Source organism: Oncorhynchus mykiss, chromosome 8 (genome assembly GCF_057628025.1).
Source record: "Oncorhynchus mykiss isolate SJ-2025 chromosome 8, ASM5762802v1, whole genome shotgun sequence".
NCBI classification, from domain to species: Eukaryota; Metazoa; Chordata; class Actinopteri; order Salmoniformes; family Salmonidae; genus Oncorhynchus; species Oncorhynchus mykiss.
This window is the reverse complement of record NC_143029.1, coordinates 14,894,599-15,166,325: the sequence shown is the minus strand read 5'-3', so window position 1 is coordinate 15,166,325 and position 271,727 is coordinate 14,894,599. Positions and strand designations below refer to the sequence as shown.

Sequence of the window (271,727 nt, the reverse complement as noted above, 5' to 3'; positions counted from 1 at the left end):
GTCTCAAATCTCTGGAAGACTGAAACAGGTTTCCCTCAAGAATTTCCCTGTATTTAGCACCATCCATCATTCCTTCAATTCTGACCAGTTTCCCAGTCCCTGCTGATAAAAAGCATCCCCACAGCATGATGCTGCCACCACCCTGCTTCATGATATTCTTGGGGTGATGAGAGGTGTTGGGTTTGTGCCAGACATAGCATTTTCTTTGATGGCCAAAAAGCGACATTTTTGTCTCATCTGACCAGTACCTGAGTACCTTCTTCCATATGTTTGGGGAGTCTCCCACATGACTTTTGGTGGAACACCAAACGTGTTTGCTTATTTCTGTCCTTAATAAGCAATGGCTTTTTTTCTGGCCACTCTTCCGTAAAGCCCAGCTCTGTGAAGTGTATGCTTAAAGTGGTCCTATGGACAGATATTCCAATCTCTGCTGTGGAGCTTTGCAGCTCCTTCAGAGTTGTCTTTGGTCTCTTTATTGCCTCTCTGATTAATTCCCTTCTTGCCTGGCCCGTGAGTTTTGGTGGGTGGCCCTCTCTTGGCAGGTTTGTTGTGGTGCCATATTCTTTCCGTTTTTCATAATGGATTTAATGGTGGGATGTTCAAAGTCTGATATTTTTTTATAACCCAACCCTGACCTGACCTGTACTTCTCCACAACTTTGTACCTGACCTGTTTGGAGAGCTCCTTGGTCTTTATGGTGCCCCTTGCTTGGTGGTGCCCCTTGCTTGGTGGTGCCGCTTGCTTGGTGGTGCCGCTTGCTTGGTGGTGCCCCTTGCTTGGTGGTGCCCCTTGCTTAGTGGTATTGCAGACTCTGGGGCCTTTCAGAACAGGTGTATATATACTGAGATCATGTGACAGATCATGTGACACTTAGATTGCACACAGGTGGACTTTATTTAATGAATTATGTGACATCTGAAGGTAATTGGTTGCACCAGATCTTATTTAGGGGCTTCATATCAAAGGGGGTGAATACATATGCACACACCACTTTTACATTTTACATTTTTTTGAATTTTATTAAACAAGTAATTTTTTTCATTTCACTTCACCAATTTTGACTATTTTGTGTATGTTCATTACATGAAATCCACATACAAATCAAGTTAAACTACAGGTTGTAATGTAACAAAATAGGAAAAACACCAAGGGGGTTGAATACAATTGCAAGGCACTGTATCTGCCTGTGCTGCACCCACCCCTCTGTGGTCTGTAAAACACCTGTATAATCACTGTGTGTGTGTGTGATGGATTCTCCCCTTGCTAAAAGAGGACTCCTTGAATATGAACTCGAATGGCATACATTATCGATGCTCTCCTTTCATTCTCTTTCTATAGGAGCCAATCTCTGTATCCCGAATGGCACCCTATTTGCTATTTAGTGCACTACTTTTGACCAGGACGCAGTCAATGTCACCTCCATCTATTTATTGTGAGAGTGGTTCCTCTCTGCTGCTGAAGGCTGCTAGTCTACAGTACAGAGCCTGACATGTGACATACATATGATGGGAGAACATTCTTCCATCTAAGTGGCCTCTTTCATACTCTCACAGAAGAAAACAACGACCCACACAAGCACGCAGTATGAGGCCAGATTTGAAAGCTCCTTTGGGTGGTGGACCATTCTTGATACACACGAGAAACTGTTGAGTGTGAAAAACCCAGCAGCGTTGCAGTTCTTGACACACTCGAAACGGTGCACCTGGCACTTACAGTAGAAGTGGGAAGTTTACATACACCTTAGCCAAATACATTTAAACTCAGTTTTCACAATTCCTGGCATTTAATCCTAATAAAAATGGACGCCATCTATTTTGTGAAGTGCACCAATCCCTCCTGCAGCAAAGCACTCCCACAACATGATGCTGCCACCAGCCATGCTTCACGGTTGGGATGGTGTAGTTCGGCTTGCAAGCCTCCCCCTTTTCCTCCAAACATAACAATGGTTATTATGGCCAAACAGTTCTATTTTTGTTTCATCAGACCAGAGGACATTTCTCCAAAAAGTACGATCTTTGTCCCCATGTACAGTTACAAACCGTAGTCTGGCTTTTTTTATGGTGGTTTTGGAGCAGTGGCTTCTTCCTTGCTGAGCGGCCTTTCAGGCTATGTCGTTATAGGACTCGTTTAACTGTGGATATAGATACTTTTGTACCTGTTTCCTCCAGCATCTTCACAAGGTCCTTTGTTGTTGTTCTGGGATTGATTTGCACTTTACGCACCAAAGGTCGTTCATCTCTAGGAGACAGAATGCTTCCCCTCCCTGAGCGGTAAGACGGCTGCGTGGTCCCATGGTGTTTATACTTGCGTACTATTGTTTGTACAGATGAACGTGGTACCTTCAGGCGTTTGGAAATTGTATTTCCTGAGGTCTTGGCTAATTTCTTTTGATTTTTCCATGAGAGGCACTGAGTTTGAAGGTAGGCCTTGAAATACATCCACAGGTCACCTCCAATTGACTCAAATGATGTCAATTACCCTATCAGAAGCTTCAGAACATAATTTTCTAGAATTTTCCAAGCTGTTTAAAGGCACAGTCAACTTAGTGTATGTAACCTTCTGACCCATTGGAATTGTGATACAGTCAATTATAAGTGAAATAATCTGTCTGTAAACAATTGTTGGAAAAATGACTTGCCAAAACTATAGTTTGTTTACAAGGAATTTGTGGTTGAAAAATTAGCTTTAATGACTCCAACCTAAGTGTATGTAAACTTCCGACTTCAACTGTGCTACCATACCCCATTCAAATGCATTTAAATATTTTGTCTTGCCCATTCACCCTCTGAATGGCACACATACACAAACCATGTCTCAATTGTCTCAAGCCTTAAAAATCCTCTTTAACCTGTATCTTCCCCTTCATCTACACTGATTGAAGTAGATTTAACAGGTGACATCAATAATGGATCATTACTTCCATCTGGATTCACCTGGTCAGTCTATGTCATGGAAATGTTATGCAGACTGAGTTTATTTTTGCTTACCAGATCTTACTATGAAGGACATCATTTGGGCCCCTCTATTCGTGCGTCCAGCGTTCACCATATTGTCTATGTAGTGCACTATGTTTGACCAGGTCTATTGTGCTCAGGTCAAAAGTAGTGCACTATAGGGGTGCCATTTGGGACGTAGGCTATGTTCAGTCAGAGGGGTGTTGTGCATGATCCCGTCACGGCTAAATCTTGACGCCACACTAAATACCCCATACCATATTATCCCCCATTTAATTAGACGATTCTATCAGAGAGCATCGCCTTTTCATAATGCCCTATCAATCAGCCAGAGCAAATGTGCAGGCTGCAGCAAAACCAATTACTAGACAGACTGGTGGAAATAACAACCTATTCTCTCAATCACTGCAAGACAATGTCTGCATGACAGAAACAGGTTTGGATATTTTGTGGTTGGAATACTCAATACTGAAGAATACTAACCATAATTACTGTATGATGACAAGGATGACAATGACAGAAATATACAGCGCATAGTTTGATGGATTCTCTGTCTCTATTCAACCTGGGTGCTGTTTCACTGTGTTTTCTGTTGTAAACTGTGAATACAGGGGGTGAAAACATTTCAGCATTTGACATGAGAACAAAACACTACTTGCTTTCTCTGATCTGTCATGTAGTTAGAATGGAATCAGGAAGTAAGTCTAACAGGGATGATGAGGTCAAGGGGGCTTCTGTATCTTCTCTCTGCTCAGAATAGATTATTTACTTTTAAAGATGAACCCTTTCAAGATTATTATAAACTGGGTGGGTCGAGCCCTGAATGCTGATTGGCCCGACAGCCGTGGTATATCAAATCATATACCACGGGTATGACAGAGCGTTTATTTGTATTGCCCTAATTACATTGGTAACCAGTTTATAATAGCAATAAGGCACCTCAGGGGTTTGTGGTATATGGCCAATATACCATGGTTAAGGGCTGTATCCAGGCACTCCATGTTGCGTCGTGCATAAGAACAGCCTTTAGCCGTTGTATATTGGCCATGTACCACACCCTCTTTGGCCTTATTGCTTAATTGATGTTGAACACAGGACTTCTATGCCTGACTTCTTCTGTGACTTCTCACCGTACTCTTCCATGGCTTCCTCTGTGATTTCTCACTGTTTGTTGTATTCATAACAGTGGCCTTGAACCCCTTGTATTCTATTTCGGGGTGTGCCATTGCTAAAATTACATTTGTATCTTCTCTCCAACTCTAAATGTTAAACCTCTATACCTGGTCGCATCTCTATTCTCCTAAAACAGAGGGAAAAGACAGTGGAAGCTTGAGAGAGATGTTGTTATATTCTTTTTTCCAGTCTAGCTGCAGACAAAACTTTCATTTTTACTGTCCTATTTACATTGGTAACCAGTTTATAATAGCAATAAGGCACAAATTAGCAAAATAACGAGTCAGCAGAGACATAAAGGAATTTGTGTTGCAAAAGGCTCCCTACTCCCTTTATAGTGTACTTCTACCATAGGGCTCTGGTCAAAGGGGAACTATGTAGATAATTGGGTGCCATTTAGGACAGAACTGACATAATATTAACACTGATGAACTCCAAGCCACCATTTTGGGGGTTAGGCTCACTCTTACCCTGAGAGATGGTAAAAATGGGGTAAACGGACACTTGACTTGGTCTTGAGGCGTTCTTACTGTAATTCACCCAGAACGCTGCAGCCCACCTGGTGTTCAACCTTCCCAACCTCTCCCATGCCACCCTACTCCTCGACACACTCCACTGGCTTCCAGTCGAAGCTCTTATCCACTACAAGACCATGATGCTTGTCTAATGAGCAGCAAGGAAACTGACCCTCCCTACCTTCAGGCTATGCTCAAACTCTACACCCCAACCCAAGCTCTCCGTTCTGCCACCTCTGGTTCTTGGCCCTCCTACCCCTACGGGGGTCAGCTCAAAATCAACACAGTCAAAGCTCTTCCCTGTCCTGGCATGCCAATAGTGGAAGAAGCATCCCCTTCTTCCAAAAATGTCTCAAACCCTACCTCTTGAAAATGGTTTCTTATGGTGTTTTCACACATTTCACAACTATTTTAACTATCTCAGTCCTCTTTAAAGTGAACTCTGGGGTAAAGAAATAGCTAAATAACTCAATTCTCTTTGTATTCACACTGCCTTTGCCTTAGAATGTCCTCTTTGAACTAAAACTGCACACATTTTGGAATTTCTGTTTGTCCTTGACAATTGTTTATCAATATCCAAAAACAGCACACATTTTTTCCGTGAACCTGCACATCATCATCATCTTTTCTGTTTTGTGGCACCAATGTGAGGGTTCGTGGCAAGGGAAACAGTGTTGCAGTAGTCTAGTGTGTGATGTGAGAATAATGACAAGCGAACCTGGGGAGCTTTGCGTTCACATGGTCCTAAAAAAAGAAACCGGACCACGGAACTCACGCAGATCAAACTCGGACCACCTCTAAAGATGGTCTCAGTTCGGTCAGCTCTTTTGAGAGGTCTGAGTTCCTTTGGAGTGTTCACACTGCACAAAAAAAATTAAGCAAACCACACTGAGTTCACAAAAATGGGGACCAAGGGGACCAAGTGTGAAAACACCCTTAAATAATCCCACAGTACTTACTTTGACTAAGATATGTGGTTGTTTCAACTAGCTATAGAGTCGATGTCCATGCCCCCGTTGAAATCCCCATCAAAATCTATCTGTTTAAGCTAGTGATATCAGTTTTTTTGCATGGGCTGCGTCTCAATCCACCACATCTGTAGGTTCGCCTTCCGCATCTGTGGTGGAAGGTGGCAGAGCTACAGCAGCGTTTGTCACAGGTCGGTACTGCCGACTGCCAACTACTGTCTGTAGCGTCCGAACAGTTTGGGCTACACACTAATATGACCCCACCATTCGAAAGGTGAGACTCTCACAAACGTTTAACCCTCACAAGACTCAACTGAAGATAGCCATGTACCAGTTTAAAACAATTATGGTAGGATATCTGGAAGTACTTTAGTGCCAAAAAAAGGGGTTAAATATGGGTAAATAAAAATACTTTTTTTAAACTTTCTTACATCTCTCAGATATAGGACACACTTGGCTACCTGCCAAACCTTTTCACCTTTTACTTTTAATAACCGTTTAATCAAACTCTGTATTTAACAAGTTTACCAACGTCTTAGTTTTGTCCTCACTCAACTTTTTTCCTTCAGATTTCTCACCCCGGACGCTTTATCTGGACATGGATCTGCAGGACCTCCTCCGGTCAAAAAAACTAATATTATGCCCTCTCGTTGCAGTTGCTGCACTCATAATATACAGGACGACTATTCCCATATGGTGAGGATAGCCGAGTTGCAAGCCCGGCTTCAGACCTAATCGTTAATAAAGGGCAATTTAAGTGTAAGAAAGGATGATACAGTGTCTGTGCCAGCAGTAAATACAGTGTTAATCCCCCTGCACAGTCCCTGCGGCCAGACCATTTCCTCATGACTTCTGGAAGTAAATGCCGTTGGCACCAACAATGTTAGGATGAAACGGTCAGAGGTTGGCATCGAGTAATTGTCTCCCAGTTAGTGGGAGTGATGAGCACTACAGCAGACTTGTACAACACAATCGCTGGTTGAAAACTGTTTTCTGTCCCTCCCAAAATATAGAATTTGTTGATAACTGGTCCTCTTTCTGGGACTCACCCACAAACAGGACCAAGCCTGGCCCGATGAGGAGTGACAGACTCCATCCTAGCTGGGAGGGGTGCTCTTATCTAATCTATCAACATAAACAGGGCTCTAACTCCTCTAGCTCCACAATGAGATAGGGAGCAGGCATATAGCCAGCCTGCCAGCTTAGTGGAGTCTGCCCTAGCACAGTCAGTGTTGTCAACTCAGTTTTCCCCATTGAGACCGTGTCTGTGCCTCAATCTAGGTCAGGCAAAACTTAACATGGCGATGTTCGCCTCAGCCATCTCACTGGAATAAAGACCTCCTCTATTCCTGTCATTATAGAAGGAGATTATGATAATACCTCGTATCTCAAAGTAGGACTACTTGATGTTAGATCCCTCACTTCCAAGGCAGTCATAATCAATGAACTAATCACTGATCATAAACTTGATTGGCCTGACTGAAACATGGCTCAAGCCTGATGAATTGACTGTGATAAATGAGGCCTCTCCTCCTGGTTACATTAGTGACCATATCCTCCGCGCATCCCCTAACAGCGGAGGTGTTGCTAACATTTATGACAGCAAATTTCAATTTACGAAATTTAGACTGCATTTTTGTCTTTTGAGCTGGTAGTCATGAAATCTATGCAGCCTACTCAATTAATTTGTATAGCTACTGTTTACAGGCCTCCTGGGTCGTATACAGCGATCCTCACTGAGTTCCCTGAATTCCTATCGGACCTTGTAGTCATGGCAGATAATATTCACATTTTTTGTAACTTCAATATTCACATGGAGAAGTCCACAGACCCACTCCAAAAGGCTTTCAGGGCCATCATCGACTCAGCGGGTGTTGTCCAACATGTCTTGGGACCTACGCATTTCCACAATCATACCCTGGATCTCGAATTGTCCCGTTGAATAGATATTGTGGATCTTAATGTTTTTCTTCATAATTGTGGACTCATTTGCTCAGACCCCAACCAAGGATGATCAAACGCTGCATTATAAATTCTCAGACAACCCAAAGATTCCTAAATGCCCTTCCAGACTACCTCCATCTAAAGTGCATTCAGACGTTTTACCAGCCCCGAACCAATTGTTTTGTTTGTTTATTAACGTTGTTTGTAACTTATTTTTGTACTTATTTTGAACATAATGTTGCCGCTACCATCTCTTATGACCGAAAATAACTTCTGGACATCAGGACTGCGATTACTCACCACGGACTGGCAGAATCCTTTTTTTCCTTTAACAAGTCTGATGAGGCTGACGCGAACTATATACTGCTTTCTTGGGAAAGCAGGCTCTCGGGAACAGGCTCAGATCCCCGTGATTTGTGTGAAGAGATGGAGAAAAAGGGTCCGGAGGGCGGGCTGCCTTCTGAGAATTTGTAGGCGATCGAATCCACTTCCTTCCATTCTGCTAGCAAAGTGCAATCTTTGGACAATAAAATCGATGACCTACACGGAAGATTAAACTACCAACCATTCATTCAAAACTGTAATATCTTATGCTTCATGGAGTCGTGGCTGAACGACGACACTATCAACATACAGCTGGCTGGTTATACGCTGTACTGGCAGGATAGAACAGCGGCGTCTGGTAAGATAAGGGGAGGCAGACTATGTATTCTGTAAATATAAGCTGGTGCACGATATCTAAGGGAGTCTCAAGCTATTGCTCGCCTAGTAGCCGGGGACTTTAATGCAGGGAAACTTAAATCCGTTTTACCAAATTTCTATCAGCATGTTAAATGTGCAACCAGAGGGAAAAAAACTCTGGTCCACCTTTACTCCACACACAGGGACGCATACAAAGCTCTCCCTCGCCTTGCATTTGGAAAATCTGACCATAATTCTATCCTCCTGATTCCTGCTTACGAGCAAAAATTCAAGCAGGAAGCACCAGTGACGAGTTCAATAAAAAAGTGGTCAGATGAAGCAGATGCTAAGCTACAGGACTGGAATATGTTCCGGGATTCCTCCGATGGCATTGGAGTACACCACATCAGTCATTGGCTTCATCAATAAGTGCATCGATGATGTCACCCCACAGTGACCGTACGTACATACCCTAACCAGAAGCCATGGATTACAGGCAACATCACACTGAGCTAAAGGCTAGAGCTGCCACTTTCAAGGAGTGGGACTCTAACACGGAAGCTTAAAAGAAATCCAGCTATGCTCTCCTGCGAACCATCAAACAGGCAAAGAGTCAATACAGGATTAAGATTGAATCGTACAACACGGGCTCTGACGCTCGTCGGATGTGGCAGGGCTTGCAAACCATTATAGACTACAAAGGGAAGCATGAGCCTACCAGACAAGCTAAATTAATTCTGTGCTCGCTTCGAGGCAAATAACACTGAAACATGCGTGAGAGCACCAGCTGTTCCAGAAGACTGTGTGATCACTCTCTCCGCAGCCAATGTCAGTAAGAGCTTTAAACAGGTCAACATTCACAAGGCCGCAGGGCCAGACGGATTACCAGGACGTGTACTGCGAGCATGCGCTGATCAACTGGCAAGTGTCTTCACTGACATTTTCAACCTCTCACTGTCTGAGTCTGTAATACCAACATGTTTTAAGCAGACCACCATAGTGCCTGTGCCCAAGAACACTAAGGTAACCTGCCTAAACAACTACAGACGTGTAGAACTCACGTCTGTAGCCATGAAGTGCTTTGAAAGTCTGATCATGGCTCACATCAACACCATTATCCCAGAAACTCTAGACCCACTCCAATTTGCATACCGCCCCAACAGATCCACAGATGATGCAATTTCTATTGCACTCCACACTGCCCTTTCCCTCCTGGACATAAGGAACACCTATGTGAGAATGCTATTCATTGACTACAGCTCACCGAGCACGCCCCCATTCTCATCGACGGGGCTGCAGTGGAGCAGGTTGAGAGCTTCAAGTTTCTAGGTGTCCACATCACCAACAAACTAACATTGTTCAAGCACACCAAGACAGTCGTGAAGAGGGCACGACAAAACCTATTCCCCCTCAGGAGACTGAAAATATTTGGCATGGGTCCTCAGATACTCAAAAGGTTCTACAGTTGCACCATCGAGAGTATCCTGACTGGTTGCATCACTGCCTGGTATGGCAACTGCTCGGCCTCCGACCGCAAGGCACTACAGAGGGTAGTCCTAACGGCCCAGTACATCGCTGGGGCCAAGCTTCCTGCCATCCAAGATGGCCAGTACATCGCCTCTATACCAGGACGGCCCTAAAAAGACTCCAGCCACCCTAGTCATAGACTGTTCTCTCTGCTACCACACGGCAAGCAGTACCGAAGCGCCAAATCTAGGTCCAATAGGCTGCTAAACAGCTTCTACCCCCAAGCCATAAGACTCAAGAACACCTAATCAAATGGCTACCCAGACTATTTGCATTGCTCCCCCCCCCTTTACACTGCTGCTACTCTCTGTTGTTATCATCTATCCATAGTCACTTTAATATCTCTACCTACATGTACATATTACCTCAACCAACCAGTGCCACCGTACATTAACTCTGTACTGGTACCAAACGCTTTTATATAGTCTCGCTATTGTTATTTTACTGCTGCTCTTTAATTACTTGTTACTTTTATTTCTTATTCTTATCTGTATTTTTTTTAACCTGCATTGTTGGTTAAGGGCTCATAAGAAAGCATTTGACTGTAAGGTTGTATTCGTCGCATATAACTAATAAAATTTGATTTGATTTGAAAGTATTTAGGCCCCTTGTCTTTTTCCACATTTTGTTACGTTACAGCCTTATTCTAAAATGTATTAAATCGTTGTTTTCCCTCATACATGTACACACAATACCCCATAATGACAAAGAAAAAACATGTTTTTAGAAATGTTTTCAAATGTATTAAAAATAAAAAATGGAAATATCACATATAAGTATTCAGACCTTTTACTTTGTTGAAGCACATTTGGCAGTAAATAAGGTATTTCTGTTTTAAATGTTTAATACATTTGCTAAAAAACCTGAATACTTTTCTGAATGCACTGTACCCAAGACACCGGAGTACAAAAATCCTTTAACCACCCAACCGAGGATCTATACTAAACATTGCGTAATACCCTAAATGTAGTCACACCGCAAAAAAACATTTGTATACAGAAAATACCCGAGCCCTGAAGCAAGCTTCCAGAAAATTGGAACGGAAATGGTGCTCCACCAAATTGGAAGTATTTTGACTAGCTTGGAAAGACAGTACCGTGCAATATCGAAAAGCCCTCACTGCTGCTCGATCAGCCTACTTTTCCAATCTGATTGAGGAGAATAAAAACAATCCAACATTTATTTTTGCAAAGCTAACTAAAAAGTGGCATTCCCCAAATCAGAATGGCCTTCACTTCCACAGCGATAAATTAATTAACTTCTTTGACGAAAAGATCATGATCATTAGGAAGCAAATTACGAACTCCTCTTTGGATATGTGTATTTCTCCAAGACTTACTTGTCCTGAGTCCGCACAGAACTGCCAGGACCTCGGATTAATGGAGACACTCCATTTAAAAAAAATCATGAATCTCTCGACACATTCACGAAAATAGTCATGCCTCCAAACCTTCCAGCTGCATACTGGACCTATTCCAACTAAGCTACTGAAAGAGTTACTTCCTAAATCAAATCAAATCAAATCAAATTTTATTTGTCACATACACATGGTTAGCAGATGTTAATGCGAGTGTAGCGAAATGCTTGTGCTTCTAGTTCCGACAATGTAGTAATAACCAACAAGTAATCTAACTAACAATTCCAAAGCTACTGTCTTGTACACAGTGTAAGGGGATAAAGAATATGTACATAAGGATATATGAATGAGTGATGGTACAGAGCAGCATAGGCAAGATACAGTAGATGGTATCGAGTACAGTATATACATATGAGATGAGTATGTAAACAAAGTGGCATAGTTAAAGTGGCTAGTGATACATGTATTACATAAGGATACAGTCGATGGTATAGAGTACAGTATATACGTATGCATGTGAGATGAATAATGTAGGGTAAGTAACATTATATAAGGTAGCATTGTTTAAAGTGGCTAGTGATATATTTACATCATTTCCCATCAATTCCCATTATTAAAGTGGCTGGAGTTGAGTCAGTGTCAGTGTGTTGACAGCAGCCACTCAATGTTAGTGGTGGCTGTTTAACAGTCTGATGGCCTTGAGATAGAAGCTGTTTTTCAGTCTCTCGGTCCCAGCTTTGATGCACCTGTACTGACCTCGCCTTCTGGATGATAGCGGGGTGAACAGGCAGTGGCTCGGGTGGTTGATGTCCTTGATGATCTTTATGGCCTTCCTGTGACATCGGGTGGTGTAGGTGTCCTGGAGGGCAGGTAGTTTGCCCCCGGTGATGCGTTGTGCAGACCTCACTACCCTCTGGAGAGCCTACGGTTGAGGGCGGAGCAGTTGCCGTACCAGGCGGTGATACAGCCCGCCAGGATGCTCTCGATTGTGCATCTGTAGAAGTTTGTGAGTGCTTTTGGTGACAAGCCGAATTTCTTCAGCCTCCTGAGGTTGAAGAGGCGCTGCTGCGCCTTCTTCACAATGCTGTCTGTGTGAGTGGACCAATTCAGTTTGTCTGTGATGTGTATGCCGAGGAACTTAAAACTTGCTACCCTCTCCACTACGGTTCCATCGATGTGGATAGGGGGGTGTTCCCTCTGCTGTTTCCTGAAGTCCACAATCATCTCCTTAGTTTTGTTGACGTTGAGTGTGAGGTTATTTTCCTGACACCACACTCCGAGGGCCCTCACCTCCTCCCTGTAGGCCGTCTCGTCGTTGTTGGTAATCAAGCCTACCACTGTTGTGTCGTTGATGATTGAATCATCAACTTGATGATTGAGTTGGAGGCGTGCGTGGCCACGCAGTCATGGGTGAACAGGGAGTACAGGAGAGGGCTCAGAACGCAATGGTGGCCCTTTTGAAGCATGTGGGAACAGCAGACTGGTATAGGGATTGATTGAATATGTCCGTAAACACACAGGCCAGCTGGTCTGCGCATGCTCTGAGGGCACGGCTGGGGATGCCGTCTGGGCCTGCAGCCTTGCGAGGGTTAACACGTTTAAATGTCTTACTCACCTCGGCTGCAGTGAAGGAGAGACCGCATGTTTTCGTTGCAGGCCGTGTCAGTGGCACTGTATTGTCCTCAAAGCGGGCAAAAAATATATTTAGTCTGCCTGGGAGCAGGACATCCTGGTCCGTGACTGGGCTGGATTTCTTCCTGTAGTCCGTGATTGACTGTAGATCCTGCCACATGCCTCTTGTGTCTGAGCCGTTGAATTGAGATTCTACTTTGTCTCTGTACTGACGCTTAGCTTGTTTGATAGCCTTGCGGAGGGAATAGCTGCACTGTTTGTATTCGGTCATGTTACCAGACACCTTGCCCTGATTAAAAGCAGTGGTTCGCGCTTTCAGTTTCACGCGAATGCTGCCATCAATCCACGGTTTCTGGTTAGGGAACGTTTTAATCGTTGCTATGGGAACGACATCTTCAACGCACGTTCTAATGAACTCGCACACCGAATCAGCGTATTCGTCAATGTTGTTGTCTGACGCAATACGAAACATGTCCCAGTCCACGTGATGGAAGCAGTCTTGGAGTGTGGAGTCAGCTTGGTCGGACCAGCGTTGGACAGACCTCAGCGTGGGAGCCTCTTGTTTTAGTTTCTGTCTGTAGGCAGGGATCAACAAAATGGAGTCGTGGTCAGCTTTTCCGAAAGGGGGGCGGGGCAGGGCCTTATATGCGTCGCGGAAGTTAGAGTAACAATGATCCAAGGTCTTTCTACCCCTGATTGCGCAATCGATATGCTGATAAAATTTAGGGAGTCTTGTTTGGCCCTCCTATGGTGAACATGATAAGAGTCTCCCTATCCTCTGGATGTGTACCAAACTCACTAAAAGTGTCAGTAATAAAGCCTCTCCTGAAAAAAACAAACATTGACCAGGAAAACGTAAAAACTATCAGCCTATATCAAATATCACATTCCTCTATTTTTTTTGTTGTTGAAAAAACTGTTGCTCATCATCTCAGGGCCTTCTTGAAGGCATATCTTTTGTACGAAACGTTCCAGTCTGGTTTTAGACCACATCATAGTACTGAGGACGCACTTGTGAAGGTGATAAATTACATTTTAATGGTTGCAGACCAAGGCTCTGCGTCTGTCCTCGTAATCCTCGACCTTAATGTCGCTTTTGACACCATCGATCACCACATTCTTTTGGAGAGATTGGAAACCCTAATTGGTCTACACAGACAAGTTCTTACCTGGTTTAGATTTGATCTGTCGGAAATATATCCTCTGAAAAATCAGTGGTCATTTTTGGTGTTCCTCAAGGTTCCGTTTTAGGACCACTATTGTTTTCACTATTAATTCTACCTTTTGGGGATGTCAATCGGAAACACAATGTCAACGTTCACTGCAATACAGACACACAGCTGTACATTCCGATGAAACATGGTGAAGCCCCAAAATTGCCTACCCTGGAAGCCTGTGTTTCAGACATAAGGAAGTGGATGGCGGAAAAAGTTTAACTTTTAAACTGCTAAAAAAGAGTTCTGGGTCCCAAGAAGCAAAGAGATCGGCTGTTTGATCTGACAATAAATCTTGGTGGTTGTACAGTCATCTCAAATAAAACTGAAGGACCTCAGCATTACTCTGGACCTGATCTCTCTTTTGACGAACATATCAAAAATATTTCAAGAGCAGATTTTTTCCATCCTCCACTGGGATTCTTTGATTCTGACCATATTACAGGGGCTGAGTCACTGGCTTGCTAGTGGTCTCCAATGCCATCCCTAGGAGGGGTGCATCACGTTGTGCCAGACCTTTTTCGATGTACAGTGCATTCAGAAAATATTTAGACCCCTTGACTTTTTCCACATTTTATTACATTACAGACTTATTCCTCAACAATCTACACACAATAATAATAATAATGACAAAGTGAAAACAAGTTTTTAGAAATATATGAACATAATATTCAGTATTCAGATTCTTTGCTATGAGACTCGAAATTGTGTTCAGGTGCATCCTGTTTCCATTGATCTTCCTTGAGATGCTTCTACAACTTGATTGGAGTCAACCTGTGGTAAATTCAATTGATTGGACATGATTTGGAAAGGCACACACCTGTCTATATAAGGTCCCACAGTGGACAGTGCATGTCAGAGCAAAAACCAAGCCATGAGGTTGAAGGAATTGTCCATAGAGCTCAGAGACAGAATTGTGTCAATGCACAGATCTGGGGAAGGGTACCAAAAATGTCTGCAGCATTGAAGGTCCCCAAGAACACAGTGGCCTCCATCATTCTTAAATGGAAGAAGTTCGGAACCACCGAGACTCTTCCTAGAGCTGGCCACCTGGCCAAACTGAGCAATCGGGGGGAAGGGCCTTGGTCAGGGAGGTGACCAAGAATTGATGGTCACTCTGACAGAGCTCTGGAGTTCCTCTGTGGAGATGGGAGAACCTTCCTGAAGGACATCCATCTCTGTAGCATTCCACCAATCAGGCCTTTATGATAGAGTGGCCAGAAGGAAGCCACTCCTCAGTAAAGGTACATGACAGCCCGCTTGGAGTTTGCTAGAAGGCACCTAAAGGACTCTCAGACCATGGGGAAAGATTCTCTGGTCTGATGTCACGTCTGGAGGAAGCCTAGCACCATCCCTATGGTGAAGCATGGTGCTGGCAGCATCATGCTGTGTGGATTTTTTTCAGCGGTACGGACTGGGAGACTAGTTAGGATCAAGGGAAAGATAAACGGAACAAAGTACAGAGATATTCTTGATCAATACCTTCTCCAGAGCGCTCAGGACCGCAGACTTGGGGCGAAGGTTCACCTTGCAACAGGACAACGACCCTAAGCACACAGCCAAGACAATGGAGGAGTGGCTTTGGGACAAGTCTCTGACTGGCCTTGAGTGGCCCAGCCAGAGCCCGGACTTGAACCCGATCTAACGTGGCTGTGCTGTGCACTCCCCATCCAAACTGAGAGAGCTTGAGAGGATCTTGCCAATCTTGTAGCGTCAAACCCAAGAAGACACGAGGCTGTAATCGCTGTCAAAGGCGCTTCAATAAAGTACTGAGTAAAGGGTCTGAATACTTAAGTAAATGTAATATTTCTAAAAAGCTGTTTTTGCTTTGTCATTATGGGGTATTGTGTGTGTGTGTATAGACAGGTGTCTGCCTTTACAAATGTCCTATCAATTGAATTTACCACAGGTGGACTCCAATCAAGTTGTAGAAACATCTCAAGGATGATCAACGGAAACAGGATGCACATGAGCTCAATTTCAAGTCTCATAGCAAAGAGTCTGAATACTAATGTAAATAAGGTATTTCAGTTTTTTTAATACATTTTGCAAAAATGTCAAAAAACCTATTTTCGCTTTGTCATTATGGGGATAAGGCTGTAACGTAACAAAATGTGGAAACTGTCAAGGGGTCTGAATACTTTCCGAATGCACTGTACTCGACTTGAGTGGGTTTAGTCACTGATGTGATCTTCTTGTCCGGTTTTGTGCCCCCTTGGGCTCATGCGTTGGGGGAGATCTTTGAGGGCTATTCTACGCCTTGTCTTAGGGTAGTTCATTGGTGGTAGGTTGATATCCCTCAGGTGGTGTGGGTCCTGTGCATTGGCAAAATGGGGTTATATCATGCCCCGTTGGCTACAGTGTCCCCTAAAATTCACAATCAAATAGCTGAACAATTCCATATGTTAGCTAAGTAGAAACCCAGCCCTGGGACTTAGACCTTAGGGCATTCATCTTAATTAACCCCCTAACTATAAGTTGCTCTGGATAAGAGCACCTGCTAAATGACTGAAATGTACATGTAAATGTACTGCTACCCCAGAGGCGTGTCAAGTCCTAAAAGTGACTGGTGGAGGGAGGGAGCAGTCCCATCATCTAAAACAGAACACTCAGGGAGTACGTCCCAACCAAATGGCAACCCATTCCCTACATAGTGCACTACTTTTGACCAGGGCCCAGAGGTAAGGCTGACATTTGCTGTTGACAACACAAAAGACATAAAGCCACTTTTAGAATCAAGGTGATTAACATTAGTGGTATTGTGTGTGGTTGGCTTACCAGGATGATCGATCAACTTGAAGAATTTAGGACTATTGGCCAATATACAGTATTCTGCTACATATCAAGTGGCTTTTGAAAGAAGAATCCTTTCAGGTGTCAAATAAGCTGTATGGTGTTAAGTGTTGGGTTAAAAGCACACAGCCTTGTTTAAGAGGGGCTCTTGAGTTATTAAATCTCACTCTACCACTGCCAATATTGTGGGACAAATACTGGATGTGGACAACACTATCCACATGGCCTTGTTCAGTATTAAAGGTACAATATGGGATTCAAACAACAACAAAGCAGTCACCCTGCTGGAATTGAAGATAACTATGGCAAAAAAGCAGAGGTTTAATTGGGCTTTTTTTGTGTGTAGTGGATCTGTAGATTATATTTTCTATTGTATGCAGTTGTCCCCCAATCAAACTCCTACAAACCAGTTTACACTGTAGTAGGCTACTGTTTGCTTATTCAGTCGATAACTATTTCCATCTCTAGTATATGAAAAGTTCAATTACAACTAATTGTGTGGGTTAATTGTGTGGGTTAATTGTGTGGGTTAATTGTGAGGGTTAATTATGTGGGCTAAATGTGTGGGCCAAATGTATGGGCTAATTGTGTGGGCTAATTGTGTGGAGAGTGTCTCTGTATGAGCCCCTCAGTAGGGCAGTGCTCTCTGAGAGCTGTTCCACCAGCATGAGACGAGCTGTAGTGATGACAAGAAGGACCCCAAAGAGCCATGCATTCTCAAGTGAGGAGCGGGCTGTTGGATAGCTTCTGTTGTCACTGCTCAACAGGTGTGTGTGTGTGTGTGTGTGTGTGTGTGTGTGTGTGTGTGTGTGTGTGTGTGTGTGTGTGTGTGTGTGTGTGTGTGTGTGTGTGTGTGTGTGTGTGTGTGTGTGTGTGTGTGTGTGTGTGTGTGTGTGTGTAAGCTTGGGCTAAAACAACTGGAGTCCATTATCTGACAACGCTTCAAGATGTTTAACCTCTTATTGGTCAGCTTAGTCATATGGGCTAACACTTTGTTGACTGACTGTAATGACAACAGTTTGTTGGCTGACCGTAATGACAACAGTTTGTTGGCTGACCGTAATGACAACAGTTTGTTGGCTGACCGTAATGACAACAGTTTGTGAGTGTTGCTCACTGTATATTCAGTGTACAGTGTGAGCTATTCTATTTCACTCTCTCTCTCTGCATACACACACACACATACACATACAAATATACACACACATACACTGAGGGAAGCGAAAGGTTGAATGATCTGTCTGTGTTTAAAAGCTGGTCATGAATAATAGAGTAGCTTGGTCAAGGCCGGTCGGCTTGGCCGGCTGAGCCCAGGATCTACGGTGTCAGTCAATCTACACGGCAGCAGGCAGCACTCCCTTGGCGTTTAATGCCATGTAAGCACTTGGAGGAGAAATTACTTTCATGTCTGGCGCCGTCAAGAGGCACTGGACTCGATGCACTGCTGAGGAAGAACTCGTCAAATCACCCAGTCAGACAGTTATGTCTGGAATCTTGTCTGACAGTGTTTTTAATTAATGAGCTATTTCCCCTGTTGTTGTTTTCTATGCCCTTACATAGAAAAAGGTGTTGTACTGTACACCCATTTATACAACAGCAGCAGGCTGCTTCATCCAAGAGAACAGTATGTTGGTATCTCATCCCCGTCAGTAGCCTGATCCACCATCCTGACTAAACCCCTGCGCTTAACAAAATGTAAGCTCTGAGATCAGGACAGTCCGATGAGGCTACACCATTAGCATCTGAAGAAAATAATGTTAGAGATTCCGTCCAAAATAACCCAGAGCTTTTTAAACTTAGTGCATTTCTTCCAGAGGGTTGAATATATTCATATTTAATCACAGTGAGCACTAAGAACTGTGTTTTGTCTGGTTTACCACTAAGCACTGTGTTTAGCCTGGTTTAGCCTTTGCAGGCTTCCATAAGGGTACTGTTGGTGTAAGACATGGCCCCACTCGCTCAGGACTAAAGGGCTGCTGAACCGCACACAATTCACTGTGCCTGGAGACAATCAGCTCTCCTCTCACTGGACCAAAGGACCAAATTCACACATCTGCTCATGAACAGCATTGGGTAAGTGTGTGTGTGTGTGTGTGTGTGTGTGTGCGTGCGTGCGTGCGTGCGTGCGTGCATGTGTGAGGGTCCACAGGTTGGGTTACATGCCTTGGTGGGATTCTTGGCTGACAACAGCACCGGAAGAACCACTTCCACTCTTATATTGACTCTGAAAGTGATCAAGATCAGTAAAGAGGCTACAAATTCAAAATTATCAAATTCAGATAGAATTTCTGGTGCCACTCCATATAGCAGGTTGCAACTCCTTTTGATTGCATGGATATCACAATTCCAGATGTTGTAAGGTGGAATATTCCATTACAGACCGAGTTACTTTCTCTATAGTATTGGCACATAATAGGTCCACCCAGACTGACATAATAGATCAACAGGAAATCAATATGCGGTGCAGTAAGATATGAGAAAGGTGTTGAAATACCATGACGAGGTTCAGTCAGATAAGGCTTCAGAGAGAGAGAACTAACTTATCCTCCTGAGCATTTAGATTATACTCGCTCTGCATGGTGACAAACTAGTGTATTAACCGACAGTGGTGGAAAAAGTCAGCGATTTTCATACTTGAGTAAAAGTAAAGATATCTTAATGGAAAATGACTCAAGTAAAAGTGAAAGTCACCCAGTAAAAAAGGCTACTAAAAGTATGTGGTTTTAAAGTAAAAGCATGAATCATTTAAAATTCCTTATATCAGGCAAACCAGACGGCACAATTTTTATTTTATTTTTTATTAACGGATAGCCAGGGTCACACTCCAACACTCAGACATAATTTAAAAACAAAGCATTTGTGTTTAGTGAGTCCACAAGAGGCAGTAGGGATGACCAGGGATGTTCTCTTGATAAGTGTGCGACTTGGACCATTTCCTGTGCTGCTAAGCATTCAAAATGTAACTAATACTTTTGGGTGTCAGGGAAAATTTATGGAGTAAAAGGTACATCATTTTCTCGAGGAATGTAGTGAAGTAAAAGTAGTCAAAAATATAAATAGTAAAGTACAGATAGTTAAATACTTTACACCACTGTTAACAGGCCCAAAAACGAAGGGCGATTATACATGACTCAGCCTTATACTGTACGGTATATTAAACCACCGCTACCACGGCCAATGCTTCAAACAGTGCCCATAATTTGTACTCCTCCGCCCTCAGATAATAGATAGGTTCTGCTGTCCTCTGCAGCATTCAAAATGGCACCCTATGGTCCTGGAATTATATGCCATTTGGAAGGCTGTCCTCTTCTGAGATTTGATTAATTTGATTCAACAATCTCAGTATGCATCCAGCCATACATCAACACACACGTGAGCAAAATACCTGGATGGAATGTGCCCCAGTACAGACCCTTATCACATACTGGAACCTAACAGCTCAGGGCACTCCTGGGAAATTGACACAGAACAGAAGCACCATTTTCTAAGAAACAGTGCTGTGGGCTGTTCTTCCCCTGCGTCGTGACTAAATTTTGCGTCACAAATGGCACCCCATTCCCCATATAGTGCCCCTATGGTCCCTGGTCAAAAGTAGTGCACAATATAGGGAATACGGTGTCATTTGGGACATAGACTGAGTTCTCTTCCCTTTTAGCTCACTATCTTCTATCATTCATGTAATCATGTGGTCCCACAGAGGCATTAAAGTGTGACACTGAGAAATATCTCAGCATGTCAACTGCCCCATTCTCTCCCTTATTCAGAGGAATATACAGTATCTGATTCATAAGTTCAGGCACATTTCAACTCACTGTGTGTGTGTGTGTGTGTGTGTGTGTGTGTGTGTGTGTGTGTGTGTGTGTGTGTGTGTGTGTGTGTGTGTGTGTGTGTGTGTGTGTGCGCCCGTATGTCCATGTGTTTCACTTTCAAATGTGCTTGTTCCGGACAGTATTAGTCTAGAACAGAATACAAAACACTTCCTCTAATATCTATTGTCACAACACTCACGACTGCAATTAGTTTGCATAACGGGTCTTACTATTCATCCTACAATGCCAATCTGATCAAAACTGATATATTCCTGCCTGACCTGCCATGAATTAACACGGACCCACACGTCTGAATTTCCTCCCTGCCATCCTATCTCCCTCTGTCTACATCCCAAATGGCACCCTATTCCCCATATAGTGCAATGTTTTTGACCAGAGCCCTATGAGCCCATGGTCAAAAGTAGTGCACTATATATTGAACAGGGTGCCATTTGGGACAGACCCTCTGTCTCATTATCCCGCTCCCAGACAGTCTCCTTCTGATTACAGAGATATCAGATCATCAACACATGCTCTCATCTGTACACTGTCAGACAAATTGAATTGTGATTTTTTTTTAAAATTCTCGGCCTCTTCCTATTCATTCTATTCTCTCCATCGCCATATACTATGGCAGATTTCTTTCTGTCTGATTTCATTCTTGAGACAGTTTGTTTTCAGTTCCACGCTGATACAAGAACGGGAAGGACATCGTCTGAATAATATTAATACAGCCGACTGAAACAGTTGTCATACACATTTATCATGTTTGATTGTTAGCGCTGTACCCCACAGCTCATGTTGCAAACAAAAAATCGATAACCCATTTGCATTATGTAGATGACACTAAACGATCACTAAACGGTGAAAGTCATTAGACTGTAGACACATCCCTGAGGAACACCAAGGCACCCTTTAGTTGTACAGAGAAAGTCTTATGGATTGTTTTTATGATGAACAACATGACACATCTCTCTCTGTACACTAAGGCACAGATAATCAATGAGGTGATTTATTTTATTTATTTATTTATTTATTTGCACCAAAAAAATGAACAGATAAAAACACCTTTTTTTTTTTACAGTGTGCAGGTGTGGTTGGAAAACCAAGGGCTTATTATATGAAAACCTCACAACAAAACAATATACAATAAAATAAATAATAATACAATTAAAAAGTTTTGCTGAAACAGATAACAAAACCTACTAATTATAAATGTATAAATGAATTGATCAGTAATCACGAAGAAAGAAAATATGAATGCGTGTGTGCATGTGAGTGTGTGAGAGTTATCATATGGTGGAGATTACTGAGTAGTTTGGAAGCTATAGTGTAAAGCAAGCTTGATGAACGAAACCAATAATCTTTCTGATGAGACCAACAGATTTCATTACTTTGCTGCAGCTCAAATTTAATATAACTTTTCATAATTGAAATATAACTTTTCATCAATTAAAATCAAGTGGATGTGACTTGTTCAATTTCATTCCCACCAATCGAGATCCTGTCTCTCTTTTTTTTAAACAATATTTCTTATTCTTATTAGTTAATACAATAATGTTAGAATTTTTTTTAACATTTAAAGATCCTTTGTTTATCTGGAACAATTCAGAACATTTGGCCATGCCTAAGTTAGCTTCATTTGTTTTTACTTGCTGTTTATCATCTATGCATAGTCTCTTTACCCCTACCTACATGTACAAATGACCTCGACTAATCGGTACCTATACCGAGTACGTTGACTCGGTATAGGTACCCCCTGTATATAGCCTCGTTTTTGTTATTTTATTGTGTTACTTTTTTTATTTTTTACTTTAGTTTATTTGGTAAATATTTTGTTTGCTCTTTCTTGGACTGCATTGTTGGTTAAAGCCTTGTAAGTAAGCATTTCACTGTAAGGACTACCTGTTGTTTTCAGGGGATGTGGCAAATAAAGTTTGATTTGATTTTAAGACACAGCAGCAAGGTCATTGATATAGATTAGGAATAACAATTCTCCAACCCTGTGGGACGCCACAGGATATCTTGGCCCTGGTAGATGCTCAGCTGTTTGCATAAACAAATTGTTCTCTATCATAAACATAACTATAGAGAATTCTCTTCGATTATAATCACAGCCGCATATATTCCCCCCCAAGCAGACACATCGATGGCCCTGAACAAACTTTATTTGACTCTATGTAAACTGGAAACCACATATCCTGAGGCTGCATTCATTGTAGCTGGGGATTTTAACAGGGCTAATCTGAAAACAAGACTCCCTAAATTCTATCAGCATATCGATTGTGCTACCAGGGCTGGTAAAACCCTGGATCATTGTTATTTTAACTTCCGCGACGCATATAAGGCCCTCCCCCGCCCTACTTTCGGAAAAGCTGACCACAACTCCATTTTGTTGCTTCCAGCCTATAGACAGAGACTAAAACAGGAAGCTCCCTCGCTCAGGTCTGTTCAACACTGGTCCGACCAATCTGATTCCACGCTTCAAGATTGCTTCGATCACGTGGACTGGAATATGTTCCGCATTGCGTCAAACAACAACATTGACGAATACGCCGATTCAGTGAGTGAGTTTATTAGCAAGTGCATCGGTGATGTCGTACCCACAGCAACTATTAAAACCTACCCAAACCAGAAACCGTGGATTGATGGCAGCATTCGTGCGAGTCTGAAAGTGCGAACCACTGCTTTTAATCAGGACAAGGTGACCAGAAACATGACCGAATACAAACAGTGTTGCTATTCCCTCCGCAAGGCAATCAAACAAGCTAAGTGTCAGTATAGAGACAAAGTAGAGTCGCAATTCAACGGCTCAGACACAAGAGGTATGTGGCAGAGTCTACAGTCAATCACGGATTACAAAAAGAAAACCAGCCCCATCACGGACCAGGATGTCTTGCTCCCAGACAGACTAAACAACTTCTTTGCTCACTTTGAGGACAATACAGTGCCACTGACACAGCCCGCTACCAAAACCTGCGGACTCTCTTTCACTGCAGCAGACGTTAGTAAAACATTTTAAACGAGTTAACCCTCGCAAGGCTGCAGGCCCAGACGGCATCCCGAGCCGCATCCTCAGAGCATGCGCAGACCAGCTGGCTGGTGTGTTTACGGACATATTCAATCAATCCTTATCCCAGTCTGCTGTTCCCACATGCTTCAAGAGGGCCACCATTTTTCCTGTTCCCAAGAAAGTTAAGGTAACTGAGCTAAACGACTACCGCCCCGTAGCACTCACTTCCGTCATCATGAAGTGCTTTGAGAGACTAGTCAAGGACCATATCACCTCCAACCTACCTGACACCCTAGACCCACTCCAATTTGCTTACCGCCCCAACAGGTCCACAGATGACACAATCGCAACCACATTGCACACTGCCCTAACCCATCTGGACAAGAGGAATACCTATGTGAGAATACTGTTCATCGACTACAGCTCAGCATTTAACACCATAGTTCCCTCCAAACTCGTCATCAGCTCGAGACCCTTGGTCTCGACCCCGCCCTGTGCAACTGGGTACTGGACTTCATGACGGGCCGCCCCCAGGTGGTGAGGGTAGGTAACAACATCTACACCCCGCTGATCCTCATGAATGGGGCCCCACAAGGGTGCGTTCTGAGCCCTCTCCTGTACTCCCTGTTCATCCACGACTGCATAGCCATGCACGCCTCCAACTCAATCATCAAGTTTGCAGACGACACTACAGTGGTAGGCTTGATTACCAACAATGACGAGACGGCCTACAGGGAGGAGGTGAGGGCCCTCGGAGTGTGGTGTCAGGAAAATAACCTCACACGCAACGTCAACAAAACAAAGGAGATGATCGTGGACTTCAGGAAACAGCAGAGGGAGCACCCCCGTATCCACATCGACGGGACAGTAGTGGAGAGGGTAGTAAGTTTTAAGTTCCTCGGCGTACACATCACGGACAAACTGAATTGGTCCACACACACAGATAGCGTGGTGAAGAAGGCGCAGTAGCGCCTCTTCAACCTCAGGAGGCTGAACAAATTTGGCTTGTCACCAAAAGCACTCACAAACTTTTACAGATGCACAATCGAGAGCATCCTGTCAGGCTGTATCACCGCCTGGTACGGCTGCTCCGCCCACAACCGTAAGGCTCTCCAGAGGGTAGTGAGGTCTTCACAACGCATCACTGGGGGCAAACTACATGCACTCCAGGACACCTACACCACCCGATGTCACAGGAAGGCCATAAAGATCATCAAGGACATCAACCACCCGAGCCACTGCCTGTTCACCCCGCTATCATCCAGAAGGCAAGGTCAGTACAGGTGCATCAAAGCAGGGACCGAGAGACTGAAAAACAGCTTCTATCTCAAGGCCATCAGACTGTTAAACAGCCACCACTAACATTGAGTGGCTGCTCCCAACATACTGACTCAACTCCAGCCACTTTAATAATGGAAAAATGTATGGAAAAATGTATCACTAGCCACTTTAAACAATGCCACTTTTATATTATTTTTTTTATTTTATTTTACCTTTATTTAACCAGGCAAGTCAGTTAAGAACAAATTCTTATTTTCAATGACGGCCTGGGAACAGTGGGTTAACTGCCTGTTCAGGGGCAGAACGACAGATTTGTACCTTGTCAGCTCGGGGGTTTGAACTCACAACCTTCCGGTTACGCTCTAACCACTAGGCTACCCTGCCGCCCCATGAGGAGAAATGTTTACATACCCTACATTACTTATCTCATATGTATATACTGTACTCGATACCATCTACTGCATCTCGCCTATGCCGTTCTGTATCATCACTCATTCATATATCTTTATGTACATATTCTTCATCCCTTTACACTTGTGTGTGCATAAGGTAGTTGTTGTGAAATTGTTAGGTTAGATTACTCGTCGGTTATTACTGCATTGTCGGAACTAGAAGCACAAGCATTTCGCTACACTCGCATTAACATCTGCTAACCATGTGTATGTGACAAATAAAATTTGATTTGATTTGATATAACCAATTATATGTACAACCATGAAACCGTAATAATGCAGGTTAGAAAGTAACATTTCATGATCAACCGTATCAAGTGCAGTGGATAAATGTGAAAATATGGCAAGAGCGTATTCATTGTTGTTCAGGGCACAAGTTGCAAAAGAGTCATATCTGTGGATTAGTTTTTACAAAAACTATATTGGTATTCATATAGAACACAGTGTGGATTGAAATGTTAAATGTTCAGCTCAAATCAAATCATATCACATTTATTTGTCACATGCGCCCGAATACAACATTTCCCCTTACAGTGAAATGCTTACTCACAAGCCCTTAACCAACAATGAAGTTTTAAGAAAATTAAAAAAAAGTAAGAGATAAGAATAACACATAATTAAAGAGCAGCAGTAAATAACAATAGCGGGGCTATATACCAGTACAGTGTCAATGAATACACAGCTGCTGATACCTTGAAGTTACCAATTACCTCCATCACTTCCATTACATCATCACCTCCATTACATCATCACCTCCATTGGGTGGTCCACCACCCAACGGGAAACAAGGGAAACTTATGAGCGTGAAAAGGCCAGCAGTGTTGCAGTTCTTGACACAAATTGGTGCGCCTGGCACCCTACTACCATACACTGTTCAAAGGCACTTAAATCTTCGGTCTTGCCCATTCACCTTCTGAATGGCACACATACACAATCCATGTCTCAAGGCTTAAAAATCCTTCTTTAACCTTTCTCCTCCTCTTCATCGACACTGATTGATGTGGATTTAAGTGACATCAATAAGGGATCATTGCGTTCACCTGGTCAGTCAATTTCATGGATAGAGCAAGTGTTCTTAATGTTTTGTTCACTCAGTGTATATAGTGCACCCCATAATCTCACTCTATTCCCTATATATTCCACTACTTTTGACCAAAGCCCCATGGGCCCTGTTCATAATGTTCATAATGTTTTGTACGCTCCGTGTATGTTCATTGTGTTCGTATTCTGTACATTTGACTGTGATTTGTCAGCCAGGTCACCCATGATACAAGTCAGTATTCGATGTCCATCCATGCGTGGGGAAGTCGGAAGATGAAGTGGAAACCGGCCGCTAGGGGCAAAATTGAGCACTGTTACTTTTAACTAGGTTTCAGATTTGCTAGGGCGTTGTGGCGGATGGGTGTAAGCATCTGCCTCTGATTCCAAATGTTGCATATTCAAATCCAGCGATAGAAAGTTGTTTGTGAGATTTTTATTTTAAGCCTATCCCAAACCTTAACCATTCTGAGTTAATGCCTAACATTAATATTTCTAAATTAATTCCTAAACTTAACCTTCAATACTTCGAAATGTGAAGTTTGCAACAACTTCAAAATTTGACGTTTGAAAAAGATGGATGAACGTCTAATTCTGACGTGAGACTGTGAGAGCTGGTTGGATATGTGGTTGTCTCAACTAGCTATCTTAAGATGAATACATTAACTGTAAGTCGCTCTGGATAAGAACATCTGATAAATGACTAAAATGTCAACTATATTACTGTATTGATCATTAAATATTGATGGCACAAATGTATCATTTGCACAGTACTTTATATTAAAAAATGTAGTTATGTATTACATTTTACTCTGTTAAACCTAGCAATACTACTTATTTTTCTGAGAGTGAGGCAGATATGTAGCGTTTTGCTACAAAACCTGATTATTGTCTCTCTGAAATGAAACCATCAAGTGATACATTTCAAACAAAAACATGTCTGTCACCGAACTACCCCATGTCATGATTAGACGGTGAAGAAACACACTCATCAATTTGACAAGATATTTAAACAATACAAACTAATTTATCAAAATTTTTGAAAATGGATGTATAGCGTTTTGGAATGAAACTCTTCATATGTAAATCTCAGCTATTTATAGTATCTGACTGAAGGAACATTGTGTAAAAAGCCCACCCCACTCAACTTGATCTCTACCAATGCTGATGTACAAGACTCCATCTTGTGGTGCTAACCATAACTATTATGGTCAAAACTCACCATAACGAATGTCATCTGTGGGCAGCGGTTGGCCGTCCTATCACCTCTGACCACAGAACATCGGCTGTCATTTTCTGTTAATTTCCGAACGATTCTACCTGTTGAATCGCCTCAGTACACGCCCAGCAGGTGAGATATTGCGCACAGCCAACGTTTGTTATGGTGTGTCTTGTCCTTTAGAAGGTTAAAGTCTCTCAGATCTCAAATCAAGTGCTTAGGGGCAGCTTCATCCTCCATGTCACTCAGGCCCCAACCTGCCTGGTGGGAAGGTGATCTGGTCTGGAAGGTATGACTAAGCCTTAGACATGGCTGAGTGATGTCCGCCTACCTGTGGGGACAGAAAGCACCATGTAAAGCTAGCTACCCCTGGAACATCATGATGACTCAGCATTTCAAGGTTAACTCGTCAAGAGTGGGAAATTCACTGAGCTGAAAATGACATTAAAGTCCCTTAAGCTTTGTTAAAAACGTTTTCTTTCTCAATTTCATGGTAGAGAAAAAAAGGAGAAAAACTCACTAATTGTGTTGGGGAATTAGTTCCAGTACCGACAAGCAGAGCAATACCACAGATCTTTCGAGGGACGTTGTGCATGCAAATGTGAGTGATGAAACTGCAATAAAATTATACTGGTTTTAGGAATTTCTCTCGAGCTTGGTGCAAAGTTTGACATACCTATTTTTTAGAGGCATTGTTGAGGACAAAGGAGGAGGGAGTACATGGATAAAACCATGCCTGTGTAATCACAGCTCACCACAATCAATGTACCCTCTAAATATGGTGATTTTGGGACAGTCAGGAGGACATATGTAAGGCTGTGTGTTCCAATGCCATGCTGACTGCACTACAGGGCACAGCAGTAGCAGACAGGGAGTGTGGGGTTGAGGAGGGTAGGTGGAGTGGGCATTGGTACTCACTGCTCAGGCTGAGATAGTGAGCCCTGTTTCCAGGCAGGTTTCAGGAGACCAGACAACGCCCAAAGGCTTTTTTTCTCTCTCTTTCTCTTTTCTGAAAGAGTGGCTGTTACGTAATGCCGCTCGACGGCTCAGGCCTTACACGGCGGCCTGGGTGATCCACTTTGCTGGCGGGAAGAGAAGCAGGATGGGTGTGTGTTAGAAGGGGTGTGGGGGTGGAGGTTACTGGCATCTGTCAGCCCCCCCCCCCCCCCCCCCCCCCCCACACACACACACACACACTCTCACACACAGAGGGAGAGTCCTGACAAAGCCGTGTCTGTGTCGATGTTCCAGCTGGAATCCAGAGAGTGGGTAATGGCTACTCTTACCTCTAGCCATAGTACTTCACATCTCCTCCCTCCTCGCCCTTCTGTTGAAACCCCCTCTACACACGCTCAGATGGCTGTAGCTGTTACCGTTAACCACACCTGGTCTCTTTTTTTCTTTCTCTGTCCCTGTGACTCTATTTCCCTCTCTTTTTCACTCGTCCTCGCTATATCCCTCTCTCTTTCCTCTCCCTCCAGAGCTGGTGCAGTATATCAGAAATCCTCAGAGATAAAGCCTGGGCTGCGGTCGTTGAACCAATGACACGTCTCTGACACATTAACGTGTCACTGAACTGTGTTTGTCTAATGAGGTGGGTGAGGCTGCTGACTGACAATGGTCATACGTAAATGAGAGGAGAGGATAGTGACCAATTGACAGTACAGTACTTCTTTTGTTCTCAGTGACTCATTAACAGCACAACATAAAAATGTATTAGCTTCAGATACAAAGCCCTATAGCTTTCTCTGGATTATGTTGACGTCTGTGAGTGTCACACATTTCTCTGGGGAGTATGAAACAAGATTTAGCAAGGACAGAAAAATGTCTATGTGTTGTATCATTCTGCCTCTGGCATATAGGGATGGGATTACAGCTCAGAAGAACATTCCAGACTTCCAGAATCTGGCCCATAGGTAACTAACTCTGCTAGGGATAGAATCACATCATTGTTCTAACTATCAGCAATAGAACATTTTGCAGACCAATAAACCCTCTCCAAAGTTTTCATCAAAGCTTTCCTAATACTGGAGGGCATAGCCAACACAAAGTGGTAAAAAGCTCAGATAATGCTTCCTTCCAGTTCCACTGACACACAGCTCCGTCTCCCCTCTCTATTCACTGTTCAGCCTTACCCCACCATGCATATGCCCAGACTTGCCCTTCTTAAAGCCTGTGTAATTCCATAATTAAACAGCACAACAAGAGACGCAAGACACCTCTTTCCTTGTTTAATGTGATTTGTTTTGTGCTAATACATGTCTTGCTTTTAAAAAAAACACACCTTTGACATAGACTGGCTGATTGGGTGCATGTAATGAGTAAAGTCAAAGTGCCAATGAATCTAATGTCCTGAGGCGATTCAAAGTGCCACATTCGGAAGAGTTCACACTTAAACTCAATCATCCTGTGATATTCGCAGAATGGGGTGTTTTCCTGGCTGACACACCTACAGGGGTTTCATTGCATCAATGTCTTTTGTCATAGATACAAATGGGAGATGAAAGGTTGTCTGTGTCTTCTGTGGTCTTCTGAGGGATAGGGAATTCTAACTCCAAGCAGTGGCGGTGCGTGGGTAAAATCACTGGGGAAGCCAAGTCCCCTCGATATTACAACCTATGTGTTGTGATAATTGCATTGTCAAATAGCCCTTAGACAGCCTGGAGGTGTGTTGGGTCATTGTCCTAAAAAACAAATGATAGTCCCACGAGGCGCAAACCATGGCGGATGGAGTATCGCTGCAGAATGCTGTGGTAGCCATACTGGTTAAGTGTGCCTTGAATTCTAAATAAATCACAGACAGTGTCACCAGAAAAGCACCCCCACACCATCACACCTCCTCCATGCTTCACCGTGGGAACCACACATGCGGAGATCATCCGCTCACCTACTCTGCGTCTCAGAAAGACACAGGGGTTGAAACCAAATCCCTCAAATTTGGACTCATCAGACCAAAGGACAGATTTCCACCGGTCTAATGTCCATTGCTCGTGTTTCTTGGCCCAAGCAAGTCTCTTATTCTTCTTGTTGTCCTTCAGTAGTGGTTTCATTGCAATAATTCGACCATGAAGGCCTGATTCACGCAGTCTCATCTGAAAAGTTGATGTTGAGATGTGTCTGCTATTGGAACACTGTGAAGCATTTATTTGGGCTGCAATCTGAGGTGCTGTTGACTCTAATGAACTTATTCTCTTCAGCAGAGGTAACTCTGGGTCTTCCTTTCCTGTGGCGGTCCTCATGAGAGACAGTTTCCTCATAGCGCTTGATGGGATTTACGGCTGCACTTGAAATTTTCTGGATTGACTGACCTTCATGTCCTGAAGTAATGATGGACTGTCATTTCTCTTTGCTTATTGAGCTGTTCTTGCCATAATATGGACTTTGTCTTTTACCAAATAGGGCAATCTTCTGTATACCACCCCTACCTTGTCACAACAAAACTGATTGACTCAAACACATTAAGATGGAAAGACATTTCACAAATTAACTTTTAACAAGACACACCTGTTAATTGAAATGCATTCCATACCTCATAAAGGTGTTTGAGAGAATGCCAAGCATGTGCAAAGCTGTCATCAAGGCAAAGGGTGACTACTTTGAAGAATCTCAAATATAAAATATATTTTGATTTGTTTAAAAAAATTTGGGTGGCTACATGATTCCATATGTGTTATTTCATAGTTTTGATGTGTTGTTATTCTACAATGTAGAAAATAGTAAAAATGAAGAAAACCCCTGGAATGAGTAGGTGTGCCCAAACTTTTGACTGGTACTGTACACTACCATTCAAAAGTTTGGGATCACTTAGAAATGTCCTTGTTTTTGAAAGAAAATCATATATTTTGTCCATTTAAATAACATAAAATTGATCAGAAATACAGTGTAGACATTGGTAGTGTTGTAAATGACTATTGTAGCTGGAAACGGCAGATTTTTAATGGAATATCTACATAGGCGTACAGAGGCCCATTATCAGCAACCATCACTCCTGTGTTCCAATGGCACGTTGTGTTAGCTAATCCAGGTTTAGCATTTTAAAAGACTAATTGATCATTAGAAAACCCTTTTGAAATTATATTAGCACAGCTGAAAACTGTTGTTCTGGTTAAAGAAGCAATAAAACTGGCAACATTTGTGGGTTCGATTACAGGCTCAAAATGGCCAAAAACAAATAACTTTCTTCTGAAACCCGTCAGTCTATTCTTGTTCTGAGAAATTAAGGCTATTCCATGTGAGAAATTGCCAAGAAACTGAAGACATCATACAACACTGTGTATTACTCCCTTCACAGAACAGAGCAAACTGGCTCTAACCAGAATAGAAAGAGGAGTGGGAGGCCCCGGTGCACAACTGAGCAAGAGGACAAGTACATTAGAGTGTCTAGTTTGAGAAACAGACACCTCACAAGTCCTCAACTGGAAGCTTCATTAAATAGCACCCGCAAAACACCAGTCTCAACATCAACAGTGAAAAGGCGACTCCGGGATTCTGGCCTTCTTAGCAGTGTTCCTCTGTCCAGTGTCTGTGTTCTTTTGCCCATCTTAATCTTTTATTTTCATTGGCCAGTCTGAGATATAGCTTTTTCTTTGCAACTCTGCAAAAAAGCAATATCTGTAGAGTAGTTTCTACGAAAACCATATTGGTGCTCATATAGAACACAGTGTTGATTTACATGTTCCAACATTCTCTTATACACCAAATGTCCCTTAATGTAATCCAAGGGATTTCCATCAGTTTTCTTAAATGTATTTGACAGAGAGTAACCAACATTCACAAAAAAGTTATTAAATTCACATGAAATAACATCGGTGTCACTGTAGGTCTTATTTGGAACAGTAAATTTAGATGGAATAGTTCTACTGTAGATGCTTTTTTTAAAACAGTTGATTGAAGATTTTCCAAGATGACTTCATATTATTTGAAGGATTCTTGAAATGTGTTAGTAAAATATAATTTTGGGGATATCCAAAGTAGGTGAGTAAATTTGTTCTTATACTTTTTGTAATTTGCAGAATTCAGGGGACAGTTATTTTAAAGTGAGAATTTTTTGAGAACGGTTGTAAACCAAGGTTTCCAGAACCCTACTGCTCTCTGTGGTTTAACTACGGGAAAGCAGTGGTGAAATACAGGATTGAAAGATGTGAGAAAAGTCTGGTAAGCAGACTCTGCATCGACTTGATTATAAACATTTTCCCATGAAATATCATCAAAGCGCTCACAATTACTTTGGTTAAATATTCTACATTTAATGCTACTGATCATCCTAATGTGTTCATTTCCAGCTGCCAAAGAGAAGTCATACCCTATTCCCTACATGGTCCACTACTTTTGACCAGTTCCCTGTGAATAACTATTTCCTTAACCCATGATGACTATAGGCAATCTATCCTATGCAAATCTATCCAATGCAAATAAAACAAGTGTACTGATTCATAAACCTTGTAATAGCTTATTATTTAATCCTAGGTGGTCACACTTTTGGGAAAAACAGAATAGGCTGATACATCCATCAATTACATGTTAAATGCAAAGTTTATTGCAAAACTGTGTGTATCATTTCCCCCTGCCACACCCACTAGCGGCCTACTGATACTGTTTGTGTGTTGTTGTGTGTGCGTTTTGCTGCGTTCAAAACAACTGGGAACTCGGAACTGGGAACTCGGAAATCTCCGATTTCGGACTTCAGTGCGTTCAAAACAACTGGGAATTCGGAAAAAACGAGCTCCAACTGGAAAAATCGATTTGACTGGTCATCCACCTCGGAATTCCAACTCGGGAACTCGGACCTCTTTCTAGAGCTTCAACTTTCCGACCTGAAAATCACTGACGTCATGATTTGACTTCGCATTTTTCCGAGTTCCCAGTTGTTTTGAACGCGGCATATGTGATGTGGAAAAGTGTTAGATATCCATGGTAATGATGACGTCTTCTCCCTTGCTTTAATTTGAGGAGACCCCGTGGCCTCAAAGCCCGCCTCTTCCCCCGCGCTATCATCCTATTGATTCTTGTTTTTAACAGTGTTGGTTGATCCGTCTCAAAAACGGGTTCTCATTGGGCTACCGTTTTGTTAGACACGCCCGTTGGTCTGATTTGGTTGAAGGCATAGATTATTTCCCTGCCCCAATATCTTCGTAAGGTATTTACTCGGAGTGGCGGATTGGAACCAGGTAAAGGTTGGGGAAATATATTAACATTTTTTTCTTTCAATCTTGGAAATTAATGTGTAGGTTATTACATTTAACATGAAGTTCGATTGTTCCAATTTTGTAAGGAAATGTAAACTGTCTATGGATAGTTATTATACGATGTCGTTTGGTCGCCAGTGCAGTGGTGCTTCATAAAAACGATTCATTCTGTGTCGCGCGGGGTTAGTCAAGCAAGCTAGTTAGTATTCGCTTGTCAGGGCAAAACAACACACTTGCTTTTAACGAGAAAGCAGCAGTTGTAGCGGCTAGGATGTTAACTCCTGAACAAGTCTTTTGAGTTACAACATATCAGTCCTCCAACCATTAACTGTCTGTTAGCTAGTCAAGTGGTGAATGCGTTTTTATTTTTGTACCTTTTGTATTTAACTAGGTAAGTCAGTTAGGAACGCATTCTTATTTTACAATGACGGCCTACCCCGGCCAAACCCTCCCCCTAACCCGGACGACGCTGGGCCAATTGTGCGCCGCCCAAAGGGACTCCCGATTACGGCCGGTTGTGATACAGCCCGGGATTGAACCAGGGTCTGTAGTGAAGCCCCTACTACTGAGATGCAGTGCCTTAGACTGCTGCGCCCCTCGTGAACTTCCCTTAGCAACTAATTGGAAGAGTATGTTACTTTAGCTAACTAGCAGAAAAGTTAAGGTATATCCAAAGATATTTATAACTAACCCAAGATGGTTCACCTGTGTCGTTTTCAATGGGAGCAAATTAAGCATAGTGGCGTGAACAGGCAAGGAGTTGGGCAGAGCCAAGCAGGAGTTAGTGAAATCCTTTTGGCACGTTCTAGTATGCCTATTTCCTTTAGGGAATGCCTGCTCTGTTTAGTGTATTTGTGCACTTGCACGCCTTGTAAACAATAGTTTGAAACCAGAAAAAAACATAACTTAGTGCTGTCTATTCGTAACACTGCCGGCCACTGATCTTCCTCTCCTCACCATATTTGTTGTGGAGTGGAAATTCCAACCAGATGCTTCAGATTTATACATCCGGTGAGACATCTGGCTCCGTGTTCATTATGGTATAATCAGAGATATTAGAGAATGGAGGAGATAAGAATCCCATTGGGAAATGTATGAAGAAACGTATAATGCCCCACCCAGCAGACTGTCGACCAATTGTGTCATGGTGTGTAACGCGGGTGCTAAACTTACCATTGCGCAATCCCTTCTCAGTCAGGATATGAGTCGCGAAACCTTCCCATTTTCCTCGAAAGTACATAATGTGGTTATTCCAAATCTACAATATTATAGAGAGCAAGGTAATTCTCACATATCTGAAAAGATTTGCATTGTTGTACTTGTTCATGAAATTGACTCCTTGAATGAGCGCTCAGAATCGTCCAGATTGCACCGTGCGGCCCATTGACGACTCATTGGCAATTTACACAATGGGCATTAGTACAATTTAAATGGCGTTTCCCATCTCCTAGGCAAGTCAGTTCGGTATCCCAGCTAGCTAATGTTATCTTAACAAGTTATTGAATTGATTTATTTTTGTTACAGGTGAACTGAGTTGAGTTGACTAGCTAGCCAACCAAACGGCCTTACAAGGTGTGCATGCATTGACCATCCTAAACAATTTTCTTCCCCAGGTGTCTGGATAACATACCTGTACCTCCACCCACCTGCCCAAAGATTATAACTATCGTTATACACGATCTGTCCCCACACCGTTGTCCCCTTCTCACATCTTCGGACTTTCTTTGAAACTGCAAGCGACAGTTTGAACATACGATAACTCACAAACATGGATAAAACGGAGCTGATTCAGAAAGCCAAGCTGGCCGAACAGGCGGAGCGTTACGACGACATGGCTTCGTCCATGAAGGAGGTAACGGAGAAGGGTGCAGAGCTGTCATGCGAGGAGAGGAACCTTCTCTCGGTCGCCTACAAGAACGTTGTCGGGGCCCGGAGGTCTGCATGGCGGGTGATCTCCGCCATCGAGCAGAAGACAGAGGGCAGCGACAAGAAGCTTCAGATGGTCAAGGAGTACCGGGAGAAGGTGGAGACAGAGTTACGAGACATCTGCAACGATGTATTGGTGAGTTAATGTATTTCTTCTAGCCAGTATGGGCATGCATGGCTTTGAGAGCCACATTTGATTTACCTCGTTTATCTTCTCTGCTGTAAATTGAGGACAGATATTCAGTGACGACAGCAATAAACCATCTCAGCCTGTAGGCTCAGCACAAGCAGCAAACGGGGTCACTTGTGTTATAAAAAGCTTGATTGATAGAATCACCAACACACTATGTTTCTGTGAGGCTGAGGGCGGCACCAACTTGGATAGATGGTAGCTTAACACAACAGGATTCATACAATTACCAATGGGCTCTTGATTTGAGAAACTGAAAAGCAAAATAAGCTGTCATCCATTCCTTTTCTTGGGGAATGAAATGGTGATTCGGTTGACTGAGTAGTGGTATCCCCCTCTCTGTATGAAAATCGATTTACTAGTAGTGCACAATGGCGCTGTCATAAGTCCCTCATTCATGGACTTTGACATTGCAATGCTTCTATTTGTGACGTTTATCTGAAACTATGCAGAAAGTCTGCCCCAATTGATTCTGAGCCACAGTGGTGAAGTGGCATGACTTCCACTGCTGCTCCCATTCAATAATGTGTCGTAAGGCAGGCAGCACCTCTTTCTTTCCTTCTTTAAATTTCACTGAATAGTTTATTAGGGTTGTCAACAGAACAGTCAGACATTGAGTCAAAGGCCATGGCAAATGTTCACGTAAGGGGCTCTACTTTTACTTGGCAGACTTGTGTGGTTTAGTTCGATTGTCTGCTTGAGTTTGATATGCCAGATCAATAAGGCAGAGCAGCAGCCAGTGAACTGGGCCTCCAGTGGAGATGTTACAGTATCTAGATATGATGACGCGTAAAACATTATTTTTTTTTGAGTTGGACCTGTGCTACTGATAATATTGGCAAATGACTTGACAGCGCTGTAATAATTCTGTTACTACTACATTTTGAGAATGTGTCCCCCCCATCTTTTTTTCAATCCAAGGCCATTTTATTTTTGCTTTTGTACAGGATGGTTGTTTCATGCATTTCCTGTGGAACTGAACTAATTTTAAGCACACACCTTCCTTCCCATGTAGTAGGGAACACTATTTTGGGGATCAACTAAGTTTGGCTGTCATGGGCTGGTCATATCCCCCCACCCTATCTGGTGGATCCTGTGGCCTTTGCTGTCCCTCAGTTCTTTGTTCAACAGAAGGCCATGGTTGCATCTGAAATGGCAGCCTGTAGGGCCCTGGTTTAAAGTAGTGCACTAAATATGGAATAGGGTGCCATTTGAGACCCCATAACGTGTGTTAGCTGGAAGTTACCTGACCTGTTTGCTCCATGTCCCATCTACTGCCACTATGGGAAAGTTTATTGTTGCACCTGGCTGTAGGGTTTGAGTAGGTGTGGCCATGGTGAAAGACAGCACATGTAATCTGTGAGAGATTACAGGTCACAGTCCCTAGTGTTCATCCACTTTAACAAATACTGCTGCTTGACATCCAAATTATACAGAGGCTATGGGCTAAATGTCAAACGAGGCTAATTTACTCTTAATTCCACTCTGCTCTTGCCAGTATCACTTGTTTATTTATTTTAAGTATTGGCCCTCGCCACCTTTTGTCAGAGTTTATTTGGCGTTCTTGACATACTTGCCCAATGTGTAAAACCAAGATTTAGTTTCTCATTGGTAGTAGTTCATGACCTTCCCGTGGGCTCACTGTATTCAGCTTTAATGTAGTACTCTCTTCTCTAGTGTTAACTACTCAACCAGCACAATAACCGTGTGTGTCTAAAGAATGTATGTAGCCGCCTTACTCTAAATAGGGCAGCGACATTAGTGCTGTTGGCAGATTAAGAGATGTTTGCGCGACGTCTAACTGTATTGTTCAGTTTATCCCTCCGAACAGGAGGTGTCCTCCACATCAGGGTCTGCGTCCCTAATGGCACCCTATCCCCTATATAGTTCACTACTTTTGACCAGGGCCCTATGGGGAATATGTCGTTTGGAATGCAGACCTGGGCCTCAAAGGAAAGGGGATGGATCGGTTCCAAAAGCCAGGCTAGTTTGATACAGAACCTAATGCACATCCTTGACACCGAGGAAGAGTGGTTTCCTGTCCAAAAGGGGGACTTGTGTGGCAGTGACTTCATTCAACAGGTTGTCTGAAACATTTAACATATAGCATGGTAGACAGGCACACAAGTCCTGAGCACATGTGGCTTTTACAGTTGTCCAGACACATTTATTGTACATTAGCTAGATGTTTGGTGATGGAGGAAAATCTCACTTATATTGTGTCTCTTGTAGATCGGGCTTAGATCAATCACTGTGGTGGATTAAAGCCGGTCATTAGTATTCCAGATGGGTCCATCCTCTACTCAACACCCTTTGATCTACGCAAGCCAAGCTCTCGTCCACACAGACCCTGAACTTAACCTACACACATGGCGTGCAGAGCCTTGATCAAGTGGGTGACCCTCAGGGCACAAGCCATGCGTACACTCCTCCCCACGAGGACCAGGGTTCAATCCCAGTCTCCCCCTTCATCTAATGTCACCCTTCTAGATCTATGCCTGTCCAATAGCCTCGTATGGTTAAGTGGAACTCTTCTTTAAAAATAAACTACACATATGGCATTATCCTGCTGTCACTTCCTGTATAGGAAGCTGTGACCCTGATAGACGGATGTCCATTGAGGGTGTGCTGGTGTGGCAGGCTCAGCACTGAGCTAGCGCGCGCACTGAGCCACATCTGGGTGCTCTAATTCTGCACTGGCCATCTGTTAAAGCGCCCTGCTTTACGGGGCCCCTCTGGGCCAGTGCCCTCTACATGGGGCGCCTCTGGGCTAGTGCCCTACACTCTCCAGTGGCCCTCTGTCTTGATTATTGTAGGTCATTTGTATAACCTACGGTAAGCTTATGAACTCTTACAAACTCAACCAAAGTTTATTTTATTTTACCTTTATCTTACTAGGCAAGTCAGTTAAGAACATTCCTATTTACCATGACAGCCTAACCCGGACGACGCTGGGCAAATTGTGTGCCACCCGATGGGACTCCCAATCACGGCAGTTGTGATAGTCTGAAATCAAATCAAATCAAATTTCAAATTTTATTTGTCACATACACATGGTTAGCAGATGTTAATGCGAGTGTAGCGAAATGCTTGTGCTTCTAGTTCCGACAATGCAGTAATAACCAACAAGTAATCTAACTAACAATTCCAAAACTACTGTCTTGTACACAGTGTAAGGGGATAAAGAATATGTACATAAGGATATTTGAATGAGTGATGGTACAGAGCAACATAGGCAAGATACAGTAGATGGTATCGAGTACAGTATATACATATGAGATGAGTATGTAAACAAAGTGGCATAGTTAAAGTGTCTAGTGATACATGTATTACATAAGGATACAGTCGATGATATAGAGTACAGTGTATACGTATGCATATGAGATGAATAATGTAGGGTAAGTAACATTATATAAGGTAGCATTGTTTAAAGTGGCTAGTGATATATTTACATCATTTCCCATCAATTCCCATTATTAAAGTGGCTGGAGTTGTGTCAGTGTGTTGGCAGCAGCCACTCAATGTTAGTGGTGGCTGTTTAACAGTCTGATGGCCTTGAGATAGAAGCTGTTTTTCCAGTCTCTCGGTCCCAGCTTTGATGCACCTGTACTGACCTCGCCTTCTGGATGATAGCGGGGTGAACAGGCAGTGGCTCGGGTGGTTGATGTCCTTGATGATCTTTATGGCCTTCCTGTGACATCGGGTGGTGTAGGTGTCCTGGAGGGCAGGTAGTTTGCCCCCGGTGATGCGTTGTGCAGACCTCACCACCCTCTGGAGAGCCTTACGGTTGAGGGCGGAGCAGTTGCCGTACCAGGCGGTGATACAGCCCACCAGGATGCTCTCGATTGTGCATCTGTAGAAGTTTGTGAGTGCTTTTGGTGACAAGCCGAATTTCTTCAGCCTCCTGAGGTTGAAGAGGCGCTGCTGCGCCTTCTTCACAATGCTGTCTGTGTGAGTGGACCAATTCAGTTTGTCTGTGATGTGTATGCCGAGGAACTTAAAACTTGCTACCCTCTCCACTACTGTTCCATCGATGTGGATAGGGGGGTGTTCCCTCTGCTGTTTCCTGAAGTCCACAATCATCTCCTTAGTTTTGTTGACGTTGAGTGTGAGGTTATTTTCCTGACACCACACTCCGAGGGCCCTCACCTCCTCCCTGTAGGCCGTCTCGTCGTTGTTGGTAATCAAGCCTACCACTGTTGTGTCGTCCGCAAACTTGATGATTGAGTTGGAGGCGTGCGTGGCCACGCAGTCGTGGGTGAACAGGGAGTACAGGAGAGGGCTCAGAACGCACCCTTGTGGGGCCCCAGTGTTGAGGATCAGCGGGGAGGAGATGTTGTTGCCTACCCTCACCACCTGGGGGCGGCCCGTCAGGAAGTCCAGTACCCAGTTGCACAGGGCGGGGTCGAGCCCCAGGGTCTCGAGCTTGATGACGAGCTTGGAGGGTACTATGGTATTGAATGCCGAGCTGTAGTCAATGAACAGCATTCTCACATAGGTATTCCTCTTGTCCAGATGGGTTAGGGCGGTGTGCAGTGTGGTTGAGATTGCATCGTCTGTGGACCTATTTGGGCGGTAAGCAAATTGGAGTGGGTCTAGGGTGTCAGGTAGGGTGGAGGTGATATGGTCCTTGACTAGTCTCTCAAAGCACTTCATGATGACGGAAGTGAGTGCTACGGGGCGGTAGTCGTTTAGCTCAGTTACCTTAGCTTTCTTGGGAACAGGAACAATGGTGGCCCTCTTGAAGCATGTGGGAACAGCAGACTGGTATAGGGATTGATTGAATATGTCCGTAAACACACCGGCCAGCTGGTCTGCGCATGCTCTGAGGGCGCGGCTGGGGATGCCGTCTGGGCCTGCAGCCTTGCGAGGGTTAACACGTTTAAATGTCTTACTCACCTCGGCTGCAGTGAAGGAGAGACCGCATGTTTTCGTTGCAGGCCGTGTCAGTGGCACTGTATTGTCCTCAAAGCGGGCAAAAAAGATATTTAGTCTGCCTGGGAGCAGGACATCCTGGTCCGTGACTGGGCTGGATTTCTTCCTGTAGTCCGTGATTGACTGTAGACCCTGCCACATGCCCCTTGTGTCTGAGCCGTTGAATTGAGATTCTACTTTGTCTCTGTACTGACGCTTAGCTTGTTTGATAGCCTTGCGGAGGGAATAGCTGCACTGTTTGTATTCGGTCATGTTACCAGACACCTTGCCCTGATTAAAAGCAGTGGTTCGCGCTTTCAGTTTCACGCGAATGCTGCCATCAATCCACGGTTTCTGGTTAGGGAATGTTTTAATCGTTGCTATGGGATCGACATCTTCAACGCACGTTCTAATGAACTCGCACACCGAATCAGCGTATTCGTCAATGTTGTTGTCTGACGCAATACGAAACATGTCCCAGTCCACGTGATGGAAGCAGTCTTGGAGTGTGGAGTCAGCTTGGTCGGACCAGCGTTGGACAGACCTCAGCGTGGGAGCCTCTTGTTTTAGTTTCTGTCTGTAGGCAGGGATCAACAAAATGGAGTCGTGGTCAGCTTTTCCGAAAGGGGGGCGGGGCAGGGCCTTATATGCGTCGCGGAAGTTAGAGTAACAATGATCCAAGGTCTTTCCACCCCTGGTTGCGCAATCGATATGCTGATAACATTTAGGGAGTCTTGTTTTCAGATTAGCTTTGTTAAAATCCCCAGCTACAATGAATGCAGCCTCCGGATGAATGGTTTCCAGTTTGCAAAGAGTTAAATAAAGTTCGTTCAGAGCCATCGATGTGTCTGCTTGGGGGGGGGGATATATACGGCTGTGATTATAATCGAAGAGAATTCTCTTGGTAGATAATGCGGTCTACATTTGATTGTGAGGAATTCTAAATCAGGTGAACAGAAGGATTTGAGTTCCTGTATGTTTCTTTCATCACACCATGTCGCGTTAGTCATAAGGCATACGCCCCCGCCCCTCTTCTTACCAGAAAGATGTTTGTTTCTGTCTGCGCGATGCGTGGAGAAACCCGTTGGCTGCACCGCTTCGGATAGAGTCTCTCCAGTGAGCCACGTTTCCGTGAAGCAAATAACGTTAGTCTCTGATGTCCCTCTGGAATGCTACCCTTGCTCGGATTTCATCAACCTTGTTGTCAAGAGACTGGACATTGGCAAGAAGAATGCTAGGGAGTGGTGCACGGTGTGCCCGTCTCCGGAGTCTGACCAGAAGACCGCCTCGTTTCCCTCTTTTTTGGAGTTGTTTTTTTTTGGGGTCGCTGCATGGAATCCACTCCGTTGTCCTGTTTGTAAGGCAGAACACAGGATCCGCGTCGCGAAAAACATATTCTTGGTAGTACTGATGGTGAGTTGATGCTGATCTTATATTCAGTAGTTCTTCTCGACTGTATGTAATGAAACCTAAGATGACCTGGGGTACTAATGTAAGAAATAACACGTAAAAAAACAAAAAACTGCATAGTTTCCTAGGAACGCGAAGAGAGGCGGCCATCTCTGTCGGCGCCGGAACGAATCGAACCAGGGTCTGTAGTGAAAGCCTCTAGCACTGAGAAGCAGTGCCTTAGACTGCTGTGCCACTCGGGTGATGGATAACTATGCAGAATGATTACAGCTGCTGATATACTGGAGTCTCAGTATTATTGTGTATGGTACCGATAACCTTCTTTACCATAGGCCTACTCCTCTTGTGATCATCGTGCATGCTGTTCGTTTGATCTGACCACCATGGATAGTAGGGCTGGGATTTGCCGGGGACCTCACAATTTGATCTCACTGCGATTCAATAATGCGATTGATTTTACAAACATATTGCTTACTATATATCTGCTGCAGAGATACAAGAGCTATATAAAAATGTGCGGAACCTGTTGACTCATCCGCCTCCCTGCTCCGTTATCAGCTACGTTATCTTGGTTGTTGACCAACATTGTTAACTTCACTATCTTAGTACAGACATTTCACACTTTATTCTATCTACAAATACCTAGGTGTCTGGTTAGACTGTAGTCTCACATTAAGCATCTCCAATCCAAAATTAAATCTAGAATCGGCATCCTATTCCGCAACCTTAACTCATGCTGTCAAACACACCCTCATAAAGCTCGTTCATGTGAATGAGCATATTGGAAGATTCCATGTCAGCAGGGATGGGATTTTGTTAATGTGTTATTGGTTTATTGTATTTTGAGAAATGTGTTGCAATGTATATAATTCATTATGTTTAGCTGAGTGGAAAATGTAGGATTTGATGAAGGTAATTGCTTAATTAATTAGTGCTGGGTAAGTTCTGATGGGAGGGGCTTCCCCTACAAAAGGAGTCTCTCTTTCAGTTCAAGGGGGGAACCATTTTGGTTTGAGCTGTTGATGGGGCAGCATTGTTTTTTTAAGCTGTCACCCTTAATGTGTAGTTTGGATGGCAGTACTGTTGTTTTTCTTCCGGATTCACTATGTAAATAAACACCCTTGCACAGAAGTACTTTTGCGGCACCACCATCTTTTTATTTGATAGAGGTTAGGTTTTTCAGTTTAGCCTTCTGGCCTAATCTACGTGACAAGCCAGTGAGGAATTATTGATAAGGTTGGAGCCAAAGTGCTGTTCACTGTTTCCAGGTGACCCTAATTAATGTTTCTTACTTCGAGTAGCAAGCTAACTTATAAGAAATCCCACTATGTCCTCCGAACCCTCAAACAGGTAAAGTGTCAATACAGAACTAAGATTGAATCGTACTACTCCGGCTCCGACGCTCGTCGGATGTGGCAGGGCTTGCAAACTATAAGACTACAAAAGGAATCACAGCCGCGTGCTGTCCAGTGACACAAACCTACAAGGCAAGCAACACTGAAGCATTCATAAGAGCCCCAGCTGTTCCGTACTACTGTGATCACGCTCGCCGCAGCCAATTTAAGACCTTTTAAATAGGTCAACATTCAAGGTCGCAGGGCCAGACGGATTACCAGGACGTGTACTCCGAGCATGCGTTGATCAACTGGCAAGTGTCTTCACTGACGGTTTCAACCCCTGTCCGAGTCCGTAATACCAACATGTTTCAAGCAGACCACCATAGTCCCTGTACCCAAGAACACTAAGGTAACCTGCCTAAATGACTACTGACCCGTAGCACTCCCATCATGAAGTGCTTTGAAAGGCTGGTCATGCCTAACATTAACACCATTATCCCAGAAACCCTAGACCCACTCCAATTTGCATACCGCCCCAACAGATTCACAAATGATGCAGGTTCTATTGCACTCCACACTGCCCTTTCCCACCTGGACAAAAGGAACATCTATGTGAGAATGCTATTCATTGATTACAGCTCAGCGTTCATCACCATAGTGCCCTCAAAGCTCATCACTAAGCTAAGGATCCTGGGACTAAACACCTCCCTCTGCAACTGTATCCTGGACTTCCAGGATAAGGGTAGGTAACAACACACATCCGCCATGCTGATTCTCAACACAGGGGCCCCTCAGGGGTGCATGCTCAGTCCCCTCCTGTACTCCCTGTTCACTCATGACTGCATGGCCAGGCACGACTCCAACACCAAGTTTTCAGATGACACAACAGTTGTGGGCCTGCTCACCGACGAGGCAGCCTATAGGGAGGTGGTCAGAGACCTGGCCGTGTGGTGCCAGGACAACAACTTCTCCCTCAGCGTGATCAAAACAAAGGAGTAATTTTGCACGCCCAATTTTTCAGTTTGATTTGTTAACAGTTTGAAATATCCAATAAATGTCGTTCCACTTCATGAGTGTCCCACTTGTTGTTGATTCTTCACAAACAAATACAGTTTTATATCTTTATGTTTGAAGCCTGAAATGTGGCAAAAGGTCGCAAAGTTCAAGGGGGCCGAATACTTTCGCAAGGCACTGTAGACTGTTCTCTCTGCTACAGCACGGCAAGTGGTACCGGAGCGCCAAGTCTAGGTCCAAGAGGCTTCTAAACAGCTTCTACCCCCAAGCTATAAGACCGCTGAACATCTAATCAAATGGCTACCCAGATTATTTGCAATGCACCCCCTCGTTCCCGCTGCTGCTACTCAATTTATCTATGCATAGTCACTTTAACTCAACGTTAAAAAGTTTGGGGTCACTTAGAAATGTTCTTGTTTTTGAAAGAATACATTGTTTTAAATGACTATTGTAGCTGTAAACGGCAGATTTTTAATGGATTATCTACATAGGCATACAGAGGCCCATTTATCAGCAACCATCACTCCTGTGTTCAAATGGCATGTTAGCTAATCCAAGTTCATAATTTTAAAAGATGAATTGATCATTAGAAAACCCTTTTGCTATTATATTAGCACAGCTGAAAACTGTTCTGATTAAAGAAGCAATAAAACTGGCGGCCTTTAGACTAGTTGAGTATCAGGAGCATCAGCATTTGTGGGTTTGATTACAGGCTCAAAATGGCCAGAAACAGACCTTTTTCTTCTGAAACTCATCAGTCTATTCTTCTGAGAAATGTAGGCTATTCCATGTGAGAAACTGAGTATCTCATATCGCGCTGTGTACTACTCCCTTCACAGAACAGCGCAAATTGGCTCTAACCAGAATAGAAAGAGGAGTGGGAGACCCCGGTGCACAACTGAGCAAGAGGACAAGCACATTGGTGTCAAGTTTGAGAAACGGATGCCTCACAAGTCCCCAACTGGTAGCTTCATTAAATAGTACCCGCAAAACACCAGTCTCAACATCAACAGTAAAGAGGCAACTCTAGGATGCTAGCCTTCCAGGCAGAGTTCCTCTGTCCAGTGTCTGTTCTTTTGCCCTTCTTAATCTTTTATTTTTATTTGCCAGTTTGAGATGGCTTTTTCTTTGCAACTCTGTCTAGAAGGCCAGACTCCTGAACATCTAATGAAATAGCTACCCAAACTATTTGCATTGCCCCCCCCCCACCTCCCCCTTTTTTACCCTGCTGCTACTCTGTTTATCTATGCATCGTAACTTTTTTTAATGACTCTACCTACATGTACATATTACCTTAATTACCTTGACTAACCCCGCACATTGACTCTGTACCGGTACCCCCTGTATATAGCCTCGCTACTGTTATTTTATTGTTGCTTCTTAATTTTTTATTTAGAAACTCCCTGCTAAGAAAATAAACTAGCAAACAGTAGTTTGTATATAGTAAGACACCACACACTAATAGTGTAGTTATGCTGCTTTCCATAAGCATTCTGTCACCAACATTGTGCCCATCTGACCATGCAAAGTGAACGTCAACAAAATGCTTGTGACTGTCGTTGAGAAACTGCTCTCTCCTTGAGTGACGGGGCAGGGCTTTGTGTGGTTAGCGGCAAAAAGGATGAGGGCGAGCGATGACTCATGTAGGAAACGGAGTAAACTATAACCGACATACACGCCAGAGTTGCGTATCACATTTATAGAAGGTAAAGTAAACTCAAACCAGTCCCTGCATCAGTGTGTGTGTGTGTGGTAAAATAGCCCCAGTGGCTAACTTTTTGTGGTGCAGAGGAAAAGACAAAGCTAGCCTAGAGTTAGGCCCCAGCTCTTTTGCTGTCATGTCCCTATCTGTCTTTTTAAATGGATGTCTAAAATGGCATCCTATAGTGCACTACCCATAGGGCCCTTGTTTAAAAGTAGTGCACTATATAGGGTACCATTTGATACACATGCTGAATGTCTGAGCACATGTTGAGGCGACAAGGTTGCTGCTGACGACAGGTGGAGAAAAGGGATCTTCTGTCCTGATTCCCATCCTCCCACTAGAGATGACCCAAATGGCAACTTATTCCCTACATAGTGCACTACTTTTGACCGGAGTCCTATAGGTCCTGACCAAATGTGGTGCACTAAATGGGAAATTGGGTGTCTATGGGTGAGTTCCAAATGTGGATGAAGGCAGAGAAGTGGTCTATATAATTCTTGACCATTCATGTTCGTTTGAGGGATCTACAAGTACGCTCTTCACTATAACTGTCATGCTGGATTGAGGTTTTTATTTTTCCTGGTAAAATGGTCAGCGGTACTAAATCATGCCTTGAGCCTGTGAGGAGAGGGACCTCTGCTTCACTGGCCTGCTAGCCTGCTACTAACACCCACAAACTGCTGTGGCTGCTGAGGATACAGGAGTGCCCCTTTCTCCATGTTGGTGCTGATGCCACGCAGAGGAAATGGTGGCTGGTCCAACCCTGTTCCTGGGTTGGCTGCTTGGCTGAAACGTGTGTTTAAGCAAGTGACTTCTCAGAACAAGCAGCAGTTAAGCTGTACTCTCCCCTCTGGCTGTCCATATCTATAGCAGTATTATGTCATCTCACTGAACAGTTGGTAGGGCAGAGTATAGTTGCCTGTAAGTGCCTCTCACTCAGGTTGTCGTCAGCCCATGCCGAGCTGATAATCGGGTATTAGAGAGCCAGCATGAACGGCAGCTTGTGGATGGTATCACCTTCACTCAAGCCTTCCACTGGGTTATATCTATGCCTCAGCATCTTTCACTGAGTTATCTGGGTTCAGGCCAGTGTTCCCTCTGGACCCAGATTAAACCTCCTTTGTATTTCCTCCCTCCTTCCTTTAGGCTGAACAGTGGCCTCTCCATGTGGAACTCCTGACCTCCGCAGGGAGCAGGCAACTGGTTAGCTGTTACCATGCCACACGTGTAGTCTTAGCCAGCGTTTGTGCTGCCATGCCAACTCTGTCACTCATTACCACGTGAAACAAGTTTGACGTGCCAATGACGGCAATGGAGGAGACAAGGACACAAACTTGTGGGACCAGGCTACCTGTCACACGTGGTCTCTAGGCAGGACTATTGTCTTCGGCTGTTAGCAGCTTGCCCTTAAAAGGAAGTGGAGAGGCGTTTGGCTCACACAGGAAGCTGGCTGTAGAGTGCTCATTGTTTCGTACCGGTGTTATGTGAATGCCACCACAACCTGTTTTTGTGTTACACCCACAACAAATTGAGGCAACGGTGAAGCCATCGAGTACAGCTTGGATGACTGATGGGGATCGAAAGTGAGATGCCCCTTTTTGCAACTGAAGTTAAGGCATGCCACTGTAGATGCTCTGATTTTCATGTTAACTAATCGAATGATGCATCAAAGTAAAGTTACTACATCCTGTTTTGTTGTTGCACAAAACCCCCATTTTCCATCGTGTTTTTGTGCGAGACAGCCAGGCAGGCAGATTAGGGTGTTTTTAATAAGATGGAATGAAGCCAAATGAAGGAGTCATCACAATTTTATGGGTGTTACAAAAAAGATATAGCTATTTGTGATAGGATGCATCCCATATGGAACCCCTATAAAGTAGTGCATAGGGTGCCATTTGGGACGTGCCCATGGAATTCGTAAAATTTAAATGAACTCTCCTCCTGTCTGTTTTCTCCCTCAGGGGCTGCTGAGCAAATATTTGATTGAAAATGCCCCTAATGCAGAGAGCAAAGTGTTCTATTTGAAGATGAAGGGAGACTACTACAGATACCTGGCTGAGGTGGCCTCTGGAGACGACAAGAAGGGTAAGTGGGTCTCCAGTCTACGTCCCATATGGCACCCTGTTCCCTACATAGTGCACTACTTTGGACCATGACCCAAATGGCCCCATATTCCCTATAAGGTGCACTACAGTCATGGGTTTTGGTCAAAAGTAGTGCACTATATTGGGAATAGAGGGTCATTTGGGACTCAAATCTACTCTCTCAGGAGTTATTGGGCTGCTGGCTCCAACTGGCCTCGCTGTCTCTCCCTATACTATATATATATATATATATATATATATATATATATATATATATATATATATATATATATATATATATATATATATATATATATATATATAGTACCAGTCAAATGTTTGGACACAGACTCATTCAAGTGTTTTATTTTTTTAAAACTATTTTCTACAATGTAGAATATTAGTGAAGACATCAACTATGAGATACACATACGGAATTATGTAGTAACCAAAAAGTGTTAAACTAATCAATATATATTTGAGATTCTTCAAAGTAGCCACCCTTTGCCTTGATGACAGCTTTGCACATTCTTGGCATTCTCTCAACTAGCTTCATGAGGTAGTCACCTGGAATGCATTTCAATTAACAGGTGTGTCTTGTTAATAGTTAATTTGTGGAATTTCTTTCCTTAATACGTTTGATCCATTTCAGTTGTGACAAGGTAGGGGTGGTATACAGAAGATGGCCCTATTTGGTAAAAGACCAAGTCCATATTATGGCAAGAACAGCTCAAATAAGCAAAGACAAACAACAGTCCATGACTTGAAGGACAGGCAATCTGGAAAATTTCAAGAACTTTGAAAGTTTCTTCAAGTGCAGTTGCAAAAACCATCGAGCGCCATGAGGAAACTGGCTCTCATGAGGACCGCCAAAGGAAAGGAAGACCCAGAGTTACCTCTGCAGCAGAGGATAAGTTCATTAGAGTTACCAGCCTCAGAAATTGCAGCTCAAATAAATGCTTCAGAGTTAAAGTAACACACATTTCAACATCAACTGTTCAGAGGTGTGAATCAGGCCTTCATGGCAAATAAACCTCTACCTAAAGGACACCAATAAGAAGAGACTTGCTTGTGCCAAGAGACATGAACAATGGACATTAGACCGATAGAAGTGTCCTTAATGCGTGATGAGTCCAAATGTGAGGTTTTTGGTTCCAACCGCTGTCTTTGTGAGACACAAAGTACGTGAACAGATCTCTGCATGTGTGGTTCCCACTGTGAAGCATGGAGGTGGGGGGTGCTTTTCTGGGGATGCTGTTTCTACAGTGATACGCCATCCCATCTGGTTTGCGCTTAGTCCCACTATCATTTGTTTTTCTACAGGACAATGCCCCCAAAAAATCACTAGCAATTACTCTGACCAGAGGGGCCAACATTGGAATAATATTCTAATCTATTTTTAATATACATCAATAAAAAAGCCGACATGTCAATGTGTAGGTGATATGCATATTTGCTACAGCCTCATGTCCAAACCGATGCTGACATGAGGGAGGTGGCAGAAAATGTAGCTTAACTTTAATGAGACTTCCAGTTGCATAAAGTTAGACTAAACGGCAGTCATGTTTTGACAAATAATAATGAACGTTTAGAGGCTTGATTTTGTCGACATAGTTGAGGCACGGTTCATCAGATCAAATAGTCACAAGACAGAGTGAAGGACTGTGCCTGTTGCGCACCGCACACCACTCAGATTCAAGGTGGGTGGAGGTGCTCAGCATTTTTGAAACCGTTTACCATGAACGTAATTGTTTAAAGCCTGAATGTTTTTTATATTTTATGAAGCATGTCTTACCTTGTTTCAAAGTAGCCATATAAATGTTGAGGGAATTATATTAGAAACACTTAATATGCCAATTGACTTTTTCTTGTGCGGCCAAAGGCATAATCCTAGTCATGTTAGTAACCCATGCTAATTGATACGTCTTTAGAGCTCCGGTCTTGATTTCTAACGGTTTCATCTGTCACATGAAACCGCTCACGCACGTGGTGTGCTTTTGAGAACAGTGTTCCCGCTAATTGCAGTTTGGAACATTCCTGTGTAGCCTACAGCCATGTGCATATTGTTGATCTTATAATATGAAATACAACTTGATCAACATTTTTAAGCTGAATGGTCTGATCGGTTGCATCAGCCTCATTGCTTTTTAATATATTTCTTATTTAATGTGCAATGGTTGTATTAATTTTAGATCTGTCATCACTGACAGGATGCCATTAATTTTGAGTCCTGGAAGGAATTATTTTATAAAGACAAAGTATTTGGTGGTTATATAGCAATATTTTGTAGGCTACCAAGCAATGTTTTATCATTCTTCGGCACTAAAGCAAATTTCGGGGCCGGCTGCGCGCACTTTAGAACTGTGAAAATTCTCCCGTCTTCTGCCACGAGTTTACTGTGACCACTAAGGCAATACCTGCTTTTAAGTTAGTTAGAACAGTGGCCAAGTAGACTACTGTGGCTTTTTTGATCGTAATGCAGGCCTATCAGTGGCCTACCATTTAAAAAAAAAAAAAACAATGGAGAAAGTGTATCCCAAAACATTTTAAAAAGCTGTGTTTATCATTCAGCCAATGTGTGGTTTTCAATGTAGGCCTACATTCATGAGACTTAAAAAAAAAAAAACGTGTAGGGATTTACATCAACCTGTTTGTTTTTTGCCCACTGGTCCTTCAGACAAGCTGACTGAAAATGTTTGATTCAAGAGACCACTTTACAAAATAAAATTAATTATTCCCATGCCATTATTTCAGCGACTCAGACAAATGATGCTACCCTCTGCCTATTGTTGAGGGATTGGGTTAAATGTGGAAGGTACATTTCTGTTGAATGCATTGTTGTACAGCTGACGAGTTGACGATCTCCCTTTCTCTTATTGGCTACTTATTTTATTCAAGCCGGTCTCAAAATACAGCACTGTCCCTTTAAGACCTAAAAAAAAAAGCTCTTTACCTGACTTGCTTTCCAAAGATGTCTAGAAATGTACATTTTGTGCTCTTGTAGGAAGCAACCCCTCCCCCAATGCTGACGAGAAATGAGCTGTAACTGGGCTAATAACTCACTAACAACGAATATGAACAAATGTGCAGAAGTGGTTACATGCAGCTCTCGCATTGATCTCAAAACAAGCTCATCTAGCAAATGTTGTGTGTGTCTGGAGCTCCATCCAGACCTCTCGCTCCAGGGGATGCAAGCTTGTTGGTTTAATGCAAGCTGAGTGAGTTTGGTCTGTGAACGTGGTGATGGGTATATGAATGTTCCCTCCCTGCCGCTGCGGGGTTCTTTCCCTCCCTCGTCCCTCTCCCATGTCTCCCTATCTCATCCATCCATGATTACCTTCCCTCGCTCCATACTTCTTTCCCTTCCCTCCATACTTCTCTCCCTTCCTTGCCTCCCTCTCTCTCTTTTCCTCCTGCCATGCCCTCCCCCCCCCAGTGAGAGCCCTATCTGCCAGCCGCCTCCTCCCTGGCAAGCCTCAGCCACTGAACACGAGACTGCACAGAATTGCTGTCATGGTTTTCCCCTTACAGCACCGCCCCAACTGAGGAGGTTTGAACAGGGAGGGAGGATGTTGAAATGTAGGCCTCGTTAGTTAGTAGCCTAACGCTTGCTGGCTTATTTTGGCAACCAGGCCAGGGACTTTGCAACTTGATCCACATGTAACATATCCAGGGATTATTTGTTACATTGTTGTTCTTAGAAAATGCCATAGCACTATTCAAATCAAAATCAGATTTTATTCGTCACATGCTTGGTAAGCAACCAAATTTCACTTAGTCTACACCTAATTTACAGGCCCTTCCATTTGTTATAGAGAAATAATAGAGTAAAACGCATTAATAATAAACAATGAGTAACAATAACTTGGTACTGCTACCCTGTGTGTATATAGCTGAGTCGATGTGCTGGGGTACAACAGAATTTGAGGTAGATATGTACATATAACTTGGAATAAAGTGACTGATAATACTCAGTAGCAGCAGCATATGTGGTTAGTGCAAAAAGGGTCAATGCAGATAACCAAATACCTACCTGGACTATTTATCTATCTATTTATCAGTCTTATGGCTTTCGGGTAGAAGCTGTTCAGGGTCCTGTTGGTTCCAGACTTGGTGCTGTGCGGTAATAGACAGAACAGTCTGACGTGTGGCTGGGGTCTGACACATTTTTCTTTTGACAGCGCCCGTTATAAAAGTCCTGGATGGCAGGGAGCTCGGCCCCAGTAATGTACTGGTCCGTACGCACTATTCTCTGAGGCGCCTTGTGGTTGAATGCCAAGCAGTTGACATGCCAAGCGTTAATGCATCCAGTCAAGGTGCTCTCGATAGTGCAGCTGTATAACTTTTTGAGGATCTGAGGGCCCATGCCAAATCTTTTCAGCCTAATGAGGGGTAAGGGGCGTTGTCGTGCCCTCTTCACAACTGTGTTGGTGTGTGTGGACCATGGTAGATCATTAGTGATGTGGACACTGAGGAAGCTCTCAACCTTCTCCGTCTATGTGAATGGAGGCGTGCTCAGCCCTCTGTTTCCTGTAATCCACGATCCGCGACTTTGTCTTGCTGATGTTGAAGGAGAGGTTGTTGTCCTGGCACCACACTGCCAGGTCTCTGACCTCCCTATATAGGCTGTCTCGTCGTTGGTGATCAGGCCTACCACCGTCCTGTCGTCGGTAATGTAGCTCCGGTGCTCAACAAAGGATATTTATAAGCCCATTACCTCATGTAGCCTAGCTTTCAGGAATGCTTACAGTGGCCAGACCAGTGAAAGGAAAGTGACCCCATTTGCAGCAATGATGGATAGGCCTACCTAGAGGAGTAATATTTCAAATTTACAAAGTTTGTAATGAAAGACTGGTTCTGTCCCAAATGGCACCCTATTCCCTTTAATAGAGCACTTCTTTTGACTATGGGCCTTGAAGAGTAGTGTGCCATTTGGGACGTAGACAATGTTTTAGAGTTGGAGCTCTATCTCAATGGTTCCTCCCCTTTCCACAGAGACGATATCCAACTCTCAAGACTCCTACCAGGAGGCGTTTGATATCAGCAAGAAGGAGATGCAGCCCACACATCCCATCCGCCTGGGCCTGGCCCTCAACTTCTCTGTCTTCTTCTATGAGATCCTCAACTCTCCAGAGAAGGCCTGCTCACTGGCCAAACAGGTAGGGATGATGAGACAACACAGCAGCCCACACAAACAGCACCAGATCCCCTATATAGTGCTTTCTTTTGACACCAGGCCTATGGGTCTTTGGTCAAAAGTAGTGCTCTATATAGGGTGAGATTATGGGGTGTACTATATACACTGAGTGTACAAAACATTACCTTCCATTATATATACTGACCAGGTAAAAGCTATGACTCTTATTGATGTCACTAGTTAAATCCACTTCAATCAGTGTAGATGAAGCTGAGGAGGCTGGGTAAAAAAAATGTAAGCCTTGAGACAATTACAACATGGCTTGTATGTGTGCCATTCAGAGGGTGAATTGTCAAGACAAACGCGTAAAAAAAAGTGCCTTTTGAACTGGTTATGGTTTGACTGTGTCTAGAACTGCAACACTGCTGGGTTTTTCACGCTCAACAGTTTCCTGTGTGTATCAAGCATGGTCTAGCACCTAAAATACATCCAACCAACTTGACACAACTGTGGAGTCAACATGGGCCGGCATCCCTGTGGAACGCTTTCGACACCTTTGTAGAGTCCATCCGCCGACGAATTGTAGCTGTTCCGAGGGCAAATGGGGAGGGGGGCTGCAACTCAATATAAGAAAGGTGTTCTTAATGTTTTGTTTACTCAGTGTACACACACACACACAGCTGCATTATGTGCCATCTCTCTCCTGTCCATCTCCATCTTTGCCTCATCTCCCTGTTCATATGCATATCAACCATTGTTATTTGTGTGTTTGCAGGCCTTCGACGATGCCATTGCCGAGCTCGACACGCTGAGCGAAGACTCGTACAAAGACAGTACCCTCATCATGCAGTTGCTTAGAGACAACCTCACAGTAAGTATCCTCTGACCTCCCCCCACCGAGCCACGGGATTGGTCGCTTCATCAACACATCCCACACACCATACACCCACAGACACTGTGACTGCAACCCAGTCTAGTGTATGTGCATCTCATTTCAGTATTTTAATGGCAAGCAGGAGCCAGTTGAGTGACAAGCTATGGTCTAAGGATTTGAACCAAGTGGAGCATAGGTTTTTTATATACATATTACACATTACACAGTGCATTCGGAAAGTTTTCAGACCCCTTCACATTTTCCACATTTTGTTACGTTACAGCCTTATTCTAAAATGGATGACATTTTTCCCCTCAATTTACACACAAAGCGAAACCGTATTTTTCAGGCCCTTTGCTATGAGATTTGAAATTTAGCTCAGGGTGCAGTCTGTTTCCATTGATCATTCTTGATCTTTCTACAACTTGGAGTCCACCTGTGGTAATTTCAATTGGTTGGACATGATTTGGAAAAGCGCACACATGTCTATGTAAGGTCCCACAGTTGACAGTGCAGGTCAGGGCAAAAACCAAGCTGCGAAGGAATTGTCTGTTGAACTCTGAGACAGGATTGTGTTGAGGCACAGATCTGGGGAAGGGTACCAAAACATTTCTGCAGCATTGAAGGTCCCCAAGAACAGAGGCCTCCATTCTTAAATAGAAGTTTCGAGCCACCAAGACTCTTCCTAAACTTGACAATCGGAGGAAGAAGGGCCTTAGTCAGGGAGGTGACCAAGATCTCGATGGTCACTCTAGAGCTCTGTCAGTTCCTCTGTGGAGATGGGAGAACCTTCCAGAAGGACAACTATCTCTGCAGTACTCCACCAAATCAGGCCTGATTATGATAGTGGCCAGACGGAAGCCACTCCTCCAGTGAAAGGCACATGACAGCCCGCTTGGAGTTTGCCAAAAGCCACCTAAAGGACTCTCGGACCATGAGAAACAAAATTCTCTGGTCTGATGAAACCGAGATTGCACTCTTTGGCCTGAATGCCAAGTGTCACGTCTGGAGGAAACCTGGCACCGTCCCTACTGTGAATCATGGTGGTGGCAGCATCATGCTGTGGGGATGTTTTTTTTTTTTTTTTGCTGTCGAGACAGATACTCGTCAGGATCGAGCAAAAGATGAATGAAGTAAAGTACAGCGGGATCCTGGATGAAGACCTGCTCCAGAGCACTCAGGACCTCAGACTGGGGTGAAGGTTCACCTTGCAACAGGACAACGACCCTAAGCACACAGCCAAGACCACGCAGGAGTGGCTTCGGGACAAGTCTCTGAATGTCCTTGAATGGTCTAGACCTGATCATACAGCCTCTGGAGAGGCCTGAAAATAGCTGTGCAGTGATGCTCACCATCCAACCTGAAGAAGCTTGAGAGGATCTGCAGAGAAGAATGGGAGAAACTCCCCAAATACAGGTGTCAAGCTTGTAGAGTCAAACCCAAGAAGACTTGCGGCTGTAATCAATGCCAAAGGTGCTTCAACAATGTAAAGGGTCTGAATACTTATGTACATGTCATATTTATTTTTAAGAAATTGGAGAGATTCTAAACCTATTTTTGCTTTATCATTATGGGGTATTGTGGTGGAGAAAAACCTTTTTATCAATTTTAGATATGGCTGTAACAACAATTGGGGAAAAAGTGAAGGGGTCTGAATACTTTTTGAATGCACTGTTTACCATTTAGACACTTGATTCCAAAGTGATTTACGGTAGTCAGTACATTTTGTCTGACTTCACTCCAGCAGGGTCTTTTGGATATCTGAGCTGCTTATTGTCAGTTTAATGGTATTTTGTCTTGTGTGTTTCAGCTATGGACGTCTGACAATGCAGCAGATGAGCCAGAGGCTGGAGATGGAGAGAACTGAGATACTCCCTGTCAACCCTCGCCAAGAAATACAACAAAAAAAATGAGGAAAACAATCATTTTTACACCTTCATTCCTTATTGTTCCACTTGAAATGATTCTAGTAATGAATGCCAGTCGTACAATGGAGCTGCAGTGTGTGTGTGACATGAATCATTTTAGTTTTCACCACGACTCTGCTTTTTGGTATGAAGAAAAGCTCAATTAAGTAAATAATATTATCGCCATGCCTCAGTTTGCTTGTCCCCGCCTTCCTAATGTGCAGTTTCTGCTTTAAAAAAATATTAGCTTCACTTTAACTGTCTGTTCAACATGACAATATAGGATGTGTGTGTGTGTCCAGAAAGATCGGTTTTCTGAATTTTGAAAGGCCATTTGCAAACGGCAAGTATCATGCCGCCTGGGCATATGGTGGGGAGGGAAAGGTATGTCAAGCTGACCCAAATTTGACAGGAATTCTGGCTGCCTCCACTGTCCCCCTGTGTGTTGGTCTTCCAAAAAGGTTGCTAGGTAGTTGCATCTGTCAACACCTGCTGGCCCATGAAAGCCAACCTGACATATTGGGTTTATCCCAAATGGCACCCTATTCCTTTTTATAATGCACTAGTATTGACCAGAGCCCTCGTCAAACCTAATGCACTATGAAAGGTAATGGGGTGCTATTTGGGATACAAATTGTCTGGTAACTTGAACACTCCTGAAACCTGTATTTTATGAATCTGTGGGGGCTATCCAACCAGTGGTTACATCCCTATCACCTTTATAGTGCACTACTTTTGACCAGGGCCCCTAGGGCTGTGGACTAAAGTAAAGTAGTGCACTATTGAAGGAATAGGGTGCTATTTGGGATGTTAACTGTCAACAGAGCAAGTCCTATCCATGGGCTCTTGTAACAAGGTCTCTCTCCCTCCACGGTTACAAAACACTCCTTCCTAGTTATATTATTCACCTCAATGTGTTACTTTGTAGCATGTCTGACAATAAAAAGTTGGTACTTTAAGACAAAAAAAAGAATGTGGAATGGCAATAGAATAAGTGCATGCATGCCCCTTTAATTTTTTTTTCACTGTACACTGGAATGGGGAATCAATATTGCATACAGAGTCCCGTTTTTGTTCAGTACTTTTCTTTGCAGGTTTGTGCACATGTCAGAGGGTGTTTGGTTTGTCCAGTGATTGTCATTAGAGATTGAGACCACTAGTGTTTTTGCTAATCATTGATTGTAGCCCCCAAACCTTTGTGAGAATGTTTAATGCCCTGATGTTATGTAACACCTATGTAACATGAATAAAAATGACATTTTGTAAACCATAATTTGTGAGCAGACATTGTTTATGAACCAGTCATGTTGTGGTTTTATTTGGTGCCCAATTTGTTTCGTTGGACATGACTAAAAACACCAGACAATCAGTTCCAAGTCGTTTTATATTTTGGAAATCTGTTCCAAAGTTCTCACACATAAGAGGTGTGATCATATACAAATATATTCGAAATAGTTTTTGTCAAATCTGTTGGTTTCTTGCGGCCAATTTATAATTATGCTCTGGCACCACAACCATACGCCCAAGAAAAAAAATCAGCTCGATGAATCTAGTGGATCCCTGCTATACAGCATGTTTTACTTAGTTGTGTGTGTAACAGTATAGCTTCCATCCCTCGCCTCGAACCAAGGACCCTCTGCACACATCACCCATCGCTCCACAAAATCCGCAGCTCTTACAGAGCAAGTGGAACAACTACTTCAAGGTCTCAGAGCGAGTGATGTCGCCGACTGAAACGCTATTAGCGCGCACCCCGCTAACTAGCTAGCCATTTCACGTCGGTTACACTGGACTAAACATATTCACATAGTCAGCTGTGTCATGCTAGGTCAAAAACCAAGACTCACCCATGGTGGGCCCCAGAACCAAGTTTGTGAAACCCTCCCCTATACAGCATTACTTCAGGGCCCTAGTCAATAGTTATGCGCTGAATAGGATGCCATTTGGGACAAAGATAATACAGTACGTGTCTGGTAAAACTGACTACATGAGATTCATACAGTATCCTCATACAGAGTGGGAATACTATGTCCCAGTAGCCTCATTAAATCCCAGACATATTAATAGACTAGGGACTTCAGAATGAAAATAGCTGGCTTTTGAGCCCATCTCACATCACTTCAAGAATAGTGTTAGCCAATTTAATGTACGTCATACTGTACTTAATTTGACACTGATTATTACGTAATGTCCGTTTGTGCAGGAATAGATGTCAAACAAATGGAATTGTATAATCATTTAGGTTATTTCATTGTCTTGTCAGTAAATGGCAAAAATAAAGTTATATTTGACTGTAAAAATAACAGCAATTTCACATTATGGGTCTATACAAACACGACAACCCAGTCAAATATTGGTTCAGATTTTAAACGCAAATGTTAGAAGTTAAAATGGGATGACCAAGCATTAAAAAAAATGATCGGCCCAGATGTCGCTCGGGTTTGAAATCACTCACCTGCTGCTGAAGCTTTATTATCCTGATGTAAGAGTGCTGAAGTAACCTAAACTACAATTTTCTGCAATATCTTCCGAACTCAGATCAACAGATGAACAAAAAAAAAATCTTATTTTCATAAGTAAAAGCAGTCTATGATAGCAGGTAGATTTACTGCGAAAGAAATATTCGAGTACCGCGTCCTGTTACTGTCATTGAGCTATAATATTAACTCGAGTGAACTATAGGCGACTGTATATCCCCCCCATCATTAATGGGAATAATTGTCTCTCACAACACTTCCAAGTATGCGGCCCTGGTTTCAAAAATAAGATTTTTTTTGCCCAAACTAGAAGTCCGATTTTACAATCTGAACTCCAATCTGTTACAGTTGCTGAACGACAGAACGTTTGGTTATATTGTCACTGTACTAATTAAATCACATTGTTACCTCGTATGCGAAAAAAAGTGCGCTTTTGGGAAGATCATATCCCGATAGGACAAATTCTGCCGAAGCTGTTTTTTAACCAGTGTATGGATTTGTTTTCCTTTTTACATATTGTTTAAGCGATACATGCTGATATGCAGATATTCTATTTATTTAAAATGTCCCTATTTTTAACGGATGGTGCAACAAAACCGGCGCGGAGGTTGTAGATCCGTAATATGGTGAATGGAGAGTGGCCTAACTTGATTTTCCGTTAAACAAATGTCATGAGTTATTTATGATGATTCCTGAGATGGGAATGGTCACAAACATCCCACACACTGGCGCAGTATGGGCCAATGTAGCAATCATGGGCATGGCAGCATGGCATGGGAGCATAATGATGATAGTAGAACCAATAACAGTGGGTTAACCATCCTTATAATTTGGCAGAGAGCTGTTTCTCTAAACACTGGGTTAGCTGGCACTGAGAGTTATGAGAAAACTGCTCTGACATAGAATAGAATGAAACTGAATAGTTTGAGGTTGAATATGATAGAATAGGTTGGTATATTAACGTTCTTTGTGTCGGTGCAATTTAGTGAGGAAAAATGTGTTCTGTACTTTTCTGTTCTGTTATTCCTCTGCCTTTCTCCCAGACTTCGAGGTGCTACCCCATGCCAATCTCCAGACTCACTCAGTTCGGCGGCGGGATGTCCAGACACAGACCCATGTTGAACGACATCTCAGCTTCACTGCCTTATAGAGGTAGGAACTTCAAGGCTGTGCCTATCCTATGGGCCTGGTCTAAAATAGTGCAATATATAGGGAATAGGGTGCCATTTGGGATGTACATCAAATGTCAATGCCTCAGTTGCACTTGTCGCTTGTCTTAATCATCATGAGCATTGTGATTCCCCGTTTCTCACTTGTGCCAATCATTTCAGGCTGTACCTGAGGACCAACACAGAGCTGTTCACAGAAGACTTCAGGGCCGTGTTCATGGATGAGGATGGACAGGAGGACAGCTACGAGGTCAACAGACAGAACTTTTTCAACGGCCATGTCATTGGTAAGACAGACACCACTGGTTGGACACAGAAACCATCAGACTTAGGTCACATACATTGTCAAGGGGCCTTTAAGTGTATTCATTTGAGATTGCGGCATATAGCTGAATCTACAGGTAGCCTGAGAAATGGACTCATCAACTTTACACTACTTTTGAGGTCTGAAAACATCTGGCGAACATCTAATTTTGGAGTGAACTATCACTTTAACATCTTTTAGAGCCTCATGAATTTGCTTTGGCTTTGTCCCATGTTTATATTTTGTGCTCTTTCTCAGCAACATTGTTTACTCAGTGTTGTCCATTTGAAGGAGAGGAGAACTCCAGAGTACAGGCGCACATCGATGACAACAACTTCTCGGCACACATCCTCACTGACAAAGCAGAGTACAACATAGAGGTATCATATTGTACTATTTCAACGACAGATTATGATACGAAACCAATATGACAATCATCTGAAATGCCTGTTGTGGACATACCTCACATAAACAACTGGAGTTTATAGGTTACCTTCCAAATTGCCCACGAGGCACTGGTCAAAAGTAGTACACTTTTCCCTATATAATGCACTACTTTTAGTCCTATGGGCCCTGGTTAAAAGTAGTGCATAGTGAATAGTGTATCATTTGAGACACAAACACTCGTTATCTTTATCAAACCTAACAAATCAAATTAAATCAAATCTCTTTCCCTCCTCAGCCCCTATGGAGGTTCACGGCGGCGCACCCCGATGGCCATCTGTTGGTATACCGCTCTGAGGACATCAGCCGACTGGTCTCGCCCAAAGTCTGTGGCTACGTGAAAACTGACTATAATGACCTACTGCCTGAGAGTGTGAGGTCAGCTAGACTGCAGGAAGAGGGTGAGTAAGGGAGGAGGAAACTGACCTCAAACCAACCTCCCCTGTTCTTTCCCAAATTAATCCTGTCCCTCATAACTCTTCATTCCAAACCACATGTAGACTACATTTGACTCCCGAGTGGCGCAGCAGTCTAAGGCACTGCATCTCAGTGCTAGAGGCATCATTACAGACCCTGGTTTGATTCCAGGCTGTATCATTTTATTTTTATTTAACTAGGCAAGTTATTTACAATGACGGCCTAGGAACAGTGGGTTAACTGCCTTGTTCAGGGGCAGAACTACAGATTTTTACTTTGTCAACTCAGGGATTCGATCTAGCAACCTTTCGGTTACTGACCAAACACTCTAACCACTAGGCTACCTGCCGCTCCAATCACAACCAGACGTGATTGTGAGTCTCATAGGGCCGCGCACAATTGTCCTAGCGTTGTTAGGGTTTGGCCAGGGTAGGCTGTCATTGTAAATGGCACCCTATTCCCTATGTAGTGCACTACTTTTGACCAGGGCCCATGTGGCTGCACTACTTTGACCAGGGCCCACATGGCTCTGATCAAAATAACTGCACTATAGGGAATAGGGTGCCATTTGTGATGCAGACGATGCCGTGTGGAGTAGTCTTTGGCTTGATGGTTGCTTGTGAAAAACACAGTTTACATTCTCCCTGATGTGATTGGTCAGGCAGATTGAGCTGATTGACATCTATAGGATGACGTGGTGGGACTATAAAGGATACAGTGTTTAGATCCAACGGGAGCTAGCTGCAACAGGCCGATGAACCAGGATATGTTCAGATCCAACAGGGAAGCTAGCTGCAACAGGCTGATGAACCAGGAGATGTTCAGATCCAACAGGAAGCTAGCTGCAACAGGCTGATGAACCAGGAGATGTTCCACTATAACCTCTCCGATGATCATTGTCTTTTCCCCCTTTTTTCTTAAGGAAAATGGAATCTTGTTCTCCTTCCGTATTTTCACTTAATTTGACCGTTTGTAATGTAGATGAATCAAATCAAAGTTTATTGGTCGTGTACACAGATTTGCAGATGTTATCGCAGGTGCAGCAAAATGTTTATGTTTCTAGCTGCAACAATGCAGTAATATCTAGCAATACAAAACAATACACACATAATCTCCCCCCTATTATACACTACATGACCAAAAGTATGTGGACACCTACTCGTCGAACATCTCATTCCAAAATATGGAGTTGGTCCCCCCTTTGCTGCTATAACAACCTTCACTCTTCTGGGAAGGCTACATCCACTAACATCCACTAGATGTTGGAACATTGCTGCAGGGACTTCCATTCAGTCACAAGAGCATTAGTGAGGTCAGGCACTGATGTTGGGCAATTGGCCAGGCTCACAGTCACGGCTAAAATTCATTCCAAAGGTGTTCGATGGGTCAGGGCTCTGTGCAGGCCAGTCAAGTTCTTCCACACCGATCTCGACAAAACTTTTCTGTATGGAAGGGGGAATTGTCATGCTGAAACAGGAAATGGCCTTCCCAAAACTGTTGCCACAAAGTTGGAAGCACAGAATCGTCTGTATTTGGTGGAGAATGCTGTAGCGTTAAGATTTCTTTTCACTGGAACTAAGGGGCTTAGCCCGAACCATGAAAAACAGCCCCAGACCATTAGTCCTCCTCCACCAAACTTAACAGTTGGCACTATGCATTCAGGCAGGTAGCGTTTCCTGGCATCCTCCAAACCCAGATTAGTCCGTCAGACTGTCAGATGGTGAATCCGTGATTCTGTCAGGTTGGCTCTTAAGCACTCGGCGGTCCCGTTCTGTGAGCTTGTGTGCCCTACTGATTCGCGGCTGTGCCGTTGTTGCTCCTAGATGTTTCCACTTCACAATAACAGCACTTACAGTTGACAGGGGAAGCTCTAGCAGGAAGAAATTTGACTAAGTGACTTTTTGTAAAGGTGGCATCCCAAGGCGGTGCCACGTTGAAAGTCACTGAGCTCTTAAGTAATCACATTCTACTGCCAATGTTTGTCTATGGAGATTGTATTGCTGTGTGATTTATATACCTGTCAGCAATGGGTTTGGCTGAAATAGCCAAAACCACTAATTTGAAGGGGAGTCCATATATTTTTGTATATACAGTGCATTCGGGCTCCTGAGTGGCGCAGCGGTCTAGGCACTGCATCTCAGTGTTAGAGGCTTCACTGATACAGCCTGGTTTGAATCCAGGCTGTATCACAACCTGCCGTGATTGGGAGTCCCAAAGGGCGGCGTGCAATTAGCCCAGCGTCGTCCGGGTTTGGTCGGTGTAGGCCGTAATTGTAAATAAGAATTTGTTCTTAACTGACTTGCCTAGTTAAATAAAAGTTAAATAAAAAAAATATTCAGAAAGTATTCAGACCCCTTGACTTTTTCCACATTTTGTTACCTTACAGCCTTATTCTGCATCAATCTTTCTCCCGCATCAATCTGTTGTTTTTGTCCCACTGCTATGCTTTATCCTGGCCAGGGCGCAGTTCTCAACTGGCCTACCTGGTTAAATAAATGTGAAAGAAAAAAAAATACACACAATACCCCATAATGACAAAGCAAAAACAGTTGTTTAATTTATTTTTACTAATTTATCAAAAATAAAAACGTAAATAATCAAATCAAATTGTATTTGTCACAGAATGCAACAGGTAAAATGACCTTACAGTAAAATGCTTAAATATCACATTTACATAAGTATTCAGACCCTTTACTCAGTACTTTGTTGAAGCACCTTTGGCAGAGATTACAGCCTCGAGTCTTCTTGGGTATGACGCTATAAGCTTGGCACACCTGTATTTGGGGAGTTTCTCCCATTCTTCTGTGCAGATCCTCTCAAGCTCTGTCAGGTTGGATAGGGAGCGTCGCTGCACAGCTATTTTCAGGTCTCTCCAGAGATGTTCAATTGGGTTCAAGTCCAGGCTCATTCAGAGACTTGTTCCGAAGCCACTCCTGCGTTGTCTTGGTTGTGTGCTTAGGGTCATTGTCCAGTTGGAAGGTGAACCTTCACCCCAGTCAGAGAACCTGCTCCAATGCGCTCAGGACTTCATCAAGGATCTCTCTGTGCTTTGCTCCATTCATCTTTGCCTCGATTCTGACTAGTCTCCCAGTCCCTGCTGCTGAAAAACATCCTGACAGCATGATGCTGCCATCACAATGCTTCACCGTAGGGATGGTGCCAGGTTTGCTCCAGACGTGACACTTGGCATTCAGGCCAAATAGTTACATTTTGGTTTCATCAGACCAGAGAATCTTGTTTCTCATGGTCTGAGAGTCTTTAGGTGCCTTCTGGCAATGTGCCTTTTACCCAGGACTGTCCTCTGTCTGGCCACTCTACCATAAAGGCCTGATTGGTGGAGTGCTGCAGAGATGGTTGTCCTTCTGGAAGGTTCTCCCATCTCCACAGAGGAACTCTGGAGCTCTGTCAGAGGGACCATCGGGTTCTTGGTCACCTTCCTGACCAAGGCCCTTGTCCCCCGTTTGCTCAGTTTGGCCGGGTGGCCAGCTCTAGGAAGAGTCTTGGTGCTTCCAAACTTCTTCCATTTAAGAATGATGGAGGCCACTGTGTGCTTGAGGACCTTTAATGCTGCAGACATTTTTTGGCACCTTCCCTAGATCTGTGCTTCGACACAATCCTGTCTCAGAACGCTACGGACAATTCCTTCGGTCTCATGGCTTGGTTTTTGCTCTGACATGCACTGTCAACTGTGGGACCTTATATAGACAGGTGTGTGCCTTTTCAAATAATGTCCAATCAATTTAATTTACCACAAGTGGACTCCAATCAAGTTGTAGCAACATCTCAAGGATGATCAATGGAAACAGGATGCACCTGAGCTCAATTTCTAGTGTCATAGCAAAGGGTCTGAATGCTTATGTAAATAAGGTATTTCAGTTTTTTATTTTGAATACTTTTGCAAACAATTCTGAAAACCTGTTTTCGCTTTGTCATTATGGGGTATTGTGTGTAGATTGCTGAGGATTTTTATATATTGAATACATTTTATAATAAGGCTGTAACTTAACAAAATGTTAAGGGGTCTGAATACTTTCCGAAGGCACTGTAGTTATTTTGGTTAGCTCACCCTTGACTTTGACCCTGTGTGTTTATCCAGAATGCAGAGTTTATGAGCAGTCTCAGTCTTGCACTTCCAGGCCTCCAGGCCTCTGGCCTCAGTCCCAACCTCCACCCCCATCCCCAGCCAGAGCCCCCTGCCCCCCTTGGAGAGCCCACGCATGGCCACTATCCGGAGGACTCCAGCTTTGATGAGGAGGCCCTGGATGGGGACTTTCCCATGGGAGTTCAGCTCCACAATCCTTTGAGGACCTGACGGGGCACGGGACCTTGGTCCGACACAGCGACAAGGCCATACCCTTCAGACTACAGAGACAGGCCTGCATCAACAGCAAGGAGACAGAGTGCTGAGAGAGATGGAGACAGAGAGAGAGGGGGGAAGAAGGGAAGGGAGAGAGTGAGTGAGAGGAAAGGAGGGAGAGAGAGAGGATGGGAGAGTGGAAGGGGGAGAGGGCGGAGGAGAGGAAGGGAGAGAGGGCGGAGGAGAGGAAAGGAGAGAGGGTGGAGGAGAGGAAAGGAGAGAGGGTTAGAGGAAAGGGGAGTGAGGGAGGGATGGAAGAGAGTGAGAGGAAAGGAGGAAGTGGAAAGGAGAGAGGGAGGGGAGAGAGTGAGGGAGAGAGAGGAAAGGGGAGTTGAGGAGGGAGGGATAGATAGAGGGCTCCTAACACAAATGAGAAAAAGGGAGTGAGAGAGACTGGAGGAGGAGGAGAGGACAGAGTGGGAGATGATGCTCACTCAGTCAGCACTGAAGGGCAGACCGCAAAGTAGAACAAGCAGGACTTGTAGGACAGAATATGTGGGCTGACAGTTATATAATGTATTATATGGAGTTGGAGAGCAGCTTCAGTTGAAAATGGGAATTCAGTTGAAAGTACCCACAGGACTAAAATTAAACCTATTGAGCATTGAAAAGCCATTTTCTTCTGAACAAAAATTATAAATCAACATGGTTTAATCTATGAAAGATTGACAAACAGTTCTAGAATGTTCTGTATAAATTGTACCATATTATGTTGTGATGTGAATATTTGCTAAGAACACTACAGAGCACTCCCTATACTTCAACTACTGTAGCAGTGGTAACACTGCTCTGGTTCCATACCCTCATGGCTTCGACCCGTGCGGTATATTGAAGACGACAATAGGATCTAATGAGAACCTGAGTTGACCTGCCCTGGGTCGTGTTCATTAGGGCAGGGTTTCCCAAATTTGGGCCTGGGGCCCCCCTGGGTGCACGTTTTGGTTTATGTCCTAGCACTACACAGCCGATTCAAATAATCACAGCTTGAGTCAGCTGTGAAGTGCTAGGACAAAAACCAAAACGTGCAGTCAGCAGGGGCCCCAGGACCGAGTTTGGGGAAACCTATATTAGGGCACACAGTAGCAAAATTTTTTTGCTACGGAACCCCCCTCCTGAACATTCCTTATTGGACAAGAACCTCCATTGTTTTTGTTATGTTCTTGTTTTGTGTCTTTTGATCACAACCCTATTCTATCTTTCCCCACACAGTGCATAAGCTAATTGTCACAATCTTGGAAATGAGCAGACCAAGGCGCAGCGTGAGTATAGTTCCACATATTTATTTAAGTGAAAATTGCTAACAAAATAACAAAACTTACAAAGACCGTGAGGACATAGTGCCCAAACACACTAACAAACACTCAATATCCCACAAAACACAGGTGGGGAAATAGCTACCTAAATATGATCCCCAATCAGAGGCAAAGATAAACAGCTGCCTCTAATTGGGAACCATATTAGCACCAACATAGAAATAGATATATCAGATCACCCCCTAGTTACGCCCTGATCTATTACACCATAGAGAACCAAGGGCTCTATGGTCAGGGCGTGACAGTACCCCCCCCCCCCCAAAGGTGCGGACTCCGGCCGCAAAACCTGAAACCAAATGGGGAGGGTAGGGGGGGTGATTAGTGTTGGTGGCGGCTCCGGTGCAGGTCGTAGTCCCCGCCCACCCCCGGATCCGGCCATCGCACCGGGCTGAACGCCGTGCTTGGACTGGGCATCGGTGCAAAGGAGGGCTCCGGCCATGGAGCTGGGTTGGGCTGGACTGGGCACCGGCGCAGAAGAAGGCTCCGGCCATGGAGTAGGACTGGATGCCTTACCTGGAAGCTTCAGACCGTGGACCGTCGCCGGAAGCCTAGTACGTGGAGCCGGTACAGGTGGCACCGGACTGGTGACACGCACTTCAGGGAGAGTGCGGGGAGCGGGCACAGGATGTACCGGACTGGGGAGACGCACTTCAGGGAGAGTGCGGGGAGCGGGCACAGGACGTACCGGACTGGGAAGGCGCACTGGAGGCCAGATGCGTGAAACCGGTGCAGATGGCACCGGACTGGTGTCACGCTCTTCAGCACGAAATCATTCTCATCGCTACCACCCCTATCCGGAATCTTTCATCAAATTCCTCCTCCAACTCCCAAACAGGCTCTGGCACTCTCCGCTGTTCCACCTCCAGCTCCACCTCCAGCTCCAATCTTGGGGTTTTTGTGGCCGTGGTCCCCGGCGTCGTCGCTGGCCTTCCATGCTACTTGGCGACTCCCGCCAAGGAAGGGTCTCGTGTCCTCATGTCCTCCCAAGTCCAAAACTTCCTTACCTAATTTTTAGCACCAACATAGAAATAGATATACTAGATCACTCCCTAGTCACGCCCTGACCTACTACACCATAGAGAACCAAGGGCTCTCTATGGTCAGGCCGTGACACTAATGAACATTGTCTGTGGCATTTTCTTTGTTGTTTCATTGTGATCTGCTAGCGACGTTATCTCACTGACGTGTTATGCTTTAATCGTGTTTACATTGTACTTCTCCATTGTACTTCCCTCTGATATTTCTGAATTTGTTTGTGATTATTTTATGGTCTCACACATCTTCGATCTGGATGAAAGAATGCCCCATAAGCCTCCATATTGGATGTGTGATTCACTTGTACCATGCCACAGGCAGGTAGTCCTCAGGTGTTATAGTGAATATACAGTACCAGTGGACACACCTACTCATTCAAGGGTTTTTCTTTATTTGTACTATTATCTACATTGTCGAGTAATAGTGAAGACATCAAAACTATGAAATAACACATATGGAATCATGTAGTAACCAAAAAAGTGTTAAACAAATCTAAATATATGTTATATTTTGATTATTGAAAGTAGCCACCCTTTGCCTTGATGACAGCTTTGCACACTCTTGGTATTCTCTCAACCAGCTTCATGAGGTAGTCTCCTGGAATGCATTTCAATTAACAGGTGTGGAATATCTTTCCTTCCTTCTTGAGCCAATCAGTTGTGTTGTGAAGGTAGGGCTAAAATATGAAGTCCATATTATGGCAAGAACAGCTCAAATAAGCACTGCAATCCATCATTATTTTAAGACATGAAGGTCAGTCAATCCGGAAAATTTTAAGAACTTTGAAAGTTTCTTCAAGTGCAGTCGCAAAAACCAGAGGATGAGTTCATTATCGCCATCCCATTTGGTTTGTGTCCACAATTTGACTGGTACTGTATATTTTACTCTGTTTAAGAGGATACCCACATCCCTAAAATGTCCGTAACATAAGTGGTTGCTGCTCCTCCAAAGTGATCTTGTGGGAAAATCTCAGAAAGTGTACGCCACTTTATCTCTTGACCAGAGTTCAGATTTTGAAACTATTAAAGCTGCTCTCCTTCGGGCTTACGAGTTGGTCCCAGAGGCATACAGACAGTTTCATTAAATTACAAAAGACAGAATCACAACGCCATGTTGAGTTCACAAACATGTCTTTCTGATTGGTGGTATGGTTCTCAAGATGTCAATGATTTAAATACATTCATACATCCTGAGCAGTTTAAGAACTGTCTCCAGGAAAGTTATCCCTACGCAAAAATCTATCCAGAGAAGTCACCTCCTACTGCCAAGGTTTCAGTCCATTTCTACAGCGCCCAAAGATATAGAGCCGCAGAGAACTGGTTTTTCGTATCCTACAGTTTGTCATTACTGCCGTGGGAAAGGACACATTATCTCTGAGTGTCCTAAGTTGAAACAGAAAATGAGAGAAATGTCTGTTTCTTCTTGTGGGAGCCCATTAAGACTGGTGCAGGTAGCCTAGCCATTTCTTAAAGATATCCATAAAAAGTGTCGTTTAAAGTTTGCAAAATTATTCAGCCCCTTTACTTTCAGTGCAGCAAACTCTCTCCAGAAGTTCAGTGAGGATCTCTGAATGATCCAATGTTGACCTAAATGACTAATGATGATAAATACAATCCACCTGTGTGTAATCAAGTCTCCGTATAAATGCACCTGCACTGTGATAGTCTCAGAGGTCCGTCAAAAGCGCAGAGAGCATCATGAAGAACAAGGAACACACCAGGCAGGTCCGAGATACTGTTGTGAAGAAGTTTAAAGCCGGATTTGGATACAAAAGGATTTCCCAAGCTTTAAACATCCCAAGGAGCACTGTGCAAGCGATAATATTGAAATGGAAGGAGTATCAGACCACTGCAAATCTACCAAGACCTGGCCGTCCCTCTAAACTTTCAGCTCATACAAGGAGAAGACTGATCAGAGATGCAGCCAAGAGGCCCATGATCACTCTGGATGAACTGCAGAGATCTACAGCTGAGGTGGGAGACTCTGTCCATAGGACAACAATCAGTCATATATTGCACAAATCTGGCCTTTATGGAAGAGTGGCAAGAAGAAAGCCATTTCTTAAAGATATCCATGAAAAGTGTCGTTTAAAGTTTGCCACAAGCTACCTGGGAGACACACCAAACATGTGGAAGAAGGTGCTCTGGTCAGATGAAACCAAAATTGAACTTTTTGGCAACAATGCAAAACGTTATGTTTGGCGTAAAAGCAACACAGCTGAACACACCATCCCCACTGTCAAACATGGTGGTGGCAGCATCATGGTTTGGGCCTGCTTTTCTTCAGCAGGGACAGGGAAGATGGTTAAAATTGATGGGAAGATGGATGGAGCCAAATACAGGACCATTCTGGAAGAAAACCTGATGGAGTCTGCAAAAGACCTGAGACTGGGACGGAGATTTGTCTTCCAACAAGACAATGATCCAAAACATAAAGCAAAATCAACAATGGAATGGTTCAAAAATAAACATATCCAGGTGTTAGAATGGCCAAGTCAAAGTCCAGACCTGAATCCAATCGAGAATCTGTGGAAAGAACTGAAAACTGCTGTTCACAAATGCTCTCCATCCAACCTCACTGAGCTCGAGCTGTTTTGCAAGGAGGAATGGGAAAAAAATTCAGTCTCTCGATGTGCAAAACTGATAGAGACATACCCCAAGCGACTTACAGCTGTAATCGCAGCAAAAGGTGGCGCTACAAAGTATTAACTTAAGGGGGCTGATTCATTTTGCACGCCCAATTTTTCAGTTTTTGATTTGTTAAAAAAGTTTGAAATATCCAATAAATGTCGTTCCACTTCATGATTGTGTCCCACTTGTTGTTGATTCTTCACAAAAAAATAGAGTTTTATATCTTTATGTTTGAAGCCTGAAATGTGGCAAAAGGTCGCAAAGTTCAAGGGGGCCGAATACTTTCGCAAGGCACTGTAGTTACAGTGTGTCAGTACAAGGCGTGGAGATGGGTTGCATGGAAGTTCCTTTGTATAATGTGGAACTAGAGTCTGATCTTATTTTTGGTTCTGTTGTCGTTGGAGTAAAGTCTACCGGTGAAGGCGGTCTCATTTATTTTGGGAAACGATTTGGCTGGAGGGAAGGTCTTGCCAAATCCTGTACTTTGTAAGGAACCCACAGTGGAGGAACCTGATGGGTTATCAGAAAAGTACCCTTGTGTGTTCTCAGCATGTGCCGTTACACGTGCTATGTCTAAGAAAGTCCCCAGGAGCAAGCATTGAGGATGTCAGCGATCCCACCATGGTCAATCCTTCTGAGACGTTTATAGGTGATCCTAAACCTCCTGAGTTCACCAAAGGTGAGCAAGTTTGTAGGACCGCTGAAGGAAGAGAGCGTCCTTACAGCTGACGCTTCAATGTCTAAGAAGCAGCTGATTGCAGAACAGACTAAAGCCGTTTCCCTTCCCCTTCTTTTTGCTGAGATACATTTGTGTGGGTTACTTTGACAGAGATGGTGTTCTAATGAGGAAATGGTGTTCTCGCCCCACTTCTTAGGAAGACGATTGGCCCAGTGTATCTCAAATTCTAGGTGTCACTGAACTGGTTCATTTTCCACCAACCCCGGACTGGCTTGTCTAATTACGCACACCTGGTTCCTATTTTCCCCTGATTAGTAATTGTATATGTGCCCTCTGTTCACCATTGTTTTGTTGGTTATTGTTCCCATATCTGTTGGTCTTGTGAGTACCTGTGCGTTGTTGTTTTGGCTTGCGTGTATTGTTTACACGTTATTACGGGTCTCGTCCCGTGTATTGTTGTGCAATTGTTATTACGGGTCTCGTCCCGTGTATTGTTGTGCAATTGTTATTACGGGTCTCGTCCTGTGTATTGTTGTGCAATTGTTATTACGGGTCTCGTCCTGTGTATTGTTATTACGGGTTCCTTGTATTTATTAGCGGTTTAACCTCACTCTTTTGTTTGGGTTACATCCCTGTGTTTTCGTATACATGTTTGTTTTGGGCTTCGTCCCCGTGCCTTTTCATGTCATGTTATATATTGGGTGGAGTATTAAAACCCCCTATTACGTATTCCTGCGGCTGTCTCCAAACATTTTAAACAATGTGATAGGCAGTCCTTCTTGGGTTCGAGACGTATGACCGTTTCTTGCATAACTTATTCTGGTCTGAAACAGGATGTCTTACTGTAAATCCTGCTGCGTTTGCCAGCGGAAGGTTAAACCAAACCACGCTGTACCGGTTGCACCGTTGCAGCCTAATCCTGCTCTTGACAAACCTTTCAGCAGTGTTCTGGTGGATTGTATTGTTCCTTTGCCCAAAACAGAGTGATAATTAGTATCTCTTGACCATTATGTGCACTGCCACTTGTTTCCCTGAGGAAAATCACAGCTTCCAACATTAAGGCTATGGTGAAATTATTTTGAACGTTTTGACTTCCGCAGGTAGTGCAGTCGGACCAAGGTTTAAATTTAAATGCAAATCTTCCAGCAAGTGCTACAATAGTTGGGTGTTACCCACTGCCCCTCTAGTGCCTACCACCCAGAGTTTCAAGGTGCTCTTGAGATTTTATCAGACTTTGAAGTCTATGTTGAGAGCTTACTGCTTTGCGTTTGAGAGACTGGGATGAAGGGGTCTTGTGCTGTTTACAGCGCGGGTGGTTGTTCAGGAATATCTCAATTTTAGTCCGAATGATCTTGTGTTTGGACATCATGTCAAAGGTACTTTGAGAATACTGAGAGGTTGTTGCAGGGCAACAAATCTGTTGGAGCATGTTAGCACTTTTCAATGCTGTGGTTGCGCTCTTTCCAGGGGGATGAGTTTTAGAAACATACATTATTAACTTATGAGTTTTCAGCAGCTATAAGAAAATAAAGTGATTATATTTACCAAAAAGTGGGTGCCTTTTTTATTTCATTGAGTGCCAGTAGATGCCATGTTTACATTGGCGAAGGTGATGCATTTAAGTTGTGAGATGGAAGTTTTCTGTTGGTGCGCAAACTTGTCCAACAATATACTCAAATATAGAATGCAGAGTGTTGGACCCATGTTTCATGAGCTGAAATAAAGGATTCCAGAAATGTTCCATATGCACAAAAAGCTTATTTCTCTCAAATTATTTTCATCCTTTAGTGAGCATTTCTCCATTGCCAAAATAATCCATCCACCTGACAGGTGTGGCATAAAAAGAAACTGATTAAACAGCATGATCCAGCACAGGTGCGACTTGTGCTGGGGACAAAAGGCCACTCTAAAATGTGCAGTTTTGTCACACAAAACAATGCCACAGATGTCAAGTTTTGAGTGTGCAATTGGCATACTGACTGCAGGAATGTCCACTAGCGTGGTCGCTGGAATATTGAATGTTCATTTCTGTACCATAAGCGTCCAACATTGTTTTAAAGACTTTGGCAGTACATCCAACTGGCCTCACAACTGCAGACCACGTATAGCATTGTGTGGGCGAGTGGTTTGCTGTTGTGAAAAGAGTGCCCCATGGTGGGGTTATGGTATGGGCAGGCATAAGCTACGGACTACAAACACAATTGCATTTTGGCTATTTGAATGCACAGAAATACCGTGACGATATCCTGAGGTCCATTGTGAGGCCCATCTGTGACCAACAGATGCACATCTGTATTCCTAGTCATGTGAAATCTACAGATTATGGCTCAATGTATTTTAATTGACAGATTTTCTCAACTGTGACTTAGTAAAATCTTTGAAATTGTTGCAATAATATTTTTCAGTATAGGATATTTGTCTTAAGTGGGAAGGTGTTACAGGCTTTGGTTTTCCCATTTATGTTTTGAGGTTGGATTTTACCATGTTTTGCGCACCAACTGGTGTCACCTCGTTAGTCAGTATATGTTACACCTCAAATCAAATGTATTTATATAGCCCTTCATACATCAGCTGATATCTCAAAGTGCTGTACAGAAACCCAGCCTAAAACCCCAAACAGCAAGCAATGCAGGTGTAGAAGCACGGTGGCTAGGGGAAAAACTCCCTAGAAAGGCAGAAGCCTGGTTCCTCTCTAGGTTATGTGGGGTGGCCAGTCCTCTTCTGGCTGTGCCGGGTGGAGATTATAACAGAACATTGCCAAGATGTTCAAATGTTCATAAATGACCAGCATGGTCCAATAGTAATAAGGCAGAACAGTTGAAACTGGAGCAGCAGCACGGCCAGGTGGACTGGGGACAGCAAGGAGCCATGTCAGGTAGTCCTGCCCTGGTTGCCATCTCGTTAGTGGGAAGGTGTTTCACCTGTGCTGGCCCAGGTGCTATTTAAAAGTGGAGACGTCTTGAGAGATGTGGAGGGTCATAGGCTTGCCCTATTTGCATTCTAGAAAAAAAATCCTTTCCCTGATTTTGGGAGAGGAGAAATGTTCTAACCAATACAGCCCTCTCCTCTCTAGTCCACTGACATCTGCAGCTCCTGTCCTGATGTGGTGGTGATCTCCTCTGGCTCTGACATGATGTACTGAGGATAGTCGTAGAGAAACAGTCAACTCATGAACAGATCATACACACTCATAGCTTAGTCTTTAAATGACTTCATTCTGTTATTGTGTTCTTTCTGTCATTTGATTATAAATATTTCATCACAAAGTTTGGCTTGAAATGAATCCACACTGTAGGATTATTGTTGGTGTAACGTGTCACCGTGACTGAGCAATGTCTGCTTTAAAAGGGCAACTTAAGACGTGTTGAAGACTGAGCCCCAACTTGGTGAGGGTATCCTCTACGCAGTATACGGCGATGATGACAGTTCCTTTTGTCGTTGCACCAGCTCTCAGGACAGACTGCTCTGCATCATATCTGGAGACGCCATCACCACACTGGGCCCGCCGTCATCAAAGAGGGGTACAGCAGAGTTGGCATGGACCGAGGGGTACAGCAGAGTTAGCATGGACCGAGGGGTACAGCAGAGTTAGCATAGACCGAGGGCTACAGCAGAGTTAGCATGGACCGAGGGCTACCTTCGAGTTAGCATGGACCGAGGGCTACAGCAGAGTTAGCATGGACCGAGGGGTACAGCAGAGTTAGCATGGACCGAGGGCTACAGCAGAGTTAGCATAGACCGAGGGGTACAGCAGAGTTAGCATGGACCGAGGGCTACAGCAGAGTTAGCATGGACCGAGGGCTACAGCAGAGTTAGCATAGACCGAGGGGTACAGCAGAGTTAGCATGGACCGAGGGGTACAGCAGAGTTAGCATGGACCGAGGGGTACAGCAGAGTTAGCATGGACCGAGGGCTACAGCAGAGTTAGCATAGACCGAGGGGTACAGCAGAGTTAGCATGGACCGAGGGCTACAGCAGAGTTAGCATGGACCGAGGGCTACAGCAGAGTTAGCATAGACCGAGGGGTACAGCAGAGTTAGCATGGACCGAGGGGTACAGCAGAGTTAGCATGGACCGAGGGGTACAGCAGAGTTAGCATGGACCGAGGGGTACAGCAGAGTTAGCATGGACCGAGGGCTACAGCAGAGTTAGCATGGACCGAGGGGTACAGCAGAGTTAGCATGGACCGAGGGCTACAGCAGAGTTAGCATAGTCCGAGGGGTACAGCAGAGTTAGCATAGACCAAGGGCTACAGCAGAGTTAGCATGGACCGAGGGCTACAGCAGAGTTAGCATAGACCGAGGGGTACAGCAGAGTTAGCATGGACCGAGGGGTACAGCAGAGTTAGCATGGACCGAGGGGTACAGCAGAGTTAGCATGGACCGAGGGCTACAGCAGAGTTAGCATAGACCGAGGGGTACAGCAGAGTTAGCATGGACCGAGGGCTACAGCAGAGTTAGCATGGACCGAGGGCTACAGCAGAGTTAGCATAGACCGAGGGGTACAGCAGAGTTAGCATGGACCGAGGGGTACAGCAGAGTTAGCATGGACCGAGGGCTACAGCAGAGTTAGCATGGACCGAGGGGTACAGCAGAGTTAGCATGGACCGAGGGCTACAGCAGAGTTAGCATGGACCGAGGGGTACAGCAGAGTTAGCATGGACCGAGGGCTACAGCAGAGTTAGCATAGTCCGAGGGGTACAGCAGAGTTAGCATAGACCAAGGGCTACAGCAGAGTTAGCATGGACCGAGGGCTACAGCAGAGTTAGCATAGACCGAGGGGTACAGCAGAGTTAGCATGGACCGAGGGGTACAGCAGAGTTAGCATGGACCGAGGGGTACAGCAGAGTTAGCATGGACCGAGGGCTACAGCAGAGTTAGCATGGACCGAGGGCTACAGCAGAGTTAGCATAGACCGAGGGGTACAGCAGAGTTAGCATGGACCGAGGGGTACAGCAGAGTTAGCATGGACCGAGGGCCACTCAAATCAAATTTTATTTGTCACATGCCGAATACAACCTTACAGTGAAACACTTACTTACAAGCCCTTAACCAGTTAAGGAAAAAAAAAGTAAGAGACAAGAATAACAAAATTAAAGAGCAGCAGTAAATAACAATAGCGGGGCAACAGGGGGTACCGGTACAGAGTCAATGCACGGGGGCACCGGTGTCGAGATAATAGGTACATGTAGGTAGAGTTATTAAAGTGACTATGCATAGACAATGACAGAGAGTAGCAGCAGTGTGTGGTGGGATGGGGGCAATGCAAATAGTCTGGGTAGCCATTTGATTAGCTGTTCAGGAGTCTTATGGCTTGGGGGTAGAAGCTGTTTAGAAGCCTCTTGGACCTAGACTTGGCGCTCCGGTACCGCTTGCCGTGAGGTAGCAGAGAACAGTCTATGACTAGGGTGGCTGGAGCCTTTCTCTGACACCACCTGGTATAGAGGTCCTGGATGGAAGGAAGCTTGGCCCCGGTGATGTACTGGGCCGTACGCACTACCCTCTGTAGTGCCCTGTGGTCGGAGGCTGAACATTCATCTGATTAATGTTACCCACCATGAGGTTGCTGATGTGCTTGAAGACAAAGGGGTTGTTGACATTGATGGCCTTGCAGATCTTGTCGTTCACAGCATTGATGTAGGTCTGGTAAGCAGCACTTCTTTCAGCCAGAGACTATGCGTACTAGACGGGAATGTCATGACGCTCTGGGTGGTTATGCTAGTACGCCTCTGTGTAAACACACACACACACACACACACACACACACTAGAGAAGGGTTTGTGTTCATTAGAGCACGCAACGGAAAGTGAAAAGTGTGTTTCTGATTGGAGGCCGTGTGTCGTTTGGTTCCTAGTGAACTCTTCCATGATTGAGAGTGACTGGAGCTGTAGAACAGAGGAAGATCCCTGCTCTATAAGCAGGATGAAGTGGGGACTGGTTGGAGAATCTCACCCAGGATGAGCAGAAATTCCTGGCCTTTTTCCAAGGCAAACACGGGGATGAGACATGGAAAACAACATTGCATGAATGGCCTTGTACAGGAACATTTGTCCAGCATATGGGTGCCATCTACTGGCCAGATTAAACAACACATTCTGTATCTATGTGATGCATTGGGGAGATGATTACACTTTATAATGGCACATCTACAAAAACAAGGTGGAGATGAGGAGATATTCAAGAATAATAAAACTGGACAAAATCAGGGGAAATCATGAACCAATGGAACCTTTCAAGAAGAAGTTGAAAAAGCTCTCCTCATTTTCTAAACTCAGTACTCACTTTTACCCCTGCTATCTCCATCATAAACATGGCTGTGCCCAGGACATGACCCGCGTGGTAACAGCATAACATAATGCCGGGCACCTCTTTCACCTCGTAGAGGTTGATGGCCTCGATCTTCTCCATGCTCTCATCCACGTTGGTCTCTGTGTGCAGCATGTCGTCTGCAGAGATGTTATCTGGAGGAAAAACGGAGACAGTCACCGACACCATGTGAACCCTAATTGTCCATAATGGATGATGGCATCTCTACAACGAATCTACTCAGCAGCATCCTGTAGTTTTTGGCCTGAAGACATGGCTGTGTAGATCGATTTTCCCAAATCGACAAGATAAAAATCTGCCGTTCTGCCCTACAAGGCAGTTAACCCCCAACAACAACTGCTCCCCAGGCGCCGATGACGTGGAGGTTGATTAAGGCAGCCGCTGCACCTCTCTGATTCAGAAGGGTGGAGTTAAGACACATTTCAGTTGAATGCATTCAGTTGTACAACTGACTAGGTATCCCCATACTGAAACGGGGGACTACCTGGATTTGTCCAATAAAAATCACTTGTTAAAAAATACATGTTTTCTTTTGTGTATTGTGTTTTCTACAGAACAGATGAGAGGGAAGGAAGACATACTCGCTGATGAGAAGCAGGTCTGTCTCAGCCGGGTTGATCAAATCGATACAGGGAGAGGGCCTGCGTTCCATCCCGTCCTTGGTGAATTCCAGTCCAGCTGCAAACGATTGAGCATATCAGGTTACTTCTATTGAAGTTTGACTCACACATTTTGTGTGACAAATAAACTCAGCAAAAAAAGAAACTTCCCCTTTTCAGGACCCTGTCTTTCAAAGATAATTCATAAAAATCCAAGTAACTTCACAGATCTTCATTGTAAAGGGTTTAAACACAGTTTCCCATGCTTGTTCAATGAACCATAAACAATTAATAAACATGCACCTGTGGAGCAGTCGTTAAGACACTAACAGCTTACAGACGGTAGGCAATAAAGGTCACAGTTATGAAAACTTAGGACATAAAAGAGGCCTTTCTACTGACTGAAAAACACCTAAGGCACGGTCATCTACGTGAACGTGCCTTAGGCATGCTGCAAGGAGGCATGAGGACTGCAGATGTGGCCAGGGCAATAAATGGTCATGTCCGTACTGTGAGACGCCTAAGGCAGGGCTACAGGGAGACAGGACGAACAGCTGATTGGCCTCGCAGTGGCAGACCATGTGTAACAACACCTGCACAGGATCGGTACATCTGAACATCACACCTGCGGGACAGGTACAGGATGGCAACAACAACTGCCCGAGTTACACCAGGAAGGCACAATCCCTCCATGATTTTGACCCCCCCTTTGTTCAGGGACACATTTTTCCATTTCTGTTAGTCACATGTCTGTGGAACTTGTTCAGTTTATGTCTCAGTTGTTAAATCTTATGTTGATACAAATATTTACACGTGTTAAGTTTCCTGAAAATAAACGCAGTTGACAGTGAGGGTTGTTTCTTTTTTTGCTGAGTTTATGACTGAAGGTGTGTTACATTGCCATGATTTTTGGTCCCCATTAACTCCAGAATGATGCATGACCTGTCCAGCTCCACTGTTGGAGGGAGTCGACTGTCTGATGATGACCTTTGACACAAAGTGACGTTGTGACAGATTCAGAACAAGCACGCATTATGGCAATATTTTGACAGCAAAATAAAAAATGCATCTTGATGAGAACTCATAGAATGCATAGTAAATTAGTTGGCTAACTACTTGGAAATACCAACTAGCTAGCTACATATTTAGCCCGGTAAAAAGACTTGGGCATCTTTGGACAATAACGGAGGTAAGGCAATTAATCGGCCATGGAGGTGAAATAATTACTATTTAGCATTAACACTGGAGTGATAGATGTGCAGATGATGATGTGCAAGTAGAGATAGTGGGGTGCAAAAGAGCAAGAGGATAAATAACAATATGGGGATGAGGTAGTTGGGTGTGCTATTTACAGATTGGCTGAGTACAGGTACAGTGATCGGTAAGCTGCTCTGACAGCTGATGCTTAAAGATAGAGAGGGAGATATAAGACTCCAGCTTCAGTGATTTTTGCAATTTGTTCCAGTCATTGGCAGCAGAGAACTGGAAGGAAAGGCGGCCAAAGGAAGTGTTGGCTTTGGGGGTGACCAGTGAAATATGCCTGCTGGAGTGCGTGCTACGGGTGGGTGTTGCTATGGTGATCAGTGAGCTGAGATAAGGTGGGACTTTACCTAGCGTAGACTTATAGATGACCTGGAGCCAGTGGGTTTGGAGACGAATATGTAGTGAGGGCCAGCCAACAAGAGCATACAGGTCGCAGTGGTGGGTAGTATATGGGGCTTTGGTGACGAAATGGATGGCACTGTGATAGACTACATCCAGTAGAGTGTTGGAGGCTATTTTGTAAATGACATTGCCAAAATCAAGGATCGGTAGGATAGTCAGTTTTATGAGGGTATGTTTGGCAGCATGAGGGAAGGAGGCTTTGTTTGCGAAATAGGAAGCCGATTCTAGATTTCATTTTGGATTGGAGATGCTTAATGTGAGTCTGGAAGGAGAGTTTACAGTCTAATCAGACACCTAGGTATTTGTAGTTGTTCACATATTCTAAGTCAGAACCGTCCAGAGTAGTGATGCTAGTCGGGCGGGAGAGTGCGGGCAGCAATTGGTTGAAGAGCATGCACTTAGTTTTACTTGCGTTTAAGAGCAGTTGGAGGCCTCGGACAGAGTGTATGGCATTGAAGCTCGTTTGGAGGATTGTTAGCACAGTGTCCAAAGAAGGGCCAGATGTATACAGAATGGTGTTGTCTGCGTAGAAGTGGATCAGAGAATCACCAGCAGCAAGAGCGACATCATTGATGTATACAGAGAAAAGAGTCGCCCCGAGAATTTAACCCTGTGGCACCTCCATAGAGACTGCCAGAGGTCCGGACAAAAGGCCCTCCGATTTGACACACTGAACTCTGTCTGAGAAGTAGTTGGTGAACCAGGCGAAGGCAGTCATTTAAAAAGCCAAGGTTATTGAGTCTGCCGATAAGAATGTGGTGATTGACAGAGTCATTGCTGCGACTTGCTTGCTAGTTGACATTTCTGCTCTTCACTCCATCAGTTTAACATTTCACTGATCTTAGTAGCAAAAAGCGTTTTTGCCTGCAGTTTTCGGTTCAGCTATTTGTTTCCAAGTGTATGTGGAGGTTCTAGCTTGTATGGCGCCCTGGGCGAGCACCCCTTTCAGCAGCCTCGCCCGCTGGTGGCGGCTGCCCATGTCGCCTGTACTTAAATCTGCTACTGATTTTGTATTAGTCTATAAATAAATCTCTTCGACAAAATTCCTCATCTCTCCCATGTCTTATTCGATTAGTATTTTTGAAAGTGGAAGGATAATAATTCAGCCATAATTGTTCTGAAATGTTTATTGCTTGCCAACATTTTACTCCCTCCTCTATGTTTAATATAACACACATACATTAATTATTCATTTCGGTTGCCTATCCTGACGTGAAGTTTGTTCTGGCAGGGGGGAGATTTTCGGCACGACACCAGTGTTGTAACAACATTTTAGGGCATAGCAGCAAGAGCAGTTATTAGATTGCTATGATCTGTCATGTCCTCATCATCATCATCTGGACTGTCATTACAGTACGTGTAAGTAGAGTGACCACTATACTGATCCGTCATAACATGATGCATTGAAGACAAAACACACAATGAGCCATTTCAAGTTTGAATGACCTTGTAAAGAACAAGAGGGAAGATGATTGTACAGCTACAACAATGTACATACAGAGTTACCCTGTAACCCTTTCAATAGCATGATATATATTCACAAATGCTTTCTTGATAAATTAGATTTTTTTCTATGTTAGGATCAAACATATCAATTTCCCATCAGCAGAGGTGGTCAGGGATGACCATGCACAGTGGCAAGTGTTTGTGATTCACAGCAGTTTAATGACTATGTAATATGTAGAAAACTTTGAATGTCTGTACAATATGTTTTTTATTACATTATGAGTTTACTCTTTCAATACCCATTGAGTTAATAACACAATACACATTACTGGATCTGAGGGACAACACACCATTTAAAGGTCATCTTTGATTAAGCCGACATGTGCAGCGTATACCATGAATGTGGTCTCCGCGAACGAGGGAACATTGCCTTTAAAATGCACAGTGTGGACGAAGTGCGATTGGATTGAATTCTAGCCATAGTCTAACCAGAATCTTTCTCCAGTTATTTCCAGTTGTCCCAACAAACTGAAGTTTCTCAACACTTTGGGTGCGGGCTGAACAGTTTTCTCCTTGCCTCTTATTTGGTTAATGTTGTTACATAGTTTGTCACACATTTTCCATAATTGTAGAACATTCTGTTGGCAGGTCACATAGTATACATTCCCTATACAGTGCCCTACCATTGATCAGGACCCATAGGACTCTGGTCAATAGTTGTGCACTATTTAGGGAATAGGGTACCATTTGGGAAGCAGACATTTTCTTTTGACGTTTGGATGCATGAGAATAACATCATACACACAGTGCACATTCCACATCTTTTTCACTCACAGTCTCACATAAAGACCAGTGGAGGCTGGTAGGAGGAGCTGTAGGAGGACGGGTTTATTATAATGTCTGGAATGGAATAAATGGAACAGTATCAAACATATGGAAATCACATGCTTGACTCTGTTCCATCAATTCCATTCTAGCCATTACAATGAGTCTGCCCTCCTATAGCTCCTCCCACCAGCCTCTTCTGATACAGCCATAGATAAAGACAGCCTAGAGGCGAGAGACAGCTTCGGTCACACCATCAGATGCATCAGTCAGTGATGAAGTGTACAAATTTCACAGGGAAGACCCCTCTCCTGGTCGGCTCCCCCTCCATATGTCCAAACTGTAATATACACAGGACAGGATACAGTCAGTAGTACAGATATGACAACACTTGAGTGTGAGTGTGTGTGAGTGTATATATATATATATACACAGTACTTACCCACCACTCCGGGTCCTCCTCTCCATCCACTATGATCACCTCTCCCTCTGTGAACGTTAACTCATCTGAGTTATCAGCAGAACAGTTGTAGATGGCTTTCACTCTCTTGGGTTTCTGTTTCTGAGTGCGAAAAAGGCCAATTAATACAAAGTGAGACAAGACAATGTTAGATTTTTGTGTTCAATCAGTCCTGATGGTAAATCCTAAGACTGTAAATATGACTTGATCATAATCAGTGTAAATGTGATATTACTGTATTGCTATAATAGTCTGTGTGTGAGGTAGTGATTGCACAGCTCTAATTGGCTAATGTCAGGAGCTAATAATTGGCTGAGGTCAGGTCCTGTTGGTAGAGCTTGGCGTTAGCAACATCAAGATTGTGGTTTCCTTTCCCGCTAGGGCCACCCATACGAAAACGTATGCACACATAAGTTGCTTTGGATAAAAGTGTCTGCTAAATGGCATATTTTATTATTATATTAGGCGCTTACAGGGTGGTTGGCGCGGGGCTTCAGTGTTGGGGGGGTGGGACCAGAGCTGTGAGGGGAGCCAGGTACAGGTGCAGTCTTTACTGCTCATACAAACAAAAAGACACAGAGACAGCAATCATCAATTCATTGACCAAACACATAGAATAAAGGGGAGCCAGGTACAGGTGCAGTCTTTACTGCTCATACAAACAAAAAGACACACAGAGACAGCAATCATCAATTCATTGACCAAACACATAGAATAAAGCCGCAATTGTAAAAGAAGTTTTAGAACGGCAGCTTACTTCCCTTCCATGATGTTTATTACTGAGGCGTTTCGGTTCCTTTGTCAAAGCACATACGTTATAAGTCGGAAGTTTACATACACTTAGGTTGGAATCATTAAAACTCGTTTTTCAACCACTCCACAAATTTCTTGTTAACAAACTACAGTTTTGGCAAGTCGATTAGGACATCTACTTTGTGCACGACACAAGTAATTTTTCCAACAATTGTTTACAGACAGATTATTTCCCTTATAATTCACAATTCCAGTGGGTCAGAAGTTTACATACACTAAGTTGACTGTGCCTTTAAACAGCTTGGAAAATTCCAGAAATTATGTAATGGATTTAGAAGCTTCTGATAGGCTAATTGACATCATTTGAGTACCTGTGGATGTATTTCAAGGCCTACCTTCAAACTCAGTCCCTCTTTGGTTGACATCATGGGAAAATCAAAATAAATTAGCCAAGACCTCAGAATTTTTTTGTAGACCTCCACAAGTCTGGTTCAACCTTGGGAGCAATTTCCAAATGCCTGAAGGTACCACATTCATCTGTACAAACAATAGTACGCACGTAAAAACACCATGGGACCACGCAGCTGTCATACCGCTCAGGAAGGAGACGCGCTCTGTCTCCTAGCGATGAACGTACTTTGGTGCGAAAAGTGCAAATCAATCCCAGAACAATAGCAAAGGACCTTGTGAAGATGCTGGAGGAAACAGATACAAAGTGTCTATAACCATAGTATAACGAATCCTATATCGACATAACCTGAAAGGCCGCTCAGCAAGGAAGAAGCCACTGCTCCAAAACAGCCATAAAAAAAGCCAGACTACGGTTTGCAACTGCACATGGGGACAAAGATTGTACTTTTTGGAGAAATGTCCTCTGGTCTGACGAAACAAAAATAACTGTTTGGCCATAATGACCATCGTTATGTTTGGAGGAAAAAGGGGGAAGCTTGCAAGCCGAAAGAACGCCATCCCAACTGTGAAGCACGGGGGTGGCAGCATCATGTTGTGGGGGTGCTTTGCTGCAGGATGGACTGGTGCACTTCACAAAATAGATGGCATAATGAGGAAGGAACATTATGTGGATATATTGAAGCAACATCTCAAGACATCAGTCAGGAAGTTAAAGCTTGGTCGCAAATGGGTCTTCCAAATGGACAATGACCCCAAGCATACTTCCAAAGTTGTGGCAAAATGGCTAAAGGACAACAAAGTCAAGGTATTGGAGTGGCCATCACAAAGCCCTGACCTCAATCCCATAGAACATTTGTGGGCAGAACTGAAAAAGCGTGTGCGAGCAAGGAGGCCTACAAACTTGACTCAGTTACACCAGCTCTGTCAGGAAGAATGGGCCAAAATTCACCCAACTTATTGTGGGAAGCTTGTGGAAGGCTACCCGAAACGTTTTACCCAAGTTAAACAATTTAAAGGCAATGCTACCAAATACTAATTGAGTGTATGTAAACTTCTGACCTACTGGGAATGTGATGAAAGAAATCAAAGCTGAAATAAATAATTCTCTCTGCTATTATTCTGACATTTCACATTCTTAAAATAAAGTGGTGATCGTAACTGACCTAAGACAGGGATTAAATGTCAGGAATTGTGAAAAACTGAGTTTAAATGTATTTGGCTAAGGTGTATGTAAACTTCCAACTTCAACTGTACATTAAAGCTCTTTGAATCAGAACAGACCAGTTATTTCATATTTTATAATAATTGTATTTGTCTGTTTACCTGGTCCATCAGTTGGTCCAGCAGTCCTGGTGAGAGGTCCTTTAGGAGCGGGTTTATCTGAACTGAACCCACACATACATGAATGGTCTTAGTTAACTGATAATCACTAGATGGAGAACGGGGAGTGAAACCAATCCCTCCATCCATCCATCCATCTACTGTATCCATCTATCCACAGGTTATCTACACATAATATGCAATACTCTTGAATGAGATCATATGAGGATGCAGTTTAAGAATTCAAAACATGATCCTTCCATGGTCAGTGGCCATATGATGAAGCGTCTCAGAGTAGAAGTGCTGAATTAGGATCAGGTCCCCCCTATCCACGTAATCATATTCATTGTGATTTAAAATACTAAACTGATCCTAATTCAGCACTCTTACTCTGAGATGCTTGATAAATTCTGCCCCAGTTCTTACCTAGTCGGTGATTTAGGTGACTTGGGCCCTGTGGCTCTCCTGCTGGGATGGTGTGCGGGGACAGGAGAGGGGTGTGCGGGGACAGGAGGGGGGTGTGCGGGGACAGGAGGGGGCTGTGTGGGTTTGAAGGGGGGTGCTGTTGGTTGGACTGGTATTCCTGGGATGACCGTTGGCACTTGAGGCCCAGGTAATACTGGAGGTAAAGGTGGTAGAGGACCAGTCTTATGGCCTCTAGGCTCCATCACATTAGTCCTCTTGTTCACAGGGGGAGGGGGAGCAGTTGGAGGAAGCACTACATGGAGAGAGGAGAGTGATATCAATCTATCTATCCATCTTTCACGCCCCGCCCTTTATTCTCTATTTTGGTTAGGTCGGGGTGTGACTAGGGTGGGTATTCTAGGTTGTTTAGTTCTATGTTGGCCTGGTATGGTTCCCAATCAGAGGCAGCTGTTTTTCGTTGTCTCTGATTGGGGATCATATTTAGGCAGCCATTTCCCCACTGTGTTTTGTGGGATCTTCTTTTTGTGTAGTTGCCTGTGAGCACTCCAGAACGTCACGTTTCGGTTATTCTTTATTGTTTTTGTGCGTTTCATTAAATATGGGGAACCCAGATCAGATTTGGTCCGAGTATGCTTACGACGATCGTGACACCATCACATAGTTATAATTGTGTTATTTATTGTGTAGTATGATATAGTGCACTTACCATACATGGAGCTGTTGGGGTCTGGGGTGTGAGGGTCTGGGGGGTCTGAGGAGGACCTCTGTCTACCCACCCCCTCCATAGGAGCCTGCTTCCACCGTGGACCTGCAAGGTTACAGTCATAGGGTCAACCATTTAGGGTCAACCATTTGTCACATAGGGTCAACCATTTGTCACTATTCCAGCAACACTTTCAAGGACCAATGGTCCAGCGCAGGGGAGACAAACTCAATTCCTGGAGGGCCAAGTAGCTGTGGGTTAGAAAAAAAGAAAGATAACATGATTTGAGTATATGAGCAGTAGCAATAAGGAGAGAGGTTGGTTTATGCCCTATTGGGGCGGTTGTATTTTCCAGTAATACATTTGCAGACGCTGTAGTATTGGTTCTAATACAAGGTATTAAGTGCCGTGACCAATTAATAGGCACAAATACCATAACTATTCTCCGGGGAAGTGGGTAGCTCTACCTTGGAAAACAGTTAATAGAAGGTGTAGAGACGGGAGTGAAGAAAACACCCTGGACACTGTCGGATGAGGTTTGGGAATTATAACTACTGAAATGGTGACAGACGGCCCCGATTCTCCCTGTAAAGTGGAACTAGAGGATTTAAGCCATGGAGGCGCTGAAAGAAGCGCACAAGCATTCTACCAATTCGGCTCAAATATGGGAAAAATTCAGCAAACGGGATAAAATTGGTCAGCTTTTCCTGGCTAACGGAACATTCTAATCTGATAGAGAATTCAGGGAGGCAATTGTGACTTGACATAGAACCAGAATCAAAAGCTCAATATGCCAACATTTTGATGTCAGCATTCTATCAACAAAAAATACAAACCGATAAACCCGGAAGTAGTAGAAGTACGCAGCCACAGAAAGACAGAATTTGCACTTCGGCTTTGATGGCAGGTTTGAAACTGGTAATCAATTGCGGGGGTTGTGGATGAAATAGAGCAGGATGCTTTGAGTGGAATATAACTCTGCTCACTTTGCAGACGTGCAATGGTTTAATACAGCCACAGTGGAAGTCACCAACAGTGGTTTCAATGGCCAAGGTAAGGCAAAGAAAAGTAGCGAAAAAACACCAAAGCATAGGGAGATAGATCCCTGTTTTAGATGTGGGGCCGTTGGGTTTTGGGATAATAAGTGTAGAGTGGAAGTGGAGCCTGTTGCATTCGGAGGAGATGCTGCCATGCAAGCGTTTGCCTCTTTTTCAAAAGAGCAGCAACAAAACCTTCTGAAAGTAGCGGGACAGGAAACTTTCACATATGGTATCAGTATCGGTTCGATCGATAGTGGTTTATAGAGATTACAGTTTCTATGTGAAGGAAGACGGATGAGAACACGTTTTGCACAACTTATTAATAGATGCCAGGGTTCAAATATCGCGGATTCGTTATGATGAGAAATTGTCTAAATTTGCCACAGAAAAAAGTATTTTGGGTTAAAGAATGTAGGCGAAACACCTGGGGAATGGATTCTAAAGAGGAAACAAATAAAAAAGTATCTGGCCAAACACTCCGGGTAACTCAGAAAACCTTGTGGGGCTTTTCATCTCATGAGACATTTTATGTTGTTTTGTTATGAAAGATTTACATTTTATGATCAGTGTTCTAAAGGGAAATAAGATTGTGTATGGTGGGATCATAGAACAGAGGCCATAAATCTCTGCGTTTGTAAACCTCACTGTGAATGTTAATCATGTTTATTTATTTTTTTGTTCATGTTTTATTATCATCGTTTGTCCATTTATAAGTAATTTCCAAGTTTATGTGATGTTGAACAGTATGATGTCAAATATTTAAAAAAAAAGGGGGGACTGATGGGTTTGGATTTCTGACCTTTAAATGTTATGCATCATTAGTTATACTAGAGACCTGAGGACCTGAGGTTATCTGTAGGAGGAAGGTGGATGCAATTAAGCTTGGAATGTTTTGAGTGTAGGGAAAACGATCACGTGGCAGGCATTGATAAGGGGAGAGAGAGTCATGGATTAGAGATGAAGGGGGTCGAGGTCAGGTCAAGTCACGTTAAGGGAGAGGAAAAGTTTATTGCCGTATCACTTAGTTTCCTGCCTAGCAATAAAGATACAATGTTTAACGAGATGGAGGAGACTCCACCCAAAGTGGGGTACAAATACCACCACTATGGTAAACGTGTTGTGTTCGATTCAGCTGTTTGATCCTTTGGGAAGAATAAACTTGGTTTGAGCTTTCATAGTGTCCATTGAGTTCTTACTCTGATAATTAGAACCTAACGAAAGGATATAACAAAAACCAGAAGACACCCTCCAGGACTTGAGTTTGACACCCCTGACCTAATGCATGACCTATGACCTATGCTCATTGTCGTCCGACTGACCTTTGGTGGCTGTCCTGGGGGGAAGGTGAGGGGTGGGTACCACCGGTAACGCTGGCACGCCGGAGGGAGGGGGGCTGAGTTCCAGGATGGTGCCATAGGTCTCGTTGTTCATCATCATGCTGGGGAGATGGGCTCTCTGCTTGTCTCTGGCCAGGCTGGCTGCGTCACGGGCCAGGGAGGCCATGTTGGGACCACCAGGCATTGGACCCATGAGACCACTGTTTGGGACGAAACAGCTGACAGGACGTTCCTGCTCTGACCGTCTGTGGGGGATGGGCTGGTTATGGGGGATAGGACGTACAGGTAGAGAGCATTACTAGCCTGCTAATGATATCGATGCCATCTTTTTTAACAATTGGAAACAGATGGTGATATGCTACATGCAAAGCATAGCATAGCCTACATACACAGCATAGAACAGCTTATATGCATACCAAGTGTGTCTGGTATACAGTAGGCAGCACCGATTCCCCTGGGATGTCATAAACATATACACTACATGACCAAAAATATGTGGACACCTGCTCGTCGAACATCTCATTCCAAAATCATGGGCATTAATATGGAGTTGGTCCCCCCCTTGCTGCTATAACAGCCTCCATCCACTCTGTTAGATTTCAGTGCAGCCTTTGATATTATTGACCACAACCTGTTGTTGAGACAATGTCTACATTGTATTTCTGATCAATTTGATGTTATTTTAATGGACAAAAAATGTGCTTTTCTTTCAAAAACAAGGACATTTCTAAGTGACTCCAAACTTTCGAACGGTAGTGTATGTGTTATGGCTTTTCAACCTCTGCTATATCGTGGATTCAGGGTCATCTACTGTATCTAATAGAACTCAGAGGGTTTACTTTAATGGAAGCTTCTCTAATGTCAAACATGTAAAGTGTGGTGTAACGCAGGGCAGCTCTAGGCCCTCTACTCTTTTCTATTTTTACCAATGACTTGCCACTGGTATTAAACAAAGCATGTGTCCCCATGTATGCCGATGATTCAACCATACAGCAATTTTCCACACACTCCACAAAGCAAGTCCTGCAGGCTCTAGCTTGATCTTATCTTGATTATTGTCCAGTCATATGGTCAAGTGCTGCAAAGAAAGACCTAGTTAAAATGCAGCTGGCCAAGAACAGGATGAGTTGGACCGCAGAGGATGAGTTGGACCGCAGAGTGAAGGAAAAGCAGCCAACAGGTGCTCAGCATTTGTGGGAACTCCTTCAAGACTATTGGAAAAGCATTCCAGGTGAGCTGGTTGAGAGAATGCCAAGAGTGTGCAAAGCTGTCATCAAGGCAAAGGGTGGCTACTTTGAAGAATCTCAAATATATAATATATTTTGATTTGTTTAACACTTTTTTGGTTACTACATGATTCCATAGTTTTAATATCTTCACTATTATTCTACAATGTAGAAAATAGTAAAAATGAAGAAAACCCTGGAATGAGTAGGTGTGGCCAAACTTTTGATTGGTACTGTATATACATTTTAACGTTTTTGTAATGTTAATGTTTTTTTCGTTACATGTCAGACCCCAGTAAGTCTGTCATCATGGGGATCCTAATAAATCAAACCAAAATAAAGGTCAACTAACTCACCTTGTCCTCCATCTCATCTTCGCTCTCGTCCAGGTCGTCGTCGTTGCTGAGCCGCCACTCATACTCCACATGCACGTGGACGTTGAACTTCCCCGTCTCGGCCTGGGTCAGCTGAACACCACAAAGACAAACAAACGTACAGTCAACCTCTATCTGCTGTTACCCATCTTGATCATATGGCACCATGGACCCTCTAATAAAGAGGATCTTCAGATTTTTATAGGCTGTTTCCTAATCCTCCACCCTTTTCCAAAAGTGTGCCTTTGCCCTCTCCCTGTCATGGATTTAAAAGCATATGAACGGTGTAAGCATTGTCTGGGGGGAGTTTTCTCTATTGTTAAATCCACGAAGAAAAGTGTGCAAGTTAACACATTGGGAAAAGGGTGGAGAATTGGGATGCAGTCATTGTGGTAAAATGTCTATGACCTTCAGATTACATTGCAAGCCTACACTCACCAGCTCCTCACACTGCGTATGTTTGAGGCGCTTGGCGATGTCCATTGGTGTTTCTCCTGCCTCGTTGGCTGCACACAGAGACAGACAAACCAACCAGAGCTTCAATAACGTGTTTCTATGGGACTTGACCAGCCCTTTATCATTTGTTGATGGGTTTGTATCCCAAATTGCACCCTATTCCATATATAGTGCACTACTTTTGACTAGAGCCTATGAGCCCTGATTAAAAGTAGTGCACTATATAGGGAATAGGGTGCCATTTGGGATGCAGATGATCCTATGAGGGTGCTTACCAATACTGACTGAGGCCCTGCCCCGCAGTAGCAGTTTGAGACACTCACTGTTGTCGGTCAGGCAGCAGTAGTGCAGTGCCGTGCTCCCTTTGGCTGTCTGCTTCTCCAGGTTCCCACTTACACACACAGACAGATTACAGACAGAGAGAGACACACACACGTTGGTTTTACTATCCAAGTGGGGGACAAAAAAATGTATACCCATTCAAAATCGTATTTTCCCTAACTCTAAACCTTACTCTTAACCAAACCTTAACCCCAAACCCTTATTCCTAACCCCTTACCCTTACCCTAATTCTAACTCTAACCCTAAACCTAACCTCTAAGCCTAAAAGCCTTATTTTACTATCCTTGTGAGGACTTCTGGAACCTAAAAATAAAAGTTAAGTTAGACACGCAGCTGAGAACTATCACCACAAGGGGGCAACGCTGGCGTTCATTGATATTGACAATTATTGGGAGAACAACTTCTGCTCCTATCTAAATATTTCATTATATGCTGTTAAATAACTTCCCCTCTTCACATTTGATATCTGAGAGCTTGTTTGCTTCTGCTACTATAAGCTATAAAACCAGCATCTTTTCACCCAGTACTTTAGTACCTATTTTGGGCCAGGAAGTCCACAATATGGAGGGAGTTGCGGTCCACCATTCGTACTGCTAGGTGTAGTGCTGTCTCACCCGGTTCCTGAGGGCATGAAACAATGACAACTCAAGACAACAGTTCGACAACATCAGAGTTAGAAACATATAGCCAATATACCTACCAATCAGAGGCATTCAAATATGACAAATCACACAAAAACAAATCACACAAAAACTAGAAAAACCAGTCAAGCTTTTTAAGTCCATGAGGGACTTCAAGACTAATGTTTCTCTCATGTCACTGTTAGAAGGCAATGTCTACTTCCCAAATGGCACCCTATTCCCTATATGGTGCACTATTTTTGACCAGGGCCCATAGTGCTCTGGTGAAAAGTAGTGGACTATGTACGAAATAGGGTGCCATTTGGGACGCAACCAGTGTCAATCATCTCACATGCTCATTGGCCAGCGGGATGGTCTCCATCAGGTCCACTCCTTCAGCATAGACCTGGATGAGAGAGAGGATGTCTCGGGTCTTCACTGCCTCACACAGGACGTGCAGCCTGGACGCCACGTCCGCACACTTCCTCTGAGCAAAACGCTTCTCCGTGTACTTGGCTGTGATGTAGTCCTTCCTCGTCTGCCTGAGGGAGACAAGAGCCCAGACAGATAGATGATCAAATACCAGGAAAGAGACAGGAAACAAGTGCAAACCTGCATACAAATTGGCACCCCTCTCCCTTATATATTAGTGCACAGGAAGTTGGTGGCACCTTAATTGGGGAGGACGGGCTTGTGGTAATGTCTGGAGTGGAAGGGGTAAAATGGTATCAAACACATGATTTGTTGCCATTCCATTCGCTCGGTTCCATCCATTATTATGAGCCGTCCTCCCCTCAGCAGCACAGTGCACTACTTTTATTTGTAAAAAATGTATATAAAATGTATATAAAATAACCTTTATTTTACTAGGCAAGTCAGTTAAGAACTAATTCTTATTTACAATGATGGCCTACACCGGCCAAACCTGGACGACGCTGGTCCAATTCTGTGCCACCCTATGGGACTCCCAATTACGGCTGGTTGTGATATAACCTGGATTCGAACTAGGGTGTCTGTAGACCAGGGCCCATTGAAGTGTGTGTCATTTTGGACATAACCTAAGACACTCAGGACTATAAAAAGTATAAAAAAAAGAAGTGAAACGTATTTTGACTTAATGTGAAATGAAATCTATTCAGTGTTGTTCCTGTTTTGTGTGTCCTGCCCTGCAGTCTGTTACTTACATGTCACTGGAGGGGTTGGGTTTAGTCACGCTCTGTGCAGACAGGTCCGCCTCCATGATCTCATTGAAACCTGCGTTCCCTACATTCTTAGCCAGCTGGGGAAGACCAGGTAGAGCACACGTCAATTTCGTATCTGCTCAGCCTTTATTAATCTAGCCTGGTCCCAGATTTGTTTGTGACGAACAGGGACAATGACCATAGGAGTTGTCAAGACACCATGAACAGATCTGGGGACCACACTACTAATAATCTTACTAACTATACTATAATACAAAAGTCTGTCAAAATACAATCCTAAAAGCCTGTAGTATCTACCAGGAGCTCTGAGGTTCCCAGGACGTCCAGTGTGAGAGACTGTATTCTAGAGTAGTGGACACCCATCTCCCTGTGGATTCCAGAACACTCGATGCAGATGAGCACTCCCAGGTTAGTGGAGAGCCAGGTGGGATCTGAAGACAGATATAGAGGATATTATCAGTGTTAAGACTAGTGTGCTGTATCCCGGGGTGGTCTGGCGTTAGCAAACATTGCCTCGGGGCACACATGTAGAGATGTAGGATCTTAATTTGACCCAGTTTTCTACAGCAGGAAAATAATCCTGCAGCAACAGGAAATGTGAATTATTATGGGGATTATAATCAATGGCTATTTTTTGTAGGAGTTGATACATTTTTCATTAGGGCAAATCATGTCTGACATTTTAAAGTGGAAAGTACACACTTTAGAAGCCTTTTTAAACCTCGAAAACGCACAAGTTTGCGTTTCCTCCTGCACAGGAAAATTCTCGGCAACAAAAGATTGATCAAATTAAGATCCTACATCTGTATGCCAGCGCTGGCGGAGAGGCACACCATTTCTCCTCTTCATTTTCCTGTCTTTCTCAACTGTCGCTGTCCAATAAACTTGAAAATTACTTTTAAAAAACAATAAAAATAAAAAAGACTAGGGTGATCCCATTATAAGTTCTCACCTGAAATAGTTGCACCGTTAAATAAAGTTCCACTCCTAAAAAGGAGCTGTAGTTTATTGATGCACTATTTTCAGTGTCCTACAGTGCCTTGCGAAAGTATTCGGCCCCCTTGAACTTTGCGACCTTTTGCCACATTTCAGGCTTCAAACATAAAGATATAAAACTGTATTTTTTTGTGAAGAATCAACAACAAGTGGGACACAATCATGAAGTGGAACGACATTTATTGGATATTTCAAACTTTTTTAACAAATCAAAAACTGAAAAATTGGCCGTGCAAAATTATTCAGCCCCCTTAAGTTAATATTTTGTAGCGCCACCTTTTGCTGCGATTACAGCTGTAAGTCGCTTGGGGTATGTCTCTATCAGTTTTGCACATCGAGAGACTGACATTTTTTCCCATTCCTCCTTGCAAAACAGCTCGAGCTCAGTGAGGTTGGATGGAGAGCATTTGTGAACAGCAGTTTTCAGTTCTTTCCACAGATTCTCGATTGGATTCAGGTCTGGACTTTGACTTGGCCATTCTAACACCTGGATATGTTTATTTTTGAACCATTCCATTGTAGATTTTGCTTTATGTTTTGGATCATTGTCTTGTTGGAAGACAAATCTCCGTCCCAGTCTCAGGTCTTTTGCAGACTCCATCAGGTTTTCTTCCAGAATGGTCCTGTATTTGGCTCCATCCATCTTCCCATCAATTTTAACCATCTTCCCTGTCCCTGCTGAAGAAAAGCAGGCCCAAACCATGATGCTGCCACCACCATGTTTGACAGTGGGGATGGTGTATTCAGGGTAATGAGCTGTGTTGCTTTTACACCAAACATAACGTTTTGCATTGTTGCAAAAAGTTCAATTTTGGTTTCATCTGACCAGAGCACCTTCTTCCACATGTTTGGTGTGTCTCCCAGGTGGCTTGTGGCAAACTTTAAACAACACTTTTTATGGATATCTTTAGGAAATGGCTTTCTTCTTGCCACTCTTCCATAAAGGCCAGATTTGTGCAATATACGACTGATTGTTGTCCTATGGATAGAGTCTCCCACCTCAGCTGTAGATCTCTGCAGTTCATCCAGAGTGATCATGGGCCTCTTGGCTGCATCTCTGATCAGTCTTCTTCTTGTATGAGCTGAAAGTTTAGAGGGACGGCCAGGTCTTGGTAGATTTGCAGTGGTCTGATACTCCTTCCATTTCAATATTATCGCTTGCACAGTGCTCCTTGGGATGTTTAAAGCTTGGGAAATATTTTTGTATCCAAATCCGGCTTTAAACTTCTTCACAACAGTATCTCGGACCTGCCTGGTGTGTTCCTTGTTCTTCATGATGCTCTCTGCGCTTTTAACGGACCTCTGAGACTATCACAGTGCATGTGCATTTGTACGGAGACTTGATTACACACAGGTGGATTGTATTTATCATCATTAGTCATTTAGGTCAACATTAGATCATTCAGAGATCCTCACTGAACTTCTGGAGAGAGTTTGCTGCACTGAAAGTAAAGGGGCTGAATAATTTTGCACGCCCAATTTTTCAGTTTTTGATTTGTTAAAAAAGTTTGAAATATCCAATAAATGTCGTTCCACTTCATGATTGTGTCCCACTTGTTGTTGATTCTTCACAAAAAAATACAGTTTTATGTTATGTTTATGTTTGAAGCCTGAAATGTGGCAAAAGGTCGCAAAGTTCAAGGGGGCCGAATACTTTCGCAAGGCACTGTATGAGTGTAAATTCTACACTATTCCCTATAAACACAGTGTACAAAACATTAAGAACACATTCCTAATATTGAGTTGCACCCTCCCCTTTTGCCCCCAGAACAACCTCAATCCGTCTGGGCATGGACTATACAAGGTGTCGAAAGTGTTCCACAGGGATGCTGGCCCATGTTGACTCCAATGCTTCCCACAGTTGTGTCAAGTTGGCTGGATGTCTTTTGGGTGGTGGACCATTCTTGATACACACGGGAAACTGTTAAGCGTGAAAAACCCAGCAGCGTTGCAGTTCTTGACACAGTCAAACCGGTGCTCCTGGCACCTACTACCATACCCCGTTCAACGGCACTTAAATACTTCAATATTTTGTCTTGCCCATTTACCCTCTGAATGGCACACATACACAATCCATGTCTCAATTGTATCAAGGCTTAAAATCCTTCTTTAATCTGTCTCCTCCCCTTCATCTACACTGATTGAATTGGATTTAGTAAGTGACATCAATAAGGGATCATAGCTTTCACATGGATTCACCAGGTCAGTCTATGTCAGGGAAAGAGTAGGTGTTCATAATGTTTTGCACACTCAGTGTATAGGCCCAGTGGGATTTCAGTAACATCCGACAGCCTGAACAGCCAACACTCTTTCTTCTGTCTTTGCAGAACTAATCTGACTGACCTAACAAAGAATCCTAAGAATGTGTGTGCAGCACATGGAGAAAAGCCCATGTCAATTGTCAAACCATGCCGGGTTGTACATTCAGCCTTGTAAATGACTAAACCCATGTCAGACCCTCACACATTCACATATGTAGACTGTGCATTCTTCACTTTGATATAATAACCCTCTGGGAGGAAGACCACAAAACATTCATGCTGCCTTTTCCCAGCATGCTCTGTGTGTCACTCACTGGGCGCTCCGCAGTCGCAGCACACATCGTTGCCGCTCATCCTCTTGACCTCGCTGACAATGGCCTTGGTCAGCTCCTGGACTATGTTGTTCTCCCCTCCCTCGTCCTGGTCTCCTTTGAAGGCATCGTTCAGGGCTTCCTCCTTACTGTTCTGCAGGACTGAGATCCATCTGAAAACACAGGCAGCAGAGAGAACCAGTAAGCTCTGAGGGCAAAGGTTGAGTCCCATATGGCACCCTATTCCCTATGTAGTGCACTACCTTTGACCGGAGCCCTATGAGGAATAGGGTTCCATTAGTGACGCGAAAAACTTAAAGAGAATCTGAAAGACCAATTACATGTACCACCTGTATCATGTACACACATAATGATGTACACACCACGTTCACACACAAACTTGCATAGTGCAAAAGGCACAGACAGGCACAGTACTTACATCTGACACTCTGCCTCATCCTCAGCTTGAAAGTGATAGGTTCTGTCATCTGTTTAGACAAATAATAGGCTGATTGAGCAACATACAACTGGCACTTGCAGTAAGAGATGCTAAGAGACTCGATGGAAGATACATGTCTGTCTTTCAATAAATATCATATCATAGAGTCTAGGGAATAGTTTCTATCATGCTTTTGCTATTTTAGCTACATATTCAGACTAGTGTTGCAGAGGTTTGAGATGGAGCATCAAAGTGCTGCTTAAGTTACGTGAGAAGAGATCAAAGCTTTTCTTCTCGTCCGGGTTACGCTTCACTTGACAGGTTAGCAGGTTGAGTTTTGCTGGTGGTGTGTTAGCCTATGAGAGAGGAGCAAAGAAGAGTAAGAGAACCGAGGGGGCTGAAGTTGATCATATTGTATTTATGCCACTTTCCCAGTTGGGTAATGCCAAACAGTAAAATTACTTTTAATAAAAAACATCATTTAAAAAATAAAAAGAGAACGTCAAATGCAGCAGCCTCCTAGAAATGTATCGTTGGCTTACAGCCACATCTCTGTAAAGGCCCAAAGAACAGCAGTGTTGTCGCACAATTACTGTCCAGGTATTTCATGTAAAATGTGGAATGCAGGGAAACAGAACAAATGTGATCCTTTTCTTCCATTATCATTGGACAAATTCACTGTGGAAACTCTATTTCAAATGGCTACCCAGACTATTTGCATTGCCAACCCCCCCCCCCCCCCCCTTTTACGTCGCTGCAACTCTCTGTTATTATCTATGCAGTCACTTTAATAACTCTACCTACATGTACATATTACCTCAATTACCTCGACTAACTGGTGCCCCCACACATTGACTCTGTACCGGTACCCCCTGTATATAGTCTCGCCATTGTTATTTTACTGCTGCTCTTTAATTACTTGTTCTTTTTATTTCTTATTTATATTTTTTAAACTGCATTGTTGGTTAGGTGCTTGTAAGTAAGCATTTCACTGTCTACACACCTGTTGTATTCGGCACATGTGACTAATACAATTTGATTTGATTTGATGCTCAGGGACAATTCACTGTGGATGACAGGCTCAGGGACAATTCACTGTGGAAGCCAGGCTCAGGGACAATTCACTGTGGAAGCCAGGCTCAGGGGGAATTCACAGTGGATACCAGGCTCAGGGACAATTCACTGTGGATGACAGGCTCAGGGACAATTCACTGTGGATGACAGGCTCAGGGACAATTCACTGTGGATACCTGGCTCAGGGACAATTCACTGTGGATGACAGGTTCAGGGACAATTCACTGTGGATGACAGGCTCAGGGACAATTCACTGTGGAAGCCAGGCTCAGGGGGAATTCACTGTGGAAGCCAGGCTCAGGGGGAATTCACAGTGGATACCAGGCTCAGGGGGAATTCACTGTGGATACCAGGCTCAGGGGGAATTCACAGTGGATACCAGGCTCAGGGGGAATTCACTGTGGATACCAGGCTCAGGGGAAATTCATTGTGGAAGCCAGGCTCAGGGGGAATTCACTGTGGATACCAGGCTCAGGGGGAATTCACTGTGGATACCAGGCTCAGGGGGAATTCACTGTGGATACCAGGCTCAGGGGGAATTCACTGTGGATACCAGGCTCAGGGGGAATTCACTGCGGAAGCCATGCTCAGGGGAAATTCACTGTGGAAGCCAGGCTCAGGGGAAATTCACTGTGGAAGCCAGGCTCAGGGACAATTCACTGTGGAAGCCAGGCTCAGGGGGAATTCACAGTGGAAGCCAGGCTCAGGGGGAATTCACAGTGGATACCAGGCTCAGGGGGAATTCACTGTGGATACCAGACTCAGGGGGAATTCACTGTGGATACCAGGCTCAGGGGGAATTCACTGTGGATACCAGGCTCAGGGGGAATTCACTGTGGATACCAGGCTCAGGGGAAATTCACTGTGGAAGCCAGGCTCAGGGGGAATTCACTGTGGATACCAGGCTCAGGGGGAATTCACTGTGGATACCAGGCTCAGGGGGAATTCACTGTGGATACCAGGCTCAGGGGGAATTCACTGTGGATACCAGGCTCAGGGGGAATTCACTGTGGATACCAGGCTCAGGGAGAATTCACTGTGGATACCAGGCTCAGGGGGAATTCACTGTGGAAGCCAGGCTCACGGGGAATTCACTGCGGAAGCCAGGCTCACGGGGAATTCACTGCGGAAGCCAGGCTCACGGGGAATTCACTGCGGAAGCCAGGCTCACGGGGAATTCACTGCGGAAGCCAGGCTCACGGGGAATTCACTGCGGAAGCCAGGCTCACAGGGAATTCACTGCGGAAGCCAGACTCAGGGGTATTTTTTTTCCAATTTACGGAAGAAATGTGTCCAAAATAAAGACCTTACAGAATCCCACTGACTGACATGTAGTATGTACTGTATATTCAGACCGTAAGGAGAGGGCCATGCATGACAGCATGCATGAAGGAAAGTGAGTGACCAATAGGAGAAGACAAAAACAGGAAGTCTCTTACCGTTCCATGGGAGATAGTCAGGAACCCGTTCTTCACCGAACACTTCCTCTTTTGCCACACCTTCCTGAGACTGAAGAAGAGTAAACATTCATTATTTCACTAGAACACTCTATTCCTCTACGGCACAGCTTCTATCACAAACCACAACTAAATACAGAACAAATTCCAGAAAGAGTACAGTATTATATAGAGCCATTATATAGAGCCATTATATAGAGCCATTATATAGGGCCATTATATAGAGCCATTATATAGAGCCATTATATAGAGCCATTATATAGAGCCATTATATAGAGCCATTATATAGAGCCATTATATAGAGCCATTATTGCATGGAACTCCCATCTCATATTGTTCTAATAAACAGCAAACCTGGTTTAAAATAACATAAAGCAACACCTCACAGCACAACTCCTCTTCCCTATTTGACCTAGATAGTTTGTGTGTACATATTGATATGTAGGCTACATGTCCATTTTTAAATGTATGTAGTTCTGTCCTTAATGTTCTTGTCTATTAATGTTCTGTATTATGTAATGTGTCATGTTATGTGTGGACCCCAGGAAGTAGCTACTGCTTTCACAACAGCTAATAAAATACCAAACCATACCATTTCATGAACAGCAAATGGAATGATGTATGTGATAAGGCATATTACATCATATTACATCATATCATCATATTACCCCAACGCCTCGGCGAAAACCACATTTCCCTGCCTTTGTCGGGGAAACAAACAGCTCCTCTTGGCTCTGTGTAAGAGACCAGAGGCCAAATTGGTGATTATAAAGCTCTGTCCACTCACCCCTCACTCTTCTTGTACAGCATTCCGCAGCGTTCTGTACCGTGGGCCTTATTCCCCTGGAGCTGGTGAAGGCTGTATCCTGTCTGCTTGGCCTGGGTATCCTAATGCATCAGAGACACACTCAGTCATGAGGACTTAACACTTCTCCCATCTCTCATAGCTCAGGTGTTCATCTGAATCAGGTTTCTTCAATGTCCTCTCCTGAAGGCCTATTCTACTCTACGCTGCATAAAAATGATGGTGCTTTGCAACTCTATACAGTCCTTTTTGAGAGCCATATGTGAAGCGAGCCATTGAACACTTTTTTGGTTCTACAGAGCACCATTTCTTCTAGCAGTGTAGGTGTACACCTTGCAGCCTTATTTTGATATATTCAAATAGAGTGAGTGACTCTAGAAGCAATTGAGATTTGAATGGAGGGCTTGAGCAGAGCCTTGCATTCAGAAAAGATTACAGATATCAATGTGTGCAGTGGTCAGGAAGTTCGGAAGCTGTTTTTATTTCCTTCAAATCCTATCTGTGGTTAAGAACATTGATTATGGCTTTATCCCAAATAGCACCCTATAGGCCATGGTAAAGGTAGTTAACTATATAGGGAATAGGGTGCAATTTGGAACTCTGCCTTGATTGGGGAAAGAGCTAAAGTTTACCAAGAAAGCAGACATTCACTCTCCTAGCCTCTGGTGGAAACCATGATCAGTCTATTGCATTGTAACATGACACGACACACGAGACTAGTCATCTATACTCCTGTAAGTAGACTAGGGTCTTGTGAGGGAGAACTACAGGCTTTTCCTATTTTCCTATGACAAGGTCCTATGACAGGTAAGACCAAATACATTACAGTATATGTGCTATAACTGGTCTGTCATTGGATTAGGTCCCTTCCTCTCTGCTACCAAGCTAATGTAACTGGTGGGATCTGAACACTGGTCTCCTACTCAGTAAACCAATGGCCTAACCACAAGAACAAGAGGAGATTCCCTCTTGGGCAAAAGGTGACACTAGTTTTAAGTGGCAGGCAGGCAGGGCTACCTCATCCCAAGGGTGTGACTCTAAATCACCTCCGCTACTTACTCCAGTGATTGAGAGCTCACCTCTTTCTGTTCAGACTGTAGGGAGGACTTGAGAACGTCTCTGAGCTCACTAAGCTGTTTCCTCTCTCCATCTTGGGTCTGTTTGATCTGAGAAACAGGAAGTGAGAGAACTGGGTGGTGAGTGCCACATTATTGACAGACAGGCAGTAAAACCATGGTAAGATCCAAAGAGAATATTATAAGATATGGATGCTTGGACAGAGTGGCTCACTATAGTAAAGTCTGTAGCCAGTTTCTCTATGGAAGGTTTGAGGCTATTCACTGTGTTCAGACCATCCTGGAAAAAGCTGTGAGGAGAGAGAAAACAGAGGTCACCAGGAGTCAAGCTGGGTCAAGCATTAGTCTCCTACAAAAGACAAATGCATTGACTAAACAGTGCTAATCTGACTAAACAGTGCTAATCTGACTAAACAGTGCTTATCTGACTAAACAGTGCTAATCTGACTGAACAGTGCTTATCTGACTAAACAGTGCTAATCTGACTGAACAGTGCTTATCTGAAATCACTTGTAAATGAAAACAACATACTTGCATTGGGCGTGGAAATATTTGATGAGGTTCTGGAGAAAGTCGACCCCCTTCTTCGTTTTAATTTCATTCACTTTGAGAAGATACTGTAGAGAATATTAACGGACATGTGTAAATACTCCTCAGTGGACCCTGTCGTGTCTTCTATCCTGCATAGCCTCTGATAGGTGAAATAATTAGATAGCCAGATTCATCCAACCTCACACATCTGGAGCTGAAAGAGGCGTCTCTCCTTCTCCATCTCCTCAGCGATCTCTCCTCCACTGAACTCTGTCCGTATCATCCCATGCTGCTTAGCATGCTCCTTCTTCTCCTTCTCTATCTTAGTGCTGCAGGAACACAGAGGTCTCAGTGATGATGAAGCACAGGATGAATGGATGAAGAAGGAAAATGATTCACTAATTAACATGATATCAATATCTGCACAATCAAAACTTACACCAAACCGATTGTAGCATTACCACAAAAATGGAGGAGGCAAGCGGAAAAGGAAGAAGGTAGGCAACTTGTTTGCCTGCCATATATTAAAGATTGGCTGGAAGGAATTGGCATAAAATAGAAAAATATACCAGTTTTATTTGAGGACGAAAATGTTCACAGCTGCGCCATGCAGGTTTCAAAATAAAATGGGAAGAGATTTGTGATGTACCGATTCCATGACACATGGTTTATGAACGGGTACAAAAAACAACACTTGATTCAACACTTCAATATAAATTATTATATACAATTCTTGCCACCAACAGAATACTATACATATGGGGCATACAACAATCTCAGCTCTGTAGATTTTGCTGCGAAGAGACAAAATCAATTGATGATTTATTCTGGTACTACCCCTATGTAACTTGTTTCTGGTCACAGGTTCAGGAATGGTTAAAAAAAATCATAACATGCACTTAAAATGAACCTTACAACTAGCAGTGTTGGGTGATCTGGAAAGACATAGTCAGTCAATAAATAATATAATAATACTGGTAGGAAAGGTTTTCATCTTTCATCTTCAGCTCACAATCTGAGGATACTGTGCAATTGAAAAATGTATGACACATGGAAACCAAACGAGGGTGGTCTATGGTGATAGGTGGGATGGGCTGAGAGGGGTGGGATTAAAGAGCTGAGGTCTATGGTGATAGGTGGGACGGGCTGAGAGGGGTGGGATTAAAGAGCTGAGGTCTATGGTGATAGGTGGGATGGGCTGAGAGGGGTGGGATTAAAGAGCTGAGGTCTATGGTGATAGGTGGGATTAAAGAGCTGAGGTCTATGGTGATAGGTGGGATGGGCTGAGAGAGGTGGGATGAAAGAGCTGAGGTCTACGGTGATAGGTGGGATGGGCTGAGAGAGGTGGGATTAAAGAGCTGAGGTCTATGGTGATAGGTGGGATGGGCTGAGAGAGGTGGGATTAAAGAGCTGAGGTCTATGGTGATAGGTGGGATGGGGTGAGAGTGGCTGAGGGGCGGGATTAAAGAGCTGAGGTCTACGGTGATAGGTGGGATGGGCTGAGAGAGGTGGGATTAAAGAGCTGAGGTCTATGGTGATAGGTGGGATGGGCTGAGAGAGGTGGGATTAAAGAGCTGAGGTCTATGGTGATAGGTGGGATGGGGTGAGAGTGGCTGAGGGGCGGGATTAAAGAGCTGAGGTCTATGGTGATAGGTGGGATTAAAGAGCTGAGGTCTATGGTGATAGGTGGGATGGGCTGAGAGAGGTGGGATGAAAGAGCTGAGGTCTACGGTGATAGGTGGGATGGGCTGAGAGAGGTGGGATTAAAGAGCTGAGGTCTATGGTGATAGGTGGGATGGGCTGAGAGGGGTGGGATTAAAGAGCTGAGGTCTATGGTGATAGGTGGGATGGGCTGAGAGGGGTGGGATTAAAGAGCTGAGGTCTATGGTGATAGGTGGGATTAAAGAGCTGAGGTCTATGGTGATAGGTGGGATGGGCTGAGAGAGGTGGGATGAAAGAGCTGAGGTCTATGGTGATAGGTGGGATGGGCTGAGAGTGGCAGAGGGGTGGGATTAAAGAGCTGAGGTCTATGGTGATAGGTGGGATGGGCTGAGAGTGGCTGAGGGGTGGGATTAAAGAGCTGAGGTCTATGGTGATAGGTGGGATGGGCTGAGAGAGGTGGGATTAAAGAGCTGAGGTCTATGGTGATAGGTGGGATGGGCTGAGAGAGGTGGGATTAAAGAGCTGAGGTCTATGGTGATAGGTGGGATGGGCTGAGAGAGGTGGGATTAAAGAGCTGAGGTCTACGGTGATAGGTGGGATGGGCTGAGAGTGGCAGAGGGGTGGGATTAAAGAGCTGAGGGCTATGGTGATAGGTGGGATGGGCTGAGAGAGGTGGGATTAAAGAGCTGAGGTCTAAAAAAAATATATACATGTTTGTCCTCCGAAGATGGGATGGGTTAATAAAAAATACAATTACATCAATATTTACTCTCCTCAGTTTATGTTAAGAGTTATTAAACTGTTCTCATTCCCTTAGAGTGAGTCATCAAACCACCAGTCAATCACATCAACCAAAAGGCTCTATGACGACACCGCAGGTGTTTGGTCCAAGGCATTGGTCTTTAGTAAACTAGTAACTCTTAAATGACCTGCCCAGTCCTCATACAGTGAACTAGAATGATCTCTATGTCAAGTCATTTATCAAATAAATGTACAAGAGCTTATTCACACCTTTTATGCCTGTCATGCTGAAAATGAAAAGATACTGTTGGGACGTCCAACATGTACTGCACAATTTCAGAAATGCAAACCCCTTGACTGTCTATACCGTAGTTCATTCAACACTAAATACATCTCAGAGACAAAATCAGTGTTCACAAAAATGTGAGGAGTTTTGTAATCACATACAAGCAGGCAACAGGTGCCGCTATAGTAGGTCTAGTCTTATTTTCTCTCTCTTAAGTTCTGTCTGCCTTATCAGCTGTTTCATGAATAGTAGCAGTTTACCTTTTACTAGCTTCCATTGTTTCCCATTTCTAGTTGTTGTTAAGCTGAACCCACACATGCAACTTCATGGTGCGCTTACGCTTACTCTAACAGGTACGCAGGCTATTCAACAAAACTATTCCCCCCCACATTTTTAACCCACATACAGTAACAGGTTGTGTAGTTTTGAAACTCTCAAACTGTGGTAGTGGTAGTAGTGGTGGGGGTAGAGGTGGTGGTAGTGGTGGTGGTAGTGTTGGTGGTGGTGGTGTTGGTAGTGGTGGTAGTAGTGGTGGTGGTAGTGGCAGTGGTGGTAGTAGTAGTGGCGGAGGTGGTGGTAGTAGTAGTGGTAGTAGTAGTAGTGGTGGTAGTAGTAGTGGTAGTGGCAGTGGTGGTAGTAGTAGTGGTGGTAGTGGCAGTGGTGGTAGTAGTAGTGGTGGTAGTAGTAGTGGTGGTAGTAGTAGTGGTGGTGGTGGTAGTAGTGGCAGTGGTGGTAATGGTGGTGGTGGTAGTAGTGGTAGTAGTAGTGGTGATGGTGGTAGTGGTAGTAGTAGTGGTGGTAGTAGTAGTGGTGGTACTACTACTAGTAGTGGTACTAGTAGTGGTGGTAGTAGTATACAAAATGCTTCAGTCTGGTTTTAGACCCCATCATAGCACTGAGACTGCACTTGTGAAGGTGGTAAATGACCTTTTAATGGCATCAGACCGAGGCTCTGCATCTGTCCTCGTGCTCCTAGACCTTAGTGCTGCTTTTGATACCATCGATCACCACATTCTTTTGGAGAGATTGGAAACCCAAATTGGTCTACACGGACAAGTTCTGGCCTGGTTTAGATCTTATCTGTCGGAAAGATATCAGTTTGTCTCTGTGAATGGTTTGTCCTCTGACAAATCAACTGTAAATGTCGGTGTTCCTCAAGGTTCCGTTTTAGGACCACTATTGTTTTCACTATATATTTTACCTCTTGGGGATGTCATTCGAAAACATAATGTTAACTTTCACTGCTATGCGGATGACACACAGCTGTACATTTCAATGAAACATGGTGAAGTCCCAAAATTGCCCTCTCTAGAAGCATGTGTTTCAGACATAAGGAAGTGTATGGCTGCAAACTTTCTACTTTTAAACTCGGACAAAACAGAGATGCTTGTTCTAGGTCCCAAGAAACAAAGAGATCTTCTGTTGAATCTGACAATTAATCTTAATGGTTGTACAGTCGTCTCAAATAAAACTGTGAAGGGCCTCGGCGTTACTCTGGACCCTGATCTCTTTTTTGAAGAACATATCAAGACCATTTCAAGGACAGCTTTTTTCCATCTACTTAACATTGCAAAAATCTGAAACTTTCTGTCCAAAAATGATACAGAAAAATTAATCCATGCTTTTGTCACTTCTAGGTTAGACTACTGCAATGCTCTACTTTCCGGCTACCCGGATAAAGCACTAAATAAACTTCAGTTAGTGCTAAATACGGCTGCTAGAATCCTGACTAGAACCAAAACATTTGATCATATTACTCCAGTGCTAGCCTCCCTACACTGGCTTCCTGTCAAGGCAAGGGCTGATGTCAAGGTTTTACTGCTAACCTACAAAGCATTACATGGGCTTGCTCCTACCTATCTCTCTGATTTGGTCCTGCCTTACATACCTACACGTACGCTACGGTCACAAGACGCAGGCCTCCTAATTGTCCCTAGAATTTCTAAGCAAACAGCTGGAGGCAGGGCTTTCTCCTATAGAGCTCAATTTTTATGGAATGGTCTGCCTACCCATGTAAGAGACGCAAACTCGGTCTCAAGCTTTAAGTCTTTACTGAAGACTCATCTCTTCAGTGGGTCAGACAGCCCTTGCTGTCTCTGCCTGGCCGGTTCCCCTCTTTCCACTGGGATTCTCTGCCTCTAACCCTATTACAGGGGCTGAGTCACTGGCTTACTGGGGCTCTTTCATACCGTCCCTAGGAGGGGTGCGCTTCAGTGGGTTGAGTCACTGATGTGATCTTCCTGTCTGGGTTGTGCCGTGGCGGAGATCTTTGTGGGCTCTACTCGGCCTTGTCTCAGGATGGTAAGTTGGTGGTTGAAGATATCCCTCTAGTGGTGTGGGGGCTGTGCTTTGGCAAAGTGGGTGGGGTTATATCCTTCCTGTTTGGCCCTGTCCGGGGGTGTCCTCGGATAGGGCCACAGTGTCTCCTGACCCCTCCTGTCTCAGCCTCAAGTATTTATGCTGCAGTAGTTTATGTGTCGGGGGGCTAGGGTCAGTCTGTTATATCTGGAGTACTTCTCCTGTCGTATTCGGTGTCCTGTGTGAATTTAAGTGTCCTCTCTCTAATTCTCTCTTTCTTTCTCTCTCTCGGAGGACCTGAGCCCTAGGACCATGCCTAAGGACTACCTGACATGATGACTCCTTGCTGTCCCCAGTCCACCTGGCCATGCTGCTGCTCCAGTTTCAACTGTTCTGCCTTATTATTATTTGACCATGCTGGTCGTTTATGAACATTTGAACATCTTGGCCATGTTCTGTTATAATCTCCACCCGGCACAGCCAGAAAAGGACTGGCCACCCCACATAGCCTGGTTCCTCTCTAGGTTTCTTCCTAGGTTTTGGCCTTTCTAGGGAGTTTTTCCTAGCCACCGTGCTTCTACACCTGGATTGCTTGCTGTTTGGGGTTTTAGGCTGGGTTTCTGTACAGCACTTTGAGATATCAGCTGATGTACGAAGGGCTATATAAATAAATTTGATTTTATTTAGTAGTGGTGGTAGTAGTGGTGGCAGTAGTAGTGGGGGCAGTGGTGGTAGTAGTAGTGGTAGTAGTGGTGGTAGTAGTAGTGGTGGTAGTAGTAGTAGTAGTGGTAGTAGTAGTAGTGGTAGTAGTGGTGGTGGTAGTGGTGGTGGTAGTAGTGGTGGTAGTAGTGGTGGTAGTAGTAGTAGTGGTAGTAGTAGTGGTAGTAGTAGTGGTGGTAGTAGTCGTGGTGGTAGTCGTGGTAGTAGTAGTGGTGGTAGTAGTAGTGGTGGTAGTAGTCGTGGTGGTAGTAGTCGTGGTGGTAGTAGTCGTGGTGGTAGTAGTCGTGGTGGTAGTAGTCGTGGTGGTAGTAGTCGTGGTGGTAGTAGTCGTGGTAGTAGTCGTAGTGGTAGTAGTAGTGGTGGTAGTAGTAGTGGTGGTAGTAGTGGTAGTAGTAGTAGTGGTGGTAGTAGTAGTGGTAGTAGTCGTGGTGGTAGTAGTGGTGGTAGTAGTAGTAGTGGTGGTAGTAGTAGTGGTGGTAGTAGTGGTGGTGAAACAGAGGCAGTTGTGATAATAATAATGTGGTTCTAACTCACACTTTAGTTTCATAATCCTTCCAGGCCTTATCAAAAGGCTTTTTAAGATCCTGTGGAAATAAAACAGGAACATAACAGTATTAACACAAGGGATACAAATGACAAGAGCTGAAGTCATGACTATCAATTGGCTTGGATTGGACTCAGGGGGACTAGCAGGTGACGATACAGGTGTTCAAGAAGACTAGTATGGGATAAGCCTACTCCCTCTTGTGCCACCTTTGTTCTGACTGGTATATTAAACACATGTTCTGACTGGTATATTAAACACATGTTCTGACTGGTATATTAAACACATGTTCTGACTGGTATATTAAACACATGTTCTGACTGGTATATCAAACACATGTTCTGACTGGTATATTAAACACATGTTCTGACTGGTATATTAAACACATTTTCTGACTGGTATATTAAACACATGTTCTGACTGGTATATTAAACACATGTTCTGACTGGTATATTAAACACATGTTCTGACTGGTATATTAAACACATGTTCTGACTGGTATATTAAACACATTTTCTGACTGGTATATCAAACACATGTTCTGACTGGTATATCAAACACATGTTCTGACTGGTATATTAAACACATGTTCTGACTGGTATATTAAACACATGTTCTGACTGGTATATTAAACACATGTTCTGACTGGTATATTAAACACATGTTCTGACTGGTATATCAAACACATGTTCTGACTGGTATATTAAACACATGTTCTGACTGGTATATTAAACACATTTTCTGACTGGTATATTAAACACATGTTCTGACTGGTATATTAAACACATGTTCTGACTGGTATATCAAACACATGTTCTGACTGGTATATTAAACACATGTTCTGACTGGTATATTAAACACATGTTCTGACTGGTATATTAAACACATGTTCTGACTGGTATATTAAACACATTTTCTGACTGGTATATCAAACACATGTTCTGACTGGTATATCAAACACATGTTCTGACTGGTATATTAAACACATGTTCTGACTGGTATATTAAACACTGTGGTTAATAATATACACCTACCCCTTTGACCCCTTTCAGGTCTCCTTTCAGTAGACTGTCTAAGGGGAAGGTGATGATGTTGTTCATGTTCTGCAACTGAAAACAACAATTAGAGAGAGAGACAGACAGGTAGAGAGACAGACAGGTAGAGAGACAGAGGGATGTAGAGACAGAGGGATGTAGAGACAGAGGGATGTAGAGACAGAGGGATGTAGAGACAGAGGGATGTAGAGACAGACAGGTAGAGAGACAGACAGGTAGAGGCAGACAGGTAGAGGCAGACAGAGGGATGTAGAGACAGACAGGTACAGAGACAGAGGGATGTAGACACAGACAGGTAAAGAGACAGACAGGTAGAGAGACAGACAGGTAGAGAGATGTGTGATATGAGATGGGGTCTCACCAGGTTCTTGAAGAGGGCTGTGAGCTCTTTGGTAAAGATGGCGAACTTGAGGAAGGCTGAGCCCACTTCCGGATCCTCTCTAGAGACACAGTTGTCTCCGAACTTCTCCATAGACTGAATATACTGCTCCTCATTGTCAACGTGGGCTGAGAAACACAGTAGTCAAATCAGAATTTGTGTAAAGGGGATTTTTCATGGGTCACAAACACACTCTACATCATTAAAAACAAATCAAAGAGACTTTACACAGACTCTTATTTTAATAGGAGCCTCTATGCCAAGAGTTATTAGTGAGACTTGTATCCTAAAGAGTTATTAGTGAGACTTGTATCCTAAAGAGTTATTAGTGAGACTTGTATCCTAAAGAGTTATTAGTGAGACTTGTATCCTAAAGAGTTATTAGTGAGACTTGTATCCTAAAGAGTTATTAGTGAGACTTGTATCCTAAAGAGTTAGTGAGACTTAGTGGACATTTCATATCTCTGTGATACTGTCTTTTCTAAATTGACCTGAAAATTGTTAGGTCTGATCACTGATAAACTTGTGAAGGCGTATACATTCAATTCAATACAACTTTATCCCCTCAGGGACATACACAAAGCGTCTCATAGAGTGCTGAGCGTCAGGAATTCTCTCTGCAAGACAGGAAACTGGCTTGGATGTGGTGTTCAATCAATCAATCAAATGTATTTATAAAGTCCTTCTTTTTTTACATCAACAGATGTCACAAAGTGCCATACAGAAACCCAGCCTAAAACCCCAAACAGCAAGCAATGCAGATGTAGAAGCACACGCAGGACCATGCAGGACCACGCAGAAGCATGCAGGACCACGCAGAAGCATGAGGGACCACGCAGAAGCATGCAGGACCACGCAGAAGCATGCAGGACCACACAGAAGCATGCAGGACCCCGCAGAACATGAGTGACCACGCAGGACCACGCAGAAGCATGAGGGACCACGCAGGACCACGCAGAAGCATGAGGGACCACGCAGAAGCATGAGGGACCACGCAGGACCACGCAGAAGCATGCAGGACCACGCAGAAGCATGCGGGACCACGCAGAAGCATGCGGGACCACGCAGAAGCATGCGGGACCACTCAGAAGCATGCGGGACCACGCAGAAGCATGCGGGACCACGCAGAAGCATGCGGGACCACGCAGAAGCATGCAGGACCACGCAGAAGCATGCAGGACCACGCAGAAGCATGCGGGACCACGCAGAAGCATGCGGGACCACGCAGAAGCATGCAGGACCACGCAGAAGCATGCGGGACCACGCAGAAGCATGCGGGACCACGCAGAAGCATGAGGGACCACGCAGAAGCATGCAGGACCACGCAGAAGCATGCAGGACCACGCAGAAGCATGCAGGACCACGCAGAAGCATGCAGGACCACGCAGAAGCATGAGGGACCACGCAGAAGCATGAGGGACCACGCAGAAGCATGCAGGACCACACAGAAGCATGAGGGACCACGCAGAAGCATGAGGGACCACGCAGAAGCATGCAGGACCACGCAGAAGCATGCGGGACCACGCAGAAGCATGCGGGACCACGCAGAAGCATGAGGGACCACGCAGAAGCATGAGGGACCACGCAGAAGCATGCAGGACCACGCAGAAGCATGAGGGACCACACAGAAGCATGAGGGACCACGCAGAAGCATGCGGGACCACGCAGAAGCATGCAGGACCACGCAGAAGCATGAGGGACCACGCAGAAGCATGAGGGACCACACAGAAGCATGAGGGACCACGCAGAAGCATGCGGGACCACGCAGAAGCATGCAGGACCACGCAGAAGCATGCAGGACCACGCAGAAGCATGAGGGACCACGCAGAAGCATGCAGGACCACGCAGAAGCATGCAGGACCACGCAGAAGCATGCAGGACCACGCAGAAGCATGAGGGACCACGCAGAAGCATGCAGGACCACGCAGAAGCATGCAGGACCACGCAGAAGCATGCAGGACCACGCAGAAGCATGCAGGACCACGCAGAAGCATGAGGGACCACGCAGAAGCATGCAGGACCACACAGAAGCATGCAGGACCACGCAGAAGCATGAGGGACCACGCAGAAGCATGCGGGACCACGCAGAAGCATGAGGGACCACGCAGAAGCATGAGGGACCACGCAGAAGCATGCAGGACCACGCAGAAGCATGCAGGACCACGCAGAAGCATGAGGGACCACGCAGAAGCATGAGGGACCACGCAGAAGCATGCAGGACCACGCAGAAGCATGCAGGACCACGCAGAAGCATGAGGGACCACGCAGAAGCATGCGGGACCACGCAGAAGCATGCAGGACCACGCAGAAGCATGCAGGACCACGCAGAAGCATGCAGGACCACGCAGAAGCATGAGGGACCACGCAGAAGCATGCAGGACCACACAGAAGCATGCAGGACCACGCAGAAGCATGAGGGACCACGCAGAAGCATGCGGGACCACGCAGAAGCATGAGGGACCACGCAGAAGCATGAGGGACCACGCAGAAGCATGCAGGACCACGCAGAAGCATGCAGGACCACGCAGAAGCATGAGGGACCACGCAGAAGCATGAGGGACCACGCAGAAGCATGCAGGACCACGCAGAAGCATGCAGGACCACGCAGAAGCATGAGGGACCACGCAGAAGCATGCGGGACCACGCAGAAGCATGCAGGACCACGCAGAAGCATGCAGGACCACGCAGAAGCATGCAGGACCACGCAGAAGCATGCAGGACCACGCAGAAGCATGAGGGACCACGCAGAAGCATGCAGGACCACACAGAAGCATGAGGGACCACGCAGAAGCATGAGGGACCACGCAGAAGCATGCAGGACCACACAGAAGCATGCAGGACCACGCAGAAGCATGCAGGACCACGCAGAAGCATGAGGGACCACGCAGAAGCATGCAGGACCACGCAGAAACATGCAGGACCACGCAGAAGCTTCATTAGAACAGAGTGTATGACCCAGAAACAGGATGAAAATCATTCTACTACTTTCCTGACTGACTTCCCACCACTCTCAACACTTTAGTTGACATAAATACATGACATAAATCCTAAGTAAAAACACCTAACTGCTGCCTTGCCAACTCAATAGCTATTGGAGTTGTCAACTCAAGACCAGCACAAACAGATCTGGGTACAGACTAACGATGTCATTCTTACACAGCCTTTCATAACAGTGACGAGCATGTTGGGCTTGTAAAGTGTGTGTAAAGACTCAGAGCTTAGTTTACACAGCAGCTCCAAACAGAAGCAATGTGGCGTTAAAGCTAGAATCCTTAGTTGCTAAATCCCTTTTTGGACGTATAAAGGATATATACATCCATTGATTGTTGAAGAATATAACTTATAAATGCCTGATGATTTTAGTTCAACTGTCACACTCCATGAGAACCCAAAATATAAGCTTGTTTTACCCCAACGTTTGTAAACAAAATAAACGTAAACAAACACTGTATAGCCTCATAACATAGTTAAAACAATCATTTTGATATCATGGATGGTCAGTCTTTGCATCCAGCTCTGTCTCAATTTGAGACAGCTTTTTAGCAAAACAGGGGTGGGGAAACACCTTGTTATTGTTTCAATGAAGGATTCTAGCTTTAAGGTATTTCAGCATGTGTAGGTCCAACTGGGTTAGAGCCGTGGTTATCAGCCCCTGATCCAGGATTATGACCCTGGGATTACACTGGAAGGTCTGTGGGCTGGGTGGAGAGGGACAGTCATGGAAGAAAAGGGCCTGGGTTTAACTGAGTAGGGACATTTAATATACCGTATTGTAGGAGGGACCTCTGCTCCTTAGGCCTGCTGGGACAGGTGTGTGGAATGAGAGGAATGTGTTAAGGTGCTATAAACATATCTCTCTCTCTCTATAATATTATTGTGAAGTATATTGAGGGATACCAACACGCTGCACAACTGGAGTACACAGGTTAGTGGATGTAGTGAATGTGAGATAGGTGCTATATACATTATGGATATGGAAACTGTACACCAGGACCGACTCACTCACTGGTGTACTGTGTTGCACTGTAATGTTCTGTATTGTACTATGTAGTAGTGTACTGTTCTATACTGTTTTGTACTCACCCAGGCCAGAGATGTTTATGGCCTTGACAGACTTCTTGATCTTGTGAAGTACTCCTCTGTCTACATCTAGAACCTGTAGGGAGAGAGAACACACAGAGACACATCTATGAGGTACATCTAGAGCCTGTAGGGAGAGAGAACACACAGAGACACATCTAGAGCCTGTAGGGAGAGAGAACACACAGAGACACATCTAGAGCCTGTAGGGAGAGAGAACACACAGAGACACATCTATGAGGTACATCTAGAGCCTGTAGGGAGAGAGAACACACAGAGACACATCTAGAGCCTGTAGGGAGAGAGAACACACAGAGACACATCTATGAGGTACATCTAGAGCCTGTAGGGAGAGAGAACACACAGAGACACATCTATGAGGTACATCTAGAGCCTGTAGGGAGAGAGAACACACAGAGACACATCTAGATTCTGTAGGGAGAGAGAACACACAGATACACATCTAGAGCCTGTAGGGAGAGAGAACACAGAGACACATCTAGAGCCTGTAGGGAGAGAGAACACAGAGACACATAGGGAGAGAGAACACAGAGACACATCTAGAGCCTGTAGGGAGAGAGAACACAGAGACACATAGGGAGAGAGAACACACAGAGACACATCTAGATTCTGTAGGGAGAGAGAACACACAGAGACACATCTAGATTATGTAGGGAGAGAGAACACACAGAGACACATCTAGAGCCTGTAGGGAGAGAGAACACAGAGACACATCTAGAGCCTGTAGGGAGAGAGAACACACAGAGACACATCTAGAGCCTGTAGGGAGAGAGAACACAGAGACACATCTAGAGCCTGTAGGGAGAGAGAACACACAGAGACACATCTAGAGCCTGTAGGGAGAGAGAACACAGAGACACATCTAGAGCCTGTAGGGAGAGAGAACACACAGAGACACATCTAGAGCCTGTAGGGAGAGAGAACACACAGAGACACATCTAGAGCCTGTAGGGAGAGAGAACACAGAGACACATCTAGAGCCTGTAGGGAGAGAGAACACAGAGACACATAGGGAGAGAGAACACACAGAGACACATAGGGAGAGAGAACACACAGAGACACATAGGGAGAGAGAACACACAGAGACACATCTATGAGGTACATCATGTTTAATTATTTGTTACTTGTTTAATTATTTGTTACTTTAATTTTCTATTTTTTACTTAACACATTTTTCTTCTTAACGCATTGTTGGTTAGGGGTTTTCACTGTCTACACCTGTTGTATGTGGCGCATGTGACAATAACATGTTGTAGGGAGAGGGATCACAAAGAAACACATCTATGAGGCAGGAAGTAAACAGAAAGGACTACTGGAACTATTTATCACTCACTCACTCCTTAGTCACTGTGTGTACGAATTCCCCTGAGATTAGTGCAGTGAATGAGAAAATGGCCATGCAGTCCTGAGCCCAGCCCTACTGTTTACACAGTAACACGACAGACATGGCAACATGCCAGCCAAGCCCACGGTCTGCCTGCACAACCATAATGCTATAGTGATCAGCAGCCACTCTCTGTGAGTCCAAAATGGCAACACATTCTCATAGGGCTCTGGTTAAACGTAGTGCACTGCCAAGCATGAGGCTCTGATATGAAGCTCAGAAACCAGAGAGGCTGTAAAAACAAGGAAATGGTTTGTGGGAAAACCACACTTGGGAACGATGGGGATCAGATGTTGTGGTCCTGTAATGGTCTACTAAAATAACAGTGAAGATCAGATGTTGTGGTCCTGTAATGGTCTACTAAAATAACAGTAGAGATCAGATGTTGTGATCCTGTAATGGTCTACTAAAATAACAGTGGAGAAATACATTAGATGAGTAGATGAACTCATTCAACTGACATATTTTGCCATTCCCGTGTGAATTTATATCTACAGTAATTACTAACTTCCTTGGGTGAGCAGATGACAATGCTGTGTCCTTGGTTGATGTGTCAGCCATTCTCTTACACCCTTTTCACATTATCATGCATACCCAAACCAAATGGTTTTGTTGTACTCCACCAGACACTCAGCCAGCCCAGGGAGCCCAGTGGAAACACCCAGCCCAGGGAGCCCAGTGGACACTCACCCAGTCCAGGGAGCCCAGTGGACACTCACCCAGTCCAGGGAGCCCAGTGGACACTCACCCAGTCCAGGGAGCCCAGTGGACACTCACCCAGTCCAGGGAGCCCAGTGGACACTCACCCAGTCCAGGGAGCCCAGTGGACACTCATGTCAATTCAACGTCTATTCCACGTTGGTTCAACGTAATTTCATTAAAATGATGTGGAAACAACGTTGATTCAACCAGTATGTGCCCAGTGGGAGGAAGGCATGGGAGTAGACAAGCTGGGACAGGCTGGGCAGTCTGTGAGAGAGAAGAGGAGTAAAAGAAAGAGAGAAAGCATGCTAGGACAGGAGTGCATCAGCCCAAGCCCCAGGGACTCTCCCAGGATACAGCAGTGATCTACCAAGCTAGAGCTTTGTTGTGAGCTAGACTAGAGAGTGATCGTCCGACGAGACTATATGGTAGTGTTCCCCACCACATAGCTCTGGTCCGGGGCATTACGTGCAGCTTGCTGACACTGAGGCTTCCTGGACAAGAGCTACCCACCATGCAACACAGGCAAGGAAACAGCAAGACACTCCAGTCCACAGTAGGCTGCTCAGGCACTGTCAGCCAGATAAGAGGAACTGGGAAGGAGAGTGCTGCCTGTCAGTCGACCTGATGTAAAACCGCCATTACAGCTGCCTGCCTGCTGTCTGTTCTTGACATTAGTGTTGTTCTATCTGGCATTACACATCTCATACGTACAATTGAAGTTGGAAGTTTACATACACTTCGGTTGGAGTCATTAAAACTAATTTTTCAACCACTCCACAAATTTCTTGTTAACAAACAATAGTCTTAACAAGTCAGTTAGGACATCTACTTTGTGCATGACAAGTCATTTCCAACAATTGTTTACAGACAGATTATTTCACTTATAATTGACTGTATCACAATTCCAGTGGGTCAGAAGTTTACATACACTAAGTTGACTGTGCCTTTAAACAGCTTGGAAAATTACAGAAAAGGATGTCATGGCTTTAGAAGTTTCTGATAGGCTAATTGACATTATTTTAGTCAATTGGAGGTGTACCTGTGGATGTATTTCAAGGCCTACCTTCAAACTCAGTGCCTCTTTGCTTGACATTATGGGAAAATCTAAAGAAATCAGCCAAGACCTCAGAAAAAAATGTGTCTGGTTCATCCTTGGGAGCAATTTCCAAATGCCTGAAGGTACCACGGTCATCTGTACAAACAATCGTACGCAAGTATAAACATCATGGGACCACGCAGCTGTCATACCACTCAGGAAGGAGAAGCGTTCTGTCTCCTAGAGATTAACGTACTTTGGTGCGAAAAGTGCAAATCAATCCCAGAACAACAGCAAAGGACCTTGTGAAGATGCTGGAGGAAACAGATACAAAGTATCTATATCCACAGTAAAACGAGTCCTATATCGACATAACCTGAAAGGCTGCTCAGCAAGGAAGAAGCCACTGCTCCAAAACCGCCATAAAAAAGCCAGACTACGGTTTGCAACCGTATTCTATTCTACTGTATCTTAGTCACTTAATGTTTACATATCTGCCATTACTCATCTCATATGTATATACTGTTTTCTATACTATTCTTTAATATATATATTTTTTTAACCTTTATTTAAGTAGGCAAGTCAGTTAAGAGCAAATTCTTATTTTCAATGACGGCCTAGGAACAGTGTGTTAACTGCCTTGTTCAGGGGCAGAACGACAGATTTTTACCTTGTCAGCTCGGGGATTTGATCTTGAAACCTTTCGGTTACCAGTCCAATGCTCTAACCACTCATTCACTTAATAATGTTTACATATCTTGCATTACTCATCCCATATGTATATATTGTATTCTATACTATTCTACAGTATCTCATTCACTTAATGTTTACATATCTTGCACTACTCATCCCATATGTATATACTGTATTCTATACTATTCTACTGTATCTTAGTCCATTCCGCTCTGACATCGCTCGTCCATATGTACATAGTCTTAATTCATTCCTACTTAGATTTGTGTGTATTGGGTATATGTTGTGAAATTGTTAGATATTACTGCACTGTCGGAACTAGAAACACAAGCGTTTCGCTACATCCACAATAACATCTGCTAAACACGTGTATGTGACCAATAAAATTTGACTTGAGTGAAGCATATGTGCCTGTATGTGTTTCTGTCCAACTTGATATACACTGTGTTCAGTGGGGGAAAATATGTTGGACTTTCAGTTGTGAAACAGAGAAAGCCAATGAAATACAACACTTCCTTGTTTTGAGAGATTCCACTAAATGTAACTCTAACACAAGTTCACTCTAGTCACCTCTCCTCATGTGGTATATTCTGCAACACTGTACACACAGCAGCAGATCCTCTCATATAGCAGTGTGTGTGTGTCTTCCTCCATTGTGCAAACACAGTATGCCGTAATTTGAATAGGCCCTAAACTGTGACAACAATCCAGTGATTCATACAGCCTGCCGTAAGGCCAGTAGTGTATCGGTGGCATAGAGAGACCACTTCCTTATTACCAGCCTATCACCTGCCTGACCTGGGGCATAGAGATCACTTCCTTATTACCAGCCTATTACAAGCCTGGCCCAGGGCAACAGCACATCTCCAGAGAACAATCAGGAGCAGATCTGAATGCCAACAGATGCCAGGAATACCGTAGAAAACACCCATTGTGGTCTACTGTGTATGACAGTAGGCCTTATGCCAACAACACAAGGGTTATGTCCCAAATAGTCCAGCCATATGGATGCCATTTGGGACCTAGTAAAGAAAGCCAATTCAATGGATATGGATGTGTGAGGGATCCACTGGGCATTAAAGGTGTGGTACTACTCAAAGTTTGTATAGGGCTCAAGACTCTTTAATGTGTGGATGTGTCCACACACAAGCGAAACTGCCTCTCTGGCAAACAGATAAGATCTCTTCCTCACATTGGGGTAAGGCATTTTTGCATAAGTCACAGAGATGTTTGTAGCCTACAATAATGACATCTTTAAAATATGCTCAAGCCTCTTTAACACATGGAAGTGTCCACACAGTTTTCAAAGTGAAACAGCCTTGTAGTCAAACAGATAAGATAGCTTCCTCACACTGGTGAAAGGCATTTTATTTCACGAGTCAGAGACCTTTGTAGCCTACAATAATTGCATATTTCAAAGGGAATTTTCAACTCAATTTTTTGTCTATGGATTGCTAAATGGTTTAGAATGGAATACCTATAAACTATGGTGTGGGCACTTGTTGGTGGACACTTGTGGAGAACGGCATGGGCGAGGTTCAACACAACTAGGATAAGAAAACCTGCTTTGATTTCGAAAAGAAAAGGTATTTTTTTCGTTACTATTTTGAGTTTAGAAGGTCTAGCCTGATCACTTTCGGGGAAACTGAACTCGACAAATAACTGTAAAAATGCGGTTAGGCCTACCTTGTGCGTAAAGACGCACACGTTAATCTAAGAACACCGTTTCACATTTCGAGTCAATTATATTAAGTTTTCACACTGCCATGGCCTGCACCCACCTCTTCTAATGCTGCCACGGCGTTCCGACAATGGGACATTCTAGTGGTGAAATTCGAGGTTGTGGGCGCTTTGTAGTCCTCGTTAGTTTCAGCCACAAATTCCGTAACCGTGATCAACTCCGGCAGCGGCATGTTTGCTCACTTTAAATGCGTTAATATCTATAAAATACGTTGTTCCTCAATTTGTTGTTGATTAAACAGTAAGTTTACCCAACGGAAATGTAAGATTTATAAATCAAAGTGTGCCATACGATTTGTTAGGCTACTCCAAAATCTGCCATTCCGGTATCTGCGTCGATCCACATACAGTAAAAACTACAGTAGTAAAACGTCCCTTTATTTGTGGGTTATCCTTGTATCCACCGCGAAGAAATAAAATACTACAGTTTGCCCACGCAAAAAAAATTATTAAAAACAATGTGAAATCCCTTTCTCCCTGTGATCTATCCGGATCTATCCCACCAGCTCCAGTTTACACAACAACCTGTGTGTGACTGAGCGCATAAAGTGGAGCGTCAACCTGAACATAGAAAGGGGCGGGACGAACGCGTGAATGGGCATGTTTGGGCGAAAAGGAGCAGAGATGGATTTACCTTTGCTCAGTTGGCGTTCAACACTCACTAGCAATGACAGCTACGACAAAAGTTGAAGATAAGGTGGCTCCGGCAACAGGTGTGCACCATAGGAACTATTATCTAATGAATAGTTAGTTATAAATAACTTTCCAAAATGGTGTACCTCGTAAATAGGTATATGGCCAAGATGTTGCAGATGGATATATATATATAAAAAAAGGGGTTAAGACATACAGTATCAGTCAAAAGTTAGGACACACCAACTCATTCCAGGGTTTTTGTACATTGTAGAATACATCAAAACTATGAAGTAGCACATATGGAATCATGTAGTCACCAAAAAAGTGTTAAACAAATCAAAATATATTTTATATTTGAGATTGTTCAAAGTAGCCACCCTTTGCCTCGATGACAGCATTGCACACGCTTTGCATTCTCTCAACCAGTTTCAAGAGGTAGTCACCTGGAATGCATTTCAATTAACAGGTGTGCCTTGTTAAAAGTTCATTTGTGTAATTTCTTTCCTTCTTAATATGTTTGAGCCCATCTGTTGTGTTGTGACATGGTAGGGGTGGTATACAGAAGATATCCTTATTTGGTAAAAGACCAAGTCCATATTATGGCAAGAACAGCACAAATAAGCAGAGAAACGACAGTTGATCATTACTCTAAGACATGAAGGTCAGTCAATCCGGAAAATGACATATTGAAAGTTTCTTCAAGTGCAGTTGCAAAAACCATCAAGCGCTATGATGAAACTGGCTCTCATGAGGACCACTACAGGAAAGTAAGACCCAGAGTTACCTCTGCTGCAGAGGATAAGCTCATTAGAGTTTATTGCACCTCAGATTGCAACCCAAATAAATGCTTCACAGAGTTCAAGTAACAGACACATCTCAACATCAACTGTTCAGAGAGGACTGCGTGAATCAGGCCTTTACGGTTGAATTGCTGCAAAGATTGTGTAAGAGCTATTTGACCAAGAAGGAGAGTGGTGGCGCTGCATCAGACAACCTGGCCTCTACAATCACCTGACCACAACCCAATTGAGATGGTTTTGGATGAGTTGGACTAAAAAGCAGCCAACAAGTGCTCAGCATATGTGGGAACTCCTTCAAGACTGTAGGAAAAATATTCATCATGAATGTGGTTGAGAGAATGCCAAGAGTGTGCAAAGCTGTCATCAAGGCAAAGGGTGACTCCTTTGAAGAATCTAAAATATATTTGATTTGACACTTTTTTTGTGTGTTACAGTTTTGACGTCTTCACTATTATTCTACAATGTAGAAAATAGTAAAAATAAATAAAAAACATTGAATGAGTAGGTGTCCAAACTTTTGACTGGTACTATATATAAAAAAGTATACATACACACACATTTATTCATATGAGGATACATTTTAAGTGTTCTCTTCTTTAGTAATAACAGACTGTTTTAACATTGGAAAGACAAACAAAAGTAAAACTTTCAAAAGAAAATGTAAAACATGGTCAGATTTTTTATTTTTTAAACAAAAACAAAGAACATATAATGTGTTTATCTTGCCACCTTGGCAATCTGGCGAAGTACACTTCCAAGCAAGGGCTTTGGGATGGAGATGCAATACGGTAGTCGTGCCAATATATCTCATCAGCCACCTGGTGGAACGGAATTTGTGGATCTGAGGCCCTTTCCCCTGTTAACTAAATATGTATAAAAATAAAGCGTGCAATTTAATAACCTACGTGTTCTTTTTACAATCCATTCCTTAACTTTGCTATAATCCTTGGGATTTTACACAGAGAAATTATTACAAAAATTGACAAAAACGGTCTCTTCCTAAAATTACAATGGCAGAATGTGGAATCTGTCAGTCCGAACAGTGAGACAAAAACGTCCAATGAGGACAGTGTGATGCCAGACTATCCACTCTGTACAGCATTCTGTGATGCAGAGGTCCCTACAGGAGAGAAATTAACAGTTGATTTGGACTACACCAAAACATCAATGTTTATACCTTTCTTTTGTGAAGTAACTGACCTCATTTGATACAGCATCTCACAAACCTATTTTATAGTTAACAGCTCCCTCTGGTGAACATATTGGGGAGCACATTCAATGTTCCAATCCAATCATGGCATAATATCCCTTTCTTACAGAGTAGGATATCTCAAGGAAGGAAGTAATGTACTTTACATATAGGTAAATTAATAAAGCTTAACAATTGATGAATTTGACTGATTGAAAAGCACAGCTGTTACCTGTGTGCAGAAGCATGATCTCTCCTCCAAAACTAGAAAGTCTGGTCTTTCTACTTCCCTGTGTGTCACACTGAGGCCCGCCCAGCTCACAGGTCAACACTTTGATTGGTCCCCTGCCTCCCTTCAGGTGGATCTAGATGCTGTTCTAAAATGGAAACAATTCAATAAAGTGATCAATTCAGCCAATCAACATCAGACTCAGTGGTTTAGAATTGTACAGATTCTGCAACTGTTACGTTTGTGTCAGTGCGTCATGAATGAATAAGCATGCATATACAGCCACAGAGTGGTGTTGTGTTCATTAGGCACGAAACGGAAGAAAACCGTGGAAACCGAAACGTACTATATTAGCTTGTACAATAAGAAACGGCAGTTTTCATTGCACCACATTTTGCTACTGTGTTCCCTAATGAACACGACCCAGGTCTGTAAAGGAGGTTTATGTTTGGCCCTCCTTACTGTACCTCCTTGGGTGTGGGCAGCTCCAGCTTGGTCTTCTTCGGGGCCTTAATGGCAACGACCGTCTGCTCCTGGAACACCTTGATACACCACTGATGTCTCGGTGGGTCACGAATGCAAATGTGCAGAGGCAATTAAAGAGGATACAACAGCAGGACACAAATTGTTTGTACTTTAGGACCGGTGACTGTTTCCGCAGTGCAATCGTAACAGGCATAATCCTAACATTGTGTCCCAAAATGTTGGTTAATTCACAGCGTAAATCTAAGAGTGACTTTCTTATTTTTTTGACAGTATTTTATTATCAGTCTGCATTTTGCTAATTTTGGGTTGTGTCTCCTTATCTACTATTCTCAGTGTTGTTAGCTTCTTAAAATACCAGTGTACCATGTAAAAGGTGGTGCTAGTGTTTGAAAAAAGGCTGTCCTGCTCCTCTCCTCTCTACCCAACTTCCACTCACATTTACATAAGTATTCAGTTGAAGCATCTTTGGCAGCGATTACAGCCTCAAGTCTTCTTTTGTATGACGCTACAAGCTTGGCACATCTGTATTTAGGGAGTTTCTCCCATTCTTCTCTGTAGATCCCCTCAAGCTCTGTCAGGTTGGATGGGGAGCATAGCTGCACAGCTATTTTCAGGTCTCTGCAGAGATGTTCAATCAGGTTCAAGTCCGGGCTCTGGCTGGGCCACTCAATGATATTCAAAGACTTGTCCCGAAGCCACTCCTGCATCGTCTTAGCTGTGTGCTCAGGGTCATTGTCCTGTTAGAAGGTGAACCTTCACCCCAATCTGAGGTCCTGAGCGCTCCGGAGCAGGTTTCATCAAGGATCTCTCTGTAGTTTTCTCTGTTCATCTTTCCCTCAATCCTGACTAGTCTCCCAGTCCCTGCCGTTGAAAAAAATTGCCACAGCACGATGCTGCCACCACCATGCGTCACTGTAGGGATGGACCCAGCTTTTCTCCAGACGTGACGCTTGGCATTCAGGCCAAATAGTTCAATCTTGGTTTCATCAGACCAGAGAATTTTGTTTCTCATGTTATGAGAGTCCTTTAGGTGTCTTTTGGCAAACTTCAAGCGGGCTGTTGTGTGCCTTTTACTGAGGAGTGGCTTCCACTTCCACTTTTCCTGAGGAAAAAAAAACTTGCAGATCTCTATGTTTGCCTGTTTTGTGAGACCCAGGTATAACAATGTATTCGATTAACAGGCCACTCTACCACAAATGCCTGATTGGTGGAGTGCTGCAGAGATAGCTGTCCTTCTGGAAGGTTCTCCCATCTCCACAGAGTGACCATTGGGTTCTTGGTCACCTCCTTGATCAAGACCCTTCTCCCCAGATTGCTTAGTTTGGATGGGCGGCCAGCTCTAGGAAGAGTCTCGGTGGTTCCAAACTTCTTCCATTTAAGAATGATGGAGGCCACTGTGTTCTTGGGGACCTTTAATGCTGTAGACATGTTTTGGTACCCTTCCCAAGATCTGTGCCTCGACACAATCCTGTCTCGGAGCTCATTGGACAATTCCTTCAACCTCATGTCTTGGTTTTTGCTCTGACATGCACTGTCAACTATATAGACAGGTGTGTGCCTTTCCAAATCATGACCAATCAGTTTAATTAATCACAGGTGGACGCCAATCAAGTTGTAGAAACATCTCAAGGAGGATCAATGGAAACAGGATGCACCTGAGCTCAATTTAGAGTCACATAACAAAGGGTCTTAATATCGCTTTGTCATTATTGGGTATTGTGTGCAGATTGATGAGGAACCATTAAAAAAATCAATTTTAGAATAAGGCTGTAACGTAACAAAATGTGGAAAAAGGGAAGGGTTCTGAATACTTTCCGAATGCACTGCTCAGACGGGCGAGGGCATTCACAGCCGACTGCTCAGACGGGCGAGGGCATTCACAGCCGACTGCTCAGACGGGCGAGGGCATTCACAGCCGACTGCTCAGACGGGCGAGGGCATTCACAGCCGACTGCTCAGACGGGCGAGGGCATTCACAGCCGACTGCTCAGACGGGCGAGGGCATTCACAGCCGACTGCTCAGACGGGCGAGGGCATTCACAGCCGACTGCTCAGACGGGCGAGGGCATTCACAGCCGACTGCTCAGACGGGCGAGGGCATTCACAGCCGACTGCTCAGACGGGCGAGGGCATTCACAGCCGACTGCTCAGACGGGCGAGGGCATTCACAGCCGACTGCTCAGACGGGCGAGGGCATTCACAGCCGACTGCTCAGACGGGCGAGGGCATTCACAGCCGACTGCTCAGACGGGCGAGGGCATTCACAGCCGACTGCTCAGACGGGCGAGGGCATTCACAGCCGACTGCTCAGACGGGCGAGGGCATTCACAGCCGACTGCTCAGACGGGGGAGGGCATTCACAGCCGACTGCTCAGACGGGGGAGGGCATTCATAGCCGACTGCTCAGACGGGGGAGGGCATTCATAGCCGACTGCTCAGACGGGGGAGGGCATTCATAGCCGACTGCTCAGATGGGGGAGGGCATACCAGTCAACCGTTTTTACATGGTCCTTCTAACCGGACTTAGCAACTTATAGTTTTCACAATGTCCTTCGTATCACCAGATTCTGACCTGCTATAGTTGAGATGTTGAAGTACCCAGAAGAGGAGTCGTTTTCACGCTCCAGGATGCAGACGAGTTATCCTGCATCCCTACGACGTATGGGGCTGCTGTCACCACCCACCTCAGCCCACTCTGACACACAAAGCCATCATGCACCGGAGGAAGATGAGTTGCAAGGCCCTACACACCACTCTCATCTAAGAGACTACCAGCCCTGCTCCAGGCCTCCTCAGTGGTCAGAGTGTGACCACACACTCACCAGTTGGGAGCTGATGAGGGAATACGAGTACCTATGTCACAAGCAGCAAGAGATCAGGAGGGAGTACTCTAGGCCCACCCGGCCTCAGTCACTGCCGAGGGAGCACCGGTACAGCCGCTACATTCCTGACCTCCACAACTCTAGGCACCTCCGGCTAAAGCCATCATCACCTTCACGGGAGCACAATCACTACTGGTACTCCCCGAGTCGGCCCAGCTACTCCCCTGAGAAACACTACTCCAGCGGGCGAGGGCATTCACAGCCGACCGCTCTGACGGGCGAGGGCATTCACAGCCGACCGCTCTGACGGGCGAGGGCATTCACAGCCAACCGCTCCGACGGGCGAGGGCATTCACAGCCGACCGCTCCGACGGGCGAGGGCATTCACAGCCGACCGCTCCGACGGGCGAGGGCATTCACAACCGACACTCCGACATGCGAGGGCATTCACAGCCGACCGCTCCGACGTGCGAGGGCATTCACAGCCGACCGCTCCGACGTGCGAGGGCATTCACAGCCGACCGCTCCGACGTGCGAGGGCATTCACAGCCGACCGCTCCGACGTGCGAGGGCATTCACAGCCGACCGCTCCGACGTGCGAGGGCATTCACAGCCGACCGCTCCGACGTGCGAGGGCATTCACAGCCGACCGCTCAGACGGGCGAGGGCATTTACAGCCGACCGCTCAGACGGGCGAGGTCATTCACAGCCGACCGCTCAGATGGGCGAGGTCATTCACAGCCGACAGCTCCGACGTGCGAGTGCATTCACAGCCAACCGCTCCGACGTGCGAGGGCATTCACAGCCGACCTCTCCGAAGTGCGAGGGCATTCATAGCCGACCGCTCAGACGGGCGAGGGCATTTACAGCCGACCGCTCAGACGGGCGAGGGCCTACCAGCCGACCGCTTTTACATGGTCCTTCTAGACAGATTTAGTGACCAACAGTTTTTTACAGTGTTTATGTTCTAAAAGGATATTCTCTGTTGTCTAGGCTGTCCGTCATGTCAAAGAGCTGCTGTGCACAGGTCTTGATGAGCTCATCCAGACTTTCCTCCACCGTCTTCAGGTTCTGCAGCTCCCGCTAAAACCTCTGCTTCGGCCCCACAAGACTGGTGACTGGACATGGACCTCTAGGGAGGGAGAGGATGATACCACACTCAGTTATAGAATACAGACAAACCCATTGCTACCATGCAGGGTGATCTGGACTTGGTATTTTATTAGGTTCCCATTAGCTGTTGTGAAAGCAGTAGCTACTCTTCCTGGGGTCCACACAAAACATGACTTAACACATAACATTAATAGACAACAACAGCTCAAGGACAGGAGTCACATATTAATTAGGGCACGCAGTGGAAGACGTTTCTAAACGTTTTGCAACTGAAGAAAAAAATGTGTCTTACTGGACAAGTTCAGGTCCTAGTCCCTCCCTATTTCAGTCTGTTTTCTTCCATTTGGTGCCTAATGAATACCACCCTGCATGAACACATCCTATCAAAACAGACAAATAAGCACAGAAGGTAGGAGCACAGACTGGCAAAGAGCTTGTGTGTTGAAACCGCAGTACTCACAACCACTTGATCTTGTTGGCAGATTGTTTCTGAATAAGGTTGGTCCCCTCCAGGCAGTTGGTGAGGTCATAGACCCTCGGTTTGCTTGTGATGAGGTTCTTTGCCGCGAGGTTAAGGTCTATGAAACCATGATGGATGCCACACAATAGCCTTAGGAACTTCTTGGTCAACAGAGCCAGGGACAGATCCTGGAGGACAAATGGTGTGTTCAGTGGCACTGGCTACAGTAGGGAAAAGGGAAATATTTTATCAAAGCCAAAACAACACTGATTCAACATTATCTGCATCCCAAATGGGACCCTATTCCCTACATACACTGAGTTTACAAAACATCAGGAACACCTTCCTGATATTGAGTTGCACTCCTTTTGCCCTCAGAACAAATCAGCCACATATACGTGTTTAGCAGATGTTATTGCAGGTGTAGTGAAATGCTGGTGCTTATAGATCCGACAGTGCAGTAATATCTAACAAGTAATATCTAACAATCACACAACATATACCAATAACACACAAGTAAAGGAATGGAATTAAGAATATAAAAATATATGGATGAGCAATGTCAGAGCGGCATAAAACAAGATACAGTAGAATATTATAGGATACGTAGAATAATATAGGATATTTAGACATTATTATTATTATATATTTTCATGTATTTAACTAGGCAGGTCAGTAAAGAACAAATTCTTATTCACAATGACGGCCTTTGTGTAGAAAGCACTCCAAGGGATGTTGGCCCATGATGACTCCAATGCTTCCCACAGTTGTGTCAAGCTGGCTGGATGTCCTTTGAGTGGTGGACCATTTTGATACACACAGGAAACTGTACCCCGTTCAAAGGCACTTCAATCTTTTGTTTTGCCATTGACCCCCAATGACACACATACACAATCCATGTCTCAATTGTCTGAAGGCTTAAAAATCCTTCTCTAACCTGTCTCCTCCCCTTCATCTACACTGATTGAAGTGGATTTAACAAGAGACATCAATAAGTGATCATAGCTTTCACCTGGATTCACCTGGTCAGTCTATGTCATGGAAAGAGCATGTTTTGAACACTGTGTATATTATAGTACTTTAGTTAGCTAATAGACATTCACTGTATCTTGAATATAAAAAGAAACCACTGTGTGTTTTATGGATTTAGTGGCAGTTATAATATCTGGATATGAAAATAAACTACTCTTGTACTACCAAGTGTTTTGTACACTCAGTGTAGTTCACTACTTTTGACCAGAGCCCTATGGGCCCTGGTCAAAAGTAGTGCAATAAATAGGGCATAGGATGCCATTAGCAATGCAGGCAGCCTTTTGGGGGCCCTAAGCGAGATTTTGTTGTCCCCACCCCCACTACAAAACATTTTAGTGGCCCTGTCTCTTGATGGCGGAGAGAAAAACAATACATTTAAGTGAATTTCCTGCAATTCTGAACATTTTACCATGGGGAGAAGAGACATCTTTGCAATTTTATGACAAATGTCATGCAATTCTACTCATTTTGCCATAGGGCACAGCAATTTTCTTTTTTTTTTTACAGTTTTACAGCTAATCTCCTACAATTCTACCCATTCTCCATGTGGTGGCAAGATTTAAAAAAAAAACAGTTTTACAACTGTGTTTGAAATTCACTACTCGATTGAGGGACCTTACAATTGTCTGTATGTGTGGGGTACAGAGTTGGGGTAGTCATTCCAAAATCATGTTAACCACTACTACTGAACACAATGAGTCCATGCAACTTATGCGATTTATTAAAAAGGCTTCGTTATTTTCAAACACCAAGAGAGATGCTCAGAAGTGTAGAATGCAAGTACCTGTAGTTCAAAACACAAAAGGAAGAATGCTTATTATATTTCATAAAGGCTAGAGAGCAGTTACCTTACATTGATGCAGATGGTTCAGTCTCGGGCTGGCACATCATAAAAATATATGTAGACAGGGATTCCTAAAAACAACGACTACAATCATTGCGATAAGAAAGCTATCAATCAAAGAAATCATGAGCGTATCCTCCCGTGCTTAGCCGTTGCAACATCTTCATCCACGAATTATGTATGTGGTCTGTCAGAAAGTGTTTTTCACATATGATGTGCTCCTCCGTTGAATTCTACTTTTCCGTCTTTCGCAGGGCAGCAAGGCACACTTCTATTCGAGTCTGGTCCTTAGGAAAATGTAAAAACCTTATAGGTCGATTCGGAAACGCTCCTTTATTATTGTCGCTTCGATTAGGATACCCCAGAACCACGCATTTCACCATAGCCAGCTACATTCGAACGTTTTGTAGCTAAATTAAATATCACGTTTGTTTGTTTATCTCAAATTCACGTTTCTTGGACAGGAAAATATGATTTTCAAAGCCGGAAGTTGACATTATGTGATGAACGTCAGCCAATGAAAATGTTAAAAAAGCAAAGGAAGGCGGGATTACGTCTTCCTTGTATGATTTTATGAAATAGTGTCGTTTCCGATATTTCTGTTCCGCCACCTGCAGGATTGGGGTGAATAATAAGTGTTTCCCTTAGGGGACGAGAAGAGAAGACGGCAGCGCAGCATATTATTTTGCGTTCAGTAAACTGTGCGCGAGGTATGTAGCCGAGCATCTGCGCAAGGAGCACGGCGCACCTGAGTTTAATATAATATTTATAGTCCGCTATTTATAAAGAAAAATATATATATTTTAGACTACAGGAAAAATGAAAATAACACGTGTAAAAAGCCTATTTCAACTGGAAACAGAGAATAAAAGAACAACTTAGGCCTTTTCTTATTTTAATTCAGTGGCACTTGGGCCTATTTTGTCTAGCCTTTACATTGGATTATGGTGCTGATATTTTCGCAAACCATTGCGTAGAGCGGGAATGAGTCGAATCCTTCCCCGCCCAAATTATGGTTGATTTGGGAAGTATTTGCGCCTAGACCGTGCTGTAGCGCAACCGACAGCCAGTAGTGGCCAGCAGCAAACAGCAGCAGCTACAGCGGTGGATGTAGGATCAGAGTCGGGGCGAATCTAGGATTCACTGTCAGAGGGGAAGAAGAGCAGAGGACTCTCTCAACGTTCTGAATCATGGCTACTGAAACCGTGTCCCCGGCGTGCACTGGATCCAGTTTGCTGCAACCCATAAGCGAAATCATCAATCTTCCTCTCGACCAGGTAAATAGGTTCATTCTTGTTACTTCTACTTACGCTTTTTTTTAGTATTTCTATCATTCGTCGCATGTCCAAAATCGCAGCAAAAACAACATTGTGTAGCCAATTGTCTTTGATTCCTCACTATCAAACAACGGTATTGGTATTGCCATTTTTCCCACATAGGAAATCATGAATTTGGATTGGTTTGATACAATCGTTCAACACGTTGATGCCACATTGGCATAAGCGCACATCTCGCAATGATTGAATTAAATTAAAGGCCCCCTTTACATGTCACAAAAATGTCACGTTTAGTCGACAATTAATCATCAGCCATACTTTTAAATAGTCTCTTATTTGAACAAATGTGCCGCAGATGTCTGTGTTCAGGATATTTGGCTTGTCTAGACTACAATAACCCTAGATTTGGATTTACAGTTGACATTGGCCTCTTACTGATCGGGCTATAATGTAACCAGTTTTATTTTACGCACAAAATAAATGACACATTTTCAAGTAGCCTAATCACAGCTGTAGAATAGGCCTATGTGTTTTGTTGCCAGTGCCAAATCAATCTGAATTTATCATTAAGCATGCTTTCAGTTATTACCATCGTCTATTCCTTGCAATGGTTTTCACATAGGCCCATTCAGGTGACCTGTATATGTAAATGCTATAGTCTCACTTGTCATTAGAAGACGTCGAAGAACACTCAGATTACATAGCCTACCCCGACCACAGCAGCTTTACTTTACATGTGAAGCCCATCCCATGCAAATATGAAATCTGCTGTACCCACTCTTACAATCTACTGTATACAAGATTTGCATCTGAAAAATATCAATGGAAAAGTCTCTGATAATTTCCCACTAATCTATTCACATTCATAACCAACCAAGTTTGAATCCATGCTCATGTATGTAATGTGGCACATTCATATATTTATCTAATGCCACAACCTTAAGTTAAATGCTGTAATGCTGCTTTGCCCAAACTTGGTCAAAAGTAGTGCACTATAAATTGCCTGGCTACCCATCCACATCGCTTCGGCCAACTGTTGTTTCTTCTCCACGATGAGTCTGGATTTGCCTCCTTCCCTGACGATTTCTAGAATGCGAACACATTCTGACCGTTCTGATTGGTCCCAGAAACCAACAACATTATCCATTTTGATACTCTGATTGGTTAGAGGCGATCCAATTGCTGATTTAAAAAAATAAAATACATTTGCAACGCAAATCATTTTGAAGTTACACAAACTACTTCTATGATGGCAGTTTCAGAATTAATGTATCAATTGATAGAGCAGCAGAATGAAATTCAGGATGAGTCGTCAGTCAACACTATAAAGAGAGTAGGGTGCCATTTCGGCACAACTCGAGGTTGTACTGTAGAACTCCTGTTTTTTTCCTATTTAGCCAAAACAAGAGACCAAATGTACTGTAGCGTGCTGTAAATTATCCCAGAACATCTCCGACAGTATTCATGAAGGGAACGTGACCACAACAGTGAGTCGTCTGAACAAACTTCAATTCCTCTTAATACTCCTCTAGAGGTAACAGGTGTGTTTGTTTGGCGACTTCACTGAGCGAGCTCTATAAATATTTCCATTGGTGTTTTCTCTTGCCAGTTTCACGCTAAAGGTTAGACTCGGATAATACTGTAGTGGCTTGGGTATTTTCTATCCACATGGTCCTTTCTAGCACAGTTTCAGAAACTATGTTGGAAGCGTAACCAGGCCAGTCTAGTACAGCTCGGCTTGGTTACTTAACATTATAAACTGGGTGGTTCGAGCCCTGAATGCTGATTGGCTGACATACTGTGCTGGCTTGGGTATTTTCTATCCACATGGTCCTTTCTAGCACAGTTTCAGAAACTATGTTGGAAGCGTAACCAGGCCAGTCTATTACAGCTCGGCTTGGTTACTTAACATTATAAACTGGGTGGTTTGAGTCCTGAATGCTGATTGGCTGACAACTGTGGTATATCAGGCCGTAAACCACGGGTATGACAAAACATTGATTTTTACTGATCTAATTACGTTGGTAACCAGTTTAAAATAACACTAAGGCACCTCTAGGGTTTGTGGTAAATGGCCAATATCCACGGCTAAGGGCTTTATCTAGGCATAAGAACAGCCCTTAGCCGTGGTATATTGGCCATATACCACACCCCCTTGCCTAACTATACTTTCATAGTATTTAAATGGAGCTGCTACTCTACAGAAAGCTCTGATGACACAAGTTGTTAATAAACAAATAAGTAATCAGGTTCTCTAGGCATTAATATGAGCCCTGGTCTACAGCTGATCATGAAACATTACTCCCTCTTCCATAGATACTGAGCCCAAGCTACAGGCTACAGATCTGTGGTTAAATGGAGCTGCTACTCTACAGAAAGCTCTGATGACACAAGTTGTTAATAAACAAATAAGTAATCAGGTTCTCTAGGCATTAATATGAGCCCTGGACTACAGCTGATCATGTAACATTACTCCCTCTTCCATAGATACTGAGCCTAAGCTACAGGCTACAGATCTGTGGTTCACCACTTCACAACTGAATGCAAAGATGCATCAGGCCCTATCAGTTGTTGTAGCCTAGCACCATTGCTACATTCCAGGATGACATAGCCCCGTAATACTGTTGTGACTAAAATTCTCTTTGACTTTGAGATGTAGGAAATGATATTTGCCTTAGAAATTCCACAGCACTGTGAGAGTCAGGAAGTCAGCTGCGGTACAATCCATCAGAGAGTATCTATAGTAGTAGTTATGTTCCCCCTAGTAACAGTATGGTGTTTTGACGACACCCTCAAGTGATGTTACTGTGGAAACGACTTTCTAGAAATGAGAAGGAACCAAAAAAGGAGCGGCTCCAGGGATCTTCCTGTGGTCTAGGTGGTCTGAGCAGGATTCATTTCAGACTTCTACGTTGAAAAGAAACACAGAGTGTGTCCCAAATGGCTGCCTATTCCCTTTATAGTGCACTACTTTGACCAGAGCCCACAGTGTGGTTTCTGCGTAGCCATACAGCCACACAGTCGTTGTAAGCTGATTTAGTGTAAGGGATTTGTCCAGGGGGAAAAGGGTATCTGCAGCTCTAAGTTATAGGCCTCCTAGCTCTTACTATGCAAACCCCGACCAGGGGCAGAAGACTTAATAATATCAAAGGGATAATAACACTTGGGCCTGCCATACCAAAAGACACAGGCTGCGTCCCAAATGGCACTCTCTTCCCTGTACACAGTGAAATACTTTTTTACCAGAGCCCTATGGAAGAAGTGCGTTATATAGGTAATAGGGTGCCATTTGGGACGAACACACACATTCCTGCCTAACCCCAGTGATAGTAACCTATTACTATCACTGAAAGAGAATACGTTACATTGTTGCTTTAACTTTAATGGCACCAGCTAGGCAGCCTTTGGTGTTCAGGGGCTTTATGTGTCTAGCGTCTCAAGAGTAGGAGTGCTCATCTAGGATCAGGTCCCTCCGTGTCTATTTAATCTTATTAATTGTGATCTAAAAGACTAAACTGATCAGCATTCTATGACACTTCATACATATGGCTCCAAAGCTGTGGTTTAATGGCTCTGCTTTCTCTATGGAAGTTGACTGTGGTACTTTAGGCCAACTTGGTTGCCGATACTTTCACACATGCAGTGACACATCCTGAATGTGAAATGTGTCACAAGCGTTGCTGTCAAACTTTTGCTGGGAATATTTTAGCAAGCAGAGGACCTCAGGCTTATTGCATTAGCTGTGTGTGGCTGAGTGTGCGTGTGCAAATGCGTGTGCGTGAGAGAGAATCCTTTGTGCCAAGACATAAATGGTGGTCTTCCCAATCAAGAGTTTTGGCCTGAGTTTGCTGCCCAACACCCTGGGGGCTCAATGAGGAGGAATGCCCAGGGAGTAGAGTACGGTTATCTGGCAGTGCCTGCATCCCAAATGGGACCCTATTCCCGATATAGTGCACTACTTTTCACCAAAACCCTATTCCCTGGCTGTATAGTTCAGTACTTTTCACCAGAGCCCTATTCCATATATATGGGTCCTGGTCCAAAGTGGTGCACTAAATAGGGAATAGGGTGCCATTTGAGACACAACCAGATCCATCTGCTCCCAACCCTGCAGAGAGAGGAACACCCAGTCCCATGTAAACTAACCTCAGCCAAACCCTCAATGGAAGGAACAAATTAGCTGACTCTGGTATTCACTCACCAAACTCATAGGCCTACAACACATTTTTAATGTTTTAATAGGAGGGGAATCTGGATTGAATGGAGTTAGTAGAATGTCAGCATTATTAACTCCATGTTTTTCATTCAGTTGGTTACATCTCCATAGTTAACAGCACACACTGATTGTGTTCCAAATGACACCCTATTCCCTATTTAGTGCAACAAATTAGGCCTGTAGGTCCCTACGTAGGGAATAGGGTGCCGTTGGGGATGGAGCTTATATAGGAGTGTTGATAGGACACTAGGGCCTCACAGGGTATCTCTTTAGGGGAGCTGTCTCAATGACTACAGGGACCATGATCCTCTGGGTTTATTATGGCTGATGGCTGGCTGACGGTATAGAAGCGGGATGACTGAGAGGCTTCACGAACACACCTGGTGTCCAACGAAATAAACATCACTTTGTTTTACAAGTTTTAACTAGCGCCATGCTCCTGTTTTTGCCAGCTAGCCAGCATAAACTATCTATGTGAGAAGGGCTCATCGGGATGACTAACTGAACTGAATCCATTTGTCTCCACTCGACTCAGTTGCGCGACACACACTACCAGTCAAAAGTTTGGACACGTACTCATTTCAGGGGTTTTCTTTATTTTTACTATTTTCTACATTGTAGAATAATATTGAATACATCAAAACTATGAAATAACACACCCTGAGTCATGTAGTAACCAAAAAAGTGTTAAACAAATCAAAATATTTTATATTTGAGATTCTTCAAAGTAGCCACCCTTTGCCACTCTTGGCATTCTCTCAACCAGCTTCACCTGGAATGCATTTTAATTAACAGGTGTGCCTTGTTAAAAGTTAATTTGTGGAATTTCTTTCCTTAATGCTTTTGAGTCATTCAGTTGTGTTGTGACAAGGTAGGGGTGGTGTACAGAAGATAGCCCTATTTGGTAAAATACTAAGTCCATATTATAGCAAGAACAGCTCAAATAAGTAAAGAGAAATGACAGTCCATCATTACTTTAAGTCATGAAGGTCAGTCAATCTGGAAAATTTCATAAACTTTGAAAGTTACTTCAAGTGCAGTCGCAAAAACCATCAAGCGCTATGATGAAACTGGTTCTCATGAGGACCGCCGCAGGAAAGGAAGACCCAGAGTTACCTCTGCTGCAGAGGATAAGTTCATTAGTTACCAGCCTCAGCAATCGCAACCCAAATAAATGCTTCACAGAGTTCAAGTAACAGACACATCTCAACCTACCTGACACCCTAGACCCACTCCAATTTGCTTACCGCCCAAATAGGTCCACAGACGACTCAATCTCAACCACACTGCACACTGCCCTAACCCATCTGGACAAGAGGAATACCTATGTGAGAATGCTGTTCATCGACGACAGCTCAGCATTTAACACCATAGTACCCTCCAAACTCGTCATCAAGCTCGAGACCCTGGGTCTCGACCCCGCCCTGTGCAACTGGGTACTGGACTTCCTGACGGGCCGCCCGGTAACAACAACATCTCCAACTCAATCATCAAGTTTGCGGACGACACTACAGTGGTAGGCTTGATTACCAACAACGACGAGACGGCCTACAGGGAGGAGGTGAGGGCCCTCGGAGTGTGGTGTCAGGAAAATAACCTCACACTCAACGTCAACAAAACTAAGGAGATGATTGTGGACTTCAGGAAACAGCAGAGGGAGCACCCCCCTATCCACATCGATGGGACAGTAGTGGAGAGGGTAGTAAGTTTTAAGTTCCTCGGCGTACACATCACGGACAAACTGAATTGGTCCACCCACACAGACAGCATTGTGAAGAAGGCGCAGCAGCGCCTCTTCAACCTCAGGAGGCGGAAGAAATGTGGCTTGTCGCCAAAAGCACTCGCAAACTTCTACAGATGCACAATCGAGAGCATCCTGTCAGGCTGTATCACCGCCTAGAACGGCAACTGCTCCGCCCACAACCGCCCACGACCCTCCAGAACACCTACACCACACGATGTCACAGGAAGGCCATAAAGATCATCAAGGACAACAACCACCCGAGCCACTGCCTGTTCACCCCACTAACATCCAGAAGGCGAAGTCAGTACAGGTGCATCAAAGCAGGGACCGAGAGACTGAAAAACAGCTTCTATCTCAAGGCCATCAGACTGTTAAACAGCCACCACTAACATTGAGTGGCTGCTGCCAACACACTGACTCAACTCCAGCCACTTTAATAATGGGAATTGATGGAAATTGATGTAAAATATATCACTAGCCACTTTAAACAATGCTACTTAATATAATGTTTACATACCCTACATTACTCATCTCATATGTATATACTGTACTCGATACCATCTACTGCATCTTGCCTATGCCGTTCTGTACCATCACTCATTCATATTTCTTTACGTACATATTCTTTATCCCTTTACACTTGTGTGTATTTAGTAGTAGTTTTGGAATTGTTAGGTTAGATTACTCGTTGGTTATTACTGCATTGTCGGAACTATAAGCACAAGCATTTCGCTACACTTGCATTAACATCTGCTAACCATGTGTATGTGACAAATACATTTGATTTGATTTTTTATTTGACATCAACTGTTCAGAGGAGACTGCGTGAATCAGGGTTTCATGGTTGAATTGCTGCAAAGAAACCACTACTAAAGGACACCAATAAGAAGAATAGACTTGATTTGGGCCAAGAAACATGAGCAATAAACATTAGACCGGTGGAAATCTGCCCTTTGATCTGATGAGACCAAATGTTGAGATTTTTGGTTCCAACCGTTGTCTTTGTGAGAGACAGAGTAGGTGAATGGATGATCTCCGCATGTGTGGTTCCCACCGTGAAGCATGGAGGAGGAGGGGTGATGGTGTGGGGGTGCTTTGCTGGTGACACTGTCTGTGATTTATTTTGAATTCAAGGCACACTTACCCAGCATGGCTACAACAGCATTCTGCAGAAATACGCCATACCATCTGGTTTGTGCTTAGTGGGACTATCATTTGTTTTTCGACAGGGCAATGAACCAACACACCTCCAGGCTGTATAATGGCTGATGGAGTGTTTCATCAGATGACCTGGTTGAGAGAATACCAAGAGTGTGCAAAGCTGTCATCAAGGCAAAGTGTGGCTACTTTGAAGAATCTAAAATCTATTTTCATTTTTTTTGGTTACTACATGACTCTGTGTGTGTTATTTCATAGTGTTGATGTATTCACTATTATTCTACAATGTAGAAAATAGTAAAACTAATGAAAAACTCCAAACTTTTGATTGGTACTGTATGTCATATTTGTGCACCAGGCGTGTCCATAATGCCTCTCCTGCAGGTTCAGCACGGGTCCATAAAAGGTGGAAGTGTGTATTCCTGGCTCCACAGGTCTTTGTTTTTAGGGCACCTTTTATGAGATTGATGAGCTAATTTATTGTAAAACATCATTCTGTTGGTGATTCAGCTTTAGCCTATGCCATTTAATGCACAGACAGTATGTTTTCTTTGGACATATAGGCACTAGCCACATTAAGCTGAAATGGGAATCTCCCGTTTACTCTGGAATGTTCTTCTTCCATTTTTTGAAAAATGAAACTAAAAATGAAACCGTGAGGTTGTATAGAACAGCTTCTGCTTTGAGAAGAAGTACTTTATGTGGAGGAGCTAATTAACAAATCTCTTGTGGTTGAGAATCTCTTTGATGTAGAAAGAGGTTTAGAGACAGCCATTAACCCTATATTATTATTACTCAGCATTTTCACTCACAAAGAGAGGGAGGAAAGTAGATATTATAGATATTACAGGAAGTCTATCCAATTCCAGACAGTCTACCCCTGTGGTTAAGAGGTTGTTTTTTGTGCCTTCCAGAACCGATATAGAGAGTGACTATAAATACTTAGGATTTATTGCATGGCACTGGATCATTTTTCTAAAGGTAGTTCAAAACCTGCCACATTGCTTATGGATTGATGGGGCACTATGGTAACCCTCAATTTGAATAATAAACATCATCTGAGTACTAGTTTTTATAAATCCGTTCTTCAGTTTGATAACGTTCATGATTTTTCTTTGCCTACTGTGTTCTGTGTGTTATACACAGTATGTTCTGTGTGTTATATACAGTATGTTCTGTGTGTTATATACAGTATGTTCTGTGTGTTATATACAGTGTGTTATATACAGTGTGTTCTGTCCAGTGGTGGAAAAAGTACCCAGTTGTCATACTTGAGTAAAAGTAAAGATAACTTAATAGAAAATGACTCAAGTTAAAGTGAAAGTCACCCAGTAAAATACTACTGGAGTCTAAAAGTATTTGTGTTTTAAGTATACTTAAGTATCACAAGGTAATGTAATTGCTCAAATATACTTATATTTGAAAAGTAAAACTATGGTGATGATATTCAAATTCCTTATATTAGGCAAACCAGATGGCACAATTTTCATGTATTTTTTAAATGTATGGATAGCCAGGGGCAGGCCCCAACACTCAGACATAATTTACAAACGAAGCATTTGTGTTTAGTGAGTCTGCCAGATCATAGGCAGTAGGGATGACCAGGGATGTTCTCTTGATAAGTGTGTGAATTCAACCAGTTTCCTGTCCTGCTAAGCATTCAAAATGTACTTTTGGATGTCAAGGAAAATGTATGGAGTAAAAAGTACATTGTTTTCATCATGAATGTAGTGAAGTAAAAGTTTTTAAAACAAACTATTTAAGTAGTGCTTTAAAGTATTTTTACTTAAATACTGTACATTTCACCACTGGTTCTGTCTGTGTGGCAGGCCTACATGGGCATTTAGTCTGCTCACTGATTCTACTTGGCTGGTAGCTTGCTCAGCTGCTGTGCTGTTCTACCTACAAAACCCCTTCCTTCCCCCTGTGTTAGATGTTGAATCATAAATGGCACCCTATTCCCTATATAATGCACTACTTTTGACCATAGCCATGTGTGCCATGTTCAAAAGTAGTGCACTAAATAGAAAATAGGGTGCCATTTGGGACACAAACTCGAGATGTCTTCCTGGAAGAGGGCCAGAGAGGATACTGCAACAAGACTGGAATTTCCCCAGTTTCTGTAGTTCCTGAACTCCATCCATTCAGTATCACTAACCAGGTTTCCATCCAACCTTTTTATGCGAGTAAAGTGCGTGTCGGATAAATGTCATGACAGGCCTGATGGAAACAGAACATTTATTTCCAAATGTCGACAAAACAATACGCTAGACAAGGTGGGATCTTTTTGTGTCTGTAAGATTAAGGCGCAACAGCGCCTCTTCAACATCAGGTGACTGAAGTAATTTGGCATGGGCCCTCAGATCCTCAAGAAGTTATATAGCTGGCAACTGCCCCAACTTCAACTGCAGGGGGCAAGCTCCCTGTCCTCCAGGACATTTATGTCAGATGGGGTCTGAAGAATCCCTGGAAAATCGTCAAGAACTTCAGTCAACCGAGTCACGGACTATTCACTTTGTTACCATCTGGCAAAAGGTTTCAGAGCATCGGGTCTGCGACCATCAGGCGCCGAGACAGCTTCTACCACCAGGCCATCAGACAGCTGAACAGCTTACCCTAGCTTTTTAGCTGCTCAGACCTGCACCTCCGAGACGATCTGCACCTTAGATTTTTTGCACACATCCAAACCTTACACACAAATATACAACCACACACACACACACACACACACACACATACAGTGGGGCAAAAAAGTATTTAGTCAGCCACCAATTGTGCAAGTTCTCTCACTTAAAAAGAGGAGAGGAGGAGATTGATATGGATATTGTACTGCAATGTTGAGGGAGCTAGCACCTTTTATACCTACTGTCAACTGTGTATGTGACAAATATTTTTTTTTTATTTGGCTCTTACCAAAAGTAGTGCACTACATGGGGAATAGTGTGTCAATTGGGCCACAGCCGGGGGTGAGAGACTACCCTAGTATAACCATCAGGATTGTTAAAGAGAGTAACAAGGACTGACTGTAGCTCATGCTAGTAGTGGTATTACTACCCTCCTCTGCCTGGGTGGGTAGCTTTATGAGGAGGACACCATCGTTCAGGAGTGACTCGTTCTCTGTGGCTATGTCTCAAATGGCACTATACGGAGTAGAGGGCCATTTGGGTCATACACATAGAATGATAGGTATAGTAGAGCTCTATGTGAAGTAGTTATATAGATGTATTGGTATTATTATTCACGTCCCCTCCCCCCGTGTAGTAGGCCACTGTATTATTGCATCAGTTCCCCTTTTCTCTGGATGTAGGCTATAACTTATCTACTGGAGCTCATTAAAACCATTAGAAACAAGGCTCTGTGTTTGCCATCTGCTGCCATTTTGCCCTTGAGCAAGGCACTTGACTCCTAAACAGCTCCAGTGGCTGACCCTGTCTTCCAGACCCTTGGTGTGTGTGTGTGTGTGTGTGCGCGTGTGTGTGTGCGCGTGCCTATGTTTCTCAGGTGGTTGTGTAGGTGTAATATGAAAATAAAATGGACAATAAATTATTCTTCTTCTATAGATGACAGGCCTCATCTCTGGAAACGGCAGTAGTCATTGTGATTTCTCAACAGATCCCTATTACTTTCCGTAAGTGTATGCCTGTCTTTAGCTATGGAAGAAGCGTTTATGATGAGTGTATATGTACATTGAGCAGTGAATAGTGGTCTCCTACGCTTGAGATAAATAATTGAGTGTCTAAGACTAATGTATGGCACTAAGAGTGCACTTAGTGTTCATGGGAGATTGAATCATCTGAGTGCAACTGTTGGCTGCTGGGTAATAGAGATGTTGATGGCACACTGAGGGAAGATGTTGTGCTGCACTGGGCCAATGGGGATTAATGGGTTAAGAACACTGGCTTGGGCAATGTTCCAAATGGCACCCATATTACCTAATAGAGTGCACTACTTTTAACCAGGTAGTGCACTATGTAGGGAATAGGGTTTAGTTTATTAGGATCCCCTTTTAGCTACAGCACATGCAGCAGCTACTCTTCCTGGGGTCCACACAAAACATACAAATACATGACAAATTACAGAGCAGTAATCGACAAGAACAACAAAAATACTTTTTTACTCACTTCATATATACATATTTATGTTCTTATATACAGTACAGTTAAATTAGATCTTTATAATAGGGTGCCGTTTGGGACACAGACTTGGACTAGACTGACTAAGCACATTTTTTTTATTTATTCCTAGCAGATGCCTAGCAGATCTCCAATGCTTTTAGATTTGTGGTAGTAGCAAACAAGTGCACAGGAGACATTATTGGGAGTGAGACGCACCCTCTCATGTGGATTGGGGTTTCTGTGACTGCAGCCTGTAGGGTGTAGGGGCAGGCTGGATCTGATAAGTCTTTGGCCAGGGGCAAGGTCTCTGGAACGAAACCTGGGAAATAGAGTACGTGAAAAGAGGGAAAGTGAAGTGCAATCTGCCACCGAACTAAAAGGTGACACTTTCTGAGTGGCAGAGACTACAGAGGTGTGCGTGAGTGTGTTTGGCGTGTGTGTGTGTGTGAGCATGTGTGTCTTAGGGCTGACCCCATTTAGTTGACTGTTCGTTTGATTGGTCGATAGGCTCTTGGTCAACCAAGATATTTTTTAGTCGAGCAGCATCTGTCTGGTTTGTGCCTGTCTTAGTGGACTCATCCATTGAGGAGGCAACGAGGTGCCACGGTCCAAGAATAAGGGGAGTGTGGCTCAGATGCACAAGGCACGTCTCTCTCCAGAATGCGCACTTTCCCGCCATTTTGTGCTTATTCATTGTTTCATAACTTCATTGTGTGCATGATTTGCTGTGTCTATCAATTCCCCATTACATATATCACCAGTAGTAGCCTACATTTACTGTTAATTCCCATCATTTCTCATCTGAAATGTTTGTTTGGTTAGGCTAAATTCTGTTAATGCATTCAATATAAAATTATTTATTATTTTTACAGTGGTTTACCGCTCTCATGGTCGGAGTGGACACGTTGTTTACAGAACTCACAACCCATGCTACACTTTTGAGAAACAAGTTTCTGTTTATTTCATCCCATTTTACGAGTTTTGTCAATTTATTCATTGTCTTTTGTCTAAAATGCTCCTTTTGATGTTGAGTAAGGACGTGCACCTGATTATGCATGTAGGATTAGTCTACCTGGCCTGATCGCAAATGTATACCTATAAATGTGCCCATTTTGGGATGTCTGATTGTATTTCTGATTGTCTTAACTCACCACCACTAATGAGCTGTGGAGCTTCTCAAATCTGTCTTGCTTCACCTCAAATAGCAAGTAAACAAAATCTGGTCTTAGAATCAATTGAGAATGACAGAAGTTCCTCAAAGTATTTGAACAATATTTTCAGCTCTCTCCCTTTCAATAACCACTCGGCATGAAAGGAGAAATTGTAATGCTCTGATCCGGTAGAAACGTCATAAAATAGCTGATTACTTCTTATCCATTGCCTAAATAGCCTACAGCTATGTCTGTCCAGGGCTCACTGGCTCAGGAAACTCTGAGGGCCCAGAATATTTTATACAATGTTGCAAGTTTGCTAGCAAGAGTTTCTGCCGACCCAGTTGATAGTTGATACAATGTTTCAAGTTTGTTGCAGATAGGCTACGCGTAGGCGACGCATAGTTACTTTTAGATTTGTATAGTTTTCATTTAGATTAGTCACAGACAAGTATTTTGAGATACACATATTTGTGGGACAGTTATTTGTAATATGAAAATCATAACTGGCATGCAGATTGGTAGAAATGGTAAGATAAATTGGCACTCCAAATGGAAAAGGTTGACGACCGTAGCTTATTACCGGCAACTTCAGAAGGGTAATGGCAGAATCTGTGAAGGCGAACAGCACCAGGAGGATGGTCGGGAACAGGTTATCTTGAGCTCAGGTTCCCTCGAGTCATTTGTGTCTTAAATGATTTCCTCAAACAGTGTGCTTAAAGCATCAGACAAGTTCAGTATAGTTAGTTGATTTTTTTTTAAAACACATAGGGTGTGTCAATACAGTGCATTCGGAATGTATTCAGACTTTTTACACATTTTGTTACTTTACAGCCTTATTCTAAAATGGATTTGAAAACAACATCCTCTTCAATCTACACACAATACCCCATAATCATAAAGCAAAAACAGAAATACATAATTTGCTCAAGTATTCAGACCCACTCAACAACAAGTGGGACACAATCATGAAGTGGAACGACACTTATTGGATATTTCAAACTTTTTTAACAAATCAAAAACTGAAAAATTGGGCGTGCAAAATTATTCAGCCCCTTTACTTTCAGTGCAGCAAACTCTCTCCAGAAGTTCAGTGAGGATCTCTGAATGATCCAATGTTGACCTAAATGACTAATGATGATAAATACAATCCACCTGTGTGTAATCAAGTCTCTGTATAAATGCACCTGCACTGTGACGGACTTCTGAGACTGTTAAAAGCGCAGAGAGCATCATGAAGAACAAGGAACACACCAGGCAGGTCCGAGATACTGTTGTGAAGAAGTTTAAAGCCGGATTTGGATACAAAAAGATTTCCCAAGCTTTAAACATCCCAAGGAGCACTGTACAAGCGATAATATTGAAATGGAAGGAGTATCAGACCACTGCAAATCTACCAAGACCTGGCCGTCCCTCTAAACTTTCAGCTCATACAAGGACAAGACTGATCAGAGATGCAGCCAAGAGGCCCATGATCACTCTGGATGAACTGCAGAGATCTACAGCTGAGGTGGGAGACTCTGTCCATAGGACAACAATCAGTCGTATATTGCACAAATCTGGCCTTTATGGAAGAGTGGCAAGAAGAAAGCCATTTCTTAAAGATATCCATAAAAAGTGTTGTTTAAAGTTTGCCACAAGCCACCTGGGAGACACACCAAACATGTGGAAGAAGGTGCTCTGGTCAGATGAAACCAAAATTGAACTTTTTGGCAACAATGCAAAACGTTATGTTTGGCGTAAAAGCAACACAGCTCATCACACTGAACACACCATCCCCACTGTCAAACATGGTGGTGGCAGCATCATGGTTTGGGCCTGCGTTTCTTCAGCAGGGACAGGGAAGATGGTTAAAATTGATGGGAAGATGGATGGAGCCAAATACAGGACCATTCTGGAAGAAAACCTGATGGAGTCTGCAAAAGACCTGAGACTGGGACGGAGATTTGTCTTCCAACAAGACAATGATCCAAAACATAAAGCAAAATCTACAATGGAATGGTTCAAAAATAAACATATCCAGGTGTTAGAATGGCCAAGTCAAAGTCCAGACCTGAATCCAATCGAGAATCTGTGGAAAGAACTGAAAACTGCTGTTCACAAATGCTCTCCATCCAACCTCGCTGAGCTTGAGCTGTTTTGCAAGGAGGAATGGGAAAACATTTCAGTCTCTCGATGTGCAAAACTGATAGAGACATACCCCAAGCGACTTACAGCTGTAATCGCAGCAAAAGGTGGCGCTACAAAGTATTAACTTAAGGGGGCTGAATAATTTTGCACGCCCAATTTTTCAGTTTTTGATTTGTTAAAAAAGTTTGAAATATCCAATAAATGTCGTTCCACTTCATGATTGTGTCCCACTTGTTGTTGATTCTTCACAAAAAAATACAGTTTTATATCTTTATGTTTGAAGCCTGAAATGTGGCAAAAGGTCGCAAAGTTCAAGGGGGCCGAATACTTTTGCAAGGCACTGTATATGTTTTCATGTCATTTATTGAACACACCGTGTACACATTCACAGTGCAGGGTGGAAAAAGTATTTGAACCCTTTAATAACTGGTTGACCCTCCTTTGGCGGCAATAACCTCAACCAAACGTTTTCTATAGTTGCGTATCAGACCTTCACAACGGTCAGGAGGAATTTTGGACCATTCCTCTTTACAAAGCTGTTTCAGTTCAACAATGCTCTCGTGATGTCTGGGGTGAACCGCTCTCGAGGTCATGCCACAGCATCTCAATCGGGTTAAGGTCAGGACTCTGACTTGGCCACTCCAGAATGCGTATTTTCTTCTTGAAATCCATTCCTAAGCCGTTGATTTACTTCTGTGTTTTGGGTCGTTGTCCTGTTGCGTCACCCAACTTCTGTTGAGCATCAATTGGTGGAGAGAGCCTTACATTCTCCTGCAAAATGTCTGATAAACATGGGAATTCATTTTTTCCATCGAAGATAGCAATCTGTCCAGGCCCTGAGGCAGCAAAGCAGCCCCAAACCATGATGCTCCCTCCACCATATTTTACAGTTGAGATGAGGTTTTGATGTTGGTGTGCTGTGCCTTTTTTTTCTCCACACATAGTTTTGTGTGTTCCTTCCAAACAACTCAACCCGAATGTCATCTGTCCACAGAATATTTTGCCAGCAGTGATGTGAAACATCCAGGTGCTCTTTTGCGAACTTCAGACCTGCATCAATTTTTTTTTTGGACAGTAGTAGCTTTTTCCTCGATGTCCATTCTTGTTTAGTGTTTTACGTATCGTAGACTCGTCAACAGAGATGTTAGCATGTTCCAGAGATTTCTGTAAGTCTTTAGCTGATATTCTGGGATTCTTCTTAACCTCACTGAGCATTCTGTGCTGTGCTCTTGCAGTCATCTTTGCAGGACGGCCACTCCTAGAGAGAGTAGCAACAGTGCTGAACTTTCTCTATTTCTAGACAATTTGTCTTACTGTGGACTGATGAACATCAAGGCTTTTAGAGATACTTTTGTAACCCTTTCCAGCTTAATGCATGTCAATTCTTAAGTTTTCTGAGATATCTTTGTTCAAGGTATGGTTCATATCAGGCAATTCTTCATGTGAATAGCAAACTCACATTTTGTGAGTGTTTTTTTGTTATATTGCAGGGCAGCTCTAACCAACATCTCCAATCTCCTCTCATTGATTAGACTCCAGGTTAGCTAAATCCTGACTTCAATTAGCTTTTGAAAAAGTCATTAGCCTAGGGGTTCACATACTTTTCCAACCTACACTGTGAATGTTTCAATTAAGTATTCAATATAGACAATAAAAATACAATAACTTGTGTGTTATTAGTTTAAGCACACTGTGTTTGTCTATTGTTGTGACTTGGAGTAAGTTCAGATCACATTGTTTTACAAATGTATGTAGAAATCCAGGTAATTCCAAACGGTTCACACTTTTTCTTGCAACTGTATGTGAATGTGTTATTTCAGTTTTGTAATTTTTATACATTTGCAAAGAATTCTACAAAAACGTTTTTGCTTTGTAATTATGGGTTATTGTGTGTAGATTGAGGAGGGTAAAAAAAAAAACTATTTAATTCAGAAAGTTTAGAATAAAGGGAAAAAAATAATTTAAAAAAAGTAAAGGGGTCTAAATCATTTGCGAATGCACTGTATATGGAAAAATACACGATTCATCTGTTTTTACCTAACAATTGGTCAAAAGGAAAGGCGACTCTCGGTCGACCAATACTTTTTGTTGTTGTAAGGGACAGCCCTAGTTTGTCTGTCAGTGGGGGGGTTGCATTCCTCCGTTGATTTTTCTTGTCTGAACAAAGTCAGTCTAAAGCCTGTCTTTAAACAGGGCTCTATGGATAAGGTCCTTTTGCTAATGAGAAAGTAGAGACCGAAGTGAGATGTTGTCAATAAAAGTGTTAACATTTTTTTTTAATCAACAACTATCAATAATCCTATTTTGGATTTAATGTGGGCCTTTGAGCCTGATGTTGTTGCCTTCAGAGTTGTGATGGTTTTGCCCTCTGGCAACGAGAAATTTAGAGTAGAGACAGAGGTTCTCTTGCTTCAGAGAGGCAGTCCTTGAAGGCCGTAATTGTTAAGATGAAAAGCCACTGTGGATGTGGCTGACTGCATGGTGGCCGAGCAGACACTTTTTATAGGCTATGTAATCCGTTAGTGATAGCATGTTGCAGCCAATTCAATGAGGCCGATGATTGTAAAAACATGGCCTCCGCTCAGCAGCACATCAACCTCCTCTTTGCTATGGCAAGGCATGCAGGCTGTATCCTAGCAACAGGCTTCTTCAGGAAGGATCCCTTCCATCACGGGCTTCAATGAGCCTTAACCAGTTCCTCATTCAGCAGAATGTCTCCTCCTTTGTCTTGCCATTGGATGGACGTTGCGATTCAGGATAGAGACCCATTCAATCCTCAATACTGTTTGCAAATGAAAGACAAGTAATAGTGAAAGTGATGTCCTTTGTTTTGTGGAAGGTAGTCATTTTCTATCTGAATGTCAAAGATGGACAGCAAGGCAGTATCATCTAGTGAAACTTGACTTTCTCCCCTCACTTTTTCTGTTCTAGTATACGTCCCAAATGGCACCTTATTCCCTATATAGTGCACTACTTTTGACCAGAGCTCTATGGCCCTGGTCAAAAGCAGTGCTCTATATATAGGGAATAGGGTGCCTTTTGGGATGTAGACGTAAGGGAAGGGAGAGTTCCAGAGAAGAGGAGGAGGAGGAGGAGGGTGGTGGTGTAGTGATGTATGGGTCTCCCCATTCTGTCATCCTCTCTGGACGCTGCCTCATCCTGACCTTAGGCAGTAGCTTTCCACACAATGTCTGAAATGTTATGTACTCAACCTTCTTTTTGGCCATCTATTGTTCACAAAAGCTTTTTTTAAACTCCTTACTTGGTGGAAATTGTATTTTACATCCTCCTGACTGAGGTGATGTTCTGTTACCATTGTGAAAACATGATCGAGATGTTACCTCACCATTAGAGGCTGTTAAAAAAATTATTTAGCACAGGTTGGGTTACATCAGCCAATTGTAGTAGGAAACTGAAACTTTCTGAAACTTCTTGAAAATGTCTATCTACACAGTAACATTCCCTTGTAATTTGTCCTGTCCAGTGCACCCCAAAATGTTCTGGAAGGTTCTTTAACATCTATCAGAGATTACTGCAGTTCAATACCTTATTGTTTTCCAAATGGTACCCAATTCCCTATCCAGTGCACTACTTCTGACAAGATCCCTATGGGCCCTGGTCAAAAGTAGTGCACTATATAGGGAATATGGTGCAATTTTGAATGCAGCCCCGCTCTCTCCCCAGAAAAGGCAGTTAGTTCCTGGTCTATCAAGCAGAGCATCCAATTTATTTTTTCTCATCACCGTCTATCAGTCCTGCTGGCTAGCTGGCACATTCTCCTTCACATCCAGTACATATCCTCCCCAGCTTTACCTCAACCCACTGCTGTATATGAACCCAGCCTGGAGTTCATGTGCTGATTTAGGATCAGTTTAGCCTTTTAGATCTTAATGAATCTGATTTTATTATGGACAGGGAGGAGCTGATCCTAGATCAGGCTGCAGAGAGCAATAGGAAGTAATACCTTAGCCTAGACACCGAGACAGTAATGGGAAACATCAGGGAGCATGAATTAAAGAAGAAGATGGCTTGGGTATCTGGATGGAGCACAGAGGAGAGGAGAGTGCTGCCTGCACGGTAGTAGGGCCACCATTAGATATTAATGAGAGGTAGATAAATTCAGGGCAGGATTTTTAAAGTAGGTCTAACTCATCCCTCATAACATTCTTTCTGACTCTCTCCCTTAATTTCTAATTTCTCATCTTAAAAGTCATCAATTTGAAAGGGTTTTGCATCTTAAAAAGTCCTCAAATTTAGATGCACTGTCTGGTGCTGTGACATTCTGTACCGTTCCTGTCTTTTATATAGTTTAAAACTGCAGCAGTTTTTTAGAGTTAGTCCACTTTTAGATCAACAGAAAGTATCCTGTGTTAGAAAGAGTTTGATATCCTTCTACTTTAGCCAGGCTGTCGTCCCTGTTCTGTTCCATTGGACATGTGACTTGGACACAAACATAGCTACTCAAACACTACTATTTCCTCAACATGTTTTGAAACCTCCCTCCATCTACAAAGATGCAAACCGCCTCCTCCCAGCACCGTTGATGAATGTTCTGTTGTGAATTTTCTCCTAGGTACAGATCTAAGATCAGCTTCACCTCCACAATCCTAACCTTAATTGGAAATGCAAAACTGATCCATAATGAGCGCCTAGGGGCAATTTCACCCTAGACGCCATGAACAAAGTCTGGAAGACAATTAGCTCTGGTCAAACAATACTGCTGTCAGCTGCCCTAAGAACATCCCTGGCTGGGTCCCGGGCTCAATATTTTTAGAGATGCTTCCCAAATGGGACCCTATTCCCTTTATAGGTGCTGGTAAAGATTTGTGCACTTTTAAAGGAATAGGGTTTCATTTGGGATGCAGGCCTCAGACCTGAGAGACTTCCAACGGCTTCCAGGGATCGACCCAAGCTGTCAGCCAGCCAGGACAGTTTAGACTGCAGCTCTGTGGAGAGAGACTGGTCCAAGGCTGTACCACCCCCGGACTGTCTCAAAGGACCTAGGAGCTTACAGCAGAGAGGCCCCACTGGGTATGCAGGTTCAACGATAGGCGAGGGAGTCGAGCGAGAGTTGATGACTTTAGTAAAAAAAACATCTGAAAACTAAGATGATTCACCAGAAAATAGTCACAAAACCAACTGTGGATTCCCATGCAGATAGTTTATTCAGCTGAATGGCTCCCCATGACCCTTTGCACAGCTTTTGAAGAGGTTGTCTTTTGGCTTTTTATTTGCTTGTGTAGTGGACTTCCCTAATTTATCATCAAGGAGGTCATCTTTTCTCCAGTCTCTGCATTAATTTCTCCACTTCAGCAGGGTGACCAGAGTTGAACCTCCAGTAGGAATGGATTGGAGGAATGGGCTCCACCACACAGCCAGAATAGCTTTGGATTTTCATCTGACATGGTGTTAATGTCAGAGTCCCAAATGGCAACCTATTATTTCCTATATAGTGCCCTACCTTTGACCAGAGCCCTATGGTCCCTAGTCAAAAGTAGTGCACTATGTAGGGAGTAGTTTGCCATTTGGCTCAGTTGGTTTTTAATACCCGGCACTTTTAATGAAGCTCTTTCCCTGTTTTATCCTTTTTGTCTTTCATGTTGAGAGGGAGAGGGAGAGGGAGGTGTGTGTGTGTGTCCAAACCAGTATAGTAAAGCATTGAAGTGCTCATATAACACTTGTACATGGATACAATCACAAGCTCTTTAATGTGGAAACCTACTGTACACACTACACTCTCTCCACACTATTGTCCCTCGCCATCTAGCTCTTGCATTGTCATTGTGTATGCCTGAGCCATGCTGAACACAAGCTGTCTAAACAGAACGAAGGAGATAAGGGCTTTGATGGCTCCCCCCTTCCTGCTGTCAAGAGACCAAAGCAGACCAGGCCATCTGTGTCCAAAATGACACCCTATTCTTTATATAGTGCACTACTTTATACCGGTGCGATATGGTTCCTGGTCGAAAGTAGTCACTATATAGGGAATAAGGCACCATTTGGGGCGTAACCCAGGGCTCCACAACAGAACACAGTAGCTATTTGATGGGTCCCAGACAGCAACAGGCAAGCTGGATGAAGTATGATCGGGAATATTCATTATTATTTCTTATTCACTCCCCTCCCTCCCTGTCTTGCCAAACGATCGCTGAATTCACTTATTGTGGATCGGACCCTTTTTTTTTCTCCAATTTTCACCTAAAATGACAAATCTAACTGCTTGTAGCTCAGGTCCTGAAGCAATATATGTATTTTCTAAGTACCATTTGAAAGGAAACACTTTGAAGTTGTGGAAATGTGAAAGGAATGTAGTAGAATATAACACATTAGATCTGGTAAATAATAATACAAATATTTTTTTGTGTGTTTTTTTTGTACCATCTTTGAAGTGTAAGAGAAAGGCCATAATGTATTATTCCAGCCCATGTGGAATTTAGATTTTGGCCACTAGATGGCAGCAGTGTATGTGCAAAGTTTTAGACTGATCCAATGAACCATTGTATTTCTGTTCACAATGTTGTATCAAGACTGCCCAAATGTGTCTAATTTGTTTATTAACCTCTCTAGGGTATGTGGAATGCTAGCGTACCACCTGTGCCAAATTCAAATACAGAAATACTCATTATAAAAATTCAGAAAATATACAACTATTTTATATTGGTTTAAAGATTAACTTCTTGTGAATCCAACCACGGTGTCAGATTTCAAAAAGGCTTTACGGCAAAAGCATACCTTACAATTATTTGAGAACATAGCCCAGCAGACAAATCATTACAAACAGTAAACAGCCAAGTAGAAGAGTTACACAAGTCAGGAATAGATCAAATTAATCACTTACCTTTGATGATCTTCATATGTTTGCACTCAGAAGACATTCATTTATTCAATAAATGTTCCTTTTGTTCGATAAAGTCTCTCTTTATATCCGAAAACCTCCGTTTTGTTCGCGCGTCTTCAGTAATCCACAGGTTCAATCGCAGTCACAACAGGCAGACAAAAAAATCCAAATTGTATCCATAAAGTTCATAGAAACATGTCAAATGAAGTTTATATTCAATCCTCAGGTTGTTTTTAGCCTCAATAATCTATAATATTTCAACCGGACAATAACGTCGTCAATATAAAAGGCACTCTCTCTGGTCGCACACATGAAAAAGCTCTGTGACACGGCAGGGTCCACTCATTCAGACTGGTCTTACTCCCTCATTTTTCAGAATACGAGCCTGAAACAATTTCTGAAGACTGTTGACATCTAGTGGATATTCTAATATTCTGCCCATATGGACACATTTATTTTAGGCCAGAACTGAACCATTTCTGTAGCATATGCATGTGTGTGAAAGAGAAATTATGAATTCGGATTATATATATTGAACACAAATATAAACACAACATGTAAAGTGTTGGTTTCATGAGCTGAAATTGAAGATCCCAGAAATGTTCCATATGCACAAAAAGCTTATTTCTCTCAAATGATGTGCACAAATTCGTTTAAATCCCTGTTAGTGAGCATTTCTTCTTTGCCAAGACAATCCCCCCCACCTGACAGGTGTGACATATCAAGAATCTGATTAAACAGTGTGATCATTACACAGGTGCAGTTTTGTCACACAATGCCACAGATGTCTCAAGTTTTTAGGGAGTGTGCAATTGGCATGCTGACTGCAGAAATGTCTACCAGAGCTGTTGCCAGAGAAATAAATGTTCAATTTCGTTTTAGAGGATTTGTCAGTTCGTCCCACCAGCCTCACAACCGCAGACCATGTGTAAATATCCACACCAGCCCAGGACCTCCACATCTGGCTTCTTCACGTGCGGGATCGTCTGGGTAGGGTGAGGGTGTGCTAAGGAGTATTTCTAAAGCCCTTTTGTGGGGAAAAACTCATTATGATTGGCTGGGCTTGGCTCCCTAGTGGGGAAGCCTGGCTGCCAAGTGGGTGGGCATATGCCCTCCCAAGCCCACCCATAGTTGTGACCCTGCCCAGTCATGTGAAATCCATAGATTAGGGCCTAATTTATTAATTTAAATTGACTAATTTCTTTATATGAACAGTAACTCAGTAAAATCTTTGAAATTGTTCCATGATGCGCTTATTTTGTTCAGTATATTAAAAGAATGGACGACCTGACCAGAGAGGTCCAGGACCTGAATAACTGTTTGCAGTTCTCCTAGGGTCAGCTCAATTTGGCCTCCAGAGTGGCACAGCGGTCCAAGGCACTGCATTTCAATGGTAGAGGCATCACTACAGACCCTGGTTCAATCCCGAGCTGTATCACAACCGGCCGTGATCGGGAGTCCCATAGGGCGGTGCACAATTGACCCAGCATCGTCTGGGTTAGGGGAGGGTTTGGCCGTCATTGTAAATAAGAATTTGTTCTTAACTGACTTGCCGAGTTAAATAAATAAATTAATGAGGAAAATGGCAAGATGATAGAAATCTCTAAGTCATCAGTTCTGTATCTGAGTCCATGATGACAATGACTGAGAATTCAGATTATCTCGAGGGACAAATAAGGCAGAACAACATGGTTGTGGACAGAATTGCAGAATCTCCACATTAGACCAGGATAGAGTCTGAGGACAACAGATTAATGTACTGCTGAATAGATTTTTTTTCTCACTTTGTTTGTTCTTTTCCATATTATGTCCATCTCTTTCCTATGTCCACCCAGGAAAGGGCTGAAAATAGCCCATATTAATATACACTATATATACAAAAGTATGTGGACACCCCGTCAAATTAGTGGATTCGGCTATTTCAGCCACACCCGTTGCTGACAGGTGTATAAAATCGAGCACAGAGCAAGCTCAGTGACTTTCAATGTGCCACCGTCAAGTGCTGTTATTGTATAGTGAAAATGTCTAGGAGCAACAATGGCTCAGCCAAGAAGTGGTAGGCCACACAACCTCACAGAACGGGACTGCCGAGTGTTGAAGCGTGTAGCATGTAAAAATCGTCTGTTCTTGGTTGCAACTTCCTCTGCAAGCAACGTCAGCACAATAACTCTTCGTTGGGAGCTTCATGAAATGGGTTTCCATGGCCGAGCAGCTGCACACAAGCCTAAGATCACCATGTACAATGCCAAGTGCCCGCTGGAGTGGTGTAAAGCTTGCCGCCATTGGACTCTGGAGCAGTAGAAACGCTTTCTCTGGAGTGCTGTATCACGCTTCACCATCTGGCAGTCCAACTGACGAATTTGGGTTTGCGGATACCAGGAAAACGCTGCCTAAAGGCCAGCATCCCGGAGTCGCCTCTTCACTGCTGACGTTGAGACTGGTGTTTTGCGGCTACTATTTAATGAAGCTGCCAGTTGAGGACTTGTGAGGCGTCTGTTTCCCAAACTAGACACACTAATGTACTTGTCCTCTTGCTCAGTTGTGCACTGAGGCCTCCCAATCTTTCTATTCTGGTTAGAGACAGTTTGTGCTGTTCTGTAAAGGGAGTAGGACACAGCGGTGTACGAGATATTCAGTGTCTTGGCAATTTATCACATGGAATAGCCTTCATTTCTCAGAACAAGAATAGTCTAACGAGTTTCAGAAGAAAGTTATTTGTTTCTGGCTATTTTGAGCCTGTAATCGAACCTACAAATGCTGATGCTCCAGTTACTCAACTAGTCTAAAGAAGGACAGTTTTATTGCTTCTTTAATCAGAACAACAGTTTTCAGCTGTGCTAACAAAATTGAAAAAAGGTTTCCTGATGATCAATTAGCCTTTTAAAATGATAAACTTGGATTAGCTAACGCAACGTGCCATTGGAACATAGGAGTGATGGTTGCTGATAATGGGCCTCTGTACACCTATGTAGATATTTCATAAAAAATCTGACATTTCCAGCTACAATAGTCTTTTACAACATTAACAATGTCTACACTGCATTTCTGATAAATGTTATGTTATTTTAACGGACAAAAAATTAGCTTTTCCTTCAAAAACAAGGACATTTCTAAGTGACCCCAAACTTTTGAACAGTAGTGTACATGTAGGTAGAGTTATTAAAGTGACTATGCATAGATGATAACAACAGAGCGTAGAAGCGGTGTAAAAGAGGGGGGGGGGGTGCAAATAGTCTGGGTAGCCATTTGATTAAATGTTCAGGAGTCTTATGGCTTGGGGGAAGAAGCTTTGTTCTAAAGCTGTATCTGCACCCATTGGATGCAGTGATCACAATATAGTGGCTATATCCAGGACAGCCAAAGTTGCAAAAGCTAAAATGGTATATAACAGATCATACTAAATATTTTGCTGTGACTCTTATGTGGATGATGTTAAAAATATTTGTTGGTCTGATGTGATTAATAAGAAGCATCCAGACGCTGCACTTGATGAATTTATGAAATCGCTCCATTCCAATGATTGATAATTGAAACCGACTGTCTCAATGGATTTATGAGAAATTGAAAAACTGAATGGTTGAAAGAGATGGGGCAAAGGAGTGGCTAATAAGTCTGTCTACACATCTGTCTGGCTAACTTACTGCAAATTGAGAAATGTATGTGACTGAACCTAAAAAAAAGAAGAAACTATTATGAAGCCAAGATTAATGATATAAAGAATGATGGAAAAAGACTTTGGAGGACTTTAAATTATGGGCAGATGGACAAATTCAACTCAATTTTTCATCAAATCAGATGGCTTATTCATCCCAACCATTTGATGTTGCCAATTATTTTAATGATTACTTCATTGGCAAAGTAGGCAAACTTAGGCATGAAATGCCCACAGCGAACAGTGAGCAATTGTATTCATGCATAAAAAATAATAATAATAATAAAAGAAAGGCATTGCAAGTTTGAATTTTGTAAAGTTAGTGTGGGAGAGGTGGAAAATGTATTGTTATTGATCAATAATAACAAACTTCTTGGCATTGACAACATAGGATTGGCTATAGAGTCAGCTACCATCCTCAATAGCTTTCCATCTATCTGCCATGTCTTTAATCTGAGCCTAGAAGAAAGTATTTGTCCTCAGGCCTGGAGGGAAGCCAAAGTCATTCCGCTACCCAAGAGTGGTAAAGCAATCTTTACTGGTTCAAACAGCAGACCTATCAGCTTGCTGCCAGTTCTTAGCAAACTGTTGGAAATGTTTATAGAGAAGGGAACTCGACATGTACTGCACTGAAATTGATAATAAGATTCCAGTGGAGCCTTTAATATTATTGACCATAACATTTTGTTGAGAAAACATATGTGATATGGCTTTCAAACCTCTGCCAAATTGTGGATTCTAATAGAACTCAGAAGGTTTTCTTTAATGGAAGCTTCTCGAACGTCAAACATGGCAAATGTGGTGTACCGCAGGGCAGATCTCTAGGCCCCCTACTCTTTTCTATTTTTACCAATGACCTGCCACGGGCATTAAACAAAGCATGTGTGTCCATGTATGCTGATGATTCAACCATATACACATCAGCAACCAAAGAACTAAAGAAGTCACTGAAGATCTTAACAAAGAGTTGCAGTCTGTTTTGTAATGGGTGGCCAGTAATAAACTGGTCCTGAACATCTCTAAAACTAAGAGCATTGTATTTGGCCACGGGCATTAAACAAAGCATGTGTGTCCATGTATGCTGATGATTCAACCATATACACATCAGCAACCAAAGAACTAAAGAAGTCACTGAAGATCTTAACAAAGAGTTGCAGTCTGTTTTGTAATGGGTGGCCAGTAATAAACTGGTCCTGAACATCTCTAAAACTAAGAGCATTGTATTTGGTACAATCATTCCCTAAGTTCTAGACTCAGCTGAATCTAGTAATGAATGGTGTGGCTGTTGATCAAGCTGAGGAGACTAACTGACTTGATGTTACCTTTGATTGTAAACTGTCATTGTCAAACATATAGATTCAATGGTTGTAAAGATGGGGAGAGGTCGGTCTGTAATAAAGAGATGCTCTGCTTTTTTGACGCCACACTCCACAAAGCAAGTCCTGCAGGCTCTAGTTTGAACTTATCTTGATTATTGTTCAGTCATATGGTCAAACGCTTCAAAGAAAGACCTAGTTAAGCTGCAGCTGGCCCAGAACAGAGCAGCAAGTCATTGTAATCAGAGGGCTAATATTAATACCAGTCTCTCTTGGCTAAGAGTTGAGGAAAGACTGACTGCGTCACTTCTTGTTTTTATAAAATGGTTTGTATAGTCAACTTACACACAGCAGTGACACATACACTTACCCCACCAGACATGCCACCAGGGGTCTTTTCACAGTTCCCAGGTCCAGAACAAATTCAAGGAAACGTGCAGTATTATACAGAGCCATGAGTGCATGGAACTCCTTTCCATCTTATATAGAGCAAGTGAACAGCAAACCCGGTTTTAAACAACTAAGGGATTCTCCCCCTGACTAGCTTCTCACCCCGCTTAGTTTGTCTCTGTGTGCATCAACTAGAGGTCGACCGACTGATTTTTCAACGCCGATACCGATTATTGGAGGACCAAAAAAGCAGATACCGATTTAATCGGCAGATTTTTATTTATTTATTTATTTGTAATAATGATAATTACAACAATACTGAATGAACACTTATTTTAACTTAATATAATATATATCAATAAAATCAATTTAGCCTCAAATAAATAATGAAACAGTTAGTTAAATAAAGGTATAATTATTTTTTTTTAAATCGGAAATCGACACCCAAAAATACAATTCCGATTGTTATGAAAACTTGAAATCGGCCCTAATTAATCGGCCATTCGGTCGACCTCTAGCATCAACAGCTCAGCATAATGGGCCCTTTTAATGAGAGAGACTGAGAGACCGAGACCCAGCCAGCCTGGGTGCATATAAACTGTTTACTGTATTCATTTTAATGCTTGCTGTTGGAAATGTGTCTCCTTTTCAGGGTAGAGTACACTTGGCTGTAGTCTTGAAGGGATACTTTGGGATTTTTACGTTTGATAAAAATTTAACTAGGCAAGTCAGTTAAGAACAAATTCTTATTTACAATGATGTCCAAACCCTCCGCTAACCAGTATGACGTTGGGCCAATTGGGCGCTGCCCTATGGGACTCCCGATCACGGGTTCATCTGAGTTCAGCTGACTCAGAGGAAGTAGATAAAGGTCTTCATTGCTAAAATCCTGAAGTATTCCTTTTTAAAGGACCTGCCCATACTGAATGAATGGAAGGCTGTGTTTATGTGTTGCTGAGGGGGAGTCATGCATGTGTTAGTGTTGATGTAATGCTCCCCTCTTCCTGGTGCTTAACACCTCCTGAATCTCAAATGGCACCCTGTTCCCTATATAGGGCACTACTTTTAGACCAGGGTTCATAGGACTCTGGTCAAAGGTAGTACACTTTTTATAGTAGATGGGGTGCCACTTGGGACGCTGGCTGACTATGGCTGTGGCTGGCTGAGTGTCAAAGGAGGGTTGGGTTACGTGCTGTAATGTAGTGCTCGTGTTTCTTCTGGCTGTGGTAGAGTGTGGTGGTGACACATTGTGTGCGAGGACGGAAATCGCATCATCGCAGTCACTTAAACAGAATATCGAGACAGACCTGGGGCTTGGACTAAAGTATCAAATTGTATTAATCACATACACAGTTTACAGCAGGTATAAAAGGTGCAGAGAAATGCTTGTGCGCTTGTTCCCTCAACAGTGTTCCCTCAACAGTGTTCCCTCAACAGTGTTCCCTCAACAGTGTTCCCTCAACAGTGTTCCCTCAACAGTGCTCCCTCAACAGTGCTCCCTCAACAGTGCTCCCTCAACAGTGCTCCCTCAACAGTGCTCCCTCAACAGTGCTCCCTCAACAATACTCCCTCAACAATACTCCCTCAACAGCCCCCCCCCCTCAACAGTGCTCCCTCAACAGTGCTCCCTCAACAGTGCTCCCTCAACAGTGCTCCCTCAACAGCTCCCCCTCAACAGCTCCCCCTCAACAACACTCCCTCAACAATGCTGCACAATAGCAATAACAATAATATCAATAAAAAGAGTCAAGTCAAAAATAACAAGTAATAGAATAGGTAGTATGCATAGTAATAATATACTATATTTACTAATATAAATGGTGTAGAGACTTGGTCACGCAGTAGAATAAATAGTATATAATAGAACCACCTGTGTGTTGGAGCCATGTACAGTGCTTTACTGTACAGTATGTGCAATGATACGTAAAAAACATATTTTTGACTTGACTTCATATCCCACATTACCTATTTACAGTTGAAGTCGGAAGTTTACATACACCTCAGCCAAATACATTTAAACTCAGTTTTTCACAATTCCCTACATTTAATCCTAGTAACAATTCCCTGTCTTAGGTCAGTTAGGATCACCACTTTATTTTAAGAATGTGAAATGTCAGAATAATAGTAGAGAATTATTTATTTCATATTTTATTTCTTTCATCACATTCCCAGTGGGTCAGAAGTTTACATACACTCAATTAGTGGTTGATAGCATTGCTTTTTAAATTGTTTAACTTGGGTAAAACGTTTCGGGTAGCCTTCCACAAGCTTCCCACAATAAGTTGGGTGAATTTTGGCCCATTTCCTCCTGACAGAGCTGGTGTAACTGAGTCAGGTTTGAAGGCCTCCTTGCTCGCACACGCTTTTTCAGTTCTGCCCACAAATTTTCTATAGGATGAGGTCAGGGCATTGTGATGGCCACTCCAATACCCTGACTTTGTTGTCCTTAAGCCATTTTTCCACAACTTTGGAAGTATGCTTGGGGTCATTGTCCATTTGGAAGACCCATTTGCGACCAAGCTTTAACTTCCTGACGGATGTTGCTTCAATATATCCACATAATTGTCCCTCCTCATTACGCCATCTATTTTGTGAAGTGCACCAGTCCCTCCTGCAGCAAAGCACCTCCACAACATGATGCTGCCACCCCGTGCTTCACGATTGGGGTGGTGTTCTTCGGCTTGCAAGCCTCCCCCTTTTTCCTCCAAACATAACGATGGTCATTATGGCCAAACAGTTATATTTTTGTTTCATCAGACCAGAGGACATTTCTCCAAAAAGTACAATCTTTGTCCCCATGTACAGTTGCAAACCGTAGTCTGGCTTTTTTATGTCGGTTTTGGAGCAGTGGCTTTTACCTTGCTGAGCGGCCTTTCAGGTTATGTCGATATAGGACTCGTTTTACTTTGGATACTTTTGTACCTGTTTCCTCCAGCATCTTCACAAGGTCCTTTGCTGTTGTTCTGGGATTGATTTTCACTTTTCGCACCAAAGTACGTTCATCTCTAGGAGACAGAATGCGTCTCCTTCCTGAGTGGTAAGACGGCTGCGTGGTCCCATGGTGTTTTTATACTTGCGTACTATTGTTTGTACAGATGAACGTGGTACCTTCAGGCGTTTGGAAATTGCTCCCAAGGATGACACAGACTTCAACAATTTATTTTTCTGAGGTCTTGGCTGATTTCTTCTGATTTTCCCATGATGTCAAGCAAAGAGGCACTGAGTTTGAAGGTAGGCCTTGGAATACATCCACAGGTACACCTCCAATTGACTCAAATGATGTCAATTAGTTTATCAGAAGCTTCTAAAGCCATGACATTTTCTGGAATTTTCCGAGCTGTTTAAAGGCACAGTCAACTTAGTGTATGGAGACTTTTGACCCACTGGAATTTTGATACAGTGAATTTTAAGTGAAATAATCTGTCTGAAAACAATTGTTGGAAAAATGACTTGTCATGCAACCTAAGTGTATGTAAACTTCCGACTTCAACTGTATCTCTCATCCAATTTAAAATAAGTATTAGAGTGTGACCTGTAGTGTGTGTTATGTACATAGATAATATGACCGTCTTCCTAACTACAGCCATTTTGATGCTGGAGTATGTGGAAGTTGAAATCAGAAATCCCATGAAGAAGACATTGAGGTCCTCCATTTCCCATGAAGAAGACATTGAGGTCATCTATATAATTTGACAGGCAGGTCCAGGCTCTAGTGGAAGAGAATACTGCGACTTGTGAATTGTATTCTGTCTGTGGTCTGCATGGATTATGCATGGGGCTTTGTGACACTCATTTTCTCTCTCTCTCAGTGGAATCGGAAAGACAAAGGAGGAGTTTGAGCTTGGGCACTGATGGCGTGTGCTTGTGCGCGTGCGTGTGTGTGTGTGTGTGTGTGTGCATGCGTGTGCGTGTGCATGCGTGCATGCGTGTGTGTGTGTGTGTGCATGCGTGTGCGTGTGTATGAAACGCACTCAGTGGAATCAGAAAGAGGAAGGAGGTTGGGTTTATTATAACGTCACTTAAACATCACTCACTGACGTTTCCTCTGGAATTAATCAGCCTAATGGACGACGTCAGCCAGTAAAAGTGCTGCTACTTTCTATGGCTGCTTCTCAAATAGCACCCTATTCCCTTTGTAGTGTACTGCTTTTGATCAGAGCCCTGGCCAAAAGTAGTGTACTACATAGGGAATTAGGGTGCCGTTTGCGACGTAAGCCTATGCTAGTTATAAATAGCTGTCTTGCTCTCATTTTTAGTTGTCGGGACAGATGCCTCAGGCAAACTCCACACCCAGTAGTTGCTTGGAGCCAGGCAGCCCACTGTTTACATTGAAACAAAACACAGTCATTAAATCAAGCCTGTAGGGATGCACATATACAGTAGGCCTGAATAAGCTAAAAGGTGGTTTGCTTACGCATGAGGTACCACAGGATCCTTTTGAGGGTAATAGTGTACTGTAAATGTTTTGCTTCAATGATGGACTTTTTTGGTGTCTATTTTAGTCCATGGTTTGCTGTTTTTTTGTTTGTAGCATTTGTATGTGATAAAATGGATTTAGTAAATAAATGCAGGCTAGAATGTGACCAAGCGGTTTCACATTCTAGCAGCATTTTACTGGAGCTGTTGCATGATGATAACGGCAGGATGATTTTTGGATGGAACTGAAGGAGGTTTACTGGAGCTGTTGCATGATGATAACGGCAGGATGATTTCTGGATGGAACTGAAGGAGGTTTACTGGAGCTGTTGCATGATGATAACGGCAGGATGATTTCTGGATGGAACTGAAGCAGGTTAGAGCTTTAGCTTCTCAACCTGCGGCCCTTATGGCACCCTACCCCCTATATCCTGTTAATACTCGGTCAAAGCTGTAAAGGCAATAGGGTGTCATTTGTGTAATGCAGTGTGTGTCAGCTTCCTGTTAAGTAAATGCTGCGTGACCTCTTTTTCAAATCTCCGTATAGAAATATAACACAGTAGGTACGTCCTAAATGGCACCATATTTCATCTAGTGCACTACTTTTGACCAAAGCCCTATGTAGAGATTAGGGTGCCACTTGGGACACAGTAAATCACTGTGATTAGGTTTGAGTGATGGTCTTTATGGCAGCCGGTGACATGGTCCAGAGACCAGAAGTCTGTATGCAGACTGTTGATGCTTATCTCCCCAGCCTGGTTACAGAGGCACGACCGGCCTCGTGTCTTTTTGTCTCGCAAAACTTTTTGTGGAAGGTGCTACGCAGCGCACAGACCCCCTTGTGCACTCAACATTGTCGAGATACATTGAGTTTCCTTGTAGGCCTATTTGGCGGGGAACCTGTGAAGCTGTTTTGCCTGTTTCTGTTTGAGTATTTTATTAAAGAATGTGAAATAATGCTTCTGTTAGCTCCTTTTCATTAAATCATTCATAGCTTTTCTTTATCATTCATAGCTTTTCTAAATGTCTTCTCACTATCATTATCATTATTCACATCAATTCAATCAAATCACAATTATCTGCTTTGGTATTGAACTCAGTGAGCAGGCTTTCCGAGTGAGGAGAGACGCATGGGTGGGCCTACCAACGGAAAACCAAAATTATTAGGTAATCCGGACCACAGAAATCCAATGTTTATATAAAATGTCTGCCTTTCCCCCTCCATTTTAAGTCTAATATGGTATGTCCATTGAATATAGGAAACACCACATCCATTTGGCCTATGTCGTTTCATTTAGTCTCATTGTTTTGAAATCAGTATTTGTCCTTCTTTCCCATTTGTTCCCATTTTCAATCAAAAAATATGTGTGAGATTCACAAGAGATTTCCTATATTAAATGGACATACCATATTAGATTTAAAATGTAGGGGGAAAGGCAGACATTGTAATGTTGTGAAAGGCTGCCCTGACCTGGCTGGACACTCTCACATTCAAATAATTTTCACCTCCCATCGCTCCCATTGTTTGCACCCCCCCCCCCCAAAAAAATATGCATGAGATATTCACAAGACTATAATATTGGTGATGCACAACCCTGGCTGGCGATGACACTGAGGCACTCACATTTTTCCCACCGGCTGATGTTCTTTCAGCGCCCAGAACATAAACTGGAGAATCTCCTGACATTCTTTCAGTCAACATGGGTTGGGGAGAATGTCAGACACATTGGAAGAAAGCCAAAGTTTCCCATAGGTATGTCTTGTTTAACATAATAATGCCTTTATTATTCTTATTCATATTATTGATGACAGCATGCCCAACGCCAAAACCATGCTTACTAATCTAATTTTCAGAATAATAGAACTGTCATGATGCTGTCCTGCAAGACTTGGCGAAGACCAACAACGGAGTGGAGGGCTGGCATCAAACCTTTTCGCTAATCTTGGCGCTGCACCATTTTGGAAGTTCATTGAGGCAAAGAGGTGACAAGAGAATGGAGCAGCAACTGACTGGCGTTCCACCACCATGGCAAAGACCTGTGGATCTGAAGTCACTGGTTTAGAGGTACACCATGACTGTGGATCTGAAGTCACTGGTTTAGAAGTACACCATGACTGTGGATCTGAAGTCACTGGTCTAGAAGTACACCGTGACTGTGGATCTGAAGTCACTGGTCTAGAAGTACACCATGACTGTGGATCTGAAGTCACTGGTCTAGAAGTACACCGTGACTGTGGATCTGAAGTCACTGGTTTAGAAGTACACCATGACTGTGGATCTGAAGTCACTGGTCTAGAAGTACACCATGACTGTGGATCTGAAGTCACTGGTCTAGAAGTACACCATGACTGTGGATCTGAAGTCACTGGTCTAGAGGTACACCATGACTGTGGATCTGAAGTCACTGGTCTAGAAGTACACCATGACTGTGGATCTGAAGTCACTGGTTTAGAAGTACACCATGACTGTGGATCTGAAGTCACTGGTCTAGAGGTACACCATGACTGTGGATCTGAAGTCACTGGTCTAGAGGTACACCATGACTGTGGATCTGAAGTCACTGGTCTAGAAGTACACCATGACTGTGGATCTGAAGTCACTGGTTTAGAAGTACACCATGACTGTGGATCTGAAGTCACTGGTCTAGAGGTACACCATGACTGTGGATCTGAAGTCACTGGTTTAGAAGTACACCATGACTGTGGATCTGAAGTCACTGGTCTAGAGGTACACCATGACTGTGGATCTGAAGTCACTGGTTTAGAAGTACACCATTTCTGTGGATCTGAAGTCACTGGTTTAGAAGTACACCATGACTGTGGATCTGAAGTCACTGGTTTAGAAGTACACCATGACTAAACGGCTGCAGCCTTACCTGAAGAGCGTTGCCTACACTTTTAAGTTGCAGTGGTGAATCACAGGAGGTTGGTGGGAACTTAATTGGGGAGAACGGGCTTGTGGTAATGACTGGAGCAGAATCAGTGGAATGGTTTCAAATACATCAAACACATGGTTTCCAGGTGTTTGATGCCATTCCATTTGCTTCGTTCCGGATGTTATTATGAGCCGTTCTCCCCTCAGCAGCCTCCACTGTTGTGAATGCTACAAAATCCATCTATCCTACTTGGAGACTTCTTTGTGACGCTTAATAATTTCCATCCTTTCATTAACTCAAATCCTTATGAGACCAGAACGCTAAGCACCTTCTTGGACATTTGTTCATTAGCTTATTTTTTTAGTGCTGCATTGTCATGTGCCATGTCATGTAGCATTGTCATGTAGCATTGTCATGTAGCCATGGCATGTAGCATTGTCATATAGCCATGTCATGTAGCCATGTCATGTAGCATTGTCATGTAGTCATGTAGCATTGTCATGTAGTCATGTAGCATTGTCATGTAGCATTGTCATGTAGCATTGTCATGTAGCCATGTCATGTAGCATTGTCATGTAGTCATGTAGCATTGTCATGTAGCATTGTCATGTAGCATTGTCATGTAGCCTACTCTCATCATTTTTCTATTCGTTGGTTATTTTAAATAAATGTTATAGGCCTAGTTATTTTTGCCCCATAATTGTTTGTATTTTGCAAAGCCTTTACCTTAATAACTAAATGTTTTATAGTGAATGGTTGGTGTTAATAGATGGTGTAGAACCTTGATAAAACAAAAATACATTATTTAAAACAAATTAGATAATTTAGTCTGTTTTTAGCCTTCAGCCTTTATATAAACATAGCAATGTATTAATATACAATATTCTGCCCATATGAACACATTTATTTTAGGCCATAACATTCAGCCTATATATATTGAACACTAATATAAATGTGACATGTAAAGTGTTGGTTTCATGAGCTGAAATAAAATATCCCAGAAATGTTCCATATAAATAAAAAGCTTATTTCTCTCAAATGTTGTGTGCAAATTTGTTTACATCCCTGTTAGTGAGCATTTCTCATTTGTCAAGATAATCAATCCACTGGCAAGTGTGGCATATCAAGAAACGGATTAAACAGCATGATCATTACAGAGGTGCACCTTGTGCTGGGGGTCAATAAAAGGCCACTCTAAAATGTGAATTTTTGTCACATAAGTCATTGCCACAGATGCTTCAAGTTTTGAGGGAGCGTGCAATTGACATGCTAACTCATTCTGATTGGCTGGGCCTGGCTCCCTAGTGCATGGGCCTGGCTCCCAAGTCGGTATGCCTATGCCCTCCCATACCACCCATAGCTGCGCCCCTGCCCAGTCAAATAAATATCCATAGATTATGGCCTAATGAATTTATTTCAATTAACAGATTTTTTTATATGAACAGTAACTCAATAAAATGTTGCGTTTTATATAAGTATTCAGACCCCTTTCCTTTTTCTACATTTTGTTACATTGGACATGATTAGGAAAGGCACACACCTGTCTATATAAGGTCCCACGGTTGACAGTGCATGTCAGAGAAAAAAACAAGCCATGAGGTTAAAGGAATTGTCCGTAGAGCTCCGAGACAGGATTGTATCGAGGCACAGATCTGGGGACAAAAATATTTCTGCAGCATTTAAGGTCCCCAACAACGCAGTGGCCTCCATCATTCTTAAATGGAAGAAGTTTGGAGCCACCAAGACTCTTCCTAGAGCTGGCCGCCCGGCCAAACTGAGCAATCAGTGGAGAAGGGTCTTGGTCAGGGAGGTGACCAAGAATCCGATCGTCACTGTGACAGAGCTCCAGAGTTCCTCCGTGGAGATGGGAGAACCTTCCAGAAGGACAACCATCTCTGCAGCACTCAACTAATCAGGCCTTTATGGTAGAGTGGCCAGACGGAAGCAGCTCCTTAGGAAAAGGCAAGACCGCCCGCTTGGAATTTGCCAAAAGGCACCTAAAGGACTCTCAGACCATGAGAAACAAGATTCTCTACTCTGATGAAACCAAGATTAAACACTCTGGCCTGAATGCCAAGTGTCACGTCTGGAGGAAACCTGGCACCATCCCTACGTTGAAGCATGGTGGTGGCAGCATCATGCTGTGGGGATGTTTTTCAGCAGCAGGGCCTGGGAGACTAGTCAGGATCGAGGGAAAGATGAACGGAGCAAAGTACAGAGCGATCGTTGATGAAAACCTGCTGGAGCGAAGGTTCACCTTCCAACTGGACAACGACCCTAGGCACACAGCCAAGACAACGCAGGAGTGGCTTCGGGACAAGTCTCTGAATGTCCTCGAGTAGCCCAGCCAGAGCCTGGACTTGATCCCGATCTAACATCTCCGGAGAGACCTGAAAATAGCTGTGCAGCGATGCTCCCCATCCAGCCTGACAGAGCTTGAGAGGGTCTGCAGAGAAGAATGGGAGAAACTCCCCAAATACAGGTGTGCCAAGCTTGTAGCCTCCTACCCAAGAAGACTTGATGCTGTAATCGCTGCCAAAGGTACTGAGTAAAGGGTATGAATAGTTATGTAAATTTCATTTTTGTTTTTTCTTTGTCATTATGGGGTGTTGTGTGTAGATTGATGAGGGGGAAACTATAAAGTCAATGTTAGAATAAGGCTGTAATGTAACAAAATGTGGAAAAAGTCAAGGGCTCTGAATATCTTCTGAATGCACTGTATATACAATATTCTGGCCACATGAACGAATGTCTATTCAATATTTGTAGCTATTCATGATTCAGTAAAAAGCAGTAAACATACACATTTAATAACACTTGTGAACACAATTATGCAATATTGAACATACACAACATTTCTTTACATTCTTTAATAACCAACTGATAAACACAATTTTGCTACAGCTGGCTTCACAGCTTCCCCTGTGCTTCACATCTTCCCCGGGAAACTCAATGTATTGTAGCTTCACTCAGACAAAAGAGTAGCGGAGGAAGGAGTTCGCTTCTGCTGCAGTGTTCGTGGTAAAATATTACGCGCTGTGGAGGTGCTTCAACCGGCCGCACCCACACATCACAGAAAACCCTGAGACAGAGAATCGACAGAGATAAAGATGGTCAGAGTATGGGGCACATAGAGTCCAGAGCAGAGACCGAAGCAGACAATTGGAAGTCAAAAATGGACTGAAAGACTAAAGGGACAATGTGCCGTTTGTGATGACATACATCTTGCTCAAAACCCATAACTCCCCCACTAACTGTTATCTTTTGTTATAATAATAATAATAATAATAATAATATGAATAGGAAATTGAACCTCTGATTAGGCCCCATAGAGGTTCGTACTAAAATGAGACGTGATGGTGGGAAATGATCCTCTTCTAGGCTAGCGTTTGAATGATGAAGTAGTTGCAGAGCACTGAGAAGGTGATAACCATGACTCCAGCATGAGTCTAATATAGAATACTCTTAGTATATTTGACAGCTTGTTTTTGTGCTTCTGTCCCCACTCCTGGTAGAATGGTGAGAATGTGAACTAAGGAAAGCATGACTCAAGCTATGAGCCTGTGATATTCATGTATACAGTTTGTGTATATTTGACAACCTGTACTGTGCGTTAAGTCCTAGTATTAGAGTACTAGTATCCTTGGTTTGGCACAGACCTTATTTGGTAAATGCTAGAGTTCAGATGGATGCCACGGCCTCTCTTAGTCTTCGAGGCAGCAGGCTGAATCACCCGGGGCATAGGGGCGTTGCAATCACTACATGCTGCCAAGAATCCCCCATAATGCCTAGCTTCTACCATTTCCTAAAAGAGCAGTTTGACAGATGGATGTTCTGTCCTTAAACCAGGGCCAGTGCTAGCCTCTCCCACTGCATCCCAAATTGCACCATAATCCCTATGGGCTCTGGTCAAAAGGAGTGCGCTATATAGGGATATAGTGTCATTTGGGACACCCCTGTGTCTACACCCCGTTCATTACAGGGTAGCAGAGCTGCAGATCAGATGAGGGGGATTGGCTTTCAGTGCGGCGATGATGAGCTGGATCAGAGGGGACGGACTGTCTGACTCCGAGCTGGACCACCTCCCAGTCTGGTGACCTTTGATCCTGAGAGAGAGGGAGAGAGTGAGGGAGAGCACGGGTGTCCCCTCTTTTATCCCTGCCAGCTCATCGGTATTCAGCTCACACCGGCCTCAGGACTCTGCTTTGGTTATTGTGTGTGTGTGCCCTTCGCTCTGTCCAGTCCAGACTCTCGTGGTGTGTTACTGTGGCTCCACTGGGCTCTTGATTAGCCATGACGTTTTGGCACAATAGCTAACGGAACGCCGGTTTTATCTGGGTTACAGGGCATCCTGGGTAGCCAGGTGTTGCCGCCCAGGCCCCTGCTTTGGATGCGTCTCTAATGGCACCATATTTAATTTAATAGTGCACTACTTTTGACCAGAGCCATATAGGTTGTGGTCAAAGCCCCATGGGCTCTGGTTAAAAGTAGTGCACTACATAAGGATTAGTGTTCCATTTGGGATGCAGATTGGGAGTCACATCTGAACCTGGTTGCTGTCTTTTAGGCCTACATCTATACCCAGTATCCTTAGCGTGTGTGTGGGAGCCTGGTTAAACCAGACAGAAAGCTGTGCTAACTAGAGGTTGACCGAGTATGATTTTTCAACGCCAATACCGATACCGATTATTGGAGGACTAAAAAAAGCTGATACCGATTTATGGATGGACGATTTATTAAAAAAAAAAAAAAATCAGAATTTTAAATATTTTTATTTATTCATTTTTATTTTAGATATATTTACAATAATGACAATTACAACAAAACTGAATGAACACTTATTTTAACTTAATATAATACATCAAAATCAGTTTAGTCTCAAACAAATAATGAAACATGTTCAATTTGGTTTAAATAATGCAAAAACAAAGTGTTGGAGTCTTCAATATTCCCAGGTAAGAAGTTTTAGGTTGTAGTTATAATAGGACTTTCTCTCTATACCATTTGTATTTCATATACCTTTGACTATTGGATGTTCTAATAGGTACTTTAGTATTGCCAGCCTAATCTCGGGAGTTGATAGGCTTGAAGTCATAAACAGCGCAATGCTTGAAGCACAGGGAAGAGCTGCTGGCAAACGCAGTAAAGTGCTGTTTGAATGAATGCTTATGAGCCTGCTGGTGCCCACCATCGCTCAGTCAGACTGCTCTATCAAATCATAGACTTATTTATAATATAATAACACAAAGAAATATGAGCCTTAGGTCATTAATATGGTCATATCTGGAAACTATCATTTAGAAAACAAAACTTTTATTCTTTCAGTGAAATACGGAACCATTCTGTATTTTATCTAACGGGTGGCAACCCAAAGTCTAAATATTGCTGTTACATTGCACAACCTTCAATTTTATGTCATAATTATGTACAATTCTGGCAAATTAATTACGGTCTTTGTTAGGAAGAAATGGTCTTCACACAGTTCACAACGAGCCAGGCTGCCCAAACTGCTGCATATACCCTGACTCTGCTTGCACAGAATGCAAGAGAAGTGACACAATTTCCCTAGTTAAAAGAAATTAATGTTAGCAGGCGATATTAACTAATTATGCAGGTTTAAAAATATATACTTGTGTATTGATTTTAAGAAAGGCATTGATGTTTATGGTTAGGTACACATTGGTGCAAAGACGGATTTTTCGCAAATGCGCTTGTTAAAACACCTGTTTGGCGAAGTAGGCTGTGATGCAATGATAAAATAACAGGCACCGCATCGATTATTTGCAACACGGCACAAACTAGATAAACTAGTTATCTCATCAACCATGTGTAGTTAACTAGTGATTATGTTAAGATTGATTGTTTTTTATAAGATAAGTTTAATGCTAGCTAGCACCTTACCTTGGCTCCTTGCTGCACTCGCATAACAGGTAGTCAGCCTGCCATGCAGTCTCCTCGTGGAGTGCAATGTAATCGGCCATCGGTGTCCAAAAACGCTGATTACCGATTGTTATGAAAAATTTAAATCTGCCCTAATTAATCGGCCGTTCACGATTAATCGGTCGACCTCTAGCGCTAACCAAGTGTAACGTCATTCAGTCTGGATAACCAAACTATGGCTGTGTCCTAATTGACAAGGAAAAAAGCAGCATTTCAAGGCAGGATGTCAAAATTTGCTTGTCTCAATCCCAAGGTACCTTAAAAGGCTGCCTTCAAATCCCGTAGGTGCCTCTGGAGGCAGGTATGCAGCAGGCAACTGCCTTTGGATTGGCACATAGTCTACAGTGCCTTCCGAAAGTATTAATACAAAACAAAATCCTCCATTTTCTCCTACAACAGCCATTTAACTCTGGAATTGTTTTAAAGTCACCATTGGCCTCATGGTGAAATCCCTGATTTCCTTCCTCTCTGGCAACTGAGTTAGGAAGGACACCTGTATCTTTGTAGTGACTGGGTGTATTGATACACCATACAAAGTGTCATTAATAACTTCACCATGCTCAATGGCATATTCAATGTCTGCTTCTTTTTAACCCATCTACCAATAGGTGCCCGTTGCGAGGAAATGGAAAACCTCCCTGGTCTTTGGTTGAATCTGTGTTTGAAATTCACTGCTTGACTGAGGGAACTTAGATCATTGAATGTGTGGGGTACAGAGATGACATTGTCATTTAAAAAATCATGTTGAACACTATTATTGCACACAGATTGAGTATATGTAACGTATTATGTGACTTGTTAATTACATTTTTACTCCTGAACTTTATTTTGTCTTGCCACAACAAAGAGGTTGAAAAGTTATTGGCTTATAAGTTATAAGACATTTCAGCTTTTCATTTTTTATGAATGAGTAAAAAATTCAAAACTTAAATCTACTTCGACATTATGGTGTATTGTGTGTAGGCCAGTAACCAAAAAATCAGAATGTAACACAAGAATATGTGGAAAAAGTCAAGTGGTGTGAATACTTTCTGAAGGCACTGTATAGTCTAGTGAGTGTGCGTAGGGTCAGTGCAGATAGTTTGGGTAACCATTAATTGACCATTTAGCAGTCTTATGGCTTTATGAAGGCGCTGTATGTGTGTGGTTGCATGGCAAGATTATTTTAGCTGTCATGTAACGTAAACAGCAGAAGGTTCTTCTATTTTAGATGATGAAGCTGTCATTTTGACCTAGGTAGTGCTGCTTATCAGTGTTCAGACATCTCTGTGAATGTGTTATCTTCACAGTCAGTTACTGCACGTCTAATCGAACCCACACTCGCATTGGATATCTGATCTCATCATCTTTAAAGGGACTTTAAATGAATCCCAAATTCACAGCTAAAGATCAGCGGGCCTCATCTCTCGCCCACAACTACATTATGGTCCGGAAAGTTGGCACGCCATCCACCACAAAATAACAATATGTACATCTCTTTCGCTCCTTAAATTCTCAATTTCCTTCCATTCTCTTGCACTCTCCACCCTCCTCTCTCTCTCCCTCTCCCGTCCCTTCTCTTTCCCTCCCCGTCCACCGTCCCCTCTCTCTACTCTGCTCCAGGTCAACTTTGTGGTGTGCCAGTTGTTTGCCCTGTTGACTGCCTTCTGGTTCCGTTTGTATCTCCACCCCAGTAAGACCAGTCCCTTCGTCAGACATGTGGTGGCCACACTACTGGGATTCTACTTTGCTCTCTTCTGCTTCGGCTGGTGAGTCTCGCTATATACACACACAGACTAGGGATGGGCACGGTTAATCAAATATCCGCATATCCAAACTGACGTTAGTATTTGATTACTTGAGTGAGTGTTGTAGGGCTATTTTAAAGGTGCTACACATAGGATGTATTTATTTAGTCTAAAACATCCTATGTGTAGCACCTTTAACAATTTTAAAAGCTCTGTCTAAATAAAATGAAATGTATGGAATTTTTACCTATTGATTGGACATGATTTGGAAAGGCACACACCTGTCTATACAAAGTCCCACGGTTGACAGTGGATGTCAGAGCAAAAACCAAGCAATGAGGTCAAAGGAATTGTCCATAGCGCTCCAAGACAGAATTGTGTTGAGGCACAGTTTTGGGGAGGGTACAAAACAAATGTCTGCAGCATTGAAGGTCCCCAAGAACACAGTGGCCTCCATCATTCTAAAATGGAAGAAGTTTGGAACTACCAAGACTCTTCCTAGAGCTGGCCGCCCGGCCAAACTGAACAAATCAAGGGAGAAGGGCCTTGGTCAGGGATGTGACCAAGAACCCGCTGGTCACTCTGACAGAGCTCCAGAGTTCCTTTGTCGAGATAGTTGTCCTTCTGGAAGGTTCTCCCATCTCTGCAGCATCCCTATGGTGAAGCGTGGTGGCAGCATCCTGCTGTGGGGATGTTTTTCAGCGGCTGGGCCTGGGAGACTAGTCCTTATCGAGGGAAAGATGAACGGAGCAAAGTACAGAGAGATTCTTTTTTGTTGTTGTTGACAACTCTGTTTATTAAATTTTACACACACACACAAGACAACAAAGCAATATAAATAATATACTCAACTAGAAAAAATATAAATAATACACAAAAAAAAGCTTTAAAGATATCATACTTTAGACAAGTTAAACACACCAGGCAGATGGCTACAAAGGTTAAAGGGCAATCTATAGTACAGGGACAGAGCAAACACCTCACCATTGTTCCTGTAAACAGTCAAGGGATAGGGGTGGAGAAATGCAACCACTCACAGACAGTCATGGCCACAGACCGACCATCCACTGGACCAAAAATAAAAAAGTTTGCAATGCTGTAAAATAAAAAATAAAATAATCATAATTTTATGTAGGCGTGAACAACATTTTAAAATTAAATTTAAAAAACTGGGAAAAACAAGCTCACATTTTAGTCTCTGACCAGGCAAGATGAACAAGGCATCCGTAGGTCACAATCAATAAGCACATCAACCTTAATGCCCCCCCCCTCAGAAAAAACACAAAGAAATGCTCATCCAATCCTTAAGTCACAGGGTGGTCAAATACAGACTTATTTTTGTTTTAATAGGAATGCCATCAGAGGATGGACTGTTTAAAGTAAGACTGGAATGGAGCCTCATTAAACAGTTTGGGGTTCCCACGTGAATTAAAACATTTTCTAGTTTCAGAGAGCATGTATAGCGCAGAGTAAAATTGTTTGAATTGATCATTATTCTCTTTATGTATAACTGTGGTGGCACCAGACGGGGTCCTTATTTGTGGGATTAAACGTGAGGCCTCAGATTTATGGATCTGATGTGCAAGGAGTTTACTGGCCTTGTCGCCTTGTTCATATACTCTGTACCGAGCTCGCAAGAGTAACTGTTCAGCTTGCCTGGTAGAAAGCTCATCAAATTCAGATTGGAGTAGTTGGTGCTCTTTATGCAGATCAGAGGAAGGATCCGTAGCATACTTCTCATCCAATGTGGCTATGGATTCACTCAGGTCCCGAAGTCGCTGGGGGCGAACTCTGTTTTGGTTGACTGTATAAGAAATAATTTGGCCATGTAGGTATGCTTTGAGAGACTCCCATATGGTAGAGCAGGACATACCTGGTGTTGAATTCGTTTCTAGGAATAAGGTGATTTCAGAAGAAATGAAATTGAAATCTGAGAGTAAAATGGGGTTAAGACGCCATTGATAACACATAGGAGGTCGCTGGGGAAACTCTTAACTCAAGCACTAATGGTGAATGGTCAGAAATAACAATACTCTCGTAAGTACACTGTCGAAGGTTAGGCAGAAGTTTTTTGTCCAAAAAGAAGTAATCAATCCGGGAGTATGTTTGATGAACATGAGAATAAAAGGAATACTGTCTATCTGTAGGGTGTAGGAAATGCCAAACCTCAAACATACCATATTTCTGAAGAAAAGATTGAATAAGTACGGCACATTTAGATGGGCCTGTAGTTGTTCGTGAGGACTTGTCAAGAACTGGGGACATTTTACAGTTGAAATCCCCCCTAAAATCAACAAATGAGAATCTAAATTGTGTATAGCAGATAAAAAGGAAGAAATGAAACTTGTGTCATCCCAATTGGGAGCATAAACACTAGACAAAACAAGAGGGGTAAAAAACAGTTTACCGGTTACTATGATGTATTGTCCCTTAGGATCAGCAATAACCTCAGAAGCTACAAAGGGAGTAGCTTTATCAACCAAAATGGCAGCACCTCTTGATTTACTATGAAAGTTAGAGTGGAACACTTGACCAACCCAGTCCCTACGCATCCTAAAATGCTCACCAGTCCTCAAGTGAGTCTCTTGTAGAAATGCAATATTTGCATTCAAACCCTTTAAGTGTGTCAACACCCTGTTACGCTTCACAGGGTTGTTAACCCCTTTGATGTTCCAAAAAATGTACTTGATCGCATTATTTCGGCCCCCCTGGGCATTCCCGTTATACAACCCTGTCATTAGAGCATAGGGTGGAAAAGCAATGAGTGCCCAAAAACCCCAGAATAACTTGTCTCAGAGTAATAATGTACGGTGCAAGATGTTTGGAAAAAAACTACAAAAAAGACAATGACAACATTAGAACTGAACAATTCAACCTTGCACCCCCCCCCCCACTCCCTCCCCCTGTCCCAGACAGTACCTCCCCAAACAAGGTACAAGCCTAAATAGAACATGTTCTCTTCGCACAGTATGTCTGTGAGAGTACAGTCTTAAACCTAAACCCACAGTCCCGCTCTTTATAGTCGCGTTTTGTTTGTGGATCACACAGCAAAAAGAGAGAAATAAAAGTGAATCCCTTGTGCAAACGAAATTACAAAAGCACCACTTGTAGATGTATATAATTATATTCCCAGTCTTATAACAGGCATTGAGAGAGAAAATAAATAAAATGTATAAAGGCTCTCAGCCAAAAACCTAATTTGAAGTAAGGAAATCGTAGTAAGACAATTAAAAAAAAAAAAGAATTATAATAATTGTCTAGTTGACGCTGAGACAACTTACAACCAAGACCAAAAAACTATGTGTGCGCAACGTTGAACGTTTGCTGGGCATAACTGACGCTCAAACCTTTAAAATTGAAGTGAAGATCCCCAAAAACGTGTAGCCTCGGGAAACATTTACTGTTTACTGGGTCAATGCAAACAGATGCAGTAAACAAATAACCACTGAGACACAAATAACCACTGAGACACAATGTAAACAAACTGAATAGGTGAACGAGACAACTCCTGTGTTTCTAGGCTAAGTAAAACCTTAATACAATTAAATTAAAATGACTGAATGCTTGTAAGGCCAGCGGACTAGATGATCAAAACATTAGATCACATCAAATAAGCCTGAATGGGTTTGCCAACTCCCCAACTATACAAGACTAGCCTGTTATATCTAAACATAATTGTACCACAGGTGGGTTACTTACTAGCCACAGTTTGCAAGCAACAGTTGCTGAACTATGAGCAAGTTCAAGACTTCTTGATGTGACATTGAATGTGAGCCATAGCCTCATCCGGACTCAAATGTGTAGTCTTTACCATCATGAGATAGCCATAAACGGGCCGGGAATCGCAGTCCACACTTCACACCTGCATGGTCCCGAAGTAGTCGTTTGGCCTGTCTGAAAGCTGCGCGCTACATGGAAACAGTGGGGGTGTAGTCCTGGTAGATGGAGAAGCTCTATCCTTTAAAGCTCAGAGTGGTATTGCGGGCTCGTCGGAGGATCTCCATCTTCTCATGAAAAAAATGCACTCAAAGAATTATGTCACGGGGCCTCTCACCATCCCGGGGCTTTGGGCGCAGCGACCGGTGGGCTCGATCAATCAGGGGCTTTTCTTCTAAGGCAAAAACATCCTTCAGCAGCCAAGAAACAAAATCTGTGGCGCGAGGCATTTCCGCTGACTCTGGGACCGATACAAGTCTAAGGTTATTGCGGCGAGAGAATCCCTCTAAACTCACACAGCTCTCCTTCAGCTTTTTCAAATCCACAGCTAGGCGTTTAACTTCAGCCTCCAGGGATGTAGTTAAGTCAGAGACATTGGTAGCGGAGGTCTCCAGTGCTGCAATCGTTGTAGTGTGTGACGCTGTTGTTGTTTTGAGTAATGTGATTGCTGGCACAGTCTCGTTCCGCAGGATGGTTAAATCTGCTTTTAAAGTATCAGAAACCTCCTGTATTCGGGCCTCAATCGTAGCAAACACCTCCGTTTTAATTTAAACTATCTCAGAGGGTAGTATTTTAATGGCCTCGAGAATGTTCATTTCTGCGCCGCCAGGCCAACCTGCACTCCCAGGTAAAGTGTGAGTCCCCGGGCCCTCAGACTCGAGGGCGGTGAAAAGAGTGGGTCTTGTAGGTCGGGTTTTCTCGAAGTCATGTTTTTGGCCTTGTTTTTGGCTGCAGCTGTACATAGTCCATCGGTATCTAGCCCACCCAATTTACCTACCTCATCCCCATACTGTTTTTATTTTATTTACTTTTCTGCTCTTTTACACATCAGTATCTCTACCTGCACATGTTCATCTGATCATGTATCACTCCAGTGTTAATCTGCTAAATTGTAATTATTCACTCCTATGGCCTATTTATTGCCTACCTCATGGCTTTTGCACACAATGTATATAGATTATTTTTTTCCTACTATGTTATTGACTTGTTTATTGTTTACTCCATGTGTAACTCTGTGTTGTTGTCTGTTCACACTGCTATGCTTTATCTTGGCCAGGTTGCAGTTGCAAATGAGAACCTACCTGGTTAAATAAAGGTGAAATAAAAATAAATAAAATATGTTTCGTTGACATACTGACATTTGAAAGCAAAGTGTCTTGGTTTTTACGGAAAGGGATCACCAAACTAATATTTGAAAATAAATAAGGTTCTGCTGCATTATTCACATGAACTTTAAGAATACCACAGGAGCAAACGGAAAACACGTCAGTCGCACGTCAGTCGCACCCTCCAATCTCCCCACACATAGAGATTTGTGATGAAAACCTGCTCCAGAGCACTCAGGACCTCGGACTGGGGCGAAGGTTCACCTTCCAGCAGGACAACGACCCTAAGCACACAGCCAAGGCAACGCAGGAGTGGCTTCAGTCACACAGCCAAGTCTCTGAATGTCCTTGAGTGGCCCAGCCAGAGCCCAGAGTTGAACCCGAGCAAACATCTCCGGAGAGACCTGAAAATAGCTGTCCAGCGACGCTCCCCATCCAACCTGACAGAGTTTGAGAGGTTCTGCAGAGAAGAATGGGAGAAACTCCCCAAATACAAGTGTGCCAAGAAGACTCAATGCTGTAATCGCTGCCAACAAAGTACTGAGTAAAGGATCTGATGCTTATGTAATTATGATTTCTTTTTTTCCCCAGTTTTTTTATTTTTATGAATTGGCAAACATTTCGAAAAAAGTTTTTTTGCTTTGTCATTATGGGGTGTTTGTGTAGATTGATGAGGGGAAAAAAAGATGTTATCCGTTTTAGAATAAGGCTGTTAATGTAACAAAATATGGAAAAAGTTAAGGGGTCTGAAAACTTTCTGAAGGCACTGTAAGCTGTGATCGCCAAACGGGTTGATTAGAGGGGAAAACAATACCCCCATTTGACGCACTGTCATTTCTGTAAGCAGGGGTTGTTTGGGAGATTTGTTGAGTGAAACCTTAGACAGGAGTTTGTTGTGGAGCTACAACCAGATGGTTATGTTGTGTTCGTTCACATCTGATGCTATCAGGTTAAGAAGCCTACAGGGGGATATTGTTGTTGCTTTGCGCGCTGACATTGGACTGAATAGGACTGTGGATGGATATGACTGAATAGGACTGTGGATGGATATGACTGAATAGGACTGTGGATGGACATGACTGAATAGGACTGTGGATGGACATGACTGAATAGGACTGTGGATGGATATGACTGAATAGGACTGTGGATGGATATGACTTAGTAGGACTGTGGATGGATATGACTGAATAGGACTGTGGATGGACATGACTGAGAGACTTAACTGTCCTATCCGGCTCCTACCAACACGTGTCCTGCGCTACTAGGAGCACTACAACTCTAGGTCCTCCCTCGTCCTCCCTTCTGCAGGTCTGGCAACCACTCCTGCTTCCGGTTTCAAACAAAAGCTCAAACATCAAGTGCCAGTAATGCGCTCAATATGGAAGTGGTCGGATGAAGCAGACGAGAGGCTACAGGACTATTTTGCTAGTACAGGCTGGGATATGTTCCGGGATTCATCCGTTATCATTGAGGAGTTTACCACAACAGTCACGGGCTTCATCGATAATTGCATAGACGATGTCATCCCCATAGTGACTATACGAATGCATCCAAACCAAAAACCATGAATTACAGGCAATATCTGCGCTGGGCTAGTGCTACCTCTTACAATGAACAAGACACGGACATGGACGCATATAAGAAAGCCCTCTACGCCCTCTGACGAGACATCAAACATGCAGAAGGACAATATAGGAGGAAGATGGAATGCTATTATGTGGCAAGGTGCGCAGATGATAACGGATTACAAAGGGAAATCAATCTGAGTTTCCCAGTGATAAAGAAATCCCAAACGAGCAGAATGCCTTTTATAATGAGGAACACAACACTGTGTCTTGCGCGAAAGCCCGTTTTTCCGGATGACTGTGTGATCTCGCTCTCCATGGCCGATGTGCGCAACATTTTTAAATAGGTAACAAGGACGCAGGGCCAAACGGAATACCAGGGTGCATTCTCAAAGCATGTGCAGACCAGCTGGCAAGTATCTTCAGACATTTTCAATCTCTCCTTGTCCCAGTCTGTAATCCCAACGTGTTTCAAGCTGACCACCATTGTCCGAGTTCCGAAGAGCTCCAAGGAAACCTGCCTAAATGACTATCGCCCTGTAGCACTCACAACTGTAATTATGAAGTGCCTTGAAAGGCTGGTTATGACACACATCAACACCATCATCCCAGACACCCAAGAGCCACTTCAATTCACATGTCACCCCAACAGATCCACAGATGACGCAATCTCAATTGCACTTCACACTGTCCTCTTCCACCTGGACAAGAGGTGAAATAACTATGTGAGAATGCTGTTCATAGACTACAGCTCAGCGTTAGACATCATAGTCCCCTCCAAGCTCGGCAGTAAGCTCAGGGCCCTGGGACTGAACACCTCCCTCTGCAACTGGATCCTGGACTTCCTGATGAGCCGGCCCAAGGTGGTGAGGGTAGGCAACAACACTTCCGCTGCACTGACCCTCAACATGGGGGCCCCTCAGGGGTGTGTGCTTATTCCCCTCCTGTACTCACTTTTTACCCATGACTGTGTGGCCACGCATGAGTCCAACACCATCATCAAGTTTTCTGACGATACGACGGTGATAGGCCTGACCACTGACGACGATGAGATAGCCTACAGGGAGGAGGTCAGAGACACAGCATTGTGGTGCCAGGACAACAACCTCTCCCTCAACATCAGTAAGACCAAGGCACGGATTGTTAACTATAGGAAAAAGTAGGAAAAAGCTTTTTTTTTAAAGCAGACATTGAATATCCCTTTCAGCATGGTGAAGTTATTAATTATTAATCTCTACAAAGACACAGGCGTCCTTCATAACTCAGTTGCCGGAGAGGAAGGAAGACAGGGATTTCACCACAAGGCCAATGGTTTTATTTTTTATTTCTTTATTTCTCCTTTATTTAACCAGGTAGGCTAGTTGAGAACAAATTCGAATTTACAACTGCGACCTGGCCAAGATAAAGCAAAGCAGTTCGACACATAAAACAACAACAACAGGTTACACATGGAATAAACAAACATATAGTCAATAATACAGTAGAAAAAGTCTATATACAGTGTGCGCAAATGAGGTAAGATAAGGGAGGTAAGGCAATAAATAGGTCATGGTGGCAAAGTCATTACAATATTCCAATTAAACACTGGAGTGTTAGATGTGCAGAAGATGAACGTGCATGTAGAGATACTGGGGTGCAAAGGAGCAAGATAAATAAATACAGTATGACAGTATGGGGATGAGGTAGTTGGATGGGCTATTTACAGATGCAGTGATCTGTGAGCTGCTCTGACAGCTGATGCTTAAAGTTAGTGAGGGAGATATGAGTCTCCAGCTTCAGTGATTTTTGCAATTCGTTCCAGTCATTGGCAGCAGAGAACTGGAAGGAGAGGCAGCCAAATGAGGAATTGGCTTTGGGGATGACCAGTGAAATATACCTGCTGGAGCGCATGCTACGGGTGGGTGCTGCTATGGTGACCAGTGAGCTGAGATAAAGCGGGGCTTTACCTAGCAAATATTTGTAGATGACCTGGAGTCAGTGGGTTTGGTAATGAGTATGAAGCATGTGCCAACCAACGAGATCGTACAGGTCGCAGTGGTGGATAGTATATGGGGCTTTGGTGACAAAACGGATGGCACTGTGATAGACTACATCCAGTTTGCTGAGTAGAGTGTTGGAGGCTATTTTGTAGATGACATCGCCGAAGTCGAGGATCGGTAGGATAGTCAGTTTTATGAGGGTATGTTTGGCCGCATGAGCGAAGGATGCTTTGTTGCGAAATAGGAAGCCTATTCTAGATTTAATTTTGGATTGGATATGCTTAATGTGAGTCCGGAATGAGAGTTTACAGTCTAGCCAGACACATAGGTATTTATAGTTGTCCACATATTCTAGATCAGAATCGTCCAGAGTAGTGATGCTGGACGGGTGGGCAGGTGCGGGCAGTGATCGGTTGAAGAGCATGCATTTAGTTTTACTTGCATTTAAGAGCAGTTGGAGGCCACGGAAGGAGAGTTGTATGGCATTGAAGCTCGTCTGGAGGTTAGTTAACACAGTGTCCAAAGAAGGGCCAGAAGTATACAGAATGGTGTTGTCTGCATAGAGGTGGATCAGAGAATCACCAGCAGCAAGAGCGACATCAGTGATGTATACAGAGAAGAGAGTCGGCCCGAGGAATTGAACCCTGTGGCACACCCATAGAGACTGCCAGAGGTCCGGACAACAGGCCCTCCGATTTGACACACTGAACTCTATCAGAGAAGTAGTTGGTGAACCAGGCAAGGCAGTTGTTTGAGAAACCAAGGCTGTTGAGTCTGGCAATAAGAATGTGGTGATTGACAGTCGAAAGCCTCGGCCAGGTCGACGAATACGGCTGCGCAGTAATGTCTCTTATCGATGGCGGTTATGATATCGTTTAGGGTTTTGAGCGTGGCTGACCAGCTCTGAAACCAGAATACCTGACATGATGACTCCTTGCTGTCCCCAGTCCACCTGACCGTGCTGCTGCTCCAGTTTAAACTGTTCTGCCTTATTATTATTCGACCATGCTGGTCATTTATGAACATTTGAACATCTTGGCCATGTTCTGTTATAATCTCCACCCGGCACAGACAGAAGAGGACTGGCCATCCCACATATGCTCTCTCTAATTCTCTTTCTCTCTCTCGGAGGCCCTGAGCCCTAGGACCATGCCCCAGGAATACCTGACATGATGACTCCTTGCTGTCCCCAGTCCACCTGACTGTGCTGCTGCTCCAGTTTCAACTGTTCTGCCTTATTATTATTCGACCATGCTGGTCATTTATGAACATTTGAACATCTTGGCCATGTTCTGTTATAATCTCCACCCGCACAGCCAGAAGAGGACTGGCCACCACTAGCCTGGTTCCTCTCTAGGTTTCTTCCTAGGTTTTGGCCTTTCTAGGGAGTTTTTCCTAGCCACCGTGCTTCTACACCTGCATTGCTTGCTGTTTGGGGTTTTAGGCTGGGTTTCTGTACAGCACTTTGAGATATCAGCTGATGTACGAAGGGCTATATAAATAAATTTGATTTGATTGCTTAGCGGAGAAGTTACGGTTGGATTTGAAAAGGTCTGTAATCTGTTTGTTAACTTGGCTTTCGAAGACCTTAGAGAGGCAGGGTAGGATAGATACATGTCTGTAGCAGTTTGGGTCAAGAGTGTCTCCCCCTTTGAAGAGGGGGATGATCGCGTCAGCTTTCCAATCTTTGGGAATCTCGGACGATACGAAAGAGAGGCTAGTAATAGGGGTTGCAATAATTTCGGCAGATAATTTTAGAAAGAGAGGTTCCAGATTGTCTACCCCGGCTGATTGGTAGGGGTCCAGATTTTGCAGCTCTTTCAGAACATCAGCTATCTGGATTTGGGTGGAGAAATGGGGGAAGCTTGGGCAAGTTGCTGTGGGGGGTGCAGGGCAATTGACCGGGGTAGGGGTAGCCAGGTGGAAAGCATGGCCAGCCGTAGAAAAATGCTTATTGAAGTTCTCAATTATAGTGGATTTATCGGTGGTGACAATGTTTCCTAGCCTCAGTGCAGTGGGCAGCTGGGAGGATGAGGTGCTCTTATTCTCCATGGACTTTAGTGTCCCAGAAATGTTTTGAGTTTGTGCTACAGGATGCACATTTCTGTTTGAAAAAGCTAGCCTTTGCTTTCCTAACTGCCTGTGTATATTGGTTCTTAACTTCCCTTAACTTCCCTGAAAAGTTGCATATCACAGGGGCTATATGATGCTAATGCAGTACGCAACAGGGTGTTTTTGTGCTGGTCAAGGGCAGTCTGACATCTGACTGCTACGCCATCTTGGACAGACCGGTGACTTTAAAACAATTGCAGAGTTTAATGGCTGTGATAGGAGAAAACTGCTAAATATTTGGCAAAGAAATGTTCTTTATGTCCTGAATACAAAGTGTTATGCTTGGGGCAAATCCAGCACAACACATCACTGAGTACCACTCTTCATATTTTCAAGCATATTGCTGGCTGCATCATGTTATGGGTATCCTTGTCATCGGCAAGGACAGTGGAGTTTTTCAGTTTAAAAATAAATGGAATAGATCGAAGCACAGGCAACATCCTAGAGGAAAATCTGGTTCTGTCTGCTTTCCAACAGACACTGGGAGACAAATTTACATTTCAGCAAGACTAACCTAAAACACAAGGACAAATATACACAGGAGTTGCTTACCGAGACCACATTGAATGTTCCTGAGTGGCCTAGTTATAGTTTTGACTTAAATCGGCTTGAAAATCAATGGCAAGGCTTGAAAATGGCTGTCTAGCAATGATCAACAACCAATTTGACAGAGCTTGAAGAATTGTAAAAATAATAATGTACACATCCAGGTGTGCAAAGCTCTTTGAGACTTACCCAGAAAGACACAGCTGTAATCGCTGCCAAAGGTGACTGAAAAGGACTGTGGATGGATATGACTGAAAAGGACTGTGGATGCATATGACTGAAAAGGACTGTGAATGGATTTGACTGAAAAGGACTGTGGATGGATATGACTGAAAAGGACTGTGGATGGATATGACTGAATAGGACTGTGGATGGATATGACTGAATAGGACTGTGGATGGATATGACTGAATAGGACTGTGGATGGATATGACTGAATAGGACTGTGGATGGATATGACTGAAAAGGACTGTGGATGGAAATGACTGAAAACGACTGTGGATGGATATGACTGAAAAGGACTGTGGATGGATATGACTGAAAAGGACTGTGGATGGATATGACTGAAAAGGACTGTGGATGGATATGAGTGAAAAGGACTGTGGATGGATATGACTGTGGATGGATATGACTGAAAAGGACTGTGGATGGATATGACTGAAAAGGACTGTGGATGGATATGACTGAAAAGGACTGTGGATGGATATGACTGAAAAGGACTGTGGATGGATATGACTGAAAAGGACTGTGGATGGATATGACTGAATAGGACTGTGGATGGATATGACTGAAAAGGACTGTGAATGGATTTGACGGAATAGGACTATGGATGGATATGACTTAGTAGGACTGTGGATGGATATTATAGGTAGTGGGACAATTAGAGTATTCACATGCTGCCTCTTGGTAACTGTTACTGAAACATTTCATACAATTTTAAGCAAGCATTTATTTTACAAGCTAGCATATGAAAAAACTGCCTCCAAGTACAGTTAAATGACTGAAAAAAAAAGTAGGCCTGTGTGTGTGTGTGTGTGTGTGTGTAAAATGACCAAAATAGGACTCTCCCCCCTCTAACCTGATTAATGGGGAGGGGGCGTACCAAGGGATACCATGCCAGTATGGGTACGCCAATAGATTTATTATCAGGCCAATACGCTGCTGGACTCTTCACCAACCATTGCTCCCCACTCAGGGCTGAATCAATGTTTATTAGCGCTGCTAAAAGAGTTCTCTCATTAACAGATCTGCTTTAATAAGATGAACAGGTCGATGCACCGATGAGGCCTGATGCAAATGAGAGTTGCGTCCCCAAAGTGGCACACTATTCCCTACTTAGTCCACTTCTTTTGACCAGAGCTCAATGGACCATGGTCAAAAGTAGTGCACTAAATAAGACATAGCGTGGGATGCAGACAGGGACTGAGTGCCAGAACGTTTAGTTGTAACACAGTAAACTCTCTGATTTTTACACCCACGCACATATTTACAGGGGGTGCATCCCAAAAGGCACCCTATTCCCATAGGTCTCTGGTCAACATGTAAGGAGTCGGCCACATTTAAATGGGGCGCCGTTTGTAACATGCTGTACATTGTGAAAATATTTATTCCCTGCCACAAAATGGCTTGCAAACATTACAATCCTTTTGCCCAAAAAATGACACACGTGGCCAAATGAGGTCAAAACTAGACAAAAGGTTTTTAACGTAAACAACGACTGGGTAAAGGACTTGTAGCACTAAATTATGTGCTTATGATGTGTTGTGTATCCACTATGGCTTTGCTACTGTGGCCCAGTCATGCTGTTGAGTGTGTGTGTTATCGGTGACTGTGTGTGTAATCTTTGTGTGTGTAGTCTGTGAATGTGTGTTAAATGAAGCTAATGTGCATTTGATGCCAGGGACAAATGGTTCTCTCTAGGCAGACTGGGCCCATGAATCTTGGCCCATTACTCTGACAGGCACATACAGAGCCTTCAGAATGTATTCACACCACTTTACTTTTCCACATTTAGTTGTTTCACAGCCTCAATTTAAAATGGATTAAATGTCGTTTTTTTTTGTTACTGGTCTGCACACACAACCCCATAATGTCAACGTGGAATTATGTTTTTCCAAAATTTTGCAAATAAATTAAAAATGAAAAGCTGAAATGTCTTGAGTCAATAAGTATTCAACTATTTTGTTATGGCAAGCCTAAATAAGTTCAGGAGTACCAATGTGCTTAACAAGTCACAAAATAAGTTGCATAGACTCACACTAATAGTGTTCAACATGATTTTTGAATGACTACTTTAACTCTGTACCCCACACACAAGTATCCGTAAGGTCCCTCAGTCAAGTAGTGAATGTCAAACACAGATTCACACACAAAGACCAGAGCGGTTATCCAATGCCTCAGAAAGAAGGGTACCTGTTGGTAGATGGGTAAAAAAATGAGCATGGTAAAGTTATCAATTCCACATTTGGTGGTGTATCAATACGACCTAACTCAGTTGCCGGAAAGGAAGGAAACCGCTCAGGGATATCACCATGAGGCCAATGGTGACTTTAAAACAGTTAGTTTAATGACTGTGATAAGAGAACTGAGGATGGGTCAACAACATTTTAGTTACTCCATAATACTAACCTAAATGACAGAGTGAAAAGAAGGAAGACTGTACAGAATACAAATATTCCAAACATGCATCCTGTTTGCAATAAGGCACTAAAGTAAAACTGAAAAAATGAAGAAATTAACTTTATGTGCTGAATACAAAGCGTGGGGGCAAATCCAACAAAACTCATCACTGAGTACCATTCTTTGTATTTTCAAGCATGGTGGTGGCTGCATCATGTTATGGTTATGCTTGTCATCGGCAAGAACTAGGGAGTTTTATTTATATATATATATATATAAAACTGAATAGTGTTAAGCACCAGCAAAATCCTATAGGAACACCTGGTTCAGTCTGCTTTCCAACAGACACTGGGAGACAATTTCACCTTTCAGCAGGACAATAACCTAAAACACAAGAACAAATATACACTGGAGTTGCTTACCTAGACGACATTGAATGTTCCTGAGTGGCCTAGTTACAGTTTTGTCTTAAATCATCTTGAAAATCTATGGCAACTTGAGAATGGCTTTCTAGCAATGATCAATAACCAACTTGACTGCTTGAAGAATTGTGAAAAATAATAATGTGCAAATATTGTACAATCCAGATGTACAAAGCTCTTAGAGACTTACCCAGAAAGACTCACAGCTGTAATTGCTTCCAAAAGTAATTCTATTGGTTTGGAATAGTTATGTAAATGAGATATTTATGCATTTAATTTTCAATAAATTTGCTAACATTTCCAAAAACATGTTTTCACTTTGAAATTATGGGATATTTTGTGTATATGGGTGAGGAAAAAATGTCATCCATTTTGAATTCAGGCAGTGACATAACAAGATGTGGAGTAAGTCAAGGGGGATGAATACTTTCTGAAGGCACTGTTTATGGCACAGAGGACAGGGAGGATGGGGGGGGGGAGGAGAGAGATGGGGGGAAGGAGAGAGACTGGGAGGATGGGGGGAAGGAGAGAGACTGGGAGGATGGGGGGAAGGAGAGAGACTGGGAGGATGGGGGGAAGGAGAGAGACTGGGAGGATAGAGGGAAGGAGAGAGACGGGAGGATGGAGGGAAGGAGAGAGACGGGAGGATGGAGGGAAGGAGAGACATCGAGGGTGGAGAAATAGTGAATATTACTGTATGTCTGTGATTGATTATGAACAGTTAATCACCTCTCTCTCTGTATGTAGGTATGCTCTCCACTTCCTGGTTCAGAGTGGGCTCACCTATGGCATCATGATCCTCACTGGAGTAGAACACATGCACAAGTAAGTCCAGTGTGTCTGTCTTTCTGTGTGTTTTCGTGCCTGTGCTGGTGTGTTGTCTAGGGTATGAGTAGTCTATGAAGGTCTGTCTGAATTATGATGTGCAGAGATGTCATGCAATGACATGGCCACAGATGTCATGCAGACTGGCTACAGATGGCATGCAGACTGGCTACGCGTCATGCAGACTGGCTACACATGTCATGCAGACTGGCTACACATGTCATGCAGATTGGCTACACATGTCGTGCAGACTGGCTACACATGTCGTGCAGACTGGCTACACATGTCGTGCAGACTGGCTACAGATGTCGTGCAGACTGGCTACAGATGTCGTGCAGACTGGCTACAGATGTCGTGCAGACTGGCTACAGATGTCGTGCAGACTGGCTACAGATGTCGTGCAGACTGGCTACAGATGTCGCGCAGACTGGCTACAGATGTCGCGCAGACTGGCTACACATGTCGCGCAGACTGGCTACACATGTCGCGCAGACTGGCTACACATGTCGCGCAGACTGGCTACACATGTCGTGCAGACTGGCTACACATGTCGCGCAGACTGGCTACACATGTCATGCAGACTGGCTACAGATGTCGTGCAGACTGGCTACAGATGTCGTGCAGACTGGCTACACATGTCATGCAGACTGGCTACACATGTCGCGCAGACTGGCTACACATGTCATGCAGACTGGCTACAGATGTCATGCAGACTGGCTACAGATGTCATGCAGACTGGCTACAGATGTCATGCAGACTGGCTACAGATGTCGTGCAGACTGGCTACAGATGTCGTGCAGACTGGCTACAGATGTCATGCAGACTGGCTACAGATGTCATGCAGACTGGCTACAGATGTCATGCAGACTGGCTACAGATGTCATGCAGACTGGCTACAGATGTCATGCAGACTGGCTACAGATGTCATGCAGACTGGCTACAGATGTCATGCAGACTGGCTACAGATGTCATGCAGACTGGCTACAGATGTCGTGCAGACTGGCTACAGATGTCGTGCAGACTGGCTACAGATGTCGTGCAGACTGGCTACAGATGTCATGCAGACTGGCTACAGATGTCATGCAGACTGGCTACAGAGTGGCCGTGGCTGCTGCCGGATGAATAATGTTCAAAACACCAAGCAGAGGCAGGCACACATTGACTCGCAACGTCATCCCAACATCGCACACTGTGTTTCCCATCAGCCACTTCTTTACTTCTCACAAATCACTCTCCGGGAGTCGACCTGCATGTACCAGCAGACCACCTCAGCCGCCCGCTCTTATTTTTCAAATGTATATCTGTTACACGCTGAGATCATTGGAACACATTTTTATTCTGAATTTAATTTTAATTTGGGGGTGCAACCCAGACAGGATGATCACATAAGTGATAAGATCCGTTTTTGTCTGTCTGTCTGTCTGTCTGTCTGTCTGTCTGTCGAAGTGACTTGTAAGGCGCCGGCGTAATCGTCCTGGTTTGCATCCCAAATGGCACCCTATTCCCTTTATAGTGCACTACTTTTTAACATAGGGCTCTGGTCAAACATGGTGTACTATATAGGGAATTGGATGCCATTTGGGATCCATCCCTGATGAGGGATTGAAAGCTGACCTGGTGATAATGATGATTGGCCATCATGGCTATCATTCCGTCCTGTTGCTTACCACCTGTTGGTGGCCATTTTTAGTTTTTCTCTGGCTTCATGATCACTTTAATAATGTCTTCTAATTATTATGTCCCCTTTGATCTCCTTGAGGCCCACGCCCCATCTGCAGGCCCAGAGGAAACAAATTGTATATATATTACTTTGATGTTCAATTGATACTACAGTGGGAAAAATAGGATTGAACAGGGTGGCAAAGGGTAGCAGACTACTGTTATTTTCTTTCTTTCTTTGTCTCCAGTTGTGTGGGTAAGAGATTGTCTGAATCCCACATTGGCATCCTATTCCCTACATAGTGCACTACTTTGGGTTCTGGTCAAAAGCAGTGCACTATATAAGGTATAGGGTGCCATTTGGGACACAGACAATCCTATTTCCCTTCCCTTAGTTCCCCTCTGAGAAAGGAGATTGATCTGTAAACTAAAGCACATATGACTCCAACATGTTTCGCTTGACTTTGATCATCTTGGAGCAGAACTCAGTCGGTAAATCTATAGGAGGAGGAGGGGGCTGGTGGTGGTGGTAGCTGTCTGGCTGATCTGGACCAGAGATGTTCTGTCACTGAAGAGGGGTGGTGGTGGTAGCTGTCTGGCTGATCTGGACCAGAGATGTTCTGTCACTGAAGAGGGGTGGTGGTGGTGGTGGTAGCTGTCTGGCTGATCTGGACCAGAGATGTTTGCCACTGAATAGGGGTGGTGGTGGTGGTAGCTGTCTGGCTGATCTGGACCAGAGATGTTTGCCACTGAATAGGGGTGGTGGTGGTGGTAGCTGTCTGGCTGATCTGGACCAGAGATGTTCTGTCACTGAAGAGGGGTGGTGGTGGTAGCTGTCTGGCTGATCTGGACCAGAGATGTTCTGTCACTGAAGAGCGGTGGTGGTGGTGGTAGCTGTCTGGCTGATCTGGACCAGAGATGTTCTGTCACTGAAGAGGGGTGGTGGTGGTGGTAGCTGTCTGGCTGATCTGGACCAGAGATGTTTGCCACTGAATAGGGGTGGTGGTGGTGGTAGCTGTCTGGCTGATGTGATTCACTGAGTAGTGTCCGAGTCACACACTGACTCACATGTCCTCAGGTGTGACTCTCACAAGCACAGTCACAGGTTCTCACAGTGGTGCTGAACGAGCAGAGGGCTCTGAATGCCCTCCCCTCTCTCAATTGTCTCCCCCCTCCACCCGAGTCTCCATCCTGACCTTAGTGGTCTGCAGGGAGTTCGACTGCATGCGTCATCCCCACGGAGTGTGTGAACAGACTGAGAGTGTGTTGTACTCCCAGAGACTTGAAACATGTCTCCCCTAACACACGCACACACTTATTTCCTCCCTATGGGGATGTGTGTGTGTTGTGCACATGTACTGGCTGTGCAGGCTGTGTTCCAAACACCTCCCTATTTCCATCCCCTATGGGTCCAGGTCAAAGTAGTACCCTAAATAGGGAATAGGGTGCCATTTTGGGAAGCTGTCTGGGAGTAGCAGGGCCATTATATCCACTGTGCCTCATTACTGAGTTCAGAGCAGAGGAAGGGAGGGAGAATGGAAGAGGGTAGGCTAGGTGTAGATGAGGATGAGAGAGTGAGATAGATAGAGGGTGGAAGAAAGATGGAGAAAGATGTGCCAAGGACATACCAAGCTTTAAGCTAGTGCATACAGATCAACACAGAGCCCCCGCCAAATCACCTGCTCTGCTCAATAATGAGACAGCAGGAGCAGGTGTGTGGCTGGCTGACAGACTGGCTGACAGACTGGCTGACAGACTGGCTGACAGACTGGCTGACAGACTGGCTGGCTGACAGACTGGCTGACAGACTGGCTGGCTGACAGACTGGCTGGCTGACAGACTGGCTGGCTGGCTGGCTGACTGGCTGGCTGACAGACTGGCTGGCTGACAGACTGGCTGGCTGACAGACTGGCTGGCTGACAGACTGGCTGGCTGACAGACTGGCTGGCTGACAGACTGGCTGGCTGACAGACTGGCTGGCTGGCTGACAGACTGGCTGACTGGCTGGCTGGCTGACAGACTGGCTGGCTGACAGACTGGCTGGCTGGCTGGCTGGCTGACAGACTGGCTGGCTGGCTGGCTGGCTGGCTGGCTGGCTGGCTGGCTGGCTGGCTGGCTGGCTGGCTGGCTGGCTGGCTGGCTGGCTGGCTGGGATGATTATGGGATTTTGTCACAAAGAGAAACATGAAGGTCATTATTTGACTGATATACACGGATCCCTGTTGTCATCATGTGTTCTGTTTTTATTTCCTCCCGTCTCTTTCACTGGCAGTAATGCAGTAACATATCCCACATCACCAAAACCCCACACCACCAAATCACCACATCACCAAAACCCCACATCACCACACCACCAAATCACCACATCACCAAAACCCCACATCACCACACCACCAAATCACCACATCACCACATCACCAAAACCCCACATCACCACACCACCAAATCACCACATCACCAAAACCCCACATCACCACACCACCAAATCACCACATCACCAAAACCCCACATCACCACACCACCAAATCACCACATCACCAAAACCCCACATCACCAAAACCCCACATCACCAAAACCCCACATCACCAAAACCCCACATCACCACACCACCAAATCACCACATCACCAAAACCCCACATCACCAAAACCCCACACCACCAAATCACCACATCACCAAAACCCCACATCACCACACCACCAAATCACCACATCACCAAAACCCCACACCCCCAAAACCCCACACCCCCAAATCACCACTCCACCACATCACCACACCACCAAATCACCACATCACCAAATCACCACATCACCACACCACCAAATCACCACATCACCAAAACCCCACACCCCCAAAACCCCACACCCCCAAATCACCACTCCACCACATCACCACTCCACCACATCACCACACCACCAAATCACCACATCACCACTCCACCACATCACCACATCACCACACCACCAAATCACCACATCACCAAAACCCCACATCACCACACCACCAAATCACCACATCACCACATCACCAAAACACCACATCACCACACCACCACACCACCAAATCACCACATCACCACATCACCAAAACCCCACATCACCACATCACCACATCACCACACCACCAAATCACCACATCACCACATCACCAAAACCCCACATCACCACACCACCAAATCACCACATCACCAAAACCCCACATCACCAAATCACCACATCACCAAAACCCCACACCCCCAAAACCCCACACCCCCAAATCACCACATCACCACACCACCAAATCACCACATCACCAAAACACCACATCACCACACCACCACACCACCACATCACCACATCACCAAAACCCCACATCACCACATCACCACACCACCAAATCACCACATCACCACATCACCAAAACCCCACATCACCACACCACCAAATCACCACATCACCAAAACCCCACATCACCAAAACCCCACACCACCAAATCACCACATCACCAAAACCCCACATCACCAAAACCCCACACCCCCAAAACCCCACACCCCCAAATCACCACTCCACCACATCACCACACCACCAAATCACCACATCACCAAATCACCACATCACCACACCACCAAATCACCACATCACCACATCACCAAAACCACACCACCAAATCACCACACCACCACATCACCAAAACCCCACATCACCAAATCACCACATCACCACACCAATTGAGGCTATCCATTTGCTGCTAAATCCAGAGCAAATTCCAGAAATCGTATAGTATTATATAGAGCCATTATATAGAGCCATTATATAGAGCCATTATATAGAGCCCTTACTGCATGGAACTCCCATCTCATATTGTTCAAATAAACAGCAAACGTGGTTTAAAATAACAGATAAAGCAACACCTCTCCGCTATTTGACCTAGATAGTTTGTGTGTACCTATTGAATGTTCTGTATTATGTCATGTTATGTGTGGACCCCAGGAAGAGTAGCTACTACTTTCACAACAGCTAATGGGTACCGAATAAAATACTAACTAATAACAGAAGTGTACATAGATGTTCATCTAGCTTACTGTATGTAGTGAACTATAGTCATTTTGTCTCTGTGTATTTTACCTCAGGTACTGTCTGGTGGTGGCCCTGGGCTATCTCAGCTTCTGTCAGATCACACGCGTGTACGTCTTCGACTATGGCATGTACTCTGCTGACTTCACAGGGTAAGACTTCTCTTTTTCTCTCCATCTGTGGGTTTGGGTCATGGCCTGGGTGGGGTAATACAGTGCCCTGATGTCCTCATTTAACATTGTGTTGGAAGACTGTGTGAAACCATGCCTGAATTAATATGGCACAGCTTTATAAACAAATATAGCTTTTTTTACATGATAACTCTTTAATTCCCTTTCCCCCTTCTCTCTCTTTCATACTGCTCTCTCTCTCCCCCTCCCTCGCTCTCTCTCGCTCTTTCATACTTCTCTCTCTCTCTCTCTCTCTCTCTCTCTCTCTCTCTCTCTCTCTCTCTCTCTCTTTCATACTTCTCTCCCTCTCCCCCCTCTCTCTCCCCCCTCTCTCTCTCTCTCTCTCCCTCGTTCTCTCTCTCTCCCCCTCCCTCGCTCTCTCTCTCTTTCATACTTCTCTCTCTCTCTCTCTTTCATACTGCTCTCTCTTTCATACTTCTCTCTCTCTCCCCTCCCCTCTCTCTCTCCTCTCTTTTTCTCTCCATATTTTTCTATTTCCATCTCTCTCTCTTTCTCTCTCTCTCTCAGGCCTATGATGGTGATAACACAGAAGATCACCAGTTTGGCGTTTGAAATACATGATGGTAAGAAGCTTATTTTCTTCAAACCAGACACAGAGTGTATATAGACCCAACAAAAATATAACTGCAACATGCAAAAATGTATTAGGCCCTAATCAATGGATTTCACATGACTGGGAATACAGCGATGCATCTGTTGGTCACAGAAATCTTTAAAAAAATATTAAGTAGGGGCGTGGATCAGAAAACCAGTCAGTATCTGGTGTGACTACCCTCTACCCCATGCAGTGCGACACATCTCCTTCGCATAGAGATGATCAGCCTGTTGATTGTGGCTTGTGGAATGTTGTCCCACTCCTCTTCAATGGCTGTGCGAAGTTGCTGTACATTGGCGGGAACTGGAATTTGCTGTTGTACATATCAATCCAGAGCATTCCAAACATGCTTAATGGGTGACGTCTGGTGAACTGGGACATTTTCAGCTTCCAGGAATTGTGTACAGATCCTTTCAACATTATCATGCTGAAACGAGGTGATTGTGGCTGATGAATGGCATGACAATGGGCCTCAGGATCTCATATTGTTATCTCTGTGCATTCAAATTGCCATTGATAATATGGTGCTGCTGAGGGGAGGACAGCTAATAATAATGTCTGTAATGGATCAAATAGAATGGCATCAGACACATGGACAGCATGGGTTTGATGTATTTGATACTATTCCGCTCCAGCTATTACCACGAGTCTGTCCTCCCCAAATATGGTGCCATGAACCTCCTGTGGATAAAGTTAATGGTGTTAGTTGTCCATAGCTTATACCATAACCCCACCACCACCATGGAGCACTCTGTTCACAACGTTGACATAAGCAAACCGCTCGCTCACACGTCGCCATACACTTGGTCTGTGGTTATGAGGCCGTTTGAACATACTGCCAAATGATTAAAAACAACGTTGGAGGTAGCTTATGGTAGAGAAATTGAACGTGTGACAAAACTGCACATTTTAGTGGTCTTTTGTCCCCGGCATAAGGTGCACCTGTGTAATGATCATGCTGTTTAATCAGCTTCTTGATTTGCCACACCTTTCAGGTGGATGGATTATCCTGGCAAAGGAGAAATGCTCACTAACAGGGATGTAAACATATTTGTGCACAAAATGTGAGAGAAATAAGCTTTTTGTTTGTATGGGACATTTCTGGGATCTTTTATTTCAGCTCTTGAAACATGGGACCAACACATTTTGCATTTATATTTTTGGATTAGTCACATGTCTTCCTCTGAAGTCAGATGGATGAAAAGGAAGGAAACTTTAGTAACATGGGATATTCCTCATATCACAATGCCCACATGGCTGGAGTATCTCACATACCATCTCTATTTCTCCATAGAGATGTGGAGGAGTTGGATCACAAGGTTGTATTGTCACACGGTGACTTGCTCTGGAACAGTGTTTCCCACCTCGAGTCCTCCAGTAGACCCCAACAACCTTTTCCTTGTAGCCTCGGACAAACACAGCTGATTCAACTCATTGAGGGCTTGATGATTTGTTGACAAGTTGCATCCGGTGTGGGGAAAACTGGAGGACTGGAGTTGGGAACCACTGGTCTGACGTGATGCTCCAAGCTGCATTCCTTGATCCTGTTGGATCTCCTGTGGTGCCTCTCTCTCCCTCCTGCCTTTTTCCCCATCCTCCTCCTACGTTACATTGCATTACACCTATTATTCTTGAACCCCGCGCTACATTCTCCTATCTACAAGTAACTGCCAAAATGAAAGAAACACCAACATAAATTGTCTTAATAGGGCGTTGGGCCACCACGAGCCAGAACAGCATCAATGGCATAGATTCTACAAGTGTCTGGAACTCTATTGGAGGGATGCGACACCATTCTTCCATGACAAATTCCATCATTGAGTGTTTTGTTGATGGTGGTGGAAAACGCCGTCTCAGGCACTGCTCCAGTCTTCCAGAAGTGTTCAACTGGGTTGAGGGTGATATGGTGACTGAGACGACCATGGCACATGGTTTACATTGTTTTCATGCTCATTAAACCATTCAGTGATCACTCGTTCCCTGTGGATGGAGATATTGTCATCCTATTGGAGCAGAGCCATGGTAGAAAAAAGAATAGCCAAAAGAATGGCCTGCTCAGCATTTTTATACATGACACTAAGCTGGGAAGTGAATTGCTTAATTATCTCAGGAACAACATCTATGTGGAAGCACCTGCTTTTAATGTACTTTGAATCCCTAATTTACTCAAGTGTTTGCATTATTTTGGCAGTTACCTGTATCCATGTACAGTATGTATGTAAACTCAGCAAAAAAATAAACGTCCTCTCACTGTCAACTGCATTTATTTTCAGCAAACTTAACATGTGTAAATATTTGTATCAACATAAGATTCAACAACTGAGACATAAACTGAACAAGTTCCACAGACATGTGACTAACAGAAATGGAATAATGTGTCCCTGAACAAAGGGGGGCTCTAAATCAAAAGTAACAGTCAGTATCTGGTGTGGCCACCAGCTGCATTAAGTACTGCAGTGCATTTCCTTCTCATGGACTGCACCAGATTTGCCAGTTATTGCTGTGAGATGTTACCCCACTCTTCCACCAAGGCACCTGCAAGTTCCCAGACATTTCTGGGGGGAATGGCCCTAGGCCTCACCCGCCGATCCAACAGGTCCCAGACGTGCTCAATGGGATTGAGATCCGGGCTCTTCGCTGGCCATGGCAGAACACTGACATTCCTGTCTTGCAAGAAATCACGCACAGAACGAGCAGTATGGCTGGTGGCATTATCATGCTAGAGGGTCATGTCAGGATGGGCCTGCAGGAAGGGTACCACATGAGGGAGGAGGATGTCTTCCCTGTAACGCACAGCATTGAGATTGCCTGCAATGACAACAAGCTCAGTCCATTGATGCTGTGACACACCGCCCCAGACCATGATGGACCCTCCACCTCCAAATCGATCCCGCTCCAGAGTACAAGCATTGGTGTAACGCTAATTTTTTCAACGATAAACGCAAATCCGACCATCACCCCTGGTGAGACAAAAAAGCGACTTGTCAGTGAAGAGCACTTTTTGCCAGTCCTGTCTGGTCCAGCGACGGTGGGTTTGTGCCCATAGGCGACGTTGTTGCCGGTGATGTCTGGTGAGCACCTGCCTTACAAAAGGCCTACAAGCCCTCAGTCCAGCCTCTCTCAGCCTACTGCGGACAGTCTGAGCACTGATGGAGGGATTGTGTGTTCCTGGTGTAACTCGGGCAGTTGTTGCCATCCTGTACCTGTCCCGCAGGTGTGATGTTCGAATGTACCGATCCTGTGCAGGTGTTGTTACACGTGGTCTGCCACTGCGAGGACGATCAGCTGTCCATCCTGTCTCCCTGTAGCACTGTCTTAGGCGTCTCACAGTACGGACATTGCCATTTATTGCCCTGGCCACATCTGCAGTCCTCATGCCTCCTTGCAGCATGCCTAAGGCACGTTCACACAGATGAGCAGGGACCCTGGGCATCTTTCTTAAGGGGGTTTTCCGTAGTCAGCAGAAAGGACTCTTTAGTGTCCTAAGTTTTCATAACTGTGACCTTAATTGCCTACCGTCTGTAAGCTGTTAGTGTCTTAACGACCGTTCCACAGGTGCATGTTCATTAATTGTTTATGGTTCAGTGAACAAGTATGGGAAACGGTGTTTAAACGCTTTACAATGAAGATCTGTGGAGTTATTTGGATTTTTACAAATTATCTTTGAAAGACAGGGTGTGTGTGTGTGTGTGTGTGTGTGTGTGTGTGTGTGTGTGTGTGTGTGTGTGTGTGTGTGTGTGTGTGTGTGTGTGTGTGTGTGTGTGTGTGTGTGTGTGTGTGTGTGTGTGTGTGTGTGTGTGTGTGTGTGTGTGTGTGTGTGTGTGTGTGTGTGTGTGTGTGTGTGTGTGTGTGTGTGTGTGTGTGTGTGTGTGTGTGTGTGTGTGTGTGAACGTAGACTGCTCCCAGGCTTCATTCACCTAGGTGAAGGCCTGTGACAGTTGCTAGGGACATCTAGCCTGATCCCAGATCTGTTTGTGCTGTCTTGCCAACTAGCAAGTGTTATGGGACATCCTGATTGGCCAGTGTTTTACTGTGTTCCCTGTATGGGACATTGTGGTTGGCCTGTGTTTTACTGTGTTCCCTGTATGGGACATTGTGGTTGGCCTGTGTTTTACTGTGTTCCCTGTATGGGACATCCTGATTGGCCAGTGTTTTACTGTGTTCCCTTGGCCTGTGTTTGAGTCTTCCCTTGGTACATGTTCGATCTAACAACACAGAAAGGTCTGTTTGAGATCCAAACTAAAGGTGGATGAAATGACCTCGTGTTTGGGAATGGAATTGTCCTCGTTTGTTTAGGATCAGAAGAGGAGAGTGAATGTGTAAAAGCATTCTGGAATGTGTTCTTTCTGACCTTCTTTAGCAGTCACTCATGTGGTCTTGTAGTCTGTCCTTGTGTCAAACAAAACCAAACAGTCATTAACACCCTGACCCCGTTCTCATTGTTTAGGGAGGCTGAGTTATGCCCTACTGTGTTGTTCGTTATTGAGCCTGTTAATGGAGCCAGATTTGGGGCGTCGGTGCCGCCCAGTATTGGTGTTGGCACCTCTCCTCTCCTCCAGTCCCTAGCAGGCATTAGGCTGTAATGTGAGCTGATTAGCTGTGCTAATCTTGTTATCAGCATAATGGCCGCCATAAACAACACAGAATTATTCAGCCTGTTTCACTCCGTTCGCCTCGTCCCCGGTGTGCGGGACAAGACAAAGCGCTGCGGCGTGGAGGCGGGGTTGGGGAGACAACAGGGACGCGCACTTCCTGGAAGTCAATTTATCGTCCTTTAATTAGCCCATAGATCAGCCGGGACCTGCAGAGAGTGAGAAAGAGAGACCACAGGGATGTAATGGATATCATTACCCACACAGGACAGTCACAGGAGAGGACAAGACACGACTGAGTTCTCAGACCACTGCCTCTCTCTGGGACTGAGGCAGGAAATGGTGGCCTCACCCTTGTAAACCATGTACTGTAGACTGTTATGACACGTTGTTTTCATTCCATTCCATTGCAAAGTCAGTATCTTTGAATGAACTTTGAAACCAAACCCCCCTGATCAAAAGCAAGCATTTACATATGTGTTCTTCTTTACCTCCCTCCCCCAACAGGAATGTGCCGGAAAGAGGAACAGCTGACCCCAAATCAGAAGGTCCTGGCTATAAGGTATGTTTTACAGGTATGTTTTAGTTATTTTGAGTAGAAAATTGCCGCTTCCTGTATGAGCCTGTGAGGACTGTATAATTGGCTCTCTAGTCTGGGGGATGACAATACCCCCTTCCACAGGGCACGAGTGGTCACTGAATGGTTTGTTAGGGTTGGGACAGCATTCCACAGGCCACAATCAACAACCTGATCAACGCTATACGAAGGAGATATGTCGCGCCGCAATAGGCAAATAGTGGTCACACCAGATGCCGACTAGCCCCATAGCCATGGTGTGCACAACATTTGGGAGAAATATGCTTTTTGTTTGTATGGGAAAAAAAATTGAATCTTTTATATCAGCTCATGAAACATGGGACCAAAACTTTACATGTTACATTTATACTTTTGTTCAGTGTATTGTTATTTCTCTGGAGAGAGGGGAGATATGCTTTGGGGATTCTAACTATGCATGTATCACAGTCTGTACTGTCACTGTAATTACTGTCGTGACTGTTGTGATTGTCTGTGAGAGACCGTTTCTTTGTGTCACAGCCCTTACTGTCACTGTGTTGTGATGGTCTGTGTGTTACAGCCCTTACTGTCACTGTGTTGTGATAGTCTGTGTGTTACATCCCTCACTGTCACTGTGTTGTGATGGTCTGTATGTCACAGCCCTTACTGTCACTGGGTTGTGATGGTCTGTGTGTTACAGCCCTTACTGTCACTGTGTTGTGATGGTCTGTGTGTCACAGCCCTTACTGTAACTGTTGTGATGGTCTGTGTGTCACAGCCCTTACTGTCACTGTGTTGTGATGGTCTGTGTGTCACAGCCCTTACTGTCACTGTGTTGTGATGGTCTGTGTGTCACAGCCCTTACTGTCACTGTGTTGTGATGGTCTGTGTGTCACAGCCCTTACTGTCACTGTGTTGTGATGGTCTGTGTGTCACAGCCCTTACTGTCACTGTGTTGTGATGGTCTGTGTGTCACAGCCCTTACTGTCACTGTGTTGTGATGGTCTGTGTGTCACAGCCCTTACTGTCACTGTGTTGTGATGGTCTGTGTGTCACAGCCCTTACTGTCACTGTGTTGTGATGGTCTGTGTGTCACAGCCCTTACTGTAACTGTGTTGTGATGGTCTGTGTGTCACAGCCCTTACTGTCACTGTGTTGTGATGGTCTGTGTGTCACAGCCCTTACTGTCACTGTGTTGTGATGGTCTGTGTGTCACAGCCCTTACTGTCACTGTGTTGTGATGGTCTGTGTGTTACAGCCCTTACTGTAACTGTGTTGTGATGGTCTGTGTGTTACAGCCCTTACTGTCACTGTGTTGTGATGGTCTGTGTGTCACAGCCCTTACTGTAACTGTGTTGTGATGGTCTGTGTGTCACAGCCCTTACTGTCACTGTGTTGTGATGGTCTGTGTGTCACAGCCCTTATTGTCACTGTTGTGATGGTCTGTGTGTTACAGCCCTTACTGTCACTGTGTTGTGATGGTCTGTGTGTCACAGCCCTTACTGTAACTGTGTTGTGATGGTCTGTGTGTCACAGCCCTTACTGTCACTGTGTTGTGATGGTCTGTGTGTTACAGCCCTTACTGTCACTGTGTTGTGATGGTCTGTGTGTTACAGCCCTTACTGTAACTGTTGTGATGGTCTGTGTGTCACAGCCCTTACTGTCACTGTGTTGTGATGGTCTGTGTGTCACAGCCCTTACTGTAACTGTTGTGATGGTCTGTGTGCCACAGCCCTTACTGTCACTGTGTTGTGATGGTCTGTGTGTCTCCTCCACCTCCCCTGCAGGAGGATGCCCAGTCTGCTGGAGTACTTCAGCTATAACTGTAACTTTATGGGAATACTGGCTGGCCCCACCTCCTCCTACAACGATTACATCGCCTTCATCGAGGGCACGCCCTGCCGTCGCAGTAAAGACCACCAGACCAATGGGAAGACCAACGGCAGACACAAACAGACTGACCCCTCCCCAAACGTATGCACTGGTATCAAATGCCACTATGATTTTTGGAAAGTTACCAACTCGGCAGCATTTTCATGCCACGTTACTCTCAATGATTGTCTGGAACTTTCTAAGACAGTAAAGCATTTCTGTGTAGTAAATGCACAGTATTCCCTAGACACTATTCATTGTTCACTGAATGAACAGCAACATGGCTGTCTTTTGACTTCCTCGTGAAGCTCTCAATTATGCAAAGCAGATGTGAGTCTTTGCTGAGGCTGCTTCCTAAGTGGCACCCTGTTCCCTTTATAGTGCACTATTTTTGACCATGGGCCCTGGTCAAAGGTAGTGAACTATATAGGGAATAGGGTTCTATGTGGGACAGAGTGTTTTTATTGGCTGATGTCCCCCCCTTCCTCTTCTTCAGATTGAAGTGGTCCGTAAACTGGCCACCTGTTTCTTCTCCCTCATGGTTTTCCTCTCGGTCTGTAAAGTGTTCCCTGTGGAACGGAACATCGACAACGACTTCATCGCCACCACGCCCTTCTACGCCCAGGTGGTCTACCTCTACCTGTCCATGCTGACCACCAGGCCCAAGTACTACTTCGTCTGGACGCTGGGTGGGTCTCCTCTCTGTTCCCGTTGGCTGATTCTCAACCCCTGTTTTTTTGAAGGGTGCACTTACACAGTCATCGTCATTAACAATGGTTGAAACTCCCTTCCGCCAAAGCTTAAACCATCCAACGCTTTCAAATCCATGACCGAGTATAAAGGGAGAAGGGAGGAGAATATGGATGTAGCCGTTGTCAGTTTTCAATAGTAAATCTCTTTAGGCCTGTATTCATTGATTGACCCTGAAACCAATTCTTAGCTGCAATAATGTCCGTTATTCCATGTTGACAAGTAACCCCTTACAGACTGAGAACAGATGAGCTTTGTAAGGGGGTGAGATCAGTCCGACTGTGTTTGTGTGTGATTGTTTGCAGCAAAGTGTGTGTGATTGTGTGTGATTGTGTGTGTGTGTGATTGTTTGCAGCAAGGTGTGCGTCGTAGAGAGTATGGTGATAACAAGCAGGTAGAGGTGGGACTCAATTAAACCTTCTCTACACACACACACACACACACACAGAGAGAGAGCACGGCTGCACGGCCTGTATAGCTCCTGTATTGTCCTTCACTGTGATAATATGCTGTTATTAGAATGATAATGTAATTAATGATATTATCATCACTAAGGAATGGTGGACCTTGTGGAGGTACAGTGTTGGGACATGAAACAGACCGGGACTCAGAGGCGTCAGAGCTGTGCACGATAATACTGAGAATACGCCATATAAAGGCAATTTCCCTGCAGTTTGCGGAAAGCACGTTCATGATAAACCGTGCAGATGTCCGCTCAAATGTAAATTACCTGTAAAAGTCACGTGCGATGCGCTTGTTGACAATTCGCCTTTGACTGAATGCCTGCCTGGAGATGGTGTTTCTGAAAGCATGTGTTTGAATTCTGAACAGCTGATGCCATCAACAATGCAGCAGGATTTGGATTCAATGGATACAACAGTGACGGCTCACCACGTTGGGATCTCATCTCCAATCTGAGGATAATGGATATTGAGGTGAAATGTTGAAACATTAGTAGTCTTCACTCATGTCTCAGTATGTTTTCCACAACTCTATCTATAACAATCTACAGTTAATGTATGTATACTGATGTTGTCCTCCTCTCCTTGGTTCCAGTTTGCCACCAGCTTCAAGATGTTCCTTGACAATTGGAATATACAGACGGCACATTGGCTCAAAAGGTACAGAAACCAGGCTTAGTCTGTAATTGGTAAAGACAAAGAGACTTGGTCATAATTCTTTCTGTAATTATTAACATTAGCTTTCTGACACATTGTACATACTATTTAAATGCATTGTAATTACAGTATAGGTTTCAGGCTCTAAATCATTTGTGGATACGCCTATCCTATCGAGGTCTTATCTGTCTGTAAAAGTCTGCCACCTAGTGGAGTCAGGTAGCACTAACAGTCTGCTTTCTCTTACTGAGTATACCAAACATTAGGAACACCTTCCTAATATTAAGCTGCACCCCCTATTGCCCTCAGAACAGCCTCAATTCATCAGGCCAAGGACTCTACAAAGTGTTGACAGCATTCCAAGGGATGTTGGCCCATGTTGACTCCAATGCTTCCCACAGTTGTGTCAAGCTGGCTGGATGTCCTTTGAGTGGTGGACCATTTTGATACACACAGGAAACTGTACCCCATTCAAAGGCACTTCAATCTTTTGTTTTGCCATTGACCCTCAATGACACACATACACAATCCATGTCTCAATTGTCTAAAGGCTTAAAAATCCTTCTCTAACCTGTCTCCTCCCCTTCATCTACACTGATTGAAGTGGATTTAACAAGAGACATCAATAAGGGATTGTAGCTTCCACCTGGATTCACCTGATCAGTCTATGTCATGGAATGAGCAGGTGTTCTTAATGTTTTGTGCTCTCTGTAGTCTGCACACAAGGAAATTGGAGTGGATTTATCAGTGAGAGGTTATTAGGAGGTCTTTCTGTGCTGTTGTGTTTGACTGGCTGGTTGTGTGTGTGCGCAGGGTGTGTTACGAGCGCTGTCCCTACAACCCCACAGCGGCTACCTTCATTCTGTCAGCCATGTGGCACGGAGCCTACCCTGGATACTACCTCACCTTCCTCACTGGCATCGTGGTCACACTGGCTGCACGTGCCGTGAGTACTGTATCTCTCTGAGAGAGAGTGAGATCTCCTAAAACACACTGACACAGACCTCTCCCCACAATTTTCCATCTCTGTCTAGATGCACTAAGCCCTAAACTTTTCATAGGCGTAGATAAAATGTCATGCACCGTACCCACTAAAAATCAATAACATATTTTCTGAATATCAACGATTTCTGCTATTGCCATAACAACAGATATCCTGATGTTCCCATCACAGATGAAACAAAGTGTTCGGGTCATGTTCATCCTGATGTACTTTATTTCTGCATCATTAGTGTTAAGAGAATCAGTCATAGTTAGGCTGCCATAGAGACTCACTGTCCTCTGAAGGTCTGGCCTGAATAAAGCATATTTATTAGAGGCTGAGTCCCAAATGGCACCCTATTCCCTATATAGTGCACAACTTTTGACTAGAGCCCTATGGGTACCCTATGGGTTCTGGTCAACAGTAGTGCACTATATACTGAATAGGGTTCAATTTGGGATGCAACCTGAGTCCAGCTGGACTGCACAGATAACAGGCCAGCCAGACAGACGGATGGAGAGGAGACCGGGCAGGACTCCGGCTAATGGAGCGTCACCTGAGACACTTTGGGACTCACTGAGGCAGACGACTGCTGGTGGATGAGCTGCTGGGAGAGAAAGTTCCATTGGAAATGCATTACTTGACTCTTAATATGCGTCCCAAATGGCACGCTATTCCCTAGTGCATTACTTTTGACCAGGGCCCATGCACTATATAGGGAATAGGGTGCCATTTGGGACACCATTTGGGAGAGAGTTAAGGGCAGTGCAACATATTTTAGATTTACAAGGCTGTTTGTTGTAAACTTAGATGTTCATTTTTTCACTTCTTTTTTTACTCTGAATTCATTGCTTTGGTTCTTTTTTTTTCTCCAGATGAGACACAACGTGAGGCCGTACTTCCTGGGCTCGCCTTCACACAAGCTACTGTATGATGGGATCACGTGGGCTGGCACCCAGATTGCCATTTGTTACACTGTGGTGCCTTTTGTGCTGCTGTCTGTCGGGCCCTCTATGAAGTTCTACAGGTGAGTGGCCAGAAACTATGTCTGCATCCCAAATGGCATCCCATTTCCTTTATGGTGCACTACTTTTGACCATGGCCCATATGTCTCTGGTCAAAAGTAGTGCACTATATAGGGAATATCATGCCATTTGGGACATATACAGAGAACAATACTTTACCTCACTCAAGTAAAAAAAAAAAAGCATTCATAGTTTGTTACCTTGGATGGAAGTGCAAGAAGAATTGTGTTTTTGTCTGAACCTATGATTCTACTTATACAGTGACTTTTTGTTATTTTTCTGAGAAGTTGAATGAACTTGTGTGCCTGGTTGTTGCTGAAAAATGTGTACAACACCAAGAGAAATTCCTAGCAACACTTGTTGCTTGGCAATAAGGTTTTCAGATTCTGATATTGATCCCTAAATCATCGTCTCTCGCCTCTGTCCCCAGGTCCTGGTACTTCAGTGTCCACATCGGCTGTGTTCTCCTGGCGGTAGCACTGCCAGTCAAGCCCCGACACCTGCGCCTGAAGGAGGCTCCCGTCTTCTCCCACCAGGACTCCACCTCCACAGATGGCCACTGCAACCAGAAGACCAAAGCCACATGAAGCAGATTCAGAGACCAGCAAAGGTGCACACACACAGAGACTAGCACCAAGGACTGCAGGGACTGTCCAACACATTATTAGAGAGAGACTGTCCAACACATTATTAGAGAGAGAGACTGTCCAACACATTATTAGAGAGAGAGACTGTCCAAGCTGTGTTTTGGAGTCGGACGACGATTCTCATTTGTTCACGTGAGAAGGGATGGATGGACTGAAAGCTTTGGGATTTACCTATTTAGTGCACTACTTTTGACCAGAGCCCTATGGGTCCTGGTCAAAAGTAGTGCACTAGAAAGTGAATAGGGTGCCAATAAAATTTGATTTGGAACGCAGCCCCTACTTTATTATGAGGACTATTGGCTGTGGCTCAGCGGGATGGATGGGTCCCGAATCGATGATGAAATGCCAGTGTTGTACTGTTACTGTATTATGGGAGTATGCAAACTTGCCTTATAACCTTTGTCTCTTTTTCCACCCAGTTTTTTTTTTAGCTTTTGTGTATACTCCTCAAATTGGGTATTCTTGTGTGTGCGGGGTTTCTTACTCAAGGTGAACAGGTTTTAGGATCAGGTGAGAGAGAGTGGAGTGGTTTAAGTTAATGGTGTTATTGTCCAGGTAAAAAGCAAAGATACAGGAAATTAGGACACAAGAACTAAAAGAGAAGGAAAACAAGATAGTGTCCTTGGTCTTTTCACAAAATATGTAGGGTGTCCAACCACTCTGCCCAGAAGTGGGTGAAAATATGTAGGGTGTCCAACCACTCTGCCCAGAAGTGGGTGAAAATATGTAGGGTGTCCAACCACTCTGCCCAGAAGTGGGTGAAAATATGTAGGGTGTCCAACCACTCTGCCCAGAAGTGGGTGGAAATATGTAGGGTGTCCAACCACTCTGCCCAGAGGTGGGTGAAAATATGTAGGGTGTCCAACCACTCTGCCCAGAAGTGGGTGAAAATATGTAGGGTGTCCAACCACTCTGCCCAGAAGTGGGTGAAAATATGTAGGGTGTCCAACCACTCTGCCCAGAAGTGGGTGAAAATATGTAGGGTGTCCAACCACTCTGCCCAGAAGTGGGTGAAAATATGTAGGGTGTCCAACCACTCTGCCCAGAAGTGGGTGAAAATATGTAGGGTGTCCAACCACTCTGCCCAGAAGTGGGTGAAAAAAAACACTCTTTGGTGATGAAATTTCACTTCCTTATGTTATTAAATACATTTTACCAATACAAATATGATTATTCATGTTCTGAATCGTGGGGACTTTTGCTTTCATATCATTAACATTATAGGCCAAAAGTCAGATTTTGTTACCTAATACGATAATAAGCACCTAACTCTGTTGACATAGTGGTGCTGATTTCTCATCGCTTTTGAGGATTTTACTTTTTGTGGTCCTCGTCTTCAAAGTTGTTTCCGCGTGTCACAAAAAGCAAAATTAGCATGACACAAGCTGAATTAAATGTAAAATGCTTTGAAAAGAAAAAGCTTGGTATACGCTCAGTGCTCCGTTGACATTTCAGAGATATGCTTGCTTTTGTAAGAAATCTTCGATAAAGGACAGGATTTTTGCATTAATATGAAAAGCATAAACTAAAATAAGAAAATACTACATGTCATGTCTCAACATCTATATCTATCTTACCTCTATATTGTTTCATGTCCTCCGGATTCAAGAAGAAAGCCTGTCAGTTTGCCTTAATTCTCGCACAACATCCAGCCTAGCTGACGGAATGCATTTTTTCTGATTTTTGGCCTCCATTGATTTAGTCACCCTAATTTTGGCCATCCCCCCGGCCTCCATTGACTTAGTCACCCTAATTTTGGCCATCCCCCCGGCCTCCATTGACTTAGTCACCCTAATTTTGGCCATCCCCCCGGCCTCCATTGACTTAGTCACCCTAATTTTGGCCATCCCCCCCGGCCTCCATTGATTTAGTCACCCTAATTTTGGCCATCCCCCCGGCCTCCATTGACTTAGTCACCCTAATTTTGGCCATCCCCCCGGCCTCCATTGACTTAGTCACCCTAATTTTGGCCATCCCCCCGGCCTCCATTGACTTAGTCACCCTAATTTTGGCCATCCTCCCGGCCTCCATTGACTTAGTCACCCTAATTTTGGCCATCCTACAATAACTTTTGAATGGATTATGATCGAGGCATGAGGTTTGGACCATTGGTTTTCTTAGAGGAGTATTTACACAATTAATATTATACTGAAGAAAAATATGAATGCAATATGCATCAATTTCAAAGATTTTACTGAGTTACTGTTTATATAAGGAAATCAGTCTATTGAAATCAATGAAATCATTGCCCAAATCTATGGATTTCAGATGACTTGGCAAGGGCGCAGCCATGCAAGGGCATAGGCCTACCCAATTGGGAGCCAGGCCCACCCAATGGGGAGACAAATCCAGCCAATCGGAATGAGTTTTTCCCCACATAAGCGCTTTATTACAGACAAAAATACTCCTGACCCGTGGTTGCATGTGGTCTGCGGTGGTAAGGCCGGTTGGACATACTGCCAAATTCTTTGAAACAGTTTTGGAGGCGGCTTACGGGAGACAAATGAACATTTAATGTAATTCTCCGGGAACAGCTCTGGTGGACATTCCTGCAGTCAGCATGCCAATTGCACACTCCCTCAAAACTTGAGACGTCTGTAGCATTGTGTTGTGTGACAAAACTGCACATTTTACAGTGGCCTTTTATTGTCCCCAGCACAAAGTGCTCCTGTGTAAAGATCATGCTTTTTAATCAGCTTCTGATATGACACACCTGTCAGGTAAATGGATTATCTTGGCAAAGGAGAAATGCTGACTAACAGGGATGCAAAGAAATGTGTGCCCAAAATTTTAGAGAAATAAGCTTTTTGTGTGTATGGAACTTTTATTTCAGCTCATGAAACATGGGACCAACACTTTACATGATGCATTTATATTTTTGTTCAGTGTATTTTACCCATTGGTCAAAATATGCATTTTTGATTGGACACCCTACAGTATGATGATTCATGGTCTCAACAGGGAAAATTTCCCAAATTACACCCCTTTCCCTACATACAGTAAGTAGTACACTTCTTTTGACCAAAGCCCTATGGTCCTTGGTCAAAGTAGTGCACTGTACAGGGAATAGGGTGCCATTTGGGCAACACCCAAGGACTTACTCCAGACTGTTTGCTTTCACTGGGTGATGTTATTGGCTCACTTCAATGTCACTTCTGTTTTCTTCTGTTGAATGTCATTGTGTGTTGTTATTATATAACGGTTTGACACAATCCAAATCTGAAATGAATGGTTGGATAGAGAAAGTAACCACTGAGGGATTATTAGGGAACGTATCAATGATGATTTAAATCATTTCACAGGTAATTCCATGCTGTGAGAGTAGCTACTAACCCCTTATTCATGAATTGTGTGTGAGCAGTGTGAGAGGGGAGATGGTCTAGTATTTCCATGTGTAGAGAGAGGTACATTGTGCCATTTCATGTACTTGTTATTTATGTGATTCTAATGGACTCGTGGTATGTTCAACAAAGGTGAAAAGGTGGTGGAAAGGTAGGACAATTAACATAGGATCATGTTGAGCTGGAGGTGAAAGGAACAAAATTCCAGTATTTGTAGACACTGCTTCTTCAGACAGTTCTGGTTCTATTCTATTACGAGGGGAAGTGAAAACTAAACCTACTTTCTTGAGTTGATTGTAAGTTTAGGTAAATATGATCATTGTAAGAAACCTTTGCTTGAGGCTCTGGAGCAAAGAATGGAATGCTCATCATAGTCCCGAGCAGCCAACCCTGCTAATTGTTCATGTGGATGATGTGGATGGTTTGTTTTTGTATATTATGTGATTAAAAGATGGATCTTTTTGGAACTTGACATGGTAAGTGTGATATGTAAAAGGTGAATAACTGTGGTTTAATTGTTCCTATTACATTGTTTGTCCCCAGGCTCAATTGCTACCATATGCTGTCGGTTTGACAGTGAGGGAGAGAGACGGCCAGTGGACTAGATTACACAGGAGAAACCAGCATGCTGAGAAGCACATGACAAACATAACTGACTCATACAACCTACATGGCTTAATTTACAAGTCAATGTCATTGTTTGTTCGGAAACCCTATTTGTTTAAGCACTGTTTGAAGGGCGTGGAGTCGGCTTGTCCTTCCTCACATAGGCCACTGTAGAATACTCACATAAACTGTGAGTCAGAGCTTGGGAATGTGTTACCTTGGCTTCATACCCCAAGGGACTAGGCCTATAGCTTTGCACAGGCACCTGTGTCATAAGCAGTGCATATTATTAGATGGCATTGAATATTTCTGGTGGTGGAATGGGCCTATACACTACCCAGGCTATAACAGCTCAGCACCTGCCCTTTACTCTCCTCATAAAATGTTGGACTTTGACCTACCATACAATAATTATTAGTCAGCCTGGCAAAAGGGTTTTGAAACATTATTTTCCTCAACATAACAGCAGCTCCTTCTGCAAATTAAAATATTGAGAATGAATGTGAAACAAACAAGGGAAATTATAAATAAGAGCAATAACCTGAAATGTGGTAGGCTATATAGAGCAATAAATCCACAACACACTAAGAAGGCTTTGACATAACATTCACAATATTTTCTAGTACGTTAATAAAATATAATTACTAACGTTGCAGTTTTCGGCAATGGCAAATTCAACTTGTACAGTAATTTAGTAGACTAGTAAACCCAGCATCTCAAAGCGCCACACGTCACAGTTTGTAGGCGGGTAGAAGATGATTTGACGGACAGCGGGGAGGAAGTCCCCCTAGTAAGTGCTGTGTTTTTCTGGTCCACTAAAATGGCTGTTGTCGAGGATGGGGACTAGCCTGTGAGCACTACACGCATATAAGGCGAGGATTGAGAAGACAACACCGAAGTGTGGAACATTTATATTCGTTTTATTAAAAGGTATGTCACTGTGAATTGCCGTTTCTCACGTATAAGCATCGAAATGTGCCCTCCTTTGATAGATGGCGTTTGATTGACAGCTCGAGCACATCTGAATGTTATTGTCTGACTGCTTGCTAACGTTAAAAACTGCAGTCGTCTAGCAAATGTCATATTCGCTTTTAAACAGATGTTTAATTATGATCATTGCCATTTTATTCAAAATACTGCAATCAATAATGGTCGCAGTCAGGCACGGAAATATTCTTATTTTTATTTCAGAAGATGTGATATGTCGTGCGATCTAACGTTAAGCTAGCTGACAGTCGATGGTTTAGTTAACATTCGATATGGCAAGCCAAATAAATAGCTGATAGCTAGATCTAAATGTTGTTGATAATTGAAATGAGCTAGCTATCGTATTATTCACTTGCTAGCTACTGTAACGGTACCAAGGTTGTCCGCTTGTTACGTTGTAGTTCGATAGTGTGGAAGTGCAGCCCACAATTCTGGGCGTTCCTGTATGTGGGCATTCCTTCATCTGCAGGAACGCCTACCCTCAAGCATCCCATTGGTTGCTGCATGAACTCCGTCGTTAACAGAACTGCAGGAAAACCGTGCCTGACAGGCGGGGGCGAAGGACACTGTCTACAGCTAGCTACCGTTGTCACCCCTGCCCTTTCTTCTGTGGGGTTTATTGGCGGCTGGCATCCAACGATATTAGGCATTAATGCCACTTACTGTACTGGAGTGCCCATGCCTCCCTCCAGTCCTAGCTTAAAAATTTACTGACAATTTTTAACCGAAAGAAGTACACTATATATACAAAGTAAATATTTGGCTATTTCAGCCACACACATTGCTGGCAGGTGTATAAAATCGAGCACACAGCCATGCAATCTCCATAGACAAACATTGGCAGTAGAATGGCCTTACTGAAGAGCTCAGTGACTTTCAACATGACACTGGCGTAGGATACCAACTTTCCAAAAGTCAGTTCGTCAAATTTCTGCCCAGCTAGAGCTGCCCCAGTCAACTGTAAGTGCTGTTATTGTGAAGTGGAAAGGTCTAGGAACAACAACGGCTCAGCCTCGAAGTGGTAGGCTACACAAGCTCACAGATCGGGACCGTCTAGTGCTGCCCTCGGTTGCAAAACTTACTACCGAATTCCAAACTGCCTCTGGAAGCAACGTCACCACAATAACTTTTAATCTGGAGCTTCCGGAAATGGGTTTCCATGGCCGTGCAGCCGTACACCTGCACAAGCGTTGGCTGGTGTGGTGTGAAGCTCCCCGCCATTGGACTCGGGAGCAGTGGAAACTTGATGAATCACGCTTCACCATCTCGCAGTCCGACGGACAAATCTGGGTTTTTGGTGGATCCAGGAGAACGCTACCTTCCCCAATGCATAGTGTCAACTGAGAAGTTTTGTGGAGGAGAAATAATGGTCTGGGGCTGTTTTTCACTGTTCGGGCTAGACCCCTTAGTTCCAGTGAAGGGAAATCTTAACTTGGCATACAATGACATTCTAGACAATTCTGTGCTTCCAACTTTGTGGCAACAGCTTGGGGAAGGCCCTTTCCTGTTTCAGCATGACAATGCACCCGTGCACAAAGCAAGGTCCATACAGAAATGGTTTGTCGAGATCAGTGTGGAAGAACTTGACTGGCCTACTCCCGAGTGGCGCAGCGGTCTACGGCACTGCATCTCAATCCTAGAGGCGTCACTAGATACCCTGGTTCGATCCCGGGCTGTATCACAACTGGCCGTAATCAGGAGTCCCGTTGAGCAGTGCACAAATGGCCCAGTGTTGTCCAGGTTAGGTGAGGGTTTGGCCGGGATAGGCCGTCATTGTAAAATAAGAATTTGTTCTTAACTGAATTTCCTAGTTAAATAAATAAAATAATTGAGCCCTGACCTCAACCCTATTAAACACCTTTTGGGATGAATAGGAGCGCCAACTGCAAGCCAGGGCTAATAGCCCAACATCAGTACCCAACCTCACTAATGCTCTTTTGGCTGAATGGAAGCAAGTCCCCGCAGCACTGTTCCAACATCTAGTTAGAAGCCTTCCCAGGCGAGTGGATGCTGTTATAGCAGCAAAGGAGGGACCATCTCCATATTAATGTCTGTGATTTTGGGATGAGATGTTCGACGAGCAGGTGTCCTCATACTTTTGATCATGTAGTATATAATGAGGGGTTCCGGCAGATTCAGGAATGCCCACATACAGGAACGCCCTGAATTGCGTGCCGCAATTACAACCTTCTCTTGTAGGTAGCTAGTAGCAGGCAATGATTGGTAGCAGCCCCTATTTGTTGAACAAGTCATTTATTTCTACATCCTAATGGTGATGATGATGGTGTAGCCTAATCTAATGCATCTTATCAAAGCAAAAAGCGGTGTCACTGCACACACGGAGTATGCATAAACTATGCATCATTTTGATGTAAATCCCACATTTAAAAACCCTGCCCACTCTAGTTGCCGCTCAACAACTTTGTAAATCGTGGAGTTGAGTTTAGTCAGCAACAACCAAGCTTGCACAGATGTCATTTCTGTATGTTTATTTTTCAGTACTTTTGCTTTGGTACAGAGAAGCACAACACATAAATAGATAGCCCTGTCTGAACAGACAACAGAGACAGTGCAGTAGTTCCATATTTTGACCTATAGCCTAGTCTACTTATCCCTTTCATATTCACTGCATACCACAGATACTGTACTATAGCTGTTCCATCTAGGCCTATATTTGTTGCATACCACAGATAGAAGGGAAGGTCAGGTTCCAACCCTCCTCATACTAGGCCTACATCATATTAATGAAGTTACCAATACTAACTGCTGATGTAATAAGGGCTTTATCAAATATTTTTGATATTAGTCTCTAGGTCAGTGGTGCTGCTGGCCTATATTGAGCCTGTTTTTCTCCACTGTTCCCTGTCCTCTGAGCATGTGCCAGAGAGGCTGGGTGGTACCTCATCCTCATGCATAATTCAATATCAGCAGCCACAGCCAGGGGGAATAGCCTAGTCAATAAGGCTGGCCAGGACCAGTGTATGTGGAGGCATAAATTGCAGAGCGAAGAGACAGCAGGCAAAAACAACCCACAGAGAGAACACTATTATTCCCATAGGTAAGATTGCTCGGTTGTGTCAATGTAATTATTGCGCTATGTCCTGTCTGTATGCGACAGCCGACAGGTTAATGGCATTGGCAGCAGTGCAGCACACGGCGATGTGTTTTGATGTTTAGCTGCCTTGCCTCCACTTTCTTTTCTTTGTGGCTGCTTTCAGCTGTTGTGTTGCTGCAATAGGTAGTGACGTGAGGTGGAATGCTGGAGGGCTTGTGCTGCACTCTGCTCTGTGGGGATGGAAGGAATGCTTTTAACTGGCTGTCAGCCTGCCGACAGGACCAGGCTACTTAATCTAGTCATTCTTTTCATGTCACACAGAAGGGGTTTGTTTTTGTGGCTTGACTGACCGACGCCCACACCCATGTTAAGGTCATAGGCTTGGCTGGCTGACTGAATTGTAAGCTTATATTGTCTGTGCTTGTATTGTGTTGGATAGGAATGTAGTTACTGTCCTAAAACGGGCCAGTTTTCTAGAGGAACACATTATGGATGATGATTAATAAACTTGAGTTAATGGTTACAGGTAGACATCACTTAGCCAGCTAGTCTATAAATCTGTCTCAAAGAGCCTGTGTGAATAGGTGTAAATATGTGATTATAAACTGGGTGGTTAGAGCCCTAAATGCTGATTGGCTGACAGCCATATACAACGGGTATGACAAAACATTTATTTTTACTGCTCTAATTACTTTGGTAACCAGTTTATAATAGCAATAAGGCACCTTGGGGGTTTGTGGTATATGGCCAATATACCATGGCTAAGGGCTGTATCCAGGCTCTCCGTGTTGCGTCGTATTTAAGAACAGCCCTTAGCCGCGGTATATTGGCCATATACCACACCCCCCCGTGCCTTATGGCTTAATTCTTTGCAATACATTTTTGGTTATATTTTTATGCCATTGGTGTTTACGTATGAATTTATAGTATGACCTAGGCTAAAATATATATTTTAACTATGCCATAAGCAAATGGGTAATTACAATGCAATAGCACTTTATATACCCTAGCGCCAATAACAGCAAAGCACAAAAAAAAACAAATTAGACTAGCTGCCATTTTGTGTGCCTGTAAAATAGGAAGAAGACTGTGTGTACACAAAGCATTGCCAAGAAGAGGCTATTCTCTGAGTGAGAAGATAAATACTGTATATGTCAGACGATGATAGCAGCCAGGAGGCCACTAATAAACCAAATATCTCTTTCAACTCGCTGCTGTGGCTGCCTGCCTAGGTGACAATCCTGTCCCCAAAGCAGTGAGTGAGTGGCACATTGAAATCTGGCGCTGGCTTAATTCTCTGAGTCTGATGCTCTTTAAATGTCAGGAGATAGCTAGGCCCACACCCCTGTGCTGCAGGAGCCAGATAGCACTGGAGTGAGTCGACCGACACCCACACAGTAGTCGACCCACTTGCTGGTTGCCAGGGTCAGATAACTAGGCTATGTCCTCTGTTCTAGCTCTTTCTCACACATTCACTGTTTCATACTGATTTTTAATCAAACTCCAAATATAGCATAACCTAGCCTTTTATAAATGAAAGTTAGTCTATAACTAGTGAGGGAAAAGCATGTTTTTTGCTGTTATTGGTGCAAAGCTATATAAAGTGTCTATTACAATGTTGTTAGCATCCCATGCCTTCCCACCAGTGTTATCCCACCCTAACATCCCTTCTGTCCTGTGTCTCTCCCATAGAACTAGGGTGAGTAGAACGGAATCCCCAATCAAGTCAGTGATGCCATAATGTGTGGTTTGGCAGCCATTTTGTGTGTGCCCATGCCATAGGTAAAGTGTTAGTAAAGCGTTCTATTTCCATGATCTCTCCCCATGCAGGTGCTGTGGTGTTGAGGGGAAGTAGCTGCAGCCATGGACACCACCACCTCCATTAAGATGACCACTCTGGCCATCCAGAACCTCTTCGGCTACGTGGAGGAGGAGAACCTGGCAGCGCTCAAGGCCCACCTGGACAAGTTCAAGGAGGTGGACGGCAGGAGTGACGTGAGTATCCTCATACTATCTAATAGGCCTACAGGTATACTAATCTATCTATAGTTATTATATATAGGTTGCGTCCCAAATGGCACCCTATCCCTTATATAGTGTGCTACTATTGATCAGAGCCCAATGGGCCCTGTTCAAAAGTAGTGCCCTATATACGGAATAGGGTGCCATTTGGGGGACACAGTCTAATAAAGGTGAAATATAGCTTAGAGAAGCGTCTGTTGAAGATAAATGGGAAGATTGGGTATATTATTGTACGAAGAAATATTGTTCATTGTGTTTCTAGTATGTCTTTCAAAATGCATGCCTTTTTCCTCCCTCCCTAACAGAATGGTCAGACACCCCTGATGCTGGCTTCGGAGCAGGGCAGTATTGAGATTGTACAGGAGCTCATCAGGAGAGGAGCCAATGTTAACCTGGATGATGTGGTATGATAGATGGATCATAAACCCTCTCCGTCTTTGTTCCCGTTCATTTCAAGGCCGTTGACTTCATTATAACAATCATCATGAACGTGCCAATCATTGTGAACTCTGCCTGATGTCTCCATGGTAACGGTAGACACCGTTGTCTCCATGGTGACCGGTGTGATGTGCTATTCTCTCTCCCTCAGGACTGCTGGTCTGCTCTGATCTGTGCTGCTAAGGAAGGCCATGTAGAGGTGGTGAAGGAGCTGTTAGAAAGCAGTGCTTACATAGAGCACCGAGACATGGTGAGATACCTGTTTGATTGGCCACAACCCCTAAGTAATAGCAGTGTTTTGGTTGTTTAATTGGCTACGGTACCAGTCATTCCAGGGTTTATCTTCATTTTTACTATTTTCTACATTTAGAATAATAGTGAAGACATCTAAACTATGAAATAACACATGGAATCATGTAGTAAACAAAAGTGTTAAACATATCAAAATATATTTTATATTTGAGATTCTTCAAAGGTATAGAATGCATTTAAATTAACAGGTGTGCCTTGTTAATTTGTGGAATTTCTTTCCTTAGTGCATTTGAGCCAATCAGTTGTGTTGTGACATGGTAGGGTATACAGAAGATAGCCCTATTTGGTAAAAGACCAAGTCCATATTATGGCAAGAACAGCTCAAATAACAAAGAGAGACGACAGTCCATCATTACTTTAACATGAAGGTCAGTCAATCCGGAAATTTCAAGAACTTTGGAAGTTTCTTCAAGTGCAGTCGCAAAAACCATCACGCGCCATGTTGAAACTGGCTCTCACGAGGACAGCTGCACGAAAGGATGTCCCAGAGTTACCTCTGCTGCAGAGGATAAGTTCATTAGTTTTAACTGCACCTCAGATTGCAGCCCAAATAAATGCTTCATAGAGTTCAAGTAGCAGACACATCTCAACATCAACTGTTCAGAGCAGACAGCGTGAATCAGGCCTTCATGGTCGAATTGCTGCAAAGAAACCATTACTAAAGGACACCAACAAGAAGAAGAAGAAGAGCATTGTTTGGGCCAAGAAACACGAGCAATGGACATTAGACCGGTGGAAATCTGTCCTTTGGTCTTATGAGTGTGATGAGATTTTTAAGACGCAGAGTAGGTGAACGGATGATCTCTGCATGTGTGGTTCCCACCGTGAAGCATGGAGGAAGAGGTGTGGGGGTACTTTCCTGGTGACACTGTCTGTGATTTATTTAGAATTCCAGCATGGCTACCACAGCATTCCGTAGCGATAAGCCATCCCATCTGGTTTGCGCTTAGTGGGACTATCATTTGTTTTTCAACAGGACAATGATCCAACACACCTCCAGGCTGTGTAAGGGCTATTTGACCAAGAAGGAGAGTGATGGAGTGCTGCATCAGATGACCTGGCCTCCACAATCACCCGATCTCAACCCAATTGAGATGGTTTGGGACGAGTTGGACTGCAGAGTGAAGGAAAAGCAGCCAACAAGTGCTCAGCATATGTGGGAACTCCTTCAAGACTGTTGGAAAAGCATTCCAGGTGATTACCTCATGAAGCTGGTAGAGAGAATGCCAAGAGTGCAAGCTGTCATCAAGGCAAAGGGTGGCTACTTTGAAGAAAATCAAGTATAAAATATATTTGGATTTGTTTAACACTTTTTTGGTTACTACATGATTCCATGTGTTATTTCATAGTTTTGATGTATTCACTATTGTACTACAATGTAGAAAATAGTAAAAATCAAGAAAAACCCTTGAATGAGTAGGTGTTCCAACTTTTGACTGGTACTGCATATTATACTGTACAGTCCTATCTCAGCAGCGCTTACATAGGGCACAGGGACATGCTGAGACACTCAATAAGTTAAACTGGCCACAATCAGTAATAAGCTATAATGTTTTGGTGATTGTATGAACTTGATTTCTATGCTTGTTCCAGTCCACTTCAGTTAGTGTTTTCAATAAAAACACAGAGCTATTCAATGTACTTGAAGGTAGTGTAATATGTGCAGGAATGTGTTTGTGTACAGTAATTGATGTTGTTCTGTAGGGAGGCTGGACGGCCCTCATGTGGGCTGCCTATAAAGGCCGCGTGGAGGTAACCGAGGTTCTCCTTGAGAACGGAGCCAACCCCAACACTACTGGGCAGGTAATGGCAGTCAATCAAATAATTATTCATGTCGTATTACTCACACGGTTAATGGCGTTCCTATACTTGTCATTCATAAACCCTCATGGCTAAGGAGATGCAGTACGTCACATCCCCATCTATCCAGCCATTGACTAAGTGCCTCTGACTCTCTGTCTTCCTCATCAGCAATACAGTGTGTACCCCATCATCTGGGCAGCAGGCAGAGGTCATGCTGAGATCGTCCAGGTCTTGCTGGAGAACGGAGCCAAGGTCAACTGCTCTGACAAGGTGAGACAACTGATTGGGACGCATGGCTGGGCAATGCCAACATTTGGGTTTATGGTGGCCCACTGGGTTAGTGGTGCCCCAGTTTGGCCAGAAATAGGGACCTGTGCCAGTATGGATAACCCTGTGTGTCTTTCTCTCTCAGTATGGTACCACCCCTCTGATCTGGGCAGCCAGGAAGGGCAATTTTGACTGTGTGATGCACCTGCTGGAGAATGGAGCCGATGTCGACCAGGAGGGGGCGGTATGTCTCTACGCCACAGAAATACAATATCATGTTAATGAACAAACATTCTAATGAACAGATATTCTAATGAACAGGCATTCTAATGAACAGACATTCTAATGAACAGGCATTCTAATGAACAGACATTCTAATGAACAGGCATTCTAATGAACAAACATTCTAATGAACAAACATTCTAATGAACAAACATTCTAATGAACAGACATTCTAATGAACAGACATTCTAATGAACAGACATTCTAATGAACAGACATTCTAATGAACAGACATTCTAATGAACAGACATTCTAATGAACAGACATTCTAATGAACAGACATTCTAATGAACAAACATTCTAATGAACAAACATTCTAATGAACAGACATTCTAATGAACAGACATTCTAATGAACAGACGTTCTAATGAACAGACGTTCTAATGAACAGACGTTCTAATGAACAGACGTTCTAATGAACAGACGTTCTAATGAACAACCGTTCTAATGAACAGACGTTCTAATGAACAGACATGTTAATGAACATTGTTGTTCTGCAGTCTACACCTCTCACTATATTACCTGTCTAAAGTCATAGAGAAAGGCTCTGTACTTCTGTTTCTCTACATCTTCCTCCAATCTTCTCCCTCCCCCTTGTAGAACTCGATGACAGCTCTGATCGTGGCAGTGAAGGGAGGTTTCCCTGAGGTGGTGAAGGAGCTTCTGAAGAGGAACCCTAACGTCAACATGACAGACAAGGACGGCAACACAGCCCTGATGATCGCTGCCAAGGAGGGCTATACTGAGATAGTACAGGACCTGCTGGATGCTGGCACCTACGTCAACATACCAGACAGGGTGGGCTAGGGAGTGCACACACAGATTGTGGATTATAAGTGCTGTATTGAGATGTGGATGTCGTGTAAGCTGTGTGCTGACCTGTGTGTGTGTGTGTGTTGTACAGAGTGGAGACACGGTGCTTATCGGAGCAGTGAGAGGAGGACATGTGGAGATAGTGAGGGCTCTGCTGCACAAATATGCTGACATAGACATCAGAGGACAGGTAGGGAGTCTGACGCCTGACTACTCATATAATATATGTGTGTATGTATTCCATTTAGCAGATGCTTTTATTCAAAGTGATTTACAGTTATGCGTGCACACATTTAATTGAACCCACTATCATGCTCTACCAACTGAGCTACAGAGACCCATAACTTGTGTCCCAAATGTCACTCTACTGCGTGTATGTATAGTGCACTACTTTTGACCAGGGCCCATAGGGCTCTGATGAAAATGAGTGCACTATATAGGGGATGGGGACACAGACATTCAATACTACATTATTGATGACAGTAAATGCAATCCACCTCACCTTCTGCAGGACAACAAGACAGCCCTGTACTGGGCTGTGGAGAAAGGCAACGCCACCATGGTGAGAGATATCCTCCAGTGCAACCCCGACACAGAGACCTGCACCAAGGTGAGAGAAAACACCGTACAGTAAATCTAACCATATCTCAACTATCACCAGACGCACACACACACAGTCACCTATTCTATTTCAACAGCTTTCTCACCTGTTTTTATGTGGTCTGATGTCAGGATTTAGAAAGCCCTCTGATCAAAGCTACTAAGATGAGGAACATTGACATAGTGGAGCTTCTGCTGGACAAAGGAGCCAAGGTGTCTGCTGTGGACAAGGTACACCTCTTTTACGTCTATACCCATATAAAGCATTTTATAAACTGGGTGATTCGAGCCCTGAATGCTGATTGGCTGACATACTGTGCGGCTTGGGTTTTTTCTATCCACATGGTCCTTTCTAGCACAGTTTCAGAAACTATGTTGGAAGCGTAACCAGGCCAGTCTATTACAGCTCGGCTTGGTTACTTAACATTATAAACTGGGTGGTTTGAGTCCTGAATGCTGATTGGCTGACAGCTGTGGTATATCACGGGTATGACAAAACATTTATTTTTACTGTTCTAATTACGTTGGTAGCCAGTTTATAATAGCAATAAGGCACCTTGGGGGTTTGTGAAATATGGACAATATACACTCCATGTTGCGTCATGCATAAGAACAGCCCTTAGCCTTGGTATATTGGCCATAAACCACACCTCCTCGGGCGTTAGTGCTTAAATATTTTCACGGAGTGTACAAAACATGCTCTTTCCATGACATAGTTTTCACCTGGTCAGTCTATGATCCCTAATTGATGTCAATCAGTGTAGATGAAGGGAAGGAGCCAGGTTAAAGAAGGATTTTTAAGCCTCGATAATTGAGACAAGGATTGTATATGTTTTTCATTTAGAGGGTGACAGATTTAAGACCCCTGGGAACGGGGTATGGTAGTAGGTGCCAGGCGCACCGTTTTGAGTTTGTCAAGAACTGCAACACTGCTGAGTTTTTCATACTCAACAGTTTCCAGTGTGTATCAAGAATGGTTCATCACGGGCCTCCCGAGTGATAGAGGCGTTAGGTCCCAGGTTCATATGCCAGGCTATGCCACAACCGGCTGTGGTCGGGAGTCCCATAGGACAATGCACAATTGGCCCAACATTGTCCGGTTTAGGGGAGGGTTTGACCGGTTGGGCTTTACTTGGCTTATCGCACTCTAGTGACTCCTTGTGGCGGGCCGGGTGCCTGCGGGTTGACCCCGGATGCCAGTTGAACTGTGTTTCTTCCGACACATTGGTGCAGCTGGCTTCCGGGTTAAGCTGGTGGGTGGTAAGGAGCACGGGAGGCGGACAATATTTCAGAGGACGCATGACTCCACCTTCGCCTCTCTCTCTCTCGGGGAGTTGCAGCGATGAGCCAACATTGAAAAAACGGGTAAAATACATTGTTTCACCACTAGTGATGAAAATGTTTGTCAATTTTGTTGCCGACTAACCAACGGCCATAAACTTGTGAACAAATGGTTAAATTAATTCCAAACAGTAAAATGAAGTGACCAACAGAAAATACTATGCATGGAAGGAACTGACATTTTAAGAGTTTAAAAAACATGTGACAATAGCAAGCCTATCCTCTCAAATGATTGAAAATGCAACTACTGTAATGAAGCTGAGAATGCAGGACACCACTACTCTAAAAGACACACCTGATGCCCTCACCTGACAGAGATGAGAGAAACATGAGAGAAGAGTGTCCGTGGTACACTACATTTACGAACGGACAATCTGACAATGCTATGAATTTACAAACACTCAGAGCACACTCTGAGCGCTCTCTGGCACTCCAGATCAAATTTACAAACACACCCGAAGTCGTAAAATATCTAGCTAGTAATTTGTTTTGCTGACAAGCTAGCGAGAGGTTGCATAGCAACGTTATCAACTTCCGGTCGACAGGTGAAGCGCTAGTACGCTCAACTGGAAGCATAATGTTTTTTTACAGTATACTTAAATAGTATGTAAATACTAATTAAGTATGTATTATACAGTATGTTAGTATGTGTATTCGAACACAGCTTTTAGAAATATTACATCTACATAAATATTCAAACCCTTTACTCAGTACTTTGTTGAAGCACCTTTGGCAGCCTCAATAGTTCTTGGGTATGACGCTACAAGCTTGGCACACCTGTATTTGGGGAGTTTCTCCCAATTTTCTATGCAGATCCTCTCAAGCCCTGTCAGGTTGGATTGGGACCGTCGCTGCACAGCTATTTTCAGGTCTTTCCAAGTCCGGGCTCAGCCGTTCCTGCGTTGTCTTGGCTGTGTGCTTAGGGTCATTGTCCTGTTGGAAGGTGAACCTTCGTCTGAAGTCCTGAGCGCTCTGGAGCAGGTTTTTATCAAGGATCGCTCTGTACTTTGCTCCGTTCATCTTTCCATCGATCATGACTCCCAGTCCCTGCCGCTGAAAAACATCCCCACAGCATGATGCTGCCACCACCACCACCATGCTTCACCGTAGGGATGGTGCCAGGTTTCCTCCAGATGTGACGCTTGGCATTCAGGCCAAAGTTTTCAATCTTGGTTTCATCAGGCCAGAGAATCTTGTTTCTCATGTTCGGAGAATCCTTTAGGTGCCTTTTGGCATACTCCAAGCGAGCTATCATGTGCCTTTTACTGAGGAGTGGCTTCTGTCTGACCACTCTACCACAAAGGCCTAATTGGTGGAGTGCTGCAGAGATGGTTGTCCTTCTGGAAGTTTCTCCCATCTCCACAGAGGAACTCTAGAGCTCGGTCAAAGTGACCATCATGTTCTTTGTCACCTCCCTGACCAAGGCCCTTGTCCCCCGATTGCTCAGTTTGGCCGGGTGGCCAGCTCTAGGAAGAGTCTTGGTGCTTCCAAACTTCTTCCATTTAAGAATGATGGAGGCCACTGTGTTCTTGAGGACCTTTAATGCTGCAGACATGTTTTGGCACCTTCCCCAAACCTGTGCCTCGACACAATCCTGTCTCAGAACGCTACGGACAATTCCTTCGGTCTCATGGCTTGGTTTTTGCTCTGACATACACTGTCAACTGTGGGACCTTATATAGACAGGTGTGTACCTTTCCAAATCATGTCCTATCAATTTAATTTACCACAGGTGGACTCCAATCAAGTTGTAGAAACATCTCAAGAATGATCAATGGAAACAGAATGTACCTGGGCTCAATTTCGAGTCTCATAGCAAAGGGTCTAAATACTTTTGTAATTATTTCTAAAAAGCTTTGTCATTGTGGGGTATTGTGTGAAGTGATTAATGAGGAAAACATGTTTTATTTAATCAATTTTAGAATAACGCTGTAACGTAACAAAATGTGGAAAAGGGGAATGGGTCTGAGTGCTTTCCGAATGCACTGTACATACAAGGGTGAAAGTAGATTTAATTTCTTACTGGTACGGGACACTCAAGTGCGCGCATGCATTTTTTTAAATAGGCCAACTCTAAAAATTACAGGGTGGCCATCTCTGCTGACGCTGACAAACAGATCAATAAAAACAATGTTGTCTGATCCATATAATCGCCCTATGAAAAGGGGAGACGCAAATACAATATGACGTCCATCTAACCCGGAGGAGGAAATGATTGTCCAAAAACAAACGAAGTAGCATTGACCCAATGATAAAGACAGTGAATATGCACACTCACCAGGGTTATGGCCGATGTTCTCCGCTAGTGCCAATTAAGTTAAGAATATTGATAACTAAAAGACAGATTGGATTGTTTTCATTGTTATCAATAGCGATTTTGCTTTCCAAAACGTTTTTCCGCAATTTATATTTTTAAATATTGAGATATGCCTGGCTGGGTCTCTCTGCTTTTGACAGTCGCAACTCAACAAACATCTATTTGGTATTTGCAAATTGTGGGCTATGCTGTTTAAAACAATCCACTTGTCTTTTTTATTTTATTTTATTTTTTAGCTAATGATCCTCTGTGGCCAAATCATGCTTTCTCATGTAGTAGCCTATTTTAAATGATTGTATTTATTTCAGTATAGACAGGATTAGGCTAATTAGGCTAAATAATTTTGGCAATTTAATTCAATTTACTTTAGGGAAAGCTTTGCTTCCTCTAGCTTCACGGCACCTGTGCCTTTTAATGTGGTATAAACACAACTAGTCATGATGTATTCATCTGATTTGTCAAACACTCACTTAAAACCTCTACGGGATTGGTGTCCCCCCCGCAGGATGGTTGAGTTAACGTAGGCTAATGTGATTAGCATGAGGTTGTAAGTTACAAACGTTTTTTCCCAGGACATAGACATGTCTGATATGGGCAGAAAGCTTCAATACTTGCACTGTCCAATTTACTGTAGCCATTACAGTGAAAGAATACCATGCTATTGTTTGAGGAGAGTGCACAGTTATGTGTGTTATATTAATAAACCAATTAGGCACATTTGGGCAGTCTTGATACAACATTTTGAACAGATATGCAATGGTTTATTGGATCAGTCTAAAAATATGCAGATACACTGCTGCCATCTAGTGGCCAAAATCTAAATTGTGCCGGTTTCTTTTTTTCCTTTGTATTATCTTTTACCAGATCTAATGTTTTATATTCTCCTACTCTATTCTCCTCCATTCATTTCACATTTCCACAAGCTTTGTGAAATTGTTACATTTCAAATGGTATCAAGAATATGCATATCCTTGCTTCAGGTCCTGAGCTGCAGGCAGTTAGATTTGGGTATGTCATTTTAGGTGAACATTTAAAAAAAAGGGTCTGATCCTTAAGAGATTCAAAGGTGCTCCTGTTGGCTTCCTGCGCACATTCTTTCACTCACAAAATAATTTAAGCATCCAAACCCCAACAGTGCGCTGTGCATCTGAAATTTGTTGAATGGAAAGAGACATCAGTTACAAAACACCTGCAGGTATTGTAATGACATTCTGTGATTGTCATTAGGCCTACACTTGTAACCTGAATTGATGCACGGTTGTCCACGCGCGCCTCGGTCTCGGCCACTCATGTCCACGTGCGTCTCGCCTCTCATCTCCACTTTAACTCAAACCACAGTGGAACGTACACCACCTGGTTTCCAGTCCATTTTCAAATGTTTCATGTGGCTGACATGCAGTAATGTTAAATAATGGTGTTATAGCCTAATGGTGTTATAGCCTAATGGTGTTATAGCCTGTTTTTTTGGGCATGTTGTATTAATTGTGATATGTTTTACCGGCACGGCGTACCCCCACTATTTATTTTGCCAGGTACTGGACCGTACCACCTTACTTTCACCCCTGTATATATTTAAATTCAGCAAAAAAAAGAAATGTCCCTTTTTCAGAACCAAATAACTTCACAGATCTTCAATGTAAAGGGTTTAAACACTGTTTCCCATGCTTGTTCAATGAACCATAAACAATTCATGAACATGCACCTGTGGAACAGTCGTTAAGACACTAACAGCATACAGACGGTAGGCAATTACGGTCACAGTTATGAAAACTTAGGACACTAAAGAGGCCTTTCTACAGACTCTGAAAAACACCCAAAGAAAGATGCCCAGGGTTCCTCCTCATCTGCGTGAACATGCCTTAGGCATGCTGCAAGGAGGCATGACTGCAGATGTGGCCAGGGCAATAAATGGTAATGTCCGTACTGTGAGACGCCTAAGACAGTGCTACAGGGAGACAGGACGGACAGCTGATTGGCCTCGCAGTGGCAGACCACATGTAACAACACCTGCACAGGATCGGTACATCCGAACATCACACCTGCAGGACAGGTACAGGATGGCAACAACAACCAGGAACACACAATCCCTCCATCAGTGCTCAGACTGTCCGCAATAGGCTGAGAGAGGCTGGACTGAGGGCTTGTAGGCCTTTTGTAAGGCAGGTCCTCACCAGACATCACCAGCAACAACGTCGCCTATGGGCACAAACCCACCGTCGCTGGACCAGACAGGACTGGCAAAAAGTGCTCTTCACTGACAAGTTGCGGTTTTGTCTCACCAGGGGTGATGGTCGGATTCATGTTTATTGTCGAAGGAATGAGTGTTACACCGAGGCCTGTACTCTGGAGCGGGATCGATTTGGAGGTGGAGGGTCTGGGGCGGTGTGTCACAGCATCATCGGACTGTGCCTGCAATGACAACCAGCAATCTCAATGCTGTGTGTTACAGGGAAGACCTACTCCTCCCTCATGTGGTACCCTTCCTGCAGGCTCATCCTGATATGACCCTCCAGCATGACAATGCCACCAGCCATACTGCTCGTTTTGTGCATGATTTCCTGCAAGACAGGAATGTCAGTGTTCTGCCATGGCCAGTGAAGAGCCCGGATCTCAATCCCATTGAGCTCGTCTGGGACCTGTTGGGTTGGACCGTGAGGGCTAGGGCCATTCCCCCCCAGAAATGTCTGGGAACTTGCAGGTGCCTTGGTGGTAGAGTGGGGTAACATCTCACAGCAAGAACTCGCAAATCTGGTGCAGTCCATGAGGAGGAGATGCACTGCAGTACTTAATGCAGCTGGTGGCCACACCAGGTACTGACTGTTACTTTTGATTTTGACCCCCCCTTTGTTCAGGAACACATTATTTCATTTATGTTAGTCACATGTCTGTGGAACTTGTTCAGTTTATGTCTCAGTTGTTGAATCTTGTTACGTTCATACAAATATTCACACATGTTAAGTTTGCTGAAAATAAACGCAGTTGACAGTGAGAGGCATTTCTTCTTTTTTTGCTGAGTTGCTGAGTATATGTACAGTCCATAATTATTGGCACCATTTGATAAGCAAAGAACTGTATAAAATAAATAATACAAATACTGATCTATGTTGTGTGCTATTTTTTGTTGTTGAAATTGTTATTTTATACTAATAGAATTGCTTAACTAATAATCTCAAAAAGAGAGGGGTAAAAATTATTGGCACCCCTGGTTTCAATACTGATACTGAAAATTTTTCTAAAATGTTTAATGAGATTGTACACATTGGGAGGGATCTTAGACCTTTGCTCTATACAGCTTCTTTCCAGAGCTCTATTTTCATGTCATTAAACATAGCACCGGTTCCAATCCAAGTGCCAATGCCGTTTATCAACCTCCCGGCGGTGCTATGGTCAGATGACATGAAAATACATATTTTTGGCCACTTGGACACAAGCATATGCAGAAAAGTATCTACATTTGTCAATGGCCATCTCAGCTACTGGACTTGAACCCAATTGAAAGCCTCTTGTTTGAATTAAAGAGGGTAGTCCATAAGAGCAGACAAACTTTATCAAGGATTTGGAAAGATTCTGTTTGGAGGAATGGTCCCAACGTTTCAGCCAATCTCATGGAACATTTGCGAAAAAGGCTCAGTGTCGTTATTCTCGCAAGGGGAGGGTGCTAGAGTATTGAAAACGGGTCCACTATCTTCTTTAGATTTTTTTGTATTAATTGTTAAACAGAATCTCTCTGAGCAATTGTAATAGTAATTTTTTGGAGAACATAATAAACTATATTATTTATTTTATGTTTTATTTTGCTCATCTTTATCAAAGGATCCAGTGATACGTAATCTGTTAAAGGCAGAAGAGACAGTAGGTCTACCATCTGATACATGGAAAAAGAAAAGGAGAGCCACACACTCTAGGAACTCCGATGAAATAATTTAATAACCTAATAACCAACGTTTGGACAGACAAGCTGTCTTCATCAGGGTATAATGACAAACACTGAGGGTCACTAGTTGTACAGTGTCAAAGGACACACAGGTGTCTGTAATTATGGCCGGGTGTGGCCTGATATCATTGGTTAATTCTCAGATATAAAAAATAACATACCAAAAACATGAATGGATATCATACGATCATCGATACAATTTGGCTACATAGGCCTACAAACATTTACAATGAATAGCAAAATCACAAGAAAGACTTTGATCTGAAGCCAATGTTGATACCGAAGGGAGCAACGCTCTTTAAATTAAGGATACCAACCGTCTTTCTCTAGAGAGGTGACACCCCCCTCCACATTGCCATCCGTGGGCGGAGCCGCAGACTGGCAGAGCTCCTCCTTCGTAACCCTAAAGATGGCCGCCTGCTCTACAGGCCCAACAAGGCCGGCGAGACCCCCTACAACATCGACTGCAGCCACCAGAAGAGCATCCTCACCCAGATCTTTGGAGCCCGTAAGTTTCCTTACTCTCCGGCAGCTCAGTCACTTTCGCCAGTTAAAGGAAAATTCCACCCCAAAACAATCTTTTTGGTATTTGTTTCTTTAGTCTATTGTTGACTAATGAAAGTTTTCAAGGTATGTAACTTTCAAAATACAGAAATCATCCCTGTAATAATGCCTTTTTCAAGATATATAAAACCTTGATTGCTGACAAGCAAAACATTTTGGGACTATGCCAACAATGGACTAATTAAACAAATACCAAAATATTGTTTTGGGGTGGTTTTCCTTTTATAGTCTAACTGCTATAACCTTTGCTGGACGATAGGGTGTATAGAAATTGACAAAGAAAATTGGTACACACAAATTATACACTGTATGTACTCTCATCTAGAACTGTGTTGACTAACCTCATCCTATCTTTCTATGTGTCCCTCCCAGGACACCTGTCCCCTACTGAGTCTGATGGGGACATGCTGGGTTATGACCTGTACAGCAGTGCCCTGGCTGACATTCTCAGTGAGCCCACCATGCAGCCACCCATCTGTGTGGGCCTGTACGCCCAGTGGGGCAGCGGCAAGTCTTTCTTGCTCAAGAAACTGGAGGGTAAGGAACTAGGCAGTCCTCTTGTCAAGGCTCCACTCACTTCTATACAAGAGTCTAAGCGTTTATTATACTGCTCAAATAGAACAGAGCTCAACTGTCAATCATAAAAATAATGATATGTTAAAAATATGTTATACGTGTTAATAATAAGATAGCTGTTAAGGCCAGGCATCACACCCTAATAGAGTAAATGTTTTTGTGTTGGCGAACAGAACGTTCTCCAACACAATTACCAGACTAGGTACAGTTGTATGTGTATGTAAACTTCTGACCCACTGGAATTGTGATTTAGTGAATTGTATGTACAGTTCAAGTCGGAAGTTTACATACACTTAGGTTGGAGTCATTAAAACTCATTTTTCAACCACTCCACAAATTTCTTGTTAACAAACTATAGTTTTGGCAAGTCGGTTAGGACATTACTTTGTACATGACATAAGTCATTTTTCCAACAATTGTTTACAGACAGATTATTTCACTTCACTTATTTCACTTTCACTGTATCACAATTCTAGTGGGTCATACCCTAAGTTGACTGTGCCTTTAAACAGCTTGGAAAATGTCAGAAAAAGATGTCATGGCTTTAGAAGCTTCTGATAGGCTAATTGACATCATTTGAGTCAATTGGAGGCCTACCTTCAAACTCAGGGCCTCTTTGCTTGACATCATGGGAAAATCAAAAGAAATTAGAAAATAAATTGTAGACCTCCACAAGTCTGGTTCATCATTGGGAGCAATTTCCAAACGCCTGAAGGTACCACCTTCATCTGTACAAACAATAGTACGCAAGTATAAACACCATGGGACCAAGCAGCCGTCATACCACTCAGGAAGGAGGCGCATTCTGTCTCCTAGAGATGAACGTACTTTGGTGCGAAAAGTGCAAATCAATCCCAGAACAACAGCAAAGGACCTTGTGAAGATGCTGGAGGAAACCGGTACAAAAGTATCTATATCCACAGTAAAACGAATCCTATATTGACATAACCTGATTGGCCGCTCAGCAAGGAAGAAGCCACTGCTCCAAAACCGCCATAAAACAGCCAGACTACGGTTTGCAACTGCACATGGGGACAAAGATCGTACTTTTTGGAGAAATGTCCTCTGGTGTGATGAAACAAAAATAGAACTGTTTGGCCATGATGACCATCGTTATGTTTGGAAGAAAAAGGAGAAGGCTTGCAAACCGAAGGTCACCATCCCAACTGTGAAGCATGGGGGTGGCAGCATCATGTTGTGGGGGTGCTTTGCTGCAGGAGAGACTGGTGCACTTCACAAAATAGATGGCATAATGAGGAAGGAACATTATGTGGATATAATGAAGCAACATCTCAAGGCATCAGTCAGGAAGTTAAAGCTTGGTTGCAAATGGGTCTTCCAAATGGACGATGACCCCAAGCATTCTTCCAAAGTTGTATCAAAATTGGTTAAGGACAAGAAAGGTATTGGAGTGGCTATCACAAAGCCCTGACCTCAATCCCATAGAACATTTGTGGGCAGAACTGAAAGCTTGTGTGAGCAAGGAGGCCTACAAACCTGACTCAGTTTCACCAGCTCTGTCAGGAGGAATGGGCCAAATTTCACCCAACTTATTGTGGGAAGCTCGTGGAAGGCTAGCCAAAACATTTGACCCAAGTTAAACAATTTAAGGCTATGCTACCAAATACTAATTGAGTGTATGTAAACTTCTGACCCACTGGGAATATGATGAAATAAATAAATGCTGAAATAATTCATTCTCTCAACTCTTATTCTGACATTCCACATTCTTAAAATAAAGTGGTGAACCTAACTGACAGGGGACTTTTACTAGGATTAAATGGCAGGAATTGTGAAAAACTGAGTTTAAATGTATTTGGCTAAGGTGTATGTAAACTTCCAACTTCAACTATACATACTGTACGTTACATACTGTACTTTAACAATGCAATAATGCAACCAAACTTCAACAAGCAATGCAAACAAAAAAATCTGAAAAATTGTTTACAAATGTGCAAATTAAATGTGCATATTTGCATATCACACAAATCCATTTTTCTGGACTCTGGAGGAAGTCGGCCTATATTAAAATGGTTAACATTGCTTAAGATACTCCAGGACCTGACTTATACGTTACATATTGAGTAGAAATACTTATTTATACCTGTAAAATACTATAGAAAGGTATGTAAAATTCATTTTTGGCAGATTTTTCTGAAGAAAATGTCATGTAGAGTAGAAATTTGACAATGTATCAACAATTCCCTATGTATATGTCTGAATAATAAGTTTAAGGATAACCACGCAACATTTGGTGAATGCAGATGCTTCCGAGGCTGAGAAACACGAGTTGGCGTGTAGGAAACGTCTGACTTCCAGGAAATGGCAGTTAAAGACAAGTACACTGAATTTAGACTTAGAAACACCAAACAGCTATTTAGACCCAATCACCATCTCTTCAAAGTAAGTTACTATATATATAGTCCAGTTTGTTACATTCTCTATGAGATGGGCTTTTTAAATTGTGTGTGATTTAATGTAGTGGTTTGAAATAATGGATCATCAACATTTTGACATTGTTGTTTTTACTATTTGACATTGTTGTTTTTACTTTTACTTTTTATTAATGGTTCAAAATACCAAACAATCTCAAAATTCATAAGTAGAGGCAAAACATGTCATTTTAGCCTGTGGTGCCTGGATTTAATATTAACAGATTATTTTATCAGATACTTATAAGATTGAGTTTTACAAATGAACCTACAATCTCATAAGTATCTTTATCCTCCTTTCATCTCCTTCCTCTCTTCAGATGAGATGAAGACGTTTGCTGGCCAGCAGGTGGAGCCGTTGTTCCAGTTCTCCTGGCTGGTGGGGTTCATGTCACTGCTGCTGTGTGGTTCTGTAGCTCTGGTCCTGGGCTTCACCGTCGACCCCAAGCTAGCCATCGCTGTCTCCCTCAGCCTGCTGGCCTTGCTCTATGTCTGCTTCGGTGAGACCGTCACTCTGTCATCCATTTTCTATGGTCTAGTAGTCGTTGCTATCCGTGATCATTGGTACATCCCTACCCCCATTGACGATGAAATGTAAAATGGTTAAGCAAAGTTAAAGTTGGGTAAGGGCTATGGTTAAGGTTAGGTTTAGGCTAGCGACGTCCCGAGGATCCCGTAGCCTATGCTTCCGAGTGGCGCAGCGGTCTAAGGCACTGCATCTCGGTGCTAGAGGCGTCACTACATACCCTGGTTTGATTCCAGGCTATCACAACCATCCGTGATTGGGAATCCCATAGGGCGGTGCACAATTGGCCACACAATGACACAGCAAGAGCTCATTCTAACTGTCTGTCTCTCTGGCTTTTCCAAACACTTTCAATGACACAGTAAGAGTTTGGCGCAGTAACTCTGTTTGTCTTCCTTTGTTTTGTAGTGGAGGCGGCTTTTAATGATCCAGTTAGGAGATAACAGTTTCCCTCTCTGTGTAGTGGTGGTGTATTTCGGCAGTCGTCGAGAGGGTGAGAACTGGAGCTGGGCGTGGGTGATAAGTACCCGCTTGGCCCGACACATCGGTTACCTGGAGCTGCTACTCAAACTGATGTTTGTCAACCCCCCTGACCTGCCAGAGCAGACCACCCGCGCTCTGCCCGTTAGGTACACACACACACACACACAAACCACCCATGTCCTGCCCGTCATGTACCTTTATAAGTTGTAGTTTGTGTTTGACCGATTATTTAATGTCCACCCCTTCACTGTTGCAGGTTCCTGTTCACTGACTACAACCGTCTGTCCAGTGTGGGAGGGGAGACCAGCCTGGCAGAGATGATAGCCACCCTGTCTGATGCCTGTGAGAGGGAGTTTGGCTTCATGGCCACCCGCCTCTTCAGGGTCTTCAAGACAGAGGAATCACAAGGTAACCAATGAGCAGAGGAATCACTAGGCAATGAGCAGAGGAATCACTAGGCAATGAGCAGAGGAATCACTAGGCAATGAGCAGAGGAATCACTAGGCAATGAGCAGAGGAATCACTAGGCAATGAGCAGAGGAATCACTAGGCAATGAGCAGAGGAATCACTAGGTAATCACTTGCTCCTGAGTGGCGCAGCGGTCTAAGGCACTGCATCGCAGTGCTAGAGGCGTCACTACAGACCCTGGTTTAATCCCAGGCTGTGTCACAACCGGCCCTGATCGGGAGTCCCATTGGGCGGTGCACAATTGGCCCAGCATCGTCCGGGTTAGGGGAGGGTTTGGCCGGGGCAGGCCGTCATTGTAAATAAGAATTAGTTCTTAACTGACTTACCTAGTTAAATAAATAAAAAAATCTAGTCATGAGCAGAGAATCACTAGGTAGTGGGCAGAGAATCACTAGGTAGTGGGCAGAGAATCACTAGGTAGTGGGCAGAGAATCACTAGGTAGTGGGCAGAGAATCACTAGGTAGTGGGCAGAGAATCACTAGGTAGTGGGCAGAGAATCACTAGGTAGTGGGCAGAGAATCACTAGGTAGTGGGCAGAGAATCACTAGGTAGTGAGCAGAGAATCACTAGGTAGTGGGCAGAGAATCACTAGGTAGTGGGCAGAGAATCACTAGGTAGTGGGCAGAGAATCACTAGGTAGTGGGCAGAGAATCACTAGGTAGTGAGCAGAGAATCACTAGGTAGTGGGCAGAGAATCACTAGGTAGTGGGCAGAGAATCACTAGGTAGTGGGCAGAGAATCACTAGGTAGTGGGCAGAGAATCACTAGGTAGTGAGCAGAGAATCACTAGGTAGTGGGCAGAGAATCACTAGGTAGTGAGGAGAGAATCACTAGGTAGTGGGCAGAGAATCACTAGGTAGTGGGCAGAGAATCACTAGGTAGTGGGCAGAGAATCACTAGGTAGTGGGCAGAGAATCACTAGGTAGTGGGCAGAGAATCACTAGGTAGTGGGCAGAGAATCACTAGGTAGTGGGCAGAGAATCACTAGGTAGTGGGCAGAGAATCACTAGGTAGTGGGCAGAGAATCACTAGGTAGTGAGCAGAGAACAGAGAATCACTAGGTAGTGGGAAGAGAATCACTAGGTAGTGACCAGAGAATCACTTGGTAGTGGGCAGAGAATCACTAGGTAGTGGGCAGAGAATCACTAGGTAGTGGGCAGAGAATCACTAGGTAGTGGGCAGAGAATCACTAGGTAGTGATCAGAGAACAGAGAATCACTAGGTAGTGAGCAGAGAATCACTAGGTAGTGGGCAGAGAATCACTAGGTAGTGGGCAGAGAATCACTAGGTAGTGAGCAGAGAATCACTTGGTAGTGGGCAGAGAATCACTAGGTAGTGGGCAGAGAATCACTAGGTAGTGGGCAGAGAATCACTAGGTAGTGGGCAGAGAATCACTAGGTAGTGGGCAGAGAATCACTAGGTAGTGGGCAGAGAATCACTAGGTAGTGGGCAGAGAATCACTAGGTAGTGGGCAGAGAATCACTAGGTAGTGGGCAGAGAATCACTAGGTAGTGGGCAGAGAATCACTAGGTAGTGGGCAGAGAATCACTAGGTAGTGACAAATTAGTCAGGTCAGTTTACTTGATTGAATCCCCTTTGGGCAAATGTGTTTGACCTTATTGGCACTACTTGAAATCACTGTCGGTCACTACATTTATAAATACACCAACCACATACTCTGGTGGTTTTCAGTAAGAACTAGGAACAAAGGGTTGTCCAACAGACAAGTTTAGTCAGTAGCCTGCCTCCTGCTTCCAAATGTTTTTATGAATACTGAGTACTTTTAAAATGGATTGTATTTTAGGGAAGAAGAAGTGGAAGAAAACTTGCTGCGTTCCCTCCTTCGTCATCTTCATCTTCATCCTGGGCTGCCTGATCACTGGCATGGCACTCCTCGCCGTCTTCAAGGTGGATGGGGCCAACCAGACGGTGAATGCCGTGTTGATCGCCATGGCCTGCGCAGTGGGCCTGGCACTGGTGCTTAACTGCCGGACCTGGTGGCAGGTGGCCGACTCGGTGCTCAACTCTCAGAGGAAGAGGCTGCACAGCGCTGCCAACAAGATGCACAAGCTCAAGAGCGAGGGCTTCATGAAGGTAGCGATGGAAGGCCAGTCGTATATATGCGCGCAAGCACTTGGAAACACATGGACAAAGCATACACACACACACACACACACACACACCTGTTTGATTCTCCCTCTCACCATATCACTGGCTTGTAAGGCTAGTATGACCTTTCTCACCCATCCTCCTCCTCTCTCTGTCTCCATCTCTCCTTCTCTCTCTCTCCTCGCTCTCTCTCCTCCCCTCCCCTCTCCTTCTCTATCTCTCTCTCCCTCTTCCTCCCCTCCTCACCCATCCTCCTCCTCTCTCTCTCTCTCTCTCTCTTCCTTTCTCTTCCGCCTCTCCTTCTCTCTCTCTATCGCTCTCTCTTTCTCTCTCCTCCCTCAGGTGTTGAAGAATGAGGTGGAGCTGATGGCGAGGATGGCTAAGACCATTGATGGCTTCACTCAGAACCAGACGCGTCTGGCTGTCATCATAGACGGCCTGGACTCCTGTGAACAGGACAAAGTACTGCAGATGCTGGATACGGTAAGACCGTTTCACCCTTTGTGTTGCCTTGGTCTACAAATTGAGTTATTTCCGAAGACAATCTTTCCCAAGAGAGCAAAGATTACCTAGTTATACTGTACAGAGTTATACATCAGTCACAAAGTTTCCAGAAGCTGTCATGGTTTTTCTTATTATTTACAGTAATAGAATTGTCTTTAATGTAATATTCAAGGGGCATGGTCATCTGAACCAGCTGTTTCTTGTTTACTAATGAAATCTTTGGTCTGAGGAAATAATGGATCTTTTATGCATGATGTCTTTGTAATAATAAGCAACATCCCTCATATGTTTAGAGCGATTTATCTAGACATTTGATAGTAGTCCTAAAATCTAATATTTCAATGTCTTTTGCACATTGGGATAATGGAGTTATTAGGTAACTGTGAGCTATGGCAGAAAGAGTTTTAGAGTAGATTAGAACAAACTAATAAACTGTATCCACCGTGCGCACACACACACACACAAACACACACACCTTTTTTCCTCACACACCTCACCAGAACATACTAAGTGGGGTTCACTCTGGCTTTAGATCGGAGACCAGCACCACAACTGCACTTATGGCAGTGGCAAATGACATCATAAATGCGCTTGATAAAAAGCCACATTGTGCTGCTCTGTTTGTTGATTTATCAACGGCATTTGATTCAGTTGACCATGAAGTGTTGCTAGCTAGACTCAGTAACATTGGTCTCGGTGAAGGGGCAGTAAATTGGTTTAGGAACTATCTTTTTGACAGAACACAATGTGTATATGCTGACAATAGCTTTCTTCAGATTAATAGAGGTGTGCCCCAGGGTTCCATTTTAGCTCCTGTGTTCTCAATTTGTATTAATAATTTGGGAAAGGGGATGCAACCAGCAAAGTTCCATCTATATGCAGATGATACAGTCATATATTCATGTGCTCCTTCTGTGGTTCAGGCTGTTGAAGAGCTCCAGACTGCTTTTCAGTCACCGCAGGCCTCCCTTTATGGTCTCAAACTAGTCTTGAAAGTACAAAAAAAACAGAATTCATGACCTTTACCAGAGCTAGAACTCTGCCAGAGAAGGTTAGCGTTGTCACATCTGGTGGCTTATCCATTGACAAAGTGTCATCCTACAAATACCAAGATATATGGTTGGATGGCAAGTTGCCCTTTAAAGTTCATATGGATAACCTTGTGAGGAAGCTTAAATTGAAATTGGGTTTTCATTTTCGTAATAAGTCTTGATTCCCGCTTACGGCTAGAAATAAGCTTTTCATGCCACTTTTCTCTCTAATTGATTATGGTGACTTGTTGTATATGCATGCAACCTCCTCCCTCTTACAGAGACTGGACTCTGTTTATCATGAATCCTTGCGCTTTATTACAAATGCCAAGTCACTCACCCAACATTGCACCTTGTACCAAATGGTGGGTTGGAACTCACTTTATATGCGCAGAAAAACACACACAAATGTAGCTATCTACAAAGCCCTTTTGGGTAAACTCCCCCTTCTCGACTGCCTTCTCGTCTTGTGTACCAATGGCATGTAATAGTCTACAATCCATACTTCATCTAGATATGTTAGTGCCAATCGAATGAATTTAACATTTTGATGGGAAATTCTGTTACAGAGGAGTGGAAATGCTTTTTTTTAGGTTTGATCATGTTGTTGATGAGGATTGTTGAATCTTTTAATACTGTAATATAGTAATAATGGCGCCGGGGGAGATGGCTGCTGTTTTATGGGCTCCTAACCAATCGTGCTACTGTGTGTGTTTTTTCGTGTTATTTGTAACTTATTGTGTACGTGATGTTTCTGCCACCGTCTCGAGTGACCGAAAATAGCGTCTGGATATCAGAACAGCGATTACTCCCCTCGTACTGGACGAAGATTTTTTCTTTAATGAGTTGGACGCGAAGGATTTACTTCAGACACTGGACAAGGCCCAAATCCCTGTCATTCGAATGAAGAAGAGACAGAGATATAGGGGTCGTAGGTTGGGGTGCTATGTAAGAATCCAACGGCGAGTGGGTAACCCACTTCTACCATCAGTCCTATTAGCCAATGTGCAATCATTGGATAATAAACTAGATGAGCTCCTATCAAGACCTTCCTACCAACATGACATTAAAAACTGTAATATCTTATGTTTCACCGTGTCGTGGCTGGACGACGACATGGATAACATACAGCTGGCTGGGTTTTCCGTGAATCGGCAAGAGAGAACAGCTGCCTCCGGTAAGACAAGGGGTATTGGTATTTTATTAGGATCCCCATTAGCTGTTGCAAAAGCAGCAGCTACACTTCATACCCCAACCAGAAGCATAACCTAACCAAAAGCCATGGATTACAGGCAACATCCGCACTAAGCTAAAGGGTAGAGCTGCCGCTTTCAAGGAGCGGACTCTAACCCGGACGCTTATAAGAAATCCTGCTATGCCCTCCGACAAACCATCAAACAGGCAAAGTGTCAATACAGGACTAAGATTGAATCCCCTACTACACTGGCTCCGACTATTTCTGACTACAAAGGGAAGCACAGCCATGAGCTGCCAAGTGACACGAGCATACCAGACGAGCTAAATTACTTCTATGCGCGCTTTGAGTCAAGGAACACTGAAGCTTGCATGAGAGCCCCAGCCGTTCTGGATGACTGTGATCACGCTGTCCATAGCCAATGTGAGTAAGAGCTTTAAACAGGTCAACATTCACAAGGCCGCAGGGCCAGAAAGATTACCAGGACGTGTACTCTGAGCATGCGCTGACCAACTAGCAAGTGTCTTCACTGACATTTTCAATCTGTCCCTGACCGAGTCTGTAATACCAACATGTTTCAAGCAGACCACCATAGTCCCTGTGCCCAAGAACACCAAGGTAACCTGCCTAAATGACTACTGACCTTAGCACTCACGTCTGTAGTCATGAAGTGCTTTGAAAGGCTGGTCATGGTTCACATCCACACCATTATCCCAGAAACCCTAGACCCACTCCAGTCTGCATACCGCCCCAACAGATCCACAGATGATGCAATCTCAATTGCACTCCACACTGCCCTTTCCCATCTGGACAAAAGGAACACCTACGTGAGAATGCTATTCATTGATTACAGCTCAGCGTTCAACACCATAGTGCCCTCAAAGCTCATCACTAAGCTAAGGACCCTGAGACTAAACACCTCCCTCTGGATCCTGGACTTCCTGACGGGCCGCCCCATCAAGAGCATGGTATGGCAACTGCTCAGCCTCCGGCCTTAAGGCACTACATGTTTAGTCACTTTACCTACATGTACATATTACCTCAATTTCCTCCACTAACCTGTGCCCCCTCACATTGACTCTGTACCAGTACCCCCTGTATATAGCCTCGTTACTGTTATTGTATTGTTGCTCTTTAATTATTTCTTATTTTTCTATTTTAATTTGTTGTTTACGTTCGTTAATAATAGTTTCTTAATACTTATTTTTTCTTAACCGTGTTGTTGGTTAAGGGCTTGTGAGTAAAGATTTCACCTGTTGTATTCGGCGCATGTGACAAATAACATTTGATTTGTCTTGATAGTTGCTGCTGCCTTGGCGTGGTCTTCCTTGAAAAAGAGACTCTGGGTCTCAATGGGCTTCTCCTGGTTAAATAAAGGCTAAATTAAAACAGAAAACATGTGTCTCCTGATCCTCTCGACCAGGTGAGAGTGCTCTTCTCCAAAGGCCCCTTCATCTCCATCTTCGCCAGCGACCCCCACATCATCATCAAGGCCATCAACCAGAACCTGAACAGCGTGCTCAGGGACTCCAACATCAACGGTCATGACTACATGAGAAACATCGTCCACCTGCCGGTCTTCCTCAACAGCCGGGGGTTGAGCAGCGCCAGAAAGATGTGTGTGGCAGCGCCCGCTAACGGAGACACCGGAAACTCAGACGGTAATCCAAACCATTCAGACGGTAAAAACAGACACACACACACGCCCTGTATGAAAGGAGCTGTAAAAATCTCAGACCACACACACACGGGCATGTACACACATGAACACACACATTCAGGCATACACACAAATGAACACACTCACATCCACCTTCGCATTCAGATATGTACACCGGCACACACTTAACTGTATGTGTCAAATCATTGGCTAATATTAGGTCTGGTTTCTCATCTCCTGTCTTTGTTGATATCTGTGTTCAGGCTGGCATGAGGAGCTGGATAGGAAGCTATCCCAGCACAGCATCGGGGAGATGACCAAGTTTGGCAGCAAGACAACCCTGAACCGCAGGGTAAGAGAGAGAAGAGAGAGTGTGTGGGTGGATGGCCTGGTGCTTGAACCCAACCTGTTGGGTTCCCAAAGAGTACAGGCATATGGATCAACACTGCCCATCACCGATAGTATGGTCAAAGGACTTCAGTGGTGTCATCATTAAATCAATGAAATAACCACACGTCTACACATTAACAGGTTGTCACTTGAAGGTGTTTTCATCTTATTCCTGCTTTTGTTTTCTGTTCAAAAGTACTGCACTATAAAGGAAATAGGGCCCCATTTGGCACGCAGACAGTAAAAAGCCAATAGCTGTAAGTACGCAATAGGAAATAACTACAACTTCTGTGTATTAGGATCTCTTGACTCAATTGTGTTTTTAGAACCCAGTGTGACTGTCCAGCTACTGCACTTATTGTGACTTTAATCCAATGAGGCTTAATCCAATCTGCTGCGTTTCTCCCCCACCAAGCCACATGATGTGCAGTTTAGTGCGACTTTAATGTGAGTGGAAGCAGCCTGATTGCTGCGTTCACCATTCTATTCCATATCACTCATCAGTCTGCCATTCCTCCACATTGAGACTGTTTGACCCTATGCTATGTCTGCACATCTATTGGAGAAAGGTCATAGTGATACGTGCGGGAAAACAGAATGGTGAACACCGATCAGGCTGCTTCCACCAGACTAATGCAACCACTCCAGCTGTAACCTACCCTAACCTTAAAGATCTGCAGTTGCTACATCCATGGACTTACAGTGCCTTGCGAAAGTATTCGGCCCCCTTGAACTTTGCGACCTTTTGCCACATTTCAGGCTTCAAACATAAAGATATAAAACTGTATTTTTTTGTGAAGAATCAACAACAAGTGGGACACAATCATGAAGTGGAACGACATTTATTGGATATTTCAAACTTTTTTAACAAATCAAAAACTGAAAAATTGGGCGTGCAAAATGATTCAGCCCCCTTAAGTTAATACTTTGTAGCGCCACCTTTTGCTGCGATTACAGCTGTAAGTCGCTTGGGGTATGTCTCTATTAGTTTTGCACATCGAGAGACTGAAATTTTTTCCCATTCCTCCTTGCAAAACAGCTCGAGCTCAGTGAGGTTGGATGGAGAGCATTTGTGAACAGCAGTTTTCAGTTCTTTCCACAGATTCTCGATTGGATTCAGGTCTGGACTTTGACTTGGCCATTCTAACACCTGGATATGTTTATTTTTGAACCATTCCATTGTAGATTTTGCTTTATGTTTTGGATCATTGTCTTGTTGGAAGACAAATCTCCGTCCCAGTCTCAGGTCTTTTGCAGACTCCATCAGGTTTTCTTCCAGAATGGTCCTGTATTTGGCTCCATCCATCTTCCCATCAATTTTAACTATCTTCCCTGTCCCTGCTGAAGAAAAGCAGGCCCAAACCATGATGCTGCCACCACCATGTTTGACAGTGGGGATGGTGTGTTCAGGGTGATGAGCTGTGTTGCTTTTACGCCAAACATAACGTTTTGCATTGTTGCCAAAAAGTTCAATTTTGGTTTCATCTGACCAGAGCACCTTCTTCCACATGTTTGGTGTGTCTCCCAGGTGGCTTGTGGCAAACTTTAAACTACACTTTTTATGGATATCTTTAAGAAATGGCTTTCTTCTTGCCACTCTTCCATAAAGGCCAGATTTGTGCAATATACGACTGATTGTTGTCCTATGGACAGAGTCTCCCACCTCAGCTGTAGATCTCTGCAGTTCATCCAGAGTGATCATGGGCCTCTTGGCTGCATCTCTGATCAGTCTTCTCCTTGTATGAGCTGAAAGTTTAGAGGGACGGCCAGGTCTTGGTAGATTTGCAGTGGTCTGATACTCCTTCCATTTCAATATTATCGCTTGCACAGTGCTCCTTGGGATGTTTAAAGCTTGGGAAATCTTTTTGTATCCAAATCCGGCTTTAAACTTCTTCACAACAGTATATCGGACCTGCCTGGTGTGTTCCTTATTCTTCATGATGCTCTCTGCGCTTTTAACGGACCTCTGAGACTATCACAGTGCAGGTGCATTTATACGGAGACTTGATTACACACAGGTGGATTGTATTTATCATCATTAGTCATTTAGGTCAACATTGGATCATTCAGAGATCCTCACTGAACTACTGGAGAGAGTTTGCTGCACTGAAAGTAAAGGGCCTGAATAATTTTGCACGCCCAATTTTTCAGTTTTTGATTTGTTAAAAATGTTTGAAATATCCAATAAATGTCGTTCCACTTCATGATTGTGTCCCACTTGTTGTTGATTCTTCACAAAAAAATACAGTTTTATATCTTTATGTTTGAAGCCTGAAATGTGGCAAAAGGTCGCAAAGTTCAAGGGGGCCGAATACTTTCGCAAGGCACTGTATATATGTACCCATTGATTGTTGAAGAATATAACTAATAAATGCCTCATGAGTTTAGTTCAACTGTCACACTCCATGAGAACCCAATGTTTGCAAACAACGTAAATGTAAACAAACACTGTATAGCCTCAAATCAGGGCTAAAACTATACTTTTGATATCATGGATGGTCTGTCCTTGTATCCATAGCGCTGTCTATGAATTTGAGAGTGGTTACATTTTTCCAGCCCCATCCCTCAGCTTTTTTACCAAAACAGTAGCCGGGTCACGCTTTGTTAAAAACTGCAGATTACTCCTTTAACCTTAAACCCCCTCTTATTGAGACCCCAAGTGTTGTGTACTCAAGGAGCCATGCCAAATCTCAGGCTCAATTTGTCAACTTTTTCCATTATATTCCCATTTTCTCTACTTTTGAAACATAAGTACACTACGTGACCAAAAGTATGTGGACACCTGATCGTCGAACATCTTATTCCAAAATCATGGGCATTAATATGGAGTTTGGTCTTTGCTGCTATAACAGCCTCCACTCTTCTGGGAAGGCTTTCCACATTTCTGCAGGGACTTGCTTCCATTCAGCCACAAGAGCATTAGTGAGGTTACTGAGTTACAGTTCATATAAGTAAATAAATTAGGCCCTAATCTATGGATTTCACATGACTGGGGATATAGATATGCATCTGTTGGTCACAGGTACCTTAAAATAAAAAGGTAGGAGTGTGGATAAGAAAACCAGTCAGTATCTGGTGCGACCACCATTTGCATCATGCAACGCGACACATCTTCGCATAGAGTTGATCAGGCTGTTGATTGTGGCCTTTGGAATGTTGTCCCACTCCTCTTCAATGGCTGTTGCTGGATATCAAATCAAATGTTATTTGTCACATGCTCTGAATACAACAGATGTAGTAGACCTTACTGTGAAATGCTTACCGACAAGCCCTTAACCACAATGCAGTTTTTACTAAATAAAATAAATTATAAAATTAAAATTAACACACCATAACAATAACAAGGCTATATACGGGGGGTACCGGTACAGAGTCAATGTGCGGGGGTACAGGTTAGTCGAGGTAATTTGTACATGTAGGTTGGGGTAAAGTAACAACTATGCATAGATAACAAACAGCGAGTAGCAGCAGTGTAAAAACGGGGGGGTGGGGGTGTCATGGCAAAACGTCTGGGTGGCCATTTGATTTTGGACCTAGACTTGCCGTGCGGTAGCAGAGAGAAGAGTCTATGACTTGGGTGGCTGGAGTCTTCGACTTCCTCTGACACCTTCCTCTGACACCGATATTGGCGGGAACTGGAACATGCTGTCGATCCAGAGCATCCCAAACATGCTCAATGGGTGACATGTCTGGTGAATATGCAGGCCTTGGAAGAACTGAGACATTTTCAGCTTCTGGGAATTGTGTACAAATTCTTGCGGCATTGGGTCGTGCATCATTGTGCTGAAATAGGAGGTGATGGCGGCGGATGACATTGGGCCTCCAGGATCTCGTCAAGGAATCTCTGTGCATTCAAATTGCCATCGATAAAATGCAATTGTATTCATTGTCAGCAGCTTATGCCTACCCATAACATAACCCCACCACCACCATGGGGCACTCTGGTCACAACGTTGACATCAGCAAACCGCTTGCCCACACAACGCAATACACGCTGTCTGCCATCTGCTCGGTACAGTTGAAACCGGAATTCTTCTGTCAAGAGCACACTTCTGCGGCGTGACAGTGGCCATCACAGGTGAGCATTCACCCACTGAAGTCTGTTACGACGCCGAACTGCAGTTAGGCTGGTCTCAGACGATCCCGCAGAAGAAGAAGCCGACTGTGGAGGTCCTGGGCTGGAGTGGGTCATTGGGTTTACTTGATAGCTACCTACACAAATAGCTAGCTAGAACAAAGTGTTAATAAATTATTCATTTAAAAAGGATTAAAAGCAATACAAATAAGTTATCCACATGGTCTGCGGTTGTGAGGCCAGTTGGACATGTTGCCAAATTCTCTAAAATGCTGTTGGAGGTGGCTTATGGTAGAGAAATGAACATAAAATTCTCTGGCAACAGCTCTGGTGAACATTTTGTGTGTTTTATTTTTGTGTGTGTGTGTAACGGCTAAGGGCTATGTCCAGGCACTCCGTCTTGCGTCATGCGAATAACAATCCTTACCACAACCCCTCGTGCCTTATTGCTTATATATATATATATTTATATATATATATTCTTTAGGTGACTTTTTGCAAACTTTAAACGGGCTGTCATGTGCCTTTTACTGGGGAATGGCTTCCGTCTGGCCACTCTACTACCATAAAGCCCTGATTGGTGGAGTGCTGCAGAGATGGTTGTCCTTCTGGAGGGTTCTCCCATCTCCACAGATGAACTCTAGAGCTCTGTCAGAGTGACCATCTGGTTCTTTGTCACATCCCTGACCAAGTCCCTTTTCCCCCGATTTCTCAGTTTGGCCGGGCGGCCAGCTCTAGGAAGAGTCTTGGTAGTTCCAAACTTCTTCCATTTAAGAATGATGGAGGCCACTGTGTTCTTGGACATTCAATGCTGCAGAATATTTCTGGTACCCTTCCCTAGATCTGTGCCTCGACACAATCCTGTGTCAGGGGCTCTACGGACAATTCCTTCAACCTCATGGCTTAGTTTTTACTCTGACATGCACTGTCAACTGTAGGACCTTTAATATAGACAGGTGTGTGCCTTTCCAAATCAGTTGAATTTACCACAGGTGGACTTAAATCAAGTTGTAGAAACATCTCAAGGATGATCAATGGAAACAGGATGCATCTGAGCTCCATTTCGAGTCTCATAGCAGAGGGTCTGAATACCTAGTACCTGAATACATAAGGTATTTTTAAAATATATTTTATTCATAAATTTGCAAAACATTTCTAAAAACCTGTTTTTGCTTTGTCATTATGGGCTATTGTGTATAGATTGATTGTGAAAAAAGTTGTAATCTATTTTAGAATAAGGCTGTGATGTAACAAAATGTGGAAAAAATGAAGGGATCTGAATACACTGGGATCTGAATGCACTGTGTATATAATGCCCAACCATAATGCCCAACCATATATCTATTATTAGAATATATGTTACTGTTACATATATTTTTGTAAATAGCACACTTTTTTGTGCACTTCCGGTTATACCCTACACCCCGGTATGGTATTCTGGATACCACCCAACCATTTGTCTCTGCATAGGACACGTACCGGCGACGTCAGATGCAGAGGACGGTGACACGGCAGATGTCCTTTGACCTGAGCAAGCTGCTGGTGACAGAAGACTGGTTCAGTGACATCAGCCCCCAGACCATGAGGAGGCTGCTCAACATCGTCTCTGTCACAGGTGGGTCACGCACACACACCCACGTTGACTCACGCGTCCACACACGCATATGGACACACCTACACACACATGCACACCCACATGTACGCATGCACAGACAATACACACTAGAGGTCTTCACAGATATACCCGAACCTGAGATCTGAACCTGTCAGATCCACATTTCTGGTGTGGACCCTTGGATCCCGGGTCGGATCACGCTCGGTGGCCATGGACCTTGGATCTGCTGAAAATATGTGAAATATCAACAAGATTCAAAATGATATTTGAAGAAGAAAATATCCTGATGAAAATATATCCTCTATAAATCACATTTGCTATGCGTGGCATTTGGTTCAGTCAATGGCATTAATCTCTCTCCTCTGCCTCTCTGTCTGGCTTGAGCTCTGCTATAGTGAACTTGCAACGTTGTTTCAACTGGGCCCTCGCTGTTTCCCAGACACAGCTGTATTTGTGTTCAGAGAAGTGTTCAGATAGCCCATTTTATGACGTTTCCACTGGAGATATGGGATCAGCAATATGTTGCTATTTCCCACCAAGGTGCAGAGGTTACTGAAGCCCATCGAGAAGGCTGATGTTGGAAAGATGTTTCAAATACAGTGAGGAACTATGGTCATTCACAATGGATGTACAACACTGTTGGCTTTCTGTGTGTGGTGACAAAATACATACTGTGAGAGGCTCGGCTGGTCATAAGTGGTGTTCAAGAAATGGCCTACTATCAGACATGCCCAAATGGGAACTTTTATAGGCCTACATTTGTACACATTTGTACTTCTATGCATGCTGAAGAAAAATACATTTCAAAAATAACCATGAAGAAAAAGGGCAAACAATTCACACAATGAAACAATGAATGAGCACAAAGAGCATTCTGGTGAGAGACGCCCATCGTGCCTTTTAGCCACACACCTCTTCTGGTACCGACATTTTAAATTAGGGATGTCATTTCTGAACATCCTAAACTAACGCACACACTTTGTTTACCACAAGTTTACTCACTGAGTTTACTACATGAACCACAATGGACCATGCAGATTATGGATGACTTTTATTGAAGAAAGCATGTTAGTTTTGTCCTGTCTGACTTACACAATGCTGGTCTGTCTATAGGTCGTCTGCTGAGGGCAAATCAGATTATGTTTAACTGGGACCGCCTGGCATCGTGGATCAACCTTACTGAGACGTGGCCCTACAGGACCTCCTGGCTCATCTTGTTCCTGGAGGAGACTGAAGGCATCCCGGACCAGGCCGCCCTCAAGACTATCTACGAGAGGTAATGTAGAGACCCCGTAAAACTACATCCAAGACCATCTAGCAGAGGTAATATACTGTAGTTCCCCTCTACCCCTATAAAACTGGGCCCCCCTCAAGACCATCTAGCAGAGGTATGCATACTGTAGATCCCCAATCCCCTTTCCCAACCTTAAAATGTCTTTTTGAAACACCTGTCCTAATTATAGAACTTAGGAACTGTTTAGTTGCGTGAGAGAGGGTTTTATTTAATTTTGATCTGTCTGAAAATGTGAGGCCAAAGAAGAACTACATTTTCACAAAGAGACACAGTGGAAAAGTTATTATCGAAGAAAGAATACATTTACTCCCACTGATCCATTGAGAGAGTTACATCCCAAATGGCACCCTATTCCCTATATAGTGCACTATGGCAGGTAGCCTGGTGGGTAGGAGCATTGGGCCAGTAACTGAAAGGTTGCTGGATCGAATCCCTGAGCTGACCGAGGTAAAAATCTGTTGTTCTGCCCTTGAGCAAGGCTGTTTAACCCACTGTTCCCCTGGGCACCGATGACATGGAGGTTGATTAAGGCAGCCCCCCACACCTCTCTGATTCAGAGGGGTTGGGTTAAATGTGGAAGACACATTTCAGTTGTTGCCTTTAGTTGTACCACTGACTAGGTACCCCCTTTCTTTTCCTTTTGTACAAGAGTAGTGCACTATATAGGGAACAGGGTGCCATTTGGAACACACAAAATCTCTGACGTGATGAAACAGTCAGATTAGTCACTGCGCAATAAGGATTAGTTCAATTGGTTGAATCGTCATTATAATTGCATCCCATTGGTTGGATTAGTGTATTTTAATGTCAATTACTTCTCAGACAGAAGCTTAGTTGCTGCACAATAAAGTTGGGTGGTTTTTCGTGTGTAAAAGTGTGTTGCCGAAAAGAAATAATGACTTATGTTCTATTTACGTTTTCGCCCCTGAATGATTCAAATGTCCTTCATTGTCACTCCAAATACAATAATATGTCATTCTAAAGACTAATCCATGAAGCTCACAGAATGTCAAACATAAAGAAGCAACCTTCCAGTGTAGAAGAGCTCTTTCCTCGCCTGTCTTCATTAAGCTTCAGTCTTACCTCTGCTGTTTTAGGATCTCCAAGAACATTCCCACCACTAAAGACGTGGAGCCCCTGTTGGAGATTGACGGGGATGTGCGTAGCTTCGAGGTGTTCCTCTCCTCTCGGACACCCGTCCTCAGTGCACGCGACATCAAAACCTTCCTACCCTGCACCGTCAACCTCGACCCCAAACTACGAGAGATCATCGCAGGTGAGGGAGAGCATATCACCGAATAATCAGGGTTCCACATAAATAATTCCAATACGTTTTGGAAATATTATGCAGGCATCCATTCTCTTTCCAACTTTAATAACAACTTGCAGATTTTGGAATGTATCATGAATTTGTCAGATGAGTTGATGTCATTATTTTAGATTTCAATTCTTGATTTCAATTGTTTTGATTTCAACTCTTTTGATTTCAATTTTTTTTTTTTTACCATTTTTTATTTCAACTCTTTAAATTTCTCTGTCTGCATTCCTCTCCTCCCAGACGTGCATGCTGCAGGTGAGGGCGATCCTAGCTAGCTGTGTCTGTGTCAAGTAATTAGGGTTCCACACAAGTCAGGCCAGAACCTTTTGTCGATATGATGTAGGCAATCTGAATACAACTGTTGTCTTTTGGATGTCATTACAGTTACAGTAAGTCATATGGTTTCATGTTTATGTGCAGATCCAACTTTTTTCCCGGACTTTACATTATGAATTACATTATAACATTTAATGACACATTTCTCTTTACCTGTCTCTCTTCTTTCCCCCCAGACGTGCGTGCTGCCAGGGAACAGATGACCATCAGAGCGGTGACATATCCCAGCCTGCCCCTGCAGGAAGCTGCTCCCCGCCCCACCTCCGTCTACAGCCAGCAGTCAGGCATGTCCGCCTGCTCCCCCTCCACCTCCTTCAACGGGCACTTCAACCCCCCAGGGCTGGTGTCCCCACCGCCCCACAGCAGCAACTACAGTGGTATGGCTGGCCCCCAGCACCCCTTCTATAACAGGGTGAGTGTATGAGAAAGAACACCCTCGTGTCGCCAAGGACATTGCTATTCTATATAGGACTGAGAAGGGCCTGATTCCAAACGGAATGACCAAAGTTTCACTTGTAGATCATCAGGCTCGTGTCAGTTAACTCATTCAGTCGTATGCTGCCTGGTAGGCGATCACTGACGGCCTCTGTAATAAAGCAAAGGGCTTTGAACCTCAACACATTCCTTTGCCTACATTTCTCACCTTGTTATCGTCCCCATTCTCATTTTGTGGGACACTTCTGGTTTATAATTTGCAGAGCTGTCTTGTTATTTATAGTTCCCATTTAAGTTGAAGTCTCTGTGCTGTAACATGATGTGTTTGTACTGTGTGACCCCTTTTTGTACATGGATACATGCATACATACGTACACTAAGTACACATGTATGTATGTATGTATGTATGTATTTGACATGTTGTGGCTGTTTAATTTGCTTCAGTCTGTATTTCATAATATCTCAGACACCTCAATTGTTACGCTGGTTTCATATTTAAGTGTTTTTTATTTATTTTTTATTTCACCCCATGTTAAATGTGTTTCTTTTCTTCCTGGTATTCCCCTCCCTCCAGCCATATTTTCCCCATCATGTTTACCAGCTGCCACGCCAGTATGTGGGCAGTTTCCCTGTTCATGCTCCTCCACCACGCCCATTCCCACTTAAAAGTGGCTTTCCCCGGGATCCGAGCAGTGGACTCGTAAGTATTAGAGGTAGTGAGTAGAGATAGTTCATCTAGAATGGATGTATAACCACGTTATAGAGAGAGAAATGATTGTCCTTTTAAATTTCATTAGCTTATATATGCTTGTTTGAACCTTCTGATGTGGGTTGTTTGAACATCAGAACATTCCGATTCGGATTCTATCAGAGACGTTCATCTCACCAGATAACCCACCCCCTATTGCAGAAACATGCTTCCACTCTCCCTTTCTCTTTCTTTGTCAGACATCCCCCTCCCACACAGACAGGGCTCTAAAGTGCATCTGAATTTGGTCTCATATCCGACATATGTATCTGTAGCAAATCGCCGGGACCGACTTTTCCATTCAGAAACCATGTTGTGGGCCGTTGTAAAACTACTTGTGCGTTAACCACTTGTTTACACATTGTTCAGTCATATTTCCTCATTGGCTAGCTAGCTAACAACCTGGTAACTACCAGTATATCCAAACATTTGGGGTCACCGATAGGAAAAGGGACAGCTTCTTCAGGAGATCAATGATCATAGCAATGAATGAATCACATATCTCTTGCATTTTGTCATCACAAATCTGACGTTTTTAAGAGACAGTGTACACTTTTCAATGTAATCCATCTCAATAGGAAAATCGAGCTTTAATACAATGTAGAAACCTATTATTCCACATATTATTATATCATTTCAATAACCGTTATTCCTATCAAAATTGTAGCTTTTATAATAACCTAATTTCTTTACAATGTTACATGTTAGCTCAACATGTGCTTCAAGAGTAGCTAGAATTCATATAGGCCCGATATAGGCTGTGCAGGCTGTATCTGCTCCTAGATTTCATGTGGTGCTCCTAACTTTTTAAATTTGGGAGCACCAGTGCGTGCCACCAATCAAAAAGGATCATTTAGAACTCTGTACACAGACACAAACACACAGAGAAACTAGAAACACAGAAACATTGACCCTGCTATGACAGCATCCAACTGTCCTAAAAAACACTGAATGCCGCAGAGACATCAAAAACATTATTCTAATCCTCACAATGAAGGCATGCCCTCGCTCTCCTCTTTCTCTCCACTGGCTCTCCTCTCTTTCTCTCTCCACTCTCTTTCTCTCTCTCTCTCCACTCTCTTCCTCTCTCCACTCTCTTTCTCTCTCTCTCTCTCGCTCTCTCTCCACTCTCTCTCTCTCTCCACTCTCTTCCTCTCTCCACTCTCTTCCTCTCTCCTCTCTCTCTCTCTCTCTCTCTCTCCTCTCTCTCTCTCTCCACTTTCTTCCTCCTCTCCTCTCTCTCTCTCCACTCTCTTCCTCTCTCCACTCTCTCTATCTATCTCTCCACTCTCTTCCTCTCTCCACTCTTGAAGATATGCATGTTTCCCTAATGTTTTTTTCTCCTCTAAGACGATAATGTTGGCATCTGTGTGTCTTCCTAATGTTCTCTCCTCACATCCCTTTCTGATGAACACCTGCTGTAGCCACTCCCTCCTCACCCTTCCATCTGTTTCTCTCCACCTCTCATTCTCTCTCCTCCCTCCAAGCAGTTTAAGGTACCGTCTTTGAAAAAGAAGCAGGTACTGAATCCATTCAGATGTTTTCCCTAACTCCTCCTAACTAGACCTAGACCGACAAACTGACCCCCTTCGGAAGGGATATGACCTCTGTAATCCCAGCATGCACCTTGGAAACTCTAGCCCACTCTCTTGAATGGGAACTAGGAGTTACAGGCATGCTACACTGGAGTAATACCTTTTTTGCAGAGCGCAAGAAGCTCCCATTCATGTCAATGAAACCTGGGTGGAAGTGGTACGGCTCAGCTCTGGTTTCCGAGGAGGTGTAGTATATGGCCAATATATCACGATAAGGGCTGTCCTTATGAACGACTCAACGCGGAGTGCCTGGATACAGACCTTAGCTGTGGTATATTGGCCATATATCACAAAGCCCCGGCTCACACCCGAGAACACTTGATAAAGTGGCGTGTATTCTGCTCACGCCATCAAGAAACTGCACATCCAGTATAGTAGCTGAAAAGCTGGTTTTGTGACACTAGTGTAGCTCCCTTGTTAGGGCACTAAGTGATGCTACAAGGCCGCTGACTAGTGAAATCTTTGATCTGCTTCTGTCATACTATTTAAGACCTATTTACAATTACAGATGTTTTATAACTTTGTAAGATACATTGTAGATTTGTAACACTTGTACAAGTCTCTATAAGCATTTCAAACATTTGATTTTGTCTGGCCCTTCTAGCTGAACTCTCCTTACCTTTAAACCCTGTCTTCTGAAGACCGTCCTCCTACTCTGAGTCAGTGACGTTGAACATACAGCCTGTGGTTTCATAAAGACCTAAAACTAACCTGTCTTCTGAAGACCGTCCTCCTACTCTGAGTCAGTGACGTTGAACATACAGCCTGTGGTTTCATAAAGACCTAAAACTAACCTGTCTTCTGAAGACCGTCCTCCTACTCTGAGTCAGTGACGTTGAACATACAGCCTGTGGTTTCATAAAGACCTAAAACTAACCTGTTTGACAAGTGAATAGTAATAATAATCCTGCACCATGTATTGCTCTGTACATTCTATCCGTACTGTGATACTGGGTGTGTATCACTTACCGGTAAATTACTAGAACAGACATCCTCAGTCAAGTCAATGGTCTGAGGGGCTGTTCTAGTGATTCTATTTCTACACTCTTAGCAAGAAAGGTGCTATCTAGAACCTTAAAGGGTTCTTTGGCTATTCCCATAGGAGAACCCTTTGTAGAACCCTTTCTGGTACTAGGGGAGAACCCGTTTGGTTCCATGTAGAACCCGGTCCACAGAGGGGTTTTCCTATGGGGAGACAGCCGAAGAACCCTTTTGAAAACCTTTTTTCTAATAGTGTATGGTCTAACTCTTCTAATAGTGTATGGTCTAACTCTTCTAATAGTGTATGGTCTAACTCTTCTAATAGTGTATGGTCTAATTAGTGAGTAGCCTAGTAGTGATAGTAGATAGCAGGAAGTGATGTCACAGATTACATCCAAGTTTTATATTATTTTTTACCCTACAGTATTCTCTCATCCACTCACTGACAACGTTTGGTTTGGACCTAACCTCTATTAACCCCATTGTCATATTGTATTCACCCTCGGGATAGCTCCACTCATCAACAACCCATATTGTAGTTGTCTCATACCTACTGATGCTTTATGTTCCCTACGTTCTTCTCATGTTGCTCTCCCCTTTCACTGGGCCTTTCTGTGTTACCTTTGCAGATATCAGTGTTTCAGCATGGAATTCCCATTCTATTATATTTTTTTATGAGTACAGCACATGATACCTTTGAGAAATGTCATCTTGACCTCCATCAAATGTAGCCATACTGTATTAACCAATAAGCCATGTTTTACCTGTTGGTTGACGCGTGTTCTGGACCTGGTTGTGTGTGTGTGTGTGTCAGGGTTCAGCCTCGGTGGTGTCGGGGACCCCGGCCATCCTCCTGAGCTCCATGAACACAGACACAGTGTGTGAACGTGTCAAACATATCGAGGGTATCGACCAGAGCATGCTGGCCCAGTACACTGCCACCATTAAGAAGGTGAGCAGAGAGAGAGATAGATCTCTACCATTAACCTCCTCTCTACTCCTCTCTACCATTAACCTCCTCTCTCTCTACCATCAACCTCCTCTCTCCCTCTCTCTACCATTAACCTCTTCTCTCTCTACCATTAACCTCCTCTCTACCATCAACCTCCTCTCTCTCTCTCCCTCTCTCTCCCTCTCCCTCTCTCTACCATTAACCTCTTCTCTCTCTACCATTAACCTCTTCTCTCTCTACCATTAACCTCCTCTCTCTCTCTACCATTAACCTCTTCTCTCTCTACCATTAACCTCCTCTCTCTCTACCATTAACCTCCTCTCTCTCTCTACCATTAACCTCCTCTCTCTCTCTCTACCATTAACCTCCTCTCTCTCTCTACCATTAACCTCCTCTCTCTCTCTACCATTAACCTCCTCTCTCTCTCTACCATTAACCTCCTCTCTCTCTACCATTAACCTCCTCTCTCTCTACCATTAACCTCCTCTCTCTCTCTACCATTAACCTCCTCTCTCTCTACCATTAACCTCCTCTCTCTCTACCATTAACCTCCTCTCTCTCTCTCTACCATTAACCTTCTCTCTCTCTCTCTCTACCATTAACCTCCTCTCTCTCTCTCTACCATTAACCTCCTCTCTCTCTCTCTACCATTAACCTCCTCTCTCTCTCTCTCTACCATTAACCTCCTCTCTCTCTCTCTCTACCATTAACCTCCTCTCTCTCTCTCTACCATTAACCTCCTCTCTACCATTAATCTCCTCTCTCTCTACCATTAACCTCATCTCTCTCTCTACCATTAACCTCCTCTCTCTCTCTACCATTAACCTCCTCTCTCTCTCTACCATTAACCTCCTCTCTCTCTACCATTAATCTCCTCTCTCTCTCTACCATTAGTCTCCTCTCTCTCTCTACCATTAATCTCCTCTCTCTCTACCATTAATCTCCTCTCTCTCTCTCTACCATTAACCTCCTCTCTCTCTCTACCATTAACCTCCTCTCTCTTTCTACCATTAACCTCCTCTCTCTCTCTACCATTAACCTCCTCTCTCTCTACCATTAACCTCCTCTCTCTCTCTACCATTAACCTCCTCTCTCTCTCTCTACCATTAACCTCCTCTCTCTCTCTCTACCATTAACCTCCTCTCTCTCTCTCTACCATTAACCTCCTCTCTCTCTCTACCATTAACCTCCTCTCTCTCTCTGCCATTAACCTCCTCTCTCTCTCTACCATTAACCCTCCTCTCTCTCTCTCTACCATTAACCTCCTCTCTCTCTCTACCATTAACCTCCTCTCTCTCTCTCTACCATTAACCTCCTCTCTCTCTCTCTACCATTAACCACCTCTCTCTCTCTCTCTACCATTAACCTCCTCTCTCTCTCTACCATTAACCTCCTCTCTCTCTCTACCATTAACCTCCTCTCTCTCTACCATTAATCTCCTCTCTCTCTCTACCATTAACCTCCTCTCTCTCTCTACCATTAACCTCCTCTCTCTTTCTACCATTAACCTCCTCTCTCTCTCTACCATTAACCTCCTCTCTCTCTACCATTAACCTCCTCTCTCTCTCTACCATTAACCTCCTCTCTCTCTCTCTACCATTAACCTCCTCTCTCTCTCTCTACCATTAACCTCCTCTCTCTCTCTCTACCATTAACCTCCTCTCTCTCTCTACCATTAACCTCCTCTCTCTCTCTGCCATTAACCTCCTCTCTCTCTCTACCATTAACCCTCCTCTCTCTCTCTCTACCATTAACCTCCTCTCTCTCTCTACCATTAACCTCCTCTCTCTCTCTCTACCATTAACCTCCTCTCTCTCTCTCTACCATTAACCACCTCTCTCTCTCTCTCTACCATTAACCTCCTCTCTCTCTCTCTCTCTCTCTCTCTCTACCATTAACCTCCTCTCTCTCTCTCTCTCTCTACCATTAACCTCCTCTCTCTCTCTCTCTCTACCATTAATCTCCTCTCTCTCTCTCTCTCTCTACCATTAACCTCCTCTCTCTCTCTCTACCATTAACCTCCTCTCTCTCTCTACCATTAATCTCCTCTCTCTCTCTACCATTAATCTCCTCTCTCTCTACCATTAATCTCCTCGCTCTCTCTCTACCATTAACCTCCTCTCTCTACCATTAATCTCCTCTCTCTCTCTACCATTAACCTCCTCTCTCTCTCTCTCTACCATTAACCTCCTCTCTCTCTCTCTACCATTAACCTCCTCTCTACCATTAATCTCCTCTCTCTCTACCATTAACCTCATCTCTCTCTCTACCATTAACCTCCTCTCTCTCTCTACCATTAACCTCCTCTCTCTCTCTACCATTAACCTCCTCTCTCTCTACCATTAATCTCCTCTCTCTCTCTACCATTAGTCTCCTCTCTCTCTCTACCATTAATCTCCTCTCTCTCTCTACCATTAATCTCCTCTCTCTCTCTCTACCATTAACCTCCTCTCTCTCTCTACCATTAACCTCCTCTCTCTTTCTACCATTAACCTCCTCTCTCTCTCTACCATTAACCTCCTCTCTCTCTACCATTAACCTCCTCTCTCTCTCTACCATTAACCTCCTCTCTCTCTCTACCATTAACCTCCTCTCTCTCTCTCTACCATTAACCTCCTCTCTCTCTCTCTACCATTAACCTCCTCTCTCTCTCTACCATTAACCTCCTCTCTCTCTCTGCCATTAACCTCCTCTCTCTCTCTACCATTAACCCTCCTCTCTCTCTCTCTACCATTAACCTCCTCTCTCTCTCTACCATTAACCTCCTCTCTCTCTCTCTCTACCATTAACCACCTCTCTCTCTCTCTCTACCATTAACCTCCTCTCTCTCTCTCTCTCTCTCTACCATTAACCTCCTCTCTCTCTCTCTCTCTCTACCATTAACCTCCTCTCTCTCTCTCTCTCTCTACCATTAACCTCCTCTCTCTCTCTCTCTCTACCATTAACCTCCTCTCTCTCTCTCTACCATTAACCTCCTCTCTCTCTCTACCATTAACCTCCTCTCTCTCTCTACCATTAATCTCCTCTCTCTCTCTACCATTAATCTCCTCTCTCTCTACCATTAATCTCCTCGCTCTCTCTCTACCATTAACCTCCTCTCTCTACCATTAATCTCTTCTCTCTCTACCATTAACCTCCTCTCTCTCTACCATTAACCTCCTCTCTCTCTACCATTAATTTCCTCTCTCTACCATTAACCTCCTCTCTCTACCATTAATCTCCTCTCTCTCTCTACCATTAACCTCCCCCTCTCTACCATCAACCTCCTCTCCCTCGCTCTCTCTCTACCATTAACATCCCCCTCTCTACCATCAACCTCCTCTCGCTCGCTCTCTCTCTACCATTAATCTTCTCTCTCTCTCTCTCTCTCTCTCTCTCTCTCTCTCTCTCTACCATCAACCTCCTCTCGCTCGCTCTCTCTCTACCATTAATATTCTCTCTCTCTCTCTCTCTCTCTACCATTAATCTTCCCTCCCTACCATTAACATCCCCTCTCTCTACCATCAACCTCCTCTCGCTCTCTCTCTACCATTAACCTTCTCTCTCTCTCTCTCTACCATTAACCTCCCCTCTCTCTCTACCATCGACCTCCCCTCTCTCTCTACCATTGATCTCCCTCTCTCTACAAATTACCTCATCTCTCTCTCTCTCTCTCTCTCTCTCTCTCTCTGACCTCCTCTCTCTCTGACCTCCCCTCTCTCCCTACCATTGACCTCCCCCCTCTCCCTACCATTGACCTCCCCCCTCTCTCTACCGTTAACCTCCCCTCTCTACCATTAACCTCCTCTCTCGCTACCATTAATCTCTCTCTCTCTCTCTCTCTCTCTCATTAACCTCCTCTTCCTTGTCTCATTCTCTTCTTTGTCTCTCAGGCTAATGTGAATGGCAGAGTTCTGACCCAGTGCAACATTGATGAGCTGAAGAATGAAATGAAAATGAACTTTGGAGACTGGCAGCTCTTCAGAGGAACCGTGAGTTTAACCTTGCCTCTTGCATGTTATTTTCTTTTGTAGTGGATTTACCAATAGCTTTAACACTGGACACTGCTGTTATCAAGCAGTAATTACTATTTAGCCCAGCCGTATTTAGAGATTGGTGCAATGTTCTACTTTCTCTTCCTCTTCTTCTTCTTCCTTTCCCTCTTACTCCTCTGCCTTCTCTCACCGCCTCTTCCTCTAGGTGTTGGAGATGCGTCACGTGGAGAGCCAGGTGCTTCATGAGGAGGCTCCCAGTGAGGTGGACAGCAGTGTGGTGGGCCACGGGGAACCGAGGCGCCAGGTCGCTCCGCCCCACGCCGGCACCGCCAACCTCGACGCCAACTCACCCATGTACAGCTTCAACCTGAGCTTTGAGGAACTGAGCAATGTGGGACTGGACGAGCCTCCCAGGCACAGCAACAACACATGGATGGTGAGTGACTGGTGGTCTCTTCCATTGTAGAGAGGTCTATGTTGCGTCATTATATTACGTTGACAGAAAGACTGGAATTGTGTAGCTATGTACAGTACCAGTCAAAAGGTTGGACATTCAAGGGTTTTTCTTTATTTTTACTATTTTCTACATTGTAGAATAATAGTGAAGATATTAAAACTATGAAATAACACACATGGAATCATGTAGTAACTTAAAAAAGTTTTAAACAAATCAAATTGTTTTATATTTTTGATTCCTCAAAGTAGACACCCTTTGCCTTGATGACAACTTTGCTGACTGTAGGCATTCTCTCAACCAGCTTCATGAGGAATGCTTTTCAAACTGTCTTGAAGGAATTCCCACATATGCTGAGCACCTGTTGGCTGCTTTTCCATCACTCTGCGGTCCAACTCATCCCAAACCATCCCAGGCCAGGTCATCTGATGCAGCACTCTATTCTTCTCCTTGGTCAAATAGCTCTTACACAGCCTGGGGGTGTGTTGGGTCATTGTCCTGTTGAAAAACAAATGATAGTCGCACTAAGCACGAACCAGATGGGATGGCGTATCGCTGCAGAATGCTGTGGTAGCCATGCTGGTTAAGTGTGTCTTGAATTCTAAATAAATCACAGACAGTGTCACCAGCAAACCACCCCATACCATCATACCTCCTCCTCCATGCTTCACGGTGGGAACCACACATGCAGAGATCATCCATCCATGGCAGTTGGAACCAAAAATCTTACATTTGGACTCATTAGATCGAAGGACAGATTTCCACCTGTCTAATGTCCATTGCTCGTGTTTCTTGGCCCGAGAAAGTCTCCTCTTCTTATTGTTGTCCTTTTAGTAGTGGTTTCTTTGCAGAAATTTGACCGAAGGCCTGATTCATGCAGTCTCCTCTGAACAGTTGATGTTGAGATGTGTCTGTTACTTGAAGCATTTATTTGGGCTGCAATCTGAGGCTGGTAACTCTAATGAACTTATCCTCTGCAGCAGAGGTAACTCTGGGTCTTCCTTTCCTTTGGCTGTCCTCATGAGAGCCAGTTTCATCATAGCGCTTGGTTTTTGCAACTGCACTTGAAGAAACTTTCAGAGTTCTTGAAATGTTCTGGATTGACTGACCTTCATGTCTTAAAGTAGTGATGGACTGCCGTTTCTCTTTGCTTATTTGAGCTGTTCTTGACATAATATGGACTTGGTCTTTTACCATATAGGGCTATCTTCTGTATACCACCTCTACCTTGTCACAACATAATTGATTGTCTCAAATGTGCAAATTAACTTTTAACAAGACATTCCTGTAAATGTAAATACATTCCAGGTGACTACCTCATGAAGTTGGTTGAGAGAATGCCAAGAATGTGCAAAGCTGTCATCAAAGCAAAGGGTGGCTACTTTGAAGAGTCTCATCTAAAATATATTTTGTTTTGTTTAACACTTTTTTTGGTGACTACATGATTCCATATGTTATTTCATGGTTTTGAGATCTTCACTGTTATTCTACAATGTAGCAAATAGTCAAATGAAGATAAACCCTTGAATGAGTAGGTGTGTCCAAACTTTGCACTAGTACTGTATATGTACAGAACCATTAATTAAGCTGTTGGCCTGTATGTAAACCAAATGATAGCCTTCATATGTACTTAGACCACAGATCTAGGAGATGCAATGTTCCATGTCCCCCTCTCCAGGCCCCCACCCACCGCACCCCCAGCATGTCCAGCCTCAACTCCCAGGAGTCGTCCAACGACATCGTCAAGCTGACGGAAAAGCAGCAGTCGGAGTACCGCAACGCCTACCAGGAGTACATCGCCCAGATGGCCACGCTGGAGGTGGGCGGAGGAGGGGGAGAGAAGCCCGTCCAGCCCCACCCCAACCAGTTCATGACCTCTGCCAGCTCCGAGGACAAAACCAAGGACAAGGCTACCACCAAGAGAAGCACCTCCAAGCTTCCCGCCGTGGACGCCCCGGACTTCACCACCGCCGAAGCCCCCCTGGACCCCATCACAGAGGAGGACGAGAAGCAGGACCCCCATGGCTCCTCCAAGACCCTGCTCGGACGCAAGGCGCCCGGGTCCAGTGACCGGGGGAGCGGCCTGTTCCAGGGAGCAGCCGACCTCAAGATGAAGACTGGCGGGCTGCCCTACCAGAAGCTCACCAGCGATGACGAGGATTCAGAGAACTCCGACGCTCCTCTCTTGGGGGACGCGAAAAAGCCAGGTGACCCCAAAGCATCCTCCCTGGCTCTGGCTAAGGGTAAAGAATACCTGTCTGATGCCATGCTGGATAAGAAGGATTCGTCTGACTCTGGCATGCGCTCCAACGAGAGCTCGCCCAACCACTCCCTGCAAGACGAGGAGGCTGACCTGTCCCAGCTGGAGCAGGCCAACCTGATCGAGCTGGACCAGGAGGACAGCCAGAGCCGGGCGGCCAGTAAGAGGGGTCTGCCCAGCAGCCTGAGTGGTCTCCAGGACCCAGCTGTGGCCCGCATGTCCATCTGCTCTGAGGACCAGTGCAGCCTGCTGGCCAGCAGCCCCGAAGAGAGCTGGCCATCGTCCAAGAGCTACAACCTCAACCGCACGCCCAGCAACACCACCCTTAACAACAACACCAACGCCCAGCAGCAGGGGAACCAGCAGCGTTGCCAGGGACAGAGGGCTCCAATGGGGTCCACCGACACCACCTGTTCCACCCCTACATCCTCCTCCATCAGCGAGGTTATCATCTCCCCGGGTTCCGGCACCACCAGTACCACCACCAAGCCCGGCCCGCACAACGAGAACGTCCGCGTGGTGCACCTGAAGAGGGGGCTGAACCCCGGGGATCCTCCGGAGATCACCACCGTGTCCTCCGACACTGTCACTTTCGGAGAGGAGCGCGAGAGCATCCTGTGAGCCCCCCCGCCCATCTCATTCCCAGGAGAGCACTTAGTCAGTAGATGTTTGGTGTGGTAATCTGACAATGCATGCGTAGCAAGGTACCGTAGCTAGCTAAATGGGTAAATAAATTGTTAGTGCACACCAAGCACTAAGTAGATAGCCTTGTTAAACCAGCCTGATCTGGCAACCTCACATTCTGTTACAGGAGAGCGCAGCAGTTAGTCTGGTTTCACCAGGCTACTAAGTAGAGGTAGCTCACTGAGATGTTGTACTCTGTATTTGTATCGTCTAAAGTGAAGTGAAGTGACCTCTACTAACTGTCTTGATATTCTCTAGAGGTGAAGGTAGCTAGCTACGCACACTGTAAAAAAAAAAAAGATCTTTAGATTAACCTAATTTACTTCACCTCTGGTAAAAACAACAACATTATTATGACAAATATATGATTCAATGCCAACTGTTATATTTCATTATATTTGACATTGTTACCTGTTTATCTCAACACTAAACCTACATTTCCCCTTTGGTTAAACTTAATATAACAAATCCAAAAAATATTTAATGACAATACAACCAATTTTTTTTATCTTGATCCTAGTTCACTTTTTCATTTGGAATTACCTATCCACATTTATTCTGTGTTACAAGCAATTTAAATCAACAAGCTAAAAAATAAGATGTTTTAAAATAACCAACTGAAAGCCACGCCTCGGCAACTCTTCTGATAGGCTGCCGTCGCTACATTGCCCCTACCGCTATTCAATGTGCATGAGGGGTTGAAAGCAATTTAGAAGCTTTCATTCAAATAAAAAAACTCACCATGATCTGACAAATTCGTTATTGGATTTCAGACAAATTGATAGAACAGGTTGAATTAACCAAAGTGTAAATTTCGATTATTCCAATCAGTAAAAGCACTTAACAGCGCCGTCCCTTTTTTTACAGTCTAATTTATAACTTAACTACGTACAGTGACTAACTATCTGTTTATTGTTTTGCACTACAACAAGCATGGTAGCCTGGGTGTCAGTCTGTCTGTGCCATCTCGCCAACTCCTTGTCATGCCAATGGCTTGACAATGAGCAATGGAGCTGGCAAGAACACAAACAGATCTGGGACCAGGCTACAAGCATGCCTCAACAGTGTTAATATTAGCTGCTGCTGCCTATGTGTGTCAACAAGTGATGTAGAGCTTGTGGGTGGGTAAAAGAAGATACCTGGTATAGATGAAGAATGAATGCATATGAACACGTGAGCCAAATGAACAAAATTGTGTGTGGGATCTGTTTTTGTCGCGTATCAGCAAATGACATGGAGGAGAGTCAACTAAACTATTTGTCTCATTGCAAAAGCCACAGGGCTTTTAACTATCTTACCTTCCTATGGGCCCTGGTCCAAAGTAGTGCGCTATCGGTGGAATAGGGTGCCATTTGGGACGCATCTCCTGCCAACACGAACAAAAATGTTGGATAAAAGGGAGGGACGTTGACACTAATATGTTACAATAACAACAATTTAACAACGAGAAGTAATCTTCAGAAAAAGTTATTGGATCGCTGCAAAATTCAGTTGCTGACTCTTCTCCATATGATACATGGGACTGTATGTATGCTGCTTTGTCATGAACAGTGGTTGTAATGTTATTTGGTTTATTACATGTTGTCAGGGCCTGTCTCCTCCCGTAACGTAGTAGAGGCCCCATTTGTGAATCCGATGCCATTAAATGTACATTTTAATTAAGCAGTAATAAAATGTACACTTAATGGCGTCCGATTCACAAATCTGGCTACAGTAAAGATTGTTGTTGCATGCGTACCTAATGAACTGTACATTGCATGCGTAAATTAGTTTGCAAATATCAGTGCTAATGTCAAAGTGCTCTCCTATGTGTTGCATGCACTGTAATGTTGTATGTGTCTTAACCTGTCGGATGATAACCACGTGGGAGAAGAACACGAGATATTCTATCTATGAAGGGAAAGAAGTGAATGGTGCCGTCAGACATTATCTGACTGAAAAATAAAACCTGGATGTTGACCTTCTACAGTCTAGCCTCTTGTATGTTCTCACAGAGAAATGATACGTATGAACCACTAAGTATTCTCATACTTTCATATAGCAGTTCCTTCTTAACGTCGACCAGCAGGAGGCGTGCTCCCCCATGCCAAAATAGTATGTGCCGTAATATTATGTGCCATTTGTCAGACGCTCTCATCCAAAGCGACTTAAGAGTCATGCGTGCATAAATTGTTTTACGTATGGTTGATCCCGAGAATCGAACCCACTATCCTAGAGTTGCAAGTGCCATGCGTTACCAACTGTGCTCCAGAGAACCACCAGTGTGACGAGATGCATCTGGGCACACCGTCCTGGATAACTAGATAAGATTAGTAACTGCAATGCATTGAGCCTTGTGATATCGTCTTCCTAATTAATCTGACTCTATTCAGACATTAAAAAGCAAGATAAAGGGAAGTTGCACCATCCTTTGATGTAAGAGAAAGTACAGTGACAGTAATTTAAAAGATTGAAATAGGTCAGGTATTATAACGTAATATGGATATTAACATAATGTACAGTATAAGGAATATACTTTATTATTGTATAAAAGTGCAATTTACAACATTTCTTTGAAAGCCGCAGTACAATAAAATGCATCTTTATATTCTCTGCAACAAATCAGCTACTATACAGGCATGATTTTGTCTTAACATTTTATATACATCGACTGACCATTAGTCTGTCTGTAGTAATGTGCCACTTCCAAAAGAAAAGGCTATCTCCTCTTGTGGAAAGATATCTTGTTTCAATACTGTAATCTCAGTCAGTCTGTCGTTGTGTTCCCACCGTTGTTGAGGAATCATTCTTCAGTTGGAAGAAAAGATATCAGCCAGGCCAGTAGATAAATAAAAAGTAAAAACAACAACACATATCTCCTTTTAGGAAGACAAATTAAAGTTAAATCAAGCGGAAATCCAGCCAGCCATTGGAGGGGAACACGAGGTCCTGTTTAAAACACACCTGTAAGAGATTGGGAAGAGAAAAGAGGGTCGTGTTTAAAGAGGAGCAAGGCTAAAGGACAGACAGGGAACTGGACAGTCAGACTGGCGCCTGAGAGGAAGACACTTATTTTTCTACTTTAACCAAACACTGAAATACTGGTGAGGGTGTGTCTCATATGGCACCCTATTCCCTATGTAGTGCACTACTTTTAACCAGGGCCCCTAGGGCACTACATAGAGAATATGGTGCTATTTGGGATGCAAACACTGAAATACTGGGCAATCCCTGAGCACCAGATGGTGGCGTCGACGGAGGAGTAAGCAACATCCTGTCAACCTCTAAGTACAACGTGGGAATGGATCTATACTATAGCTATAATGATGCTGGCTGGCGCCTGCTTTTCCTCTCTGTTTTCAGAACCCACAACCACTGACGGGAGTAGCCAGTCTGTCTTATGTAGCCAGAGACTATTATTTCGTGATCGGTTATTCCATCTACAGTGATGTCATATCTTAGTCCAGTCAACAATATAACACTTCACATAGACTACCCTTTTCAAAGAGCAACTCATACCAAGTATCCATGACTTTATACACACAAAAAAGTGATATCTAGAATCTAAGGGTTCTCCCCATAGGAGAACCCTTTTTGGTCCCGGGTAGAACCCTTTTGGGTTCTATCTTTCCACAGAGGGTTCTACATGGAATCCAAAAGGGTTCTCCCATTGGGACAGTGTAGTTTGGACCAATTTGAGCGCAGCTTGTTTTTTTCCTAGTGAATAAAATGACCATTTCAAATAGAAATTATGGATAGAATAATGGCAGTAAGGAAACACTTACCCAGTCAGTGAAGGAGAGTTTAGCTGTCATGAGTCTCTGTCCCTTTGGGGAAGTGATCAGTTGACTGTAAAAACAGGTAAGACAACCACTGTTAAATATCACAATTTACAGAGAGAGGCTCCTGGCATTGCTGAGTGAGTACAGTTGCAGTGGTCTGGTCTCTATTGGGCTGATGCTCCATTCATTCACCACCAAGCTGTCATGTGTACAATAACCAACAGTGGCACATAGTCAAATGCAAAAGCTTTATGAGAAGTCAAATAGGCAGACTGCTTGGAAATAATGTTTTAAAAAATAGATCTATTCTAAAAGCCTTTAATTAAAGTAAGCATATAAACATATATATAAAAATAAAACAAATCTTAATTTAAACATATATTAACAAGGCCACATTAAAACTGTACATGTCATAGGATTTAGGGGATCTATTAAAATGTAGGAATTCCAATTGAACACGCTAGAATCTGTGTAGCCCACTATGGTTTCGTCTATTTATTTTTCTGAACCACTCCAAAACAGAAGTCCTCTAATTGGAAAAAAAATAAAGCTATTTGATTCTATTTTTACCTGAAAGGTGATGAGGCTGATGTCTGAGTTGATGGTTGCTAGGGGATTCCTGGGTGATGTTGCCTGTCCCGGCCGCTGCTGCTGATGTTGGCAGCTGGAGAGGGACGAGCTTGAGTCCAGTGCAATCTGAAGGTCCAAGATATAGTCTATAACATGCTGCAATATCTCAATTTTACTGACGTTCCCGTTCTGTGGGAGGCTGGGCACGAGTTCCTTCAGCATTGTGTAGCAGTCGTTCATATTGTACAGCAGACTCAGAGGGTCATCCATCGGGCTCTTGCTCCGGGAGATGCCGAGGGTATGTTCCGACGAGTTGGAGATGTTGTTCCTCATAGACCGCTCCGGGCTTATTGCTTTCATGACGACAGTTGAGTGTGATAAGATATTATGCATGAAAGAAACCGGTATTTTAGGCCAGTCTTCGCCGTGTACAATCAGTCAGCACGCTGTCAATTGTTCTTATAAAGGCTCGTGAACGGGGCTTGTCGCACATCAGGGCGAAATGCACGTCAATTGGCTACCTAGAAGTGTCAATCACTATCCCAAGCAACAGTATTGGTTTAAATGCGGTTTATCTTTTACGTCCCTCCCATATTTTCCGCATTCTTGAGCAAGTTATGTGAAGGCGCGCACTAAAGTGATGCTCTTCTCTGTTACCTGCGAGATGAGGTTGGCGGGCCCTTGTGAAAATCTGTTTTGAAGTCATCTGAGTCTGTATTTCTGATCTAAATGAAGGCACATCCATGTGATGAATGTAGTCTACCTCGTAATTACGCAGATACATTTAAGTTTGATGTTTTACCATCTTATTACATTTCCAAGTTCCAACTATTGTTAGTCTATATTTTTTTCCATAGAGGGACATTTCAGGGTTTCGTGGCCACTAGCTCATCTGGAGTGAGTTTACTTCACAATGCGTTAAACTATGCTCAGTTTCTCAATTTCTTTCCCACTGTACCAAGATGAACCCAATCGGATGATGGCTTGGCACAACAGAGCTCAACACACACTGCAGTAGCTGTAGCGAGTTGCCTGCATCGCCGCAAGCTCCCACTTCTACCGACTCCCTGGCGCCAGCGCTGTGACGACATCCAATTCACAGCAGCCCTAGAAGCCAGTCAGCGCGGCGCCGCTTAGGCGGCTGCTATGACGACGGCAGCTGCAAGTCAGCGCGCGGGCTCTCAGCTGACTTAAGATGGAGCTCCTCCCGGTGCCTGCCCTGGAGTGTCCGGAGTCACACACCTGCACTGGTGGTTTGCTTTTCTCAACACAACAGATCTACTGTTTCATAACTGTATACTGTCTTATTTCACTAGCTGTCCTAGATTCCACTTTTCTTTTCCTCTTCTCATTTCAAAGTACCCTGTCACTAAATGATGGTGTCCCAAATGGCACCCTATTCCCTATATAGTGCACTAAAATATAGGGAATACGGTGACATGTGGGTTTAGTACACTATATATGGAATAGGGTGACATTTTGGACGCTACCAATGCTTCATTATGTATTTTCCATGGTCACTCTTGGAAAAGAGTATAGGGAATATGGTGACATTTGGATGGATGCAGCAGGTACCCACTTTCCCTCGGTTTCATATGGAGGATGCAAACAAACTACAAAAATAAGCCATAGTCTCTTAAAAAAGTTAGGGGGGAAATAACACACTGATGTTTTCATGATATTCAAACTTGGTAGGAAGAAGAGACCTGGAGCAGCTGTGAAAATATCATGTCTTTCCAGCACTCATACATAGAGTGAATGTGTTCATTTGAACCTTCTGAGTTAAGAACTACAGGCACATTTGATGGAAAGAAAGACAGAAGTATGTATTTACACGGCTGTGACTGACTGCCAACGTAGATTTATCATATTAACTAAATGTCTCCCTTTCTGGTATTTTCCACCCTGCTCATCAATGTTGCACTTTATCCAACATGGTAGTATTACAGGGCTTATGTTCTATCCTATGATATTTATTCTGGACAGCATGCTTGTTGAAGCTGGGACAACATTTACCTTGCATTTCAGAGCAACTATTAATCCTCTATCATAGAATGAACTCCGGGACTCCCTTACTTTTAGATGAAAAGTTTTCCTGTCCACTCTTAGAAAAATGGGTTCCAAAAGGGTTCTTCAGCTGACATTATAGGATAATCAATCAATCAATCAAATGTATTTTATAAAGCCCTTTTTACATCAGCCGATGTCACAGCCTAAAACCCCAAACAGCAAGCAATGCAGATGTAGAAGCATGGTGGCTAGGAAAAACTCACTAAAACCCTTTTTGGTTCCAGGTAAAACCCCTTTTTGGTTCCAGGTAAAACCCCTTTTTGGTTCCAGGTAAAACCCCTTTTTGGTTCCAGGTAGAACCATTTTGGGTTCCATGTAGAACCCTCTGTGGAAAGGAAGCAAAATAGTTCTACCTGGAACCAACAAGGGTTCTTCAAAGTGTTCTTCTATGGAGACAGCAGAAGAACCCTTTTAGGTTCTAGATAGCAGCATTATTTCTAAGAGTGTAGAGCAATCGTTAGTTATTTAGGTTTGATTTCCACTGATTTATCTCCCAGTTTCTCAATTGTTTTTACGTGTCATGTTTGTTGACATGTTTGTTGACATGTTTGTTGACATACAGTATATTTGCTCTGTGGGAAGAATAGCAGCATCCCACATTCAACCCATTTATGTGCTGAAGAAAAGAAGGCACTTTAGTTTGGTGTTCCCCGTGGGTCTCGTTCTACCTCTGTCTTCTGAACGACTCCTATGGAAATGGGTGCTGGCAGGCCTCTGTAATGGGTCTGGATGCATCCCAAATGGCACCCTATTCCCTCAATAGTGCACTACGTTTAACCAGATGTTTGTGGAATGTTAAGTTGTCTATTGTATATGTTGCATGCGTTTATGCATATTTGTTTATTGTCTAAAAACCACAATTAAAGTACTGAGAATGAGGATACAAATGGCCCCTTACCAAATGGCCCTCTTTTCCCAATAGGACACTATAGGACTCAAGATACAGAAATCATCCTCGTATGATGCATTTTTCATCATATGATGCAAAACACATCATACGGGGAAGATTTCTGTATTTTGAAAGTTACATATCTTGAAAACTTGATTACTGACAAGCAAAACATTTTGGGACTATGTCAACAATGGAGTAATGAAACAAATACCAAAAGATTGTTTTTGGGTGAGGTTTCTTTTAACATTCCACAAACACAGATCCGCTGACGTAGACATGACTTTGACTGGGTCTTAATTCCCAACCTTCAACATACAGTAGAGAACACCTACTCAGACGTACATCCATTTCAACAAACATTAATGTAAGGGGGTGCGATTCTGGTGGCAGGGAAGTTAGACGCAGGAGAGCAGAACTTGATAATAGCCGGAGCAGTTTAATAGTAAAACCAACGGAATAAGAAATACAAAGTATGGGCACAATAACCCGACGCGCACCAGTCAAACAAAATGTGCACTTACAAATAAACAATACCACACAAAGACATGGGGGGAACAAAGGGTTAAATACACAACACATGAGGGAAATGAGAACCAGGTGTGTGGGAAAACGAGACAAAACAAATGGAAAATGAAAAATGGATCGGCGATGGCTAGAAGACCGGCGACGTCAACCGCCCGAACAAGGAGAGGCATCGACTTCGGCAGAAGTCGTGACAATTAATGACAGACCCACATGCTCCCACCATATTCATACCCATCCTGTTTGTCTCACAATAACATCCCTTCTCATTTCTCATCTTTTGGAAATGTATAGTGCTTGTAACATCTTATGCCACATGTCTTGAAATATACAGATAGACGGATTATAAGTAAAAGTACATTGTTAAACCTCTGCCAGACAGCTTTCTAACGCCGGACATAACTTTTGGACTTTATAGCACTCCCAGAAGGCATGGATCATTGAGTCATTGTTAGTTTTACACTTATGACATGACTGCCGTTGTGCTTTACCTTAGTGGGCTAAAAGCCTTTGACCAGGTCAAAAGTAGTGCACTACATAGGGAATAGGGTGTTATTTTGGACGTATACCCATTTTGGACGCACACAAGCTGACATATTTTCCTCTGGATTACAGTAATTTAATTTTGTATAATGTTTCTGCAATCAGTGCTTTCGTTCGTAGTTCTCAGTTCTGTTTCTGTCAGTTCCATACGATCACACAATCATGTCATGATTTCTCCTGGGGAACCACTTTTACATGAGGTCTTATTGCTCACAGTGCTGCCTCTCTCTCTCTTCGATACAAAGGGCTTTATTGGCATGGGAAACATATGTTTACATTGCCAGAGCTAGTGAAATAGATAAGCAAAAGTATCTCTCTCTCAATTCAAAGGGCTTTATTGGCATGGGGAACATATGTTCACATTGTCAAAGCAGATATCTAGAGAATCACACTACTCTTCCTTCCTATTATTCTTCCTTCTTTACCTCATCATTCTCTCTCTGTCTGTCTCTGTGTTGAGGATAGGAGATGCCTCAGGCAGAACTTCATAGGACAGGTGTTATTTGCTCTGCTGTCTCAAGGCCATGCTGCTGAAACGTCAAAGCGGGAGATGGAAGAGAATACCTGCATAAAACGTTAGCCTTGGCGTCTCTTTCTGTTTGGCCTGGACTTCCTCTCGCCTGGCCTCTGAGCTCTGGATGGCAAATGATTCCCAATTGCACCCTATTCCCTATTTAGAGCACTACTTTTGACCAGGGCCCTGCCATTTGGGACGTACATGATGTGTGTGTGATGAGCTACAGGCCCCATTTGCTCACATAGTCCTGGTGGAAATACACACCCTCGTGTCAGAGATGGGTCACTAACCTCGCTGTGTACAGAGAAGATTATTATTGGGAAGGAAAGTGGTGGGGGTGGAGCATCTCGGAAGGAAGGTGGTAACAGAAATCTATCCAATTACTATTGAATGTTTTCTGTTGTTGTGGTGGTTTAACTCCCCTTCGTTTCTCTCTAACTCAACCCCTGATCAGATCTGGTTTTGACCTTCATAGAGTGTGAACTCATACTTGTATGTGTAACGGAGTTCACTCCACAGCTAGCTTGAAGTGTTGTACATAGACATCCAACTGATACCTTTTGGGTGGCTCAAACCATTGGAACGTTGTCAAGGAGGGCGGTCACGTGTGTTAGCATAGCAGAGGTCCCGAGTTCCAGCCAGGTATGAGCCAAATCAAGGGGAAGTGGTACTCAATAAGCAAAAATCTAATCAAATTGTATTTGTCACATGCGCCGAATTCAACCTTACCATGAAATGCTTACAAGCCCTTAACCAACAATGCAGTTCAACAAATAGAGTTAAGTAAATATTTACCAGATAAACTAAAGTACAAGCATTTCGCTACAGGTTAGTCGAGGTAATATGTACATGTAGGTAGGGATAAAGTGACTATGTGTCCCGTTGTATAATGATCGGAGACAGGCGCAGGAATACATAACGGGGGGGTTCAATTACTCCACCCAAAAATACAACATGTCATGAGAAAGGCATGGGGACGAAGCCCGAAACACACGTATATAAAATGCACAGGGATGTAACCCAAACAAAAGAGCGAGGAGTAAACCTTGTAGCACATGTAGCACAAAAGCCGAAACAACATTGCACAGGTGCTCATAAGACCAACGGACATGGGAACAATAACCGACCAAGACAATGGTGAACATATATACAATTACTAATCAGGGGGAATGGGAACCAGGTGTGTGTAATGAAACAGTTTAGTGACGCCTAGATTCCAGTGACGTAGACCTCCAGAATGAGCAGCAGTACCACGTGGATCCGTGACAGTACCCCCCCGACGCGCTACACCAGCTGTGGAACGACACCGGCCTTGGGGATGACCACAGGGAATCAGTGTGGGTCAGTTGCAGCGGCCGAAGTTGCTCGTTGGACGGACGGGCCATTCCCGCTGTCTCCATTTATGGTCAGTTATTCTGTCACGTTGTATAAATGATTGGAGGCAGGTGCAGGAATACTTAACAGGGGTTTTAATACTCCACCCAAAAATACAACATGACATGAAAAGGCATTGGGACGAAGCCCAAAACACACTTATATAAAATACACAGGGATGTAACCCAAACAAAAGAGTGAGGTTAAACCTCTAAAAATACAAGGGACCCGTAATAACAACACACAGGACGAGACCCGTAATAACAAGTGCACAACAATACACAATACGAGACCCGTAATAACAAGTGCACAACAATACACAGGACGAGACCCGTAATAACAAGTGCACAACAATACACGGGATGAGACCCGTAATAACAAGTGTACAACAATACACGGGATGAGACCCGTAATAACAAGTGTACAACAATACACAGGATGAGACCCGTAATAACAAGTGCACAACAATACACGGGACGAGACCCGTAATAACAAGTGCACAATACGTGTAGGTACTCACAAGACCAACGGACATGGGAACAATAACCGACCAAGACAGTGGTGAACAGAGGGCACATATATACAATTACTAATCAGGGGGAATGGGAACCAGGTGTGCATAATGATCCAGTTAAGTGACTCTTAGAGGCCGGTGACATAGACCTCCGGAACTGGTGCACGGAATGAGCAGCAGTACCGGGGGGATCTGTGACACTATGCATAGATAATAAACAGCAAGTAGCAGCAGCGTAAAAACAAATGGGGGGGTCAATGTAAATATGTAAAAGCAATCAACGTGACGTCCATAACATATGCAGACACACACTCACACACATTTGCATTTAAGGAAGTGCAAGTCCGGAAGGCACGGCAGGCTAATTAGAGTGGATTCCAAGCCTATCTCAAATCAGACCATTAAGCGATGTGACACTACATTCAACAGAGCCATAGCTTGCATCCCAAATGCCACCTTATTCCCTATTTAGTACACTACTTTTAACCAGGGCTAGAGAATAGTGCCCTATACAGGGAATAGGTTGCCATTTGGGACTCAGATTTTACAGTCAGCAGAGAGAGGAAAACGGATATCTAGAGAATCACACTACTCTTCCTTCCTCTTATTCTTCCTTCTTTACCTTGTCATTCATTCCCCTCTTTCCTGTCCTCTATGGTGGGGGCCAGGCTATGGGACCACGCCAGGTGAGAAGTGTCTTTGCATGGGTCAGTGAGCACCGTGCTTGGGGAGAGACCCACAGGGAGAACACCTGCCTGGTGCTGCCCATCCTCTCTCTCTCTCTCTCTCTCTCTCTCTCTCTCTCTCTCTCTCTCTCTCTCTCTCTCTCTCTCTCTCTCCCCTCCACCCCTCCCCCTCCTCCCCTCCTCCACTCCCCTCCTGCTCCACTTGCTTCAGCTGCTAACACAGTCAGGCGCCAGGCGGACATCTGCCCACCTCTGGGTAATGGAGCTGTCACTAATGTAGTCCGTTTACGCCCTGCTCTCATTTATGTCTCTCTCTCTCCTCCTCTCTTCCCCTCACACTTCACTCCCTCCTTCCATCCCTCTGAGCACTGAACTCTATAACTGCTGAAATTATGTCAAACTTTTCTCACCCTCCTCTCACTCCCCCGTGACTGCCCCTATGTGACGCAAATTAAGATAGTTCTAACTTAGGCACTGTGAGCACCTTGAGATATTCTGCAAGAATCTCAAATGCATACTCCTCACGTCATCTCTCCTCTCCTCCTTTTCAAAACCAATTGGAGGAGAAGGTTAGAGGGGAGGGACATCTGGCTTTCTCATCCAATGGGTTTTGAGAAGGAGGCGAGTAGTGAGGAGAGAGGATGTAATGAGTACGCAATTGAGATTCTCCCCACCTTCAGTTTTATGTTATGTTTTATGTTACGCTACGTTTTTTAAAATTCAATACTGATGATAAACAAAGACTTTCAATTAATGACAGCCAGGGTGAATCAATGACCACTGTAAAGGGATTAGGGTGCCTTTTGGGACGCATCCTGGGTCAGCAGCAGGCCAGAGACTGGGCTCCTCCACCCAGGAAGACTGGGGGTACTCATCCTCTCCTCTGGTTCTC

The 271,727-nt window shown here is 43.8% G+C and overlaps 5 protein-coding genes, 1 long non-coding RNA gene and 1 pseudogene across 20 annotated transcripts; 4 read left to right on the top strand and 3 right to left on the bottom strand.

Moving 5' to 3' along the window:
• Positions 1–33,289: 33,289 nt before the first annotated feature.
• On the top strand, positions 33,290–57,526 carry LOC110529446 (14-3-3 protein zeta). 2 transcript variants are annotated; one of them, XM_021611617.3, is made up of 6 exons: positions 33,290–33,743; positions 35,369–35,817; positions 48,213–48,336; positions 53,331–53,494; positions 54,248–54,343; positions 56,157–57,526. In XM_021611617.3, the coding sequence occupies exons 2-6, from the start codon at positions 35,524–35,526 to the stop codon at positions 56,211–56,213; spliced, it is 735 nt and encodes a 244-aa protein (XP_021467292.1). In that variant the 5' UTR covers positions 33,290–33,743; positions 35,369–35,523; the 3' UTR covers positions 56,214–57,526. The 2 variants fall into 2 exon arrangements, with proteins under 2 accessions (XP_021467292.1, XP_021467291.1); XM_021611616.3 differs by having other exon boundaries at positions 33,519–33,737.
• A 23,254-nt stretch (positions 57,527–80,780) lies between these two features.
• LOC110529443 (arf-GAP with SH3 domain, ANK repeat and PH domain-containing protein 2) lies at positions 80,781–121,073 on the bottom strand. Of its 3 annotated transcripts, none has more exons than XM_036984828.2 (28): positions 118,945–121,073; positions 113,328–113,400; positions 109,227–109,372; positions 108,845–108,919; positions 107,801–107,850; positions 101,759–101,888; positions 101,560–101,645; positions 101,243–101,318; positions 101,032–101,118; positions 99,935–100,035; positions 99,130–99,199; positions 96,885–96,972; positions 96,617–96,665; positions 96,181–96,350; positions 92,907–93,040; positions 92,592–92,686; positions 91,760–91,949; positions 91,323–91,408; positions 90,721–90,836; positions 90,428–90,495; positions 89,972–90,082; positions 88,372–88,648; positions 86,016–86,117; positions 85,310–85,601; positions 84,887–84,948; positions 82,873–82,952; positions 82,382–82,501; positions 80,781–82,279 (listed from the first exon to the last, which is right to left on the bottom strand). In XM_036984828.2, exons 1-28 carry the CDS (start codon positions 119,074–119,076, stop codon positions 82,205–82,207), a joined length of 3,141 nt encoding a protein of 1,046 aa, XP_036840723.2. In that variant the 5' UTR covers positions 119,077–121,073; the 3' UTR covers positions 80,781–82,204. The 3 variants fall into 3 exon arrangements, with proteins under 3 accessions (XP_036840723.2, XP_090098746.1, XP_090098747.1); XM_090242620.1 differs by having other exon boundaries at positions 113,328–115,698; positions 118,945–119,440; XM_090242621.1 differs by lacking the exons at positions 80,781–82,279; positions 82,382–82,501 and having other exon boundaries at positions 82,873–83,048.
• On the bottom strand, positions 121,001–128,097 carry LOC118936419 (transcription factor E2F6-like; annotated as a pseudogene). Its single transcript, XR_016482730.1, has 6 exons — positions 128,080–128,097; positions 126,639–126,859; positions 126,045–126,197; positions 122,225–122,341; positions 121,761–121,905; positions 121,001–121,459 (listed from the first exon to the last, which is right to left on the bottom strand). The product of XR_016482730.1 is annotated as a transcription factor E2F6-like (transcript).
• Positions 128,098–129,127: 1,030 nt separating this feature from the next.
• On the top strand, positions 129,128–208,415 carry LOC110529444 (membrane-bound glycerophospholipid O-acyltransferase 2). The gene is made up of 13 exons (XM_036984827.2): positions 129,128–129,791; positions 171,336–171,481; positions 186,493–186,570; positions 192,336–192,431; positions 192,978–193,033; positions 198,165–198,219; positions 200,001–200,187; positions 200,582–200,774; positions 201,667–201,770; positions 201,892–201,956; positions 202,767–202,899; positions 203,811–203,962; positions 204,391–208,415. Exons 1-13 carry the CDS (start codon positions 129,705–129,707, stop codon positions 204,545–204,547), a joined length of 1,509 nt encoding a protein of 502 aa, XP_036840722.2. The 5' UTR covers positions 129,128–129,704; the 3' UTR covers positions 204,548–208,415.
• LOC149981401 (uncharacterized) lies at positions 162,015–164,832 on the top strand. The gene is made up of 3 exons (XR_016497601.1): positions 162,015–162,084; positions 162,571–162,670; positions 162,772–164,832. It is a non-coding gene; the product is annotated as an uncharacterized LOC149981401 (long non-coding RNA).
• An 865-nt stretch (positions 208,416–209,280) lies between the features above and the next one.
• On the top strand, positions 209,281–261,350 carry LOC110529441 (kinase D-interacting substrate of 220 kDa B). 11 transcript variants are annotated; one of them, XM_036984823.2, is made up of 30 exons: positions 209,281–209,484; positions 214,427–214,591; positions 214,924–215,022; positions 215,208–215,306; positions 217,073–217,171; positions 217,340–217,441; positions 217,584–217,682; positions 218,321–218,518; positions 218,625–218,723; positions 219,045–219,143; positions 219,266–219,364; positions 227,056–227,233; positions 227,662–227,826; positions 230,618–230,797; positions 231,287–231,452; positions 231,563–231,714; positions 233,581–233,870; positions 234,228–234,368; positions 238,039–238,276; positions 238,539–238,627; positions 244,211–244,355; positions 245,469–245,631; positions 246,747–246,925; positions 247,480–247,715; positions 248,313–248,438; positions 249,977–250,006; positions 251,877–252,014; positions 255,887–255,985; positions 256,194–256,424; positions 258,121–261,350. In XM_036984823.2, exons 2-30 carry the CDS (start codon positions 214,460–214,462, stop codon positions 259,321–259,323), a joined length of 5,274 nt encoding a protein of 1,757 aa, XP_036840718.1. In that variant the 5' UTR covers positions 209,281–209,484; positions 214,427–214,459; the 3' UTR covers positions 259,324–261,350. The 11 variants fall into 11 exon arrangements, with proteins under 11 accessions (XP_036840718.1, XP_090098742.1, XP_090098744.1 ...); XM_036984821.2 differs by having other exon boundaries at positions 209,295–209,484; positions 238,039–238,297; XM_090242613.1 differs by lacking the exon at positions 209,281–209,484 and adding an exon at positions 210,562–212,599.
• A 532-nt stretch (positions 261,351–261,882) lies between these two features.
• LOC110529440 (DNA-binding protein inhibitor ID-2) lies at positions 261,883–264,204 on the bottom strand. The gene is made up of 3 exons (XM_021611611.3): positions 263,718–264,204; positions 263,151–263,214; positions 261,883–262,329 (listed from the first exon to the last, which is right to left on the bottom strand). The coding sequence occupies exons 1-2, from the start codon at positions 264,108–264,110 to the stop codon at positions 263,170–263,172; spliced, it is 438 nt and encodes a 145-aa protein (XP_021467286.1). The 5' UTR covers positions 264,111–264,204; the 3' UTR covers positions 261,883–262,329; positions 263,151–263,169.
• Between the last annotated feature and the right edge of the window lie 7,523 nt (positions 264,205–271,727).

What these genes read in the sequence shown, in the direction of transcription:
- LOC110529446 (XM_021611617.3), top strand. Translation starts at nt 35,524, where the DNA reads ATGGATAAAACGGAGCTGATTCAGAAAGCCAAGCTGGCCGAACAGGCG. An exon ending in CTCTGGAGACGACAAGAAGG is followed by an intron (nt 48,337 to 53,330) that starts GTAAGTGGGTCT and finishes CCCTTTCCACAG; the next exon opens with AGACGATATCCAACTCTCAA. An exon ending in CCTGCTCACTGGCCAAACAG is followed by an intron (nt 53,495 to 54,247) that starts GTAGGGATGATG and finishes GTGTGTTTGCAG; the next exon opens with GCCTTCGACGATGCCATTGC.
- LOC110529443 (XM_036984828.2), bottom strand. Translation starts at nt 119,076, where the DNA reads ATGCCGCTGCCGGAGTTGATCACGGTTACGGAATTTGTGGCTGAAACT. An exon ending in TGGCTACAGACTTTACTATA is followed by an intron (nt 101,119 to 101,242) that starts GTGAGCCACTCT and finishes CCTGTTTCTCAG; the next exon opens with ATCAAACAGACCCAAGATGG. An exon ending in GATGAGGCAGAGTGTCAGAT is followed by an intron (nt 96,351 to 96,616) that starts GTAAGTACTGTG and finishes CTGTGTTTTCAG; the next exon opens with ATGGATCTCAGTCCTGCAGA.
- LOC110529444 (XM_036984827.2), top strand. Translation starts at nt 129,705, where the DNA reads ATGGCTACTGAAACCGTGTCCCCGGCGTGCACTGGATCCAGTTTGCTG. An exon ending in AGACTGACCCCTCCCCAAAC is followed by an intron (nt 200,188 to 200,581) that starts GTATGCACTGGT and finishes CCTCTTCTTCAG; the next exon opens with ATTGAAGTGGTCCGTAAACT. An exon ending in TGAGGATAATGGATATTGAG is followed by an intron (nt 201,771 to 201,891) that starts GTGAAATGTTGA and finishes CCTTGGTTCCAG; the next exon opens with TTTGCCACCAGCTTCAAGAT.
- LOC110529441 (XM_036984821.2), top strand. Translation starts at nt 214,460, where the DNA reads ATGGACACCACCACCTCCATTAAGATGACCACTCTGGCCATCCAGAAC. An exon ending in GGGATCCGAGCAGTGGACTC is followed by an intron (nt 248,439 to 249,976) that starts GTAAGTATTAGA and finishes CCCTCCAAGCAG; the next exon opens with TTTAAGGTACCGTCTTTGAA. An exon ending in CGTCTTTGAAAAAGAAGCAG is followed by an intron (nt 250,007 to 251,876) that starts GTACTGAATCCA and finishes TGTGTGTGTCAG; the next exon opens with GGTTCAGCCTCGGTGGTGTC.
- LOC110529440 (XM_021611611.3), bottom strand. Translation starts at nt 264,110, where the DNA reads ATGCATAATATCTTATCACACTCAACTGTCGTCATGAAAGCAATAAGC. An exon ending in TCAGCCTCATCACCTTTCAG is followed by an intron (nt 263,215 to 263,717) that starts GTAAAAATAGAA and finishes CTGTTTTTACAG; the next exon opens with TCAACTGATCACTTCCCCAA.